The sequence below is a fragment of the Amphiura filiformis genome, unplaced genomic scaffold (assembly GCF_039555335.1).
Source record: "Amphiura filiformis unplaced genomic scaffold, Afil_fr2py scaffold_72, whole genome shotgun sequence".
Taxonomy (NCBI): Eukaryota; Metazoa; Echinodermata; class Ophiuroidea; order Amphilepidida; family Amphiuridae; genus Amphiura; species Amphiura filiformis.
In genome coordinates this window covers 127,701-416,058 of record NW_027305536.1, presented here as the reverse complement: position 1 = coordinate 416,058, position 288,358 = coordinate 127,701, and the positions used below count along the sequence as shown (strand labels likewise).

At 36.9% G+C, this 288,358-nt stretch overlaps 5 protein-coding genes across 9 annotated transcripts; 3 read left to right on the top strand and 2 right to left on the bottom strand.

The window, feature by feature from the left end:
• Positions 1–346: 346 nt before the first annotated feature.
• Positions 347–17,746, bottom strand: LOC140144685 (uncharacterized). Its single transcript, XM_072166490.1, has 5 exons — positions 17,524–17,746; positions 11,535–11,796; positions 6,879–7,011; positions 2,037–2,103; positions 347–1,045 (listed from the first exon to the last, which is right to left on the bottom strand). Exons 2-5 carry the CDS (start codon positions 11,783–11,785, stop codon positions 927–929), a joined length of 570 nt encoding a protein of 189 aa, XP_072022591.1. The 5' UTR covers positions 11,786–11,796; positions 17,524–17,746; the 3' UTR covers positions 347–926.
• Positions 17,747–51,640: 33,894 nt separating this feature from the next.
• Positions 51,641–60,527, top strand: LOC140144684 (uncharacterized). The gene is made up of 2 exons (XM_072166489.1): positions 51,641–51,736; positions 56,188–60,527. The coding sequence occupies exon 2, from the start codon at positions 56,233–56,235 to the stop codon at positions 58,696–58,698; it is 2,466 nt and encodes an 821-aa protein (XP_072022590.1). The 5' UTR covers positions 51,641–51,736; positions 56,188–56,232; the 3' UTR covers positions 58,699–60,527.
• Positions 60,528–68,065: 7,538 nt separating this feature from the next.
• Positions 68,066–224,107, top strand: LOC140144687 (uncharacterized). 5 transcript variants are annotated; one of them, XM_072166495.1, is made up of 6 exons: positions 68,066–68,199; positions 103,417–103,434; positions 217,471–217,570; positions 220,000–220,104; positions 220,298–220,504; positions 222,697–224,107. In XM_072166495.1, exons 3-6 carry the CDS (start codon positions 217,498–217,500, stop codon positions 222,753–222,755), a joined length of 444 nt encoding a protein of 147 aa, XP_072022596.1. In that variant the 5' UTR covers positions 68,066–68,199; positions 103,417–103,434; positions 217,471–217,497; the 3' UTR covers positions 222,756–224,107. The 5 variants fall into 5 exon arrangements, with proteins under 5 accessions (XP_072022596.1, XP_072022594.1, XP_072022597.1 ...); XM_072166496.1 differs by lacking the exons at positions 68,066–68,199; positions 103,417–103,434 and adding an exon at positions 197,888–198,033; XM_072166494.1 differs by lacking the exons at positions 68,066–68,199; positions 103,417–103,434 and adding an exon at positions 198,067–198,241.
• Positions 74,965–77,037, top strand: LOC140144688 (uncharacterized). Its single transcript, XM_072166498.1, has one exon. It carries the CDS (start codon positions 75,003–75,005, stop codon positions 76,746–76,748), a length of 1,746 nt encoding a protein of 581 aa, XP_072022599.1. The 5' UTR covers positions 74,965–75,002; the 3' UTR covers positions 76,749–77,037.
• Positions 167,794–192,716, bottom strand: LOC140144689 (uncharacterized). The gene is made up of 12 exons (XM_072166499.1): positions 192,589–192,716; positions 190,832–190,983; positions 190,398–190,472; positions 189,716–189,790; positions 187,946–188,020; positions 186,093–186,167; positions 184,464–184,538; positions 175,395–175,656; positions 172,237–172,367; positions 171,904–171,978; positions 170,753–170,999; positions 167,794–168,177 (listed from the first exon to the last, which is right to left on the bottom strand). Exons 2-12 carry the CDS (start codon positions 190,964–190,966, stop codon positions 168,056–168,058), a joined length of 1,347 nt encoding a protein of 448 aa, XP_072022600.1. The 5' UTR covers positions 190,967–190,983; positions 192,589–192,716; the 3' UTR covers positions 167,794–168,055.
• Positions 224,108–288,358: the final 64,251 nt, after the last annotated feature.

The window sequence follows — 288,358 nt, the reverse complement described above, 5'->3', positions numbered from 1 at the left end:
CATCAGACATATCGAATTGCATTCTGAATACGAAGAATGTCATTCTGATATCAAATAATTTGGATTTTTTGAAATTCGCAATTTAATACACATTTTATGGCAAATCATTAAAAATTGATATTTTTGATATTTAACAGTACTTGAAGTAAACTTTATAAATCTGATGATTTATACTTAAAGTGTATGTAGGTGGGATAAAAAGCTGACGATCAATTGAAAATTTTGACTATTCGTATTGAAGATGTGGATTTTTTTTCCCAAAACACCAAAAAAAATAAGGTCTTTTGGGGAAAAAAAATCCATATCTTCAATATGAAAGGTCAAAATTTTCTGATTGACTCAGATTTAATTATCTACTAATTGATCAAATCCCAGATGACTGAAAGTATACACATTGTTATTATGTACTAAAGTTATTTTTTTATTACTTCCGTGGTCCGAGCTGTGCGCCAAGCGTCCACGAGCGTACACACAGAAAAGATAAGCAATCACGCCGATTGGCTGATCAACGCACTTGACAACAAGTCGGTTGACCCATTGGTTGTCTGTTCGGCGCGTATTAGGCGACCTTGTCACTTTTACGCGATCGCAATTCACCAGCGCGTACATGGACCACGGAAGTAATAAAAATTTAACTTTAGTCCCCATTTTCAAAGGAAATTGCAGAATGCAAATAGCGTATTCAACCCATCCTTAGACATTTTTCAAACAAATCCAGGCTACCGGGCGATCATGCATATCGCGCTAAAATAGACGTGACAAATGGTTGACCGGTTGCCTGGATTTATTGGACGCACAACAATTCGGTACACTATTTTGGCCCATGATCAGGTAATTGTTGGTAGAACGGGCTCCTTGCCTCTCTTCTCTTTCATTTTTTGTCAGCGGAACTCTGCTCCCCCTCCCCTTTCCCCCGGTTGGCTACGCTAGTGACACATCATCAAACACAGGTTATACCAGAGCTCCTTATGGGTCGCCGGAGTAAAAAACGGTCCTGTAGCATCACCAGGACATTCGTCTCGGTTTATCATGCAATGTAAATAACCTGCAATGGAAGCAAATGAAATAATTATTGTTAGTGAGAGTTGGTAATTTTGACAGTAGACACTACGAGCTATGATGACCTGATCCCCAATGGCATAGCTCAATGACCTCCATTCAAAAACCATAGCTCACAATTTGACCTCAAGTTTTGAAGTATGAGTTTTTATACCCATCACATTATATGCATGTAGAAGCCTACTGGGGTTTTTTGGTCAGATGACTTGACCTTGAGGTAATTTAGTAGACTATTAATGATGGTTGAATTTGTACGACACGATAAAGCAAGGCAATGGATTGGAAGAGTGGATGACGGCTATATATGTGCATGTAGACATTAAAGGAGTATTTTGTGATCCTAGCATCCTCTTTTTATGACATTTTTCAGTAGATATCCACACATTTTCAAAATTTCAGTTGATTCCGATTTTGCGTGTGGGAGTTATGCACGATTATGTGTAGTACACTGCTCCATAGGCAATGTGTTGTAATTTCGTTCTGGTATACCAGAACGAAATTCAAATTTCACGATATCTTTGCTAAACGAATTAATCTGCAATAATTGTTTTTGTACATAAACATTATGTAGCCAGAGGTTTCAGTGATACAAAAATCTCAACTTTTATTTAGAAAAATGGGGGGGATGATGCTGTGGATCACGAAATGCCCTTTTAAAAGAGGAACTTGTTTTTGCGTATTTAAACTACTTTATTTCCAACAAATTGAATGAAAAGTGCATTTTAAAATTGACAAAATGTAGTTTTTTCCCTCGACACGCAGGTTATGATGAACGCATCGCAGTGTGTTAATCTGCTGGGCTGTAAAAAAATAGGCCAGCTAGCCAAAGGCAGCAGGAAATCCCATGAGGGAAGAAATATCAAAAATGTTCATACTCGAACTGAATATATGTGTTCTTTTCCATTATTTTTGTTATTTTGTAACATCATTCGTGACTTTCAATTTGACCTAGGGGCACATGAATTGAATCTACTTACCCACTTCAGCCTCGCAGACGCCAGAGTCAATGTAGTTGTCCCGTACAACGTCTAGGGGCGTGTCAGTCTGAAAAAAGAAAAGAAATTAACATGTATTTCTTAAAGGGGAAGATTTGTTTACCCGTTGTGGAAAACAAAGCAATTAAATGTAATACTAAAATGTAATACTACTTCTCTCTTAGCCATCCCAAGCCCCCAAGCCTACCAAGTTTACAATGCTCGCAAATAGTACTTGCCGTCGTTATTTAATCAAAAGGTAACAGAATTTCATAGATTTTACAAAACATGGAATTTTGTAATTACGCCATCAAAATCTGAAAATGGAGGATTGCAATTTCAATGATGCAAAGAGTGTACCAGAATGATTTAGTACCGTGTATTCTCTCGATTTGAAATAAAAATAAAAATATAAAATCGACGCAATGTTTTGAATTTTAATAACCGTTATGGTGCACATGTCACCTACTTTTTCTGTTAATTTCATTAAGGGGGGGGGGTGTGAATCTTGCCAATATGTTGATAGGGGGTAGTCCATACAATTAGCCCCCTAGTTGTCGACGCTTTTATACATGTGGGTTTCTGACCAAATTAACCTCATATTTGGCCATTTTAGCCGGCCTAAAAAATGGCAGTTTTTGCGCTTCTCCCACGAATTGGTTTGAATTTTGCAGCATATTTCACCATTGTAGCTTTAATAGCATCATTGTTGACAAGCTTCGGGCGCGTTTGTACCATAAACCTATAGAGTGTATGCAATAAACCCAAGCGGAACGAGAGTTGCTAAGTAACCGCTACCCGAACCATAAACACATGCATGATCAGACAACAAGTGTTCAATTTCCCCATAGCTTCCCACGTTGTACACATGTCAGTCGAATTTGGCGGTGTTGGTTTGTTTGTCCTCCAAGTTATAGTATTGTTCACTTTGTGTTGAACATTGTACGTGTGCCTCACTGTAATAACTCAAAGATAACTGTGATCATCATTTCAAGAGGTCACTCTCCCGATTAAGCTAAACAACCTATGTGGAGGAATTTTATGCATGAGCAATCACATCAATGACGTAGTAATGAATACCCTCTATTCTGTCGCCAAAAGTTGCTGGATTCACACACAATATTTTCAAACCCACTTCATGTCAAACAAGAAGAGTCTTTCAACAAGACACAATTCACGGATCAGGTGTATAGTAATTTGTTCTAACTTACCATTTTCATATCTAACCTACTCTGAACTGATCTTACAATAAATTACCCTAGTTATTTCAGACATAATGATACCTATATCCTGACTCTGGCTTATATAACTCTCCAGCAAGAAACTCATTGAAATTCAAACTTTCAAATCAATATCACTATCATAGGCCTATTGAAATTCAATTACACCATGCAGATATTTAGCCTTGGTCCAATAATCATTAGGGTTCCAATAAGATAAGCAAACATTACTGGGTAGATAACAGTAACTTAGAGACATTGCGATTCCCAAACGTAGACATCGGACGTACATTGATCTATTCAAAACCACTTTCCTGTATCGAAGCGAGGTCACGTATTTAGCTATTTTTGAATATATTCCACGTGCGAAATCGACGTAGATACATCGTTGATAATGTACAAAATTTGTCCATTTCACAATATGTTAAAGACATCAAAGATAATGAACATACGAAGGAAAGTCTAATTATTATTATGATCTTTTTTGTTTGTAACAAATCATTATAGTAAAGGTACAGCGATGTGTTAAAAATGGACTAAATTTAAACGCAATATTCATACGCAGAGATTGCCCATTGAAATGTGTGTGTTACTTTGCGTACAAAAAATGACATTGCGATTTCCCATTTTGGATTCCCAACGTAGAATAAAACGCAGATGCTACGTTGAATATGCTGATTTTACCTCATGTCGAAGTCCATGCAACGCGCCCAATTTTAGAACGAAGAAGTCTCATTTTGAAAGTAAAGTCATTATACAGTAAGCCAAACAATTAAGGTACCAGTTATGGTCACCCCTGTATATCCTAAATAAAGACAAATATGTCAAACTTAAAACAATCAGCTAATACCTGAACTCTGTAGCTCCGATTTAAGACCTTATTTGTTGGAATTGGTTGAGAATTAAAGAAACGGTGATCTAAAACCTACTGAAGAGACAAAATCAAAAGTTGCACTTTTGTGTTCTGATCAATGAAACCACGACGCTAGTTAATGTGCTAATCAATGGAAGCACGGCGCTAGTTCTCTTGTCTGAGAACGCTTTATGTACAAATCAATAGGGCATGCAATGCAGCAAACTGCAACTTTTAACTTTGAATATTCCTTGGGTTGTTAGATCACCGTGTCTTCATTTCTTGCATGATTTCAACGAATGAGGTCTTAAACTCGAGCTAAACGATGTAGCTAGTGGCTGCTGGTTCCAATAATTATGATATAGCTGTCCATGTTTATGATATACAGGGGGTGAACATAACTGGTACCTTAATTTTTTTTGGCTTACTGTATATGGATGTAGTGATCTTTAATCTACCAAAATATATATTTTGGGGCAACTATAATATTTGGGGAGCACAAAAAACAATTAAGTTTAATCAGCATGTAGATCAAAATTTTAGTCAAAATCAAAGCGGCTTGTTTGAATCAGGCATAGACTCAGCTTACTGTTATCGGGACTGCTTTTTTTTCAATCACTATGCCCTCTATCGACCTAGGTTAGAAGCTGTTGGATTAGATCAAATATTATAGTCTTTATTTCAGCTCATTTGTTCTCCTTCGTGACGAATGAGCATAATCCAGTTTGGAACCGAGACTAGCAATATTTAACACCGTATTAACGTACGTAAAAACGTACGCGAAAACGTACGTTCCACGTGCTGTGTTTAGAAAATCGCAATGTCTCTATTTTCGTCAGTTGGAGGTAATTGAGTAAATTGCCTGTATCAAAATAGCAGTATATTTTTCATATATGTATCAATATGCTCAGCCTTATCACAAAATAAGCAATAGCATTTACATTACCCACCAATCAGTAAAGCTCCCAGATAACATGGCGATATTGGTCCAATGGTGGTCCAATGTATGTTCATAATGACCCAACATTGGTTGCTGATATCACACCAATATCATTTGCTCATGCGCCCAAGATTGGTCCAAAATTGAGCTTGGGCCAATGTTGGCCCCAGCTTGGCCCAAACCTTGTCCTAGACATTGAACCAACATTGGGCCTGCACCTATTTCTTAATATGTAATTTTAGTATTGGGACAATATTGATGCAATGGATTACTGTAATTATTGGACGTTATTGGCCCGGGAAAAGACGATATGTATCATCTCTTGCCCGCTTCGCGGTAAGAGAGGAACATTACGACTCATCACCGTAGTGTTGAATAGCCATCAAGAGTATTTGATAGCATGGTGACACGTACTTTAGAAAGTATCTTTAAAAAGTATGGTCTTAGAATTGGAAGTGCCGAAAATTCTTGTGTATTTTCTTAAAAATAAATAATACGTGGTGTTAAATAGCGTTTGCCCTGCGTTTTATCATCCATGGTTTTGTTTCCTATTATTTCATCTTCGTATAATATTTAGGATTTAAATAAGGTCTTCCAAACACTAGTACTCATCACAATAATTTTTTGTTACCCTGTTGTTACCCAATTTGATGCCAATGTAAAATTTGCCAATTGAAAGCCAAGATTTGCCCAATATGGGTCAGCAAAATAATGCCAAGACTGGTCTTATTGATCATTACGAATGTGGCCCAATATTGGGCCAATAGCATCACGATTGTTGGCTTCATGTTGGCAGCTGTTCACAACCAATATATTGTGCCTATATTTGACCAATTTAGGCTGCCACAGTGATGCCAATATGAAGATTACCAATGGATAACCAAGATTGGCCCAATATGGCCAGCAAAATAATGCCGATGCCAAGATTGGCGTTCGAAAACCAACATTGGGCCAATATATGCATGTTATCTGGGCTATTATAATCATGTGATGGCTCAATCCAATAGTAAACATGCTTAGAAAAAAACCCGCAAACAAAGATCTGGCTGCCATTGTCTCAACACAAGATAAAATATGCTAAGAAGTCCTTGTCATGTGGGCAGGATTAGATAAAGGGATACAAACCTGGTAGGAATTATTTCCTAGCTTCTTAACCACAGGGTTGCTGGGCTACAATAGTTATTCAAGACACAGTATATGCAAGGGATAAACTGTGTATACGGGATATGGGTTCAAGTGGGGGGAATGAACAAATTACGCCACTGGTTTCCGAGCCGAGTCAGAAGTGGACCAGAAGTGGACTCAAGTCCGAGTCCAAACTCGAACGATACAACACTGTTGATACCATCAGTACCATATATTTCGCGGCATAAAACTTTCGCTTTTTGGATAAAATTATTGTAAAACGGTAGCATGAAGAATGCAGTCAGTCCCACCAAAGTTATTCACATTGGCATGTTATTTAGAATCAAATTATCTGCAAGTTCATCCCTAATGGCCTTTTTGAAATAAAGTTCTTCTTCACGTTTCATATTTCAAAATTATTAGGTTTGTCCGATTACTGGTAAAGTTACACATTCTTTCAGCCTAGATCTAGTCTAAATGGCAGCGAAATGTGTTGCAGGAAGAAAAAAAACAAGAAAGTTTTAAACTGTGTATTATATCATGAAAAGAAATTCTTTCCCCATCCCATGATACAAACTCCTATTACCCTATGCCTCTACATGCCTACGGACTTTGCCGGTAAGCATGGAAAGCTCTGCTGGAGATAACCAGTTTACCAGGTCTTTTAAACCAAGTCATGCGCAGCAATTAACGTATAAGTTACTCACTTCGTAATATGCAAATGCATCTTCAGATGTCTCTCCAAAATCATCAGTTGGATTAACACTAACACAATCCTCCATCATTTGAACCATACAGTAGGTTCCATAACAATTTCTTGATGTGAACTCCGATATATCCCTTGAAAGAAAAAAGGGTTAGAGAATTAGCCCAATCGCCATTCTAACTTCCGGTTTTTGAGAGCAGTTTTGGGACACTTTGACCTCCGACATATCGGGAAGATTGGCGTAATTATTATTAATTTACTTATTATTGTCATAATGTTATCATTAAAGATACTTAAATAATTAATTTATAGAATAATAATATTTTTCATATTTGTTTTAATTATTGTAAAACATTTTAGATTGTATTTTGTACTAGGGGGTGGAATTATTTTACAAAATAACAGGTATTATTTTTCTGCAGTGCTTAAAATATGTACAGACCCTAGATAATAAATTATCAAAAAGAAAAAAATCAAATCAATAAAGCTAACCCCCCTGTACATACCCCCTGAAGATTTGGAATTAAGGTTGCCGAATTCGGAAGACTTGCACTGTACAAAAGTATAGGGAATTTGTGACCTTCGGGATAACATTGTTCAAATACAACTTATTTCCACAAATGTGGTAATTTAAGAGTCTATAATTGTTTGGCATACATAAAAACATATATTGTATGATATTTTGCATTTAATATTCAGTCAACAGAGGGGGGGGGGGCACATGCCCCATCATGTATTCATTCACACATCTCAGTTCATTGAGCTAAGTATTCACTAAAATCAAAGTTTCTCTGTTTTATATTGTAACTAACCTACTTGGTAAGTAGATCATCAACATCAGCATTAAAATCACCAATGCTTGCTTCAGCCTTTGATGTAACATATATTGTTCAGATAAACCTTCAAGTTGTTGGCATAGGTGATTAAGGGCAGGGTCTTGTAATCCTTTTTCAGTCTACAAAAACTCTACATATGTCACTACTTTTTGGTATTGACAGAGCAGTTTCCGGGCGTAGGCCTACCGTAATTCAAGATAAAGTCTTGACACCTTTTCCTCTTCTTCTATTTCACTATCTAGGTTCTGGTCTACCACATCTGCATGTGAAAGGCCCACCTAGATCTTTCAGTTTCTGAAGATCCTTATTTATGACTGGAATCTGAAACAGGAAGCGCTTACCAAGGAAGGTCTAACTGTAAACTGTCAAAGAAATCGCCAATGTTACGGTGGATAGAAAAGAAATAAGGATCTTCAGAAACTGAAAGATCTAGGTGGGCCTTTCACAATGATGAAGATGAGGTAGACTCCCGGGGGGCACTTCAATATGAAATGTATCATAGATAGTGAAGTCTCCTTCACCGTATCTCTGATGGCTGGCACTTTCGTTCGCACCAAGTGGCATTCGGTGAGAGCAAAATATCAACAATATGGTCATGTCGTTGGGTGAGAGTGTGTTTTTTTGGATTCGGTTAGAGCAAAATTTACAAAATATGGGGTCATTGAGTGAGAGACGGACCATTTCGATCTAAATTAGGGAGGCGTTGGGTGAGAATATGACCTTTTTTTAATGGGGTCGTTAGGTGAGAGCCAAAAGAAGCCTCGAAAATTGATTTTTTAAAGTTCTAAATGGCTTCAAATGGCTTGTTATTTCCAAAGAAGTAACAAAATCAGTGACAGATGATGTGTTGCTGTTCAAATTTAAGGGTCTTTTGGTGACAGATAGAAAGGAAATACGGGGTCTTTGGGTGACAGAGCATTTGCCCATAAAAAAAATATGGGGTCTTTGGGTAACAGTGGTGTTGAAAAAGGGAGTCTTAACAGCCCTACATACGCATCACCTCCAAAGTTGGAGTGCCACCCCCCCCCCCCCGGTAGACCAGCATCTAGCTCTCTCTCAATACCAAAAGGTAGTGACATTTTAGACTGAAAAAGGATTACAAGAACCTGCCATTAATCACCTATGCCAACAACTTGAAGGTTTATCTGAACAATGTTACATCAAAGGCTGAAGCAAGCATTTGTGATTTTAATAATAATATAAAACAGAGAAACGTTGACTTTAGTGAGGACTTTTAATAGCTCAATGAACTGAGATATCTGTGTCGGAATGTATACATACTGGGGTATGTGCCCCCCCCTTGACTGACTATATATATGCAAGATATCATACAATATGTTTGCCAAACAATTATAGACTCTTAAATTACCTCATTTGTGGTAATTAATTGTATTTGAACAATGTTATCCCGAAGGTCACAAATTCCCTATACCTTTGTACAGTGCAAGTCTTCCGAATTCGGCAACCTTAATTTCAAATGTTCAGGGGGTTAGAATTATTTGATTTCAAAATCAAGTTGATTTTTATGTTAAGATAGGTCAGCTACATATTTTAAGAGGTGCAGAAAAAAAAGTTGGTGCTAATTCCACCCCCTATTTGTACGTACAAAAACCCAATATTTCTGAATTTTCCCAATAGGTCAAAGGACAAAGTGTCCCAAAACTGCAAAAACTGTCCCATAATGCATTGCAAACTTCCAATGCCGAATTGGCTTATTAAAAAACACAATTTAAATTTGTTTAATGTACATTATACAGTGAATACCCGGCCGTGCACAGTATCCTGAAGAAAGTGAGAGATTTGTGAAAGCAGCACCATTTTGGAAATTGTCATCTGTGCAAGGATTTTGTAAGCAAATGATATAGCCTCGCTTATATTTAATGCAGGTCAACAATGGTCTTCGGTGGACAAGTTTGAATCGGGATATACGAGGGTCATTCAAAAATGTCTACCTCCACCCTCATACCGTAAAACCCCGTCTACAAGCATATATAGTGTTTAAACCCCGTCTAACAAGCATAAATAGTGTTACAAATTAATTCAAAGCAAGCGTAAATATACCAATACATTAGATTGGTGTTAAAATAATACTTGTTTGTATATACTAGGATCCGTAATTTATATGCTCAAACTCCATAATGGCGCCTGGATTAATGTAGCTTTCATCAGAAGCACTCTATATGCTTGTAGACGGGGTTTTACGGTATATCATTTGTTTTGTTGTAATCTTTCTGTTTATTGTAAGCAAAATAAAAATGAAACCATGCATGATTCAGGACCGCGGAAATGGAGAAAATCTGTACACATCTACAAAGAACGCATAAGTATTCAATATTGCAGTTACCATAAAATACGATTTGGTCACTTCAGGCGGCTTAAATTGAAGCCGACACAAGGAAACATATTGATAATTATGCAAAATAACAAAATCTCCACTACCCCAACAAAAAACATTGCTTTTTATTGTATAGCATGTTTAGCATGTTTAGCAAAGAAAAGATTTGAGCATGTGATTTTAAATCGTAACGGTACGTTCAAGATAGACCAGTCCCTCGCCTTTGTTGATAAACACTTAAACAGTGGTTAAGTGGTCTATAGGACATTGAGTGCAACAAAAAGACTGTCGGAAATGAAATTAACCATTCTAAAATTAACACTGTAATTACTGTTCTGCGTGCCAGCCATAGGCTTCAACATAGAAAGTCCAAAGTTTTGAGATATTTTCACAAATATGACGCGCTATCTCAAGAACCACTGAACCAAAACTCCTACTTGTTTTTACTCATTTTAATGCTTTTTTCATGCCGATTCCAAATATGGTCATGAAAATGTACACTTTGACATTTGTCGTCTGCAGTTGACATCCACGTGGAGAGTTAATTGAGTGTGTATTCTTGTTTATATGCAAGAGAATTGTCCAATCATACCATACTTTTCATTAAAGGTCATTATATTGCTCGTACAACATCATAATCATTGGCAAGCTAATATTATGAGGACAATGAAAATTACTTTTTTTGAGAAAATAAAGCGTTTAAAATTGCTATTCTTTTATTTTTGGTCTATGTTAAAATCCATTGTTTAACTTGTAGTTGAATATATGTGTTGAAAGAATATGGTAATATCTTGTCAGGATAATTGAATTTCCAGTCAGGGTATTGAAAACAATTGACTAATCGAATTTTCTTGTGTTGGCAATGTCAAATAGGGTAATGAGCATGCGCAGATCGTAAAAACGTGTCATTTCAGCTAATGATTGGAAACGCTGTGGTATTTCACATGTTCAGGTGATGTGCTTAGCCTAAGTCGCTTGGCCTATCTCGAACAAAATCGCCATGCGTAGCTGTTGAGGAACTAGTGGATTCGCCCTACTATCACGAAAATATAGGGATGAAAACGCTGTGCGCGGAAGCATGCAGAGATTCAACAAAAGACCGTCAAAGTATACCAAAATGTTCTATGATTGATAACAATATTGCGCTTTTTGTGCGTTTTGATTATATGCTTATTGAAATAAAACAGGCCAACCCTCGTATTATCAGGACCCTGACAGTGAGTCCAGAAGTATGATACTGCGTGGAAGCTGCCATTGACCCTGACATCGTGTATCAGGAACTACCGGCCGCACTTGAATGCGCCCTATACGCGTTATTGATCGCGTAGGACGCTTGTGCTGGCGACACTTTCGTTAGCACCCCGGCGACCCCCCGCGTTGCCGTTAGCACCCTATGGCAGCTCACATACGAGTGATTCGCGGGATTTTATTTTCAGGCTCTGTAGCGTGCAAATTTGGCTGGTCCGTTATTTTACTATTAACTTACCGATTTACGTCAATCTTAAAATTGCTTCGCAAATATTCGACATATTCATCACTCCATCCTTTTGACGCAGCATAATTAGTGCCTGCTCGTTTCCTTTGTGCTGCGTTGGCCTCTATATCTTCCAGAAGTCGCTCAACTTCCTCGACTTTAAACAGACGCACCAGATCTCGTACAATCTCGTCCTGAATAGGATTTGCCTGCACTACATAGGCTATGGCGATCAGCAGAATCCATACCGGGGTTGTTTTCATCTTCTTGATATCTGTAAGGTTTTGTGATAATTTTATATCAATACATGGCACGGTTGTTTGATCAATTATTACATTTTCTAACAAAACATAAAATCTAGACCTGGATAATACCAACAGCTATCATACTAATGTATACGTATATTTTTTTAGCTATTTTAACACAGCCTTTCGTTTCAAACAAACATGTTACAAGTATCGAATATTCTCTTAAAATTGTCTGGTGTAAAATGGATTGTTTGTAGCATATTTCTATAGACCAAAAAAAAAGTACTGATGCTTTTTCGGAATTCTTTTATTCTTTCCGGAAGACCGCATCCTACTAGGAGTATGTTTTATGGTGAAAACACCTTTAGGGATGAAATAAAAACTCGACCGGTGGTTGACCGCCGCGCCAGTTCCGCCCGGTTCCGTACGGTTGCTATTGTTCTAAACAATGGCAACCGGGCGGAACCGGACGGAACCGCCGGTCAACCGCCGGTCGAGTTTTGATTGCATCCCTTATCGACTTTTGGTCGTAAATGTTGATGTAGTTGCCAAACGTTATCTTAAATTCAATATGTATTTTTTTAGTAACAGACGGCCTATGATGGTGAAAGGAAATGTGATGAAAATCAATATCTTTCTTTAAAAAAATATAATATCACAATAGCAATGGATGTTTAAAATTATACAGTAAGCAAAAGAATTAAGGTACCAGTTGTGTTTATCCCTGTATATCCTAAATAAAGACAAATATGTCCGAATTAAAATAAGCAGCCAATACCTGTACTCTTCAGCTGATTTAAGACCTTAATTAAAGAAACGGTGATCTAAAACCGAATGAAGAAAGGAAATCAAAAGTTGCACTTTTGTGCTCTAATCAATGAAAGCACTGCTCTAGTTTTAAGTGCTAATTAATGAAAACAAGACGCTAGCAATGTTACCATATTTCGGTCCAAAACATGGGGTTTGGGGGAACATACCTTAGGCTATTTTAGGGGCCTGGACCCGTACCCATCTGTTCTAATGGTAAATCCGGCCCTAAGTTTGAAATAATTCAATGGTAAATGACTAAATCGGCCAATTTTGTGTCGATAATGATATAATATTGGATGGCTGAGCATGATACCATAACATATCGAATGAGTCATAAAAATATCGGACGAGCCAACGGCGAGTTCGATATTTGTATGACGAATCCGATATGTTATGGTATCATGCGAAATAAGCCATCCAATATTATCATTAATTAAAGAAATGGAGCTCAGACAAACTGGCATTATAATAAAGGAGAGAAAAAAATCAGAACCGTTCGGATTCGAACCAGCGTGCACTAACGATTACATGTCGTTGGCTCACCACCACACGCCATAACAGCTCATGGCGGATCAGCCGGTGAATTGAACATGTAATGATTTTATTCTCTCGTAAATGTCGCATTGGCCGTGCGACATTTAGGGACCGCTCATTATTTACAGGGGAGGGGGCCGGGAAAAATGTAGGGGGGCTATGTGATTTTCACTTTAACAAACAGGGGGGGTTATGTGATTTTAATTTTCCTGATAGGGGGGGTCAGGTGAAATTTAATATTAAATTATTCACTATGATTATGATTCACTACAATATTTACCTCATATTTGGCCATTTTAGCCACAAAAATGTCAATTTTGCGCGCTTCGCGCGAATTTATTCCTGCACCATATTTTGAGTTTAGCTTCAATATGGCAATATTTTTTTGCGCTTCGCACGCATTTGTGTCATAAACTTATTCTCTCACCAAAAGGTGCTGGATTCACATAATACTTCAAGAAATTTTTCCAACCATCTCATGTCAAAAAGAAATCTACGCCACTGTTCATCAGCACATTAGCCACATGGCAGAGTGGCAAGTCAGTCCCCTCCCCTGCTCAGACGACAGATGTATTGTGACAAAACTTGTGATTTCCATCTTCCTTTTGGTCTATTTTAGACCCGAAATTAACCCCATTTTTTAGTATCAAAATGCCAAATTGCCGCGCGCTTCGCGCACATTTATCTCAGAAAAACCATTCTGTGAGTAGATCTGCGAGACGTGCTAATTGTACATTCTGGTGGTTTTTTTTCATCGTGAATTTGAACACGAATCTCAAAAATGAGAGTTATAATTTCATCCATTCTATAATGTAAATCATATGAGTGCTAGGGCAGCTCCTCTGAAGCTTGGAAAAAGCATAAAACTTGTATACTACGGGATCAAAATACTGGGACTAAATTAACCAAAAGTTGTGAAAGCCCTATATACATCATCCTTTGGAATGATTTTAGGGCACATATTGTCCTCAATTTTGTTCATTTTAATTTTTTTTTTCGCGCGCTTCGAGCGCATTTGTCCAGGTATAAATGTTCTTTTTAGTAGCAGATCAGTGGGACGATTTGGAAATTTTGCCCCTGGCTCGGTGAATCCGATACATCTCTCTTTGAATTTTAGCAATGATTGAAATAGCATATTGGACATGGGCATTTATCTTTCACTTCCGTAGTCCACTCTTGGGCAGAACATAAAAACATAACAAATCAAGAGTAAATATATGTCTGAATTAATATCCAAAAAGTTCCCACGTTTTACTTTACTCATTTAGGAGTTATTTGGGGTTAAACATGAGTTTTTCGTGATTTTTTTCCATTTTTGCCCAAAAATGTCAAATATTAAAATAGCTGTAACTTTGAAAATAAATTGAGTAGAAATTTCATTTCTATTGTAGATGTTACATGTCATATGGATTTCCAACACTGGTGAATAAAAATGTCACAGCACAACTCTACAATATAAAAAAAATGGCAAAAACCATATTTTTGTGCTATTTTGGCCATTTTTGACCTAAAATGTAATTTTTGCAGGGGAAAAAAAATATATATATATTTTCTGGATTTAAACAATATGTCATTATATCAACCTAGTTATTCTGAACAAAAAAGTTAATGATGGTGAATGTCTGTGACCTATAGTTTTTGATCTATGGCGCTTTCAAATTCACATATGGACTAAAATAGCATGTTTTTGTCAATTTTTCCAATATTAGGCTGAAAATGGTACTTTTTTGAAATTTTAACAACATTTTCAGTGTTTGGAAAGTGGGAACTTCACATATATTATGGATATATTATAGTACTTTCATTTTAAGCTAGTTGTAGATCCACTGGTAGCTCGGTTTCCATGGCAGAAGCAATTATATCGTCAATTTTACTACCGTACTTTCAATGCAGCAAAATCATTTTAGTCATCATTTTACTGCATTGAAAGTAGATAAAATTGCTGCTACCACGGTAGCGGGCATACTAGTGGATCTTGAAATAGCTTAACATTAAAGTACAATTACATGTTCATATTATTAAGTGAAGTTCCACTTTCCAAAAACTAAGGACCATTTTTGGGGTAATATTGGAAAAATTGAACAAAAACATGCTATTTTAGTCCATATGTGAATTTGAAAGGGCCATAGATCAAAAACTATAGGTCACAGACATTCACCATCATAACTTTTTTGTTCAGAATAACTAGGTTGACATAATGACATATTTTTGAAATCAATAATATATATTTATTTTTTCCCCATGCAAAAATTACATTTTTAGCTCAAAAATTGCCAAAATAGCACAAAAATATGGATTTTGCCATTTTTTTTATATTTTAGAGTTGTGCTGTGACAAAAAAGAAAAAGAAAAAAAAGGGAATTGCACTTGGTAATTCAACACCCAAGGTCAAGAAAACTGACTTGCAAATAGAAAGCGACAAAAAGTGGTTGAGTGTGTTAATTTATTTTCAACTTTCAGCTCTGAGACAGAACTTCAGTCATTTCATACAGATGGTTTTCAAGCAGATTCTCATGCTCTGAAAGATCATTAGACATAACATAACTGCCAAAACTGGATGCTGGTATGATTTTTTAAGTTAAGGGAAGGGGTATGAACGTTTGGACAGTATTTATTGTGGGACATTAGAGCACATCAGACATATCGAATTGCATTCTGAATACGAAGAATGTCCTTCTGATATCAAATAATTTTGATTTTTTGAATTTCGTAATACACATTTTATGGCAAATCATTAAAAATTGATATTTTTGATATTTAGCAGTACAGTACTTGAAGTAAACTTTATAAATCTGATGATTTAAACTTAAAGTGTATGCAGGTGGGATGAAAAGCCGATGATCAATTGAAAATTTTGACCTTTCGTATTGAAGATATGTGTTTTTTTTCCCAAAACTCCAAAAAAAAATAGGTCTTTTTTGGGAAAAAAATCCATATCTTCAATATAAAAGGTCAACATTTTCAATTGATCGTCGGCTTTTCCTCCCAGCTACATACACTTTAAGAATATATCATTAGATTTATAAAATTTATTTCGAGGACTGTTATATATCAAAAATTTGAAAAATATCAAATTTTAATAATTTGTCATAAAATGTGTATTATATCGTGAATTTCAAAAAATGAAAATTATTTGATATCAGAAAGACATGCTTCGTATTCAAAATGCAAATTGATACGTCTGAAGTGCTCTCATGTCCCACAAAAAATACTGTCGAAACGCCATAAACGCTCATTCTAGATCCCTTAATAATGCGTATTTATTAATGGCCATCCTGCTGTTTGGATGTCACATTTGATGTAGTTTCAGTTATCATAGTTATGGTTATAATATGCTAGCAAAATCATAACCCTTGCAATGATATCGAGAAAATCTCGTATGAGGGATACACATCCCAATTCCAATGTAAATGTTTCACTTTTTACTGTTTTCGGTGTATCAAAATCTTATTTTGCTTCTGAGGTCACCTACAAAAATCTAGAAAGGTATCATTTCTGGGTGACATTCCAATGTATAATCTTGCTGGTTTTGAAGCTACGATTTACAAAACCAAAACTTCAATAGGACCTAGTCCGAATAATCAGACCCAGAACAAAATATTAATTTCTGACATGCCCTTCGTTTGTCATAATTACAAACCTCGTCGTTTAACATGTTTAACATAATTGTGACTGGACGCGGCGAATCAGCCGTAAAGTCGGCCCAGGTCAATTTTGTTTTATTTCGTGTTTAGAAAATATATTAGTCCGAATAATTCAGACCCAGAACAAAATATTAATTTCTGACATGATCGTGAAAATATATACCATAAGCTTTAAAATGGTATATTATTTGACTTCAAACGATATCCAAAAGCGGGGTTATGATTTGTTGAACTCTGTTCCTTCGACAAAATTGTATTTTTTATCGGTTCTACATGTGTCTCTTTTTCTATATTTCTGGTAATAAATATCCAACAGTCATAATTGGCGGTCATTTCAAATCATCCCCAAGTCAACGAGGTTCAGAAATATCCTCTCATTGTTCATTGTTGATTATACATACCTAGACAAAATACATTGCTTTGTTATCTACCACTTGAACAGGATTTAGCCAAAGCAAACAAAGACAAAAACTATTCTATAGAAATAGGTAGAAGCTTATTATCTTCTTCAGCAGTAGTATTATTGATTGATTTAAACAGCGTTTGATAAGATACTTGTCGCAACGAATTGATAAACCTATGAATACGACCTCCACATACATTTTACACTTTAACTAAGAATACAATTTGCCGAGTTTACGGCTGATTCGCCGCGTCCACTCACATATTATGCAATGTATTTCAAAAAGATTAGTTGAAATACTTGGTACTTAAAACGAAAACAACGAAAGTAAAATATATTAACAGTTGAAAAACTTCTCTTACCTTGCTAATAGTTACTATTTGCAATTTTTGCAGAGAGAAACTTCAGACTTTCTGATCGGAGAAATAACTGATGGTAGACAAATATCTGCGCAGTCATACAAAGTAACTAACTTGCAAATTGATCTTTACTCGGTAGAGGATGGAAAGAATAATGCTGCAAGCAGGGCTAGTACGGCTTCATATAGCCAGCATGGAGTCATTGATCCATGATGGAGTCATGGAGTTAAAGTGTTATGTAATCTTAATCCATAGTGATAATGAAAAGCACATGAAAATGGTAGATGTATCATATAGAAGTCCCTAATATTTAAATGAGGTTATACAGACCGCCGTTTAATCCATGGAAGTAAGAGACATGGAAGCTGGTCGATCCAACACCTATTGAATTCTTTACGTAACATTCTATAGAGGGTACGTATCAAGCTTTTGTGATAACAATGTAGTCAGCGTGTCTTTGATGTGGATCAGACTTGCCGCCTTTATTGCCAGTTCGTTTATTTACAGGTTTATTATTTTGAGCAAATAACGTGTTTTTCTTGATAATGTTTCAAGTATGTTGTTTTTATTCGGAAAAAAGTGACAGGGATGTTAGATTTGTAATCCATAATTACAGAAATCCATTCAAAATGTCGATTTCTACCCTAAAATTACAGATTTTCTTAAACTTCAAAATATTGGAAATCATGCATTTACGTCTAAACCGCTAATTAGCGGTAATAATTGATATGCGCACTTGGCACATGCTTTACATTATAAAATGAATCCCACATCTATTTGTGTGCCCGGGGCTGCCTGAAATTGCTGTTGACCAGAATGTTCCAGAGTCGGGAATAACCCCGGTATTATCTTTACATTTTGCGTAAAATAAATTGTATTTCATTTCATTTTCTGTTTTAAAACTGCTATCTGAAAGTCTAGCATATATATACATTTAATCGGTAGGTTTTCACATAATTACATACTTTTAATAAAATTGTATAAATTAAACTGATAGCATTCTGACCATTACGTAGGGATTTTATAAAATCTGTTTGTGTTCATAAAACTAGTCATGCACTGCGGTAATATAACACAGCCCATTGTCAGGACTTAGTACACGACCTCGTACTGCTATTGATTTTTTAAGCGGGAACTTTGATTTTAGACATGGTACACGTTGACCATGCGATGACTCAATTGTTCCACTTTCAACTGTACTGCTTTTGTTCAGTATCGCGGCAAGTATGATACTCACTTTGATGTAGTATTTGACCAGCTTCCATGTGTATTACTTCCATGTTTAATCTTAGACATCCTTGAGAGGGCACTCTATTCAAGTGGTTTCTTTTATTAAACCTCATTTAAATACTTACATCTACCGTGAAAATGAGCCCGGAAAATGAGTTCCTTGCTCACGGTGATCATAGTAGCCACTCCCACTCTATTCATGGGACAAGGCACTGAATGGTCTATTGTTCTATTGTGTCCGATTTCAGCGCTGACATAGAGCGTGTTTATAGTGAGACAATCTTTGCGTCATTTAGCTTAACTACCGCGTAGTCTAGATTTGCAATGGTTATTAAAACATAAACAAATATAGACTGCGTGGCAGTCCAACTAAATACCGCATAATCTGGCTCACTATAAACACGCTCATATTGGAAAATGTTGCCAATCAATATTCATGAGAGTGTACATTCAACGTCCAATTTTCGAAATTGGGTGACTTGTGCTTGGCAGGTGTAAAATACATCTGACTGGGAGTTTTAAATACGTAACGCATAAAGGCATTGACATCATCGAATGGCTGCCTATAGTGCTGTTAGTGTTAGGTCTATGTGTGTGTGTGGGGAGGGGGGGGGGCTGTGTTTAGTTTCTATAATAATTATTATAAGGCCTACATTTATTTGTCATTCCTTTATTTTCCTTTCTCTGTACTTATTCTTTCCTTGCTAAAGTATCACTCCCTCTTCTTATCACCCTTCCCTTCTCCACCCCCTCTTACTTTTTGTCCCCTCTCATTCCTATCATTTTCCTTACCTTTCTATTTATTTACATCTATTTATTTATTTCTCTTCATTTCTTCCTCTTTCTCCAGTCCCCCTCTCATTCTTCATATCCCCTCCTCCACCTCTACCTCCCTCATCCCCTCCCAAGACCTCTCACAGAATAGCTGCCCCCCTTTAGTACGCCACTGTTTATGACATTCTCATTCTTAAAATAAAATAAAATAAAATGTCAATTTGTGAAACAAATTTTATATAAGCCTATACCGCGCGCGCGGTATACTTATTAGGGAGATTGCGATATCAAAACGTACGTATCGAACGTACGTGGAATCTATTCAAAATCACTCTCCTGTGACGGGATTTTGAATAGATTCCACGTACGTTCAATGCTACGTATGGAAATCGCAATCTCTCTATTATGTTACATGTATACGTAGCTATTACCATTATACAGTACTTTAGACATGCAGACATGGCAGCCTTGATGTGTAATCATTCAGCAAGCGCATTCAATTTATTTAAATGAAGCACCTAAATTCAGTAGGGTGACAACGAACTGTATATCAGCGGCTAATGTGTGCCATTTGTGCTTACGGCTACTCAATCACACCCTTGGGTTTTATGTTAACCATAGGTACTTTTCTTTCACGCGACTTTCGTTTGATCACTTATTGACAGTAGCCTGCTAGGTAAAGCGTTAATACACTATCTGGCCAGCTTACCGATTTAATGGCGGAAGCCCTTTGTCCCAAACAAAAGGTACCTTTCGATGAATAGCTTGTCAGATTTCAAATCGGCACAAGTGAACAATGCGTTACATAATCTATTGTTTCTCTATCTTTAATAGCTCCATGCAGGTACATGTATAGACGAATCCAATTCCACGCATTCCTGCTCCTGAATAAAGAGATTGCGAAATTTACGTGAAACGTGACACGGGCGCCAACGGCAAGCTACATTAGTCGAAAATCGGGTACCCAATTATCCCACCTAAAATGTGGGATGATACGGCCTTGAAGGGTATTATAAACTGTATTCTATCACCCGTGTAACACGTAGACAAAAGAATGATGACTTGAATCTTGAATGAATCTTGTTTGTCCAGTCCATTTCAAGCAGGCAATCTAAATTGTACTCACCATTTAATTTACATCCTAAGAAATGTAATTTTATTCCTCATATGCCATCCGATTATTATATCTAGTAAAATATATACAACCTAGACAACATGTCATAATTTATGCTTCATTATGATATTACATGTTGTTCAAAATGGATGCCTAAATTTGAACTCAACCAGTTGACCTATAACCTGCCTAACCTATGATGACATATAGCTTTATAATCTCTTTTCCAAACAACACATTATAAAAGCTATATATTGGCTACCATCCATAAAAACAATACACAATGAACAATGTACAATGTGTATTTCAGCTCGCCGATCATATTATTATCTTGATTATTTGTGGAGCTTCACGCAGCTGGGACGTACAAACAAGACGTAAGATGAATAGCGATATGCGCACCGTTTGTACGTCACTGATTCTATGATTTTAATGATATACATGCACGCGATGTGTTTAGCCACCACTCGATCAATGAGGTACTTCCATGCTCTTAATATAACCGGAGATCTCCGGATTTAACATGAACTTAAATTTTACTGTAATTAAAGCACTTCAGGCTTAGTCTTTCACGTGGTATTTTAGTACACCATTGGGCACTACAATCATGTACAAAATAGAAATTCAAGTAAAATTGAGGGTGTCGTTGTGGAGCAAATCACACACTATGGAAGAGTTATCTTAGTGTGCGTGACTAAGCATAGTTTCTAAAGATGGTTTAACAAAAGATAATTTTATTTTTTGTTATGAGATACACATCTGAGTTACTATGTTACAGTGAACAAAAAAATAATATCGAACAAAATGATAATACTCACGGTTTAAGGGACCGCTCATTATTAATGTGGGAGGGGCCAGGAAAAATGTAGGGGGGTTATGTGATTTTCACTTTGACAAACAGGGGGTTATGTGATTTTATTTTTCCTGATAGGGGGGGTCATGTGAAATTTAATAGTCATTCACTATTATTTATACGGTAATACCAAGTATCCTGGAAGGTCTTGCATATGATTTATAGTAACAATCCTATCAATCATATCATAAATAAATTGTTCCCATTTTGCACCATATTTCACCATTTTAGCTTAAATAGGGCAAAAAATGTGTACGCGCTTCGCGCGCATTACTACTATGAACATAGTCAACGGCCAAAATGTGCTGGATTCACTATACTTCAAGATTTTTTTCCTACCCCATCCCCCCCATGTCAAAAAAGAAATCTACGCCACTGCCACATGCTACACACACAAACCACTCACTCCTCACCACATGACCACCCCACCTGCAAGCACACACCTATAAATGTTCTTACCAAAAGTGGATCTATTGGCATATGCGTAGATCCCGGGTGATGGGAGGAGTGGTAGAATCCCCCCATATTTTGCCAGACCATCCCCCAAATGCTGAGGCCTGTAGGCCTATGTGGGTTTCTGACCAAATTAACCTTATATTTGACAATTATTTTAGTCACAAAATTGCACATTTTTGTACTCTTCGCGCGAATTAATTCCACTCTTGCACCATATTTCATCAGTTTATAGTTTCAAAATGGCAAAAATTTGTGCGCGCTTCGCGCCCATTTGAACAATTAACTTATTTTGTCGCCAAAAAGAGCTGTATTCACTATGACTTAAAGAAATTTTTTCAAACCCCATCCCCCATGTCAAAATCCCTATCTCTGTGACTGAATTAATATTGAAGTTTGCTTGAAAGGGGGTATGTGATTTTGTTTGATTCAATAGGGGGGGGTTACGTGAAATTGATTCATCGCTATAGGGGGGGTAGGTATTTTTCACCCATAAATCTCAACATTTTCCCGGCCCCACCCCTCCCGCATTAATAATGAGCGGTCCCTAAGGCTATTAATTATTTTAAACTGTTGTGATTTGGTAGTTCACAGCATCTTACGAATGGTAGTGAGCTTTGGCAAAAAGTGCATTGCTAAATTCATAGCGAGCGTGTAGAAGAATTAAAATATCGAACAAAATGATAATACTCATGGTTTAAGGGATCTAAAATGAGCGTTTATTGCGTTTCGACAGTATTTTTTGTGGGACATGAGAGCACCTCAGACCTATCGAATTGCATTCTGAATACGAAGCATCTCTTTCTGATATCAAATAATTTTCATTTTTTGAAAATCACAATATAATACAAATTTTATGACAAATTATAAAAATTTGATATTTTTCAAATTTTTGATATATAACAGTCCTCGAAGACAATTATATAAATCTAATGATATATTCTTAAAGTGTATGTAGCAGGAGGAAAAGCCGACGGTCAATTGAAAATTTTGACCTTTCATATTGAAGATATGGATTTTTTCCCAAAAAGACCTAATTTTTTTTTTGGTGTTTTGGGAAAAAAATCCATATCTTCAATACGAAAGGTCAAAATTTTCAATTGATCGTCGGCTTTTCATCCCACCTACATACACTTTAAGTATAAATCATCAGATTTATAAAGTTTACTTCAAGTACTGTTAAATATCAAAAATATCAATTTTAATGATTTGCCATAAAATGTGTATTAAATTGCGAATTTCAAAAATCAAAATATTTGATATCAGAATGACATTCTTCGTATTCAGAATGCAATTCGATATGTCTGATGTGCTCTAATGTCCCAAAATAAATACTGTCCAAACGTTCATACCCCAGCCCTTAAAAGTAGGTAGAGACTTTTATAATTTGAGTCCATAAGGTGATGAACATAATATTATTTATGTACTTTATATTTACTTATGTAAATCATGTTAGAATACTGAATGGAATATAGCTTATTTACTTACTTTGGATTAATTTTCAATCCAATCCATCAGATGTTCTTGTGTTTGTCAGTCTGTTATTTATTTATTTATTTATTTATTTATTTATTTATTTATTTATTTATTTATTTATTTATTTATTTATTTATTTATTTATTTATTTATTTATTTATTTATATTTATAACAGTTGTCATCATTTCACAAAAAAGCATCAATATCTACCAAAATACGTTTCAAAACGTAAAAGAAGCGCCTCTAGGTCTTTTCACCATTTTTTTATAGTTGGTCCCATTTAGGAACGTCGTATCAACCGTCAACAAAACTGGTTGATTGTAGACGAACAAGTTTTAAAAAAGATTAAAAATTCAAAAATTTTAGAATTATAAAATTTTGTGAACATAATTGGAATCATGGAAAATGTATTAAGATGACTACAGATAAGCCAAGTATTGGTACCAAGAAGCTCTAAAACTGACTTATTGTCAGATGTGCAATATCATTTTAAATTGTCACTATTTTAAATTGTCGATATGGTTCTTTAGTGCAGAAAATGTAACCATGAAAAAATCAGAGGCCCTCAAAAAAAGTAATAAGAAAAATATGAAAACAAAGATATTATGTTTTGATGATTAGTCACTCTTGACCCACCCCCTGTCATCTTGCACTCATCTCATAAGTTAAATTGCATTTGAAAATAATACGAAGTTGAAAATCAGCGGACAATTAAAGAAGGATGAATAAACATTATCTGAAAAAAAAGTATTTTGTTACAAAGGAAGATGGTCCGTAGGCTGAGTTCACATAGAAGTATACGGTATACGGTATTCGCTATACGAATACGCTCATTCGATCAGGCTGAGTTCAGTATAGGAGTATACTATGTGAACTCAGCCGGATCGGAGGAGCGTATTTCGTATAGCGAATAGCGAGTAGGCCTATGTCAGTTTACCCATTTTCTTCGTCTTATCAAATGTTTGTAACTTTACTTCTTGAGGTCACATTGCATTCAATGAGGTGTCATAATGTGCAGAATTAGATAGTGCATCTATTAAAAAAAAGAATTTACCCACATATGGTTTAGGTTTTTAAAATTAGGACGGTATACGCTGCACTAAAATCGAACACGCACGATTCCCACTATACTATACTATACGCAGGTATACGGCCTTTTCGAATAGCTCTTATGTGACCCGGTACTATGAAATTACCTTGCTAGATTTAAGCTATACGCGTGCACCTGCAAAGCGTGCATCGTATACCCGAATAGTATACTTCTATGCGATCGTAGCCTTATGTGACCCGGTACTATGAAATTGCCTTGCTCGATTTGAGCTATACGCGTGCACCTGCAAAACGTGCACCGTATACCCGAATAGTATACTTCTATGTGAACGCAGCCTTAGAGAGGAACACTTTTTTCATGTTGTATTACTCACGTAAAAAATATCTTGCTCAGGAATGCGGACTAAGTACGCAAATTCTAGACATGACATTCACAGAAGTACTAGTAAAGGGTACATAAATTATGTACTAAAAAGGACATTTATATTTGTTAACATTAACTTTTTAAAAATCTACACGTAGCCTTTTTTTGGGACACCCGGTATATGCTTAATTGCTTATGAACCAGTGACCTCTTAAAGAACAACCTAATTTTTACATTATGTTTTGATGAATCCAAGTGAGTTAGGTTATTGGATCCAAAACATAATAATGATAAAATTGGATGAGTACGCCAAATATTTATTGGTCTCGCTATGAGTTTTAAAATATTGAACGAGACGTAAAACGCATATACGGTAGCTCGACCAATAAATATGGGCTCAATCGATACAATATTATATTGATATTGAATTATAAAGTAAATCAAACTCAGAGAAAATTGTATATGTTTTTAGATTTTGGTAAACATAATGATTATCCCACATGTCTCTCTTCCTAGATTTATCATTTATTATTGATTATTGATTACTGATTATGACTAAGACGATTATATTTCCTGTATCTCGTCTGATCTCGTCTGACCTCGTCTGACCTCGTCTGATCTCCTACAAATTACACTTACATTCTGAATTGAAGTGGGAATTAAATACTCTTCGTGAACCGGAACGAACAAACACATTATACACTGGAGGAAGTTTTGCATGAGAAAAATCCAAAACTTCCTCTAGTGATAGGAGATTTACTTTTAAGGAGGTACTACACCCCTGATAAATTTTGTGACTAATTTTGCATTTTACTCAAAAAAACAAACAAAAAAAAAACACTGGTAACAAAATTTATGTATACTATAAGGGCAAGGAATCCAATTACTTCACTGAAATGTCAGTTATTCAAGGCAAGTGGTTCATTAAGAAATGAGGTATATTCTAGCGGTACCTCTTTTCATATCGTAAATAACGTACCGCTTGTCTTGAGTCACTGAAATTCTAGTGTAGTAACTGGATTCCTTGCCCCTATAATATACATAACTTTTGTTACTAGTGTGTTATTATTTTTTGAGCAAAATGCAAAAATAGTCACAAATTTATCAAGGGGTGTAGTACTACCTTAAAGTAATGCAATATTAAAATATTGCAAGAGGAAATGAAAATTCACGACGAGGTCAGACGAGATAGAGGAACTATTATCGTCTTAGTCATAATCAATAATAAGCTATAACAACTGATAAATCTAGGAAGAAAGACATGGGGATAATCATTCTGTTTACCACAAAACCTTGAACATAAGGAAAATAATTATGATTAACCATGCAGTGAATTAAATTACCTCCATAACGGATGTAAGCAAGTAAAAATTCTAAAAATGTTAGAGATTAGATACGGATAATCTTTGTTCAAATTGGGATTGTCAATTTAAGCAGTGGCGGCGGAAGGATAATACTTATTAAGGGTGGTGTCGGGGACGATTCCGGTTCCGGATTTACCATGTTTTAGTCGGGGTATGATAACCCAATTCGGCATTGGAAGTTTGCAATGCATTGTGGGACAGTTTTTGCAGTTCTGGGACACTTTGCCCTCTGACCTATTGGAAAAATTGGTTTTTGAGCGTACAAAATAATCTAAAATGTTTTACAAGAATGAAAACAAACCCAGAAAACATTATTATTGAATAAATTAATTATTTAGATATTATTAATGATAACAATAACAAATAAATAAATAATAATTACAGCAATTTCCCCGATATGTCAGAGGTCAAAGTGTCCCAAAAGTCAAAACTGCTCTCAAAAACCGGAAGTTACAATGGCGATTGTGCTTATTTAGGTGGACATGGAATTGGAGTACAGCTGCAATGTTTTTGCTGTGTCTGATTCTCTGGCATGTCCTGGCAAAGCCGACCCGAGGAGGTGACGCGTATGTAGGGCTGTTAAGACCCCCTTTTTCAGCGTGAGTTTGTTACTTATTTTGAAAGAAATTAGAAGCCATTTAGAACTAGAAATTTAATGTTCGAGGTTTCTGTGGCACTGTTTTGGCTCTCATCCAAAAGTTCCATATAAAAAGGTGACCCCGTGTTTCTGCTCTCGTGACTGCTGGTAAAGTACAATGACGAATGTAATTAGCTGACACACCTCATAGCTAATTATCCAAGAAAACAAGACAGTTCAGCACATCTCGCCACAGAAATTATTGACATAAAACGTTTCCGAGTCAAAGAAGTTTACTTTTTTAGAATAATAGTATTATTATATTGTAATAATCTCAAGACATTATGCGGAGACAGTTTTCGTTTTTATATTTATTTGGAAGGTGAACGTTTTGCCCAACATATTATGCAATTTAAAGATCGACATTTCATTTTGTGATAGGCATAACACGAGGTAAAAAAAAAAAGGACCGTTGGGGTAAATTCGCCCCAAGGGGCAAGTTTCATTTCATTTCATTTTTTTTGTTCGCCAGTAAACATATAAAAATACATAAAATTACATATATTGCACATTCAAAAGCACTACATCAAAATACATTCAAATATTTAAAAACATTAAATGTTTTTTCCCCACACTGTTCCCCAGGCGGACTCCGGGCGGATTCGCCCCATCGGCGTATTATGTAAAATATAATACCTTTAAACAGGGTAAACCTACATGCAATCACATCTTTTAAAGTTACGTGGTATCAGTATTCGTAATAACTGCCGAAGTTGTAAATAAAGGTTTTGCTTATTTTGGACCCCTACATTTATACATTATTATAGCCCTCTAATAAATTCAGAATACTTTTTGGAATAGAATGAGTGCCCTAAATACCTTTTACTAAACGTTTTCATTAAAATGATCATCGTTACGCAATATTGTAACCTTTTCGTTTTATCAGGGCGACTTGCCCCCAGCAGGGGGCAAGTCCTCCCCTATATCGTGATTTTTATTTTCCCTTCTCCAGCTGTTACTGAAAGCTCAATGTTCTTGCAAATGTGGTTGTATTTAGCTACAACATACAGCTTTAAAATGTAAAAGCTATAGCCTAACATGAGAATTGCCCTCTCTAGGCAAGATTGAAAAAAAATTGGGCGGACTTACCCCGGTCTCCCCTATATTTGTATTAATATACATTGATATTATAGGCCTATAATTGTTAGAGCGCCATGTTGCGTTTTTGATTAAAAGCAAATCAAATAGATGTTCGAAATGGAAGATGATTTCTATTTAGAAATACATTGCAATTATTTATTTATTAATATTGTGAACTTTCAGAAAAGATATTATACCATGTATACAGCATAGGATTCGACAGTAATAGTCTTAGTAGAATGGCCCCATTCCTCCCCTGAACTTGGCATTCACACTACGTGTAATGAGAGGTCTGCCCTGCAGGAGCGCCTTTAGACATCACTTGGTTTTTTATATTATGCCTTAATTGTGCTATCTACTGTAGACAACACTTGGTGTTTTATAGTACCTTGTGCTATCTACTGTTGAGCATTGTGCTATCTACTGTAGACAGTGCTTTGTGGTCTATGCCTTGTGTTATCTATTGTACACAGCACCTGGTGTTTTATGCCTTGTACTATCTACTGTTAAGCATTGTGCTATCTACTGTAGACAGTGCTTTGTGGTCTATGCCTTGTGTTATCTATTGTACACAGCACGTTGTGTTTTATGCCTGTAGACAGCACTTAGTGTTCATGTCAATTTGTAAGCGCTCTTTAGCAAAGTCATAGTTCATTGAATTTACAACCGTATGACAAAACAGGCGAAAATAGTAATTTTTGCACAAGATTTGCAGTTTAAAGAGAATTGGCCATTGCTCATTCTAATAACGCTAGTATTGTGGACAATATAAGTGTGCTTTTTTATTTAATTATTAATGACATAAAATTTGAAAAATATTGTAAGGAACACTTGAGGTTTTGACTTTTAAAACCTACATTTTGGTCAATAAATGTGCTTGGATAGGTACAGTTAGCATCCTGGACAACCGATTCTTTTGTTATGCAAGGCTCACTCAGTCATTTAATGAGGCAATACAAACGATCGAATTTGGTGTTGAAATGAGCTAAATTTTTAGTTACACCTTTTCGATGTAAAATTAATTTTCTCGGCCAAATGAAAAGCAATCATTTTCATTTTTTCAGTAAATGTCAGGAAAAATTGTAGTGCGTGATACTGTTTTTTTTTTCAAATTCTAGTGTTAAACTTAGGCGTGAAATATAGTCATTTAGTGTAAGATTTTCGATTTTGATAGGCTTAAACTCTGCCCGCGAGCCTTTTTTGGATCAACCTTTTAGCTTTTCAAAGTAAGATAGTTCGCTAATGAAGGATTTTTCCCAACTTTCTAACGCACATCACCGTGAGCGATATATCATAGTTTTGTCAGAATTTGCGTTTTCATTTCACCATTTTTACTGCCGGCTGACCATTTTTCAAAATCAACGCGTGAAATCTAAGGCTAATACTAGCATTGTGGATCGATATCCCTGGGTTTAATAGGAATACCGGCATGGCTACAGTGTTGCTAGAACTTCAATATAGCAAAGAACTTCCCAGGCCTATAGCGCTCCTACTGATCATGTTTAACCAGAACACTCAATTGGGGATTTGGGCTACCAAATCGCTGGTCGGGCAATTTGCTTTCAATGGAAAATTGACCTGGATAAACAACAAAGGAAATATCGACTATTTCTGCTGGTTGCTCTCGAGATAAAAGTACTGAGTTAGACATTTTCGGAGCATGAAGGGAAAAAGGGTAAAACAAAACGGAAATTCTGACAAAACTATAACATATAGACCCACACGATGTGCCTTACAGGGGTGGGAAATATCTTTCTTTAGCAAACTATATTAGTTTGAGACGCTAAAACATGAATTCCGTAAAAAGCTCGCGGGCGAATTCAAGGCCTATAAAAATCAAAAATATCACACTAAAAGACACAATTTGATGCTTAATTTTAACACCAGGATTTAAAAAAAAAATGTATATCCAAGCACCAAGTTTTTAACTGACATTACTGAAGAAAAAAAATTATTGCTTTATATTTGACCGAGAAAATTAATTTCATAGCAAAAAGGTGTATCTCTGAATTGTGCTGATTTTAACATGTATCGATCGACTTTTAGCGCGACTAAGCATTTCTAAAGAATCGGTTGTCCAGGTGGCTGACTGGTAGGGTCTTTTTATCTTTTCAGTTTCCGTAAGTCTTTTGTTCAGATACGAAAACGCAAGGGATTCAGTAAGTTACTGTAATCTGACTTCATTGTTAACTCTGAAGTACCAATCAGCTTATTTCAATAGAGGTGATTGCTTATGTCAATAAAATCGGGAGAGAACAGATTATGTTAACACCAGTGTTTTTAATGGCCTAGCGCCCTCTCGTCTTTAACATTGGTAAATCTATATTAATTTGACAAAATGCATGCCAATCCGAATGACAAAGTCCACTTTTTTCTGTAAAAACGTTGCAAATAAGCCCTAAAATCACAAAAGGTCCGCTTATGAGCCTGTCGAACCCCAAAGCACGTGTGCATGGCCACATGCAGTGTCGCCCTTCCATCAATGTCTATCTCCCTATTTTGCTTCCTCTTGCCCCCCCCCCCCATGATCAGTCTCCCACCTCCTCCCCAGTCCCTACTCTCTCCTCTCGAGTTCTTCTCTTTCTAGTCTTTCAGTCTCTCCCTCTCCTCTCTTTCTTCCTCTCCCCTCCTTCACGCTCCGGCCACCCCCGAGTATTACCCTCTCTCCCTCCCTCCCTCTCCGTCCCTTGTGAAATTTATCAGTATGATCCATGACTGAAAATAAGCTCTGCAAAAATAAACATTTAAAATAAACCCGAGCCTTGCATATAGACCCAACCAATTATCAGATTAGCTTGCCAGTGATACGAATGAATAGAATACATTATCTTTGCTCCAATGCAATTCTTTTATTTACTAATTCGGTACCCTCAAACGTAAATAAAATATTTTCTATACCGCCCTCCCCGTATTTGCCCATCCCCTTTTAACTAAAAGGAACATAAAAAATATTAAGAATAGGGGAACACTTTGCTGATGAATTCAACACAAAACACAAATATATAAGTTAACAGGTTTACAATATTAAAATTATATTTTGAATATAGCCTACAATATATTCTGTAGTAAAATGATCAAATGACGGTGATTGTTGAGGTATTATCTATGCTTGATAAAATTAAACTGTCTGACCAGCTAGTAGGCCTATTCTCCTCCGCCGTCAGTGTGATTCCAGACCCTCCACGTACCGTGTTGCGAAGGTGGAGGAGACTAAAGCTGTATTGACGAACACGCATGCGTTAAAAAATGATGTAGCCTAGGTCGAACAATAGCGTGACGTAGTTTCCGGCATTGTTCCTATGCACTTTCACCCTCCTGGTTATCCGGGGTCACTCACATATAATGGAGCTACTCATGCTTGTTAATCAATCCCAAAACAGGACCCTAAGTGGCGTAATCAGTGCCGGTTTGCACCCTAAACGGCGTAACTCTACATATTTCAAACCCTTAATGGCGTGATTTTAACCAAAATCACCCCCTAAATGGCGTTTTAACCAAAACTGTACCCTAAATGGCGTAGGGGAAGGTGGGGCATAACGGACCCCCGGGGCAAAACGGAACCACCTAGAAAAATAGGCCTTGGCAATACTGCCGTCTATGCAAATTATATTGAGGAACACAAGTATGGCTACGAGGCTTTACAACAAAAATTTTATCTGAAACAATCCACTGACATTCGAGCAAGATCGAGTAAAAAAATTACTACCCGTCTGGTGTAAGATATGTAGATGTTTAATGCGCTGAAATTTTACTTCATTAATATCGGATTCCCAAATAATTATGTATATTGTAAACACGAAGGTACTAGCCATGAGCTGTATTAAGTGCATGGCCTATATGCTACGATGTATTATGCATGCAACCTATTTCTAAAAAATCGGGTATGGGGCAAAACGGAACCCTAGGTGTGGGGCATAACGGAACAGGGTTCCGTTTTGCCCCGGGCGTTTTGTCCCACAGATGGGTTCCGTTTTGCCCCAATTGGACATAACTTGTCTTCACTCAAGGAAATGTAGGCGTTATCTAGGGGCCTACTCGAACATGGTAAACACTTCGCTGAAACATAGACATATAACTAGACCTACAGATAGAATTAATGATTAAAAGTTAACCACTTACTCCACAGAGATGGTAGGCCTACTGAATATTTCTTTCTAATCAAATATTGGTCATACATATTATAGGCCTACTAGGCCTATAAGAAGTTAACCACTCACTCCACAGAGATGGTAGGCCCACTTAATATTGTAACTGAATATAGGCCTACATATAACTAGGCCTAGGGCCTACCGATGGAACAACTGATATAAGTTTGCACCCAGGGTACCGTTTTGCCCCATAGGGGGGTTCCGTTTTGCCCCGATAGTGGGGCAAAACGGATTTTTTGTTGTTGAAAATATTTCTTCATTTTTATAAAAAATTGTAAGATTCAAGTTATATTGGTTAATGGTATATTAAAGGTAAATACAAACTTCAACTGAATATATAATTTTTACAGTCATATTACTTATGATGACGTCACAGAGCATCCTCAAAGTTAAGTGTTCCGTTATGCCCCACCTTCCCCTATTATCCAATATTTTGTGTAAATGAACGATCAGATGATCATGTTACTCATTTTAATCTTTTAGGCCTATGTCTGGAATGGCTTTATTTCAGTATTTTTCTCTTCAAAAGTTTACGCTATTCGCCACTTGCACGGTTCCGCCATTATACACTATATGCGGGGAGAGCCTCGAACTGGCAGCATACATGAAAGGAAGAATTACGTAACCTTACACAGAATGTTATATGACTGGTTCAATTCCCATTCATGTATGCTGCCAGTTCGAGGCTCTCCCGCACATAGTGCATAATGGCGGAACCGTGCAAGTGGCGAATAGACCACTTGACATCACTGTTTATCAACAAAGGCGAGGGATTCGTCTATCGATATGCTCGAACGAGCCGCTACACTGTTCAATGGCTTTCTTGTATTGTATGAAATGTGGCGGGCGATTTAAAATGCACATGCCCTTAGCAGACTACGATGCGTACGCACACTGCAGGGCAAAGAACAATGTAAATTGTCATAATGCCCGCGCATACTGCCGGGCAATGACGTCACATGCCAAGTGGTCTATACACTGTAAGTCAACAAGATTAATACCGTATTCTTTCACAAGACTGTATACTAGTAGGCCTATATCTAAGTCGGACAAAGGAATATCAAAACATACTTTGCATCCCGGGCTTGGTGCCCAGGGTTCACAAATTTGCTCTCAAATAACCGGGTCCACTTTTTTATACTGGACCCATTCAGATCCCATTTAGTTAAAATTTGTTTGTTCCAATTTGATTTTTGTGGGTCCAAATTGCACTTATGGGCATCTGACTTTAAAAACACCCGGAAATGTATTTTTAGTACTGGTGTGCACGATAGATATTGAAGTATGCCGAATTCGACACCCAAAACTTACTGAAGGTGAGCCAAATTACTGGGTAAAAGATGACTTACCGCGATGACCTGCTTCATAAAGAACTACAATTACTACCTAATAACATGCACTACTAATCATCTAATTATTTGGTTATTTTGTTATTTTTGCTCACTTGAAAATTCAACTACCGCGAAAAGATGTTTTCGCGATGAAGGAAATGACCATGTTTTGTTGACATTTATTGTAACATAATATTTGCACGATCCAAATTTTTTTGCAAGTCAACCTCTTCTACAGTTCCTCTCGTATCGCTGATCAAATATAATGTGCATGAAATAGCAATGGGGTGTACCCACCAGGGCTGTCAACTCACACGCATTGGCCGTGAGTCTCACGCATTGGGTCACTTTCTCACGGTCTCACGCCAAGGTAGTATAATCTCACGCCTAGGTAGTAAACCTCACGCAAAAAGCTGGAAAATGAAAATCTCACGCATCGTCATGAATAATTTGTTGCTCCTACCCCCCCCGCTTTTCACATTCCCGAGCGCCGTGGCTCAAATATTCATGGTACAAAATGAACATTGCAGTCGGCAAATCCCGGTACGCCTCTGTCTCACGCCAAGCAATTCCAAAAAGTTGACAGCCTTGGTACCCACACTATGCATCATGTTGCAGCGATTTCAGTAATTGTATGTAATTTATGAATGAAAAGTTATTTTAAAAAATATGCTGGGAGCCGGGTTATCGCACGATGGGAATTTTTCAACTGAAGGGCCAGAAATACTCACCCTAAATGGCGATGATCGATGCTCAAAATGGATACCCTTTAGGCCAATGGAACTCGATTATTAGTTTCCGATTGGATGTTTGAAAAAAAGGACGAGGTCGCTATTTCATTATTCATTATTCGGTCTCTTTTCATTATCCATTATGTCAACAAAATCAATGATTTTATGAACAGCTTTCTCCAAATTTAGGTAGGCCTACCCCACCAGTACCAAAGTATATATTGTTGATGAAAGACCATTTCAAAACAGGTATTAATGCTTAGATCTTCATTACAGACATTTTGCAACAGATTGAGAAAAGATTTTATTTTTAAAAATTAAAATGAAAAGAAATTTGCAATTTTTGAAATCACCAGAAACATGATGAGGTAATCGGTAATTATGATCAGCAGGGTATGTCAGACATTTTGAGAGTTTCAATTTTGATTAGGCCTAGTTCCATCTCAATTTTCAGATAATTGACTTTTTTTATAAAAATAATGAAAGTTTTGATCAAATTGAAAAGGTGATGCGGGAGGTCAATAGGAAACTAACAATCGAGTTCCATTAGCCTTATGTCGAAATACTGGGAAATCAACCCCTTATTTGCAAAAACGTTGTCGACGCCTGATGGCCAAAATCTGACCCTTTTTCGACGTTTTTATTAACGCGGATGCGTAGGCTCCATGATATGTGGTGACCCCCCGGGCTGGTTATGCCCAGGGGGTGGACGTTGAGGTTTCGATACTAGATTTTGGGATTTTGAGGTTGCAAATGGCGCGAAACTTTGTGTTAAAACCAATGGTGACATATCCGCTAAGATCGATTACGTTGCCCAATTTCCGTCATCAATATCATTTAAACTACCGAACGCACCTCCACAAGTTTTGGAATATAGCTAGAAAACGTTATTTTAAGCAACTTTTTCGGCTCACCTCAGAGGTGGAGCGAAGAAATTTTGAGATAAAAGCATTTGAAATTTGAGATTTCGCGGGGTTTTGGGGGATTTTTAGTTTAAAATTTGCCGTTGCATTAATCTCTTCAACAGACTCAAAAGCAGTCGGTTGTGTGGGAAGAGGTTATAGTAGCGTACTGGATGTACTGTTTCATAGATGGACAAGTACATTGTAGCTCGTCGCCGGTTATTTCCTGGTGATACGAAGCATCAGCATGGTATGGAGAAGTCAGCTCTTCTGTTTACAAACAAACTCATGAACTAATAGCTCTGTTTACAAACGTGATGACAACCTGAGCATATTTAATATACTTGATGGTGAGTGTATATTGGTATAGTAATTTCACTGAGTCGCTTTCTCGAGCTCACTGTTTTCGTAGGGTCACGGACACTGCCACTGGCACTGCACTCATGGCACTGACCGGGGCACTGATGCAGAAAGCTTATAATTATTGCGAGCGAGCACACTTCACTGATCAGTGCACATGTGCATGATGTCCCGCATGATGTGTCTCTAGTCCACAATAATTATCCATCTCATGATCTATTATAATTTAGGGCGGATTTAGAGGCGCACCAGGCTTGAGCCCCTCTATTTTTGCAGAGCGGCGCCTGACTTCATGTATTTTTACAGAGCGGCGCCGCACTTTGTGTGGGCGCCGAGCCGCGGCGGCAGTGGCGGTTGCTCGGCGCCCCCTCTATTGAAAATTCCTGGATCCGCCCCTGATTAAAAACTGTCACTGTAAACTGTGTCATGGTAATTGCCGTAATTGTAATTTCACTAAACTTTTAACCCTTCGTATAAACTCATTACCGTTCGACGCGTTCACGTTCGTAAAGTTACGAATACCCAATACTAGATGTAACTTAAGGGTACTGTTAAGTAAGTAAGTTTAGTGAAATGGAACTTCGACTCGTCTGAATTACGAATAATTTTGAGACTTGATTTTGAGGCTTTGTAAAGCTTAGTCAAGTTAGTGAAATGGACACCTTGATCAAACTGTAACCCTGGGGCTAGGCGCTGGGGGCACTTAACACAAATGACCATACAAGTATGTTCCCCCGGAAAGACCCCCTATTTTGGATTTTGCAGCTCTGAAAGACCCCCTATAAGTGACCAAACTAGAGCTTCAATAGACCCTTGATTTGGATAATTTCAGCTCTAGAAGGTTTTGTCAGGCAATTTTCAGCCAGAAAGCAAAGAAAGACCCTTGATTTTGACTGTTCGCAGCTCCAAAAGTCCCCATTTTGTTTGTTTGCAGCTCCAAAAGCCCCCCTTTTACCGGGGCAGCTCCCAAAGACCCACCACTTCAAAATTCCAGGGGAACATACCCACCCAATTTTGTTGATGTGCCCAACCCCCCGGCCGTAACCCTGCCTATCCCCTACTACCCCTGCTAACTAGTGACGTACTTGACGCTTTAATGTTTTTTGTAATTGTAGTAGGCCTACAGCTTTTAAATGCATGTATGTAAACACGGCAATAATTTGAGCCAACTCATCAGATTTAAATTTGAATAAACATTACTGGAGTTTGCACAGACATCACTCTCTCGAGGAAGTCAAATGGACTATTATGCCTCGCCGACTCCGGGCGGGGGGGGGGGCTTTTTTGAATGCCGAGCCCTGACCATGTCTCGGCCCCATACAACATGGAATTTCCCCAACCGCTGTCCATGGACTTCCAACATGTGATTGTCTTAGTGCCTAGCAGGAAGTTGCAGAATTGCCTGGCTGTCCTGCCTACTGCCAATATGAACTTTTATTTATCATCAGGATGATGGATTATCTCGAATAATTAATTATCTCAGAATAACTGATTATCTCAGAATAATTGATTATCTCACTCAGATTCTCAGGATAATTGATTATCTCAATTTATATTGCAAATAGGGACATTGACAGGACAGGACTTGAGATAATTGTTGAGATAATTTGAGAAAATACATTATCTCAAGATGTTTTATCTGGAGATGATAAATTATCTTGATAGTAAATTATAAATTATCTTGAGATCATTATCTTGAGATAATCAATTATCTTCAGATGATCAATTACCCTGAGATAATAAATTACCTTGAGACAATTATCTCAAGATAAATATATGGAAATAATAAATTATCTCAAGATAAATATCTCCATAATCTTTTTGTCCAGAGATAAATCCTGCGAAGATAAATATCTTGAGATAATAAATAATCTTGTCATGATAATAAATTATCTAGAAAAAATACATTATCTCAAGATGTTATTTATCTGGAGATCATAAATTATCTTGATTAGTAAATTATCTTGATAATCTCTAGATGATTAATTTACCCTGAGATAATCAATTATCCCAAGATAATTAATCATTCTGAGATAATCCATTAACCTGAGACAATTATCTTTAGATAAATGGAAATAATGAATTACTCAAGATAAATATCTCCATTAAAATCCTCTCTCTATATATCTTTTTGTCCAGAGATAAATATCTCATGATGATAAATTATCTTGAGATAATTGATAAGTCACTCGAAAAAATACATTATCTCTAAATCTTTTTTATCTGGAGATCAATATGTTGAGATAATCTTGAGATAAATTATCTTGAAATAATAAGTTATAAGATGACTTATCTCAAAGTAATTTATTATTTCAAGACTCTAATTTGTTATCTTTTATAGATAAGTGTCTCAAGAAATTATCTTGAGATAAGTTTTATTAATAAATCTCAAGATAACAAATTATCTCAAGAGAATACATCATCTCAAAACCTTTTTTCTGGAACTAATAAATTATATAAAATCATCTCAAGATAAATATATATGGTGATGATAAATAGCTCTTATGATACATTATCTCAATATATATTTTTGAAGTTAAATATATATGGAGATAATAGTAATAATGTCAAGATAATAATGTATTATCTCAACTTAATTGATCATCCAGAGGCTATTTAAAGCAAGTACATGTAAAAAGCTTTTCTTTTTAATTTTTTATGTCATGTAAAATTATTGTTATTATTGTCTTCTGTTTTTTACAGGAAGCATGCATGATGGTTTGGAAAATGGACCTTGTGATGGCTATACCATGGACATAGGAAACCATTGATTTTTGAATCAACAGCGGGAACTATTCTTGGTGGTTATTCAATGGAGCTCAATGGATTTTTCAACCTACAGATTTGTCGCAAACTTCTCACATAGCACTATAACATGATTAGTCGTTTGGATTTAAGTACCAGCATTCAGCAGTTGGGGAAAAAAAATCAGCATAGTTGAATGAAATACTTAATTGTTAGTAGTTAATGGCATTATGTCAAAGTCTGGCTAACTGCGACTAATTTATGAGACATTGCACTGTTTCACTGTTTGATGAACTCCAATAATAAACTTAAGGTTAGATCTGCACAATAATTATTTGTGAACAAAAATATTTACGGAAATGATTGTGCTCCTGGAGAACAAAACTATGGTAAAGAGCTCCAGAATTACTCCAATAATTACATAAACAACTCAATAATGCACCAACTGCCTGCCAAGATTATAATACAGGACATTGATATGATACAGGGTCTTTGAAAGAGCTGTGCAGTCAGAAAATTTAATATATAATGGCACAACAAAAATGATCAGAATAGAGTATGATGTTGCGTGGTATTAAGGGGTACTACACCCCTCGATAAATTTGTGTCTATTTTTGCATTTTCTCACAAACTAATAACACAGTGATAACAAAAGTTTTTAGGGCAAGGAATACAATTACTACACTGGAATTTCAGTGACCCAAGACAAGCGGTTTGTTATTTATGATAAGAAATAAGGTACCACTAGGATGTACCTCGTTTCCTATCATATACTAAACCGCTTGTCTTGAGTCACTGAAATTCAGTATAGTATCTGGATTCCTTGCCCTCTATATAACTTTTGTTACCAGTGTATTATTATTTATAGTCACAAATTTATCAAGGGGTGTAGTACCACCTGCAAAAATAAAAACCTAGTAAAAATTTCCAGCTATGCAGTAATGGTGATGGTGCTCTTGGAGCATATGATCACAGTGAATCCATGTTGCAACCACGTAGCATCATAGGGCACGGGGGCACATGCCCCCCCCAATTGATTGCAAAGTTTAGAAAATCCAATTGGAAAATTGCCGGAAAATGGATTGTGCCCCCTCAATCAGCAGCCCTCGAATTAACCCACGGCACCCACAGCATTTTGCCGTGGGTGCCCATCCCCACTGCCATAATGCCCTCAAAATATGTCCTTTACCCAAGGCAGTCACTTGCTGTGCCCTCTAATGAAGTTGCCGTCGGTGCCCCGGCCCAGCCCTGCCCCTTCATAATAAAATCATCTGTCTATGTATCTATGTTTGTGTGTGTTTTCTTCACTTTTGAGAAATTGCCTTGGCGCCCTTCTCAAATTTAATTTTCAACAGTTGCCATGATGCCCTCTTGAAATATTACAAACTGCCGTGCTGCCTTGCCTTTTGAGTGAAAATCCAAGGCAATTAACAACTTGCCCTAAAAAGTTGCTGTGCCCTTCAGATCCTTAATTGAGGCATGTCAATCAGACACAGATGCTTTAATTACCCCCCAATATGATGACCTATGCTATGCCACTGATTACTTCTATTTGATCATTGATGGTGCGTAACATTTAACCTTGGTCCTTTTTTTTTTAAACACATAAAACTGGAATGAAAGCCCCAAGTAGGTCAAATTATGCATCTCTTGACTGGAATTTTCAAATTTCGCAAGGTTGTCAACCAACCATACTTCCATACAGCAATAATCCGCAAAGAAAAAAATGGCAAACCATCTTCTCTGCAACTGAACTATGCGGAGTCTGATACCATTGTTTATATGATATTTACCCATCTTACATGTATTTCTATTCCTACTCAAATGCAACAGTGAAATAAATTCAAGCAAAGCAAATGATTATGCTTTTAATTTATTATTATTTTCATTTTTATACATACAACGTCATGATTGTTAACATCATCTGCCAGTGGTTGTGTTAAAAGTTACCAAATTTGCCTTCAATAATGTAAAGTAAATCTTCAGATACCATGTAAAGAGGTTTAATAAAATGTTATTTTTATATAGCATGGTTCTACTAAGTCTTGAGATTGTAGTCATTCTTCTCTCATCTTTAATGTCCATTTGCATTTTTTCCCCATTTTTTGGTAATAGCTTGTGTTCATAATTCAAAATCTTCATTTCATGAAGAACTAGCTCAGTTTGCTGATCGCAAGGCCATATATTGCCACATGACTGAGTTAGCTGGGAGTGTTTCAAAATACTTGCATTTCCCTGACAATAATGATATAAAATTGGATGGTTTGAACCCAATACGCACATTTATTGGTCGAGCTATGAGTTTTAAAATATTGGACGAGACAAAGTCAAGTCCAATATTTTTTAACTCATAGCGAGACCAATAAATTTTGTATTGGGTGAAAAAACATCAATTTTATCATTATGGTAAAAATGTGATTTTTGGTAAAAATGTGGTTTTTGGTCAAAATGTGATTTTTGGTCAAAAATGAGTTTTGGTCAAAAAATTGTGAAAAACAATTTTTTGGGGAAAAGTGAGCCTATCCAACACAGTCCAAGTTTTGAGTCCAAGTGTTGATTATATTGGACTCTTTAACTCTGTACAAAGTATAGGAAGGAAGATTCTGAGAACATAATAGAAATAAATTGAGTGTATGGGTGCATGGGGTTAGTTGCACCTTTGAGTCAAAAGAGTTCAGTGTGGGGCACTAATTGGGGGATGGAGGACTACTTAGGTTAAATCATGATATGACTGCTCTTGTGTTTTTTAACCAAGAACAAATTTGTTTATTTCCCAGGGGGTCACTCCCATTGTGGCATGTACACCATCTGCGATAATAAAATGCGTAAAAAAGGTAGTTTTTCAGGTGGGTAGGCACGATACGTGTGTATCGTGTTTAAGGTGTTAAAAACATGAAAAAGGGTAGCAAAATTGCAATTGCTAATACGTGGAAATGAAATTTAGGGTATGAAATTTGATGCAAGGAACAAAATCCCTGTATATGTTTAGGGTGTGAAAACAGGCGTGTGATATCTGTTTAGGGTATCGTTTTAGACAAGGGTGCATTTCAAAAGTTGATTATCGCGGGAGGTGTACAGGCCACAATGGGAGTGACCCCCTGCAGGTTTATTTAACCAGTCGGTCCGGGCAGACGCAAGCTCGGGCCCTGATAGGGCCAGGCTCAAACAAAAGGCTCAACCCAAAGCTTACAAGCATGATGTTCTCAGCTGTCTATCCAATCTATCACTACAAGATTCCTATTTTGGCCATCTGCAGACTGGTACACACAAAGTACCTACACAGTACCAATTATGCCACTGCACAGGATCCACCAGCAGTGGTACTGCACTGGTTCTAAACTGGTACTCACCTGGTACTGCACAGTACCAGCCAAGTACATGTACCTCTGACTACCTCAGCGATGGTGTACCTGTGCAGGCAGCCCAATATGAATCAGGATTTAATTTCTAAATTGGAATGTAAAATCTAAAAGTTACTTGTCGATTGCTTGTTGCCACAAATGGCACTGTAGTACACCAGTACACAGACTCGCAGAGGAATGTTTATTGCAACTTTTCGATCTCAAATATGGTTCCTGACTACCAGTTGCCTGAGTTATCAGTTTCCAGGGCTTGGTCAATCTTTTGCCTTACACACACACCAACCTATCAATTTAAAAAGAAATAGAATAAAATATTGTTTCACATCGAACAAGTTTTTACTGCAAATTGAAAATGATACGTAGGATACAATGATATTCTGGGAGACAAATTACTGCTGGTGGCAAACATTGGCAAAATGGTGCAAGTGATTATGAAAATGCCAGTTTGTGTCCCTATGTGTAGTAAACTAAAAATCAGTGGCTAAAATACAATGTACATGGCTGAAACTGCAGCCCATGGTGGATGATCATGGAATTGTCTACATTAGGGACTGTTCACAAACACTTGTTGGGGGGTCTGATGCAAAAAGGGGCTCTTAGTTTTGACCCTTCTAGAGGGTGAGGGGCTCTGAAAAATTGACCACAAATTTTCCGGAAAATTGAGTATATGGGGTTGACCCATAATTTTCATGTGAAAAAGGGAGCCCTGAAATTTTTGAGATCTGAAAAAGGGGCCCAAAAATTTTCACGATGAAATTTTTTTTTGCATCAGGGCCCCCAACAAGTGTTTGTGAACGGTTCTTAATCGATTTTACTGTATGATTATGATACAAGTGTATATACTGAGGGGTATCCAAAAGTTTTGACATCACCCAGAAGTGAAAGAGCTATATTGATGAAATTTTGTCAGTGTCCTTATGTACATTATGGTTCAAAAATGGTCTCATAAGTATGTTTACTTTCTTTCCAGGTGGCGCTAGATGGGCAGTAGGCGCATTACCTTTTCATGATAAGATCCTCCACTTTCTTGAATTTCTTCACTGTGGCCGCGCCATCCATAAGTGATGGACGTCAACCTGGCTAATATGTGAGGGACATGCATGTGGCCAGTTTGGAAATTCCTTTTTCAAAAAGCAACAGTGCAATATGATGGGCAATCATCACCGTAGATAGCTTTCATTTCATCATAGATTTTATGAGCATTAACCCTTCAAATGCAGGAACCTTACTCACGCTACGTGCCTCAATTTTCACCATCTTGCAGGTTATGCGCCTAGCTACTGCCCACCTAGTGCCATCTGGATAGAAAGTAAACTTTTACTTATGAGACCATTTCTGAACCATAATGTACATAAGGACCAGTGATTACACTGACATAATTTCATGAAAATAGCTCTTTCACTTCTGGGTGATGTCAAAAACTTTTGGATACCCCCACGTACAATGTACATGTCATACATCACAGACTTACTTGCAAACTCATTTTGTGTGGCATGGTGGTGCAGGGCTCTAGCCTTCTCCTGTCTTTTTCTCCTGATGACATGAAGAAAGAAATGCAAATTTAGATATCAAAATTTGAGGAAAATTGAGGTACATAATACATTAGATGCATGCATAAACTCCTCTAGTTGATTAATTTCACAAAAGTGAGGTTGAGCTTTACCCAAGGAAAATCTAGTACTTGGATGTAAAAAAACAAGCAAACACAAACCGACAGTACAAGTACCCACACAGATTTGGTGCCCTCATTTGTATTTACGAACTACACTGTATTGGTAAGCACCGGAAAAATCTATGATTTTTGAGAGCAAATTTTGCGCATCAATTTCACAAAATTCCTGATTTGTGTGATTTATCCATAATATTACCAAAATGTGTGCATTTTTCGCACAAAGTTCAAATTTGCATTTTTTAAAATTAAATTACGCGGCGCAGAGTTGAATTCGTTAAAATTAAGTCCTATGAGCAGTGGCGTGCTGTGGCCGCCCCTACCCGGGGGCTGAAGAAAATTCAATTTTGCCGCCCCTTCCTCAGCAGCCCGAAAAGGTTGCCCCAATTTTTTTACGGTCGTTTGAAAAAGTGAAGAACAAAAAAAAAAAAGGATTTCTAGGCGCTAGTGCCCTAAAATTAACACATTTTGATATATAGTACAATTTTTTCAAATTTTCCGCCTTTTTCTTTACTAATTCTTTTTGCTGCCCTTCTTCTTCCGCTGCCCCTTGATTTGGCCACCCCTGCTTTGACTCGGGGCTGGCGCCCTAAAGCCCCCCAAAATATGCGCATGATGAGGGCGGTCGACTGCATATCCGTCAGTACACACTTTTCAATACGGAATAAATGCTAACCTCATCGTGACATCATCCAAGCAGCAAAGTTCATTTCCCATGGAAAAAGCATGTATTGACGGATATGCAGTTTACCATTCTGCTATGGTCTATTTTCTATACCGGTACTTTTTTCTGCATGGATTGTATTACAGATCACCATGGGTTCTTTCAATTTTGTGAAAACTTATGGGTTTTTTTTGGAAAATTAATACTTTAAAATGGGTATCTTGGAAAAATCTTAAAATTGTGGCCAAACCTTAAATTGCGATTATACCCAAAATATGTGAATGTTAGTGTTTCACATACATTGTACATATCTTTTGAGATGGATTTTTTTAAACTTCAATTACCAAGAATGAAGATGTAAATTCATGATGAATTAATGCATACCCTTTTCTTTCTTCCTTTGTGTGCTGCTTTGCTTGTAGCTCGATCTTCCCCGTCAAAAACAACTATGGGCGTAACATTTTGCCTAACCAACACATCTACTGCTTAGCAGAAATCATTGACATACCGTAAAGAACCATAATTGCATAAAAGTGACATAAAAATTGGTTGATATACAACTTGTCCCTATCCCAACCCACCCCTTGACCAGTAGCGTATCTGTGGCAGGGGTCACTCTGCACCACCCCCCATGGCTTTGACCAGGAAGGAAAACCTGAAAAATTATGCTAAATCAGCCTATATTTTACACCTCTGCCTGAGAAAATCTACCCTGTGACCGGGTAAATCTACCGCACACCAGGATTTTGCCCGCTCTGACAAGTGACCCCAATACACGGTACACCACTGCCCTTGACAACATAGTCTACCCGTCCCTTGACAATATATATAGTCAACTACCTTAGCTTTATTCCCTCCAGCAAGCAAGGGACAGGTTGGTCACTGGTCAGTGACGAGTTGCCTTCAAAAAATGTGGTGCAGGTTGACGCAAGGACAGGTTGGCATAGGACAGTGGCGTAACTTTGGGTCAGGGTGCCCGGGGGCGAAAGTAGTTCGGGTGCCCCTGACCAACAATAATCAATTTTAGTATTGAAAGCCATAGACCTACCGAATAACTTACGAAGTGTTTCAGATTAAATCTATATCATGTTTCAATGCAGTTCATGTTAATAAAACAAAATGTTTTCATATTCTCTAATGTCTTTACTTTGGAGACTCGTCAGTGACGTAGCAAATGGCGCCCAGGGGCAAGAATACAAAATACCCCCTCTACCTAAAGCAATTGCGTGCGGGCGCGCGAAAATGTGCATAAATACCACTAATTTGGTATTTAATCAAGTTGAATTTAGGTCTTTAAAATGACAATTTATATGTTGCAATGCTGCAATGGCCAAGCTTAAAAAATTTTGTGTTGAAGGGCACCCAAATGAAGAGTAATTCAATGCATGGTGGGTAAAGGCTTCCACTTCTTTCCTATAACAAAGTACTATCGTGTCAAAGGCTATCCTGCAGGCTTGGGTGCCCCTTAGCCCGGGTGCCCGGGGGCACGCCCCCCCAGAGCCCATAGGAGTTACGCCACTGGCATAGGAACGGCTTGTCATGTCTATCTTGTCATGTATTCTTAAAAATTTACTTCATTAGGAATGTGACCAGGTAACATTAAAACCAATCAACGGTACAGAATGCTTTTTTGGTCACACAGCTATAAAAAGACAATTTTCATGGTTTAGAATAGGAGATTAATGAAAAATAAGCCCTTAATCCTTTCCTTCATCACCGAATACAAGTCACACACTTAAAATAATTTCTTAATATATGAATAGTATTGTAAATAATTGTGGTTCTTGAGAAATATGTCAATTATGAAGATGTTGCGTTTCAACTCTTTTCACATCATAATTACAGAACCACAAGATCTACAAAATTGTAACTGGATTCAGCACCACACCCGATTTAAAATGATCATAACAAATTTCACTACATGTAGATGGTATACCATCTACATTACATAGTATTTAATAAGCTTAAGCTTAACTTACTTTCGTGGATCAAATCAATTCCAGGTTGTGCAGCAGTGTATATAGATCCATAAATTGATGCGTCAATGCCTGTACTTCACCACCCAAATCCGCGGCAGAAACCCTGGCAGAAACTTTATTTTCTATATTCTTGAATTTTGGGAGTAAAGATTTAATTCCCATTGTCACGATTCGATTGTAACCGTGTGTTGAAGCTGGTCAACTCCGGGATTGTTTATTTACGATCAGCTGATTGAAGATCACAGGCTGTTTTTAACGGCTGACATCGCTAATTGTTCAAAATGCGCATGCGCTAGACATGCGCATAAAACAAATCGTGTTCCCGTGGTGTTGCCGTCGGGATTGCCCTGGAATTGCCAGAGAAGTATGACCCACCCCCCCTGGTTATGCCTGATATACCTACTTTTATAACACTAGCAATGGCTCAGAAAAATAAAGGCATCTTCCTTATCTCAAAGAGGGAGACATACTTGAATGGCGCTTGAAGTGTTTTGTCAGCAGATAGTGCTGAATGCAATTCACTTGTAATTGCTAGTAGGCCTATAGTTATTTGTGAACCAATTTGCTGTGTTATAGTAGAAAGATTGCGATTTCCAAACGCCGCAATCGTACGCCCGTCGGTCTATTCTCCTAAACGGTTCAAAAAAAGTAAGCCCCCCCCCCCCTAAGGTATTTTAGTATAATCCAAGAACGGCTTGATCAATTCTCTTGTTTTAAAGTTTGGAACATAGACTGATTATTTATGCATCAAGTGAGCGGGTTTTTGTTGCTACTTTTTATCATCTTCATTGCAAAATGCAGCCATTTATAAAATTTTCGGCCAAAAAAAGTTGCATTTTTCTACGGCTTTTATGTTTCAATTTCCGTTCACAAACACTTGTAAGGGGGGGGCTGATGCAAAAGGGGGCCTGAAATTTTTGACCCTCCTTAGGGGAGGGGGCCTGAAAAAATGACCACAAATTTTCCTGGAAAAATTGAGTTTATATATATGCTTTTCTATGGGGTTGACCCATAATTTTCATGTCAAAAGGGGGGGGGCTGAAATTGTCGAGGTATGTAAAGGGGGACCCCGAAAAAATTTCGCGATAAAATTTTTTTGCATCAGCCCCCCCCTTACAAGTGTTTGTGAACGGTCCCTCAAGTGAGTAATTTGTAATTTGTAACACTTGTAAGGGGCCTGATGCAAAAAGGGGCCCTGAATTTTTTGACCCTCCAGAGGGGGCTGAAAAATGACCACAAATTTTCCTGGAAAAATTGAGTTTATATGCTTTTCTATGGGGTTGACCCATTATTTCATGTCAAAAAGGGGGGCCCTGAAATTTTCGAGGTATGTAAAGGGGGGCCCGAAAAATTTATGCGATAATTTTTTTTGCGTCAGCGCCCCCCCCTTACAAGTGTTTGTGAACGGTCTCTTAAGTGAGTAATTTAATCAAAAAGAAGCATAATTTAATTCAATTCAATTTAAGCTTTACCTGATTAAGGTGTCACACATTCAAAATCAGTTTTTATGGTTCAGTGAATAAATTAAAATGAATGCTGCAGCTTATTAATGTCTTTCAATAACGAATAGGCCTTCCTTCATGTGAGATGGCTTCCAAGCATCGTTCTTCTCTGCTGTTGGTCAAGTTGGTTCCCCGCATGCTGCAGATTTGCTGCAAAGTCCTTTAAGGGGTTGTTTGGAATGACAGGTGAGTCAGGGGTCAAAAACAAAATTTTTACCTTTTTGACCTCAGCACATGTGTATGTATGATCTGCCATACAAAAATTAAAAAAACAATACCTCAAAGTATCATTTTTTAATGTTTTTTTCATAATCTCGCTTTTCTACAAATTTCATCTGTTTGTACCGGGGGCGTGTCTGTTGCCAGGTAGGCCTACATGACAGCATAGACACACGTTACAACCTTGAATAATAATACAGAATGAAGTTATATTCTTCTTAACCTATCTTAGAACTGCCTATTATTTCAATTGTTATACTGTTCTGGTTGGTTTATTGCATATACTGTATAGAAATTATGCAATATGACGTCGAGCATGACAGAGTCATCTTCATTCAAATAAAATTCAGGTACCCGTAAGGTACCACGGAGCAATTCGCACGATAATACAATAAAACAGATGAAAGGTATGAATGGTTGTGGAATCGAATTGCAGACCTGTCCCTCTGTCACCTTAGAACTGCATCTCGTAGGCAATGGTAGGTAATAAACCAACCGGAACGATATAACAATTGAAATAACAGCATGTCTTGGTCTCAATTCAAGATGTGCAATTTGGACACACCTACTCGTTGGCTGATTTAAACTTCAACAGTTCCTCAAAGTGATATCAGAAAAGCCACTATCTCATTGTTCATTGGCCCGCAGTATGCGCTCGCCCTGGGGCACTCAACTTTAGAATTGATGGGTATATGTGCCTACATTTTGTACAAGCGTCGCGAAGTAGGCGCATATCAGTACAAAACGTTGGGTTTTTTTTTAATAAAAAAAGGGTCAATTATGTACAATCAAAATGAAAAAGGGGTCATTGGGTATAATATTTTGAAAACTGAAGGTGCCTGGTCATCGGGTATAGTCGGCTTCAAAGAGGGGCATATATTGACAGGCACATACCGTCACCTCTAAAGTTGATGCCCCCCGGGTGCTCGCATTATATTTTGTTCATGGCTCGGCTTTTAAAACTCCCACACATCACAATAAGGCTATTGAAAAGTGTATAGAATAGCTAATGATAGACTGGTCCCTACGATTAGTCGCGGACCCGAGCGACAATATAGTAAACACATCGAGTTTATAACACAAGTGACAGTAGTCGTGAATTATGGAGGGTTTCATTGAACTTCTACCAGCAAAATATGGAATAATACTAACACAAGACACCAATCGAGATGATGATACCAGCCATAATGGAAGGCTTGTATTTGACCTTCTTATGAATCCAATTTCGTGGCGAGAAGTTAAAAAGGTAATGTATATTTCAAGAAATTTGGGTTCAAAAATTCCGTATCAGCTCGTATCATCAATTCCGTAAATATGGCGTATAGAGGCACAACTTGACAATAAACTGAACTATTTAAACGTAAAGGACGCACTGGATACACATAAATTTGTGTTTCCTTGCTGGCGGAATAAATGTAAAACTCTTTTTTGTCAAAAAAGTTGGACAATTTATGAATTATGATTGGCAAAATAGCGAAAGGAAATAGACTTTTCCAACCATGTAAAACTACACTGGGTTGTTGACATGGTCGACATACATTAAGACATACGCATGTTCCTAAAGTAGGAGGTAAGTACTATAATTAATTGTTTAAAGTGCTCAACATACCAGCAAAAAGTCATAGGGTCATCAGAGTACAGGGACTTTGTGAAATACTGGGTACAAAAATAAAGTGCGTGAGCCGATATGCAACATCAAATATAAAAGCCGATTTACATAATTTCCCATGACCTTACAGAAGTGATCGTGCTCAAATATAAAACTATAGAGTTTGGTCCTTGATATGCACCATCAATTGTGTACTTGTGATCAATATTGCTAGGCAAACAATCACAGCAAACATGCCAAAATCCTCCCATTTCTCCTCCATTTACACACATATAAACCCATCCCTTAAGATGGTGTTGTTCACTTGTCCGCTTGTAACAAGTTGAGTCTTGATAACGGCCACCCATATAAATGTATTCAAGGAATGACCAATGAAACAAGTGTATAGGGATCCGGTATAAAAGATCTAACCAGGATGATCTGTTGGTCCATTGATTAAATTAATCAATGAACAGAAAGAATTAACAGTTTTACCAACCCAAAGTGTTACAATTAAACATGACAACAAATAAACACAAATCCCGACAGGCACACAACCCAACTTTGAAAAAAAAGCAAGGGAATATGCCGGCATAATTATAATTATAAGTAAAGTAGGTAATGGGGATACGCATCCTGTACAAGAACAAATAAACACAATTAATGGGGAACGATTGCTCGCTACAAGAGGAAACTGAATATACAGGGTGTAACAATAAAATTTATACAATTGCATTTTGACTTCTCAGGAAAAAACTAAAGAAGTTAGGGCACAAATGCTATATGCAATACAATCAGTAATATCTTGGCTACAAGAAGACGTTTAGTTGGTTCCTTTACTAGCTCGGATTCAAAAGTTATGTCCGATTAATTAAATCGTCCAGAAAACGTGTTGGGCCACTTTTGCCATGTTTGCGCATATCAAGTTTGAACCGCGTAGATATGCTTATCGTGCATTAAACATCAAAGAACTGACACAAAAGAATTATAAGTGGTGTTTCTTCATATATTAACATGAACTTAATAATAATATGATATTTCTTTAAAATCTATAAATGAAGTCATGAAATTCCTTTCAAAATATCTTATAAATAGAGTAATTTCTCATTCCCCTGAGATATCATTGGTAAAACTGAGAACAGTTTTTGCATCCGTAAGTGCAAAACAATAAAATTTTGAAATTAAGTTCAGCTGGACTTCTAGCTGTTCTGGGGCGACCACTATTGCCAGCATTTCTATTCTGTTAACAAATTCTACATACTTCTCATAGTTATATGCAAATGTATGCCTTGATATAAGACGTGAGTTTGGAAAATGAGCTATAAACAATCTTATGGTTTCTGCTTGACTCCATGTGCTACCAAAAATGTCACAACCATAAAAATACTCACTTCCAACGTAAATTGGGGTTGAAGTTGTTGAGCTGCAGCCACGATTTCTAGTAAATAAGGTTATGTCAGTGCTTAGTTGTGACTTTCAAAAACTCAAGGAGATATTCTATTATGTAATTATTTCTACCACTTCGAATACCCCATTGTTTAAAACTACCTATCATAAGAGCATCGTTCAACTGGTCCATGGTTCAACTCTATTCAGTCACTTTTGTAACACTTAGACAAAAGTGGCCCAAGCGGTTTTAAGACTAGGTTACACACTTGGCCATATCGTCACTTGTATACCGTCGATTTTATTGGAACAAAGCTTAGCTGGTGGCTAAAGAAATCATCTTGATAGATATATAAATATCAAACCAAAAAATAAGCCGCATAATTGTGTCATTCTATTTTCAAAATTGTACAACTTTTATTGTTACACCCTGTATTTAATAAGAAAGAATTAGCAGTCATCAGCTGTTGGATCATCACAACAACACCAAGCTTCGAGAAAGTCAGTGATTTACTGACGCCTGAAACTGTCAGCAAGAAATGTAAGTTTCTTCAACTGGTTTTGACAAACAAACAAACAAACCTTTTCATTTAAAGAATTAACAGTTTACCAACCCAAAGTGTTACTAAACATGACAACAAATAAACACAAATCCCGACAGGCACACAACCCAACTTGAAGAAAAAAAAGCAAGGGATTTGGACGGAAATCGTACATTAAGCCTTTAATAGAAATGTGTCCACGAAATGCCAACATTTTTCAAACAAAACCACTGAAAACCAAAACTTACCCATGAATTAAACGTGATATAGATAGGCCTAGTCTCAAATGCGCGCAAAACCTAAAATTTTTGGTCCCCCCTCTTTTGAGGTCCAAAACGTTTTTGCCCCCCCTCCCTTTTTATTTATATTTATATTTATATTTATGAACACTCCCTAATGATGCTTATATGTTACAGCCTGCTCCAACTTCCTAGTGTCAGTCTTTTAACCATTTATAGGCCTATGTAATCTAAATCAACGTAGGCATATTTGTATAAGGACAGAATGGGAGTAGACCGTACGTATGAGAGTCGATCGAAGGCTCAAGTTACAGGCTGCGATTAGCCATATTAAAAGTAAACAATATAAATTTGGGTTAAATTTGCACTGGGCACTGGCATGTTGTCGAAAACGAACAAAGATAGGCTAACAGAAGAAGAAAAATTCAAGTGAACAGCCTGAAGGGAATTTTGGTAAGTAGGATTTCGTGATCCTAGCATCCTCTTTTTATGACATATTTCAGTAGATATCCACGAAAAAAGCTTATTCCCAAAATTTCAGTGGATTCCGATTTTGCGTTTGCGAGTTTGCATGATTGTGTATTACAGTGCTGCTCCTATGACCTATAGCCACCGTTGTAATTACCAGAAATTCAAATTTGACGATATTTTTGCTAAACGACTAAAACGTATTAAGCTGCAAGAAATATTTGGTACATAAACATTATTATGTAGCAGGTATAAAAATCTCAACTTTTTTTGAAAAAAGTGGGGGGATGAGGCTGTGCTAGGCATGTTCACAAAATTTTCAAGTAGGATATTTCACATTGAAATTATTTTGTTTAAAACGGTGATTATTTAACTTAAAAAATGAGGGGTCAACCATGTCTGTAGGTCAAAAATTAGCGAAGTTATGGGCAAATGTCTGTTTTTAAAAAACTGCACTTTTCTGCGCCCATCATTGACAATGGCTTACACTGACTTACTGTACAAAAAAAGCATGTAAGGCATCATTTTTTTTTAACGATAATCCATTTTACACAAAATCGATTTTATTTTATGAAATCTAACTTTCACTGCATGCTGACTTCTGTATCAAGGATAAAGTACCAGCACTTTTTAGACTACGTCGTCAAGTTTCTGGTGTCCAAATTTCAAATTTTTGTTTTTCCCTATGGGGATTACACAGTTAAGCCATTGACTGTGAGCTACTGTGGACACAACTTTTTGGATTGAATGTCGCCCTCTATAATAAGCAATGTGGACATGTCTAGCTGTGCACGAAATGCCTTTTTAAGGCGAAGGATGGTACGGTAATAGATTTATCATCCTCTGGCTGATGACCACTGTTTTATAGCTCGAGCTAGACTGCGGAACTCAGTCCTCAATGATATTCAGTCACTTATCTTTTGGTCGATATATGACTATCATTTGAGGACTGAGTTCTTACCATACATCTTCCGAGGTGCAGTTTCAGACAATAGCTTGGGATTATTGGGGCACACCGACACCGCCTGGCTAATAATTATTTGGTGCGGCAGAGACACTAAAGTGAATACACGGGATCGATACACGTGAATTGCTATGCACGATTTTGATATCAGACGAAAATCTTCGGATACCGGGTTAGAAAATGATGAATATCTCCGTAAATGAATTTTTCTCAAGAAACCAGATGTGGTCTCATACACTTGAAAATACGTGTTGAACAGATATGATAGTCGCTAGAATGCGCTTTGAAAATTGGCTGTGCGCTTTGAACTCAAAATCGGACCAAAACTCTAATTTTATATTGCGTTGGTCCTGTATGGACTACATCGTGTAGTACACTAGGCAGTATAAAAGTCGATGACCATTGACCTCAATGGGGTATACAAGCTTATTGACGCACAACCAAGATCAATAACCCGGCTATTGTGAGTAGCCATAGTCATGTCCCTCGACAAATTAATCGTCTCAAAGAGCTTCAAAGGTCTGAACCAAATGGCCAATCGTGGCTATGGATTCAACCTACCATGGCGATTTCTGCCATGAAGATATAGGGTCGATGACACTGTGTGGGGCAGATGTTATCTTTTGAATTCTTTCATGACCACAAGCATAGTCAAGCCTGTCAAGGACACTCGGCGTGAATTGAAAGACCATGTCACTCGCCACAAAAGAATGTCAAAGGTCACCTGACACCAATTTGGTGTACTTCCACGCCTCGGAAAATGATGTTTAAGGTTTAGGACTAAGCTCGAGCATCGAATGACATATAGACTCACTTGCCAGTCCTATATACGCCGTACCTATGTATATTTAGGACTGGCTTACGCCATTTTGGATGTCAATGGGAAATACACACTTAACGATAAGCCCTTTCACAATTCCAGAACAGAGTGCATTGTGGGTAATATCCATGAAAAGAATTGGAGATGAACACGGCGACTCCTGCAGTATATTTCAATGGGAGTGAACTTAACACTTTTAAAGAAATGCTACCTACTTGTGTTTTTCACATTCTTTGGTCCAGATGTCCTCTCAATACTTTCATACAAGCAAAGTATTGATTGTGATTGTTTCAAATGGCTAATCTTGTAAAAGACATGAAAAATAATGGTGGATTCCCTTTGAGTCGCAGTTCATTCACACAGCCGTCAATGGGGGAGATTGGTTCTGTTTATCTCTCGTCGAAGAACTGTGTGACGATGTCTGAGCATGCACAGTTGCAATTTTCCGAAATTGCGAAAGGGCTTATTTGCGCAGGTCAGAAATTTGAAAAAAATTCTTTAAAATTTCATCAGTATAGTGGTAGTGGTACCGGTACCAACCTTATTGTGCTTAGTAATTTAAGACTCGGTTGAAACAAACTTAAGGATCGAATGCATTTTAGTGTCCAAAAAGGCAAAATTATTGTCAAAGTTATTGCCGAATTCTCGAAGGGTGCAGAATTCGAATCGGGAATAAAAATATCAGATCTTTGCGATCAAAAACACAAAATTACAACTTTAAACATACTATTGGCAAAAGACATTATTGCCAACAATATAGAATAGAAAATTCGATGTCAACTTCTCAAAATATTGGAGAAATATGATCAGCAAACATTGGGAACAGTGTCCGAAATAACGAAAATATGGAGGTTTATCATCTATGGACTATAGTTCAACTGTGAATAATAAACCTCTTTTTAATAAGTACTAAAGTTCAAAGATTTGAAAGTCCACTCAGTCCCAAGGTCAAATACCATGAAATTGAGAATTCCAAAATTTGATTTTTTTGTGGGAATGTCATCTTTAAAGGCATATCACTCAAAAACATGCCTGGCAACTTTTTGCGGGTTTTGTTGGAGCTAATTCCATCAGGGGCTTGTGCAATAATTTTGAGCCTCCGGGGGGTGGGGGGTAAAATTTCCGGACCACCCGCCAAAAGTCGCTTGCCCCCCCCTCCCCCTCTCGGCCTGCCAAAATTGCTTGCCCCCCCTCTCGGCCCGCCAATTAATCTTTGCCCCCCTTAACTTGCACATGCCAAATTTTTGGGATCCCAATTTGCAAACCTTATATTGTCTAGATATATGTTGCGAGCGCAGCGAGCAGGAAAATTTGCATATTAAAGCGTTTCCGTGCTGTTTTCCGAAGCCTTTGTAGAGCGTTTTATTTAAAACCCGCCCCATGAATGTGTGCCAAAAATTGATTGCCCCCCCTCTCGGCTTGCCAAGAATTGCTTAGCCCCCCCTTTGGTTCGCCAAAAATTTCTTGCCTCCCCCAATTTTACCCTCCCCCAGTGCTCATAATTATTGCACAGCCCCTGACATGTATGTAACGTCACAACAGAAATTAACACTTGCATAGATATTAGCTCTGGGAAATAAGCATAGATCTCATGAGTGTGTGCGTATATAAAATTGTTCTTTAGAAATAATACTGACCCGCTTTTAAGTTTTAGGGGGCTATCATTTTCATCGGAAGGGGGGATCCAAAAATACAGGGTTGTCATAGTCAATTTTTAGACCAAAAATGGGAGGGGTTATAATATTTTAACACCCAAAATAGGGTGGTTATACTAGAATTATTGGGCTGGTGACTCAAAATTGTCGCGCGTGTTCTTTGTCTTAACAATAACAATTAAAATGTGCGCACAATCTTTCATTATATAATGCAAAATTTGTGCACGCCATCTTTACACTTTCAATTGAAATTTTAACGCACTTCGTGCCTTTGTTCCGGCAATGAATAATTTTTCTTGAGTCTGTGTAGGAGGAAGGGGGGGGGGGGGTCATAAAAATTTTCAACCCGTGATAAGGAGGGTCCTAAAAAAAATTTAGCCCACGATAAGGGGGTCATAAAAAAGAAATGATTCCGGTCACCGACATATTTGGGACCCCCCTTCCAAAAAAAAAGATAGCCCCCTTAGACGTAACTGGACTACCGACTACATTTAAGGGGATGTCATTTTTCTTTGGCAGGGGGTCATGAATATGTTGGTGACGAGTCAATTTTTTATGAGCCCCCTTATTTCAGGCTAAATTTTTTTACAACCCCCCCTATCTTGGATCGAACATTTTTATGACCCTCCTTTCCTCTTACACAGACTCTAGACAAATTATTCATTGCCGGCACTAAGGCTTGTATCACGCCAAAAGTTTTGAGTGAAGAAAGTGTGCGGAGCGTGTTAAATTTCAATCGTAAGCGGAATGTTTGGCATAATATTATTAAAGATTGTGCGCACATTTTGATTTAATGTAAAGAATGCGCGAGTCACCATACCAGCCCTTAATAATTCTATAACCCCCTATTTTGGGTGTTAAAATATATCCCCCTAGTTTTGGTCTCCAAATTCTATGACCCCCCAGAATATTCATGACCCACCCCCTTCCAAAAAACATTTGTTTTCAAGCTAAAGATTATGATTATATTCATGCGTATTTTATGTTTTTAATGCAGGAAATTACGTGCAAAGCAATATAGAGTGGCTGTCACCGCAAGAGAATGGCATCAATGTTACAACCACTCAGATGTACAATCTGCAGAACCAGTTTTGTCTCTTTTGACAAACTTTCACAGCATAAACGTAGACACAGGATGAAATATAGCAAATTTTTATGCAAGGAAACAAATATTTATAGAACTTGCAGAAAAGAGAAACCTTTTCAGTGTGGCCATTGTCAGAAATGTTTTCCATCCAAATGCAAATTGAAAGCACATATCATAACTCACACCAAAGAGAAACCGTATCAGTGTGAATATTGTCAGAAATCGTGTGCATCCAATTATGAACTCAAAATACATATCAGAACTCATACCAGAAAGAACCCCTATCAGTGCGACTATTGTAAGAAAGGTTTTGCATCCAAGAAAAAACTGAAAGCACACACCAGAACCCACAATGAAATGAAACCATATCAGTGTGAGTATTGTCAAAAGAAATTTGCAATTAGTAGAAGCCTCAAACGCCACATTAAAATTAACACCGAAGGGAAACGCTATCAATGTGACGATTGTCAGAAATGTTTTGCATCCAATTGCGAACTGAAAGCACACATCAGAACTCATAAGGAAGTGAAACCATATCAGTGCGAGTATTGTCAAAAGCAATTTGCAAGCAGCAGAGGCCTCAAATACCATATTAAAACTAACACCAAAGGAAAACGTTATCAATGTGACGATTGTCAGAAATGTTTTGCATCCAATTGCAAACTCAGAGCACACGTCAACGCGCACACCAAAGAGAACACATATCAGTGTAATTATTCTCGGAAATACTTATCAACACAGCCGAGTTTGACAGACCACCTTCAGTCTCACATGCATATCACAGGTAAACTTAACCAGTGCGACTATTGTCAGAAATACTTTGCAAATAGTATTTGCCTCAAAGAGCACTTGCGTCAAATCCACAAGCTGTGTCAGTGTGATCATTGTGGAAAATGTTTCAGGTCAAAGAGATCATTGAAATACCATATCAGATCTCGCACCAATGAGAAGAAACCATATCGGTGTGAGTATTGTCAGAAATGTTTTACACTGAATGGAATCCTTAAAGTGCATATGAGAACTCACACCAAAGAGAAACCCTATCAGTGTAAGTATTGTCAAAAACGATTTGGACACAGTAGTGGCATGCAGTACCACATTGAAACTAACACCAAAGAGAAAAGCTATCAGTGTGACGATTGTCAGACATGTTTTGCATCTAATTGCACGCTCAAAGCACACATCAAAACTCACACCAAAGAGAAAACATATCAGTGTGATTATTGTCAGAAACATTTCTCAGCACAGACGAATTTGACACGGCACCTTCAATCTCACATGCATATCACAGTTAAACCGTACAAGTGTGAGTATTGTCAGAAATGCTTTGCAGACAATATTTACCTTAAAGAGCATTTAATAACCCACAGGCCTAAACTTTTCCAGTGTGAACATTGCGGGAAATGTTTCAGGACAAAAAGAATTTTGAAATACCATATCAGAACTCACACCAAAGAGAAACCACACCAGTGTGAGTATTGTCAGAAATGTTTTGCTCAGAAGCATGCCCTTGGAGTACATATCAGGACTCACACCAAAGAGAAACCATATCAGTGTGAGTATTGCCATAAATGCTATTCACACATGGGTAATCTAAAAGAGCACATTATTAGATACCACACGCTAAAGACACCCTATCAATGCGAGTATTGTGGGAAATCCTTCACTAAAAACATTGATCTCACAATGCACATAAGAATCCACACCAAAGAAAAACCATATCAGTGTGAGCATTGTCAGGAATGCTTTGCACGAAGTCATTCTCTCAAAATTCACATTAGGAGTAGGCATACCCTAGAGAAACCCTATCAATGTGAATATTGTGGGAAATCCTTCGTTGAGAGAAAGAAACTCACACTACACTTTAAAAGAACTCATACCAAAGAGAAACCATATCAGTGTGAGTATTGTCAGGAATGCTTTGCACGAAGTCATTCTCTCAAAATTCACATTAGGGGTAGGCATACCCAAGAAAAATCCTATCAATGTGAATATTGTGGGAAATCCTTCGTTGAGAGAAAGAAACTCACACTACACTTTAAAAGAACTCACACCAAAGAGAAACCATATCAGTGTACGTATTGTGGGAAATGCTTCTCAACAAGCTACGATCGCGCCGGCCACGTAAGAATTCACACAAAACACACAAAAGAGAAACCGGAATGTGAGCATTGTAAGAAATGCTTTGCAGATAAAACCAAGCTCAAACGACACATTATGGACGTTCACATCAAAGAGAAAACATATCAGTGTGATCATTGTGGAAAATGCCTCTCAACAGAGAGGAGTTTGAAATGCCACATGATAGTGCACAGCACAGAGAAGCCATATCAATGTGAGTATTGTCAAAAATGCTTTTCACGACTGTATTACCTCAAATCACACATTAGACACATTCATACCAAAGAGAAACCTCAGTGATCGGACCCGCGATATCTGAAAATTAAGATAATTATCAGAATTCACACCCAAAAGAGAATCATTTATCAATGTGTTATCAGAAAATGGTTAAGGCCTCACACTTCAGGCCAAATGTTTTATTTTGCACATGAATGTAAGGTCAACTGTTTTGTTTTTACTGTTTCATTAAATTAAAAATTTATAGTGCAAAATACCTAACACAATTAATACATACAGTCCCAATCTACAATGAGGAATTATCACTTCACCTATTTACAACCCATCACCACTGTTAATAATATTACAGAAAAAGCTTTCATCGGCTACGGTGTCGTGCACAGAACTGCTTGAAAATGATATAGGATGTGTGTATTGATGAGAAAGTTTTACTTGCCAAGTTTTAATTTTTTCCAAAAATCGTTTTTGACTAATGCAATTTTTTGTCATCTTAAAATCCCATTGAATTACTACAGGGAAGGTTTCTCAAAATAGCCACATTTTTGAAAACAAACATTTTATTATAAAACTGATTTTTTCCCTCCTTTGTAGCAATTGTATATAAAAGTTTTAAGATTCATTTTGTTGCCAATATATCACAGAATAATAGAAACCAAGTTTATTTTCTAACATAGTGTTACTTAATTTAAAAGGAATGTTGGTACTTTTTTAAATGTTTTTTTAGATTTGTTCTAGAAACACTAAATTACCTAAATTCTAGGATTTTTTGCCCACTTAGGAAGGTGCTATGGTTACCAAACTCTCAGGGGTGGTGAACATGGTAAAAAAGATTAATATCTTAATTCTCCCGCCAACTTTTTCCAATTAAGTGTTTCTATTTTAAGCTATAGGGTTTTGAACATTCCCTAAAATATAAAATGGGAAAAAAATCAAGAAGGAAACACTTCATCCAAAAATCCTGGCGATAGAATTTGGGTATTAAGCTTATTTACCATCCCTGAAAGTTTGGTAACCATAGCTCCTTCCTAAGTGGGCAAAAAAAAATCAAATACTGTCAAAATGTAGGGAATTTTCAAAAAAGAAAAAGAAAACATAAGACCTGTTACAATAAGACTCTTAAAATAGGTGGGGAAAATACCTGTGTTATGATTAAAGATTTAAATGAATAGACCTGATTGATTTGACACATGAGCTATTTTCTTGCAAGGGTGTTGTATCCGAGGCAGCTACCTTAAGTTTTTTTGTTTGCTTGCATGTTTTTCAGAATTGTCCAGTTATTTTTTCCCCTACCAAATTGTCTGTCATTTTCCACTTATTTATCCCAACAGAATTGAACAAAATGTCTTTTTTTTAATCGGCCAACGTGAACTTGAACAGCAAGTGATGGTTGTGTGTCTACCGACATCGGGAAGTTAAGTGGGCACTAAATTCACGGCCTTGTTGTCTCATATCCCTGGTATTAGCCACGCAAACGTTTGAAATACCAGATCAGAAATACCATATCAGATCTCGCACCAATGAGAAGAAACCATATCGGTGTGAATATTGTCAGAAATGTTTTACACTGAAGGGAATCCTTAAAGTACATATGAGAACTCACACCAAAGAGAAACCCTATCAGTGTAAAGTGAGGCAAGGTATCGATCGGTTATGAATAATTCATATCAACTCTTAGACTGCAGACTCCATATGTTACGTATAATAATTTTCGTGACGTCAAAAAGTATTACACGTCCAATAAAAAGTGTGTACCGGAAAAATTTATTTGCTATTTTTGTACTGTCATGAGTGTTGCTTAATTGATACGGTGTTGCCTAATTTCTAAGACGTGGTAAATTTAGCGAGTCTTCGACGTCAATCAGTAGCCTCGCATTTTCATTGCACGCAATGATGCCCACCAAAATACTACAAAAGTTGAAAAGGTTTCATTACAAATGACTATGATGTCATAATAAAGCATTATGCACTAACGCGCATAAAACCATTATGCCTTGACGGACGTGTATTCCTACCCAAAATCATAGGTTACATACATGTTTAAACGCCGTATACTCACTAGGCCGATTCCCCGTAGCCTATTCATTCTGAAATCATGGCCCCACCAGGAGCAAGGTTGGTTGCATTGACGATGCAAAATGTTACGTGTTTAATTGCACGTAGACGTTTTAGAAGACGACAACGCCGTCTTGGCCGGCCATACGCAAGGTACCTGCTTACCAAGAGACGCGAGCTTGGCACCTATCCGAATCATGGTGCCTGAACAGCGAATTTTTGACCACAAATCCCACCATGAGTCGTTCAGAATTACAATTGCTCCTAGAAAAGGTTGGACACAGACTTTGGCATCACCCTACTCATCGCGATCCAATCGAAGCTGGTGAACGATTGACGGCTACCCTGAAGTAAGTTCCCAGTTTAAATATAATTAATTTTAAAATGATGAGCTTTTTCATGATGAAAATATTTCATCTGCAAAGGATGTTTTACTGGTTTAGTTCCCAATGCGAGAATATAGGCCTTTACTTAAATGATTGTATCATGATTGATTTTTTTTAAATTTAAACGGAAAAAAAGGCGAATGATATTATTTCTTTCATTATTTCCAAGTCGTCCCGATGAACTGCTCCCACAATTACCTTACCTAGATTTTATAAGGTAATCTTTCCAGGCGCCGGATGATCAGCACTTCATAATTAATCTCTAAATCTAGTGTAGTTTTAGGCGCTGGATAACAATTTACTACAACTTCAATATCTAAAAAATCTAAGGTAGTTTTACCAGGTGCTGGATAACCATTTACTACAACAGTACAACGTGAATATATAATCTCAGAATCTAGGGTAGTTTTACCAGGCGCTGGATAACCATTTACTTCAACTTCAATAATTATATAATCTAAAAAATCTAAGGTAGTCTTACTAGGCGCTTGATAACCATTTACTACAACTTGAATATATAATCTCAACATCTAGGGTAGATTTATTAGGCGCTGAATAACAATTTACTACAACTTCAATCAGTGTACTTCGGTTATATTTATAAATGCGCTTTTATAAATACGCACGTGACCGCCTCGAGGCCTCCGCGCTGCCATAACAGCTTGTAGATAGTAAGTCTCGAAGTGACCTTCTACATAGTGGATGGTCTTCCTATACATTTGAATGCAAAGGTGGAACAACACGAGACTATTATGCAGCAAAATTGTCTATTTTGTTCAACTTTGTGATTATATTGTAAAAGTTTCCGTCGTTGAATATTTTTTTCCGTCGTCAAATACTTTCAAAATATTGTTTTTGATAACATATTACAAATTCGGAATTGCAACATGTGTAATAATTTTGCAATTCAATTAATACCTAAATTTGATGATATTTATCTACAGAGTTCCTATGCTTTTCTGTATAGTGGTCAATGAATGAGGATTTGGTCACGCTTGCTGGTCTTGGTATGTCGTGCCCATGAGTAGACCCTCCCTCGGGTCCATGGAGAACGACTGGTAATGTAGATTACATAGCATTAAAAATCAACCCAATACATGGACCCTCCCAGTCTGTAAGCAATTTGACTTCCAGTTCCCACAAAATGCTGGGAGTTCACTTTTACGGATTTGGAGTCACGCAATCTTTCTATATACCACGTCCATGTTTTCACTACATTAACGTTTGTGTAAGCGACTAAACAACGATATTGTATCCGACCAATCAACGCAGCTTGGCAGCGCGGGGATATTTGAAAAGGCTTCCCTAGCTAAATAATGTGCAAACATTTGCAAACCGCACGCGATAATATACGCAATATGGACAATAGGCCTAAGTCCGAGTCGAGTGGTTGCCTTTTATTATTGCGCGTACCATGGGTCTATCAGACGCGTGCCACTTGAGCTCAATACCTCTCAGTTGTTGACAAGTGTCCCATCCGATCTTGCGTCACATCCCGCGGCATAGCTTTGTGCTACCATATTTGAATTGAAACTGGGGCGGGGCTTTCGTAATTGACATCGGAATCACCGTGCTTCGTTGAACGAATATTTGGAAGTGAGATCTCTAACAGATTGGACCAGTCTCGGAATCAGCGCTCATTGGACTTTCGCGTTCACTTATAATACGAGTATATTTCTATATTGCTGCATGGTTGACTGTGGTGGGTGTAATTAGTGGCGTCGATTTGTGGATGAAGAGGAATGGGTTTTTGGCATTGAACAAAATAAGGGGGGGGGGTAGAGGACTTTGGCATTTTTTTTCATAGGGCATTATGTAATTATTTATTGTTACATTATCCTGAGATAGAACCGAACCGAGACTGGGGGCCAGTCTAGCCCATGAGTCACGTGCGTATTTATAAAAGCGCATTTATAAATATAACCGAAGCACACTGTCAATATCTAAAAAATCTAAGGTAGTTTTACCAGGTGCTGGATAACCATTTACTACAACGTGAATATATAATCTCAGAATCTAGGGTAGTTTTACCAGGCGCTGGATAACCATTAACTTCAACTTCAATATATAATCTAAAAAATCTAAGGTAGTCTTACTAGGCGCTTGATAACCATTTACTACAACTTCAATATAATATAATCTCAAAATTTAGGGTAGTTTTACCAGGCGCTGGATAACAATTTCCTACAACTTCAATATATAATCTAAAGAATCCAAGGTAGTTTTACCAGGCGCTGGATAACCATTTACTACAACTTGAATATATGTGACGTGTCATGTCAAAAGGAGACACTTTTGGGCAGGATCGCAAATGGAGAAAAAGCCAAAAATCTGCCCGGGTCATTTTTTTCACAATTTGGGTTTGTTGCGAATTTCTGATGTTATTAATGTTAAAAATATTGTATGATAGTTTCAGACAGGTATATAACTGGCAACTTGTCTTTTTTGAGACATTTTTCAAGGTAATTCCTTCTCTCAACATTATCAATAATATTTTTAAAGGCTGATATCTCAATTTCCAATTTTATAATATCATAACTTACAAACTCAATACCGTCGCTTAGGAATGTCCGATTTTATTGGGGAAAACAACGTTGTGGAGCAAAACATCTCTATATTTAAGATATGTAAAAACCTCAGAATTGATAACCTGCCCAAAAGTGTCTCCTTTTGACATGACACGTCACATATAATCTCAAAATCTAGGGTAGTTTTACCAGGCGCTGGATAAACATTTACTACAATAACTTCAATATATAATCTCAAAATCTAAGGTAGTCTTACCAAGCGCTGGATAACCATTAACTATAACTTCTCAAGTCGTTCCTTAGAATATCTTCTGCAAAGGACCCAAAACTGTATAGTTAACACACATCAACAGCGACGGTATGCCACCTCCTTGGATTCACATTATATTGTAACTTTTTTGCATTTATTTCGATCGTCAGATTCCTAGCAACGGGTACAGAACAAGTGCAACTGGCCAACGATTTTCGAATCGGATATTCCACCTTGGGGTACATCATCCGTGAAACATGCCAAGCCATATGGGACACGTTACAGCCTGAGGTTCTAAAGATGCCCGGCCAACTAGGATAGTGTGGCTATCTATACGCTGGCGAAGTTACGTAATAATCGGATTAACTACCATAGCAATAGGTGAAAACAAGTTTTGAATATACCGCGCTGCACTGATACGTTCACGCGGTACCTCTGCATTGAACCATATCATGCTGATCACTTGCACCTGTAAAATTAGTATCTTTGAAAAGGCCAGTATTGTATTTGGTCTACGATTACAGACATACACAGGTGATGAGAGTAACCTACTTGTAGTGAAGCGCGATATGTTCAAAATTGTTTTCACCTATTGCTATGGAAATTAATCCGATTAATTACGTAACTTCGCCAGCGTATTGCTAATCAATTCCAAAATCGACGGAACTTTCCACACTGTTTGGGAGCAATCGACGGGAAGCATATTGTCATCCAGGCACCGCATTTATCAGGGTCGTCCTATTTCAACGATAAAACCAACACAATATAGTTCTCAATGTGTGCATGCGATGGAAAATATCGCTATACATTGCACAGCGATATTTCCTTACCCAAGAAATAGCGCCATCTCTTGATATACAGATATGTTTGACGGCGATATTTAGAGGCGCTTCCGAAACATCCCGAGTAACTGAACTATGCAAAACTATCCTTACAACCACTTTAAAAACAAAACTATTCATGCAGAAGATCATTTTGCAACTCTCATATTCCCAAGAATACATACTGTAGGCCTATTACACAGCCGGTGACGTTAGTCACGGCTGTGTCTTTTTTCTTACAGGATCTGCTTCTTCTTCTTCTGTCGACCTTTACATTTGCTCTAGCACTGACATGCGTACACCGATTTTGACCTAACTTGGTCACAATCATCAATTACCATGCCCATGGAATTCGTGGGGTCAAAAGTCAAGTAGGGGTCACAGGGGTCAAAAACGTGATTTAAAAAAAAAAACGCCACTTGCTCACATGCATTGTTATTACCCCGTGTCTATAAATCATACACAGATTTGAGGTCAAGGGTCATTAAGGGTCACTTCGGTATAAAACCAAATTCCTTCAAAAAATTTATTAGCTAAGAAAAACATAGGAGAGTGACGGTATGTGCACACATGAATTATGTTAACCGAATGTATATGTGGTATTTTTTTATTTGGGGTCAAAGGTCATTAAGGGGTCACTTCCGGTATAAAATGAAATACCTCCAAACTGCTACTTCTCCCACAAATTACATAGGACGGTGACGCAACTTGTACATATGCATTGCTATTACCCAGCGTCTATGAATCATACACAGATTTGAGTTCAAAGGTCATTAAGGGGTCACTTCCGGTATAAAACCAAATTCCTTCAAAAATTTGTATAGGCTAACAAAAACATAGGAGAGTGACGGTATGTGCACACATGAATTATGTTTACCTTATGTATATGTGGTATTTTTTTTGTTTGAGGTCAAAGGTCATTAAGGGTCACTTCCGGTATAAAACGAAAAACCTTCAAAAATTTTATTTGATAAGAAAAACCAGTAACTTTCCTGGAAAAACATAGGACAGTAACGGTATGTTCACACATGAATTGTGGTTACCCAATTCATATGTGGTATTTTTTATTTGGGGTCAAATGTCATTAAGGGTTCACTTCCGGTCTGAGACGAAAAAACCTTCAAAATGCCCCTTCTGCCACAAGTAACATAGCAAAGTGGTGCCACGTGCACCCATGCATTGACATTAGCCAATGTGTATGGGCATTTTCATATATTTTGGGGTCAGAGGTCATTAGGGGTCACAACACGGCTGTGTTCGTGGGTTAGACCACTGCTAAGTCTAGTGTTTTTTGTTTTTGTTTTTTTAATGTAAAATTAGCATTGTTAGTAGTTTTTGATCTTATCCAACAGTGCTCGATCGAGGAAACGATAAGGCCCTTTTTTTAAATATGAGGGACAAACCCCCTAGAGTACCCCAAAAGACTTAGAGAAGTGCAAGTGGTCATTGTTATCTAATAAACTTATTTATGTATGAAGATTTCATAAATCTTTCCAAAGTCTTAAAATTTGAAAAATCTAAAAAAAAAAAAATACAAATCTGACAAATCCCAAAAATTTGCGGAGGGAGGGAACGAGAACCAAAAGCTTAATTTTATACGGCCTAAGGTAGGCCTACATTACGAATTCAAGGTATAATTCCTGTCAAATGCAGGCAGTTCAAGCTTCCACGTATAATATTGATACGCTTATCTCACCCCCCTTCCTTTTTTTTTTTTTTTTTAGTCTTGAGCACATGGTAGGACATGTATAATAGCACTGGTTTACAAGTTGTGCTTCCGAAAACCTGGCCACGTAATATTATGGTAGGCTTTAGGTTGTAACAAGCAGCAAACAGCTAGATATCAGAAAAGGGTCAATTAATGACCTTCCGTTTATCGATATTAAGTACAGCTTGGCCTATGTCTACAAGTGACTTGCAGTAAACTTACTATGGCAACCAGAGGAGAGCAGGGGTCGCATTTAAGGATTTTGCGCGTCTAGGGACTCCTTATTTTTTTATTTTGCCCATTTTGGACTCCTTAAATCTCAAGTTGAAAGTAACCAAAGAGCTCCAAAGGGTCCGATAAAAACTGTATGGACTCCTTAATTTATGCACGGAGGCATAAATCATGAATTAAAAATAAAAAGATCAGTAAATCTTTTGAATCACCATTTCCAACAACTATTTCACTGGAATATTTGACAAGTTCTGAAGTTTAGAATTTTGGACAGATGGACTCCTTAAATTCTCATCGGGCCCCTTAAATGTTGGTTTTGCAGGCACCAAAGGGTCCAGAAAAATTGAATTGGACCCCTTGATTTCTTGTGCTCGATTTATAATAGGATGAAGAGTGGTTGTCAAATCTGGAAATTGTGCCAATGCATATTTATATAGCATTGGGATATTATGGTAGGCCTGCAAAATTTATGTAGTCAACTCACCATACTCAAACTCACTGATTTTGGGTAGCATAGTAAAATCGTAATTCTTTTCTCCCTTTTGGGAAAAGGTTTTATAATGAGGTGGGTGGGCCCATAGCCATCTAGTGAACCATAAAACTAAGTGGTCTCCACTATAAATCTCAAATTCAAATATTTTGTAAAACTAGGTGATTAGTCTGGGTTTTGATCATCATTTAATTTATGAAAAACAGAATGAATTCAAAATTTTTGTTTTTGCTTTGGCATCAAGTTTGGGGGATGTTCCTATAGGATGCATCACATCATTCACTTGCCCCATATTAAACTCTGCCAGTCTGCCAGTCTGCTCCGCTCGCGCTACCTGGAGGAGAGTCGAGTAGGCCTATTAAGCTAAAAATCAGGCCGAAATTGCTTCTTCTTTTCATCTGGGGTCATGTCCAATGCATGTACACTGAATGTTGCTTTAAAGGGGCATTTCGTGATCCACAGCCTCACCCCCCCCCACTTTTCTCTAGCTACATAATGTTTATGTACAAAATATCTCTTGCAGATTAATCCGTTTAACTAAGATATCGTGAAATTTGAATTTCGTTCTGGTGCACCAGAACGAAATTACAACGCATTGTCTATGGAGCAGTGTAATACACATGATTATGCATAACTCGCAAACGCAAAATCGGAATCAACTGAAATTTTGGGAATAGGCTTTTTTCGTGGATATGTACTGAAACATGTCATAAAAAGAGATCACGAAATCCTCCTTTAATATATTTAAACAACCTTCTCCAAGTGCGCGTGTGCGTTAGTTGGCTTTTTACCGTAGGCGTAATTTATTAAATCTAAATCAAACGTAGGCAGATTGTAGAGAACAAAATTGTATAAGGACAGAATGGAAGTAGACCGTACGTACGAGAGTCGAAGGCTTACAGGCTGCGATTAGCCATAATTATTCAAAGTAAACAATCGATCGCAATTTAATTGCACTCGTAGATTGCCTGGCGATCGGAGTGTTATCGTCAGATCACCTCGGACTAGGGGACTAGCTTTTCCCGGGTGGCGTTTGTTGTGCTATTCGTTTTTTATTTAAACAACAAAGACCACAGAAGGAAGAAAAATCCCAGTGAAGGAAATTTGGTAAGTGTAAGGATGTTCGTTGTGTAGATTTTGATCTTAGATCTTCTGACTGATCACTGAATTTACAGAATTAGCTCATGAGCTCAAGTTCGCCCTCTTCCCCGGGCGGACTTACCCCAAACTGGAGGGCGGACCTGCCCCATCAGCGTATTATGCAAAATATTGATAATTAAACCATTAAACAAGGTAGGCTAAAACTACTGAAAAACATGTGTTTTTTTTAAGTTATGTGATATCGGTATTATTCATACCACCGTTTTTATATGTCCTAATCCATTTCTCCCCGAAGTTGTCAACATGATACGTTTAAGGCCAGAGTAATGGAAGACACATTCGTCCACGACCGAATTTGAGATTTTTTGATATTTATCAACACTAAGATGTATTCTTTCACTTGAAACTGATAAAATACAACTTGCTAATATTTATTCGTATTTTTGCTTGATTTATTTCACTCTTTTCAACTCTAAAAAGTCACATGGCTCAAGACAGCTTAGTAAATTGGCGGGAAATAATGAGTCAGAAATGCGCGAATGCGAAATATTGTGATTACGCGCGCGATTCGCGTCGCGTGACGCGGCGCAACTCTGCGCGTATGTCCAACGCAGTCAAGACGCATTCGGTATGTTGTTAACGCCAGCAAATGTGGTGTAAACAAAACAAAAATTTGCAGTCAAAATGCCACTTAGATTTTTTAATTATTTTGAATTTTGGCGCACTGAAAGCAGAGATTATAGATTCAAAAAAAAAAAAGATGCATATTTAGACCATGCACCAGATACAGCTTTTACAAGTGTGAAAGTCTTACCGTTTTAAAATTTAAGGACGTTTTATGCATAATTTTGACATTTTTTTACTAAAACGTCGATTTCTCAGAGTTCACTTTTGACAATATTGCGCGATTTTTGTGACAAGATAACTCGAAAAATATGCAAGCAAAGGGTAAACTTTTTTTTTTTTCTTTAGAGTACATCAAAGTCTAGGGTAGGTTTTTTCATTTTTTCAAAATATTTTTTTTAAACAAAAATTTACACCATTATGTGCAATTTTAGCTTAATAGAGTGACAAAATGGCTTTTTTTCACATGTTTTTTCAATATTTCGAAAAAGAGACGAATTTCGAAAAATAAAAAACCTTCCCTAAGTTCATGTCTCTTCTTCATGAAAAGCTAACTGATTTTTTTTTACTCCGAACGGATTTTTTTCTAAGTTGTCACAAAAAAATTGGGGTAAAAAAGTGGATTTTTGTGATTTTTACAAAAACTTGAGATTTTTGAACAAATTTGACGTCACCATGGGATTCCTTGACTCATTTCCTTTCCAAAAATGTATAGTTTTATATACTTTGGACATACAATTCAGAAATAATGAAGTTCGAAAAGGTCCATGTTCTCTCCCATTACTCTGCCCTTAAGCTCACTTTGGACCCCTACATTTTAGGTATGCTAGGTGAATTCAAATTTGCCATCAAATTGCATCGTTTTATATATCAAATTAAAGCCCTTGAGTAAACTAAGCCAAAACTGAAAACCTTTTTTCATAGCACTTTCCATAGCAAAGTTACATCTTGTCAAAGATTGACTTTCATCAAAAAGATACAGCTAGCAAAGTTCCCCAAAACGGCATTACGGGGGTGGTGCTAGATCTTTTAATGGAACTGCTATCAAAATCCTCTAAAATTCCATGTGCGACTTGATTATCACCATAAAAAATCATATATATGGGTCAAGTGAAGTATAGAAAACATATTTATGTAGGTTTCCTTCACCCACCTATTCAAAAAATTCAAATTTCTATGTAAATATGCATTGTGTTGGGGCCCCGGTCGCGGCGAATTCGCTGACTAGTAAATGTGTTAACTAAGGTTTGCCTAGGTTACCTATACATTTTACCCTGACCCGACCCCTGCAATAAAAAAAAACAATAACAAAAAAAAAAAAAAACGGTGACACCCCAGAAGAGAATGAATGCCCTGTATAGGCCCTATACATGTACATGTACTCTTGCTAAATGTGTGCATTGAATATTATTGCTATGCAATGTTTAAACCTTTTTTTGTGATTAGGGTGAACTTACCCCACCATATGGGCGAACCTGCCCAAATATGGGGCAAGATCGCCACTTTGCAAAACTTTTTTGTTTGCTCTATCCTGTTGCTATTGTATTTATAGGCCTACAGTTCTGTGATTGTGGCCGTATATAGCTAATTAAGACATAGGGCTTTCACATGGGCTAATCAGGTCATCCCTAACCTTAAAATTGACATCGCTAGGCTGGTCAGAAAAAAATAGGGCGAACATTCCCCGCTCTCCCCTACCATATTAAGGCCTAAAATCAACGTAGGCAGATTATAGCGAAAAAAATAATTGTGTAAGGACAGAATGGACATCTATGGCACGATTTAGGATAAGAAAAATCTGCTCTGTTTTTAAACAGAGAGGTAAACAGAGAGGATGCTGCCCTTTAACGGTGGGGCTACACTTTCACTTTCTACTCTGTTTTTCGCTCTGTTTTTGAAATACCGTATAGCACCAGATTTCATATCCGCTCTACCATATTAAAGGGCATTTCGTGATCCACAGCCTCATCCCCCCACTTTTCTCAAAAAAAGTTGAGATTTTCATATCACTGGAAACCTCTGGCTACATAATGTTTATGTACAAAATATTTCTTGCAGATTAATTCGTTTTGCAAAGATATCGTGAAATTTGAAAAACGCAAAATCGGAATCAACTGAAATTTTGGGAATAGGCTTTTTTCGTGGATAGCTACTGAAAAATGTCATAAAAAGAGGATGCTGGGATCACGAAATACTCCTTTAAGGCCTAAAATCAACGTAGGCAGATTATAGAGAAAAAATAATTGTGTAAAGACAGAATGGACATCTATGGCACGATTTAGGATTAAATAATTTAAAATATATTCACAAAAACTGCACTTTTCAACACAAATATCTCAGCTCACGTCACTTTTCAGAAATGCCAGTCGGATTAATCAGAAAAATGAGACTCTTATGGTAAAATTTTAACCCGGCTCAGTGTGGTACCTTTGTCTATTAAAGCGGGCCATATTTAAAGCCATAATGTATATAGTATATATGAGCCCCCCGGGGGGGGATAAAATTTCCAATCGACCCGCTAAAACTCGCTTGCCCCCTGTCGGCCTACAAATTGCTTGCCCCCCTCTTGGCCCGCCAAAAAATCTTTGCCCCCCCTTACACATGCCAAATTTTTAGGTTCCCAATTTTCAATCCTTAAATGATCTAGATATATGATCTACAATCCCGGAAAAAATGTGTTCGAACACCCACTGTAATTTCTATGTTCTTCTTAGCTTAGAGTGCACGCTATATGAGTCACTGGAAACTAAGAATTATAATAGTGTTGTCTCAATGTTCATCTTAAGCATGCCCCCTCCCCTTTCCCCACCAAACAATGTTGGGAGAAGATATGGTGAAGATTAGCATATTGGGCATGCCAACATTGTACGGGGGTAGAAGGGGGACCATTTCCAATAAGGCCTTAAAAGTGTTCGAACAAATATTTCTAAGATTGTCTGAGGAATTCCAAAATCAGTTTTTGCTTCTTCACATTTGGGTTCACAACTTCAGATCCAGTAGAGCGATTGAAATGAAACTTAGACATGTTATTTTATATACATTAAGGAACATAGGGAATAAAACATATTACATTACATTCATAAATATTTCAGGGATCGGTCATTTTAAACATATATTTTCATCAAATTTTGACTAAATTAAGCAGAATAATACGTAGAATACCTTATACATAGCCCCAAACATTTTAAAACATAGCAATTTGGATAGTGAAAAAGTTGACAATCTTTTTGGAAAATCATTCACCATCTTTTATATTGCTACGACACTAAGGGCACCGTCAAGCAAACATCACACGGATGTGGGATGCAAATTTATCATTGTTATCTGCAGTAGATAGCAAAATAATGCAATGACATCTACCAACTTAAGTCCATTGCTTTGCAAACTTCTCCTTCCAAACATGCCAAGCCAGTAATTCCCGACCCCACGAAAGTATACCTCAAAGAATTCAAGCAAAGACAAAGAAAAAGAAAAAGAAATCATTAAAGCCCCCCAAAAAAAAAAATAGATGAAAGAAGCAAAGAAAGGAAACCAAAACAAAATAGCAAAGAAAACACTAAAAAGAAATAAAAGAAGATAAATCAAACAATCAAACTAAAAAGAAAACCATGAATTAAAAAAAGAAGGAAGAATAAAAAGTAATAAAAAGTGCAAATGTCACTTGCTGGTCAATATGTTTCAAGTTCAAGACCAATTGCACATTAAAAGACACACATGCGCAATGTATATGACACATAAATCAATTTTAACTGACATATTTTAATGATTGGTATGCAAGTTCAGGGTTTTTTCATGATTGCCATTATATTTGATTGGAATAAAAGAAAATATAAACACTTCAAAAATGCTGTCTTCCGATTAAACAAACACCGATCATTATAAGCATGATAGATAATGACCTTTATTTTTAGGCCTATATGCAATCTCACAGGGGCAAAGTTCGTTAAAACATGATTTGCGTTGTCTCTTCTGTGGGTATAACAATATGTACACTAGCTCGAGATACTCTAGCTAAAATACAGGTTTACATTTACTATCTTACATTATCTTGCTGTATTTCAGCTAGAGCTCCAAACGACAAGCTTCCGGGTTTTTTTGCAGAACAATACTGTTACGTAAGATGAAGAAGAAACCCGCCTCGGATCCCGCCCTACTCATTATTTCATTGTACTTATTGCAATTTGCCTCCACACATTACGTAATCAACACAAAGCTTTTGTAAGGATTAGTGAGTGGATAAGAAATTGACAGTGGAGGATACGAAGGACACGCCGATTGTTAGTTGTCAATCATGAATTGCCGCAACATATTAATATTTTACTGCATGGCATTCCACAAACACCAAGACAAATTATGCCGTATTTTTCCAAAGATCATCTCATATGAAGTAAGCTGAATGCGATCTGTACTTTTGTAACATTCCGATCGCTTTTGATCACCTATTATCGGCGAATTTGCTCGAAAACACGTGAGTTCATGTTGCGTAAACATAATTAGCATAGACACAAATGAAATTACGATGCAATACAATGCAATTTGAATGCGCAGCAGATCTATAGAAATAACGTTGCCCGGTTTTATGCAGAATTAGACCCTGTCTGATGTACACTGAAAGTGTGAAACCCTATTTATGGTAAAGGTGAATCGTTGCTCATCTCCCCATTGAAAACACACAGTATGCACGGTTGACCACAAAATATAAAGAATAATAAGATTTACTTTTCTATTATATGGTAAATCGATGGATATGCGTGCTTGTCTATGTGTGTAAATCATTACGAATTACCATTTGACCATCCTAACCATGGTGTGTGTATTTAAAATGTTTAATACAACACAATTTCACACATTAGGCTAAATTTCTTAAATGTTGGTCAAGTGATGTTTTTATTATAAACTATTTTTAAAACAATAAATGTGCGTATCCGATGCGTATCTCTCCTTCCTATCACTCGCTCTCTCTCCCTCGTTCTCGACCCCCCTCCCCATTTATCATACAGTGGTACTGTGTGACATTTAAATAAATAACATTGAATTTACGAGTAATGTTTATTTTTATTTTTATTTTTAGCTGAAAATACAATTTTAATCCCTCCTCTTAGTTTATTATGTACATATGCGCAATTAGCATAGCACATACACCATTAAGGCATGTATTTGTGTGTACAAAACGCTATATTAAATATATGGTAACTGACCGCTATCCAAATATTCATTGATTTCCTCCATATTCTGTGAGATGATAGCAAATCATGTTTCTGACATGTGTGCCAAATTGCATTAAGATCGATGGCGTAACTGCAGAGTTATTGTCCAAAAACTAAAATCAGATGATTTTGCTAAGCAATTTTGTAGACAATCCCGGAAAAAATGTGTTCGAACACCCACTGTAATTTCTATGTTCTTCTTAGCTTAGAGTGCACGCTATATGAGTCACTGGAAACTAAGAATTATAATAGTGTTGTCTCAATGTTCATCTTAAGCATACCCCCTCCCCTTTCCCCACCAAACAATGTTGGGAGAAGATATGGTGAAGATGAGCATATTGGGCATGCCAACATTGTACAGGGGGGTAGAAGGGGGACCATTTCCAATAAGGCCTTAAAAGTGTTCGAACAAATATTTCTAAGATTGTAGATATATAAATTTGCATATTAAAGCGTTTCCGTACTGTTTTCCTAAGCCTTTTTAGAGTGTTTTATTTAAAAAGCGCCCCATGAATATGCCTGTCCCCCCTCTTTCGGCTCGCCAAAATATCTTGCCCCCCTCCCAATTTTACCTTCCCCCAAGGGCTCATAATTATTGCACAGCCCCTAAGTAGGGTCATTCTATGTCAAATCAACCAATGGGTAGGCAGGTCACCCCCTCAGAATTTGCTGAAAATCATTTTAGCATACATCGATGGGAATAATGAACACTTGGAAAAAATTTAGCATTCTACTTCGAGCAGTCTCAGAGATACGGCTTGTCGAAATTTTACCTAGACCACCCCCCTTTTTTTTTTTTGCTCTTGCGAGTTGCATCATTGAATTTGTTATGTTTTGGGGCACTCATATTTTGACATATTTAAAAAAATAAGTGTTTTCAAGCTCAAGATAATATTTATGTGTATTTTGTGTGTTTTAATGCAGGAAATTGCGTGCATAGCAATATAGAGTGACCGTCACCACAAGAGAATGGCATCAATGTTACAACCACTCAGATGTACAATCTGCAGAACCAGTTTTGTCTCTTTTGACAAACTTTCACATCATAAACGCAGACACAGGATGAAATATAGCAAACTTCAATGCAAGAAAGCACATGTTGTAAGAACTCACAACATAGAGGCACCATATCAATGTGACTATTGTCAGAAATGTTTTCCATCCCAATGCAAATTGAAAGCACATATCATAACTCACACCAAAGAGAAACCGTATCAGTGTGAATATTGTCAAAAACGATTTGTTCGTAGTAGTAACCTCACACGACACTTGAAATCTCACACATTTCAGTGTGAGTGTTGTCAGAAATATTTTGATCTAAAGGAAACTCTTGAACTACACATCAGAACTCACACCAAAAAGAAACCATATCAGTGTGAGTATTGCCAAAAGCGATTCGCACGCAGTAGTAGTCTCAAAAATCACATTAAAAGTAACCACATTGAAATTAACAACACAGGGAAACCCTATCAGTGTGACTATTGCGAGAAATTTTTCAGTACAACGAGGTTATTGAAATACCATATCAGATCTCACACCAATAGGAAACGATATCGGTGTGAGTATTGTCAGAAGCGTTTTGCTCTGACAAAAAACCTAACAATACATATCAGAACTCACACCATAGAGGAACCATATCAGTGTCAGTATTGTCAAAAACGATTTGTACATAGTTATAGCCTGAAGAGGCACACTCAAACTAGCATCAAAGGAAAAAGCTATCAGTGTGACGATTGTCAGAAATGTTTTGCATCTAATTGCACACTCAAAGAACACATCAGAACTCACACCAAAGAGAAACCCAGGGAGAAACCACATCCGAAAACATATCAGTGTAATTATTGTCAGAAATACTTATCAACACAGGCGACTTTGAAACGGCACCTTCACAGGCATCATGTCACAGATACACCTTTTAAGTGTGAGTATTGTCATAAATGCTTTGCAGATAGTATGTACCTCAAAGTGCATTTAATAACCCACGGGCCTAAACTTTTCCAGTGTGAACATTGCGGGAAATGTTTCCGGACTAGTAGTAAGTTGAAATTCCATATCAGAACTCATACCAAAGAGAAACCATATAAGTGTGAGTATTGCCAGAAATGTTTTGCTTCGAAGGCCAACCTTAATGTACACATCAGAACTCACACCAAAGAGAAACCATATCAGTGTGAGTATTGCCAGAGATGCTTTTCGTATATGACTAATCGGAGAGAGCACATTATTAGAGTTCACACGCACGAGAAACCCCATCAATGTGAATATTGTGGGAAATCCTTCATCAAGAACAGGGATCTCACATTGCACATCAGAATCCACACCAAAGAGAAACCATATCAGTGTGAGTATTGTCAGGAATGCTTTGCTCGGAAGGAAACCCTTAAAAGGCACATCAGAACTCACACTAACGAGAAACCATATCAGTGCGAGTATTGTCAGGAATGCTTCGTACAAAGTAATAGTCTCAAAATACATATTAAGAGAAAGCACTTGCTAGAAAACCCCTATCAATGCGAGTATTGCGGGAAGATCTTCATCGAGGAAAGAAGACTCACAATACACTTAAGAATTCACACCAAAGAGAAACCATATCAGTGTGAGCATTGTCAGGAATGCTTTGCTTCGAAGGAAAACCTTAATGTACATATCAGAACTCACACCAAAGAGAAACCATATCAGTGTGAGTATTGTCGGAAATGCTTTACTCGGAAGTAAAACCTTAATATACACATCAGAGTTCACACAAAACCATATCTGTGTGAGTATTGTCAGGAAGGCTTTGCTCAGAAGGAAAACCTTAAAAGACACATCAGAACTCACACTAACGAGAGACCATATCAGTGTGAGTATTGTCAGAAATGCTTTACAGGAAGCAATAATCTCAAAATACACATTCTTAGAAGGCACACCAAGGAGAAACCCTATCAATGTACGTATTGTGTGAAATGTTACTCTACAAACAAGGATCTCGCACGCCACATAAAAACTCACATACAAACTCACACAAAACACACAAACGAGAAACGATTAGAATGTGAACATTGTAAGAAATGCTTTCCAGATAACACCAGGCTCAAACGACACATTATGGACGTTCACATTAAAGAGAAAACTTATCAGTGTGATCATTGTGAGAAATGCCTCGCAACAAAGAGGAGTTTGGAACGCCATATGATAGTGCACAGTACAGCGAAACCATATCAGTGTGAGTATTGTCAGAAATGCTTTGCACAACGTGCTTATCTTAAATCGCACATTAGACACATTCACACCAAAGACAAACCTTCTCAATGACTGTTATGGGCGATATTTCAATAAGATAAATTAGACATCCAACAAGAGAATCATTTTCATTGTTAGTATTGTTTGAAAAGGGTTTAAAATACAGGTCTTCAAATATAAATGTCCTATATACACAGGTGACAGCTGGCTGCATATACCGTATTTATTCAATCCGGGTATGCGAGCAAGCGCATGTTAGGGGCTGTGCAATAATTATGAGCCCACCCCCGGGGTAAAATTTCCAAATGTCTCACCAAAAATCGCTTGCCCCCCCCTCGGCCCGCCAAAAATCGCTTGTACCCCCCCCCTTCTCGGCCTGCCAAAAAATCTTTACCCCCTCCCCTTGCACATGCACAATTTTTGGGATCCCAATTTGCAAACATTAAATGGTTTATATACATGTTGTGAGCGCAGCGAGCAGGAAAATTTGCATAAGCATTTCTGTACGTTTTTCGTAAGCCTTTTTAGAGTGTTTTATTTAAAATGCGCCCCAAGAATGTGTGCCAAAAATTGCTTCCCCCCCCCCTTTCGGCTCGCCAACAATTTCTTGCCCCCCCCAATTTTACCCTCCCCCCAGGGCTCATAATTATTGCACAGCCCCTTATATTGTAATTAATACTTAACACAGTTCTGCAATGATCTGCAATGATGAATCGAGGAATTATCTCGAGGAATTATCGCTTCACATTATTTACAACCTTCAGCATGGATCAATATACACACTGTTAATATAATTCGGAAAAAAGAAACTGACCAGCAAAATTTATGGCTGTTTGTTTAGTTTTGTTGTTTTGTTTGTTTTTGCTTTGATTGCTTTTGCCTCGATTTTTTCCTTGGGGGGGGGGGGTGGACTTGAACTTGGTTATGGGCCTACCAACGTCAGGAAGTAGGGTCTTTTGGTAAATGGCATTGGGTTTAACAAAATGAAAAAGGGGGTCATTGGGTATAAACAATTGTGTAAAGGGGGTCATTTAGAAAAAAAAGTTCATCGTGTAGAAAATTTAAAATACATGTAATGGAGCAAATTTGTTTCAAATTTGGCAAAATACAATACAAAACCTGAAATAAGAAAAGATCATCTGTCACATGACTCGCAACACATATTGGTGTTGGGTGATTTTTCAAAATTTCCTGTTTCACATAGTGACGTTTAAGTTAAGAGTTATATATATCCTATAATAATAGTTATTCCTTAATTAATAGTTATTCCTTTAACTATTAAAGATACAGTGTAATATTTTGAACCTTTTAAGATTCAAGGTATTCAACATTTAAAAAACTTAAATTTCAAAAAGGAATCGGGCCAATGAGAGATATAAACAGCGGAGGAGTCGACTCCGTTATTAGTAACATACTTTTTAGTATCCGTAAAACATGTTTTTCTCGGAAACGTATTGTTTTATGTCCCAATAATTATTATTGTCTACAGAAAACAAGCAGACCTTGCCTATCTGCTAATTTCTAAGGTACAAAAGTATAGCATGTGGTAGATCAATCAACTCTCATTTGCCCACATTTGAACTTGTGGGCAAATAACTTTCTATATCAAAATATATTTAGTGAAAGCACTTCCGTGGTGCGAGTGATAATGTTTCAGTGGGAGAAAGGGAAGTATCTGAATAGAATGATCATAAATCGCTTGCCTCCCTCTCTCGGCCTGTCAACAAAATCTTTACCCCCCCCCCCCCCTCTTGCACATGCCAAATGAAAGAGAAACGGGTGTGTGTATTCAAAATATTTTCCCCACTGGAGGTGACCCCCCTCATAAGACCCGGGCCAATATTACTATTTTGGGTCCTTTTCCATATCTCGTTAGGGGCTGTGCAAAAAATTACGACCTCCCCCGGGAAGGGTGGGGGAGTAAAATTTATTGCCACTCCTCATTCGGCCTAAATATTCCTTTTTGGGTCTATATCTCGAACTCACAAGATGTTTTGACTGGTGCCCCCCCAGGTGACAGTGGTATACCACAAGATACTGTCGAAGGCACATGGTTCAGCTATGGTGCGGTACCGCCCTAGTTCTCTACAATTCACAACATGTTATAATGGCCTTTTGGAACCAACCGAAATGCGCTGTTACAACTAACCCCGGCCTGCACTATTTATAGGCAAACTCCAACTTTTGTCGACTTTTATATTTGCGACACAAAAATATTTTTGAATGCCTGCCCCCAAGTTTTTTGTCTCGCCTGATAAAGGCAGGAGACTATGTTATCACTTTTCCGTAGCGGTGAAATATCAAAGAAGTCCAGGTTTGGATTATGATATGTCTGTGTGTGTGGGTCCACGGTTTCACTGTTAACAACCACACACACAATAAGGGTCCACGGTTGTCGGTGTAGGGGGGGGGGGTGACAATTTGGCCCGGGGGGGGCACTTGTATTTCAAGGTGGGCACCATGCTCATGTACAAAAACAAGTAAAAAGGGTTGTTTTTCAGCATTGGGCAAGTACAGCGCTGTACCTGTTTCCCGGCCCCCAACTCAACACAAAAGTTGGCAACCATGAGAGTTACCAAATTTTTTAAAGATCCCCTTTGCAATGATTTATCATCAAATTTACTCCCCTTTTTCATGCAAAATCGAGGACAAAATTTGGCCAAAAATAGGCCTACATAACCCCTTTTTTGTTTTCATTGACTAGATTTTAAAACACTGACTAGAATTTCATGCACCCCTTTTCAATGACACTAAATATTGACATAAAGTTATCGGATTTTCCCAAATACCCCTTTTATCCAAATTTCGCGGACAGTGCAAATTAAATACCCCCTAGCTATTTTGCTGATTTCACAGTCAAATTTTGCGGACAGTGCAAATTAAATACCCCTATTATGCCAATTTCGCGGTCCTTTGTACTGGTAAAAAAATTACCCCTTTTCCGCGCTATTTGGTAACTGTCATGGTTGCCAACTTTGTGTTGAGTTGGGGCCGGGACCTGCTTGGGTGTCAAAAACGCCAAAAATCAGGAAAAAGGGTATACTTTTCCAAGTAAAATACTTGCTTAGTGTACCAAAGTTTAATGGCAAAATAAAAAAGGGTGAAATAGGCTTTGATTTCAAATCCTATTGCAAGGAAACTTGGGGCATATGTGAAGTATGAAATTCTTTATGTTATGAAGTTGTGTCACATAAATTCAAGGTCATTTGAAGGTCACCATAGGTCATTTGAGGTCAAATGTTTTTGTTGCTCTCAGGCTAGCTATGTATTTCCCCATGCTTTGGCGTATTTTGTACAGTGATAGGGGCAAGTGTGTCGAGCTGCTCAGCGATGGGGGAAAGTGCGAGAGGGCAGGATGGGCAGTACGGGGGAGGAGGAAGGGGGTTAGGCAGAAGATAACAAGCAAAATACCCTGTGAAAAAAATATCTGCAGATCCGTATGGGGTAGGCCTATACAGTGACGTAGCTTGGTGGGGAGTAGAGCAACTAGAGGTTCTCGACTTGATTATATTTTTAGGTCATTTTGGGGTCATCCGGGGTCACCAAGGGGTCATCTGAGGTCAAATTACTAAAAATTGTTGTATGGTCATTAAACTTGGTGGGTAGGGGCCTACAGTCAACATTTAGAGCCAACTTTTTGGAAGGTCATTTCAGAGTCATTCCGAGGTCACCCATGGGTCATCTGAGGAAAAATTACTAAAAACTATCGTATGGGCATGAAACTTGGTGGGTAGTGGGTACAGTCAACATTTAGAGCCAAATTTTTCGAAGGTCATCCATGGTCATTTGAGGTCAAATTACTAAAAACTGTCGTAGGGGCATGAAACTTGGTGGGTACAGTCAACATTTAGAGCCACATGTTTGGAAGGTCATTTCGGGGTCATCCGAGGTCATCCAGGGGTCAGATGAGGTCAAATTAGTAAAACCTATCGTATGGGCATGAAACTTTGTGGGTACAGTCAATATTTAGAGCCAATTTTTTGGAAGTTCATTTCGGGGTAATATACTAGTAATACCATGGGTTGTTGCAGGTTCATTTACTTCTATGTACCAAGAGTAATCGCGAAAGCAGGCGGTCTAGAAAACAGGCGAGACTCGTGGTTCGAGAGCCGTCTTGTCATTTATGGTTAGGCGTCATATACTGGGGTACCCCGGGGGTGCCCAAAAAGGGGGGTTTGTTGACAATTTGATGTGTAGCCTGGATTTCAAAACACTGTCTCTTGAATATTCCTTCACTTAGAAGATTCATGGTCTTAAATTGAGGAAAATTTATTTCATAATAGTCATGTAGGGGGGGGGGCCTAATATCATGTTTTAAAACCTCTGATATTTATTTTTTTACGACGTTTGAAATGAAATTTGCCAAGGGTGTTTGCCCGGGGTGTTTGCAGATTAGGGGGCGGCGGACTCATACGTAAATTTGATCGAAAACCCCCATTAAAAATTCGAAGCTAGTAAATGTCTATTGAACTAAAGGCCTAGTACATAAGGCTATTTAAGAGACTAATTCTTGCATGGAACGCTTAAAGATGAACCCTGTTTATGGTCTAAGTTCCTTAGGGAATTAGTCAAAGTGAAAATGTATCCATGTAAATTCTGTTCTGCCTGTCATCAAAGCAACAGGTGTAAGTCAGTTCTTCTGTGGAGAACTGGCCAAACGGGCTTACTGTTTAAGCAATAAGTCACTTTCTGTGGTCGGGAAGGTATCCATACTACGATTTTTTGTTTGTTTCAATAAGTAGATAATGTGTTTTTTTACAACTTGTTTTAACAGATTAACTCCAAATTTGTATGCTTTGTTTCTTGTACTCGGCCCGGTACTTGGTCCAAATACATATAGGCCTATATACATGGTCATGGTTTTTCAGTTACACAAATTGGGGTAAATGGAACAGCAGTGTTGGTAATTGGAACAAGGGGCATTACCCACAAGGAGCCTACATTCATAGCTATATTTACATTTAAAAGACATCCGAATAGTTTATTTATTTAACATATATTTTGTGACTAAACAAAAGAATAACAACAATAATTTTGTTTTCATGTTTTTTTGGTGTTTTTTTTATAAACATGCATGGTAATAATTATATGGCCTACCACGTAGTTTCTCTTGGTACATAACAGAAAAAATGGTTTCAGGTTTTTTTTAAATCAATAGGGGGCCGGGGGTAATCTACCATGAATTAGTTATTTGTCGGTGGGGGGGGGGTGCAAGATTGATTGAATTTAGACGTCGTCGTTGGTTTTACACGTAAACCCGAAAATGTCTCAAAAATTCCAAAAGTGTACGCATGTTATCAAGCACTATTTTATCAGTCTAAATCCGTTGAGGTTCGACAGTGTACCTCGTTGTAAGTACTGTTTTTTTGAATTTTTTGTATGAATAACGCACGATATGTTACCCGGTATGATATAATAATTATAAATTTCCCCCTACGTGTACCTATGTATATGTGTGGTGCAGCAGTAGTGTCTTCGCCTGGAACGCACATGGTCCCGAGATCGATTCCCACTCCCGGCTATAATAATGTTTTTCTTCACATTCATTTTGAATCCAAAATTATTTATTTTTATGTGAATATGTATACATTGCACTGGGAAATATATTTTGTGCATTTTTTTAACGGGGCCAATGGAGCTAAAAACGCACGTTGGCTCGGGGAAAAATAATTAGGCCTATTACCGTCATATTGTCTGTTTTGTTTACGCTATTGGCTGTTGCCACATTGAATAATGTCGACCGTCGTCTGTTATTTGTAATACATGTATAGAATTTCATAATATTTTAACCAATTAGCCAAAAAATATTAGAATCTTATATATATATTTAAAGTCAGTCAACCGTGTTTCATTTACCCCCAAGTGAATCTGTTGTGGGGTACCGTATATGGAACACCAAATTAATTAATTAGCTAATTAGCACTTTACATAATTTCATCATTAAAATCTGTTGTTTTTTGGTTTAAAACATTTAAACACAATATTCAAATATTTGGGAATCAATACCCTTAAATTGGTATAGGCCCCCCCAAGTATATTGTTCACTGAATCGACGTAGCACCCGGGGGGGGGGTGGGGTCACTCCCATTGTGGCCTGTACACCATCCGCGATAATCAACTTATGAAAAGCACCCTAAACATTAACCCTTGGCTAAAACAATACCCTAAACAGGGATTTTATCCCTTGCATCAAATTTCATACCCTAAATTTCATTTCCGCGTATTAGCAATTGCAATTTTGCTACCCTTTTTTCCAAAATTTCATGTTTTTGACACCCTAAACGCGTTACGCGCGTATCCACGAAAAACTACCCTTTTTACGCGTTTTTGTACAGGCCACAATGGGAGTGACCCCCACCCCCGCCGGGACATAGCACCACTTTATGTGGCAACCTTTGAGACCAATACCGAGTCAAGTTTGGGGTATGAAATAGAACACTCGGTATGATGTTGCCCAATTTTGTTCTTGATTGAAGAAAGTGTATTCTCATCGTTCCATTTACCCCAAGTTACCCTGATTGTGGAAAAAGAGGAGGAGGGGGTAAATACAACCCCTTGACACAAATTTGAAACAAAAATGATAGCAATAGGCCCTATATGGTGTTTTTTTCTTAATTTTTTCAGGTACCATCATTTTATTGTACTGCACTAAGCCACTCCCAAAATCCTTGTGTACATACTTTTACAATAGACACTAGAAATTGACTTCGTGCATTTTACCTAGGGCCAGCAGTTTGTCTCGAGCACCGTGGTTTACATGGTCCAGTAACCATCATGACTGACATGTGCTAACAAAGGAAACAGTCACTGCAATCAAAATATAAGCTGTGTACAGACAGATAACTGTGTGGGTATCATTATAATAGAGGCGTGTCCAAAAATAAGTTCACACCCCTTCAAATATTATGAAGACTTACTGCATACCCTATGAATTAGATATCGGGGCGATGACACTGTGGCCCGGAGAGAACGAAATTATTTGAGGACAGAATGGGAGTAGACCGTACGTAATAGAGTCATAGGCTTACGGGCTGCGATTAACAATATTTAAAGTAAACAATCTTGTATATTTGCATTCACATGCGATATGGCTTTGGCTATATACCGGTAGTCTCATGTCGTGCGTCATCTTATGAATAATAATGAGAATTTTACCAAGATCGGGTTTATATGACCTAATAATAAACTGGCAACTTAGTCAAATAGGACCACCAGTATACAGGCGCACACCACTAAATAATCATTCACACTGAAATGCCGGTATATTTACCTTGAAAAATACCTCTCGTTTGAAACGTAAAGGAATTTAGTGTTATAATACCATAATAATGCTATGCGGCGCGCATCTTTAAACTTTGGCAGTGGCTGCAACAGCATAAATAATATCCCTAACAAAGCATTTACTTAATGACAAATATTAACAATACATAACCTGATAAAGAGATAAAACTTTCTCATGAATATTCATAAGTAGGTCACCTACAATCTTAAGCTAAAAGATAAGTGGCAATAATTTACACCACACTTAAGTTTTTAGGATAACAATACACACTCATATAAAAGGAATCAATTGCTAAAGTGCTCTTAAAACTTCTATGAATGGAAGACAATAAACAATGAAGACATAAATATTTGAAGAACTCATAAACTTGAGAATCAAAGGATGCAGCGTGTTCATTATCAATGCATGAGGTGAATGACCTTTTCAAATTAAAGATAAACCATGACCTATTAAAAACAATTTCAAAGACAATGATGATTATGATGGAAAATAACTGAACTTGATGATGATCCTGATCGATTAATTACACAACAGATAGAAATATAATTTGATATGAAGCCAAAAACCTACATTAATTAAGAATGACACAATCAAAATAAACAAAATAATAAACATGGTAAATAATCATATACCTTAAGTCCTAACATTTCAAACCCTACCCTTATTATTAAGACCAACCATTCTGATGCCGGTTACATCAGTGAAAAAGAAATATCACGGACATGATAGAAAGACCCCTATATCACATGTTAATGAAAAAAATATAGTCACGGACATGATAGAAAACCCCCTGTTATCCGGTTGTCTCGTGTCAATGTTAAAAAATATCACGGACATGATAGAAAGGCCCCATGTATCATCCGGTAGTCTCATGTCAATGAAAAATATATCACGGACATGATAGAAAGACCCCGATATCGCCCGGTATTTTATTATTTATTTATTTCACAATATTTCAACAGGGTAACCTGCTCAATAAAAATTGATTTTCAGCAGGGCCCTGCTTAACGTATAAAACACAGTTTTACATGTTAAAAGAAAATGAATATTTACATAAAACATATAATCCATCCATAAAACCATGATTAAGAGACACGTTGACGTAAAAGACATAAAAGATATGTATATACATTATTGAATATTTGATAAAATCATTAGAAACTTCATAAGAATTGCATAAGAATATAAATATTGACATAAACATATAATCGAACCATAAAAACCATAATATTGAGAGACATGCTGATGTAAAAGACATAAAAGATATATATATATATACATAACAAGTTTACTTTACAAGTGACTAACTTTGGAATTTTAGAGTGCTCAAACCCATTACAGGTGAGGTCTATACTTTGAATTTGTTTCTATTGCTCACCTGTAATGGGTTTGAGCACTCTAAAATTCCAAAGTTAGTCACTTGTAAAGTAAACTTGTTATAATACGCCCCCACTATTTTTAGTGGTTGAGCACTCTCGACTACTTTTGGAGTAGAGACTGTTCTGGTTGGCTTGGTTCGTCATGATTTTGACACCACAGAATGTATATACTCGTATAAACATTTCTGTAAATTTGAAATCATGACAAACTATCCGTCTGATGATCGGTTTACCCAATGATCGTAAGTGAGGGTATTCCGTGAAACTTTAAGTAACGGTTGCCTTGCCAGAGGTCTATACTTTGAATTTGTATATATATACATAAATAGGATAATTGATAAAAAAAAACCATTAGAAAATACATAAGAAATATACATTGATATGCTAAAAAACCTATTGCAATTGAAAACATAATTTAAGAATGCAGAGCAAGATGATGACTCATAAATGGCAAGATACATTAACATAATTTCAGATCTTTTTAAAAGCTGTTTTAAAAGACGAGAATGATTTTGCATCTCGGATATCCTTTGAAATAAGATTCCATGTGATACATCCTTGATATTGAAACGTACTTTTACCATAATAAGTATTAAAACTAGGCTTGTAAAGATTTCCAGCTTTGCTTGTTCGTATATGTACAGCATGGATAGAACTAACTGCATGAAATAAATCATTAAGGTAAACAGGTGTCATATTATTCAAAACTTTGTACATCATACACCCATTATTATATAAAATTCGACTACGAATATCCATGAAGCCTAAAGTCATTAACATATCTTTGATGTGTGTACGGAATGGCATACATAAAATAATTGTCATGGCAGTATTCTGGAGTTTTTGAAGCCTATTTATATTAGTTTCCGTACAACTACTCCAGACAACCATTCCATAATCAAAGTGAGGAAGTATCAATGTGTTATAAATTGTGATAAGGGAACTCTTTGGTACAAATGGCTTAATTCTCCTCATGATACCAAGGCCATTACATACCTTTCGGCAAACGTTGTTAACATGATCATTCCATTTTAAGTTTGAATCAATAGAAACACCAAGATACTTAAACGAATTTACATTTTCAAGTACAATATCATTCATAGTTACATTAAAATCACTAATTTGTCTTGTTTTAAATGGCGTACCCAGCAACATTACCTTTGTTTTGTTTACATTTGCTTTCATATGGTTATCATCAAGCCAATTATTTAATGACATAAGGTCATCGTTTAGGAGATTTTCAATAGTACTGACATCTTTATGACAAACGTAGATTAAGGTATCATCAGCATACATGTCAATAATTGAGTTGTTTAAATAATTTGGCATGTCATTTATAGAAATCAGAACAGTAAGGGACCAAGAATAGATCCTTGTGGAACTCCGGATCTAATTAAATTTGAATTTGAAATTTTGCCATTAACCAATACATGCTGTGTTCGATTTTCTAGATAAGATTTGAACCAGCTACCTTCAACTCCTGAAATACCAAGTGACTGTAATTTGTGCACAAGAAATTCATGATTTACCATGTCAAATGCTTTGCTGAGATCAACAAAAACAGCACCAACATAATTTCCATTATCTATTTCCATGTTCCATTTATCAATTGTTTTAATAAGAGATCACGGACACGATAGAAAGATCCCCGATATCGCCCGGTAGTCTCATGGAAAAAAATATCACGGACATCATAGAGAGACCCCTTGTATCGCCCGGTAGTCTCATGTTAATGGAAAAATGTATCACGGACATGACAAATAGATCCCCTATATCAGCTTATATCGCCCGGTAGTCTCATGTCAAAGAAAAAATATCACGGACATGATGGAAAGACCCCCTATGTCGCCCGGTAGTCTCATGTTAATGAAAAAAATGATCACGGACATGATAGAAAGACCCCCGATATCGCCCGGTAGTCTCATGTCAATGAAAAAATATCACGGACATGATAGAAAGACCCCCGATATCGCCCGGTAGTTTCATGTCAATGAAAAAATATATCACGGACATGATAGAAAGACCCCTATATCGCCCGGTAGTCTCATGTCAATGAAAAAAAATATCACGGACATCATAGAGAGACCCCTTGTATCGCCCGGTAGTCTCATGTTAATGGAAAAATGTATCACGGACATGACAAATAGATCCCATCGCCCGCGGCCGGTAGTCTCATGTCAATGAAAAAAATATCACGGACATGATGGAAAGACCCCCTATGTCGCCCGGTAGTCTCATGTTAATGAAAAAATTATCACGGACATGATAGAAAGACCCCCGATATCGCCCGGTAGTCTCATGTCAATGAAAAAAATATATCACGGACATGATAGAAAGACCCCCGATATCGCCCGGTAGTCTCATGTCAATGAAAAAATATATCACGGACATGATAGAAAGACCCCCGATATCGCCCGGTAGTCTCATGTCAATGAAAAAATATATCACGGACATGATAGAAAGACCCCCGATATCGCCCGGTAGTCTCATGTCAATGAAAAAAATATCACGGACACGATAGAAAGATCCCCGATATCGCCCGGTAGTCTCATGTTAATGGAAAAAAATATCACGGACATCATAGAAAGACCCCATGTATCGCCCGGTAGTCTCATGTTAATGGAAAAATGTATCACGGACATGACAAATAGATCCCCTATATCAGCCTATATCGCCCGGTAGTCTCATGTCAATGAAAAACTATCACGGACATGATGGAAAGACCCCCTATGTCGCCCGGTAGTCTCATGTTAATGAAAAAGTTATCACGGACATGATAGAAAGACCCCCGATATCGCCCAGTAGTCTCATGTCAATGAAAAAATATATCACGGACATGATAGAAAGACACCCCCGATATCGCCCGGTAGTCTCATGTCAATGAAAAAATATATCACGGACATGATAGAAAGATGATCGCCCGGTAGTCTCATGTCAATGAAAAAAAATATCACGGACACGATAGAAAGATCCCCGATATCGCCCGGTAGTCTCATGTTAATGGAAAAAAAATATCACGGACAGTATATAGAGACCCCTTGTATCGCCCGGTAGTCTCATGTCGATGAAAAAATATCACGGACATGATGGAAAGACCCCTATGTCGCCCGGTAGTCTCATGTTAATGAACAAAATTATCACGGACATGATAGAAAGACCCCCTATATCACCCGGTAGTCTCAAGTCTTATGAAAAAGTATCACGGACATGATAGAAAGACCCCCGATATCGCCCGGTAGTCTCATGTCAATGAAAAGAAAATATCACGGACACGATAGAAAGATCCCCGATATCGCCCGGTAGTCTCATGTTAATGGAAAAAAAATACCACGGACAGTATATAGAGACCCCTTGTATCGCCCGGTAGTCTCATGTCGATGAATAAAATATCACGGACATGATGGAAAGACCCCCTATGTCGCCCGGTACGGTAGTCTCATGTTAATGAAAAAAATTATCACGGACATGATAGAAAGACCCCGTATATCGCCCGGTAGTCTCATGTCAATGAAAAAAATATCACGGACACGATAGAAAGATCCCCGATATCGCCCAGTAGTCTCATGTTAATGGAAAAAAATATCACGGACAGTATATTCATGTCAATGAAAAAAATATTATACGGACATGATAGAAAGACCCCTATATCACCCGGTAGTCTCAAGTCAATGAAAAAATATCACGTACATGATACAAAGACCCCCGATATCGCCCGGTAGTCTCATGCCAATGAAAAAAAATATATCACGGACATGATAGTAAGACCCACTCTATCGCCCGGTAGTCTCATGTCAATGAAAAAATATCACGGACATGAAGGAAAGACCACTTGTGTCTCCCGGTAGTCTCATGTCAATGAAAAATTTATCACGGACATGATAGAGAGACCCCATATATCGCCCGGTAGTCTCATGTTAATGAAAAAAATATTATACGGACATGATAGAAAGACCCCCTAGTCTCAAGTCAATGAGAAAAATATCACGGACATATGATAGAAAGACCCCAGATATCGCCCGGTAGTCTCATGTCAATGAAAAAAATATATCACGGATATGATGGAAAGACCCCCTATATCACCCGGTAGTCTCTTGTTAATGAAAATAAAAGGTCCAAAAATTAAACTCCTGCAGTCTCATGTCCGTGATATATATATCTTTAAATATACGTCTAGCCCTTTTCTATTCACAGATTATCCATTGTATTCCTTTTGTTTGAGGTTCGTTGCCTCGACCATTACCTAGAGTAATGGAGGTAGCTAGCTGCCCAGAGACCGTTATCAACACAATAGCTCAAGATAACGGTCTCGGGCAGCGAGCTAAACAAAAGGAATACCATGGGCATTCTAGAAACACTATGGAAAGGATCACAACATACATGTAGAACCTGAATTGGTTACTAGTCTCAGATAGAATTTTGGAAAAAAATGCATTTACAGCTCGATTTAAATGCAAATGTTACATGGCAAGAGAAAATTATAGAGGGCTCCTGCAGTCCGTATAACAGTAATTCATATAACACCACTGGTGCTCAGTTAGATTTATGCAAATTAAATTTTAATTAGCATAACGAAGTAAATATTCATAAATAAAAAGTAACCGTTTCGTTGAATGTAAACTCAGTACATGTATATAAACTTGCCATTGGTTTTAGAAGGAATCTGCCTTTATCCTTGCCCAACCCAAAACGCTCAACGGTCCATGCAAATCAGCTGCTAGGCAAGAACCCCGGGATAGTACCCGACCAGGGAGCTTCGCAAACTAACCTGCGGTACTCATTACAAGTCAAGAGGCTGGGGGTGCAAAGCCAGGGGGGTGACACTAAATTCACGGCTTTTGTTTCGCCAGGCAAACCAATGGCAAATTTTGTTGGCTTGCTCTCAACAAAGTGAGGCAAGGTATCGATCGGTTATGAATAATTCACATCAACTCTTACTCAGCCCATATGATTAAGGTCATCACATAAAGGTGTCGTAAGTTTAGCGAACCGAACCTGTTGAAGATAGTAAAAAGCGCCCCCAAGCAAGGTTAGACCGGGCGGAAGTGGGTCAACTACTATGATCCCATCAGGCCACAGTGATTTGTTTCTGTAAGAAAGTCTTTTAATTTGATAAGGGAATGTCTTGTTGATATAGTAATGTCGAAATTAATACTAACTATCGATAATACAAAGGAAATATACGACAAGCATAAGATATGAAATACATTGAGTATTTGAAGTCAAAAAATCATTTGACCACGTCACGTGACCTTCCAAAATGGCGCCCGCGGCAATAGTATTTGCCATGTGCTTCCTCCCTGTGGAAAGTATCCCGAAAAATATAAATCTGCACTAATACACTTATTGGTGTAGCCTGTCAGTATGAATTATTGTTGAAAAGTAGAATAGCACCGTAATTTTGACATTTAATTGTAGGCCTATACCGCCACTAATAATCCAAAAATCCGATCTTTATTAGCTTTTATTCATCACGTCTATTGGCTCATTTTCTTACATTGAACTATTATAGGCACTTCAACATCGATGATAACCAGCGTACACCACAAGACCCCAGAAACAAAAATCATAGGCTGTGGGCTCACGTCAAGCCGTCTGCACACCTGTCTTCAATCATATAGGGGGCCTATACATGTAGATTGAATACAATACCGTTCACCGCTCTTTTCAAAGAGGCTAATCTTACAGGTGCAAGTGATTTGACATCTATGGTTCAATGCATCGGTAGGTCCTACCGCATGAACGTGAGTGCGGGTGATATAGGCCTATAGTCAAAATTGTATTCATCTATTGTTATGGTAGTTAATCCGATTTAAGTACGTCACTTCGCCAGCGTGCGTATAAACGTATTCTGTTAGGCTGCGTTCACATAGAAGTATACTATTCGGGTATACGGTGCACGTTTTACAGGTGCACGCGTATATAGTTAAATCGAGCAAGGCAATATCATAGTACCGGGTCACATAAGGCTACGATCGCATAGAAGTATACTATTCGGGTATACGATGCACGTTTTGCAGGTGCACGCGTATAGATTAAATCGAGCAAGGTAATTTCATAGTACCGGGTCACATAAGAGCTATTCAAAAAGGCCGTATACCTGCGTTTAGTATAGTATAGTGGGAATCGCGCGTGTTCGATTTTAGTGCATGCGTATACCGTCCAAATTTTAAAAACCTAAACCATATGTGGGCAAATTCATTTTTTAATAGATGCACTATCTAATTCTGCACATTATGACACCTCATTGAATGCAATGTGACCTCAAGAAGTAAAGTTACAAGCATTTGATAAGACGAAGAAAATGGGTAAACTGACATACTCGCTATTCGCTATACGAAATACGCTCATTCGATCAGGCTGAGTTCACATAGTATACTCCTATATGAACTCAGCCTGAACGAATGAGCGTATTTCGTATAGCGAATACCGTATACCGTATACTTCTATGTGAACTCAGCCTTAGGGAGTAGCCTACATTAAACAATTAATTACAATGTCAAACTTTGTGATTGGCAATTATGCCCCTGTACCGGTAGGCCTACATTAAAAAGTATGCATGGGTGACACCCAGGAGCGATTATAGTATTTGTTTCCTAGCTACATCATATTTTGATTGTTTCCGTTTGCCATAATTTAACACGGAATAAAAGAAAAACTCACTGAAAAATAACATTTGCTGAAAAATCAACTAAGTTTAGGGAGTGTTCAGAAATACTTTGGTGGGGGGGCAATATATTTTTTCGTGTTACAAATTTTACCCCCCCCCCCCATCCCCTCTTCGTGAACCCAAAACTTTTTTGACCCCCGGTCTCACAAGTTAATGGACCTAAAACTGTTATAACCCCCACCCTCATATTAAGTACATAACTATTTTGCCCCGACCTGTACCATTGTATCAAACGATAGAGGAAATAATATTATTAAATAATACTAAAACTTGTATTCATGTCAGTGTTGTGAGTCGGTAAATTACCGGTTAATTTACATGGTAATTTACCGCCATCTTAATTGACCGTAGTAAAATAGGGTAATTTAAAAAAAATTAAAACTTCAAATAGGCCTAATATTGTTTTTGTTTGTTTGTTTTAGACGATAATTACAGTTTCATGCAAAAGAGGTATAATGCAAATACTTTAAAATGTACGTTCGGCACATAGCTCGGCACCCGATACAAACGGAAACTACTCTGTCCCTTGATCAAACGTCTATTATATTAACGCCCTCTGGCCAGGTCAGACCATCATTTTAATAACAATATGCTATTAACATATGAATTGGACACATGCAAATTACGAAGTGTCACATCCTGATTTAATCATCCTTGGCAAAGCCTTACTGTGACCTACCCATAATGGGGAGCACCACTGGACACAACGTTACTAGGTCTTTCAAATAATCTGCTTATACTCACATTTTTCTAAGATATAAATTTCATGGTGTTGAAACAGATTGTAGTCCAAACTCTATATAATTTTCATTATTCATTAATCATTTGAATAACAATGGTCACGGGGTGAATAAACTCCAGCGGATTAAAGCAAGTGAATAACCTACCAAACCACTTCAAATACAATTGTCAATTGAGATCAATTCTGTATTGATTTGATTAAATCTCTTGCATTTGTCATTAAATAGACTCACACGCAGGACACATGGGAAGAATATTACCAGGAGGGTGAAAGTGCATATAGGAACAATGCCAAAAACTACGTCACGCCGGTCACGCTATTGTTCGACTTAAACTACATCATTCGCCATTTTGTAAATATTAACGCATGATCGTTGCTTTGAAGTTTCCACCGGATAGTCTGTGGATAGCGCAAGAGCATGCTTTGACCATGCGCAAAAAATGAATATCATGAAGATGTTTAAGATTGATTCTTAGATGTTTCAAAAATTACCGTCATATTGCATAGATTCATCAAAGAATGGTTTGAAGTACTAACCTTATTTAGTAATTTTAAAAAATCGGGAGAATTTTACAAAATCAATGTTTTTACCTGTCGGTATTACAACTCGTGAAACACATATAGTGATGTGCCTGGGTGACCTAATCTACTAACCTTTAACGTTTCCTCTATGAACTCTAACCCTCCTGCAATATGGCGCCTATTGTCTAGAGTTAAACTACATCTTTCGGTGTGTTACGTAATACTACGATGCCTATCCCATTATATCGATCCCTGATATTACACTATCTTGAGGTGTTTTTATTTTGGGAAAAAACCCACAACTTTTACAAAATAATACATCAGTTTTTTCCATTTTGTTTTTTTGGAAAATTAATACACATTTACAACAAATTCGTTTATTTTTGCTCGCCGTATATGTAAGATAAACGGTTCAAAACAGACCATCACCATAGATAATCGGTGTCTTGTTGAGGTATGGTTCGCATGTTAGTCGCTCTGAAGGCTCGACCCCTTCGGGGTCTCGCCTTCCGAGCGACTAACATGCTCACCATACCTCAACAAGACACCGATTATCTATGGTAATGGTCTGTTTCTCACCCTTTATCTACTACATATAGTGTGGGTGGGTGTGGGTACATCAGACTACCGGAGAGATTTGGACCTCTTATTTTCATAACATGAGACTACCGGGCGATATAGGGGGTCCTTCTATCATGTCCGTGAGTATTTTCAGGGGGATGACACTCACCTCATTTGCATGGCAAAATTACCCGTCTCCTCTGCAGCCAATTTGTTTTCGCTCCATCGAAATCAAGCTGGTCACGGAGGAGACTACCTTCCTTTGTGTTTGTTCATTTGTGTATGGAGAGCCCTTCTTGGAGTCCGTTTGGACTTAGGCTACGCTCTCAGCTAGAGTCCGACGCTGTACTAGAAACACCTTCTCTGTGAATTCGCTAGAGCAAGGAAAATAAAAACTGGTTTCATTACTATCTGTTTTTGAGCTTTTTTTGCATGTCTGCGACCATGGTGTTACCACAACTGTCTTTGCGTCATTAACATGTGCTATAGGCCTATCACTACTGAGAGGAAGTTTTGGATTAGAAAACGGACATTTCGATGAGAAACGGCCACTGATGAGAATTTAATTTTCTCATTCTTCTTTTGGATGACAAAATAATAATGTTTATTTTGAGCTCAGCGGGGATTACCAATTTTCACCAGTTTTAATAAGACAATAATGATTGACACACACACCAGGAAGTTTCTCATCCAAAAGAATGAGAAAATTTAAATTCTCACCATTTTGGCCGTTTCTCATCAACTGTCCGTTTTCTCATCCAAAGCTTCCTTTAGTGTATTAAGTTAGCTTAGGCCTATTGATCTATCCTAAATTTGCTGGTAGGGTAAAACTCGTTTTAGGGGGTGTTTAAAAAAGTCATGCGTTTAGGCCTACACTATCATACTTGAGTCCCCCCCACCCCCGGTGAAATTTGGGACTCATTTGGTCACCGTCCTAAGCGTCCTTGCCCACACGAGTCGCCCAGGAGTCGGCCCTACCCGGCATTATTAATTATTAGTGCTTAGCCCCTAAATACAGTCGCGTATCGTGTTGTCAATTATCGTTACTTGTGTCCATGGATATGACCCTATGTATAGGCCTAAGTAGTCTTCATAGAATTCACACAGTCTATGCCATGTCATTTACGGATACAAAGAGGATAATAATGTTGAGGGCGCCCACAAAATCTTACACAATGTTCCAAGGCAAAGTTCAGTTTAATATTTACTCATCGTACACATACAGACGTTTTATTATGTTATGATGTTGTCTGGATGGGTGGACAGTTGTCACACTGTGGAAAAACAAGAACCGGGAATCCGCATTCATTTACAAATAGCATTAAATTAGTATCACATAGTGGCCTCCGTGCAGTGGAAAACCTTAATTCTTTCATCAAAAGAAATGAAAATGACCAAAAAACCGGATCCACCTGTACGCCTATAAAATGGGCACAGAAATTTGTCTCAAATATGAATGAATTTTAAGAAACATACGGGATATGATGAACCAATGACCTGACGCCATGATAGCAGGATCTATTAGTTGTTTTATATACAATGCATATACCGTGTTGTCATAATACCAATATTTGGCATAATATATAACGACTAATATTTAGTATTGTAAATATGCAGTTCATATGCACAAACGAACACTGATCTTTATGATATTCAGGTTGTTGTACATCTCATATAACATGTCATATAGGAGGTCATATGTGTTGACCTTCTCCTATTGTATTTGTTCATCTGTGTATGGAGAGGATTAGCGCCATTAAACGCCATTAAAACTCCATCAGTATTAGGGCGTAGTTCAGTGAACTCACCAGATTGCTATTCCAAGTACTTTGATAAATACAGATAATATGTATTGATGGGTCGAGGCGATTGCATTGAAAACCTAATACATTATTCATAACAGTTACGTAATCAATCGATAGTGCGGACACTTTTCATTTGCAAACCACCAAAATTCGTGATCTTTTAGCGTTGGAAAAGAAACCACGTGAATAGAGTGCCCTCTCAAGAATATCAACTCTCTGGTATTTTTTTTAAATTAACATGCGACTACCGGTCGATATAGGGGGCTCTCTATCATGCCCGTGAGTATTTTATGCCTCCACCGCGAGGCATACTGTTTTTGCATTGTCCGGGCTTCCGTCCTTCCGTCCGGATGCCATATCTCGGGCATGGATGGGCGGATTGACTTCAGATTTTCAGGATAGGTGGGTCATGGTCAGAAACTCTGGCTATTTTTTTTTGGGTGAGGTTCAAGGTCATATACGTACTGAGGTAAAGGTCATTTGAGGTCAGGTGGCCCATTTTCCTTCTTTTCTTGGAGACTAGGGGTCGCATGTTCCTCAAACTTGGTGGGTGGGTGCATCTTGACCCCAGGCAGAACAAGTTTATATTGGTTAGTGGGTCAAGGTCATGTGAGGTCATGATGGGGTCATTTGAGGTCAAATTAGCAAAAACTGTCATATGGCCATGAAACTTGGTAGGTACAGTCAACATTTAGAGCAAACTTTTTGGAAGGTCATTTTGGGGTCATCTGGGGTCACCCAGGGGTCATCTGAGGTCAAATTAGTAAAGACTGTCGTAGGGGCATGAAACTTGGTGGGTACAGTCAACATTTAGAGCGAAATTTTGGAAGGTCATTTTGGGGTCATCCAAGGTCACCCAGGGGTCATATGAGGTCAAATTATTAAAAACTGTCGTAAGGGAATGAAATTTGGTGGGTACAGTCAACATTTAGAGCCAAATTTTTGGAAGGTCATATCGGGGTCATCTGAGGTCATCCAGGGGTCATCTGAGGTCAAATTAGCAAAAACTTTCATATGGCCATGAAACTTGGTAGGTACAGTCAACATTTAGAGCAAAATTTTTGGAAGGTCATTTTGGGGTCATCTGGGGTCACCCAGGGGTCATCTGAGGTCAAATTAGTAAAGACTGTCGTAGGGGCATGAAACTTGGTGGGTACAGTCAACATTTAGAGCCAAATTTTTGGAAGGTCATTTTGGGGTCACCCAAGGTCACCCAGGGGTCATATGAGGTCAAATTATTAAAACTGTCGTAAGGGCATGAAATTTAGTGGGTAGTCAACATTTAGAGCCAAATTTTTGGAAGGTCATATCGGGGTCATCTGAGGTCATTCAGGGGTCATCTGAGGTCAAATTAGTAAAAACTGTTGGATGGGCATGAAACTTGGTGAGTACAGTCAATATTTAGAACCAAATTTTTGGGAGGTCATTTTGGGGTCACCCAGGGGTCATCTAAGGTCAAATTAGTAAAAACTGTCATATGTGCATCCGGGGTCATCCAGAGGTCATCTGAGGTCAAATTGATAAAACTGTCGTATGGGCATGACATTTGGTGGCTACAGTCAACATATAGAGCCACATTTTTGGAAGGTCATTTCGTCAAAATGTCCGTCACATATTTGAGAAGGCTCGGAAGTGATGTGATGCACTTTGGTGGAATACAATTGTTATGCAGTAGATTTCGGCGCAAAATATGCAAATGAAGTACAGGTAATTTGCATAATGTGCTAATGTACAGTGATGGGTGAAAAGGTGTATTGGGGTCAGGGAATTCTAGATGCTTTTTTTTTTAAAGGTCATTTTGGGGTCATCTTAGGTCAAATTCTAATATTTGTCCTATGGGCATGAAACTTGGTGGGTATTGTTACCACTGATTTACAGCCAAAAATTTTGAAGGTCATCCGGGGTCACCCAGGAGTCATTGGAAGGTTGTTTTGGGGTCATCCAGGTGTCATCTAAGGTCAAATTCAGTCTCCCCTTTTAGGCTTGAAGCTTTGTATCAACTTGTGAGTGCCACATCGCTCCCTTTGGTGGAGGCATCACGGGCGTCGAAAACCGCGACATCCGAGAACCGCGGTCCATCTAGTTTTAATTAACATGAGACTACCGGGCGATATAGGGGTCTTCCATCATGTCCGTGAGTACATTTTTATTAACATGAGACTACCAGTCGATATAGGGGGTCTTCCTATCATGTCCGTGATATTTTTTCATTTACATGAGACTACCGGACGATATAGGAGGTCTTCCTATCATATCCGTGCCGGATTTTTTTTTCATTAACATGAAACTACCGGTCGATATAGGGGGGCTTTCTATCATGTTCGTGATATAGTTTTCATTAACATGAGACTACCGGTCGACATAGTGGGTCTTCCTATCATGTCCGTGATATTTATTTCATTGACATGAGACTACCGGGCGATATAGGGGGTCTTCTATCATGTCCGTGAGTACATTTTTTCATTAACATGAAACTACCGGTCGATATAGGGGTCTTTTATCATGTCCGTGATGTTTTTTATTAACATGAGACTACCGGTCGATATAGGGGTCTTCCTATCATATCCGTGATATTTTATTCATTGACATGAGACTACCGGGCGATATAGGGGGTCTTTCTATCTTGTCCGTGAGTATTTTATTCATTGACATGAGACTACCGGGCGATATAGGGGTATTCTATCATGTCCGTGAGTATATTTTTCATTGACATGAGACTACCGGTCGATATAGGGGGTCTTCCTACTATGTCCGTGATATTTTTTTATTGACATGAGACTACCGGGCGATATAGGGGTCTTCTATCATGTCCGTGAGTACATTTTTCATTAACATGAAACTACCGGTCGATATAGGGGCTTTCTATCATGTCCGTGATATTGTTTTCATTAACATGAGACTACCGGTCGACATAGGGGTCTTCCTATCATGTCCGTGATATTTTTTCATTGACATGAGACTACCGGGCGATATAGGGGGTCTTCTATCATGTCCGTGATATTGTTTTCATTAACATGAAACTACCGGTCGATATAGGGGGTTTTCTATCATGTTCGTGATATTGTTTTCATTAACATGAGACTACCGGTCGATATAGGGGGTCTTTCTATCATGTCCGTGAGTATTCTTTTTTATTAACATGAGACTACCGGGCGATATAGGGGGTCTTCTATCATGCCCGTGAGTACATTTTTTCATTAACATGAAACTACCGGTCGATATAGGGGGCTTTCTATCATGTCCGTGATATTGTTTTCATTAACATGAGACTACCGGTCGACATAGGGGTCTTCCTATCATGTCCGTGATATTTTTTCATTGACATGAGACTACCGGGCGATATGTAGGGGGTCTTCCTATCATGTCCGTGATATTGTTTTCATTAACATGAAACTACCGGTCGATATAGGGGGGCTTTCTATCATGTTCGTGATATAGTTTTCATTAACATGAGACTACCGGTCGACATAGTGAGTCTTCCTATCATGTCCGTGATATTTATTTAATTGACATGAGACTACCGTGCGATATAGGGGGTCTTTCTATCACGTCCGAAAGTATTTTTTTAAATTACAATGAGACTTCCGGGTGATATAGCTGTCTTTTATCATGTCCGTGAGTATATTTTATCATTAACATGAGACTACCGGTCGATATAGGGGGTCTTCCTATCATGTCCGTGATGTTTTTTCATTAACATGAGACTACTGGTCGATATAGGGGGTCTTCATATCATATCCGTGATATTTTATTCATGACATGAGACTACCGGGCGATATAGGGGTCTTCCAACATATCCGTGATATTTTTTTTCATTAACATGAGACTACCGGTCGACATAGTGGGTCTTCCTATCATGTCCGTGAGTATTTTTTTAAATTAACATGAGACTACCGGGCGATATAGGGGGTCTTCTATCATGTCCGTGAGTACATTTTTTCATTAACATGAAACTACCGGTCGATATAGGGGGCTTTCTATCATGTCCGTGATATTGTTTTCATTAACATGAGACTACCGGTCGACATAGGGGGTCTTCTTATCATGTCCGTGATATTTTTTTCACTGACATGAGACTACCGGTCGATATAGGGGGTCTTCCTATCATGTCCGTGATGTTTTTTCATTAACATGAGACTACTGGTCGATATAGGGGGTCTTCATATCATATCCGTGATATTTTATTCATTGACATGAGACTACCGGGCGATATAGGGGTCTTCTAACATATCCGTGATATTTTTTTCATTAACATGAGACTACCGGTCGACATAGTGGGTCTTCCTATCATGTCCGTGAGTATTTTTTACCTTAACATGAGACTACCGGGCGATATAGGGGTCTTCTATCATGTCCGTGAGTACATTTTTCATTAACATGAAACTACCGGTCGATATAGGGGGCTTTCTATCATGTCCGTGATATTGTTTTCATTAACATGAGACTACCGGTCGACATAGGGGGTCTTCTTATCATGTCCGTGATATTTTTTTCATTGACATGAGACTACCGGGCGATATAGGGGTCTTTCTATCATGTCCGTGATATGGTTTTCATTAACATGAAACTACCGGTCGATATCGGGTTTTTTTTCTATCATGTTCGTGATATTGTTTTCATTAATATGAGACTACCGGTCGATATAGGGGGTCTTTCTATCATGTCCGTGAGTATATTTTTTCATTGACATGAGACTACCGGTCGACATAGGGGGTCTTCCTATCATGTCCGTGACATTTATTTCATTGACATGAGACTACCGGGCGATATAGGGGTCTTCCTAGCATATCCGTGATATTTTTTTCATTAACATGAAACTACCGGTCGATATATGGGGGCTTTCTATGCTGTTCGTGATATAGTTTTCATTAACATGAGACTACCGGTCGACATGGGTCTTCCTATCATGTCCGTGATATTTATTTCATTGACATGAGACTACCGTGCGATATAGGGGGTCTTTCTATCACGTCCGAAAGTAGTTTTTTTTTTTATTAACATTAGACTACCGGGTGATATAGGGGTCTTTTATCATGTCCGTGAGTATATTTTTTCATTAACATGAGACTACCGGTCGATATAGGGGGTCTTCCTATTATTATAGCTTATTATGTCCGTGATGTTTTTCATTAACCTGAGACTACCGGTCGATATAGGGGGTCTTCCTATCATAGGCCTATCCGTGATATTTTATTCATTGACATGAGACTACCGGTCGATACAGGGGGTCTTCTATCATGTCCGTGAGTATATTTATTTCATTGACCATGTTGACATGAGACTACCGGGCGATATAGGGGATCATGTCCATGATATAGATCTGTGTGCATAGAGGGATTCATTTAGACATGAGACTACCGGAGAGTTTGACATTTAATTATCAATAAAATAAAGGAGTCTTTCTTTATATATCTTTAAATATAGTAAGGGGGGCTTCTTTATTATGAAATATGAGACAGTCGACATCATATGGGGTCTTTTTTTATTCTGCTTAACAATGTATTCTTCACAAACAACCCAAGACTACCAGTGAGTCTGTGAGCTCTTATTATTTGGCCTATTATACCGTATAAAATATTTGTTTGTTTAATCTTGTAGGCCTATATGCCGGTGGTATAGGCAGTTTTATAGAATAATGAGTGATTATGAAATAACATTCGTAGAAAAATGACCGGGTACTGAAAATAACAATTCGATTTCAAAGAGGAAAATTAGTTTCATTTATTTATTTTAACTACTTCAATGTGGCAACATCCACATCCTGACACGGCCTTGAACGTCTACGCGAATACAAGTTACACGATAGTTAGGGACGCACCAATAGATATCAATGGGGGACTGTCGACTGGGTAGGGTAGTTGGGTCGATTTGTTTAGCACCCCGGTTAGCACCTCGGTGAAGCATATTGTAACACCTCGGTGAAGCAATTTTGTTTGTTTTTTGGGGGGGGGGGGTTTGAACACCTTGGTGAAGAATTTTTTCATTAACATGAGACTCAATTTTTTGTTTAAATTCTCATGTGCCGTACTTGAAAAAGCAGTATCTTTAGGTTAACTAATATAGGCGGCCTAGTGAGTTTTTGTGCAGAAATTTTTTCAAAGGGCCCTATCCATGATAGTGAAAATCTATATAATTCTGTGCGTAAACATCTAGGCGTATAATCTGTGATATACATCATTCATGCTGACATCCTCACATCCAAACCCAGTAGGCCCGCACCAGTGCAGTGTCCGCATCAAGATTGACTCCCGTGGATTAGGCCTATAGGCCTATGCTGGAACAAATTCGCGCAAAGCGCGAGAAAATATGTATTATTTTAAGCCAAACTAATAAAATAGGACGTCAATAGGCCTAATTATTTTCCTTAATTAAACTGTAATTTTTTTCCTACCCTTGACATGAAATCTTTTCTTTGCTCAGATGGCGAGACAATTTTTTTCCATAAAACTATCAAGCCCTCCCTTTATATCTTATGGTGCGTCCCTTATTGGTCTTCTCTTGCATTCGTTGCAGTGATAGAAAACAATTTGAGCCACAGTTGCATTTTATTGTTTCCCCAAAATTTTACTACAGCCTTATTATCACCAAACATGTCAGTTGACCTAAATTAGTATTAAAGATAATGTCAAGAATATTTCTGGGCCCCTCCCCGCGATCACATTACCGTAATTACTGGGTTTTACCAGGGTTTTACGCCCGGGTTTTACGTAGCCTATACTGTATACCACGTAGGCCTACGTGTGATGGCTGATAGGCCTACCATTGCATGGGCACTTCCCCGGGGGCACTTCATGCCAACTGCTCATTGATTTGTGCGAGCGAGCAGCGAGGGAGAAAAATATCGTGTCAACTCTTCTAATTGTCTCTACCAATTACCTTGTAATATTATGAACTATTATTTTGTTTCTAACCAAAATACCCAGCCAGAAAAACCCACTCGGAGACACCCCAGCCATCGCGCGCCATACTGTACTGCCCAGTGCCGGAGTGGTTTAATATGCCACTGGCTGACCCGAAAGTGGCCCTGATATTACTCATTAATATTCATATTAACACAATGACGTACAGCATGAGACTACCGGTATATAGCAGTGTCGCATGCGATATGCGCGGCGTTTCTTTGTTTTGTTCTAAATAATCTTTCCGTTGTCCTACGTGTAGTCACGAACAAAGACCACAATAGATGAAAAAAAAATCAGTGAACAAGCTGAAGGAAATTTGGTAAGTGTAGTAGCCTAAACTAGGGATATTCGTTGTTTATTATAAAATAGATTACCCGGATAGATTATAGCTCGAGCCTCCAATCGAATACATGTTTAGCGTGAGGGCTGCTTGTTGTTTTATATGGCGAGCGAATTCCATGGCGTGGTACCTTTTTAGTCCGAATAATCAGACCCAGAACAAAATATTAATTTCTGACATGATCCTGTACTGGGTCTGAACTGTTTCCATATGAAATCTTGATGGCAAATAGGACAAAAGAAGCACATGGTTCTACTTGACAGCTTTTTAATCCCTATTCATGTTACGTGAATCACGCTATTGTAATTGTGGACCATCCTTCTGATACTTGAGTGTTTGGACAAGCTTGTCTACCTCTCTGTTTGTAAACAAACCAGGAGGTCGAAATCGTCCTCCTCAATAGTACGGCACTACCTTTTGAGGTTTTCTCTTGGGCTATTCTCTTGATTGGGCTATGTGCAACGGACAACAAAGGTGAGTTAACTTAAGTTAAAACCTTCATGTACGATTTCCGTCGAATTTTAATTTTGTTATTCTTTAGGATTTATTCAAAATCAAAATGTTGAAATAATATTTGTAGTAAAAACTGCCGGGAAGGGTTGGCGTCCATTTTAAGCTGATACCAAGGGAAAGCTTACTCAAGAACTCTACATGTAGCTTCGAATTTGCACATATGATAGTTACGCATTTCATGCAATGGTGAATGGTCTAGAGCCTAGAATGTGAAGCTAGATCGGATCATGGCTAGACTTCTCGGGCAAGGTAAGGCGCGTGAAAGTCGATTCCGAGTTTATCGTCCCCCGCCCGCGTCACTTTTTGGACACCAAAAACACCCGCGTCAAATTTTCAAAAATCCCAAAATAATTCATTATTTTCAAAGTATCAGTGTTTTCACCAATTTTAGCAAAATGGAAACATATATTTTTGTTTAAGTAAAACATATAAATTTATAACTTGGAACCAAAACCAGGCTCTTTTCTAACTTTTCTAGTCCCTGCCCATATAAAAACATGTTTATAAATGTCATGATGCAGTCATGTCTACAGTAGAATTCAATTCGACCTTTGCAGGACTTAAACCCCATTAAAAGCTATTAAACCAAGATACTCATTGAAAACAGCTCAACTGATTTTAAAAATCATATCTTCTTTGGTTAAATACACACAATATGTTTCTGCTTTACACGTACAATGGAGCAATGACCTGGATACTTTCAGTTGGGTGAACGATTATAAAGCGAGCGCTAGAGAACAATTCTGTGTGGTCTTTGTTTACGAAATGAGACAATACGTGCTTATTGTTAACCAGCGTTCTTGAAAATGAGAAACATGGTGGTTTGCAGACTTAACACGGTTTGGAAATAATTTCTTCATATTTTTGGTGTTATCTGTCGTTTACATATCCTTCCTAAAACACCAAAGTACGCATATTTCCAAACATCTAAATTAGCTAAAAATTTAGGACATGTTACAAAACTATCTAACTTTAGAAGAGTACTTTTAATATTGGCCGGTTATTTTTCACACAGCGACGTTAACTAGTCATATCCCCATACTTTTAACGTAGGCTATTTGTAGAGGTCATGCGTCAATGGAAAAGAGCACTGTGTATTGTGTATAGAAAAACGGACAGTAACTGCAGTATGTGGCTTTAAATCAACACGCACTTTAGGTCAATAATGAAATCTGATGAAATAATGAAAAATGAAAAAGTCACCTCACCAACCTGGGAAAAAAAGGGACGATAAACTCGGAATTGATTTTCATGGGCCTAAAGTGAAAGAAACCCCACTGGGAGGACATTATAAAGTCATAATTTTTTTCATATTATGAGTTTTTATGACTATGTTCAACTTGCTCTGTTGAATGCCCGGGGGGGCACTTCAATTTGAAATGGATATAGGTGTAGGACTGTAAAAAAATATGAGGTCATTGGGTGAGAGCATGACATTTTTTTAAATGGAATCTTTGGGTGAGAACCAAAACAGCGCCACAAAAACCTCGAAAATCAAATTTCTAGTTCTGAATAGCTTCAAATTTCTTTATTTTTTTCAAAATAAGTAACTTAAAATCAGTGAAAAATGAAAGTTGCTGTTCAAATTGAACTTGTAAAGGGTCTTTGGGTGACAGATCAAATGGAAAAATATGGGGTCTTCGGGTGACAGAGCGTGGAGCGAACATGTGTTCGTAAAAAAATATGGGGTCTTTGGGTGACAGCGATGCTGAAAAAGGGGGTCTTAACAGCCCTACATACGCGTCACCTCCAAAGTTGAGTCCCCCCCCCCCCACGGGGTTGAATGAAGACAACAAACTTAGCTGATTCCAAGGTGCAAGTTGCGACATTTGTGCATGCATGGACATAATGAAAAACAAATTCCGTTAAAAAAAAAAAATTAAGCAATTTCATATTAGGCCCATGAAAGTCAATTTTCCGAGTTTATCGTCACTTTTTTTTCCAGGTTGGTGAGATGACTTTTTAATTTTTCATTATTTCATCAGATTTCATTATTGACCTAAAATGCGTGTTGATTTTTATAAAGCCAAACTCATACATGTGATTTATAAACATGTTTTTTACATGGGTAGAGGAAAACATGTAGGCTACACGTATGATTTGATAACAAAAGTCCTCTTATAGAAAAATATTAGAACACTAGATTTCGCGATTCTCGGGTTAGGCGGTTCTCGTGATAGGCCTATCTCTAATTACCCAACACCCGTTACCCATAATACTTGTCCTGACCTTTCAAAATACTACGGTATACGTCTCTCAACGATTAAGACACAATTATCAACTCTGTTTTGTACAAAATGTAGCTGTGACGCTTACTTCGAAACACATAATCTGAAAACCCATCGTTCGCCTCTTCCAAGCCCATGTCCTGCTACCACATCGGAACCCCAAAATACCCCGAAATTCTAGTAGTGTCTGGATGTAGGCCGTCAATTCAATCGGGAGAAATGTGAACGCAAACAGGTTATATTGGCATTACCATAACTGATGAATTTAATGTAAACCATGTCTTTAAAATAGGCCTATTGGTCCGATGAGATGCACCTGTTAGTCACACTGTAATGCTTTCCGATGATACTCCGCGATAGCACACCGCGAACACATATCGCACCACGAGTATGCGATATCGCACCGCGTAAACGCGATATCACACCGCGCGAAAGCGATAGCGCGCGGACAGACGGACGGACACTCTGTGATTAGTATTATGATAACAATCCTCCACGGCAGGAGCAACTTTCCATTCCCTCTATCTTTAACTTTCACCGAAAGAAACATCTGCAAATTATTCAATCTGCTTAGCGTCATTACGTGTCAGCCACTGATGATGATGATGATGATGATGATGATGATGATGATGATGAACCGAGAATCAAAGAGAAAGTCAAAATTCGGCAGCTTTACAACATATATGTTTTGTTATTCGTAGCTGTGTGAAAGAACCGCATTGTGCTATTTGTAATGATTTTTAAATATTTATATTTAGTGGTACACATTTTTAGTGAATTTAAAAGATTAAGCGAGTGAATTTTTCTCAAAAATTATAAGGCATTGGTAACAAGTACGATATGTATATTATAGGGACAAGGACTACAACTACTGCACTGAAAATTTTATTTCAGCACTGACAACAGTTGTGGAGTTACAGGCAAAAATGAGGGAAAAACAATATTTGATCAATAAATCTAAATTCTACTTGTTTTGAGTCACTGAAATTCCAGTGTAGTAACTGGATTCCTTGCCCCTATAATATATACATAACTTTTGTTACCAGTGTTTTATTAGTTTTTGAGAAAAATGCAAAAATAGTCACAAATTTATCAAGGGGTGTGGTACCACATTAATTCATTCTAAAGGTTGGCCTTTACATAAATGATAAATAAATTAGAATTCTTACCTGGCTATTTTGTAGAAATAAATCATCAAGTACACGCTAGCTGTGACAAGCTTTGGTGCCAGTTAATAAACAAGCTCTAGGTTCTCGTAAAGAAAATTCACGATACACAAGACAAACGGGAAGACAAATGGTAGCCCGACACCGAACTCCCAAATTCCCAAATATTTGCAAAATGGAAATAAATGCGACAAAGAAATTTTCATGAAAGTATAGTTTCCAATTGCTAAAACTGGTGAAAACACTGATACTTTGAAATTAATGAATTATTTTGGCATATTTGACAATTTGACGCGGGTATTTTTGGTTTCCAAAAAGTGACGCGGGTGGGGACGTTAAACACGGAATCCACTTTCACACGCCTTATACGATCGTACATTTTATGGCTTTACCACAAAGTACGAATGAAGTGTCAAACATTTACAATATGGCCGTGTTTGTGATTACTCAACGCCCTGTTGCAACCAGATTGGGTAATTTTTACGGTATTAAAATGAGCTAAAAGCTAATTGTCCATAATTATTTATGGTAAAATTAAATTGAATGTTTTTGCAGTAAACCTTTGTCGAGAGCGTTTTTAAAGCATACATTGTGAATTTACTGTGTTGAAATGTACAGTTTGTCTCTGATTGGCTGCTGAAGCGATCTGCTGAACACTGCCGAGTGGAAAATTTATGAATGAACTTTGTGCGCCGTACACGGTGTTAGCTCCGAGTGATATGTACCGGTACCTACAATATTTTGCGGTAAACCTATGACCTTTGACCTTTGACGAGCTTGCGTGTACAATGATGTTGCAAAGTCGGAGGCTTAGGCCAAAAAAACACAAGTTTGTTTCCTGTAGCGCGCGCATTACGTTTTTGTGACTGCGGCGTATTTTGCGCATTAGACTTTTTTTTTTTCACTTACAAAGAAAAAAAATCCAAAACTGGAAAAAACCACTACTGGCCATGCGGTAAACATTTACACATCACACAACAAATGAGCTTAGTGAAAAACTACTGGAGAAAACGTACATCACACATTTTTTTAAATACTTTTTTAATCTGCAGGTTGAAAGAGATCATAAATATTCTTGAATATGAAGAAATATGTAAATGATTTAAAAATGATATTCTTGATACTTAACCGTCCTTGAAGTAAACTTTATCAATCTAATGATATGTACTTTAAGTGTATGTAGCTGGGAAGAAAAGCCGAAGATCAATTGAAAATTTTGACCTCTCGTATTGAACATCCCCCAAAACACAAAAAAATTAGGCCTTTTGGGGAAATAAATGTATATTAATAATATGAAAGGTAACAATTTTCAATTGATCGTCGGCTTTTCATACCAGCTACAAACAATTTCAGTATAGGTTTATAAAGTTTACTCCCAGGACTGTTAAATATCAAAAATTTTAAAAATAAATTTAAATAATTTGTCATAAAATTTGTATTATATCGCGAATTTCATTAAACAAGGACATTCTGCGTATTCAGAATGCAATTCGATAGGTCTGACTCTCAGCTCCCACAAAAAATATGTGAAAACATCGTTAAACGTTAATATCCCATTCCTTAAGGTTTAATATTATTCATGTGTATTTTGTGGGTTTTTTTAATGCAGACAAATTACGTGTGTACCAATATAGAGTGACCGTCACCACAAGAGAATGGCATCAATGTTACAACCACTCAGATGTACAATCTGCAGAACAGGTTTTGTCTCTTTTGACAAACTTTCACAGCATAAACGCAGACACAGAATGAAATATAGCAAACTTAAGAAAGCAAATATTTGTGGAACTCACTACAAAGAGAAACCCTTTCAGTGTGGCCGTTGTCAGAAATGTTTTCCATCCCAATGCAAATTGAAAGCACACATCATAACTCACACCAACTGGAAACCCTATCAATGTGAATATTGTCAGAAATCGTGTGTATCCAATTTCAAACTCAAAATGCATATTAAAACTCATACCAGAAAGAAACCCTATCAATGCGACTATTGTAAGAAAGATTTTGTAGCCATGTACAAACTGAAAGCACACATCAGGACCCACAAGGAAGAAAATTCTTATCAGTGTAAGTATTGTCAAAGGCGATTTGCATATAGTGGAAATCTCAAATACCACATTAAAGCTAACACAAAAGAGAAACGCTATCAATGTGACCATTGTCAGAAATGTTTTGCATCCAATTGCAAACTGACATCACACATCAGAACTCACAAGGAAGAGAAACAGTGTGAGTATTGTCAAAAGCGATTTGTATATAGTGGAAATCTCAAATGCCACATTAAAGCTAACACCAAAGAGAAACGCTATCAATGTGACGATTGTCAGAAATGTTTTCAATCCCAATGCAAATTGAAAGCACACACCATAAGCACACATCACAAGGAAGAGAAACTGTATCAGTGTGTGCATTGTCGAGAAAGATTTGCTCATAGTACTAGCCTAACACGACATATCAAAACTCACACGATAGAGACACCATATCAGTGCGAGTGTTGTCAGAAATATTTTGATCTACAGGAAACACTTGAACTGCATATAGCTCACACCAAAGAGAAACCCTATCAGTGTGAGTATTGTCAAAATCGATTTGCTCGAAAGGCAACCCTTCAAATTCATATCAGAACTCACACCAAAGAGAAACCCTATCAGTGCGAGTATTGTCAAAATCGATTTGCTCGAAAGGCAACCCTTCAAATACATATCAGATCTCATACCAAAGAGAAACCCTATCAGTGTGAGTATTGTCAAAAACGATTTGGGCATAGGGGTAGCTTCGCACAACACTTAAAAACTCATACCAAAGAGGATTCCCACCAATGCGAGTATTGCCAGTTACATCTTGCATCCAAACACAAACTGGAATCACACATCAGAACTCACAAGGAAGAGAAATCCTATCAGTGTGAGTATTGTAACAAACAATTTTGGCATAGTACTAGGTTCAAACGGCACTTAAGAACTCATACTGTAGAGAATACCTACCAGTGCGAGTATTGCCAGAAACGTTTTGTATCCACATTTAAACTGAAAAGACACATCGGAAATAATCACAAGGAAGAGAAGCATCCCAAGGAAACGGAGAAACCTTCTTGTAAGTATTGTAAAAAACGATTTACTGATAGGTCAGGGCTCAAACGACACATGATAACTCACACCATAAGGGAGCAGTATCAGTGTGAACATTGTCAGAAATGCTTCTTAATACAGGCGAATTTGACACGCCACCTACAATCCCACATGGACAAGAATGATAAACCATACCAGTGTGAGTACTGTCCGAAATGCTTTGCAGATAGCGTTTACCTCAAGGAGCATTTAAAAAATATCCACAAGAAATCTCTCCAGTGTGAATATTGCGGGAAATGTTTTAAAGGAAATTGGAACTTGAAAGTCCATATACGAACTCACACCAAAGAGAAACCGCATCAGTGTGAGCATTGTCAGAAATGCTTTTCGCACAATATTTGTTTAAAAGAGCACATTTTAAGAATTCACACACAAGAGAAATCTTATCAATGTGAATATTGTGGAAAATCCTTTTTCAATAACGCAGAACTCACAATGCACAGAAGAATTCACACCAAAGAGAAACCATATCAGTGTCAGCATTGTGAGGAACGCTTTGCGAGAAGTAATAACCTCAAAATCCATATTAAGAGATGGCACAGCCTAGAGAAACCTTATCAATGTACGTATTGTGGGAAGATCTTCGTCGTGAAACATGCACTCACAAAACACTTAAGAACTCACACCAAAGAGAAACCCTACCAATGTATGCATTGTCAGGAATGCTTTGCAGAAATTAGTCGTTTGAATAGACACATTCTTAGAAAGCACACCGAAGAGAAACCTTATCAATGTATGCATTGTCAGGAATGCTTTGCAGAAATTAGTTCTTTGAATATACACATTCTTAGAAAGCACACCGAAGAGAAACCATATCAATGTACGTATTGTGGGAAATGCTTCCCCATGAACACAGATCTCAAAAAGCACATAAGAATTCACACATGAGTGAAACCAAAATGTGATTATTGTAAGAAATGCTTTTCAGATAACGCCAGGCTCAAGCTACACATTATGGACATTCACATCAAAGAGAAAACATATAAATGTGATCAGTGTGGAAAATGCCTCTCTGCAGAGAGGAGTTTGAAACGCCACATGATAGTGCACAGCACAGAGAAGCCATATCAGTGTGAGTATTGTCAGAAATGCTTTGCACGACGTGCTAACCTCAAATCACACATAAGACACATTCACAACAAAGAAAAACCTTCTCAATAACCATTATGATTAGACCTTTAAAAAATGAATGAATTAATTAATTAATTAACTAAAAAATTGTTTGATTCGCTAACCCGACCGACCTTTAAAATAGGCCCGACTGTAGACTTTTTCTTATTATTTTGTAAAAAAAAAATAATAATTAAAAAAAAAGTTCCAATAATCATGATAAAAAAAAAGAAAAGTAACTGCCGACCGACCTATTGCCAATCAAACAATTTTTAAGGCCTGATCACTTTACCCATTTACAACCCATCAACATACCGGTACACGCTGTTGATATGACCGAACACAGCAAACCGCAAAAGCTGCCAGCTACAATTCAGCACTGACAATTGATGTCGGGTCAAAGGCGCTGTGTGATTGGTTGCTGACCTGCAGAGTATGGCATTTTTGGTCTGGTTGACAGAACGTCATATGCAAACAAGTCTTTTTAATTCTGTCTTCAGTTACATGTATATTGTCTGATTGTTTTACATAATTGTCCAATTTTTAATAGAATTGTAAGATGTCTTTTGCAGAATGTCTGTTTTTTGGTTCATCCAAAGGAAAAATGCCTTACGACAGTGTACTAGTACGTGGTATGTGTGACAAAGGCGTAGATCCGGGGGGGTGATAAATCCTCCCAATATTTTGTCAGGGGTAGGGCTGTTGTGGGCAAGCTTTTGGCTTGGCGAAATGTCGGGAAAAGTCAATCCCGACGTCGACACGTTGTGGACAAAGACAACAAATCATATCAACCAAATTGACCAATGATCCCGACTGTCCAAATACTGTAATCGTTACAAAAGTAAAATCAAAGTGTGAAAAAATTTCGATCACCATTGAATACACGTTATGCTCGCTCATTAACATAAAATGCGCTCTAGAATAAGGCCAAAAAATGGTTTGTTTGTCCACGTCCGACCGACCGTGTACTCTGGTCCCGACCGTGTTTTTTTTTTTTTTTTTTTTAATTTGTGTTGAATGTGCTAGTATTAAACAGTGGCTAGTATAAATTTAAAGAAAGAAAATGTAAAGAAAATAAACAGTATAACATGCAGAACCATCTCAAGATCTCACGAGTTAAACCAGTAAAGTACTGTGTGTTTTGACTTAATACCAATCTTACGTGTATTACTTTGGAGTCGTCCATATCAGGGAAGCAAGTGTCATGTTGCGTTATAAAAGTTGGCCAATATAGGTGTTTTCTATGGGTCATAAATGACCTCTGGGTGGCCAACTTAATCTGCTACAGAGGGTCCCAGTATATAGGGTAATGGTTATACGGAGTCAATTTAAACATCGCTCGAATCTTATTTTGGAACCCCACAAGTATTTGCCTTTTTATAAGGATTCAGAAAAAGTATAATTTGACTATATAGCTGTGATGTATGGTGCTTGAATACCCAAAATATAAAGGTCAAATGTTGATTTCCACATGAAACATTGTAAGATGTCTCAAACTGTTCCTCTATTAAGGTGGAATACCAGGGATTACAGCATCTCAGTAACCATATATCACAGCAACTTCATACTATCATCAGCTAGGAAGCATATGACAAGAAGTACTTTCCCATATTTTTTTGCATATTAATTAGCTAATTTGCATATTTAATTAGCGTTAATGACATATTTTTTGAAAAATTGATCAATTTCCCCATAGCTTCCCACATTGCACACACGTCAGTCGAATTGGGCGGTGTTGGTTGGTTTGCCCTCCAAGTTATAGCATCGTTCACTTTGTGTTGAACATTGTATGTGGGCCTCACATAAATAACATAAAATCATGCAGATGCAGGACCTCTATTAATATAGTACGTTGAAGGGACCCTTGGACTAGGTTGGATTTTGATTTGAGGTGCATGTGTTGGGTTCATAATGGCATTTTAATAGAATGATATACGGCACGATTTAGGATTAGAATTTTACACACAGCGACACATTTGTATAGACGAATCCAAATCCACACATTCCTACACCTGACTAGCAGCCTTTAGTTGGGTAGCCGCAACGCACTGAATGGTCTATTGTTCTATTGTGTCCGATTTGAGCGCTGACATATTGGAAAATGTTGCCAATCAATATTCATGAGAGTGTACATTCAACGTCCAATTTTCGAAATTGGGTGACTTGTGCTTTGCAGGTGTAAAATACATCTGACTGGGCGTTTTAAATACGTAACGCATAAAGCCATTGCCATCATCGAATGGCTGCCTATAGTGCTGTTAGTGTTAGGCCTATGTGTGTGTGTGTGGGGGGGCTGTGTTTAGTTTCTATAATAATAATTATTATAAAAGGCCTACATTTATTTGTCATTCATTTCTTTTCCTTTCTCTGTACTTGCTAAAGTATCACTCCCTCTTCTTATCTCCCTTTACTTCTCCATCCCCTCCGTCCCCTCTCATTCCTATCATTTTCCTTACCTTTCTATTTATTTACGTCTATTTATTTATTTCTCTTTATTTCTTCCTCTTTCGCTCTTCCTCCAGTCCCCGCTCATTCTTCATATCCCTCCTCCACCCTCATCCCCTCCCAAGACCTCTCACAGAAGAGCTGCCCCCTTCAGTACGCCACTGATTATGGTATTCCCCTTCTTAAAATAAAATAAAATAAAATCTCAATTAGCAAAACAACTTTTATATAGGCCTATACCGGTATACTTATTATATGTTACATGTATACGTAGCTCCCGGGACGTAGCTATTTAATACCATTATTGTACTATTGACATGCAGACACATGGCAGCCTTGATGCGTAATCATTCAGCAAGCGCATTCAATTTATTTAAATGAAGCACCTAATGTCAGTGGGGTGACAACGAAATATGCATTAGCGGCTAATGTGTGCCTTTTGTGCTTACGGCTACTCAATCACACCCTTGGGTTTATGTATAACAATAGGTACTTTTCGTTCCATTAAGCGCTTTCACGCGACTTTCATTTGATCACTTATTGACAGTAGCCTGCTAGGCAAAGCGTTAATACACTGTCGGGTCAGCTTACTGATTTAATGGCGGAAGTCCTTTGTCCCAAACAAAAGGTACCTTTCGATGAATAGCTTGTCAGATTTCAAATCGGCACAAGGTTTCAATGCGTTACGTAATTTATTTCCTCTCCATCTTATAATAGCTCCATGGGTAGCCGCTAGCCGTCGGCTACAATGCACTCAAAATGTGAAATGATTCGGCCTTGGCGGAAATTTTAAACTGCATTCCATCACCCGTTTTACACCCTCCGTGAAAACACAATGTAGACAAAAGAATGATCAAAGTTTACAAGCGTCTACAATGTCTATTCGCTGTTGAAGTGACATAATAATCGGATTAACTACACGCGGTATCTATGCATTGATGTACTTGCGAACAAAAGGACTATATGTATGAATAGATGCGACGGGATTACCTGAGGAATCATCTCCATTATTATTATTAGTTATTATTCTATTAACCCTCGTCGTCCTTGCATCTTCTCTAGCATCTTCTAGGCGGCTTTTATTTGCACAATTGGACGTTCAAAACACCAGGTTGGTGCTAGCGGCTACCCAAAGATGTCCGACCAAATCCTGACCATGACTTGGCTCGTTGGATTCGTCTATATGCACAGTAGCTTCACCGTTGGAGGGCAGCATCCTCTCTGTTTTCCGCTCTGTTTATAAATAGAGCAGATTTTTCTTATCCTAAATCGTGCCATTCGCTACTTGCACGCTTCCGCCATTATGCACTATGTGCGGGGAGAGCCTCGAACTGGCAGCATACATAGTGGATACGCATCATGTGCCTCGGGAATGACCCCCTTTTTCAAACCGGCTTGTACCCAATGACCCCCTTTTTTGTGTTATGGTCCCACCTATTACCCAATGACCCCCTTTAAAAAAATCCATGTACTCAATGACCCCCTTTTTCTATTTCCTGCTATACCCAATGACCCCCCTTTTAATTCCCAAATTGAGGTGGTATTTGTGTTCTCCTCCAGAAATAATGAGATTTTTCACATTTCCAAGGTGGCCAAGTTGTTTTACGCAGTTTGGCACTTATTTATGTGTACTTAATGATACTCTTTTGGCAATCCTGTACTCAATGACTCCCATTTTACTTTTTGTTACCCCAATGACCATCCTTTTTTCAAAGTTTCATACCGAATGACCCCATTTTTATTCAGGTTGTGTACTGAATGACCCCATATTTTTGTATTGTACATTTGACCTGAATGCCCCCTACTTTTAACATGGCCGAGGCACATCTCTGCCATTTCAGATAGGGAGTGCCCCCCAGGATGAGAGCACCTCAGATCTATCGAATTGCATTCTGAATACGAAGCATGTATTTCTGATATCAAATAATTTTCATTTTTTGAAAATCATACTATAATACAAATTTTATGACAGATTATAAAAATTTGATATTTTTCAAATTTTTTGATATATAACAGTCCTCGAAGTAAATTATATAAATCTAATGATATATTCTTAAAGTGTATGTAGCAGGAAGGAAAAGCCGACGGTCAATTGAAAATTTTTACCTTTCATATTGAAGATATGGATTTTTTTCCCAAAAAGACCTAATTTTGTTGGTGTTTTGGGAAAAAACGTCCATATCTTCTATACGAAAGGTCAAAATTTTCAATTGATCGTCGGCTTTTCATCCCACCTACATACACTTTAAGTATAAATCATCAGATTTATAAAGTTTACTTCAAGTACTGTTAAATATCAAAAATATCAATTTTAATGATTTGGCATAAAATGTGTATTAAATTGCGAATTTCAAAAAATCTAAATTATTTGATATCAGAATGACATTCTTCGTATTCAGAATGTCCCAAAATAAATACTGTCCAAACGTTCATACCCCAGCCCTTAACACTAGACAAAAAGGCAGCTTTGCACTACAGACCTTTGGTTCAGACCACGCACACAGAATTAGAATATTTTGTTGCTCTCCGACGTAAGTAGCACAAATGCAGGCGTGTATAAGCATGCACAATACGAATTCCAAAACAATCTAACGTAACGTTATCTGAGTGTTGACAAAATATTTGGCATGTATTTATAAACAGGGAAGCGGGGCGGGGCGTGTTCGCCCTTGGAGCTGGTTAGCCCACCCTTGTTTCTCAGCACTATATACGGCCATCGGGGAATTTGATGATGGCAAAATTAGGTGACATATAGGCCATTATAAACTTCTCATATTAGCTACGCGACATATAGGGACGTGTTCATGAAACTATTAGCCAAAACAAAAAAATACACCAAAACGTATTTTTTTCTTGCATAATAATGTTGTATTATCATTGATACATAAATGTGCCTATACAGATGGTTTTAATGGAAATCAGTATTGGAAGCATATGGGATTTGTCAAAGATTTAATGCAGTTATAAACTCCTTATTACTTAGCTGGGGGGTTTTCAACCCCCCGAGCTAGGTACTGTTTTGCTATCGGATCTTTACCTAGCTGGGGGGTTTTCAACCCCCCGAGCTAGGTACTGTTTTGCTATCCGATCTTTCTTCTTCTTCTTTCTGGCAATAAATTTCAAAATGCTTCTCCTCCTACATGTTACACCCTACAATTACGTAACTTGCACATATGTATCGACTATGTCCAGTGCCCATAGGGTCTAAAAAGAATTGGGGTCAAAGATCATTAAAGGGGCATTTCTGGTATTTAACCAAATATTTAACTCAAAATGCTTCTTCTGCCACATATTAAATAGCACAATGACGTAATTTGCATATATGCATCGGCTATACCACACGCCTATAACTTGTACACAGAATTGGGGTCAAAGGTCATTAAGGGGTAAAATCTTACAATTGCATTATCTGGACATCTGTAAGGGTATGGGGCTCAAACTCGGTTACAATAAATCTCATGACCAGGGGAACATTTTGCGGGGGTCAGGTCAAAGGTCATGCAGAGGTCAAACTTTCTTCTTTCTGGCAATAGATTTCAAAATGATTCTCCTCCATGTTACACCCTACAATTACGTAACTTGCACATATGTATCGGATATATCCAGTGCCCATAGGGTCTAAACAGAATTGGGGTCAAAGGTCATTAAGGGGGTATTTCTGGTATTTAACCAAATACCTTCAAAATGCCACATATTATACAGTACAATGATGTCATTTGCATATATGCATCGGCTATTATCACACGCCTATAACTTGCATACAGAATTGGGGTCAAAGGTCATTAAAGGGGTAAAATCTTACAATTGCATTATCTGGACATCTGTAAGGAGTATGGGGCTCAAACTCAGTGACAACAAATCACATGACCAGTGGAACATTTTGCAGGGGTCAGGTCAAAGGTCATGCAGAGGTCAAATTTTAGAAATGCATTTCCTGGACATCTGTAAGGGGTACGGGGCTCAAATTTGGTGACAACAAACTTCACGATCAGGGGAACATTTTGGAATACTTTGCAGGGGTCAGGTCAAAGGTTATCTGTGGTCAAATCTTATAATTTCATTTTCTGGATATCTGTAAGGGTATGGGGCTCAAACTCAGGGACAACAAATCTCATCAGGGCAAAGGTCATCCAGAGGTCAAATCTTAGAAATGAATTTTTTGGACATCTGTAAGGAGTACGGGATTCAAACTCGGTGACAACAAACCTCATGACCAGGGGAACATTTTTGGAACATTTTGCAGGGGTCAGATACCTCCACAACACCAACACGCCCGGCTAGGTTTGTGGTCTATGACCACCATTTGCCACTAGTTCTTTCTTTCTTCTTTCTGGCAATAAATTTGAAAATGCTTCTCCTCCTACATGTTACACTCTACAATTACGTAACTTGCACATATGTATTGGCTATATCCAGCGCCCATAGGTTCTAAACAGAATTGGGGTAAATGGTCATTAAGGGGGCATTTCCTGTATTTAACCAAATACCTTCAAAATGCTTCTTCTGCAACATATAATATAGTACAATGACGTCATTTGCATATGGCCCATTTCACGGTTAGGCGCCACTTTTGGTGAAAAAAACTTGAAATTTTCAAAATGGATTAAATTTCATTTAATTGGGGTTTTATTTTCCACATAAGACCAGATTTTCATAAAAATATCATTTCCCAGCTTAAATCTCTCTACTTCTTGAAGAAAATTATAATTTATTATCTCATGTTATGTAATTTTTTAACAAATTTGATAAATATTGAGTAGTGAATATTTATACTTTTACTGTCCAATACATATATAATAGATATTTAAAATAAACAAGTATATGTCATAGGCTCTCTTCTAACCAAATTTGGGCAAATTTTGTTGTGTAATGACAAATTTATGGCCACTAACATGTAATTTTTGTGGTAAAAAAGGGAAATTGACATGAAAAGGTTTACTCAACAATTTTAATAATCAATGAATGACTCTGATATTTCACAGCTTTGATGGTCATAATATGGGTAATGTTCACAAATAATATCAGCCAGTTTGAAAGCACAGGTCAAATTCAAGATTCTTATGTTTGTGCAATTTTGGATGTGACAGATGTCAATGTGAACGGAAACCACACATTGTAAAGCAGAGTATGTTTCAGAAAATAATGATTCAAAGAGTTTTCACACACTCAGTAAATTAAATGGGATATATTGAAACATATTAACCTGTGTTAGTGTTCATTTTAAAACATTGTTTACAATTTATAGAGGTGGATGTGACATTTTTAATTGTGAACAGAATATTTCATTATTATAAACAGTTTGCTTGTCAAAATATAAGCTTTAAAGCACTTCTAACACATATATTTTGATAGATTCTATTGAATTGAGCAATGCTAAAATGTTTTTCCTGACCCTTTATATTTTTGCCAAGCAAAATGTTTATAATACTGAAATATTCCGTTCACAATTGAAAATGTCACATCCGCTTCTGTAAATTGTATACAAAACTGTCCCCTAAAAGACAACAACAAAGCCATGAAATAATCATATGTGACATGTATGAAATAATAAACCTATTTTAGAAAGTCAAATATCATGTTGTTTAAGTATTTTGGCCTAAAAACTACTAATTTTGAGGATGTGACATGTGAACGGAAATTGAAGCTTTTTGAATCTCCTGTCACAATTAAAGAAGACATGCTGAATTAAAAACTTATTGTGCCTTTTGATCCCCCACAAACTTGTAATGAAATAACTTCAAACTGGCATCCTAGTCCCATACCTGTCTTAGTTCTTTGAAGAAACTATTTTGGATGTGACATGTACCATGGATGTGACACATGTGAACGGAAACTTTGAAATGACATCTGCAAGCTAAGTTGATGAAGGAGTTTTCATTAAATGGTGTCATTAGATAGCTCATAGCAGGAGATTTTTAAAAATCAAGGAGAACAAATTCTGCCACTTATTTGTTAATAAATTATACTATTTGGAAAATTAATCGGATGTGACAAAATTGTGAACGGAATTTGTTGGCAAAAATTCAAAATATCGCTGTATCTACGTATTAAGAGCAACAAGTGTAATTTGTTCAACAAATAGTAACAAGACTCTGAACTTTACTAAAACACACTAGTTTGCCATTCATGTAAAGTATTAGTCGAACTATTCCACATTGAATAAGGTACATAGATGTGAACGGAAAATGTCACATCCGAATTCAGAAATTTAAATGGTTCTCATGCTAGTTTAAATGACAACTACTACTTTGTTCATGTATGGCTGTATAGTGCAACTTGTTCATTACATAAAAACAACAAAAGCAGCTGGTAGGCTCAACATAGTTAAAAGTGGCAGCATTGGAAAATAAATGTCTGTTTTTAGGTTGCTAGTAAAATGTGGTTTTTGACCACTTCTGACCCCTGTGCGCCCTGAAAGATAAAAGCAGAAAGGCCGATTAAGCTAGTGGAGGTAGGCTATACAGAGACAATGAAAAATCACCAACAGTCAATTCTGTAACCCCATTATTTTTTACACACCAGGCCAGATACGTTGAAAATCAAAAAGTGGCGCCTAACCGTGAAATGGGCCATATATGCATCGGCTATACCCCACGCCTAGAACTTGCATACAGAATTGGGGTCAAAGGTCATTAAAGGGGCAAAATCTTACAATTGCATTATCTGGACATCTGTAAGGGGTATGGGGCTCAAACTCGGTGACAACAAATCTCATAACCAGGGGAACAATTTGCACGGGTCAGGTCAAAGGTCATGCAGAGGTCAAATTTTAGAAATTAATTTCCTGGACATCTGTAAGGGGTACGGGGCTCAGACTTGGTGACAACAAACTTAATGATCAGGGGGACATTTTGGAACACTTTGAAGGAGTCAGGTCAAAGGTTATCTGGGGTCAAATTTTATAATTTCATTTTCTGGATATCTGTAAGGGTTATGGGGCCCAAACTCTGTGGCAACATATCTCATGATCAGGGGAACATTTTGCAGGGGTCAGGTCAAAGGTCATGCAGAGGTTAAATCTTATAAATGTATTTTCTGGATATCTGTAAGGGGTACGGGGCTCAAACTTGGTGACAACAAACTTGATGACCAGGGGAACATATTTGGAACATTTTGCAGGGGTCAGATCAAAGGTCATCTGGGGTCAAATATCAAAATTGCATTTTCTGGACATCTGTAAGGAATAGGGGACTCAAACTCGGTGACAACAAACCTCATGACCAGGGGAACATTTTTGGAACATTTTGCAGGGGTCAGATACCTCCACAACACCAACACGCCCCAGCTAGGTTTGTGGTCTATGACCACCATTTGCCACTAGTTCGATTTGTATTTTGCATACCCTGAAGAAAATACAAAAATGTGCACAAGGGGCACGTTCGCCCTTTTGAGGATCGGGCATGTTCTCCCTATATCTTCCCCGGGCGGACTTTCCCCAAACTGGAGGGCGGACCTGCCCCATCAGCATATTGTGCAAAATATTTATAATTATAACATTAAACATGGTAAAACTGAAATGTCCTAATCCATGATCTCCACGAAGTTGTAAACATGATACGTTTAAGCTCACTTTGAACCCCTCCATTTTACCCTGACCCGACCCCTGCAACAAATTTAGTGACTCCCCAGAAGAGAATTAATGACCTGTATACTCCTGCTAAATAGGCTGCAGAAAAATATAGGGTGAACACTCCCCGCTCTCCCCTACAAATTGTACAGACTCGCGATTGACAGAGCACCATGGCGTCACATGTGCTGGTATTAAATAACTTTTTGTTTTTGTTTTGCCTAATCGGTTCGGATCAAAATTAAAAGGGGACATTATTTGACAAGGAAATAAACATTTTGTGAAAAGAGATACATTTTTTTGTAAATGTTACATCGTGGCTTTAACAAATAATTGAGATAGTATTAAAAACACTGCCATAATAAATGAAATAATTGCAAATATGTAGTAAGACATCGCAGGGGATATATCTTCAATCAGATTCCCGCCAAGTAAACTGCCTACTCCTCTTCCTACTCCAAATGTTAATGTTGACATTAAAGACTGCAGAGTGGCTTGGTACTGGCTTTCTACAGCATTTCCGAGGAACGCTCCTTGCGACTGTGTGAAAATAGCGGTGGCGATCTCTGAAAACAAAAACAAAACAAATACAGAGTTGATCCGGAGAAAGTCATTCAAGTAGGGTTTTCGGATGGGTATTCACATAGAAATGCTATTTTTTATTTTATGCATTTAAACTACAACCAGAGACCAGAGGAGGCTTAAAGGCATTCCTACAATGCACTATGATTGGGAAATTTGATCAATATAACCTAATTTTAAAGGCAAAGTCCCCATTGCCACACACACAAAATGATAATTTTAAAACTGCAGCCAACGAGCTAATAGTTGAGACTTAGGACTGATATTTGATTTTCTTACAGGAAACATTCATATTGTCGCACTGTATTAATTTTATTCCTAAGTCTCGATGTTTCGAATGTTAAATAATAGGATGAAAACACCAGATATTTGCACACAATCCAATGCAAGGTATGATCAACTGTACCACATGTGTACAAAAGCCAGACATACAAGGTCAGAAACCCCATTGGGTTGTGGGAATGTCTTTAAACATCCTCTGACCAGAGACGTAATTCGCAAGCCAGTCGATGTATAAGGTCAAGCCGGTAACTTCCTATCTTTCATATTTGTACAAAAGCCATTAAATTGTTACGATCCGTGTTTTTCAACGCCGATATATGAAGAGTTTGTTTCCAAAAGGCGCTAAATCCAATAGCTGCCTTGTGTCATATTTTATGGCATATTTTAAGGGCTGGGGTATGAACGTTTGGACAGTATTTATTTTGGGACATTAGAGCACATCAGACATATCGAATTGCATTCGGAATACAAAGAATGTCATTCTGATATCAAATAATTTGGATTTTTTGAAATTCGCAATTTAATACACATGTTATGGCAAATCATTAAAAATTGATATTTTTGATATTTAACAGTACTTGAAGTAAACTTTATAAATCTGATGATTTATACTTATGAGTATGTAGGTGGGATGAAAAGCCGACGATCAATTGAAAATTTTGACCTTTCGTATTGAAGATATGGATTTGGATTTTTTCCCAAAACACCAAAAAAAATTAGGTCTTTTTGGGAAAAAAATCCATATCTACAATATGAAAGGTCAAAATTTTCAATTGACCGTCGGCTTTTCCTCCCTGCTACATACACTGTAAGAATATATCATTAGATTTATATAATTTACTTCGAGGACTGTAATATATCAAAAATTTGAAAAATATCAAATTTTTATGATTTGTCATAAAATTTATATTAAATTGTGATTTAAAAAATGAAAATTATTTGATATCAGAAAGACATGCTTCGTATTCAGAATGCAATTCGATAGGTCTGAGGTGCTCTCATGTCCCACAAAAAAATACTGTCGAAACGCAATAAACGCTCATTTTGGATCCCTTAAGATTTTAAAATTTTAAATGACATTTAACCATTGGAATGGACATGTTAATAACTCTAACTTATTTTCTGTCGATTTTCAAAATCATTTTGTCCCCTAAAATTCACCAATGCAAAGTTTTAAAATGGCTGCCATTGGATTTAGCGCCTTTTGGAACAAAAAATATTATTTTCTTTTATACTTATTGTTTTTTTCTTCGCACGTGGGCATGGTAGTGAGGCAGATATGTGACATAGATTGGATGAGATGTTCACTTTTGGCAGAAATCATGAAAATGGGTATATAGGGGGTTTAAGATGTGCTGATTTCAAAAAGCTACGGATACAAATAATCCGAGCAGCCGTTTGGCGGCCATCTTGGAATTCAAAATGGCCGCCATTTGAATATATAGTATGTTAAATTTCTCCGCTTGTGAAGGTCACAGGTTGCTAAAATCAGTGGCAATACCCATATTTGTATTGCAAAGGACCCATAAAAAGTACTTTTAAACATGAGAACTGTTACCTTAAGGGACCAGCTTGGATTTCAAAATGGCCGCCATTTAAACATAGAATGCTGAATATCTTGGCCTGTGAAAATCACAGGATGCTAAAAATGGTGGCAATGCCCATATTTGTAATGTCAAGGGTCCAATAAAAATTATTTTAAACATGAGAGCTGACCTTTAAGGGATCAGCTTGGATTTCAAAATGGCCGCCATTCAAACATAGTATATTGAATATCATGGCCTGTGAAGACCACAGGATGCTAAAATTGGTGGTAATACCCATATTTGTAATGTCAAGAGTCCCATATATATTATTATTCATGATAACTGCTGCCGTGATTATTTAAAATGTGACTCCGTTAGTATTATATGAAGCAGCACGTAACAAAACAATCAGCAGTGCTGTTTCTTCTTTGACGCAGCTCACTATATTCAACACAGTGAAGCAATGCAAAGCCGAGAGTCACTTTGTACGCCATACTGTGGAACGTGAAACACTTCTGCCTATGTACTTGGGTCTTCTAATTCACAAAAATCGAGAAATCGTGGTCTCATCGAAGTTCTTTTTGATACGGGCATTTCTGCCGCGTGTTGCAAGGTCATAGACATTATTTGTGATCATAATGAGGTTGTTTATCCAACATATAATGAGCGATAATTTGTATACCACTGGCAACCTGGACAACATAGATCACAACCCATCGTCAACTTCAGCATGTGCTGCATTCCATGGTACCACACTGTCTCTCACCCAGCATTTGTATTCAGATTGGTACTCCACTCCAGGACAATAGAATAGTTCTAGATAATGCAGCCATTCCTAAATCCAAACACATAAAGCCATTGCCTGAGACCTACACTTTCATACCTCCACAAGGCCTGCTTAATACCATGCCACAAACCCCTAAAATGTATTCAGTTGTGTGAATCACCAATACTCATTTCAGATGAAATGCAAACTAAGTGGATGACCAGCTTGGTCAGCTAGTCGCTATAGTTTACAGGATTCAGTTCCTCAACCACCAGCAAGAATTATAATAGTGAGGACAAGTATGTTGCACTAGTTGTATGTTGCAAAGTCCAAGATGAAGATCACTGGAAAAGTAATGTACAGCTGTTTTCAAGAATGTATATATTATGTCAGGCCAGAGATGGAAACATTGATTCTTTCTTTGAACATGAGAACCATGCTGGCCACCTTTACTTGCTGAAAACAACATGATGCGGAAATGTAACAAGACTGTTACAAGACTTGTGGCGTTCTTAATCATTGATGGTGCCGCACTGGTGCACATGCTTGACCCCAAGAAATCACCAACTATAAAGTGATGACATTTAGTGACTATGCACACCAAGTGTTCCTTCCATACCTAGCGAAGTAAGAAGATTGGCTGTGATATGGGATGCATACAAACCATGACAAAGTCTCAAGTCATATGCAATTAGTATCATGGTGATAGCCAAGCAATTCGTGTTGCTGACATTGCAACACAAGAATCTCAAGAAACTGGAAACTTTTTCTCCGTGAGGATTCTAATAAAGGAGGACCTTTCCAGTTTCTCGCTTCTGCTATAGAACAGTCTCGGTACCAGAAGGTAAATTGCTCGTGACAACCAATGAAGAGCGCCTTCTTTCAAACCCACCATCACAAGTATCTGAACTACAACCTAATTGTAATCATGAAGAGCCCGACTACAGGATGCTGCTACATGCTATGCATGTTGTTTATGGAGACTACGAGTAAGCAATGATACTTGCCACAGATATAGACGGGCTTGTATTAGTCATGGCAACAGCAAGTCTCTGCCCGGGTGTGAACTATGGCGGGCATTTAGACATGGATCCAAATTTAGGTACATATCGGCACACGGTATTGCCAATCAGCTACGCACAGATTGTTCATGGAGCCTAGTATTCATGAATGATGTTTGTGGATGTGATACCATATCATCGTTTACTGAGATTGGTAAGAGGACTGCCTGGAAAGTTTGAACATCGTTGACACAAGTAAAACCAGTCTTCAAACGCCTATCCCAAGCTCCACAAACAATAACAGATGATGATATGGATGAGCTAGAGAGGTATGCTCCAATATAACAGAGTATCACAAATAACAAAGGATACTTTTAATTGTCATGGACGTAAAAGATAACAGACTGCGTACAAGCAGTCACAAATTTCAAAGTCTTAGCATCACCCGATAATGAGGGCTGATTCTTCTATGAAATGCGACAGGCAAAATGGCTACGCACTTACCACCTATTTTTACGGTATCGCGTAATTGCTAAGGCACGCAAAGCGAGAAGGCTCAAAACGCTGGCGTGATTGTTTATAATATAGAAACGGCACGATCGAACAATCGGCCCTCGTGAATATGCGAGAATTCACAGCATACAATGCACGGGGACGTTGACTGTTGATACATGGCCTGTAGTAGTCTGTGACTATTGTACTGAACTGGCGGCCATTTTGAAATCAAATATGTCTGCTTAAGATAGCATTTCTCATGTTTGTAATAATATATAATTATGGGACCCTTGGCATTGCAATTATGGGTATTGCCACAAATTATAGCATCCTGTGACATTCACATGTCAATCTATTCAACATAATATGTTGAAATGGCGGCCATTTTGAAATCCAAGCTGGTCCCTTAAGGTAACAGTTTGAATATTTAAAAATACTTTTTATGTGTCCCTTGGCAATACAAATATGGGTATTGCCACCAATTTTAGCATCATGTGACCTTCACAGGCTGAGATATTGAATATTCTATATATTTCAAGGGTGGCCATTTTGAAATCCAAGATGGCCGCCAAACGGATACTCGTATCATTTGTATCTGTAGATTTTTGAAATCAGCATACTTCAGAACCCCCAACTACCAATTTCTATGATTTCTGCCAGAAGTGAACATCCATTTCACATATCCGCCTCACTATGGTGGGAGGTTAAAGAGATTTGCAATTATTTTTTAAAGATATCCAAGGAATTGTTATAACTATTCTAGTGGTCCTATGTTATTAGATTGGCAAGGTTACTGCTACCCTTTCGAATATTTGCAATTAAATTTTACATAAAGCAGCCTTTTAGCGCCTTTTGGAAACAATGAGAATACATTTCCATCAACAGTGTATTTCCACCTCTGACAATGTAGAAGCGTTTTAAATAATTGATCGTCTCTACGGACTAATGTTTCTAATTATTAACATCCCTAAATAGTAACGTCGGTAATGACTTCACGACTCAGTGGCAGTATTTTGATCACACTCCCTCATTAATACATATATGCTAATTAGGCACATCCACCTCATTAATAATTATATAAGCATATTAGTCAGAAATGTTAATTTATTGGCATTTCTACTAAGAGTAAAAAAATGAAAAAAAAATCCGGTTGACCTTTCAAAAGTGTGACTTTTTAAAAAACAATTTTGATTTTTTTTCTTTTTTTCAAATTTTTTTCCTTCATATTTTTTGTTTAAGTTTCGTGTTCTCGATTGTATTTTGATCACATTTACTCATTCATATTCATGATTTCGTGAATATACTAATTTATAGACAAGCCGGACAAGCCCACATACATATTCATATATGCTAATTAGCCATATCCTCACTAATATCCATGACCTCGTAACCTTCGACATTGTGATTCATGACCGGGAAATGACTCTCGTTACCCGGAACCGGAAGTGGCGATGTCCCTAAAAGCCACATTACTACAGAGTGACCCCTTTCAATTCAAGTGTTTTCTCTGGTTATACGTTTATAGTTATCCAACCTGGTCTCTCTAATATTCGCTCTGAATCTCATTCAATATTCAGTCTATATTGCACTGAATATACAGCATCAAATATAGCGTCCTCTGCAGGACTATGGGGTTCAGCTATTACACGTTATTAAAACGTTAATATTTGACCCCATACAATTATAGTAACTAGTACCCCGTTTACATTGGGCGAAAGTCGTAATCGACTTAAGCCGTATTTTGAATTACGACCGCAAATTAATTCGTTTGGTGGGTGTTTACACTGCATCGACTTAATTCGATTTCAAATTCGCATTCAGTGAAAATCGAATTCCCTTGCTTACGCCCCGTGCATCGTAATTCGTATAGCTTCAACTTCCGGTCCGGGGTCATCGTCGTTGCGTCACGCTCATCATAAACAACAACAACATGATGGGGGCATGATGGTGTCGCCACAAACACAGATACGGTATTATGCGTAAACAAAAATTCTAGAAATGCTTTTAGGCCTATTTGATTTGTGTTTCAACAAGCCGTGTAATCGGTAAACCGGGCGATAGACAAACAGCGAGCAATCAAGTTCATTAACGTTACCACGGTGATGAGTATGAAAACCGGAAGTGATGTCGCCGGGGTCACTCGTTACGGAGGTAAACACGAATTCAAATGACGTGTTCGTTTACATTAGCGAAAAGTCATAATTAATGACGACTTATTCGAATTCACTTGAAATGAATGATGATACAAGTCATCATTGGAATTACGACTAATTACGACTGTACCTGTTTACCCTTATGATACGACTTAAGTCGATCACGACTTTAGTGAATTCGATTACGACTTTTGCCCAGTGTAAACGGGGTATAGTATTTTAGTAAGTAAAATAGCAAGATGAGGTATGGGGCTGGCTGACGGGGCGTATAAAACAAGAAATACTAACCACGAAATGTTGATATGCAACTAATTTAGCCCGTAGGGCTACGAATAACAACCGCGAAAAATGGATATCCAACAAGCTCAAACTGCGGCCTTGATGTTTTTTTCTGATCCGGGGCCCCAGTAACAACCAAACAAAATCAAGGCCGTAGGGCCGACAGGCCCGATGCCAGCGACTCCCATACGACGACTAAACACTCCATGTGGACCCTTATATAAGGCCCCGCAGGGTAATATAGCAGAAGTAACCTTAATGTAACATTGACCAACAGTAACCTTAATGTAACATAAACAACAGTAACCGTAACATTGACCAATGTAGGGGACAATTGCGACAAAAACTAACCTTGATGTAAAATTAATTGACCAGCAGTATCCTTAATTAACATTGCAGCAAAAAGGGCACTATACTCATGCCGATATTCTGCTATAGATTGCCATCTAATGTGATTCAGTGCGATATAGGCTGAATATTAGAGAAACTAAGTTAGTTTTTAGTGGTCTATTTAAAAGATTTACAAAAGATTTTGATTTGATGTGATTTGATTTGTTCGGGTTTTGACAACCCTGGATAACCCAAGAAAGCCTCTATTGAAGCTTATTTCCATTGGGGTCCACTTGAACACCTGGACGGGTTGGGAACAGTCAGGGGTTAACACCCTACTCTTTTCGAAACTGGCTGCGATATACATGTACAGTAGGGTGATTCACAAAAAATGAAATTGGTATTTCGGTTTCATTTTGTTCATTTTGATAATAAAATCATACCTGCAAAATATGAAAAAAATTCAAAAAGTTTAGGGGTGCTACCGGTCAATGAACTTTTGTACACAAAGTCAATGGGATTTATGAGCCATTTTCTTTACAACACAAAAAAGCCATGTTAATTTTCCCTGATTGTGCCAAAAATATTTGATCATAGTGTGAGTAATGTCCTTAAAATAAATGCTAAAGAAAATTGTAAAAATGTTAACCCGCTTTCCAGAAAATTGCATTTTTGTGAAAACTGTTACATTTGGGGCAAGGCAGTTGATGGAACAGCCAAAATATTATGTAGTTTTGAACTGGCCACTATCCAATGTTGTGACCCCAATTTATATACATTTCTTTTCAACCATGGTGAATCTAATCCTTCCTGTGGTCATTCAATTCAAACAATACACATCTTCATCAGGTATGGCCATAATGACCACCCCTGATACAGATGTATGGATTTTGATAGTTACTATTACATAAGATTTCAAAAGCTGGTATCACCATTGGGGTAAACTAATATGTGAAGAATTTTAATCTTTTTTTTATCAACAGTTCAGTTCAATAAGGTATAAATGTGGGGTGCCTGGTGGGATTCCAGGGCATATCCCAGGGTATTCTTTTCTGGAGCTACACTCCCTCTGTCACTTTTGAAACATTTTTTATTATTACAGTCAACTATGAACTTTAATTTGGTAAAAACCCATGTTTTCACAAAGTTAGGTATATCATTGAACATTTACTTCAGTTTTGCAAGCCTGGTAGAGTTTTTAGGCCCTGAAATAACCGTTTGAAATTTTTGACAAAAAATCCCATTGACTTTGTGTACAAAAGTTCATTGACCGGTAGCACCCCTAAACTTTTTGAATTTTTTCATATTTTGCAGGTATAATTTTATTACCAAAATGAACAAAATGAGGGGGTGTCCCGTTGATAAAATACCAATTTCATTTTTTGTGAATCACCCTAATGTACAGGTATGGCTCTCTGTACACGGGACCGACGGCTTAACGTCCCCTCCGAAGGACGGAGTACTTTCATGATTCATTTACCCAATTCTAAGCGAACCATGGGGAGAGCGGAAGTCTGAATTTAATCTACAGAAGTTGCCAATTAATTTCAGACTTTTTTTTCCCAAGTCAATATCCCAGCAAATCGCCACCGCCGGGAATCGAACCCGGTACCTCATGCACTAAAGGCAAGTACCCTAACCATTGCGCCACGCTCTCCCTATATAAAAGATCAAGCAAAAAAAAAAAGATGTGCAAATAAAAGGAAATGTATATTTTTATCAGACACATATTCTCTTGCTTGAGTATAAAGCAGTATTCAGACTTTTTATTGTACGTACAATATTGTATGTAACATATATACGTTATATAATCTATTGCCATTCTATTTCCAGTAATGTTTAAGTTCTAACGAATGTTTGATGACGAAAAATCGATAATATATTTCTGCTAGATATTACATGTAACATATTATCGATTTTTTGTCATCAAACATTCGTTAGAACTTAAACATTACTGGAAATAGAATGGCAATAGATTAAATAACGTATATATGTTACATACAATATTGTACGTACAATACTAGGAGTCTGTGGAGCGCTTAAGAGTGAACAGTTTTTTAATTTGATATTATTGAAACTGCTTACCACTGAAAAGTAGTGGAATAACCATCCACTTTACATTTTCTGTCATAGATGCAATTATACAACCGGCACCAATACCAATACAAGCAGCGACTAATAGCGGAATGTGACCCATTTTGTTGTTGAGGTACGGCAAGCAAAAAAAAAATGTTGCAGTCCCAAATACTTTGCCTAAGAAGCCACCCCATCCCATCATTAAGTAGGATCCACCTAAAAATAATGTAAAAGACAATTTAATAAAAAGTTTTAGTATTAAAGTAAAACCTAACCATACCAACGAGACTAAGTCGTCGGCCGTATCACATACTGACGTATTTGCAAAATACGCATTTCCGGCATTTCAAGAAAATGGAATTTGAAAATTTAGCGATTTTCATTTGCTTTCATATGACATAATTAAATTGATTAATATCTTACTAATTAAGCCACTTTGAGGCATGATTTTTGGTAGACCCTCCCTCGGGTCCATGGAGAACGACTGGTAATGTAGATTACATAGCATTAAAAATCAACCCAATACATGGACCCTCCCAGTCTGTAAGCAATTTGACTTCCAGTTCCCACAAAATGCTGGGAGTTCACTTTTACGGATTTGGAGTCACGCAATCTTTCTATATACCACGTCCATGTTTTCACTACATTAACGTTTGTGTAAGCGACTAAAACAACGATATTGTATTCGACCAATCAACGCAGCTTGGCAGCTCGGGGATATTTGAAAAGGCTTCCCTAGCTAAATAATGTGCAAACATTTGCAAACCGCACGCGATAATATACGCAATATGGACAATAGGCCTACGTCCGAGTCGAGTGGTTGCCTTTTATTATTGCGCGTACCATGGGTCTATCAGACGCGTGCCACTTGAGCTCAATACCTCTCAGTTGTTGACAAGCAATGACAAGTGTCCCATCCGATCTTGCGTCACATCCCGCGGCATAGCTTTGTGCTACCATATTTGAATTGAAACTGGGGCGGGGCTTTCGTAATTGACATCAGAATCACCGGGCTTCGTTGAACGAATATTTGGAAGTGAAATCTCTAACACTTCGGAACAGTCTCGGCGTGGGGAGCGGTCACTGAATTTTAGCGTTCAATATAGGAGGTGTGATCAGTGTAGTGGCATCAATTTGAGCTAATTTGTGTACAGAGAGGAATTGGTGTTGGACTATGTATTTAGAATCGGGGGGGTGAAGGACTATGGCATATTTTGGTAGGCTATTATGTAATTATACATGTATCGTTCCATTATCCAGGCCGGACCGAACCGAGACTGTGGGACAGTCTAGATTTTTGGTGAATATGTAGAGTAGAACACAACAAACCAATGAACCATTTTTCTCAAAAATGTTTAAAATGTCGAATAAGTCAGTATGTGATACGGCCGACGAAGTGATACAATGCTAAGATTTTCTCAAGAACAGGTCCTTAATAAAGTTGTCTTAAAATTACAATATTTACACTATTGTGGAGTACTTCGTGTCTAAAATTGCCGTGATAGTGGGCGAATCCACTAGTTTTTCAACCGCCACGTATGGCGAGTTTGTTCGAGATAGGCCGACCTACTCAGGCTAAGCATACCACAGCGTTTTCATTCATCAGCTGAAATGACACGTTTTTACGATCTGCGCATGCTCATTAACCCTCTTTGAACGTTGCCAACACAAGAAAATTCGATTTGTTGTCAGTTTTTGTTTTCAATAAACTGACTGGAAGTTCACGATGTGTGGGGTACTTTCATGACAAACTTCTATGATTGTGTTTGTGACAAAATGTGAAATATTTTAAATAAACACGGGGTCGCGGATCCGCAATACACGCATAATTTGTCGACCTTGAAATTTTAAAGAAATAGCTACCCTCTTTCATTTTGCCTTATTAGTTTTGCTAAAAATGAGTCCAGGCGGGGAACAGAATCCGATGGTGACAAAATTAAAAATAAATATTATTTATCATTTTGTTAAAAATAAATACAAATCTAAATCTATACGTCATCATTGTAGGACGTGGGAGTCAGTGGCGTAGATTTCTTTTCGACATTGGGGGGGGGGGGGACGGGGTTGAAAGAATATCTTGAAGTATAGTGATCCAGCACCTTTTGGCGACAGAATATTTTTATGGTACAAATGCAAATAGTGCGAAAAATGTTGCTGTATTGAAGCAAAAATTGGCACTTTTGGGGCTAAAGTGGCCACATAATTATGAGGTTCATTTGGTCAGAAACCCACATACAGGCGTCGGCACGGGGGATGATTGTATTCACCTGCCCCTGGCAAAATATTGGCACCACCATCCCCCCTCTCGGTCTACGCCTATGGTGAAAGTAAAAACTGGCCTATAATGTAGCATTTCTTGTTATTATACCATGTATACTACCATTGGGACTTACCAAGGACATTGATGTACCAGTAGTCAAATGTTCTCGTTTTACCGCATGCAATAGATAACCACGTGATGACAATCACCACACTGATATATCGTAATTTCAAGACAGCGCCAGCGAAAGTTGCTAGTGTGTACGTTTTGCTTGTTTTCTTCTCCTGTATAGCAATGTTTTAAAACAAAATTAAGAAAACCTTCATCTCACATATGACAGTGAGTGATTTACTTTAGTTGTCAAGTGAGGTGTGTTAGATCCCGAGTGTTCGATACACCAACAATGGAAAATTTAATCTAAGATTTAATCTGAACTTGTTGAATATAATTATTAAAGTGAAGTGCATTTTTTTGCTTTCCGGAGATGTCATGTGTAATTATTCCAAATTAAGACATGATTACCTTTTTATCACCAGACTCTTCAAACATCCGCCATCCAATAGGAGCTGCTACTATCATCCCTGCAAAATATATCAAGAAACACCCCAAGAAGCTTGCTTGCTTTACATCAATACAGCAGTGGGTATACGTATAGACGGTCATATGAAGTGTCACCGCAGCTACCATGTGCCTAAAAATTAAACCACATTTTATTATTATTATTATTACATTTTCATATGACTGTTAGCCAACGAAGACATTAGGCGGAGGCGCCGTATTTAGTAGCTTTGGATATTCAATTATTTTCAGAAAATAGAAGAATAAATAATTAAATGTCCAAAGCTGACGCTAAATACGGGGCCTCCACCTATTGCGTCCAAAATGAGTGTGTAAATTGAATTTTGCAACTTGTTAAATTCAGCAGAGTTTTAGCTTTAAAATAATTTAAAATTTAAAATAATAACAGTTTATCTGCTCGAAACGTCGGTTGTTTCTTGTCTGTTTGGTTTTGTTTGTCTGCTTTGTGCACAGTGATTTTCATCACTTCCAGTGTATTTTTGTACCGTTTTCCTGACACTCCTTTAACATAATAGTTATGGCCATGTGTATATTATTTTAAATACCAAAAATGGACGAAAATGTGTACCTGACCCTAACAACCTCCCTAAGCTCTAAATTGGGTGGCCTACCATATCCCGGGTAAGAAAGTAGGGTAAAAATGACTCTAAATTGAGTGCAAAGAACTGTTGGGCAATATGTGACCTGTCATGGCGAATGAGCTGTAAATTCCTCCCCCGGTTAAAATTGTTTTATTTCGTGTTTAGAAAATATACATCATAAGCTTTAAAATGGTATATTATTTGACTTCAAACGATATCTAGTAGCGGGGTTATGGTTTGTTGAAATTTGCTCCTTCAACAAAATGGTAGCTTTTTTCGTTTCTATGTGTTTCTCTTTTCCACATTGCTGGCAATAAATATCAAACAGTCATAATTGGCGGTCATATCAAATCATCCCCAAGTCAACGAGGTTCAAGAAAGTTCTCTGATTGTTAATTGTTGGTTATATATACCTATACAAAATACAATGCCTGGTAACCCACTTGAACAGGATTTAGCCAAAGCAAACAAAGACCAGAGCTATTAAAAATTCTATTGCCATCTAAGGTAGAAGCTTATTATCCTTTTCAACAATAGGATTATTGATTGGTGTTTGACTATTAAAATAAGATATAGATGTCGCGCCAGCTAGAAATGCCGATGAATACGACCTGCATGCACAGTTTACACTATAACTCAGAATACAATTTAGGGAATTTACGGCTCATTCGTCCTGTACGGTCACATATATGGAGCTGTTTGTCGTTTTTGGAGCGTAATATTGCGGAGACAGAAAAGGTCCAGAGCTAAATTTTTTTATTTGATCACGAGTGCGATGTTGAGTATAACGTGGGAACAGATCATTACGACGTTGGGCAGAAAAAACCTCCTATGTGCCATTGCCCATGAACATGTTTAAGGGGGTACAACACCCGTGTGGTAAATTTTTTGCATTTTTATCAAAAAATAATAATACACTGGTAACAAAAGTTATGTATATTATTGGGGCAAGGATTCCAATTACTACACTGAAATTTCAGTGACTTACGACAAGCGGTTCAGTATATATGATAGGAAATGACGTACATCCTAGCGGTACCTTATTTCTTATCATAAATGACGAACCGCTTGTCTTGGGTCACTGAAATTCCAGTGTAGTAATTGGATTCCTTGCCCCTATAATATACATAACTTTTGTTACCAGTATGTTATTAGTTTTTGAGAAAAATGCAAAAATAGACACAAATTTATCGAGGGGTGTAGTACCCCCTTAAAGTAACCGGTTGGCTGTTTTGTTTTAAACACCGTTAAGGGGCCACAAGCACATAGTCCGAAGGGTCATTCGTCCGAAAAAGGTCAATATCTAAAAGTTTACATAGCACACTCGACGTAACATATCTTTGCCTATCGTCCAAGTTGGCTCTCATGATCGAGAATTAATATTCTGGCTATATTAGGGTTAGCATTAGGGGTTAGTGTTACGGAAAAGGCCAATGATAGTCTAGTGCCCAGGGCACCGGTTAGAGTTAGTGATGCAGTATCATGTTTAGGATATGGCTTAGGTAAAAGGTTAGATTTATGTAGAAGTTTAAGGCCATGTTAATGATTAGGGTTTATAACTTTCGACCCGTAAAATATTATCACAAAGTATAAACTGCTAGAAACGTACCCAATGCAAAAACCGAGTCCGCTGAAACCTCTAAAATGTGCGTACTGGTTCCTCTTCTTAGACCCAAGAACAGCTAAAAGGAATCCATTGGCTAGAGGAGACCAAGCAGCAGTTAAAAACTCGGTTGCAATATTAACAAAGATGAGGTAAATAAAATCGACGTGAAGGTCATTGGCGCTGTATATGTTACGTTGTGTGTTTGTAATGATAGATGGAGATGTTACTAAAGATGAACAATTGTCATTATGGTGTTCCAGAAAAGAGATATTGTCGGAGAGAATGTCTCTGCAATCTTTTTGGTCTGATTGTCGGCACATAGTACATAGCCATATGAATGAATGCAGTAGCCACGAGTGATCCAGTAAGAATATACCTGTTAATTGAATATTTGTCTGCAATATAGCCTATAAACGGTGTATAAAATAATGCTATAAATGGTTGGACGCATCCTATGTAACCGATTTCTTTGGCATTGAAGCCAAGTTGTCTCAGATATACTGAAATGTACGGATAGAGTGCTTCTCTGGCAAAATACGTTATGGCAAAGAAAAATGCGAATAACTTTGATTGTTCGGAGATATTGACCAATCCACATTGCGAAGAGGATTTGGTTTCTTCATGGTGGCTATTATTGGACTCACGGCGAGACTCTTGTAGTATGTCAGGTAGCTCTGAGCCTGTAGTTTCTCTGTCACTCAGTAAATTGCTGTATTCTAACAACGTACGGTCCAAATGATCACTGTTGCTAGCCATGGTTAACTGAAATGAAACAACAGCACATTATCAGTTCCTGACAAACGGCAGAATCGTACGGAATTAACTATAAGGGCAGGGGCGTAGCAAGAGCATCGGGGCCCATGGACAATGAGCAGTACGGGCCCTTTTAACCAGGGCGGAATTTACCTTATGGGAACCTGGGCCAGGCCAAACTTTGGAGACCCGAACTCACGTGCCGAGGAAGGCATGTGCACTCAAGCGAAGTTTTGGTTTACATAGAGGGGGGGGCTAACATATTTTGTTCCAATGTTATTAGGACATAATTTGGAGTTTTCATATTACAAAACCAAACTTTTGAACACTGACCTGACAGTTTCGTATGTCTATCTATCTTGCGGACGCATCCGAGAAAGAGTTTACAATTCTTTTCCAGGAATCTCTATCAGCCATCAGATTTGGGAGGTCATTAATTTCTTGATTGACGTCCCTTGCCACACAGTCGATGTAGTTGAATGGTCTTCTTCCTCTACATGTTCGTGGAAGCCTCATACAGATGACATCTGAAATTATTTGGTCTTTTGCACGGTAGCAGTGGCCTGCAAATCTGGCTCGCCGTTGAGCAACGATGGAGGACACCTGTGGAACACCATCATAGATCTCTGCTTTGGTTTTATGTTCACGCCAGGATATATTTCGAACCCTCATCAACAGCCGGGTGTAGGTACCATCAAGACGGTCCTGAAGATCTTTCTTCATTGTCCAGGTCTCACTTCCATATAAGAGGATACTCTCTATGCAGGCTCTAAAGAAGGCAAGCTTGGTATTTCTTGATATGTTGGACTGCCAGATGGTGTGCAGTTTGTTGCAAGCTTTCCATGCTTGAGCTTTGCGAGTCAGAAAGTCTTTCTTGCTGTCGGCAACAAATGAACCAAGATATTTAAAGTCCGACACCTCCTTGAGTTGTGTGCCATCCCGAGAAAGGATTGGAGTTGGGTTCTTATCTCCATTAATACACATATATTCTGTCTTCTTGGAATTGAGAAAGAGGCCAACTTTGGCGGAAGCATCTTCTAAAGATGACAGAAGATCTTGGGCATCTTGTGATAACGTAGCTGTTAAAGCGATGTCGTCTGCGTAGTCAAGATCGGTTAAATACTTGTTCTTCTCTCTGCTCGTCTTATTGGGCATGATGTCAATCCCTTTGGACTTGTCAGTGTCTATCGACTGTCTGAGGAGATAGTCTACCACTATCACAAAAAGGTAAGGGGCCAAGGTGTCGCCCTGCAGGATTCCAGCAGTAGAGAGAAACTCTTCAGTTGGTCCATCACCTGTTTGTACAAAACTTGAAGGATTATCATACATTATTGCAATAGCATTCACAATCTCCTGAGGGATCCCATAATTACGAAGAATATGCAGCATGGCCTTCCGGTTAACACTGTCGAAAGCTTTTGAGAAGTCAACAAACACAATATATGCCTGCTTCTTTGAGATTTTAAGCTCTTCTATTATCCTTCTAAGGGCTAGAATCTGTGGTGTGGTTGATCTACCCTTGCGAAAACCATTTTGGTTACGTCTGAGAATAGGATCTAGATGAGGAGAAATCCTGTTGAGCAGCATAGTGTTATACAGCTTGGCAGCAAGTGCTGACAGTGTGATACCTCTATAATTTATTTCGTATGTCTTGGACGACATACTTCCTCAGAGTGATTGGTATCCCATCATCCTCTTAGCTGCTGGAAACACAGCTCCATCCCCAGGGGGCGTGGTCTTGAGGAGAGGGTCATACACGTGACTGAGATGATAGGCCCCCTCGTCTCTGTTCATGACGGCATGACCTCTTTGCGAATCCATATTGATTCTCTGATGAAGCGAGTACTCGCATCACACTCCTTCTGTAACACTTTTGTATCGTCCCAGTTTATTACATGATTCTGTTGAATAGCATGATCTGCTATGGCTGACTTGCTTTGTTCTGTGACAGACTCTTTTCTGGTCTGGCGCGTAAAGTTCTTTTTGCTCCTTTCCAATTTTTCTGTTTCTTTCTGATGTTCCTTCAGCCGGGTGTTCAATTTTCGGCCGGTCTCTCCCACGTAGGTGCTGTCACAGTTTTGGCAAGGTATTTCATAGATACAGTCCGTTTTATCAAGCGAATCTATTTTATCCTTCGGGTGCACCAAAAGCTTCCTCAATGAGGTGTTCGGCTTCATGGCGGTGGCAATGTTGTGCTTCCTAAACACCCGATTGGCTCTCTCAGCCACACCTTCCACGTATGGTATAACTACCAAACCCTTGGTTTGTTGCGACGGGTCTTTGGTTTTAGTTTTGGAGGATTTAGCAGGTTTGTCTCTGATCTTCTTTTTGGCAGATTCAACAGTCCACTCTGGGTAGCCGCACATCTTCAATGCCTTCTTGATGTTGTCTTCCTCTTTCTGTCTGTCTTCTGGTTCTGTGACGATCTTGTCCATTCTATCAAGTAATGTGCGAACTACCCCCAGCTTGTGATATATGGGGTGGTGGGAGCTAAAGTTGAGATACTGGTCCGTGTGGGTGGCCTTACGGTAAACCAGTAATTTGACTGAGCCATCCTCTTTTCTGACGATGAGAGTGTCTAAAAACGGGATGCGACCCTGTTCTTCCTTCTCGTAGGTGAACTTTATACTGTCTGTTGGATCAGTGTTATTGAGATGGTCGGTGAGGTTGTCAACTTGATTGTCTTTCACTATTTCAAGGATGTCGTCGACATACCTCTTCCACAGCCTGGGCTTACACTCTATGGGGGCGGTAGCGATGGCTTGCTCTTCTAAGAATTCCATATACAGATTGGCTGTGATTGGAGACACCGGGCTGCCCGTGGCTGCACCAAATAATTGTCTGTATATCTTGCCCCTAAACGAGAAGTATGTTGTGGTAAGCACAAAAGCAAGGAGTTCCATAACATCCTCAACTGAGAGCAGAGTTCTTTGTTTAAGAGTCTTGTCTTTCTGCAGTCGTTGTTTGATGACCTCGAGCGATTTATCCACCGGCGTATTGGTGAAGAGCGACACAACGTCGTGAGAATTAAAAATCTCCCCCTCCTCTATGTACACCTGAGCTAAATCTTCGGCAAGCTGTTTGGAGTTCTTAACATGGTGTTCCGACGGTCTGTCCAACAAGAGGGGCTAAGATGTCTGCTAGCGCTCTGGATGTGTTGTAGCTGATCGAACCAGTGTAATCCAATGATATCATCTCAGTCACGTGTATGACCCTCTCCTCAAGACCACGCCCCCAGGGGATGGAGCTGTGTTACCAGCAGCTAAGAGGATGATGGGATACCAATCACTCTGAGGAAGTATGTCGTCCAAGACATACGAAACTGTCAGGTCAGTGTTCAAAAGTTTGGTTTTGTAATATGAAAACTCCAAATTATAATTATCTACAAACCTGATGAATCTCTTCACAAGTTATTAGGACATTTGCGCGCAAAGCACGCGAAAAATTCAATTTTAGACTATTTTATCCCCAGATCAACATGCATTTTGTTATTTGAATACGCGCGAAGCGCGGAAAATGTTACAAATTTGCCCTATTTTGGCCATAAAACATGCTGTTATTGGGATTAAAAGAAAGAGGCATAGGGCAATTTTGGGGGCCCTGGACCCGGGCCCATCTGGCCCAATGGTAAACCCGGCCCTGCTCTCTATTATCAGCCCTTATTTAATTTTTGCTTTTGAGCTCGGGGGCCCCTGAACCTCGGGGCCCATGGACTTCGTCCACCCTGTCCCCCAGCTTGCTACGCTCCTGTATAAGGGCCATATGCGGGAAATCATGATCTTGTGATCACGAATCTCGACTTCTTGTGTTCCCGACGTAGGCAGTTTGAAATAAAGAAATAGTAAAGATATAAAAATAATGAAAAGTAATAAGACAACTCAGGATCTCATGAAATTTGTTCATGCGTCAGTATTTTAATTGTAAGACGATCCACTTTTTATCACAAGTTCCTGAGTTTCCAACTTCAAGTTAGAGTTCATGACTTCTTGACTTAAAGTCGGAAGGTCAAGATCACGTGATCCTGACTTTAAGACGGGATCTCGTGATCACGAAATCTAACTTTATGTCAGGAACTCGTGATCTCGAGATCCTAACTTCGAGACATACATGCTACCACACGCGTGACTTTCTTGCTAAAATGGGCGACATACATCGCTCGTTTCGTCACATGATAAAACTTCTCGTGATTGACGCGCCATCATGCCAACCAATTTTTGACTATCAACTATCGGTGATCCAAGCGCCCAAATTCTAAGGTTTGCAAATTGGGATCCAAACAATTTGGCATGTGTAAAGGGGGGGCTCATAATTATTGCGCAACCCCGTAATACGTGGAGGTGGGTGTGGAGGCAGGTGGTTCTGATCACAAAAAATGTATTTGCTTACGGCTGGTTCCCGTAAAATTACGGGAAATTTTGAAATACGGGCGGCCGATAATTTACGGTCCTTTTTTAGAGTGTATTAAGGGGGTACTACACCCCTGGTCAATTTTGTGCCTATTTTGCATTTTTCTCAAAAATTATAGCGCATTGGTGACAAGTAAGATATGTATATTTAGGGCAAGAACTACAACTACTGCACTGAAAATTCAGCAACTCAAGGCAAGTAGTTATTGATTTATTGATCAAATATTGGTTTTCCCTCATTTTTAACTGTAACTCCACAACTGTTGTCTGTGCTGAAATAAAATTTCCAGTGCAGTAGTTGTAGTCCTTGCCCCTATAATATACATATCTTACTTGTCACAATGCACTATAATTTTTGAGAAAAATGCAAAAATAGACAAAAAATTGGGCAGGGGTGTAGTACCCCCTTAACGTAGTACTTGAAGTCTAGATCCACACACAGGCATCGAACATTTACACACTTACCATGTGTACACAAACAAATAGTTGAAGAACAAAATAATTAAAGGCGTTTTCTACTCACGATTGAAAACACAACTCACTTTTTCGTAAATAATTCTCTTATTCTATCCCTCCATCTCTGTATGTCTTTGGTGTAGGCTACTGGTTCTTTCATGAGATGTTTACTGCGGGAAACAGCCCAGGCCAGGCCGGTTATGATACTCCCAGATATTATTATACTCTATGAACAAACACAAAGCAGACTACTATTAAAGGTCCGTAACCCGATCGACAGCATCATCCCCCGATTTTTTTCATTGTTGATGAGGTTTTGGTATCACATAATAGATACTATTTTTCTCATTACTATCGTGAAATTTACCGCTCCAAGTCGATGTATTTCCGGAGAAATCATGAATCACAGCGGTTTTTACAGGTATACCAGTTTGTAAACAATGGTAAATACTTTGGAATTCTGGGAGGGAATTATGAAACGGTACGAAAAAAAACCATTTTCCGTTCAATACGGACCGGGCATTGTACAGCATGTCAGCATTCGTCATTGCCTGCCCAGAATGCAATTTACGTATACCAAGGTATTGGATTGCAAATTTGGCTATTTATTCACATTTACGCTGAAAATGCTCTCGTTTTTTCACAAAGCAGCATAAAGGAGGCGATATTTGATATTATTATGTAATTTTAAAGACAATCCATATCCAAAACCAATAGGGTTACCCCCTTTAACAGAGAGTATATGTGACGTGTCATGTCAAAAGGAGACACTTTTGGGCAGGATCGTAAATGGAGAAATAGCCAAAAATCTGCCCGGGGATAATTTTTCACAATTTGGGTTTGTTGCGAATTTGTGATCTTATTAATGTTTAAAATATTGTCTGATAGTTTCAGACCGGAATATAACTGGCATCTTGTTTTTTTTGAAACGTTTTTCAAGGTAATTCGTATTCCCAACATTGTCAATAATATTTTTAAAGGGCGATATCTCAATTTCCGATTTTATAGTACCATAACTTACGAACTCAATATCTTCGCTTAGGAATGCCCGATTTCATTGCGGAAAATGGCGTTGTGGAGCAAAATATCTCTATATTTAAGATATGTAAAAACCTCAAAATTGATACCCTGCCCAAAAGTGTCTCCTTTTGACATGACACGTCACATATAAATATTATTATTAATGTTATCAGTGGACATAAATTGTGGCTACGGTTACATAGTTTTGTCACAACTATGCAAAGGAAGTTGTTGTGACGCTGTCATGCATGAAATAATATGCTCTTTATTTCGTGACGGTGATATCAAGGAATTTGGGAAATTGCTTGCCCTTCGAATACCTTATAAAAGTATATTTATACAATGATACGGTATGTGCTTATAATATAGATATCTAAAATGCATGAAATAATAGGCAATAAAAACACAAATTCAGAGCATTTTTAACCACGAAAAATATAATTACCGCAGTTGAAAAAATCAAGTTATTTAATGATTGAAAATATTGTTGACTGGCATTTAACCGAAGACTTCAGACTACATTGTTAAGGGGTCGGGCGCCCACCTTTGCACAGTATTTGTTAGCCTCTGAAATCACATCAGATATACGGAATTGCATTCTGAATAATCATTAGAAGAATGTCCTTCTGATATATCACAAATAATTTTGATTTTTTGAAATTCGAGCTATATATAAGGCCTATGTAATGAAATTATTAGTTTCCCGTCCCCGCCCGCATCACCTTTTCAATTTGACCAAAACTTTCATTATTTTCATAAAAAAGTCAATTATCTGAAAATTGAGATGGAAATAATCAAAATTGAAACTCTCAAAACGTCTGACATCCCCTGCTGGTCATAATCAGCAGTTTTTGGTAGGGGTAGAGGATGTGGTAAATAATGAAATATAAGGATTACCTCATCATGTTTCTAGTGATTACAAAAATTGCACATTTCTTTTCATTTTAATTTAAAAAACCAAATCTTTTTTTCAATCTGTTGCAAAATGTCTGTAATGATGATCTGAGCATTAATACATGTTTTGAGATGGTTTTTCATCAACAATAGGTAATAGCCATTTAAATGAAAGGGAAAGGGAAACTAATCATTTTATTTCAATAGCCTAATACAAATTTGATGGCAAATTATTAAAAATTGATATTTTTGATATTTGATAGTCCTCGAAGTAAAAAAAAAAAAAAAAAAGTATTAATCCAAAAAAAAAAAAAAAGTATTAATCCAATGTACTTAAAATGTTTGTATGTATTGAATGGAGTATACAGAACACTTGACACATAGGTATTTAATAGGCCCTATTTATGAACAAAATCAACACTTAAAGATGCGTAACCCGGTTGACAGCATCATCCAGACAATTTTTCTCATTGCTCATGAGGTTTTGGTATCATTTAAAAGATTATATTTTTCTCATTATCATCCTAAAATTTGACGATCCAATTCGATGTATTTCTGGAGAAATTGTGAACAAACAGGCGAATAGTGGTTTCTACCTCCGACATTCTGGGTAGGAAAGAATGAATCGGTGAATTCGAGCGGCCATTTACCAATTCACACGTCGAAATAAGTCCAAAAAAATAGAGGGCGCTGTAATGATATACGCCTAATACAAAGTAAAGTTATATATAAGGGGCGAAATAAATAAAAAACAAGACTATATCTAATTGTCAAGCATGATACGAGGAACATGAACAAATTTGAGGAAGCATGCATGTCCCCATTGAAGATTTAATGAATGAATGAATGAATGGATGGATGGGTGGATGGATGAATGAATGAATGAATTATTGAATGAATGAATGAATGAATTGTTGAATGAATGAATGAATGAATGAATGAATGATTAATTAATTAATTATTAATTAATTATTAATTTATTATTAATTAATTATTAATTAATTATTAATTAATTATTAATTAATTATTAATTAATTAATTATTAATTAATTATTAATTAATTATTAATTATTAATTATTAATTAATTATTAATTAATTATTAATTAATTATGGTAAAATAAAGATTTTTTTTTTCATTAAAAAATGGCTGCTCTATACTCAAAATTCAAAATGGCGACCAAAATGAATTATCTTATAGTTACAATTACTAGTACTTGAAAGGTATTTTCAAGACAATTGTTGTGAGCTGTCTAGTTACTAATTTGTGGACATGAAGAAGTCATTAAGGGGTGGGGTATGAACGTTTGGACAGTATTTATTGTGGGACATTAGAGCACATCAGACATATCGAATTGCATTCTGAATACAAAGAATGTCCTTCTGATATCAAATAATTTTGATTTTTTGAAATTCACAATGTAATACACATTTTATGGCAAATGATTAAAAATTGATATTTTTGATATTTAACAGTACTCGAAGTACGCTTTATAAATCTGATAAGTTATACTTAAAGTGTATGTAAGTGGGATGAAAAGCCGACGATCAATTGAAAATTTTGATCTTTCGTATTGAAGATATGTGACCGTACATCACGAATGAGCCGTAAATGTCCTCAATTGTATTCTGAGTTACAGTGTAAAATGGGCATGAAGGTCGTATTCATAGGTACCTCAATTTGGTGCTATGTGTACCTCATTTAATGAGATACACGTAGCACCACCGTGAATTCAGAGGTAAATTTTGGGTTGTTACACGGAATTCAAAGTAACCATATCCCAAGACCCATCGAGAGGAATATGATAGTTATTCAGAGCCAATCTGCATTCTGTTATTTCCAAAAGCCGACGATAAGAAAAAAAATTCAAAAAGGAGCACGACCAGATATCAGCATTAATTCCAAGGTAAGTTTAAATGCATTGAAACAATGCAATCACAAAATTTATAATATACTCGGGGAGCTAGGACCACTTTCTGTGCACCCCCACAGGACCAAACCAAACCAACTTTTTTAGGTTCCTGAGATGACCCCAAAACATAATCAGGATGTTCCCAAAAATATAAACTGGCCCCTTTGTCCTTCACATTTTCTCTTTCAACATTTGGTCAGAGGGCACATTTATTTTTCATTTTTTGTCAGGGGCACTCTGCCCCCTGCCCCACCCCCCTTGCTGGCTACGCTACTGTAAACGATTGGATTTCAATGAAGACTGAGTTTCCCAGTATGGTTGGTTAAGTTCTGATGGTTTTATTTATTTATTTATTTTTTTCATACGCAACTGAATACGGTTCACGGGCAGATGAAAAATAATGAAGTTCTTACCGTTTAAAGCGTTTGTTTAAGCAAGGCTCCCTGGCAAGAGAAGTCAGAAGTGGCTTGTCGAAAGGTATATCCTTAATTCAGAACACTGATAACCGGCGATGGCTAGGTACGTGTGAATTAAAGCTATCGGTGGAGCAATACTGAGTACGGTAAAAAATTGTGCGCACTGGTGGTACGAGTTCTTTATTCCAAAATAGCAATGGGCATTGTCAGATAGCATTTGGCGGTCCATAGTTATCCCCATGCCCAAGGGCTTGTTGCTTTTGAATAGAGATTTTTTGACCATGGACAAAAGAATCAGAACTGTGAGCTTTACTATAAATCATGTAAGTTCAATTCAATTATATAACCCAGGAATTTACTGGTTTCTGATATTCCACTTGAATAACTAGTTGCTTTTTTGTCGAAAAAGGGGGTGATTCAGTTGGGTTTCAGTTGGGCACAGGCCGAGAAAATGGGGGTCTAACAATTGAATATATGAATACAAAACCCACCCAAGTCCATACTTTGGCCAAATTGAGTTAAGCATGGGAAATTGTAGCTATACATAGGCATGTCATATGTATGAAAGAACAACTCAAATTCATCCTCTGTGTCTATTGAGCATGTGAAAAATAGCATGTATGAAAGAATCACCCAAGTACATGATTTAAGTCTTGTAACACATTGATTGAAATCCAGGATGTATAAAAATCCACTTGTAACACATTCATTGCTGGAGAGTGACTTTTGAAAAAAAAGGTTAAATCAAGGAAAGTGTGTGGTTTATATTACATGGCAGAATGCTTATCAACATTATACATACCTGTGTGCTTTATTTTGTATTATCTTACTAGTGGTAATCTCATTCCAACATTATTGTCTTTGTATATGATTCAAAAAACCACCCAAGTCCAGCATTTAAAATGAACCCCACGAAGTCCCTGAAATGCTAATCGTCATACCCAATACAGTTTAACCCACTCATTTGCACGTAAAACTTACCATATTGTATTGACCAGGTAAATCTTAACTGAAGGAATTCAAATGATACAAAGGTTTTTTTCTCAAAATCACTTCCCATGGACTTGGGTGGGTTTTGAATTCATGTATTCAATTGTTGGGTGTCATCATTGACCGTGAAATAGTAATAACTTTCTGGGCAAAGATGTGCTTAACTTTGCGTAAATTTTGCAATTTTGCAAACTTGCAGATTTGGCGTAAATTAAAAAAAAAATCATTTTGTGTAAGCTGATAAAAAATGTCGTCATTGGATGTAAGGGATGAAATCAAACTAAAAAAATATTGTCACGTATTCCTATGTAATAGCATGGTAATATTCGTATTGCGCGGACTTGGATGTCGACCTTTTCCCATGATACATCACGATTACATCGCAAACCGCTGGCGGCGCCCTTTAATTGCGAATAGCGAGAAATATTGGATACATACTGGGCCAAAGGATGTTATGGATGGCAATGATGGGTGCATGAAATGATTATGCAAGATTGGCAATAATTATGTGTCAGCTGTCTCTCCACCCCCTCCCAACACACCATTCATCAGCGCCAGTGACATAGGTCTATCAATACATGTATTGAGTATCTTTGGTCTAATTGTGCATACATACTGGGGCAGTTGATTCCCTGCCTCGAAAAGCAGAGATAAACTTTACAAACATTTGCGATTTAGCATTTTGGTCTGTTTTTGTCCTGAATTTTCTCGCGCCTCTCGCGCATCAGAAAATAACTATACAAAGGTGTATCGATACAGATATATCTTACTTCCATGATGTATATAGGTTCAGTGTAATGAATCACTGTTTCTAAACAATTCATATATTCATAACTCATATAATGACTAAAATATAATTTTGGAGATTAAGATAGTTATCATTAATAATTAATGAAAATCTTACCTGCTTTACGACACACAATAACTTGTCGCAACTAATGTTCCTTTTTTCCTCGTATGGCTGCCAATGTCATACATATATCAGTTCGGGGGCACTCGTAATTCACGGACGTCTCTGGTTTCAAAGACGGGTCAGTGATTTCACATACGGGAGTCAGTCTGTGATCCGGGTCTGTGATATCACATACGTCGAGCTTTGTTGACAGCTGGGCACTCGATGTAGCACATCGGAACGAAGCTGAGTGTATATAAGCTTTCCTACTCTCTAAATGTGAAAGAGTGAAAAACAGCTCAAAAAGAGTGGTTTTTCCACTCCTCCTTGGAGCTGTATGAGTGACCACTCCTTTTAGAGTGAAATTCACTCTTCAAAAGAGTGAGGAAATTCACTCGGAAAAAAAGAGTGAATAAAATCACTCTTTAGTGAGAGTGAATTTCACTCCAAAAGGAGTGGTCACTCATACAGCTCCAAAGAGGAGTGGAAAAACCACTCTTTTGAGTTAATAGCTCTGAAATAAAGAAGTGAATGAGACTGACAAAAAATAATCACAGAAATAGGCACAAAATGTTCATTCATTCATGTATTTTTGTGAGCAAAGGAATTACAACACAATAAGTGTTATTACATGTTAATTAAGATTAAAATGGTAATTTTGGCATGATTAAAAGCTTAGTGACGTAGGACTATGGGCCTAGCATCACACATGCAGATAGACGTGCTGCAGTATATAAACATGATAAATTAGAGACTGGTCAGAGATAACAGGCCTATGCTTTGGCCTGACCCTATAGCCTAAGCCTAGCTAGAGGCCTATTATAGTCCTCTGACTTTTGGCATCACACATGCAGATATAATGTGCTGCAGTATATAAACATGATAAATTAGAGACTGGTCAGAGATAACAGGCCTATGCTTTGGCCTGACCCTATAGCCTAAGCCTAGCTAGAGGCCTATTATAGTCCTCTGACTTTTGGCATCACACATGCAGATATAATGTGCTGCAGTATATAAACATGATAAATTAGAGACTGGTCAGAGATAACAGGCCTATGCTTTGGCCTGACCCTATAGCCTAAGCCTAGCTAGGTGTGGCCCGGCCTTGCTGCATGTGATCCTGTGGCTACTGGTATGTATAGCATGACTAGCGCATCGGACTCGGAGATGTGATCGGGTACATACTAACAATAAAAAGGCTGACGCAGTATAACAAACATTACAATTATTACACAAGTACACTCAATCATTTACAGGTTTATGAAGTAATAGGCCTACATGTACCAGGTATGCATAGCAGTGCATGAGTGTGCTACCGTAATGCCGGACCGACAATGTGAATCAATGTGTTCAACAAATGAAGAAGCTTCATGGGTACAATTATCACCTTTGAGACAGTAACATCAGATTTTTAGTTGTCGATTACAATCTGCAATGATTCAACATATAAATAAAATAGTTCAAAGTATACTTACCAACGAAAATATTGGCTATTTCTTCGCCAAACTGCTACTGACAACTCCACCGCCATTGCTGCAACGACTATTCGCCGAATGAATAATCACAATTTTTTCGTGGCTCTCAGCGTGAAAATCCGGCTTTCTGATTGGCTGTACGAGCTGTGGATTCACTCCGCAAAGAGTGATTGTAATTTCACTCTGAAATTGAGCGGTAATTTTGGATCACTCTGTAAGGAGTGAATCTAGATTGACCAAGTAGAAGCTTTTTTTCACTCTAAAAGAACGACTAACCGCTCGAATAGAGTGAGAATGAAATCACTCCAAGTTCCGAGTGAAATTTTCACTCTTTTACATTTAGAGAGTATGTTTAGCAAATATCTACATGTGCAACAATTATATCTATCTGTATGTGGAAATTCTGACAAATGGTCCCAGGACACACTTAGATTGCAATGGCCAAAATTAAATGTTTTGAAGTAAAAAAATCCCAAAATCCTAATTCATGAATGGGATAGTATTAGCAGGCACTCAACGTGGGCTAGCTACAACCCTGATAAGGCCTACTCACAAATTATTCACACTGCGCCAGCACGTTCACCAAAATTACTAACATCGTTTGCGACTGGGTTTTGAAGCTTTTTGAAACTAGGGAGTATGTGATTTATGAGACGTCTCCGAAATATGATACTGTTATGTGACATGACGCTTCAAGAGTATTCGATATCAGAGACGTCCGTGAATTATGAGTACCCCGAACTGATATAGAATACGGAATATATAGGCCTACATGTAGCAACATGTCTAGACCTGGTGATAACGTTTGAATAATCCGTTCGGAAAACGTTGCACAAACATGGCAAATACGTATCTGAAACGACATGGAATAGCTTGGATGTTGACACCATGGAATGTAAATTCTTCAAGGAGATGGTTGTCCAGCCAAGATTTCCCCATCGTGTCGTCTGACGATCGCCTTTAAGTATGAAACTCAGAGTAATGACTTCTATTCCTGAAGTTCTAAACTTTGAATTGTTATACGCTCTAACTTTTTGGGATTGAGCATCATTGTTGCCGGATGTTAATATAATGTCATAATCACGTATAAAGCACGTGGTTAAACCTGGTTTAAAAGTCATGAACTGACCCAGATCCCGGACCCAGATACAGCATTATCTACGGACGTCGTTAGTACGCAAATTTATGACGTTGTTTCGACGTATAAAGCACGTTATTACAACGCCGTCTAACTGTCATGGTCTGACCCCGATACAACGTAATCTATGGACGTCGTAATTACGTTAATTTGTGAACTCGTATTCGTATTGTGACAACGTTATTTTCGGACGTTGATATAACGTCATAGTGACGTCGAAACAACGTCATAATCAGGTTACATTAACGTTCGGGAATAACGTTTTCACAACACGTATACGAGTTCACAGATTTACGTACTTACAACGTCCATATACAGGGTATTGAAGATATGGATTTTTGTTACAACGTCCATATACAGTGTAGGCCTATTGAAGATATGGATTTTTTTCCCCAAAAAACCTAATTTTTTGTGTGTTTTGGAGAAAAAATCCATATGTGACCGTACACCACGAATGAGCCGTAAATGTCCTCAATTGTATTCTGAGTTACAGTGCAAAATGGGCATGAAGGTCATATTCATAGGTATTTGATATCATAAAGACTTTTTTTAACGCCATTCGATATGTCTGATATATGCTCTCAGGTCCCACAAAAATACTGTGCAAACGTTGCTATCCGAGTCATTAACTATGACATTTTATTATTTTTCTTAGAATGTGTGGATGTTTTTAGCGGTTGTACCGACCGAAATAAAATGAAATGTGTATTGTATGCAAGTTTCAGAAACTTGTGTCCTGCATTGTGTGGAGATTGTACACCAGGTAAGAAACAAATTTGTACCTTTTTTGCACTAATTAATATTAAACGTGACCTGCCACAGCGTAATAAGCATAAAGTCGCAAGTTGGTATTTTCGAGACATTTAGGCTGACTGTCTGTATGTCCTTTGTGTTAATACCCCGAAAGTTATTTTTCACGGCCAATGACACCCAATTCTAAGCATTTCTACACATAATGGCCCACATTTTCTTTTTTTTGACAAAATCGCCACCGAGTGACTCCTAGTGTTGTACACCCCCCCTCCCTCGATGCGGGCACAACGGGCCATTCAAGAAGGAAACAAAAGAAAACCAACGCATGTATACCATTTTAACTCTGATGTAGCAGTGATGTTAACGCGTTGAGGCAACTATTTCGTGCATCTTTAAGGGCGTGTGTACGCCAGCGCTTTGAGCGAACGGGCGATTTGCAGCTGCGCCCAATGAAATTCGCACTGACGTCACTGCCGGGCGTGACTGCCACATCAAGGTGGAAAATTGTATAGGCAGGGCGTTTCGAAACTACCAACTTGCGAGTTTACGCTCATTTCGTGGTCGCAGGTCACAAATTAGCATGTGTGAATAAGTACAATGAAATGTGCAATAAATTTCGAATAATTGTAATCATTAAAATGTACGATGCCCCTAAAAATGTGGAGTTTGGAAAACAGGTAAGAAAAGCATTTTAATCATTCTTATATAATATGATGTCTAGTCCCATATTATCATGATTATAAAACTTATGCTCTACCAATAAACATGGGCTGAATTTTTGATCAACATTTTGGCCAAAAAATGTATGTATGCTAGATACGGCACGATTTAGGGTCGAAAAAAAACCGGACATGTTTTGAAAAGAAACCCTAATACCTCATACTCATTTGATACACTAAACAATATACCGTATAATGCGGGATAAAGTAAAAGACAAAATACAAAACTTAATATAAAGATTCTAACTTTTCAATAAATTTGTAATTTAAATTTTTTAGATTTACAAACCCTAATAAAACAAAGTCAAACATAAGAATTTCTAGATGCTTCTTTTCAATGCTTATTTTCCATTCTCATAATTTTCCTCATAATACAATTTAAAAAAAAGAAATGGATTTACAGATCCTAATAAAACAAAGTCAAACATAAGAATGACTTTTTTCTAGATGCTTATTTTCAATTCTTATAATTTTCCTCATAATACAATGAAAAACAAAAGAAATATATTTACAGATCCTAAAAAAACAAAGTCAAACATAAGAAGGACTTTTTTAGATGCTTATTTTCAATTCTTATCATTTTCCTCATAATATATACAATGTAAAACAAAAGAAATAGATTTGCAAACCCTAATAAAACAAAGTCAAACATAAGAATAACTTTTTCTAGATGCTCATTTTCAATTCTCATAATTTTCCTCATAATACAATGAAAAACAAAAGAAATGTATTTATATATCCTAATAAAACAAAGTCAAACATAATGACTTTTTTCTAGATACTTATTTTCAATTCTCATAATTTTCCTCATAATACAATAAAAAACAAAAGAAATGGATTTACAGATCCTAATAAAACAAAGTCAAACATAAGAAAAAAAATTTCTAGATGCTTATTTTCAATTCTCATAATTTTCCTCATAATATAATGAAAAACAAAAGAAATATATTTACAGATCCTAATAAAGCAAAGTCAAACATAAGAATGACTTTTTTCTAGATGCTTATTTTCAATTCTCATAATTTTCCTCATAATACAAGGAAAAACAAAAGAAATATATTTACATATCCTAATAAAACAAAGTCAAACATAAGAATGACTTTTTTCTAGATACTTATTTTCAATTCTCATAATTTTCCTCATAATACAATAAAAACAAAAGAAATGGATTTACAAATCCTAATAAAACAAAGTCAAACATAAGAATGACTTTTTTCTAGATGCTTATTTTCAATTCTCATAATTTTCCTCATAATATAATGAAAAACAAAAGAAATATATTTACAGATCCTAATAAAACAAAGTCAAACATAAGAATGACTTTTTTCTAGATGCTCATTTTCAATTCTCATAATTTTCCTCATAATACAATAAAAAACAAAAGAAATGGATTTACATATCCTAATAAAACAAAGTCAAACATAAGAATGACATTTTTAGATGCTTATTTTCAATTCTCATAATTTTCCTCATAATATAATGAAATACAAAAGAAATATATTTACAGATCCTAATAAAACAAAGTCAAACATAAGGATGACTTTTTCTAGATGCTTATTTTCAATTCTCATAATTTTTCTCATAATACAATGAAAAACAAAAGAAATATATTTACATATCCTAATAAAACAAAGTCAAACATAAGAATGACTTTTTTTCTAGATGCTTATTTTCAATTCTCATGATTTTCCTCATAATACAATAAAAAACAAAAGAAATGGATTTACAGATCCTAATAAAACAAAGTCAAAATAACGACATTTCTCTAGATGCTTATTTTCAATTCTCATAATTTTCGTCATAATATAATGAAAAACAAAAGAAATATATTTACAGATCCTAATAAAACAAAGTCAAACATAAGAATGACTTTTTTCTAGATGCTCATTTTCAATTCTCATAATTTTCCTCATACAATAAAAAACAAAAGAAATGGATTTACAGATCCTAATAAAACAAAGTCAAACATAAGAATGACTTTTTTCTAGATGCTTATTTTCAATTTCAATTTTCCTCATAATATAATGAAAAACAAAAGAAATATATTTACATATCCTAATAAAACAAAGTCAAACATAACAATAACTTTTTTCTAGATGCTTATTTTCAATTCTCATCATTTTTATCATAATAGAATGAAAATCAAAAGAAATATTTTTATTCTTTTTTAATTATTCTTATGTTTGACTTTGTTTTATTAGGGTTTGTAAAGTTATTGCTTTTGTTTTTCATTGTATTATGAGGAAAATTGTGAGAATTGAAAATAAGCATCTAGAAAGAAGTTATTCGTATGTTTGACTTTGTTTTATAAGGGGTTATAAATCTAAATTCTCGTTATTTTCCTCATAATACAATGAAAAACAAAAGAAATATATTTACATTTTCTAATAAAACAAAGTCAAACATAAGAATGACTTTTTTTCTAGATGCTGATTTTCAATTCTCATAATTTTCCTCATAATACAATAAAAAACAAAAGAAATGGATTTACAGATCCTAATAAAACAAAGTCAAACATAAGAATGACTTTTTTCTAGATGCTCATTTTCAATTCTCATAATTTTCCTCATAATACAATAAAAAACAAAAGAAATGGATTTACAGATCCTAATAAAACAAAGTCAAACATAAGAATGACTTTTTTCTAGATGCTTATTTTCAATTCTCATAATTTTCCTCATAATATAATGAAAAACAAAAGAAATATATTTACATATCCTAATAAAACAAAGTCAAACATAACAATAACTTTTTTCTAGATGCTTATTTTCAATTCTCATAATTTTTATCATAATAGAATGAAAATCAAAAGAAATATTTTTTATTCTTTTTTAATTATTCTTATGTTTGACTTTGTTTTATTAGGGTTTGTAAAGCTATTGCTTTTGTTTTTCATTAGATTATGAGAAAATTAGAGAATTGAAAATAAGCATCTAGAAAGAAGTTATTCGTATGTTTGACTTTGTTTTATAAGGGGTTATAAATCTAAATTCTCGTAATTTTCCTCATAATACAATGAAAAACAAAAGAAATATATTTACAGGTCCTAATAAAACAAAGTCAAACATAAGAATGACTTTTTTTCAAGATGCTTATTTTCAATTCTCATAATTTTCCTCATAATACAATGAAAAACAAAAGAAATATATTTACATATCCTAATAAAACAAAGTCAAACATAAGAATGACTTTTTTCTAGATACTTATTTTCAATTCTAATAATTTTCCTCATAATACAATAAAAAACAAAAGAAATGGATTTACAAATCCTAATAAAACAAAGTCAAACATAAGAATGACTTTTTCTAGATGCTTATTTTCAATTCTCATAATTTTCCTCTTAATATAATGAAAAACAAAAGACATATATTTACAGATCCTAATAAAACAAAGTCAAACATAAGAATGACTTTTTCTAGATGCTCATTTTCAATTCTCATAATTTTCCTCATAATACAATAAAAAACAAAAGAAATGGATTTACATATCCTAATAAAACAAAGTCAAACATAAGAATGACTTTTTTCTAGGTGCTTATTTTCAATTCTCATAATTTTCCTCATAATATAATGAAAAACAAAAGAAATATATTTACAGATCCTAATAAAACAAAGTCAAACATAAGAATGACTTTTTCTAGATGCTCATTTTCAATTCTCATAATTTTCCTCATAATACAATAAAAAACAAAAGAAATGGATTTACATATCCTAATAAAACAAAGTCAAACATAAGAATGACATTTTTTAGATGCTTATTTTCAATTCTCATAATTTTCCTCATAATATAATGAAAAACAAAAGAAATATATTTACAGATCCTAATAAAACAAAGTCAAACATAAGAATGAATTTTTTTCTAGATGCTTATTTTCAATTCTCATGATTTTCCTCATAATACAATAAAAAACAAAAGAAATGGATTTACAGATCCTAATAAAACAAGTCAAACATAAGAACGACATTTTTCTAGATGCTTATTTTCAATTCATAATTCTCGTCATAATATAATGAAAAACAAAAGAAATATATTTACAGATCCTAATAAAACAAAGTCAAACATAAGAATGACTTTTTTCTAGATGCTCATTTTCAATTCTCATAATTTTCCTCATAATACAATAAAAACAAAAGAAATGGATTTACAGATCCTAATAAAACAAAGTCAAACATAAGAATGACTTTTTTCTAGATGCTTATTTTCAATTCTCATAATTTTCCTCATAATATAATGAAAAACAAAAGAAATATATTTACATTTTCTAATAAAACAAAGTCAAACATAAGAATGACTTTTTTTCTAGATGCTTATTTTCAATTCTCATAATTTTCCTCATAATACAATGAAAAACAAAAGAAATATATTTACATATCCTAATAAAACAAAGTCAAACATGCATAGGCGTGTAACCTATTAATTATCTAAATAAAATATAACGTTTAAAATCTATAACCAACAAAACGAACATTCTAGCAGCATCCAGAACGGGGGGAGGGGGGTGGGGTACGATTTACTCAAATTGGGTTCGGTGATATGTGGCCATATAAATTGACCTACATGTTTCAACTCCCTCTCATCAAATGACCCTCTTTTCAAGAATTTTGAAAACATTTCTGATAATCCCTTACTGAATGCGGGACTGAATGACCCGATTTAAGTTCTCTAAAACTTCATTAGGCCTATTATCCTTCTAATATAATGAAAAACAAAAGAAATATATTTACATTTTCTAATAAAACAAAGTCAAACATAAGAATGACTTTTTTTCTAGATGCTTATTTTCAATTCTCATAATTTTCCTCATAATACAATAAAAAACAAAAGAAATGGATTTACAGATCCTAATAAAACAAAGTCAAACATAAGAATGACTTTTTTCTAGATGCTCATTTTCAATTCTCATAATTTTCCTCATAATACAATAAAAAACAAAAGAAATGGATTTACAGATCCTAATAAAACAAAGTCAAACATAAGAATGACTTTTTTAGATGCTTATTTTCAATTCTAATCATTTTCCTCATAATATAATGAAAAACAAAAGAAATATATTTACATATCCTAATAAAATAAAGTCAAACATAACAATAACTTTTTTCTAGATGCTTATTTTCAATTCTCATAATTTTTATCATAATAGAATGAAAATCAAAAGAAATATTTTTTATTCTTTTTTAATTATTCTTATGTTTGACTTTGTTTTATTAGGGTTTGTAAAGCTATTGCTTTTGTTTTTTCATTGTATTATGAGGAAAATTGTGAGAATTGAAATTAAGCATCTAGAAAGAAGTTATTCGTATGTTTGACTTTGTTTTATAAGGGGTTATAAATCTAAATTCTCGTAATTTTCCTCATAATACAATGAAAAACAAAAGAAATATATTTACAGGTCCTAATAAAACAAAGTCAAACATAAGAATGACTGTTTTTCCAGATGCTTATTTTCAATTCTCATAATTTTCCTCATAATACAATGAAAAACAAAAGAAATATATTTACATATCCTAATAAAACAAAGTCAAACATAAGAATGACTTTTTCTAGATACTTATTTTCAATTCTAATAATTTTCCTCATAATACAATAAAAAACAAAAGAAATAGATTTACAAATCCTAATAAAACAAAGTCAAACATAAGAATGACTTTTTCTAGATGCTTATTTTCAATTCTCATAATTTTCCTCTTAATATAATGAAAAACAAAAGACATATATTTACAGATCCTAATAAAACAAAGTCAAACATAAGAATGACTTTTTCTAGATGCTCATTTTCAATACTCATAATTTTCCTCATAATACAATAAAAAACAAAAGAAATGGATTTACATATCCTAATAAAACAAAGTCAAACATAAGAATGACTTTTTCTAGGTGCTTATTTTCAATTCTCATAATTTTCCTCATAATATAATGAAAAACAAAAGAAATATATTTACATATCCTAATAAAACAAAGTCAAACATAACAATAACTTTTTTCTAGATGCTTATTTTCAATTCTCATAATTTTTATCATAATAGAATGAAAATCAAAAGAAATATTTTTATCCTTTTTTATTTATTTTTATGTTTGACTTTGTTTTATTAGGGTTTGTAAAGCTATTGCTTTTGTTTTTCAATGTATTATGAGGATAATTTTGTGAATTGAAATTAATCATCTAGAAAGAAGTTATTCGTATGTTTGACTTTGTTTTATAAGGGGTTATAAATCTAAATTCTCGTAATTTTCCTCATAATACAATGAAAAACAAAAGAAATATATTTACAGGTCCTAATAAAACAAAGTCAAACATAAGAATGACTTTTTTTCCAGATGCTTATTTTCAATTCTCATAATTTTCCTCATAATACAATGAAAAACAAAAGAAATATATTTACATATCCTAATAAAACAAAGTCAAACATAAGAATGACTTTTTTTCTAGATACTTATTTTCAATTCTAATAATTTTCCTCATAATACAATAAAAAACAAAAGAAATGGATTTACAAATCCTAATAAAACAAAGTCAAACATAAGAATGACTTTTTTCTAGATGCTTATTTTCAATTCTCATAATTTTCCTCTTAATATAATGAAAAACAAAAGACATATATTTACAGATCCTAATAAAACAAAGTCAAACATAAGAATGACTTTTTTCTAGATGCTCATTTTCAATTCTCATAATTTTCCTCATAATACAATAAAAAACAAAAGAAATGGATTTACATATCCTAATAAAACAAAGTCAAACATAAGAATGACTTTTTTCTAGGTGCTTATTTTCAATTCTCATAATTTTCCTCATAATATAATGAAAAACAAAAGAAATATATTTACAGATCCTAATAAAACAAAGTCAAACATAAGAATGACTTTTTTCTAGATGCTCATTTTCAATTCTCATAATTTTCCTCATAATACAATAAAAAACAAAAGAAATGGATTTACATATCCTAATAAAACAAAGTCAAACATAAGAATGACATTTTTAGATGCTTATTTTCAATTCTCATAATTTTCCTCATAATATAATGAAAAACAAAAGAAATATATTTACAGATCCTAATAAAACAAAGTCAAACATAAGAATGACTTTTTCTAGATGCTTATTTTCAATTCTCATAATTTTCCTCATAATACAATGAAAAACAAAAGAAATATATTTACATATCCTAATAAAACAAAGTCAAACATAAGAATGAATTTTTTTCTAGATGCTTATTTTCAATTCTCATGATTTTCCTCATAATACAATAAAAAACAAAAGAAATGGATTTACAGATCCTAATAAAACAAGTCAAACATAAGAACGACATTTTTCTAGATGCTTATTTTCAATTCTCATAATTCTCGTCATAATATAATGAAAAACAAAAGAAATATATTTACAGATCCTAATAAAACAAAGTCAAACATAAGAATGACTTTTTTCTAGATGCTCATTTTCAATTCTCATAATTTTCCTCATAATACAATAAAAAACAAAAGAAATGGATTTACAGATCCTAATAAAACAAAGTCAAACATAAGAATGACTTTTTTCTAGATGCTTATTTTCAATTCTCATAATTTTCCTCATAATATAATGAAAAACAAAAGAAATATATTTACATTTTCTAATAAAACAGTCAAACATAAGAATGACTTTTTTCTAGATGCTTATTTTCAATTCTCATAATTTTCCTCATAATACAATGAAAAACAAAAGAAATATATTTACATATCCTAATAAAACAAAGTCAAACATGCATAGGCGTGTAACCTATTAATTATCTAAATAAAATATAACGTTTAAAATCTATAACCAACAAAACGAACATTCTAGCAGCATCCAGAACGGGGGGAGGGGGGTGGGGTACGATTTACTCAAATTGGGTTCGGTGATATGTGGCCATATAAATTGACCTACATGTTTCAACTCCCTCTCATCAAATGACCCTCTTTTCAAGAATTTTGAAAACATTTCTGATAATCCCTTACTGAATGCGGGACTGAATGACCCGATTTAAGTTCTCTAAAACTTCATTAGGCCTATTATCCTTCTAAGTTTTCAACAACAAAATTAAATTTTTTAAATGTTGACCTAAAAATTTCCCCCGTCTCATGGAAAAACCCTCTTATTTGATAAACTTTTCCCCAATCTCACGGCCCACTTTTTTCCGTGCCTTCTCACCAAATAACCCTCTTTTGGTGTCGAGTCTCTCACTGAAAGACCCTTGAGTTTCGAACTGGTGTCCGCACATCCCCGTCACTCAATGACTCGTCAAACCCTCAACGGTGGGAGGAGTTGGGCACCAAGTTGCATAATGACTTTATTGATGTTGAAATTAACCCACGGTCTCGAATTCCTTAAGCCACGGCACCCACCTGATATTCAAAGGTTATTATAGTCAGGTAGCAAACTAAATTCCGTGACCATTTTGAATTTTTGGCGGCCATTTTGAATTTTTAAATCATCAATATTGATGCTACTGCATGCCAACATGACAAAACTACTATAACAAGCCTAAAACAATTGCTACTGTGCCAATAAAATCACATTGGGAAGGGGCAGTTTGACAAATATTGGAAATATTTTACCAAAATGGACGCCATTTTGAAAAACAAGATGACCGCCTTCTGTCTGCTGCATCTGGATTTTTGTAAACATGTATCAATATGTAACTTGGGAACTTGCTAGCATAGGTGGCACATTGTCTTCATCAAAAGGCCACGGGACTTATAAACTTGCTCCCCGGCTATTACTAACAAAATTAAAAAATATCAAGTATAAACATGTAACATTCACTAAAAACAATGATGAAAGGAACAACTAGTTTATTAAACTTAAGACTAGGGTCAAATTTAAGTTTAAAGTTGGTCGAATCTTGTTTAAAAGAAACCTCGCCACATTTCGCCGTAGAAGTGATATACTTGATATAACAGGATAACTTTCCACAGCGACAGATGAAAACAATTTTTGAATGTATTGCCATGCACTAGACGTACGCTGTGCCAGTCTGCATCGCACTATAGACCCATACCTGTACGATTGTTGTCTTCGAAAAGAGCAGCATTATATTCAATCTATGATTCTACACATACACAGACATGACAGGTGAGGAGTGCAGTCTACTTATAGTGCCGGGCAATACATTCCAAAATTGTTTTCACCTATGGCTATATGGTAATTAATCCTATTACATCACTACTTCTACGGCTAAGTCTTCTAGTCATTACAATTAGTTTGCGCAACTTTATGCAACTTTGCATTAACATTGAGTAACTTTGCGCAACTTTATGCAACTTTGTACAACTTTGAACAATTTTGCGCAAATGTGTTGAATATTTGGCAACTTGGGCATTGTTTCTTTATGCCAATTATTTTCCGACATTAGGTAACGTTGAGGAATGATGCAAAAGGAGCGTTCTGGAATGATGCTGTGTGTAAAATCCCATGAAAAGCAGTCCATTTAAACGTTTAGTGTGTCAATCTTGAGAGCATGCCAAGTGCTTGTCATAATCAAAAAGAATTAATCAAAAATCTCATTTCCTTTTTGAATTATGAGTTTTTTAAACTTTTAGCCAAAATGACCAAAATTGTCTGACAATTATTAGGGATTTTCTGAAAATTTATAAAATTTCGGTTTTTGCTAAATTTTTTAAATTGTATTTTTAGGTTTTAAATGCAAAAGAACAGTTCTGTAACCGAAGTCAACAAAAAACATTAAAATGTGTGTTTATTGGTCTCTTATAGCTGTTTTTATTCGTTCCCGTTTTTCTTCCTTCCCCCCCTTTTTTTTGCCCCCCTCTGCGTTTGCCGCCCTAGGCGACCGCCTTAGCTGGCCTTATGGTCGCAACGGCCCTGTGTAGGCCTACAGTTGTAAACATTTAGGGCGCGTACTAAGCGACGACGTCACCTTAGCATCCCTCAAAACTTCCCCTGGTATTTCAAAGAAACACCATTCATTCCATTTGCATATTCCTTGCATTTGTTCGTAAGCCATACATGATATTTACCTACATGATGTAATTGTATCTTCAGATATGGTCCATAATAAATTTATTATGAAATAGGCCTACATAAAGCCGTCATTGGTGATGTAAGCACATTGGCACGTCCCCCTAAATTTATGGTGGAAATCCAAAGAGAAGAAAGAATAAAACCAAAATGCTCCATCTGCCGAAAAGGAATCAACCAGGTTTTGCGCCAAAAATATGGTAAAATTGCACAATTTTGCGCGCTTCGTGCGCATTGGCCAAGTAATACCAATATTCCAAATTTTGGGGCGAATTTACACTAAGGGCATGATCACATCAGGCACTTTTGATGTAGGGACGTGGAGTCGACCCTACATCGAAACTACTTCCCCATGTAGTGTGAACACAAAGTAAGTGGATTCGATCCTACATCAACAATGTGGATCGAAACTACCTGGTTGAGGTAGTTTCGACCCTAGGAGGTGGGTTAAATTTCGTAATGTGAACGCGATAATGTGGAGTCGATCTAGATCGACTCCACATATACCGGAAGTGGCTGTGGTCGTACGGGCCGAAATGGTGAACATCAATGGAACAAAACGAACTGTATTCACTGGAAATTGACTTCATGACATTCAGATGCTAAAAATATTTCAGTCCACAGCATGCTCAACATAAGCTTACATAAATTACTTGTTTTACGATCAGACAGGCCGTGTTACGGGCAATCCCAGATAAATGGCCTATGGTTCTGTATTCGGCGTTGGTCGATAACCGCCGCAATGTTACCGCTAATCGCTTCTCTGGCGGGGTGATGGCTTTACGAAATTTGGTATCTATGCTGCGTGGTAACGGCGCTTTACTTCCGGGTCGTTCTAACATCCGGGTATGTGGATTCGCTCCACTTACGTCATAACCCACTTTCGATGTAGATTAGCTTGGTAGTGTGAACGCAAACTCAATGTGAATTCGATGTGGATCGACACCACTTCACTACCTAGGTACGAACCCACATTGTGTAATGTGAACTTGCCCTTAGAGAATTAATGGTTTCCTCGCAGATACGATTCTTACTAATTTGGGGCATTGGTTTTAAATTTTCCGATGAACGTGTTTTTCAACCATTTGTTTTACCGATATGGACATTCTTACGATTCAAACGAGCCATTAATTTGCTAATATTCGACAAGTTGTCCACCTGGCTCGAAAACCGGGACAAAATTGACCAAAAGTTGCAATGTTCAACTTTCATTGACCCGGTTTTAGGCCACAATTGTCCTCACTTGGCCCATCTCAGCATTATAATTTGCCAAATTTGTTCAAGTAAAGTCATTAATTTTTAAGCAGCGTGTCACCGGGACGATTGGGAATGAGGGTGTGCAAATTTACTTGCTCCCTGCACTCGCAATGGACCTATATGATTATCTAGACCATTAAAGATTTGCAAATTGGGATCCCCAAAATTCGGCATAGCATGTGCAGTGTGTGTGTGTGTGTGGGGGGGGGTGGCAGACCATGAAGGGTGGGGCGATCTTTGGCAGGCCGAGGGATGAGGGCAAACATTTTTGGCACGCCGTTTTAGAAATTTTGCTCTCATAATTATTGCACAGCCCCTTAATATCTGCTGCGACTCGACTATCTTGCAAACACCGATGGTTTGCTTTTCCAACTTGCTGTTTTAGACTGGTTCTATTTTAGAAATGTGTGCTTATTTAAGCATCTAGCGGCAAGTTCACGTGAACACGGTTGTTTGATGGGATCATTTATTAGTTTTTCAAACAAAACATCATGTATAACCAAATTTTAGGCTATATGGCTAAAAGTGATATCGTGCTAATGTATAGGCCTACAGATGCTTTTGAGTCGTTCTCAACTTTAATTTCCAAAATTTGTACAAAAATCTTTTTCAAAATCAAAATTATTCACTTTTATAATAATTTTTTAAGCTTTTCGGATATAAAATGTATCTTTTTATGACAAAATTGGTGGCGCTATTTAGTTACTGGAAATTACCCAGGCCTGAAATTACCCTTTCAAGCTTTTAATACAAATAATTCCTTTTATTGTTTGATAAAATATGTTTATAAAATTTCCTTGTTGTTTGTTTCACCCATTCCAGCTGTTTTAATGGCGGTATTAATCACCTAACTCTTGTAAATAAAGAAATATGATTTAGGATAAATAGCGCCATCTATAGTTTGCATTTAGTTAATAATGAAGCCAATTCTATATACATCAAACAGCCGTGTGAAAGCTGCATGGCAACCAAATTATTTTGGTAAATTCAGGTATACTGAATTCAGAAATGTTGTCTGCCAAGCTATATTGGAACCCCGTTACCCTTAAAAACGAACCCCAATAATGCTCCAAATTCACTTATGAATATGTCAAATTATTCGTCTGGGTCTAAGGATCACAAAAATGTAACGTATTTGCCATTTGCACGTAGGACATACAGTAACCAAGTTACGTGGCTCAACAGGTCCAAGGTCAATTTTAATGTTATACCGTGTGAAAAATTAAAGTTGCTCCGATTTCCGTAAAAATGGATGCAAACTGTTCCACGTGTTCAAAGGATTCAGGAAAAGAATAGTTTTTACTATCTGCGATGTCAAGTTCAGAAGATAGATGATAAATAAATGCAAATTCCATTGAATCCTATGCAATCCTACATATCTTATAACTCATTGCTATGCTGTGGACATCGCATATAGTGCAAACTATTCTTTTTCTGAAACCTCTAAGCTAGGCGAACAATTTGCCTCAACTTTTACGAGAATTGGAACAACTTTGACTTTTGACCCATACACCACAACAAGCAAGTCGACCCATGACCTCTTGTGCCCCATAACTTTTTAACGATGTCGTACACGCACAAACATTACATTTCTGGGATCCGTGGGACCAGACGCATAATCATGATAATTTTAACAAGTTTGAAAATTGTATTAGAATAAAATGAATTTTTGCCCCCCTAAGATCCTGTGGGTAATTTGGGGGTCTTTTTGAGGGTCACGGTCTCAAAACATTGCTTGGCAGACAGCAGATTCGAGTTCAGCATCAACAAATTTACAAAAATAAGCTGCTTGTCAACTTTTACACAAACTTGCCGCTAGGAACGCGATTTTTCCAAAATAAAACCAGTAAGTTTCAAAAATTGACCTCCAAAATACTGCAAACTTTTGGCCGTATTCATTTGTCCTAGTTTCACGGTCATTGGTTTTAGGAACAATAACACGAAATCTGTTCATTATATTGTTAATCTGGGGATTGGATCATTGAACCTTGAGATCGCGGGAGATATCTCACGCGATCTGTTCATTATATATTCCTATTCAATTTTGCACAAATGACTATATACACACTAAAAACTACGGGGTTATATTTTCCGTGGTCATTTTGAATTGATCACGTTCGGGGTTGTTTTGACCCTTCAAGGGGGTTGTACTGTTTTAATTTGACCACATTCACGAGGTCATTTTAGCCACGACGAACGTGGTCAAAAACTTAGTGGTCATTTTGCCGATACCGTCGCGCATTGATATCAGTTTCAATCTTCCGCTTTGAAAATTTCAATTCATAAATGAGTTTAAACATGAGCTGCAATTAATGTTTTTTGATTAGTGGTAAAGTGGCATAATCTTAAAGTAATACACTAGGAAAGTTTTAAAAACAAACATTTATGCCCTAATTCATATTAAATCCTAATTTAGGCCTACATGTAGCTTGTGTATTAGATTGTCTATGACAAATGAGCAGGATCTGCCTTTTTATGAAGATTTAAATTGGTTGAGCTTTCAAAATGTAGGCCTATTACATTTCAAAAACGCCAAGCACTTTTTGAGCTGGTGTTTAGCTGTGTGACCTATTGTACTATTCCATTTAAAATCCACACTACCCCTATGGACGATTTTGGAAATATCTGCCACAGGGGGAGTATTAATTTCAAATGAGCACATTAAGCAGCTCCATTTGAATTTCATACACTCTCTGAGAAAGATTCAACCTGAATTTTCCCCTGAGGGAGAGCCAGTTTCAAATGGAGCTGCTAATGAGCTAATTCCAATTGAAATTCATACTGTCTCCCTCTGTGGAAGACATTTCCAAAATCTTTCACAGGGGTAGTGTGGATTTTAAATGAAATAGCCCATTGCTTGATCTAGTCAGCAATTTTCTGTAAAAAGTCACTGGACTCTGTATGTTTTCTCTGCACTGGCTGTCTATAATTATCAGACTTACAGAAACTTACAGAACTAAGTGTAAAATTTGAAGGGCCAAGTCGCTCTCAAGTCAAGAAAATTACGTTTTCCAGGACCCTGCACTTACACCATATCCTGATATTACACGAGACCATACCAGCCATATGAATGTGATTTTATATCCTGTAATATGCTAGTTTTTTAACCTCACGTTTTCAAACGGAAAAATCCTCTCCTGCACACCATTAACCGTTCGCTACCAATTTCGGTAGACCAACATATACATGGAATACTTTCTGCACGATATGTAAGGTCAACACCACTCTCAATTTGAAATCATAGGCGTAGTTCCGGGGGGGGGGGGGGGTCCATACAATCATCCCCGCCCCCAATGTTGATGCCTGATAATGGGTTTCTGACCAAATTAAACTCGTATTTTGCCCATTTTAGCCCCAAAAGTGCAAATTTTCGCTCGCATCGCGCGCATTGCTTCTACTTCCACACCATATTTCATCAGTTAAGCATGCAATTTTACCATAAACTTATTCAGTCACTAAAAGGTGCTGGATTGACTTTACTTGAAATGTTAAAACGACAGCAGAATAAATGTACAGTGTTTGATACAATCCATGTGAAAGGTGGTGTATGATGCAATTTTTTATAAAATTACTATAACCTAGTGGTTCAAAATGGTACAAAATAGACCTCAACAACACAAAATCATGTCATCACATCTTCCCAGCAAACACAAAAATGTATTTATAACGTTTGAAACATGTTATATTTTTGGATTTAGATAAAAACGTTTAAATAACATTTAATGTTAGGTTATATAAAGGTTATGGAAACGTTTTAAAATGTTAAACACACTAAATCATGACAATATTTTTAAAATGTTTTCAAAATCTGACTGTAAAATATTTCTTGCAAACATTTTTTGCCAAATATTTTGTCGACACTTAAATATCATTAAATTAGAATATTTATATCGTCCGTTTATATGACCCGACATTTGAATTTTTTGGCAACCTTTTGCGAATGATGTCGAAAATGTTTTGTTTGCTGGGTTGATCATGTCATTTTCAACCAGATCCTTTGTGACTGACATATTCTATAAAGAAAATATATGGTGTATACATGCAATTTAGATCTTTTTCCTATGCTTTTATATAGAACTTACATTTGAGTATACATTCTCCAATACTGACTGCTCAGTGCCGAAATTGGGTAAGTGCAATAGCTGCCCGGTGAACATTTGGCAATTTATAGTCTGTATATCTACCTCGAGTCATCGGCACTAGCTTTGAAGTTCAGCATGTGCTGCATTGCCAATAGCATAGTTTCTTACGCGTACATATGCGACACATTGATCACACGCGTAAAAGTATGTACAGGCACCAAGTAATGCTAAGCTAACGCAGAACACGCTAAACTTTAAAGCTAGTGCCGGTGACTCGAGGTAGATAAATAGACCAGTATAATATTGTACTTATCTACACATGACAGCTACACATGGCAGCTATTGCACCTACCCACTTCTAGCACTGAGCAGTCGACACGTGAGAAAAAAGTCGTCAACGTTTTTTAAAACCTACGGCCTAAATTTTAACATGTTAAAGAATCCAGAGTCCATGTATCTCTACCTATTGGTTTTCTAATAATGGATCTTAAGATAGATTGAGAATGTGTAAAAAAAATACTACCCCAGCAAAGCACTAATACATGTACCTCATACTGACTCTGAGGCTATTTATGTTAGAGTGTATGCTTCAGAAAATGTTAAATTTAAAATAAATATCATGGGAACAAAAATTCATTCACCACAATGTATGTATTACGTATTCTGAAATGACAAAGTTAACAACAAATAATGAAAAAATAATATCATGATAATGTCCATGCACGTTGACTAAAAAAATGTGGTGGAAACCAAAATTCATTCACCACAATGTAACGTTCATTTGCGCCCGCTTTTTAGGTCCCTCCTGGCATTAGTGACCTTATAACAAATTTTTCTGTTCAGCTCCTTTTGAGTGAACATTTGCAGGTTGTTCTTCTTGGCATATTCCATTACGTATTCTGAAATGACAAAGAAAAAAAAAATAAAAAATAATATTATCATGATCTCCACGTTAACCTGCACATATGTGATGGGATCAAGCAAAATCAGTCTGAACTTGGAAATATTGATTTTGAGATATAGTCACACAAATATTTTTGTTTCCTGTTATTTTGGAAACTCTATAATTGCTCAACTTTGGAACTGGTTGTTCAATTTCAATGGGGTTCTCTGCAAAATCCACATTTTAAAATGCTTTTTACTATCCTATAAGAAACTGAAAATTTAATATGTCCATGTTGCGACTAATTTTGCTTGATCGCATCACATATATGTGGTGATGGATTGAGTAATAATAATATAAAGAGTGCAGTGATTAATACATAGAGTGCACTATGCAAATGCAAACCAACAAGCCTCAGCACACTTAACAGGAATTCACTTCATGCTATGGCACAAGAGATACCATATCAACAACCAGGTACTTCCAGCTAAGAAGCACCTATGTACATATACAATCACTGTAACCAGAATTCCTTGCCCAGAGACTTTCCAACTAAATTGATAAAATGACAGTTCACATAAAATTGGCATTGCTAACAGTTTTTAGCATCTGCCAATTTAAACCCCTTTATTATTTAAGATTGTCAGGGGTTAGGCCCCTTAGAGTAAGGTCCATAAATATACTTGCAAGTGATTCATGCTTGTTCATAAACCTGTTTATCACCATTAACATTTTATGTACGTAAGTATTAAAAATGTAAAATTTAATATGAAAATTGAAAAAAAAATATGGACTGATCCCAAAGTAAGGAGGGAGGTGGACATGAAACAATTTTTTATTAGTTGGCCTTATAAGTAGCATTTCATCCAGCATGAAATACCTGAATGTGACCATCCACGACAAATCCAGTGTTAAGTCGAACTTTTGAGTATCATAGGTTATTCAACATTTGAAATCTCCATTAAACAAGCTTTAAAATGATATACATTGCGAAACGATATTGGGATAAACCAAGCATTATTATATTACAATAGAGTCACTGATCATCTCCATTTTTTGCCTTTGGTGAATAATAAGCCTAGCTATTATTAGAATGTTTGAATCTCGCGCGTATGTGTATTATATAGTAGGAAATGAGAAAAAGTGGAAATTTAATAAAACAAATGTTCTTCTGTGGATCGGTGTTTTAATAATAGAGCATGCCAAGGTTATTATTCAAAAACATTTAAAGAAAAGTGATTATTACTGAAAATAAAGTACTCTTTAATTTCATTTTCGATATTGTGAAGTGTTATAAGTTTTTTTGAAAATATTTTTGATAGTAGGGCTAATTATGTTCCAACTTACACCCTCCCCCTTTAAAGTAAAATAATGGGCGTTTAATTGCAAATACAAATTTCAAGCCGCTCATCCTCGGCAGACACTACTGTCTGGTAGCGATTTCTTGTCTGAGCACCCAACAACCTGAAAGATAACCTTACAATATGGCATGTCGTGCAATGCGCTGTAGTTCCATATAAAACTTAAAATTTAGGTAAATTGTGTACGCATTGGCACCCAAAATGTGTGTATGTAAGTAGTTTTAAAAATGATTTTCGACCATTTTCTTTTCCAAACTCGTATCAGTGGGAATATCTGTAGTGCGAATTCGACAGCGTTGTCATGAAATATGTACATGATACTCTACATGATACTGAGTTGAACCGTTAAGTCATACGATTGGCCTACTAATCTGATCAGGTTGGTTTAGCCCCCCGACAAAGACAATAAACTTATGCCATAAGCTTCAGTGACGAAGTGTCATATGGGCAAGGTTCCCCCCCGCCCCAGTAAAAAAAAGAAAAAAATTAAAAAAAAATCAAATCGATTCAGAACTAACAAGTTCGAATCTTGTTCGCTGGGGTGATGTGTTTATCATAGGAAATCTACCCCCCAATTCCACCTACCACTACTAAAAATGTTTTATCTTTCTCTAGGTAGGCTTGGCCTATCGGTTGAATACTTTATGCCAAATTTGCCTGATAATGTCTCCTATTGAATGTCTGTATCATGCGGACCCCTATCCACCATTGTGTCCACATAAGAGATAAATTTTGATAAAATAAAATATGTTATTAATCATGATGAACGAATCCTGCTTGAGTCAAAATGTTTATTAAAATTAACAGTAAAATGGTCGTTAAGAGTTTATATAAGCTCTCAGATTACGAGTCCAAGGCCGTAACCACTGAGCCACCGTGCCCTCACGGTGGGCAAGTGAACTACGGAGAAGTTTATGTAATGAATTATTGATTTCTGTAATGCTTATTGGCAGTAGCGGGGCCACGATTTTTTTGGGAGAGAGGGCATGGGGGCTAAAGGAATTTCAGGAGGGCAAAATCAACCTATTTTGTACAAAAGTGGACATTTTCTAAATTTTAGGCTTTTACTGGGCAACTGGGGGAAGAGTTCTGACTTCAGACTGGGGGCATTTACCCACTGCTCTCCCCACTCCCCCCCCCCCTGGTGCCACCACTGCTTGTTGAATAAAGTACTGGCGACTTTACACTGTGTTCATGGTGGATGGTCACAAATATACTGTGATGACATACCTGTAACAGCTGCCACCTTCAAAGCATCCAAAGGTGGCTTGTATTTTCTTGTTGGATCTTGGACTGTCTTCCTCCTACCCAAACAAGTAGACTCTGCCAGCTCCTGGGTAGTGAACAGTATATCTATAACCCCATTGATAAGGAACCCAATGGGATCTTTTTTGTTCAACACAAACAGTTGAAGCTTGCGTAACCTCGTACTGTCCACCTTTATGGTCTTAAATCTCCCATCGTTGAAGAGTTCAACCTAGCATAAAATAGATTATGTTCAAAGAATGTTTAGAATAGTTGCTACAGAAGCATCTTTACTCTTAGTTTTTTAAACATTCTGAAAAATAGACAAATGTTGAAGTGAAAGTGCACCATTGGGTGATTCCAGTAGAAGTCCATACAACCCATATGGAAGACATGACCTTAATCTACCACACAGGGGGTACAGATTTCAAAAGGAGTCCCCTTATTCAGGTAACCTGGTTGAAATTTGCACGCCCTGTGTGTAAGATTAAGGTCATGTCTTCCTTACGGGGTGTATGGATATCAACTGGAAGGGCTCATATTGTGCAAAAGTTTCCTCCACAGAAAAATAACATACAGTACATAAGCCCCCTCCCAATTTTTTTTTTTTTTTTTTCAGATTTGGAGTATGTCTCTTTGGAGACCCTTTTTTGTAGCTGGAGCCAAATAAGTGCTAGGATCGTTCATGGTTTTAAAAAAGCCCCCCCCCCCCCAAAAAAAAATGCAAAGTTATAATTTGTGTTCATGTCATAGGCTATCATTATTAATGACTTCGGTCGATCCTTCGTGTAAGCTAATCCTAACTCTAACCCTAACCCTAATCATAATCATAACCCTAATCATAACCCTAACCCTAATCATAACCCTAAACTAAAGGATTGTCTTGCACTCTGCTGCTTAAAATATAATGAATACTAGAACTCCGGGCTAGAACTACAGCAACAAATGTTGTATGCTGTACCTAAACTGCAAATTAAATTGAACATTTTGTTAACATACTGATTAACTTTCAAGTGACTTGCTGTTGGTATACGGTATGTACCTTTCAGCCAACACTCAAAATACATGTACCTATAAACACTAATTATTTAAAAAAGACAGTAACATTAACATTTTACCTAACACATAACACTCACCATTGTAGTGTTAGATGATGGAGCACTTTTTACTGGCAATTTTTGAGCTGGTGGTGCTATATGATATCCAGGTGTCTGGAAGAAAAACATACAGATAGTTACTCATTATGTTCAAATGATATACTAACACAATCGCAAATGTTGTTGATGTCAGTAACATATCTCGGCCTCAAGCTGAACTGTTGTTTTAAAAGCAATCATTCATGTCATGATGGAGTAGTACTTCTCCATGTAACAGAGCAAATTATAGACATGTTTAATGTTTAAAGCCGTAATGTACGATTTCCGTCAAATTTGAATTAATAATACTTTTTCGTGGTTAAACCAACTCACCGTGCTACCAAAATATGGTCCGCTCTTTAGGTCCCTCCTGGCGTTAGTGACCTTATAACTAAATTTTCTATTAATCTCCTTTTGAGTGACCATCTGCAGGTTGTTCTTCTTGGCATATTCCGTCACATATTCTAAAATGACAAAGATAACAATAAAAAATAAAAAATTAATATCATCATAATCTCCATGCTGACCTTCACATAAATGTTGATGGACTGAATAATAATAATAATATAAGTGTAGTGATTTGCATACAGTGCACTATGCACATGCAAACCTATAAGCCTCAGCACTTTCCAGGAATTCACTTAGTACGTAGGCACAAGAGATTCCATATCAACAACCAGGGACTTGCAGCTAAGGAGCACACACCCTATACATACACAATATAAAATCACTGTAGCCAGGATCAGTCCCTGAGTTCTTGTGTCTATTGACTGAGACAATAAACAATCAATTTCTTGCACACAGACTTTCCAAGTTAACACATTTGTAGCCGTACATCACGAATCAGCCGTAAAGTTAGCCCGGTCAATTTTGTTTTATTTCTTGTTTAGAAAATATACATCATAAGCTTTAAAATGGTATGTCATTTGACTTCAAACGATATCCAGTTACAGCTAGTGGGTTTATGGTTTGTTGAACTCTGCTCTTTCAACAAAATGGTACCTTTTTTCGGTTCTACACATGTCTCTTTTTCCAAATTGCTGGTAATAAATATCAAACAGTCATAATTGATGGTCATTTCAAATCATCCCCAAGTCAACAAAGTTCAGGAATGTCCTCTCATTGTTAATTGTTGGTCTTACATACCTGGACAAAATACAATGCTTTGTAACCCACCACTTGAACAGGATTTAGCCAAAGCAAACAAAGACTAGAGCTATTTACGGATTCTATAGAAATAGGTAGAAGACTATTATCCTCTTCAGCAATAGGATTATTGGATCGGTTTAAACGGTGTTTGACCCGCGCTATCAAATGAGAAACTTGTCGCACCAAATTGAGGTACCTATGAATACGAACTTCACACACATTTTACACTGTAATACAATTTGCCAACCTTACAGCTCATTTGTGGTGTACAGCCACATTAATTCAAGAAAGCAAGGTGACAATTATCTAAGATATTTCCTTTATGGGGTGTGGGTGGCAATTGGGAGGGTAGACTACCCCGTAGTCCACTTGCCCATTGTGCATACTCTGGACATTGTATTTAAGCTTAAAACTCTGATTTAATTAATGTGTGCACAATTGATAGATTTTCACATCTGATCAGTCACCCTACTCCCTCTGTTTGTTAGCTTCCCAAGTGGACTACTGACATTGCCTTGCGGTTAAGATTTTTAACACGGGACTCTATGGAGAGTTAGGCCAATTTCTGGCCTAACTAAAATTGGGCATGATGTAATGCATCTTTAAATGGATCTGCCTTGTGATTGGTCGCCCATACCTCGCTATGCTTTAAATCGTCTGGGCCCGCGCCATTACCATTAACTATACCGTAAACAACTGTCTGTGGTATTTGCGGCGCTTTTGTGTAGACGCGAAAGTTAATCTCTCATCAAACATCTAGCGCGTATTTGTGGTTAATGGACTGATAAACAAGTATGCTTGACAGTGTGTTTTTAGAGAGCAAAGTCCAGGGGGTAAAGTTCTGCTTACAATTCAAAGTTCATAGTCGAAATTTCGGGGTTCGCTATCAATAAACTGGTAGATTCCAAAATCAGAATTGTTCAGTATTAAAGTGAGCCGTTATAATTATGCAAGATAATGTTGCATTCAATTACTTTTATTGTCACTAATCGTCTGATATTTTTAACTCTTTATGACCATTTTACTATTGAATGCTTTAATTTTAATAAACATCAGTATAATTTTGAGTTCAACGAAATGGGTTCATCATGACTAATAATAACATATTTTAAATAAAATGGCATAGTCTATTGGGAGGGGGAATCCAGCAAAGTGAAATGGGGGGGGGGGGCAATTACTACACTGGAATTTGACAAGCGGTTCATAATTTATGATTAGAAATAAGGTACCGCTAGGATGTACCTCATTGATTTCCTATCATATATGACCGCTTGTCTTGAGTCACTGAAATTGCAGTGTAGTAACTGGATTCCTTGCCCCAATAATATACATAACTTTTGTTACCAGTGTGTTATTATTTTTTGAGAAAAATGCAAAAATAGTCACAAATTTACCACAGGGGTGTAGTACACCCCCTGAACTGAGTTTTTGCTCAATAAAATAGTTTAAAGCAATATTATAACATTATCATACAAAATAGATTAGCATTTCTTTGACATAAAATGTTAGTTTTACTGTCAGATATATCCCCTTTATTTTTGAGCCGAACAACTACGTCAAAGCAAAGAAAATTGGAATTTACTACCAGCGCAGATGTCGCCAATACGTACCACTCCTTCGGTCATGTTATGGTACGACCCTTTGTTGTGTAAATCACCGTCCCGCGCTGTGTGTTATGAACATCGTGTATGCGTTCGACTAATAATTCCATCGTAATAATAAGGCGCCGGTTCGGCGCTTTATTCAAAATATCGGATTTTGACAAAACTACAGCACCTAGAGTCTTGATTTTTGCAGGGTATATTGGTTTAATAAAGTACAATATAATTGTGTAAAAAAATGAATTTTAAAAAATCAGTGAGGGCGTCCTCAACAGCAAATGTTATAATATGGCTTTAAAGTCATTAAAATAATAATTGACTGACTAAGAATGAGAATAATCAATATGAATGTTTGTGTGATAGATGCCAGGCAGGTCCAAAATTTTATCGTAGTATGCCGGTATTGGCCCGGGGTATTGGACCTGCCTGTCATCTATCGTGGTAGAGGTTATTAAAAACAAAATTTCATATTGTTCAAACTCTACATGCAAGTATACAGTCATGACAGGCGATTTGCGCGAAAAAAAATAGCAAATTGCGCGGAACTTTTTTTCAGTGCAAATCATGTATCCCAGCCCATAGAAAAAAAACAACAATTGCGCGGAATTGCACAGAAAACAAGTTTCGCGCAAATCGCTTGTCCCTGGTCATGAATTGCTATGATAGCCATTCCAGTATGGCAGCTTATAGAAATCCAAGATGGCTTCCAAAATGGCCGCCGTTTTGACTGTGATTACATACCTGTCACAGCTGCCACCTTCAAAGCATCCAAAGGTGGCTTAGATTTTCTCGCTGGATCTTTGAATGTCTTCTTCTTTATACCAAGACAGGTAGACTCTGCCAGCTCCTGGGTAGTGAACAGTAAATCTATAACCGCATTGATAAGGAACCCAACGGGATCTTTCTTTTTCAACACGGTCAGTTGCAGCTTGCGTAACCTCGTACTGTCCACCTTTATGGTCTTAAATCTTTCATGTTCATCTCCATCCTTGATGAGTTCAATCTAGCATAAAACAGATATGTGGTCCTGTGTCACAACCTGGGGTACCTTTGTGTTACATAGTAAAAAAATGAAATGGTTCATACATTTTACCTACACATCTCATTTGAAGTGGTTCATCCTTCTGAGCATTTTGACACCTTTTTTATGGAAATCGGTTAAAAAATGAGAGAGTGCGGGCAAAAACAGTCACAAACTAGAGTCAACAGATTCTGAGTACAAGCCGCCGCAGTTGACCTTTGACCCCTAAACTTTGACCTTTGGGGTCATAAATATTATTATATTTTTAACATGTTTAGAATGTCGTAAGAATAATTCCTGTTGAATTTGAGCTCGATTGGACCAATTTCGAAATTTGACCTTTGACCCTATAACTTGACCCTTGGGTCACGGATGGGGTCAACTGCTCTTGCATTGTGCTTAGGAAGTCATACGAAAGATTCCTGGTGAATTTCAGCTTAATCGGAACTTATATGGATTTTGATTTTTTTAAATTTTTGATTGACCTTTTGACCCTCTTAATGACCTTTGACCTCAATGGAAAAAAAACCTTATGTACACGGACAAAATGCATTGTTCCAATTTTAATTAAAAAATTCTAACATGTTTAGTTCTTGAGATAAAAATTCTTAAAATTATTCAACTAAAAACAGGAAGTGACCCCTTAATGACCTTTGACCCCCCAAAATAAAAATACCATGCATACATCAGGGAACACTGATTCATGTATGATGGTTATATTACTCTGGTTTGTTTACATTTTGAGATAATTTTTTTTTGAATATTTCGGTTTTTGACCGGAAGTAACCCTTAATGACCTTTGACCCCAAAACTGTAGGCATCCTAAAGACCCTGGCTAGTAGCGATTCATATGTGCTAATGGCGACTCTCTGCTATGTAATTTGTAAAGACAGTGATTTTTTGAATATTTTTAGCTTTCAGACCGGAAATGACCCCCTTAATGACCTTTGACCTCAATTCTTTTTTTTTTTTTTTTTTTTTTTTTTTTTTGGGTCCAGACCAGACTTGGAGCTGAAACCAGTTGTTCTACAATTGCTGGCTGACATCCCTAGCTGTCAAGCTCTTGAATCTTCAGTCTATTAAGGTGAGCATGTTCCATTTTTTCACCATGTATTTCGCCGCCATCACACTGCTTGTCATTTCAACATCAACAACTGTTACTACCAACTTCAATACTAGTCACGACATTGGCTATTGGACAACAGATTTTCAAGCAGTATACCAGTCTATGCCGAACTTCCAGAAACAGAAACTTACAGCTCCTTTACAGTACTACTCAAATTCTTGTGCAACCTTTCGGGTCAATTTGATCATAATCAGTGGTGATATCGAACTAAACCCTGGTCCAGATTCAAACAATGAACTGAAAACTCTGTATATAAACACAAGGAGTGTTAAGACTGTCAACAAAAAGTGCAATAAATTAAGAGATTATGGTTTTATTCTGTGTAAAAAGATTTTTGATATCGTCCTCGTCACAGAATCATGGCTGAATGATAATATTCTTGACGCCGAGGTTTCCCACCCAGACTACATACTGTATCGTAAGGATAGAATACCTGACAAAAAGAAATGTCGTGGTGGTGGTGTAATCTGTAGTGTTAACAAATCTGTCATGTCTCTTCGGAGGATTGATCTTGAGCCATCTGATGCTGAAATAATTGTTGTTGAATTAAGACCTAACAGATCAAAGAAGATGGCCTTGATTTTATGTTATCGCTCACAGGACTACAAACTTGATCTTTTTGCAAACAGATTCCATTTTACTTTATCTCGTGTTTCTGATTGTTTTGACATTATTCATGTCTTTGGTGATTTTAATTTGCCAAAGATAGATGGCTGTAGAAACAATTTGAATATATCTGATGCTGAGAGTCAATTTCTTGACTCCGTGAATTCATATTGTCTCACCCAAGTCAATTTTATTCCATCTCGGGTTGACTGTGATAACATTTTGGATCTTATTTTTTCAAACACGCCTGATAAACTGTCTGATGTTGTAACCTCTTGTGAATTTTTTCAAACTGATCACAAGCTTTTGGAATTTACTATAAAAACCAAAGTTGTTCGCTTAAAACCAATAAGCAGGCATGTTTACAATTTCAAGAAGGCAAATTTTGACAAAATTAGAGCTGAGCTGAATTGTGTTGATTTTTCTGAGGTTTATAATGCCATTGACATCAATTCCGCATGGTCTAACTTTATTCATATTTTTGTTTCCATCCTTGACAGGAATATACCCAAGGTCAAAGTAAAAGACAGCACAAGTCCTGCCTGGATTGACTCAGAGGTTCGGCATCTACAGAAAAAGAAATACACTGCGTGGAAGCGTGCAAAGAAAAGTGATTCGCTAACCACTGGGCCAAATTTAGGAAATTGCGTAATCGTCTCAAAAACCTGATCTCACGCAAGTATGATGATTACATTGCCGGGTTTAGTTCAACGCTGTCTGACAACCCAAAGCGCTTTTGGTCTTTTTATCGATCCAAAACGAGATCTAAATCCTTGCCTCAGTTTGTGAGTCACAATGGCACGTCAGCTTCCACTCCCAGTGAGAAAGCCACACTTTTCAATAACTATTTCTTCTCTGTTTTTACTCAACCTAGGGTCCGTGCTAGTCTTCCTACAGTTTCCATCCGTCACCATGATCTTTTGGGTACTACAGTAATTCAGGAAGATAAGGTGCTTAAAATCCTTAAAAAGCTTGATGTATCAAAGGCTATTGGTCCGGATGGATTGTCACCTAGAGTGCTTAAAGAATGCTGCCATCAAATCGCATATCCTTTATGTTATATCTTTAATGTATCTCTAGCAGAGGGTAAACTCCCCAGCCAGTGGCTTGATGCTAACGTTGTCCCTGTGTTTAAGAAATCTGACAAACAGCAAGCCAGTAACTATAGACCTGTCTCATTACTATGTATTTGTGGTAAGGTTATGGAGCGTGCCATTTTTGATATTATTTTTCCTGTTGTCAAAGACCAGATTTACCATCTCCAACATGGGTTTATTAAGGGCCGCTCCACAGCTACTCAGCTTATTGAGGTATTCCATGACATTAACTCTGTTCTTGACAACTCTGGGCAAGTCGATATGGTGTATTTGGATTTTTCCAAAGCTTTTGATAGCGTTTCTCATGACCTCCTTGTTCACAAACTCAGTTCTTTTGGTTTCCATTCCGATCTTATTTGTTGGTTTAGAGCTTACCTGACAGGCAGACGTCAACGAGTTGTTGTGGATGGTACTTACTCTGACTGGCTGCCTGTGGTTTCCGGTGTCCCACAGGGATCCATCTTGGGTCCCCTCCTCTTTGTGTTATATATCAATGACTTGCCCAGTGTTGCCAAGAATACCAAAGTTGCCCTTTTGCTGATGATGCTAAATGTTTTTGAATATTGACAGTTTAAATGATTGCCAATTGCTCCAGAATGATCTCAATGCACTTGTTGATTGGAGCAGCACCTGGGAGTTAAATTTTCATCCCTCCAAGTGTCAAGTTATTTCGGTCACCAGAAAACGAAAACCATTTCATTTTGACTATTTCATGAACAACATTAAACTTAGTTCTGTTAAATCCATTAAAGATCTTGGTATTGAAATATCTTCAAAACTAGACTGGAATACTCATATCAACAATGTAGTCAAAAAGTGCAATAGAAAATTGGGTCTGATTAAGCGCACTGTAGGTTTTAACGCACCTGTGAAAGTCACCAAAGCCCTGTATCTAGCCCTGATCAGGAGTGATCTTGAGTTTGGTAGCTGCCTCTGGAGTGGTACCTCCAGACACAATGTTGAGTGCCTGGAAGGTGTCCAGAGGCGAGCTACCAAATTCATTATGCACTATCCTGATCTGGACTATCGGGAGCGCTTGTGCCAATTGAACTTGCTCCCTCTTACAATGCGAGGGAACAGCTTGACCTTTCATTGTTTTTTAAGTGTATTACAGGTGTGTATGACCTGGACATTGACAAATATGTCAAATTTTGCAACTCTGGGTCTGGACAAGGGCATCCCACCACTAGATCATCTACTGCTCCTCTTCTTCTTAAGGTTCCTTTTTGTAGGACTGAGGCATTCAAGTCATCTTTTTTCATCCGCATTGTATCTTTGTGGAATCGGCTTCCTCCTAGTACTAGGTCTTCTTTATCTTTTTCTATTTTTAAAACTAATGCGGTTCTTTTTTAAACTCAAAATTTGATTCATATTTCGAAGCCGACATCACGTGCACGTGGTTTTCTTCATGTAGCTGCACTATGTGCAGGTCTACTTAAAGGGGGGAGGGGACTGGGCATGGGCGGCTTATTTTTGGTCTTGAGGTGGGATGGTCTTAGAGGTGATACGCACCTGTTCGTCCCATTCTCTGCACTGGTATTAATTCGTATTTTAAACATGTATATTATTGTAATCTTTTCAGAATGTATTTTGCTATTTTATATTGAACTGTTATTATGATATTGTGCAATCTCCAGTGTATAGAGTCTAATAAATAAAAAATAAATAAATAAATACAAGTTTTAAGCACTGCCACATGTTGATTCATATGCATGAGTCACATGATCATTGCATGTAACTTGTGGAAGGAGTAGCATTTTTGTGAAATCACATTTTGACCATTATAGCTAGGTCAAAGGTCACAGCAAGGTCAAAGTCAAATGGAAGGTTTGGCCTAGCCCAGTGGTCTTTTGGGTCAAGTTTGGTTGAAATCTGTCAATCCTTTGCGGAGCTAGATGCAGTTGATTGGTTGCCAGAAGAAAGAAGAAGAAGAAGAAACTAGAGTCAACAGACGCTGAGTACAAGCCGCAATTTGACCCCTATAACTTGACCCCTGGGTTACGGATGGGGTCAACTGCTCTTGCATTGTGCTTAGGATGTCATAAGAAATATTCCTGGTGAATTTCAGCTTAATCGGAACTTATACATGGATTTTGATTTTTGAAAATTTTTGATTGACCTTTTGACCCCTTAATGACCTTTGACCTCAATGAAAAAAAAAAAACCTTATGTACACCGACAAAATGCATTGTTCCAATTTTAAATAAAAAATTCTAACATGTTCAGTTCTTGAGATAAAAATTCTTGAAGTTATTCAGCTAAAAACAGGAAGTGACCCCTTAATGACCTTTGACCCCCCCAAAATAAAAAAATACCATGCATACATCAGGGAACACTAATTTATGTATGTTGGTTATATTATTCTGGTCTGTTTACATTTTGAGATAAAAAATGTTTGAACATTTTTGATAATTTTGGTTTTTGACCGGAAGTAACCCCTTAATGACCTTTGACCCCAAAACTGTAGGCATCCTAAAGACCCTGGCTAGTAGCAATGCATGTGTGCTAATGGCGACTCTCTGCAATGTAATTTGTAAAGACAGTGATTTTTTGAATATTTTTTACAAATTTTTCAGATTTTGACCGGAAATGACCCCTTAATGACCTTTGACCTCAATTCTTTTAGGAAGTTTTAAGCACTGCCACATGTTGATTCATATGCATGAGTCACATGATCATTGCATGTAATTTGTGGAAGGAGTAGCATTTTTTGTGAAATCAACATTTTTGGCCATAAGGTCAAGGTCAAAGGTCACAGTCAGGTCAAAGTCAAATGTAATGTTTGGCCTAGTCCAGTGGTCATTTGACTCAAGTATGGTTGAAATCTGTCGAAGCATAAGAGAGCTAGGGCGAAACGTGGCAAGTCACGCAAAATGTCACGAGTTGCCAGAAGAAAGAAGAAAGAAGAATTGAGAAGAGACAGAACAAGCCGACATCCGTCGTCGGCTTGTAAGATTGGAAGAAGACAGAACAAGCCGACGTTCGTCGTCGGCTTGTAAGTAGGGAGGATGTAACCCCACCTCTTTTTTCCACATTTACAATCATTCTGAGCAAGTATTGGTCTTTTAAATGAACTTTTGTATTTATTCACTTGGTTTAGATGTCTGGGAGTTCATTTAGACATTTTTTACTAGATTCAAATTTTTAAAGGGGTTTTAAATCAAATTTACAATATGAATCCCTCCCTAATCCTCCTCCCCTAATCCTCAGCCACCCTTGGCACATTTCATGCCAAACGTCATAAGAAAATAATTGAAAAATATTTGAAAACAGGATAAAAACATGAGTAATATAGAATAAATTAGCCTCAATTTAAGACCTAATTGAATCTTCTAAGTGAAGGAATACTCAAGAGACAGTGTTTTGAAATCCAAACTGCACATCAAAATGTAACAAAGCCACCTTTTTGTGTACCCCAGTATATGGCACAGGATCATGTTCAAAGCAATTAAATTTAGAATAGTTGCTATACAAGCATCTTAGTTTTTTAAACATTCTGAAAAATAGACAAAGGTTGAAGTGAAAGTCCACCAGTGGGTTATTCCAGTTGAAATCCATATACGCTGGCGAAGTAAAATAAATCGGATTAACTACCATAGCAATAGGTGAAAACAATTTTGAACATATTGCGCTGCACTACAAGCAGGCTGCACTCATCACCTGTGTATGTCTGCAATCATATAGATTGAATACATACCAGTATTTTCAAAGACACTTATCCTGCTAATGATCAGCATGATATGCTTCAATGCTGAGGTACTGCGTGAACGTACCAGTGCAGCATGGTATATTCAAAAATTGTTTTCACCTATTGCTATGGTAGTTAATCCGGTTATTACATCACTTTGCCAGCGTATAGCTTCTATGGAAGACATGACCTTAATCTACCACACAGGGGTTGCAGATTTCAAAAGGAGTCCCCTATATTTAGGTAACCCTATTTGAAATTCACACTCCCTGTTGTGTTGAAGATTATGGTGCTATCTTCCATAGGGGGTGTATGGATTTCAATTGGAATATGGCTCATATTGTGCAAGATTTCCCTTCACAGAAAAATAACATGCAGTACAAAATCGCAGAGTGCAGATGTAATAGCTGCCTTGTGTAAAACACTTATTGTCTATAGCACAACCCGCTCATTGTAAAGTCTTGATGTTCTGTATTACTTTCCTGATGGCCACTAAGCCAACCCAAGATGTCACCTTTACATGTAGTTGGCATTCTTCATGTGTCATTGATCAAAAGTACATTTTATTGTTATATTGCAAATGGCAGCTATTACGTTCTACTGCCCTTAGAATGGTCTTCAACTAGAGCTACAACAAATCGTCGCCTGTATTCCATAGTGGCGTATAGTGATTTTTGGTCATTTTTTTGAAAATTGGCACATAGTTTTTAATGATGTGCTCTTTCATTTGTCTAAGTATCATCTGTCAAAATTAGCTAATTAATTAATTAAATGTGGCGTATAGTTACGAAGTGAAATTTTATGTTTTCCATAGTGGCGTATCGACCATATGTCACTTTTTATACACATTTTATAATTAAGAAATATCGGCAAATATGGAAAACATTGTATGTCATAGTGGCGTACACCTCGCTACATGTCATAGTGATGAATCGGACCTATAAGCCACTATGGAATGAAGCCGACGAAAAGTATCGCCATAGGGATTACATGGCGATCGAAGTGGCGTAAGGTTAACATTGGGTTAGGGTATTGCGTTTTGCGTGTTTTCCATAGTGACGTTTAGTTTTGTACTTATTGTTTTCAGTTTGCCAGTAATATTATGTGTTTATTTCTTTTGAAAAATATATAAAAATAAAATCTATTTAGTTTACTACATAAATTTCACATCATTTACAAAATATGATGAATGTCTGATTTACACAACTCGATTTTAAATTGGCATTTCTTCAAACCTGATTTTCTCGAAAAGTTGTTTATTCGCAGTGCCCCACTATACGCCACTATGGAATACAGCCGACGAAATGATGTATGCTGTATGTAAACTGCATTAACAAAATTAAATTGCACATTTTGATCTGGGGGAGGGTGGGTACTCAATACAAATGACAACATGAGGATATGCTGCAAACGTTGGTGTAGCATTTTCAGCCTTTTGGTATATCAATGACCCCTTATTCTAACCTTTTCTAGGCCAATTTTGGTACATGGATGGGTACTTTTTCCAAACTTTTTTCGTGAAATAATCCAATTTTGCCTCACTGTAGCCAACATTTTTGAAATTTCCCCAAAATATGACGGAAGATTTGTAAAAATTATTTTGTGTTAAATTTGGCTGAAAATTTTGAATTTTGATATAGATAGGTCCAAATTTCTTGAAAAATTTGTATATTGATGGGTCCCCTTTCAAATTCTCAGTGGCAAACCCCTACCCAAACCAAACTTGAGACCCCCCCCAGATTTTGTACACATATGGAGTAACTTTCAACTGACTATATGTAGTTGGTATGTACCTTTCAAGCAACACATTTAAAACACACATACCATAGAACAAAAAGCACAGTGATTTATAGTCACAACGCCTAGACGTTGATGCACAAGCCTCAGCACACTTTCCTGGCTGCCAATGACTGCTACGGCTACCATCATTCCTTAAACCATTTAACAACAATTCAAGGACTTTGCTGCTTCAAGAGTGCACACCCTAGACATTCCACAAATAATCTTTGCAACCAGGATCAGCTCCCAGAGTTTCGTACAGGTTATAACAAGACAATTAGCAGTAAGTTCCTTGTCCATGAGAATTCCAAGCTAACTTTTCTCAATTTTTCCACGAGAGCGTAGGCACCGCCAGGTTTCGAACCTGCAACCTCTCGCACCATAGTCGAATGCCTTAATATCGATTGAGCTATAACTTGACTGATAACTCAACTTGACTTATGAACACTAACATATAAAAAAATAATATCATTCACATTCACATAACACTCACCATTGTAGTGTAAGATGATGGAGCACTTTCTGCTGGTGAGTCTTGAGCAGGTGGTGCTGTACGATATCCAGATGACTGGAAGAAGAACATACAGATAGTACTCATTATGGTCAAATGACACTCACACAATTCTGTGGCCCCATACATGAACATGATATTCCACACAAACATTAAACTAAGAAAAATCAATTTGAAATTTGTACTCAGTGCATAAACCTATGCAAGTGGTATAGGACACGCCGCACATGGTGTACGAGGCTGACGAAACTACAAGGCTGGCAGCCCGTTCAAAAAAGACAGTTAGCAGTTAAATTGAAAACCAACATTATTTACAATGAGGTACTTTGCCGCACCTCAACAGTTTTAGAATAACATAACTTTACTTTGACATCACATAACGCATTTAGGATTGTTTGTGAAGATTTGATGATTACATGTTAATCCAATGGCAACATCAAAAAATGCGATATCGCATCCGCCACCACCTGAATCTATGTGAGACAAATAATACTGCCCTCTGTAGCTAAAAAGTTTGGTTATCCAGGCTGTTGTTTTTTTAGCAAATATAGTGAGTGTTACTCTAAACGTCCATGACTACAACTCAAAAATTGTGGAATTGTGTGATATCAGGTTCATGCATGGGGCTACAGAATTGTACATGTAAAGAAAAATTTCAGTTTCTAATATGTGTACATCCATATCAAAACGATGCACTTGGCGGCTGCTACATGTGCCTCATTTTACATGATAGCTAGGAGTAAATACCAGACTCATCTCAAGTGGAGGTCACTTCAAATCATCCCCAAGTGACATGGTTATGTAATGTTCTCTGTATTAATAATAAGCCAGGTGACTTGGGATGATACAAAGTGACCCCCACTTGAAATGAGTCTGGTATTTATTCCCAGTTATTATGTGAAATGAGACACATGTAGCAGCCGACAAGTGCATCCCCCGGTGCATCCTTTTGATATGGATGTACACATATAAACATTTTAAAGAAATTAAAGCAAAAGCCTCGGCCTCAAGCTGAATTATTGTTTTAAAAGACAAACAATGGCAATCATTCTAATGTCAGATGTCGGGAAGGGTTTCTGTCCATTTGAAACTATAACAAGGTAAAGAGAAACCCCTTGGCTATTTTGCTGTTGAACTCAAAGTTCTATGGGACACTTAGGTCATAATAGGACTTCATGTCAAAGTTGCTCTGTTGACCTACAAACACAACAAATTTGGCTGGTTCCATTCATCAGGTGTAAGTTGGGACAGAGGTAAATATTACAAATATGCCAAAAAAAATCAGGTTTGAAATAAATTAACCAATTTCATATATTATAAGATTATGTCTCAACAGAACAATAAAGATTTGTTGCCACTGATCCTAAGAGGTCTTGCATCTATCACAAAATAAATTTTCCCATATACTGTTTAGTTTAAAAATTGGGTTACTTTGCAATTATGTACAGACATTAGTGCGCAGTTATGTATACAAGTACCCACTTTTTACGTTATGTTTTGCATTTGAAAATTAAATGAGGGTTTTCCCGCCCAGTGGTAATACGCAGGTATGGACCTAAAACCGAATTCATACAATATATTTTGCTTTTGAAAAGCAACATAATAACTCACCATACTAATGACCGATGGCGGCGTATTTATTGGTGTTGAGTATTCTGCTGATGCTGCATGCACATTCCTATTTGACTGGAGAAAGAAAATTGTACATGTCTTAATATTAATGCTAAAAACATTACGTTTTGTTACCTGGAGAGATTTGATCATGTCTCACCTCCTTTTTCAACCAAATTGACGGTAATAACTCTTGTAGTGAGGGATCAACATTTAACCACAAAGTTCCTCAGGCAAAACTCACATCCTGGGAACCAAATACCACACAAGGTAATTTTTATGTAACTCATTGACCCATGTGTGCCATATACACCAGGCACAAAAAGAAACTCGTCAGTTATATTCATCCTTGCTGTTCAATAACTTGATAATTTTGGATTATTCTGAAATATACATTTTGTTAATTGGACTTTGCTTTCTCATTTGACACCCTGTTCGTGAACATTGAGCAAGAATTGACCAAGATATGCCTCCAAACTCTCAAACCCCAAAATGAAAAGTTGCAATTTTAACGATTCAATTGTGCCTGTTACACTGTGTGCTTTATTGATTGGCCCGTGGTGCTTGTGTGCAATACAACGATGCATTCCCATTGAAAATCATTGAAAATGCAACTTTTGATTTTGGGGTTTGAGACTTTGGAGGCGCATATCTTGTTCAATTCTTGTTCGTTTTTCACGAACAGGATGTCAAATGAGAAAGCAAAGTCCAATTAACAAAATGTATATTTCAGAATAATCCAAAATTATCAAGTTATTGAACAACAAGGATGAGTATAACTGACGAGTTTCTTTTTTGTGCCTGGTGTACTCCCTCTACATGTAGCTATAATGACAGCCTGGTGATCTGGTCAACTAATTGATACCAACCTCAGGAGGGAATTAAATTTTTGATCAATTCTCTTCAGGCAGTGAAACGTAATGAATTGGAGTACTTCAACATGTAAAATTACATAAATGCGTTTTAAATATAATCTCCTGTTATAACTCGGGATATAGAGTAACAAATTATAAATTATATCATCTATAGCATACCTTTTTGATAGTTTTTTTTAAACTTCTGTGGTCGGGGTACGCGCTGGTGAATTGCGATCGCGTAAAAGTGACAAGGTCACCTAATACGAGCCGACCAGACAACCAATGGGCCAACCGACTTGTTGTCAAGTGCGTTGATCAGCCAATCAGCGTGATTGTTTATCTTTTCTGTGTGTACGCGATACGCATAGGCACAACCACGGAAGTTTAAAGAAAACAACTTTAATAGTCATTCATACATTATATTTTACTTCAGGGTTCGCAGGTTTTTGCCGCAGGTGGAAAAAACCGTGGATTTAACCGCGGTTTTAACCACTTGGCAAAAACAGTTTTTGCCAGTTTTTGCCGGCAAAAATGGCAAAAACTAAAAAAGTGATTTATAGTTCAGTTTTTTCATCTCAAAACAAATAAATAAGTTACAAAAATAAGTTCCTGAGTGTAACAAGGCCAGATTTTGTAATTATAAGCAATATATTAAGAAATTAAAGGCATGCGTTTTCATTGCTCAAGTGCAGTTAACCGAAATGTGGCATGTATCAAATTCAAAACTTTTTCATTTTAAGGACTTAATGAGACAAAAAATATGTTGAATGATTCGTTAAAAGTTGTGTGTTACTGTTTATGAGCTTTCTGTGTCACTTTTTAATATTTGAGTGACTATATGTGAGTTTTTGCCAGTTTTTGCCATTTTGCCGGTTTAAACCAGGCAAAAACTGGCAAAAACAGTTTTTGCCAGGTTTTTGCCACTTTGCCGGCAAAAACAGGTTTTTGCCGGCAAAAACCGAACCCTGTTTTACTTAAAACATTACACTAACATACCATGCTACTGGCAGATGGTGGCGAACTTATTGGTGGAGAGTCTTGTAATGGCACTGCAGGCACATCCGTATTTGACTGAAGTAAGAAGGGAAATGGTTACAGAATTGCAAGTCAATGGTACGAAGGGTCATTGTTCGAAAACTAAATAAAAATATTATAAATTGACCATAATCTTTACCCTAATCTTCACCCTAACCTATAACCTTAACCCTAATGCTAACCATAACTCGGACCCTAATCCTAATGCTACCCTAACCCTATCCTTAACCCTAATACTAACCTAAAATTCCCTGAACACTAACTTTAACCACTTTCGGACTAATGACGTGGTTCCATCTAAATAACGCTCAAATAGTAACAAGCAAAGTGCAAAATTACAGAAATGTTTAAATAATACTTAGAAAACTGGAGTAACAAAAAATTACAAATATGTTTTTAAATATTTCTGTAATTTAGTACTGTATTTTGTTTAAAATAACTCATGAAATTACATCATATAGTAGTGGTGGGTTAAAGAATGATGCTTCAAATTTCTTAGGGAACTAGCTTATTTGATGCAGTATGATCTCCTGAGCATTTTGACACCTTTTTCATCCAAATCGGCCAAAAATGAGAAGGTGCCGGCCAAAACAAATATTTGGACAGGGGGGTCTGTTGGGGTCTGAAAATCAATATTTTCATCAACAATCATTATTATAATATGCCTGATTCTGTTAAAGTTGATATTGATTAGTATGTAATTGATGTTTGGAATTCCATTTTTGAAAGTTGCATAAAAATTGGATTTGTTGTTTTCTTAAAATGGCCATTTTATGTCCAAATAAGGATATGAGGGCGCTTCGCATTTAACTTGCAAACAATCTTTAAAACGGATATTACAATGGTGTATGTATGAAGATAATCATTGGTAGTACCTGCTCAAGAAATTTGAGCGATTTACATTGTACGGTTTGATTTTGGCAGCCATTTGAATATTTCATAGAACGCTGCCATTCAACTGTACAGGGGTCAATGCACTTTAAAATGTGTACGTTTCAATGGAGGGCTTCCTGAGAATGGTGCCACGGTCAAACGAAAAGAAATATAATGCCCACATTTCTTGAGGATGTGCCACATGAGATTATCTTAACTGACATCATTAAAATTTCATGCGAAAAGAATGTGTGCATGTTTTATACAAAGCGCCCTCACATCCTTATTTGGACGTAAAACGGCCATTTTAAGAAAACGACAACTCCAATTTTTATGCGACTCTCAAAAATAGAATTCTAGACATCAATTACCTGCAAACCAACACCAACTTTAACAGAATTAGGCATAAAATAATGATTATTGATGAAAATATTGATTTTCAGACCCCCAACAGACCCCCTGTCCAAATACTTGTTTTGGCCGGCACCTTCTCATTTTTTGGCCGATTTGGATGAAAAAGGTGTCAAATTGCTCAGGAGATCATGCCGCATCAAATAAGCTGGTTCCCTAAGAAATTTGAAACATCACCCTTTTTAAAAGGCTGTTTAACCTACCCCTACATATAGCAACAATTCTATATGCAAGCATGTACTAAACAGTCATTCATGTGCAATTTACTTAAGACATCCCAAATGGCGGCACAGGGATCATTTCGGAGGAGGGGCATTTCAGGGCAAAGTAAATTTCATTGGGGATAATTAACCAATAAAAGTGGAGGCAAGAAAAATATTGGTGGCAGGGGTGGAGCAAATGCACCCCCAACAGTGCTGCCATTGGACACCCCTGATTTTAACTCACCCTGACAGGTGGTGGAGTATTCTTTGGTACATGTAGTAAATCTTGAGTTGCTCGTGGTACACTATCAGCATGTGACTGGGGTTACAAAGAAAAGTACAGAAAAGTTTAAATAACACTCACTAAAAACATGAAGTGCGGCCACATTGACCCCCATTTTTCAAATACCTCTCATTCAATGACACCCTTTTTTGTTTTCCTGTTGCTAAAAGACCCCCTTTTTCAAAAATTTTGGACAAATTTTGGAAAAAAATTAACCTGTTCTTTTTATCTTTTTTTTTTCGAATTTTTCAAAAATTTTGACATTTTGCACAATTTTGTATCAACTCACATCTTTATTTTCATCAAAATTTTCCCCTGGTCTTACTGCATGACCCCCTTTTTTGGTAAGATTTTCATGCATGTAAGATTTAACAATGCAAGATGGTGATGGAGTATGTGGTGGTGAGTCTATCTTGTGCTGTTGTTGTGACATTTGTCAAAAGAACCAACACTATACATGATTTTACAGAATTCACATCTATTTTGGTATCCTTTGATGGTAAGGTTTTTAAAAATCTCCTGATTAAAATCACCTGTCTCACTATAAATGGAGTATATAATTTGATACGTTTTGTGTGTGTTTATGTGCGTATGAACATAAAACACATACTAATTCAAAATTAAGCATTGTACTATTACTTACTATGCTGACAGGCAATGGAGTACTTATTGGTAGTGAGCCTTGAGCTGGCTGTGCTGCATGCACTTCCCTATGTGACTGGAGTCATAAGGAAAATCACAAAAGTTTCAATAAATGAATCAGACTTGCAGCAAAGAAATCAGATAAAAACTTTAGTCGATTATATTATCCCTGGAATTTGCACAATGACATTTACAAATTAAGCTGGATGTGCAGCGCATATTAATTTCCACAAGGTCCTAGGCACACCCTTTGACGTCGCATATACGCGATGGTTAACACTTTTAAGGAACCTTGCAACATGATCTTGGGAAGGTTACAGCGACAAGACTTTTAAAGAGCGGCTGAATGAACGAACTTAATTTGTTTACAATGCTGTATGCATGAACCTATATTACTATAAGTACATATACTTTTTTGTTGCTGAACCAACTCACCGTGCCACCAAAAAATGGCCCACTTAATGGTGGAATTGATGGTGCTACACATGGTGTATTGCCAGCACTTTGAGATTTGCCATGATGATGTACAAATGATAGCAATTGATTTGCCAATGTTGACGCCCGATCCATAAAATCCACAGGAAAACCTATAACAACAAGGTAATAGAAAAAACTAAAAAGTTAGAAAATAATCAAATCTTCACCATATACTTGGTCTCATCATTGACAATGGTCTTTGGTAATAAAAGGACCAAATCATCCCAAGACTTTTTTTAATAAATCATAAAGTTTGTTACGATATTCAAAATTTATGATAGAGATACCCAGCAAACACAAAACATTCTCAACAAAAAGATTGCCAGAATGTCTTGTTATATTTAGAATAAAGTATATAAACAGGGACTGTCTTTTGGGATTTGCAGGAGAGCATTAAATAGCTCATCTAGAGCCTTCGAGTTAGGAGAGCTGTTTAGAGCAGTTACAATAGAATGTAAGGAGAGAATGGTCAACTAAGGAAGAGCTAAACATCACTCTCCTATATCAGATTTAAGCAGAGCAGTAGAGAGTGATTGCTCTCGCTCTCCTCAAAAGGCAGTCCCTGATATAAAACGTTTTCATAACATTCAAAAACATTATTTGAAAAAATATTCTAACACGTATGAACAAATTTTTAATCTTTACCCAGCAGCGCACACATAGACATTGAAAAAAAACCATCCCTATGTGACTTTGTATATTTCTTTAAAAAATATGTAGTTCTGATGCCTTCCGCTATTTGAACCTAATTTACCTATACATTAAAATCTTCAGCTATTCTCCAGTGTGTGGCTCAATTGGCAGAGTGCCGTGTTAAAAATATGAATATGTGGGTTTTTTCAACACATGTGTGCTGGCTGCTCTGGGTGAAGATTTAAAATATTTCCATCCTATCAACCCAGAGAACTAAATAAAGTATATATGTGACCGTCCACGACGAACCCAGTGTAAAGTTGCACATTTAAGAATCTTGGATTTTGACTTAGTCAAAATCTCCTTTAAACAAGCTTTAAAATGATATATCACATGCAGTTATTGCTTGAAAAATATCTACTTTAAAGTCCAAATTGTGCCTGATAATTCCTTTGTTTTCTATTGAATTCTATTTGGTTTATTGATCCATATCTCTAAATCTGTACTGGCGACTTTACACTGGGTTCGCCGTGGATGGTCACATATAATTTTCATCCCTTATAGATGTGACTTTGTATATTTCTCCGTTTAGCTGACACAAATAATGAAAAGAATAGTTTTGCATATCTACTGTGTTAACCTAGTATCTACGTTAAAAGTGTCAAATGCCATTGGCTGGCCATAGGGCCCTGTTGACCATTGACTCCCATTGCAAATAACAAGGAAGGAGTAGATTTCAGATGGTAAGTCATATACTGTTTCTTGATTCTAAACTATACATTTTTGAGATCCTTGTGATCTGCAGATGAATAATTTGGTGCCATCTGCCGATCTGTCTGTCATGATCTCTTTAACGGTCACTAGGGAATATGGATCAAATCTAAAATGCCTCCACATCTAAAAAATAAACATTGGACCATGTCCTTCATGTGTGGAAAGTCTTATGCTTTTTATCACAAAGTGCACAATTGTACCAAATGTGGGAGCTTAGCAGCTAAACTACCGACCTTAAAGTTAACTTCATCATTTAATAGCTTTAAGGAAGCATTAATGTTTGAAAACAGTTTTCAACATTAACTTGCCTGTTCTAGCTTGTTCAATTTCATCCAACAAGAAGTCCCTCTCTTCCTTCAGCTGAACATTTTCTGCCTGGAGTTGTGCCACTTGCTGCTGGGCGTGCCACTTGCTGTGGCTGCGTATCCAACTGATGATAGGCCCTCTCTTCCTTCAGCTGAATATTTTCTGCCTGGAGTTGTGTAACTTGCTGCTGTAGACGTGCCACTTTGTTTGGTAGCGTCTCAAACTGATGGTAATCAGTATGTCGAGTTCTGATGTGTGTATTGAGGTTAGATCTCCGAGCAAACCCTTTCTGACAATACTTACACTGATAGAGTTTCTTTCTGGTATGAGTTCTGATGTGTCTGCTGAGGTCACTACTATGTGTAAAGCATTTCTGACAATATTCACACTGATAGGGTTTCTCTTTGGTGTGGATTCTGTTGTGAAATGTTAGGTTGCCATTACCAATCTGACAACACTTGTACTGAGGGCGTTTTCTTTGGAATGAATTTTGGTTGAGTTTTTCAACGCCTGATGTTTCACCTGGCAGCTTAATTGTTCTGTACTTCATCTTGTGTCTTCGCTTATGACGTGAAAGTCCGTCAAAAGAATCAAAACTACGGTAGCTACCTGTACACAATCCACATCTCAATGGTTGTAGCATTTTTTTTTATATCATTTGATGGCAAGGTTTTAATATTTGTACCTCTTTATCCCTACTGGAGAACTAGCATATCCTGAAAAGTAAATCAATACAAAAATAAAATGACTCAATAACAATTAAAGAAAAAATTGGTAAAATTGTTAACACAAGTTCTTCTCATGTGTGGCAACATGATTGTAATTTTAACCAAAAATATGAAATTTAAAATAAATTAAAAATAACCACAGACTATTATACATGTTGTATAAAACTATTAAATTATTATATTTGCATGCACAGCTTCATGCAACAAGCTATTTTGTATCTTAAAGGTATACAATGTATTGTTGGTTGATTTATTTATTTATTTATTTATTATGCTTCAAGCCTTCATCACTGGCTCATATACAATTACAAAATATATTGTATATAAATATTGCACATACTAATCAAGACAAGGTAAATATAATAAAATGCCAGTGAAAAGAATGGGACAAACAGGTGCAAAATCACCTAGAGCTAGGACCATCCCACCTTTCGATTTTTTAAAACAAATTATGGAAAAAAAAACCCATCACAGCCCCATCCCAAATTAAATAAGCCTGCAATTTGAGCATCTGCAGTAAGAGCTCCAAGAGCTTGTTTTCAAAGAACAAAAATTTTGAGAAAAATGAGAATTCAAAAATTCAACCACCCCGGATTTGAAGGAAGCAAAGGGACCGGCTGTTCTTGTAGACAAAGGCAGCTGATTCCAAAGTTGCACAATGCGATTAAAATAAAAATTTTGAAGCAAGTTGAAGTAGCAGAAAGGTTGAAGCAGCAGAAAAAAAGTAGTTCACAGCATCTTGCGAATGGTAGTGAGCTTTAGCAAAAATTGCATTGCTCAATTCATAGCGGCGTGTAGAAGAATTCAAATATCACAGATATATTGTCAGTTTTGACTGTATAAATAGCCCAAATAGTTGTGAGTTGGGGTATTTCTCACTGTATACCACTTCATTCATGTTTTTAAAACAGTTTAGAAGTGTGTAGAAACTGTACAATAAACTTTCAGCCTCAGGATGTCAAAAATGTTGAAAGAAAAAAAAATTCTGGAATTTTCAAAATTAGGGTTGGTATTCATTTGTACAGTAAATAAAAAAAAACTATTTTCCAGATTAATTAGGATCGGTCGGTGGAGGACAAGCAAACAATCTTGTTTTGGTTTTTTTTTGGCCTAATCTTACAGCCAAGTGGTCAAGATGTACTCAAAACTTATGTCTTTTTAAAAAGAACTTTAAAATTCATTAAATTTGTTTAAGACCCATCAATGATCCCAGCATAAGTGTAAAAAATTAGATTTGTTTATAAATTGCTTTTGTCATTTGATATTTTGAAAAATTTGGTAAAAAACGAAGAAAACAGCAGTATTGAAAATGTTGAAACCCCGTTCAAATACTAGCTAATTAAATTTGTAACAAACTGTCAGTATATAAATTGCAGATTCATGTAATGCCTTTATTTGTCTTAATACAAAACTTTCGGCTGAACCACTAGCAGGCTATGTTAGCACATCTACGACAATGCCAAAGGTACCAAAATTTGAGTTATGATGATTTTTATGATCATCTGGATGAGCAAATCACTGAATGGGCACTTGATTTTGACACTTGAAATATAGTACCATATGTGACCATCCATCTCAAACCGCTTGTAAAGTCGGCAAATTATATTTCGAGTTACAGTGCAAAATGTATGTATAAAGGTTGTATTCATATTTACCTAATGTTTGTCCTACATGTTTCTCATTTTAGTGTCAGTCAAACACCAATCTTTAATCCTATTGTTGAAGAAGATAATAAGCTTATAATACTTATGTATAGAGTTAGTAAATAGCCCTAGTCTTTGTTTGCTTTGGCCAAATCCTGTTCAAGTGGTGGGTTAACTAACAATCAAAATTGAGAGGACATTCCTGAACCTCGTTGACTTGGGGATGATTTTAAGTGACCGCCAATTATGACAATTTGACATGTAATACCAGCAATGTGGAAAAAGAGAAATAATGTAGCACCAAAATAATATACCCTTTTACTGAAGGAGCAAAGTTTAACAAGCCATAACTCTGCTTCTGGATATTGTTTGAAGTCAAATGATATATCATTGTAATGCTTTATTTTATTATGATATATATTTTCTAAACACGGAAGAAAACAAAATTGACCAGGGGCCGACTTTACGAGCGTTTCGACGTGGACGGTCACATACTAGTCATGGTACAGCATGTAGAAGCTTAATTGCACAGATTTGAGCTTGGGTTTGAGTGATTCAATGTTTGGTAGACTATAGTGTTGACTTGATTCTAATTCAGAGCAGTCAAGTTAATAGCTCAATCGGTATTGCATTATCTGTATTGACTCCGGTGTATTGGTGTGTGGGCTTGGCAATGCAATGCAACTAGTGGTGCCCCATGGCAAAATAGGCCCCTTTTATATTTAATTTGTACCCACCAGTATATTAAATATACCGTACCTGTATATTAAATAATGATAGATTTGGATTATGGGGTAATAGCTTTCTAATGTCATGACGTGAGGGGAGCATGGCCTAGCGGTTTTAAGGCGTACTGTGAATCCAATTTCCAAGGGTCAAGGCACAGAGAACCTAGTCTTGAGAGGGCACTCTATTCATGTGGTTTCTTTTTCAACGCTAAAAGATCACTAATTTTGGTGGTTTGCAAATGAAAAGTGTCCGCACTATCGATTGATTACGTAACTGTTATGAATAATTTATTAGGTTTTTCAATGCAATCGCCTCGACCCATTAATGCATATTATCTGTATTATCAAAGTACTTGGAATAGCAATCCGGTGAGTTCACTGAACTACGCCCTAATACTGATAGAGTTTTAATGGTGTTAATCCTCTCCATACACAGTTGAACAAATACAATAGATGAAGGTCAACACGTATGACCTCCTATGTGACATGTTATATGTGATGTACAAAACCTGAATATCATAAAGATCAGTATTCGTTTGTGCATATGAATTGCACGCTTACGTTGCTAAATATTACTCATTATATATTATGACAAATATTGGTATTATGACAATACGGTATATACATTGTATATAAAACGACTAATAGATCCTGCTATCATGGCGTCAGGTCAATGTTCATCATATCCCGTATGTTTCATAAAATTCACTCATATTTGAGACAAATTGCTGTGCCCATTTTATAGGTGCACAGGTAGATCCGTGTTGTTTTTAATTTTCATTTCTTTTTAATGAAAGAATTAAGGTTTTCCACTGCACAGGGGCCACAGGGGTGATACTAATTTTAATGCTATATTTTCAAAACGAATACGTGTTCCCGGTTGGCTCTATAGCGATTTCACAGAAAAGGTATTTCTAGTACAATGCAGCGTCGGACTCTAGCTGAGAGCGTAGCCTAAGTCATTATAGACTCCAATAATGGCTCTCCATACACAAATGAACAAACACAAAGGAGGGTAGTCTCCTCTGTGGCCAGCTTAATTTCGATGGAGCGAAGCCAAATTGGCTGCGGAGGAGATGGGTAATTTTGCCATGCAAATGAGCTGAGTGTCGTAGCCCTGGTCAAGGGTTCAAATCCCAGGTACGTCAGAGCTCAGCTGGCTCTTTGTGTCCTTGAGCAAGGCACTTCACTCTACTTGGCAGAACTTGCTTAGTGCTTCAGATGGCACTTTAAGCTGTCAGTCCTGTGTACATGCATATTTTCTCACATTAATGTAGTGTGCACGTTAAAGAACGACACAGGCTATTCGAAAAGAGCAGGGGATCATCCCGGTACTGTTGACTGTACTTCAAAAATACACTCATCTACTCTAGGTTCCAGAGTAAAAAAGTAAGTACAGCTTAAGTCATAATATGATAATACTCATACATATGAGGGAGGCACTTATAACGAAGAAGAAGACACCAATTTCAGGTCAACCATATTTTTCTCATAATCCCACTGAAATTTTAGTACTAAAAATAAAATATATATTAAAATTATTTCGTTTAATATTATGAACGAAAAAGTGATAGTCTCATCCCCAAATGTGTTGTTCATAGGCGTAGATCCGGGGATTTATCCCCTCAATATTTTGCCAGGGGGATGCTCCATACAATCATCCCCCAATGTTGACGCCTGAATATAGGTTTCTGACCAAATTAACCTCATATTTGCCCATTCTAGCCCCAAAAATGCAAATTTTCTCACGCTTCGCGCGCATTTATTCCACTTTTGCACCATATTTCATCACTTTAGCTTCAAAATAGCAAATTTTTTTCGAGCGCTTCGCGCGCATTTGTAACATCAACTATTTCTGTCGCCAAAAGGTCCTTGATTCACTATTCTTCAAGACTTTTTTTCAACAGCATCCCCCCCAATGTCAAAAAGAAATCTACGCCACTGGTGTTGTTCCAAATATAACGCAAAACAAGGCATTAGGAACCTTTGCATTATGGCTTTGGGGGCTCTGCTATACATGCTTCATATTTATTACTCATTTATCCTCCAGCAAAATTGCCAATGCATGGATCAATATTTGACCTTGCAGGAAGTAGTAGGCTGTGCAAGCACTCTATAATCACCAGGAGGCAGATGACATGATAGAGAGAGCCAGCAAAAGTACTCAGCCGTATGGCACTTTCCATACAATCAGAACACGGAAGTAAATCGGCTCTGAAATTTGCAGCTGCCGTAATCACTGGTTATGTACGCGCCGTTCAATTTGCACACTGAGTGATCGGAGCCTAACCAACACGGCGAATTTCGGCGACTCTAATCAAATTTCACTGTATTTAATTAATTTGAAGGTTAGTTTTGTGGGGTTCATCATCGAACCCCAACAGTTTTAGCTTGTATTAATATTATTTATTAACATAGGCCTACTTGTTTGTGATATTTTAAGCGTTTTAAAATTTCAAAATAATCCCATTCAATTACACGGCTGACAAAGGAAATGTACTGAATTTAGAGAATGCATTGCGCTCACCACCTGATAATCACACTCCAGTAAGCATGGTAAGCTTTTAGACTTATTCCACCAGCCGTCTACACTGCGCATGTACTAAATGTATATTAATTATGCTTCGTAGTGACGACTGATTATCTTACAGTTCAAATTGTGGCGGACCCATGCTTGCGACTTTGGTTAATGCCCCATAGCGCGACTGACTAGCGGCGCTTGCGTACCTAGACTACTCTGTAGTCCACTTGCCCATTGTCATGATTGTGCATCTGGATATTGCATTTAAGCTTAAAACTCCGATTTAATTAATTTGTGCACAATTGGTAGATTTTCACAACTGATCATCTTTTCAGTCACCATACTCCCTCTGTATGTTAGCTTCCCAAGTGGACTACTGGATTCCGGTTAACATTTTTAACACAGGACTCTATGGAGAGTTAGGCCAATTTCTGGCCTAACTAAAATTGGTCATGATGTAATGCATCTTTAAATGAATCTGGCTTGTGATTGGTCGCCCAGGTCTCGTTATTGTTTAAATCCTCCCAGCACGTACCAATACCATTAACTATACATGGTACACATCTATCTATGGAATGCGGCGCTTTTGTGCTGGCGCGAAAGTTGGTGGATGAACGTGCGCATCTAGCAGCGTATTGTACCACCATGCTTAGTCTTGTGGTTAGATTTGATTGATAAACAAGTATGATTGACAGTGTGTTTTAGAGAACGAAGTCCCGGGGTAAACAGGGGGTAAAGTAAAGTTCTGCTTAAAAGTGAAAGTCCATAGTCTATTGCGTACCGCGCCGTGTGTACTGCGCCGTTGTGACAAGATCACGCTCTACACCCATCGAATGTGTGTCATCAGCCCTCAGACCGACCCTCAGACACACACATACAGGCATAGAGTTGTGCAGTAGCATGTTTTGTTGACATCAATGACAGAAGTACTCCCATAATTGACAACTCAAATACAAAGGATATCAGTTGGCAATCTTTATGTTATGCAATCAAGTTTACAACACATGAGCAGAAAGTCACTGAGTCACGCCATTCAAGCACCAATATTGATTACTTCAAGTGGCCTACTGGAGTGACCAGATATAACCCTGTGTGATTTCCATGTTATTTTGCAATAACAAAACCATGTTTTCCTTGATTTTGGTATGCAATTGAGCAAATAGAATGCATTGTCATGTCAATTTGGAGTTATAAGGGCAACTAAAACTGATATGAGGTAAGTTTTATCTGTTTGGAATCTGTATTGACTATTCTGAAGGAATTACTGCAATGTATACAAAACACCTCCAGGCGCATATGGACATTGTGTACTGGTTTTCAGTACCCTGTTTTCCATGGGTGACTGTATAGGAACCCATGGATTTGATCCATGTAATCACGCTCTGAAGTTCTAAAAACATCAAACTCAGTCTTGGACACAACTGCACATTCTCAGTGAAAGTTTGCAACCTGCTTTGTGCAACTAGTTCTAGTAACTGCAAATTTCGAACGTTTGAATTATTGGAACTACATACATGTGCAAACAGAATCTGCCACTTTTTTTCCATGTGATGTAGTTTTCTCAGTCGTCAATCCAGAAGATTGACGAATGAGGGCAGCAGTCTAGTAAGCTTTACTGTCAATCACAGGTGGCGAATGGCATGATAGAGCCGGCAACTTGTGAAACCGTCCGGCCGTATGGCATTTTCCATCTACTCGGTTAGTTTTGTGGGGTTCATTATCTAACCCCAACGGTTTTAGCAGACTGCCTTACTAGCCTGTATCACGTTTCAGCGAAAGAACGTCTGTAGTACATACCTGTTTTTAATGACGTTGCAACAATGTTTCTATTGTCAGCAATAACACCTTGCATTCATACTTTTGAGTTTGTATGGAGCACGTTCGTACACATTATAAATAAGTGAAATCAGAATATCCTGAAAGGAATTTAGGTAACGAATTGAACGACACTGACCTCGCAGCAGCTAATGTTTTCATGTAAACATGGCGAATGAATGACGTCGTTAGACATCTTTAGCCTACGTTTCGTATCCTACATGTACTATCGGATCGTTGAAACAAGAAAATCTCATTCCCCGGCCTCATTCACGAATTCACTCACCTTCCTACACCACCAGTTGAAATAAAACTCAAAACATCCCGTGTCATTCCTCAAAACTACATGCACCTTCATTAATAAAAAATTGAAACCCTAGTAGAAATCCGTTATCGAAAATTGTTTGATATAAAACGTCAACAAAAGTATTTTTTCTGACGAGTAGATACCATGTGTCAAAATGGCGGCTCGCAGTCGCATCCCCTGCTTTGTACGTGTACCCAGGTCACGGTCTGTCTACGTGACGAACAGTCAGGGTCAGACGTAAATATGTGCTAATATGGGCATAATGGCTCCGCCCAATATACGGCGCTGTCAATCATCCTTATTCACAATCACCTTTTTCGAACAGACTCTTACGCAGATAAGAGCTCACGCTGTCCTCACTTTAGCGATTGGGATCGACGCGCGTCAGGCCAACACAATCTGGTTGTGTAGGAGAATATCATTGTGATGCCCACGTTGGAACCATTTGATTAGAAACGAAATATTCATTACCAGGACTGAAGCATTGTGGCCATTTCTATGTTTGTACCGGGCAAGTACCGGACATTTTTCAACACTGAGCTAGCGGAGATTACTACAAATTCGTCCAAAGGTGAGCAAAGGGTTGGGGATCGCATTTTTAACTTTGACTAAACTGTTTCGGAGTTAAAGGCACGCTAAAAGTAGACCATTTCGGGGGCTGTATTTGGTTTACATGTGACGTTTTGAACAGAGCAAAAAACGACCATTTATTCGCTATTGCTGATATATACTCGCCGAATCATGTACCAATACACAAGGTATTGGTACTACATGAGATCAGGTATACGGCCTAGGCCTATAGGCCTAACATAGGCCTATTTGTTTGTGATATTTCTTGAAAGCATTTTAAAATTTCAAAATAATCCCATTCAATTACACGGTTAACAATGAAAATTTACTGAATTTACTAGAATGCAATGCCACCTGGTCAATGCAAATTAATGCATTGTGCTAGACTGCAGAACTCAGTCCTCAATGATAGTCAGTCATTTATCTTTTGGTTGTTATACAATGTATATGACTATCATTTGAGGACTGAGTTGTTACCATACATCTTCCGAGGTGCAGTTTCAGACAATAGCTTGGGATTATTGGGGCAGAGGTTATCTATTGAATCCTTTCATGACCACTGAAGCACAGTGCCACAGTCAAGTCTGCCAAGGACACTCGGCACAAATTGAAAGACCATGTCACTTTCGACAAAAGAATTCATGCATGTGAAAGGTCATACGACACCAATTTGGTGTTTGTTATGACACCAATTTGGTGTTTGTTATGACACCAATTTGGTGTTTGTTATGCACCTCGAAATATGTACCTTAAAGTCTGTGACTGTCTGTGTCTGGCATTGTGCATGCACATGATGCAAGCATGATGAATTTGTCATGTTTGTAATCATGTTCAAGTGTTTTAATGTCATTATCTAAGCGTGTAAATTCATCGTCTAAAATTAAACAAAGCACTAGCCGAGCGGTTGAACATTTAACTAGTCAAAAAGGTGTCAAAAAAGCTTCTTTTTTTAGGTAAAAAGTTTATTACCATACGATACCTGTCCGTTCCGTGTTTGTTGTACGCTAACTGCAGCTTGTCGTCCATTTTAAGCTGTGGTACTTGGTCTAGTTCCGTTTCGTCCAAAATAAGTCCGTCCTTTGCGCGTGATGCTTGTCACCGGGGCCGGGTGGGGGGGGGGGCACTTCAATATGAAATGGGTATATATGTGACACGACCTGGTCCATGGGGGCCAAAGGAGGCATTTTTGACAATTGAGTTACTGCAATTTTAATAGGGAGGTACCAGTAAATAACTGGGTGGGCAAATGCACAAGCGGCTAGGGGACGCAGGGGTAACCTTGTCAATCAAATACTTCATCTATTGTGTCCAATACTTAATCCGATAAGTGATCGATGTATATCGATAAAAATAGGATCAAGATCATGGAAAAAGCTATGGCGGCGCGCTTTAATACTTTACGAGGTGAACAGGGTGAATATTCAAAAACATTTTTGATAACTTACTGCAAATATTCTCAAACATAGGGTGACAAAATATTTGGCAAAAAATGTTTGCAGAAAATATTTTCAATAACATTTTGAAAACATACAAAACGTTTTAAATGTTTTCATGACCTTTATTTAACCCGACATTTATGTTATTAAAACGTTTTTACCAACACCAAAACCCAAAAATATAGGCCTAACCTGTTTATCTTTTCCTAACATCTGCCAATTTATTCATTTGCCTTGTTTACAACTTCGGAGTAGGAATAATAATTAGCACACAGTACAAAATGGTAGGCCTATAGGAAGCCAAAAATTAATATTTACTATTTTGAGCAATTTCTCCACAAAACCTGAAAGAATCCCTTTGAGCCCCTCAATTTGGATATTCTTGAATAAGGGGTGTTTTAATAGACTTGAAAACTTAACATTGCTCATTTCAAGTCTTTGAGCATGCACAAATAGGTATAATATTATTATGAAAATGATTTCCTGCAATCAATCTGGTTGAAAGAATACATGTTATTCTACTTTTTTCATTACTTTTTTACACCTTTCGACTGTAATTCTTTATTATTTTGTGCAACATTGGGGCCTATGTTATAAGAATTAGCAAAATAAACATTTTAATTTTGGTTGGGAAATAGGTCGATATATTTCAGCGTTGTCCATGTATTGCCAAATTCTAGTATATAAATTCATTCAACGGCTTGGGTGAAAAATACCGAGGAATCTATATACCGCAGAGATGCCACTTTGGGCCACTCAAAAACCCTTAACTTTATTTTTTTTTAAACGCCTGTAATAATGTTTGAATTTGGATAAAATGTCCCAAAAATGGGCTGAAGATAATTAAAAGTGCGGCCCGGAAGTGCGGAACATTATTTCACTGTAATACCAAATAAAAACATGACCCTTCCCATCTAACTTTACTATACTTTTTCCCAGTGCCGCCGACAAGGGAGGGGGTAACCGGGTGCATTACCCCGGGGCCCGGGGTCCTAGGGGGCCCGTAAAAAGTGAAGAAAACACACTTTACTAAAAGCAAAGAAAAGTGGCCTCAGGGGCCCGTAAAAGGTAAAGAAAAGATACCTTGTAATTAAGGCACATTTTCTTTGCTTTACTATACGGGCCAAAAAGATCTCTTTTCTTGTCCATTAGGCCTAAGGTATCTCTTCGTTACTTTTTACGAACCCCCGAGGTCTCTTTTTTCTTTTTATGAGTCCATTAAGGTATCTTTTCTCTGCTTATTAAACTTTTTTACATACTCACTAAGGTCTCTTTTCTTTTCTTTACGGGCCTATGGTATCGTTTCTTTGCTTTTTACGGGCCCGCTATACGGTCTCTTTTCTTTGCCTTTACAGGTCCATTTATAGAAAGGTCTGTTTTCTTTGCTCTTTTACGGTTCATAAAAAGCAAACAAAAGGAGCGGGCCCGTAAAAACAAAGAAAAGAGACGTGCATTTTTTTTTAAATACAAGATAGCCTTTGAAGCACACACACTCTAATAAATATTTCACTTGAATTTACTCTTTGCTTTTGCCAAAATGATCATCCTCGATATAATGAAATCAGGGGAGTGCAGCTTAATCGTGGGAACACAAATTGCACATTTTCTCGCGTTTCGCGCGCATTGTGCTCTTCAGTTTATTATTTGATAATTTACCTTAAAATTGGCAATTTTTCCGCACTTCGCACGGAGTTTGTTGCAAATTTTCGCGCGATTCTCGCGCATTTGTCCAATTCAACGGTTCATGCTTGGATTATTTTAGCTTCAAATTGGCAAATTTGTTGCACTTGGAAGTTGTTAAGAGAAACTTAATCTGGGAGCAAAATGCCACTTTCAAATTGCAAATTTGTGCGCGCATCGCGCGCATTTGTCTCCTCTAATGTTCACATTTGATCATTGGAAGCTAAACATGCTACTTTCGCTCCGCTGCAACATATATTCAAGGATTTTACACCAACCTCCCTCCCCATGTCACAAAGAAATTTACGCCACTGCTCCGCCCCCCCCCAACACACACACACACACACACACACGCACACTTATGAAGTCATGCACCGTCATCACTGATCAAAGGGGCCCGTGCGTTCACATTGCCCTCGGGCCCGTAATGGCTCTCGGCGGCACTGCTTTTTCCTTACCTAGTATAATGGTGAGTGATGATTAGTGATAGAATTTTAAATGTCCAAAGTGAAATATAATACGATAGACCTATAATATCTTGAAATTTGCAACATGAATATGCTAAATTAATATATATAGACCACTTGGCATGTGACGTCATTGCCCGGCAGTATGCGCGGGCATTATGACAATTCACATTGTTCTTTGCCCTGCAGTGTGCGTACGCATCGTAGTTTGCTAAGGGCATGTGCATTTTAAATCGCCCGCCACATTTCAAGAAAGCCATTGAACAGTGTAGCGGCTCGTTCGAGCATATCGATAGACGAGTCCCTCTCCTTTGTTGATAAACATTGATGTCAAGTGGTCTATATAAGATGCATTTAGGGGAGGGTAATAGAAAGTGCTACTCAATTTATTGTTTAAGTTACAGCTATTTTAAATATTTGACATTGGGTAAAAATTGAAAAAATAACAAAAACATAGTTTTAACCCTAAATAACTCCTTAATGTACAAAGTATTAAAAGGCGGGAACTTTTTGGATATTAATTCAGACATACCTATACTCTTGATTTATTGTGTTTTCATGTAGGGCACTATGAAAGTGGAAAACCAAGGACCGTAGAGCTGACGCATGCCCTATTGTCCATAGACCTATACATGATCATCCTGGGGGCAGTACCGGTAGAGTAGCCAGCGGGGGGGGGGGGGGCAGAGTGCCCCCTGACAAAAAATGAAAGAAAAAAGTGCCCCTTTGACAAAAAATGAAAGAGAAAATCAGGAGGGCAAAGGAAAAGAAAAAGGGCAAGGAGCCCCTTTTCTAGCAAAATTCAGGGCCAAAATAGTGTAAAATACAAAATTTTTCCGCGCTACGCGCGCACATTGTAACAATATAGCCCTTTTCAGCCGGATAATGGGCGAAAATAATGTAAAATACCATTTTTTTCGCGCTGCGCGCGCACATCATCCCAATAAGGCCTTTTCGGGAAGCTCGAAGACATACAGTCTCTATGTAGGCCTATTGTATGATGCAACTGCATTTTTTTCGTCTGTGCCCCCAACATTTTATTTTGCCCCCCCTGACCAAGAAAGCTGGCTACGCCCTGCCTGGGAGCAATAATTACACATATGCTCTTCACTAAAATGTCACATTATTCATCATAATGTAACATATTTGCACGTAGGTCATAATAATAGTTACCAAGTTATAAATATGAGGCTCAATATTGCAGGTCCAAGGTCATTGTGCATGTTATCATGGTTGGCGTTTAAAAATTTAATTTCCTTCGATCCATGCTTCGATTTTCGAGAAAGCAGCTATAACTGGCAATTTGCGCAGATAGCATAGGGCCTACCGTACTCTCTCCGTACACGTGCTATTTATGTCATTCATGTTATCACAAATTTAATAGCACTATAGCACTGATAGTTTCATGGGTGTGGTATTAGTGCAATTGACAGTGTTATTTTTTGAGGTGACATGCGGCCCCTATAGACGATTTCCGTAATTGACCACTTCGTCGCCGTTGGTGGCGTTTGGCTCTGCTAACTCATGTTTAGCGGAGCAGAAACACTGAAAGCGAGGTCAAAGATCAAATAACATACTCCCAAGTATGCAAAGTTAATTTGCTAAGTAACTATAAGGACTATCTAGCTGAAACTTGGTACATAATGTAGTATAAGTAAAATAGAAGTATATTACGTTCAGCATTTTGCAATTTTAATCTGCATAATTAATTAGAGTTCATTTTATTTTTCAAGAAATTAACCCTAATTAATTATGCAGATTAAAATTAGCAAAATGCTAAACATAATATACTTCTATTGTGCTTGTACTACATTATGTATCTAGTCTCAGCTAGATAGTCCTTATATTTACTTAGCAAATTAACTTTGCATAATTGGGAGTAGGCCTATGTAATTTGATCTTTGGCCTCGCTTTCAGTGTTTCTGTTCCGCTAAACTTGAGTTAGCAGAGCCAAAACGCCGCCAACGGCGACAAAGTGGTCAATTAGGGAAATCGTCTAGGGCGCACACCACTAAATAATCTTCCCATTGAAACACGTGTAAAAACACCGGTTTTCTTTGCTCATTTTGAGGCCTTTTGGGCTCGTTTAAAAATATTTTATGATGACCAGTCGATTGCAAATCGATGAAAGTTTAACATATGTTTCAATGTACGGGGGTTCTTCCATCTCGTTTTCCCGCTAGGAGGCCGCGAACAGCGCCCTCACTGTTTTTGACATGCTCTCAAGACTGCAAACCCGATTCTGCCATTTTTTAATTCGCGGACCTATTTTCTCAATAATTATAAAAATGCGACTTTTTGGCGACTCAAATTTATGTATAGGCTTTACACTTTTATTTAAGCTATAATTCGCCACTCTTTCTGATTAATAAGTATACAGACCAGCCCAAAATACCTCAAAAAGTTTCTGTTTTTACCGGAACTCATTAGGGTTACACAAATGGCGCATTGATTTAGTGGTGTGCCCCCTCTATAGGAGAATTCAAAAATAGCATATTGCGCTAATAACGCGCTATACACTGCAAAAAAGTTGGTCCAATCTTTCTACCTATTTGGTTGGGCAAACTCTTTTACTTATTTGTTGGTCACGGCTGCCCAATAATAGTTAAATCTAAATTCTTATTGGGCAACCTATTATTTTGACCATTTATTATCTTTATTTTACTACAAGAGGAGTAAAGTTGCTTAAGTAGTGTGTATAGGAAAACGGACAGTAACTGCAGTATGGGAGGACAGAAAATGTGACTCTCGTGCTCGGTCTCCTGCACAACCGGTTAATTACGTGGTCCTGGTGGTTGAACGACGAGTGTCAGGACCACATAATTAGCTGGTTGTATGGGAGACTAGCATGAGAGTCACATCTTCTGTCCTCACATCGGTAGGCCGTTTGCACGTTAATTGTACGGACTATCTTATCTCAAAGTAAGCTATAGTATCAGATCTTTGATTTATTCAAGATGGCGAATTTCTTGAAAAACGTGATGTATTTTTCTTTAAAAGATTCCCTTATCACAAATTCTTTGCCTTTCCCTCATCTGATCATCTTTTCATGTGACAGAAGTGATGCTGATTTTATGAAGGTTTGTTTTTTGCTTTTCCGATAATTTTTTAATTGTTTTTTTTTTTTTGGTCTAAAGGAAAAGATCGCCTTATTTTAAACCCAGATTTGCACATTTGCCCTTCAACGGATTTGCACAATCCGATTAAGTTTTCTTGAGTCTAATGATCTTGAACTTAATCGGATTGCGCAAATCCGTTGAAGGGCAAATGTGCAAATCTGGCGGTTTCATGTCACGTTCCAATTATAAATGGCCCTCCGTCTTCTTCATCATATCCATCTTTATCCTTATTCAGTGGCGTAGGCAGCAGGGGCGAGGGGGCAGAATGCCCCTCTGACAAAAAATGAAAAGTGAAAATCGAGGAGGTAAAGAAAAAAGAAAGAAAAAGGGAGGAAAAAGAATAGGGAAAGAAAAAAGGAAAGAAGCGACAAAAACTACCCGGTGAATGAAATTATATTCATATTCATATTTATCATCTCGCAGTAAAATGCTGAATTACATAGAAGTTACATCTGTTAGAGTTAATTGTGGCTCTAAAAATCTAAAATTTACCAAGACATATTTTTACCTGTATAATATTTTCGAAATTTTAGTATCATTTTGACCAATATTTAAAACTATGACAGGAAAGAATGTGCTGTAGCGCCACTTCTCCGTGTTACTTAGTTCTATGAGAAAACGAGTATTTTGTTGACAAAGATGGTCATGTAATTTGTTTGACTTACCGGGTAGTTTAATGTTCCGTAAATTTTACGGTAAAATAAGTGAGTTCTATTGCCAACCTTTTTGCCGTAAGAACGATGATTTAACAAGTATTTTACCGTAAAATGAGCATATTTACCCCGGGGGGGGCACTCACATGTTAAGGTGGTACGGGTATGTGCGGCGGTCAAGGGTCCCTTTTTCAGGCTCTCCGGCAGTTCCTTAAGCCCCACATTTGAATCTAATCCAGTTCTTTGAGCCTCAAACTCTGACAATTGCAGCTCTTTAAGCTCAAATTTGGAAAAAATTTGGAAATTTTTAGCTCAACAGCCTATAATTTGGTCCAAATTTCAGTTCTTCAAGCCCCTATTTTGCCCGAAAATCAGTTCTCAGTTCCCAAAGTTCGGCGCTCCGCGCCGCACACCCCTACCAAAATTTAAGTTGAGTGCCCCCCCGGGATATTTACCCGCATATTTACGATATATTGCCGTAAAATATACGGTATGCGGTATGAATGTACGACACTAGCCCGTAATTGTATACGGCAATTACCTGGCAGTTCTATTGCCAACGTTTTCCCGTTACAATTACAGTAGTGCCGTAAATAGGCATTTTTGTACACGACAAATCATGATAAATTATAATGAAGTAGTCTTTAAACACAATCTGTCATACGGCCATTTACTATTTGAAAAATGTGGACGATGCAACACATTACAAAATAATCCAATTTTACGGTACCAACATGCCTATTGTTAAATGTTTAGAGAAATAGTAATTCAGTTTACGGTTTGTAGTCCAGTCAAAGTGGGTTTTGACTCACCACTAATTGCAACAGAATTTTATTTCACTCCTATGAATGTCAGAGATGCCCCCTGAACAGCATACAAAAAGTATACTAAAATATACTTGGTGGAAAGGTAGTTTTTGGCGGGAAAATGTCATACAGGGGTCAAATTTCAAAATTGCTCCAATCATTTTAAAAACTACACCAAATTATTCCTCTAGTCATAAGGGTTCAGAAAAAATATAGTTTGCCATACCTGGGATGTACGGTTCTTGAGTTATAGCCGAAAAGGTCAAAGGTCAAATGTTGGGTTCAACAGAGGTCAAAAAACTAAAATTGTCTGATTTAAACCAAAATGGTCTCAAATTGTTCGGCTTGCAAACCTAATTCATTAAAAGAATATTTGCACTGTTTAGGTTGTTTAATTACATGCGTAACATCGAAAACTAGGTCGGGGTCAATAGAGTTCAATGGTCAATGACCTCTTTTACCCTGCTACCTAGGTAACGAAGCATCCAAGATATGGCAAACTATTCTTATTTTGGAGTGTTTTTAAAGGACGAACGAACACATTGAGACCATTTTTAAGGAGATCGGAGCCCATGTACAGCTTCTACATTACCTAGGAACATCATGCATGTTCATATTATGTACATAAAATATTAAAATATCTTCTATAATAAATTCAGGGAAAGTACTGTCCACAAAACTGTTTTAAAATCCCAAACATGTAATGATCCAGGAACATTATTAACCAATTATTGCCAATGTTTCCCGCAATGTTTTCAATTCACCACATGGAAAAGTGTATACGGCAGCCAAAACGGTTACATCTGACACCATCGATGTTCGCGTCGCTCATTCAGCTCTCTTCAAAACGTGCGGGAGCATACGTGCAACACCCACTAGACAACTATATCGGGAAACCGCCGTGCCAATAGTAAAAAAGCTGCCTTCTGACGCTCTCGCTGTGACGATTGAGGGCGGAATCAATGAAATGCCAGAGGATGGAGGCTGAAGACTCGGGCTGAAGACATCGATCGAACGAACCTGTGAAATACCCCTTTTTTTAAAAATTTCGCGGAGACAATGCTCAGAATACCCCCTTTTTTCGCGATTTCGCGGTCCGCGATTTCAGTCAACAAAATACCCTTTTTCCGCGAAATTTAGAACACACATGGTTACCACTTTTTATGTTGACCTGGGGTACCGGGATCGGAGCATTTTTTCGAAGTTGACCCACGTGGACCCCAAAATTTGACCTTTGACCTTTTTGCTTATAACTTGAGAATGGTACATCACAGATATGACAAACTATACAATTTTGAAATTTGACCCCTGTATGACCTTTTCCCGCCAAAAACTACCTTTCCACCAAGTATATTTTAGTATATTTTTGATATGATGTTCAGGGGACATCCCTAAAATATACAAAAGTGAAAAAAATTATGTTGCAATTAGTGGTGAGTGACACCACTAATTTGTTTAGATTGACTGGACTATTGTGCCGTAAAACAACGGTGATTTCTAAGAGTGTAAGTGAGCAACTTATATTTGGTGTCAGAGGGGACCATGACCTGAAAAAAGAAAAAAAAAGTGCAGTGATTTATAGTGCGCTACACACAGGCACAACGCCTAGACAGCAGGTTGCACTCATCACCTGTCTTCAATCATATAATAGATTGAATACAATACCGCTCTTTTCAAAGAGACTAATCTTACAGGTGCAAGTGATTAGCATTTCTTTGACATCTATCGTTCAAAGCATCGGTACCGCATAAACGTTGTAGTGCGGGGCGATATAGTCAAAATTGTATTCATCTATTGCTATGGTAGTTAATCCGATTAACTATATACGTCACTTCTACGGCGTATAGCCTAAGTAACTCCTCCAATGGAACGCATCGCCTGGCTAATAATTATTTGGTGCAGCAGAGACACTAAAATGAATAGGCCTACACGGGATCGATACACGTGAATTGCTATGCACGATTTTGATATCAGACGAAAATCTTCGGATACCGGGTTAGAAAATGATGAATATCTCCCGTAAATGATTTCGTCTCAAGAAACCAGATGTGGTCTCATACACTTGAAAATACGTGTTGAACAGATATGATAGTCGTTGGCGTGCGCTTTGAAAAAAGGCCATGCGCTTTGAATTCAAAAACTCTAATTTTATATTGCGTTGGTCCTGTATGGACTACAGCGCGCAGCAGGCTATTGACCTTTTTCCCTCTATTCCACAATGCACTATTCCAGGGGGTATGACGTAGTTCATCAACCTCATAGATCGTGTGCATCCGATGGTCTTTGCCAGGCCTTTGCAATTATTTTGTCTTAATATGGGCATACTGATTCCATATAGGCCTATGCGGATTATCGTAAAGGGCATCGATGTTACTAATTATGCAATTATTGAATACACGAGTGATACAGTTACGGAGCGATTCAGAACATCTGTGTAAGAGATTGTGTCCGGGGATTGTGTTTACGTTTTATTTTCATCTCCGAAAAAAAAGTGAAACGGACGCCAACAAAATATCACTGCGTGTCCCGTCATTAGTTTTTCACCATTAGGTCTATAAAATGTATACAAAGTTAGGTTTCAATAGCAGGAAACTTTTTTTGGTGAGGACACCATGTCCATTAGGCATAGAAATGTTGTTTTTTGCCCCCGAAAGGTATTAGTGATCGCGCGCCATTATCGTGATTATCGTGGATTCCTTTTTTTGTGATGAAGGCACCAGCCGAAATGTCCGTATTCCAGAATGTAATGAACATAACTCTGTACTCCCCCGGGGAGATGATGTATTTTGCGACACTCATACCCCCTGGAATAGTGCATGATGGGAAAGAGGAAAAAGGTCTATAGCTGCACTCGCTATTCAAGTGAAGGCAGTATATGACCATTGACCGCAATGTCGTACAAGCTTACTCACACAGCGAGAAATCAATTACCCCGGCTATTGTCATATATAGCCTTAGTCAGGTCACTTGGCTAATTATGCATCTCATAAGGTCTGACTAAAATGGCCATGCATGGGTGGCTGTGGATTCAACCTACCATGGCGATTTCTACCATGAAGATATCGGCAAGGGGATGACACTCTTATTCACATTTTCATTTTACAACGCAAACCTATATCGAATCCCGGTGGTTTGCGAATAATGATATGTCCGCATCCCAGATCAATTAAACCCTGGTATGAATTATTTATTAGCTTTCGCCACGATCCGTTTTGCAATAACATAAAAGCACTTAAAATAACAGCCCGTTGAGTTCAATGAACTACGCCCTGAAACCGATGGAGAAGTGCCCCGTAAAGAAGCTCTCACATTGACCTCTATACAGGTCAGTGAGCTCTCCATACACAAATGAACAAGTACAATAGGACAAGGCCAGCACCTATGACCTGCTTAGTGACATGTTATTTTGAAGTCTTCTAAAGCTTAATATCTTGAAGATTAGTATTCGTTTGTAGGCCTACATATGGACTGCGCATTTATGATGCAAAATATTAGTTCTTATATAAAATTACAAAATATTGGTATTATGACACACGGTATAGGTGATATAAAACGACTAATAAAATCATGTCATCATGGCGTCATGTCAAAGGTTCATTATATCCCGTATGTTTGTCTAAATTAATAAATATTTTCAGAACAATTTCTACACCCATTTAATATGTACTCAGGTGGAACCCGACTTTTTTTAATTTTCATTTCTTTTTATGTAACAAATTCAGGTTTTTCCATTGCGTGGGGCTGCCGGGCAATACAAATTTAATGCTAACATTGAATAAACGCGGAATTAAGAATATGCGTTTCTAGTATATACAGCGTCTGACTCTACCTGAGGACCTAGCCTGAGTCCCATGGGCTCCAAGAATGGCTCTCCATACACAAATGAACAAATATAATGGAGTCATTGGAGTGTCCGACTGCCATGCAAATGAGCCAAGTGTCCTCTCAAGCAGGGCTATGACACTCACCTCATTTGCATGGCAAAATTACCCGTCTCCTATGCAGCCAATTTGGTTTCGCTCCATCGAAATCAAGCTGGTCACGGAGGAGACTACCCTCCTTTGTGTTTGTTCATTTGTGTATGCCCTTTGTGGAGTCTATAATGACTTAGGCTACGCTCTCAGCTAGAGTCCGACGCTGCATTGTACTAGAAATACCTTTTTTTTTAAATCTCTATAGAGCCAATCGGGAACACGTATTCGTTTTGAAAATATAGCATTAAAATTAGTATCACCCTTGTGGCCCCGTGCAGTGGAAAACCTTAATTCTTTCATTAAAAGGAAATGAAAATTAAAAAAAGCACGGATCTACCTGTGCACCTATAAAATGGGCACAGCAATTTGTCTCAAATATGAATGAATTTTAAGAAACATACGGGATATGATGAACATTGACCTGACGCCATGATAGTAGGATCTATTAGTCGTTTTATATACAATGTATATACCGTATTGTCATAATACCAATATTTGTCATTATATATGATGAGTAATATTTAGCAACGTAAATGTGCAGTTCATATATATGCACAAACGAATACTGATCTTTATGATATTCAGGTTTTTGTACATCACATATAACATGTCAAATAGGAGGTCATACGTGTTGACCTTCATCTATTGTATTTGTTCATCTGTGTATGGAGAGGATTAACGCCATTAAACTCCATCAATATTAGGGCGTAGTTCAGTGAACTCACCGGATTGCTGTTCCAAGTACTTTGATAATACAGATAATATGTATTAATGGGTCGAGGCGATTGCATTGAAAAACCTAATAAATTATTCATAACAGTTACGTAATCAATCGATAGTGCGGACACTTTTCATTTGCAAACCACCAAAATTCGTGATCTTTTAGCGTTGGAAAAGAAACCACGTGAATAGAGTGCCCTCTCAAGAATATCAACTCTCTGTCTCAAGGTATGCTCTGTGATATCGGGGCGATGATACTGTGCGCTGGTAAGCATTTCGTAAGGTGTGAAGAGGCACGCTTCGTAGCGCTGGAACAGGTACCCGTCAGATATCGAGAAAGTGTGACAAGAGGCTGTAAACATTAAGGTTAACTCATTTGAACTCATCTATATATTAAAAGACCGATCATCTGACCGTCTCAGTGTACTCTGTGGTTGAGCCTTGCAACACCTTCCGGATTTTCTTGCAATAAACTTTTCCTGCTGACCCGAGTCTTGCAGTGCTGCTAAACAAGTAAGTGCCCTAAACATTTTATATTTTTCGTTTTAGTATTGCAATATTGATAACAAAATTAATTTCAGTTCAAAGTACTGTTAATTTAAATCAGTGTTATCTACAATGGCCCATTTGATTTTGACATCTTCTGATCAGTCACATTGTTGGAACGATATGTTACCTGTGAAAAAATCAAGGGTTATAATTATTTTAAATATTTTGCAATAGTTTGACAATTACTCTATATAGAATGACTTTAAATTTATTCTTATCACATCATCAATAAAATGGTATCCCAATTGAATATATGAATACAAAACCCACCCAAGTCCATACTGTGGCCAAATTGAGTTAAGCATGGGAATTTGTTGCTATGCATAGGCCTGTCATATGTATGAAAAAACAACTCAAATTCATCCACTGTGTCTATTGAGCATGTGAAAAATAGCATGTATGAAAGAATCACCCAAGTCCACGATTTGAGTCTCGTAACACATTGATTGCTGGAGAGTGACTTTGAAAAAAAAATGGGTTTAATCACGGCAAGTGTGTGGTTTATATTACATGGCAGAATGCTTGTCAACATTATACATACCTGTGTGCTTTATTTTGTATTATCTTACTAGTGGTAATCTCATTCAAACATTGTTGTCTTTGTATATGATTCAAAAAACCACCCAAGTCCAAATTTAAAATGAACCCCACGAAGTCCCTGAAATGCTAATCGTCATACTTAATGCAGTTTAACCCACTCATTTGCACGTAAAACTTACCATATTGACCAGGTAAATATAACTGAAGGAATTAAAATGATACACACGTTTTTCTCGCAAAATCACTTCCCATGGTCTTGGGTGGGTTTTGTATTCATGTATTCAATTGGTAAGAAATTTGGTTATACCGCGAGTACAATACCCGGATTATCCACCAAAAAAATATTCACCTTCCCCCAATTAACTCAGACAAGACCCTTAGACTATTTTGCAATCTGGACCAGAAAAGTTTATTTATATCAAATTAAGAATATATCTATGTCTTCAAAAAAATAATATTTCTGCTTTCAAAAATATCTTATAACTTGTTATACATAAGCAACACTTTACATTAAGTACTATACAACTTTCTTTTTACTAAGTTTGATGCTATTGTATAATAATAGTAATTGTACTTTTACAATGAAAGTTCAAAATAGTTCTGCAACTCCAACTGACAAAATTACAGTTTGTCTCAACATGCTCAAAAGATTTTTGTCCTTCAAATTTGAAAGATCTCTAACTTTTGTAACTTCCAAAATATATTAGCTTTTGCTTGATTGCGAAAAAAATGTACAAAATGTACAAATGTACAAAATATCAAAAATATAATAGTCAACAGTGTATCTAATCTTAAAGTGCAAAACGAAGCCACACATGTCTCCTACTTAATCTATGACTTTCATTGAAATAGCTTGATTCGTTTTATGGCGTGACATTGCAATTTCTGAAAATGGACGAAAACTGCATATGTGTATAATTTACAGGGCATCATAACACATGGATCCTTTATCACCATCGTCCAGCCGCACTGTAAAATATATTGGTGAAATCCTACATTCTTTTATAGGAAATAAACATTTCAATATGACATCAGATATTTAGGTTGAAAAACGTACTTTTTATGTGATTTTTACCACAATTGTTACCCCAAAATGTCATTATTACAGAGGATTAACCTTCCTCAAGGATCCTCCGCAGTAAATTAATCTTCTTCGTTACGTAGCTGTGGGTTTGCCAATATACTGTGGATATAAATGCATGCTGTGACACTAAGGACGAACCTTCTCTATACTTTTATGGAAAATCCATCTCTGCCGGCATTTCAAATGATGAAACTCACACATCGCAATAATTGTCTTCAAAACTGCCGCCAAAGAAAGAATAGTTTGAGGTCACTCAAGCGTAACAAATCCTCAGTCCATACAAGGATTGCTTCGTAACATCATAAATAAACGATAGATATCGACTATTTAGTAAAAGTAAGAACAGGACACAGCAAATATATACTGCATTTTCCAAATAACTTTGTGCTGGTCGGTTAGTAATTTTACAGATTTTCAAAATAGGTTGCTTTGTCAAAACTTGGAATTCACAATTTTTACGCAATCCTCTCTAACTTCTACTTGAAACGTTCAATTTTTAGAATCTAAAAAATCTGAGAAAGCTAAATATATATATTATGTAGAATGTACAATGCAAAACAATATGACCAATAGAAATGCCGTTCATACCCAATAATTTCCATCTTTCTCGGTATCAATCATTCTGGGACACCCTGTATCTCCGCACTGTGTAGTCGTGCGGAAGACTCTTTTCAAGCTCATTCATCTGTAAAGAAATGTCCTTGAGCACGAGAAATAGGGAAATAACAAAAAGCAAGCCTCCGAATCTCTGCGTGAAAGTTATGGAGCGTAAACTCTCTCATTTGCATAACAAGGAACCACTTTTAATTAAAAGAGCCAACGCCCTTTATATCAGTTCAGTTGATCGGATTGTCATGATTTTGGATCATGATCGGGCTGAATTTTGGTAGAAAAGGGGCTCCTTGCCCTTTTTCTTTTCCTTTGCCCCGATTTTCTCTTTCATTTTTGTCAGAGGGGCACTTTTGTCTTTCATTTTTTGCCAGGGGGCACTCTGCCCCCCTGCCTCTCCCCACTCATTAACAACGATAAATCAAGCAAGGTTTAAAAGTAAGTGGCTTGTAGAATGAACTCTTGCAAAACATCAAAGTCTTATTTTTCAATAATATACTGATTTTCATAATGAAAATCGGTATTTTTTTGCTGCTTCGACCAACAGTACCTTGTCTACCCTTAAAGGGCATATCTATTGCAAAAACATTTTTTAATTAAGTTCAAAGAGAATAATTATTACATTACAACTTGACACTCGTTGCAATTTTTTTATTGGTATTTCTCCTGAAAAAAGAGAAATTGTGTTGGTAAATCCCCCCGCCACCCCGTTCGAAGCGAAATTGATTTCCAATGCTGGAGACTTTCAGTAAATGAAGAGTTAATGTTCACAAGCAATTACATACACATGAGCCCTTGATATGAGCTGTTTTGATATTCAAAATCTAATGCGGAATGCCTTTTTGTTTCAATATTATATTTTTCAACTTTAACTTATTTTAATTGGAAACGTAACAAGACCCTTATAATTGTTTTTGTTTCTTTCCTATTTGCAGATACACTGTATTTACAAAACACACAACATGAGGGGGTTTGTCATTGCGTTCATGGTCCTTTTTTCTGCCGTTATTGTAAATTCACGATGGGCCGGAGAAAGTAAGTAAAAGAGTCGATCGGTATTGGTGCACACCAGTAAATATACTTTCAGTACAAACAGGAAATAAACGTCATTTTCTTGACCTGAGAGCAACTTAGCTCTTCAAAACTTACACTTTATGCAAGTTGAAGGTCAGATAAGGGGCTGGCATTTTCTTCGGAAGGAGGGGAGGGGGGGGTCCCAAATATACTGGGGGTGGGGTCATAAACCTTTTGATGACCAAAATGTAGGGAGTCACAAGATGACCACAGATAGTGTGTATTTATTTTATTCAAAAAGACTAATTTCAATACAATTTTAGCCTGTTTAAAGGGGTAAGGTGTATCGGGGGGGTGATAGATTGGAGCATGTTGAAAATGTCGACCAAATCTAAAAAATTCCATGCATATATATTCATTTGTACAGAATTGAACTGGCTAAGATGATGTGTATATCGAACATCAGTGTAATGTATCATTGGTCTTTTGTTCCTAAAACCAATGACCGTGAAACAAGGACAGGACAGGGCAGGGAACTGAATCGGACAAAAGTTTAGAAGCGTTCTGGCGGTCAATTTTTAAAACTTAATTATTTGGAAGGTGATTCAGTAGGCTATAGATATGATTAATAGAACTGAAAATTCTTTCAAACTTTTGTCCCTATTTATGCAAAAACAGGTTAAGGTCAGGTGTATTATGAACGTCAGGGTAATATCTTACTGGTCAGTTTGTGTTATTGTTCCTAAAACCAATGACCGTGAAATAAGGACAGATAATTATAATCCTTTTTAAAGTACGTTTAGGCTAATATTTGACCGATAATTTTCTTTCTCACTTTCATATTCTACATTCTCTACAACAATCAATTGCTTTTACAAGCAGCATTCCACTGATCTTGCTCTTCTCGACATCTGCAACAATATTTCCTCATCTCTTGGCTCATCACCATGATGTGACTATTGGCATCTTCCTTGACCTATTTAAATGCTATTAATGGGCCTAAATGAGGACAATAATTGTTGTCTAAAACCAAGCCAATGGAAATGGCACATTTACAGCTTTTGGTCAATTTTGTCCCAGTATTTCGAGCCTTTTTTATACTTTCAGTGGGCGATTTTTCCGGCTCACTAGTAGGCGAAGTGTTCTATTTTCTTTTCAAAAAACTCCCATGCCCACTGCACTCCATGCAAATCCAATGTTGTGCCCCTTAGCTCAAGTCGTCGCCTATATACGCACCCTTAAATGTTTGCAACCAATACAAATTAATGGGAACACGTTGATTAGGCCTATTGTAAAAATATTTATATTTGTGGATATTTTTCAAAACGGGTTTATTTTTATTAAAAAAATCATTTTGAGGAAGAAAGGATTACAAATATATAATGAGATTCATCAGACCAATGTCTATGCAAACGTAATCGAGTATCTTTACCCCCTCCCCCTAAACGAAACTAGTTTCGTTTATAGGACGTCATCGATCTTTTGGTTTGTGCCCTTGACAAACTGTTTATCTTATTTCAACGTCAAGGTGCATCCATTGCTGAAAACAAGATGTAATTACGAATTACCTTTAAACATGGTCTAGTCGAAATCTGGTCAATTTCACTTACATTTGTATGTCTTTTGAACCCTTCGATGTTTTCTTCTCATTATGTGATGCGATCCAGCAAAATCAGTCGGAACTCGGAAATATTGATTTTGAGATATAGCAAAACAAAGGTAATATTTCCTGTTGTTTTGGAAACTTTTAATTGCTCATATCTTTGGTTATTCAATTGTAATGGGATATTCTGCAAAATGCAGCTTTGTAAATGCATTTTACTATCCAAACTGAAAATTTTATATTTCCGAGTTCCGACTGATTTTGCTTGATCGCATCACATTATATAAAACATGTTTCATTTTGTTTTGAAGCCCCAAGGCATGTCAGGGAGCTCAAATATCTAAAACAGTTGCCAGTTGGAGTTGGACGACCACATCTTTTATGGACATTATCCAAAGCTACAATGCGTACTAAATTTTTGGCTTCCATTTTTACCGTTTCCGGTGTACCAAATCTGTATTCGCTTTAACCATCATATCTTAACAACCAAAAATCGCCTTTTCATCAAATAACTTTTATTCTGTAGCCTTGATTTAAGAATATGATTATGGGTAATTTTAATATCCTGGCACGTAAGAAACCAGAGATGTGATGATGGAGGTAGAACTTTTTGGATGACGCTCGTATATAAAAATTATCGTATATTGGCTTAGAAAACGGGATCATTGACATACTAAAAGGTCAAAAATGCTACCCATGTTTGCGGCACGTCCCCGTATGGACATTTGTATTGAGTACCCCTCCCCCCACCCTCCTTTTGGGGCTCGATTTGGAATACCGATCTGATTATTCTGAAAACCTTTATGCAGGCTGCAGATTAACTATGACATTTTGTTACTTGTTTTAGCATGGACATGTTTGGATTTTGACTCTGATGTGTGTTCCCGAAATGAAGGAGAGTGTGACAGCAAATATACCGAATATATATGTCCAGCAACGTGTGGACGTTGTGGTAAGATATTTGAAAGCTTAAAGTGTATATAGCTGGGATGAAAAGCCGACGATCAATCGAAAATTTTGACCTTTCATATTGAACATAATACATTCCAGTGGTATAAAAATCTCAACTTTTTTTTCAAAAAAATTGAGGCTGTGGATCACGAAATGCCCTTTTAATTATGACATCTTTTATTTTTCTTTAATAGCGTGTGAGAATAGGGCATTTTATTGTGACGACAATGAAGATGTATGCGCCTGGGACGAAGTTTTCAAACAGGATTGCCCTGTAACATGTGGAATTTGTCCATGTATGAATAATGAAAATTGGTGTGATGACGAAGCTAAACTTGGTTGTGACATAAACAAAGCTATTAACAAGGCGTGCCCTCTACTGTGTGGAGATTGTACACCAGGTAAGAACAGCATCTTTCTTGCACTAATTAATATGCAGCTTTAGCCTGATCCCTCTGGCTGGGAAAAATTATAGGTTGACCGTCATTTTACGACTGGCCCTCGAAGTCTACGACGTCCGGGAATCGCCTAATTTACATGCAAAATCATGCAGTGTTTCTGTAATGAAAAGGCTGCTTAAAATTATTAAAAATTATTCGAGCTCTCCCATCTGTGGTACACTTGCAGTATTTAACATTACTAATCATGACCAATCCAAATGTTGCCAAAATTATGCAAAATTCTGCTAATTTTAATGCTTAATTTAGCTGTCCAAGGGTTTTTCTGAGACTTGAAATTAAGGGCGCACAACCATATAATTCTATTTGGTGGTGTGAAATCTTAAACTAGCATGTGTGGATAAGTGCAATGAGTTAACCAAGCACTTAGGCATAAAAAAAATTGTTTGATTGGCGTAACCCGACCGACCCTAAAAATAGGCCCGACCCTAGACTTTTTTTCTTATTTTTTGCAAAAAATTAATAAAAAAATCAAAAAAGATTAACATTTAAGAAAAAAAGAAAAAAATTCGTGATTTTCAGCTTAAAATGTGTGTAAAAAAAAAAAAATAAAAAATTGCCGACCGACCTACCCTATTTTTTTTTTCATGTTACGCCAATCAAACAATTTTTTTAAAGCCTTATCAGAATGTTTTGATAAACAATACATTTTTAGTTTGATAAACACTATATTTGATGGTTATTCATGATGTCGGGAAAGGCAGATATTAATATATCTGTCGAAGTCCGATACGTGAAGCTTGCAATTTTGCAGTGAGTAAAATTCACTGAGTTTTGACCAAGCAAAAAATTGTAAATATACAAAATGCTTATCGGATCACAAAATCTAACCATTTTCTTGCTACATGTATTTACTCCCTATTCCATAAAAATACTGATTTTTTGGGATAAAAAATATCCTGTTTTGCCAAATGAAACATATCTATACCCTAATCCTTTAGTTAGTCCTAACTAGCAATAAAAGTTAAATTTTAATATTTGGCCAATTTTGGGAATTCAGATTTCACACCACCAAATAGAATTATATGGTTGTGCGCCCTTAATTTCACTTCTAAGAAAAACCCATGGATTAAAATGAGCAGAAATTTGCATAATTTTAGACAAATTTGGATTGGTCATGATTAGTAATATTAATTCCTGCAAGTGTACCACAGATGGGAGAGATCGAATAACTTTTAATGATTTTAAGCAGCCTTTTCTTTACAGAAACACTGGCATGGTTTTGCCTGAAAAATAGGAAATTCCCGGACATCGTAGGCTTTGAGGGCCAGTCGTAAAAAATAATGAAGGTCAACCTATATTTTTTCCCAGCCAGAGGGATCAGGCAAGGGCTGATTTCAACCATCATAGCTGTCGCTTAAAACTGAGTCGCTCCTGTGAAGAAAAAATGACGTTTTCTTAAGGCAAATTTAGCACATATCTCTATGGGACTCTGTTTTGGTGGTGTGAGATCATAAGGGCCAAAAACATGCAATTATTTAGGGTGTTTTTCGTATACTGTGACAATCAATCCCAAAGACATGTACGAAGTCTAATTTCAGTTTAGGCCCTATGCATTGTAATTTTTGAAAAGGCATGTTTTATTCTTATAACCAACCATTTAATTAAAGCCATATTATAACATTTTCATTCAAAATAGATAAGTATTTCTTTGCCATAAAATGTTACCTTTTATTATCAGATATGTCCCCTTTTAATTTTGCGCCAAACAACCGAGGTAAAGCCAAGAAAATTGGAATTTACTACCAGCGCCGATGTCGCCAATGTGTATCACTCCGTCGGTTGTGTTACGGTACTATCCTTTGATGTGTATATCCGTCCCGCACGCAATGCACGTACTGTGTTGTCAATATTGTGTACGCGTTCGACTAATATTTCCATCGTAATAATAAAACGCCGAATCCGGCGTTTTATTCAAAATCTCGGATTTTGACCAAACTACAGCACCTATAGTCTTGATTTTTTCAGGGTATGTTAGTTTAATAAAGTACAATATAATCATGTAAAAAACAGAATTTTGAAAAACTATTGAGGGCGTTCTCCTCAGCAAATGTTATTATATGGCTTTAAAGTAACACAAAAAACGACGTTTTCTGTTTAATAATAGTACATTATATTTTATCTGTTTTTAACAGAGCGGAGGTCTGAAGAAACGTTTTTGAGCTTGCTGAAGCGTATAGTTGAGAACATGTGATTCGAACGCGTACAAGTTAATGCTGAGATGGACTATGGACACCTTTGATTCATAACGCTTAAGACAATACTTTTTTTGTACAAACCAGCATAGCCGTATCCGGGAGGCGTAAGTTTTTTTTTCTGCAACCATAACGGGACGCAAAATGCTACCCTAACCCTAACCCTAAGGGTGATAACATGATTATCGCATTTTGCGTCCCGTTATGGTTGCAGAAAAAAAAATCAAGCATCCGGGAGCCGTACCCTATCGTCATGTACGTATGTTGTACATATTACATCTCTGCTATTAGATGCAGTTGTGGTTAAAACTATGGGCCCGAGTTAAGGGACCGTTCACAAACAAAATTTCATCGCGAAAATGTTTCGCCCCCCCCCCCTTTACAGACCTCAAAGATTTCAGGGCCCCCCTTTTTGACATGAAAATTATGAGTCAACCCCATAGAAAAGCATATAAACTCAATTTTCCCAGGAAGATTTGTGGTCATTTTTTTCAGGGCCCCCCTTTAGGAGGGTCAAAACTTTTCAGGCCCCCCCCCCCCATCAGGCAACAAGTGTTTGTGAGCGGTCCCTAACGTCGGATACCCGTCGAACACAAAACGTTTCGTACGGTAACGAAAGAGCATACAAGGGTTACCAGGTTAACGGTATGGTTATAGGCCCAAAACGTTTTGTTGCCACAAAACATTGTATCATAATGATGTTGAAGTGACAAAACGTTTTGCTAAAAACGTTTGCAAAACATACATGTAGCAGGCCTACAATAACATTTCAAAAACAGCTACAGGGACCGTAGTTTTAAAGTATGAAGTTTTAAAGTAGTATATTCACAACAAACACAAAACGTTTTACAGAAAACGTTTTATTGGTGGGTTTGTAAGGGTATAAAATGTTTAAATAACGTTGCCAAAACATTCTTGAAAACGTTTTCATGACCTTTATATAATTGAATAATACCAAAACGTGTTTGCTGGGATTGTATGTCCTGCTTGTCATGCTTGTTGTATGTACTTGATATCCCTAATGCAAAAGTGAATAGAGAGCTTGCGGAATGAAGTTACTGGAACTTTAACGGCAACTTCAAAAATATCGATTCGATTTCTTGCTCAACTTCACTTCAACGCGAACGCCAGATTGGTTTCTGTACCAACAGCGTCTTGTTGTTTAAACTAGGGGAGTGTATCAATGGGTGATCAAAAGAAGGGTATGTAAAAGCGACTGCATCAAATTTCTCCCTTTTGTTTGCTGAAGTGGTTTGTTGGTAACACTTATTACAATATAGGCGCTTAGTTTGAATAAACATGGATTACATCTCTTGGCGATGACCAATGCAATGGGAATTAGGCCTATGTTATGAGCTATACGCTAATATTATACTTCTAAACATTTTATTATAATAAAAGCTCAATTATTATTCCAGTAAACGTCAGCTTTGTCAATTTTATATTTCCATCAGGACACAAGCCCATTTTATCTGTTTGCTCTCCCTAGCCCCCCCCCCACCACCACCATCACCACCTCTCCATATCATCCCCTCCCTCCATCTATTCATCTATCCTCACTTTCCCACTCCCCAGTGGCGTTGCCAGGAGTTTTCTTTTAGGAGGGCAAGGACTCCTCTTTGCATTCTGATCGAATTAAATATATCTCCCCGAATGATCCTCATTTTGTTCTTTAAAAACTCCCAGAATTTTGAATTTTAACCAACATATTTCTGGATGCTCCTTTTCTGACATTCTTATTTTTTGTAACAAATAGGCCTCCTCTTTTAATAATGAATAATTTGGTTGACATACAATACCCATAGGCCTATAATATGCGTATACTAGCTTGGCACATGTTAGACCAGCTTTCTGCTGAATTGGGGTACATAATGTAGGCCTAAATGAATAAAATAATAATTAAATAAAATACCTGAACAGTACAAACATATTTGGTTATATAGAGGTGTAAAATTATAAGACACGCAACGTTGTAAAAAATGTTCACAGTAGCTGCAATTCGCAGAAGTTCACTACACTGCTGGGTCCCGTAAAATCAGTCCATTTTACTGGAACTTAATCCCCTTGGCGTTGAAGTCAAGCCAAAAACTTGGTTCCGCAAGCTGATTTGGTGTACGTCATGAGCACACACAAATGTATATATCAGGTGTGACGTTTGGAACATTTATTTTGATCTATAATTCAATCAGTAATTTTTAGCATCATGTGGCATGTTTTTTACCCAAACCAAATTAGATTTCCAATAATTGGTCTATTAACTAGACAATACATAAGTGGTAATTATGTAGTCTATGAGGAAATATGCAAACCATTGTTTTAATTATGACGTATTTTCATCATAATTTACGGCACACTATACGCTGGCGAAGTTACGTAATAATCGGATTAACTACCATAGCAATAGGTGAAAACAATTTTTGAATATACCGCGCTGCACTGATACTTTCACGGGGTACCTCTGCATTGAACCATATCATGCTGATCACTTGCACCTGTAAGATTAGTATCTTTGAAAAGACCAGTATTGTGTTCAATCTACGATTGCAGACATACACATGTGATTAGTTCAATCTGCTTGTAGTGCAGCGCGATATGTTCAAAATTGTTTTCACCTATTGCTATGGTAGTTAATCGGATTTATTACGTAACTTCGCCAGCGTATAGATTCTGGCGTTAACTTTAACTTCAAGCGGCTTTAATGGCAGAGTGGTTTTGAATACATAATCCTCTATAATCCTCTAGACGTTAAAGTTAAAGTTAAAGTAACTCCATTTCGCAAGCTCTCTATTTACTCTAATTATGCACCATGCAAGCAACTACAAAGATAGTGCTTTCAAGAAAATAGGCCTATTTCAGTTCGGGGGCACTCGTAATAACCGGACGTCTCTGATTTCAAAGACGGGTCAGTGATTTCACATACGGGGGTCTGTGATATCACATACGTCGAGCTTTGTTGACAGCTGGGCACTCGATGCAGCACATCGGAACGAAGTTGAGTATATTAGAATAAGCTTTCCTATGTTTAGCAAATATCTCACCTGTGCAAAAATTATATCTATCTGTGCAAATTCTGACAAATGGTCCCAGAACACGCTTTATAGATTGCAATGGCCAAAATCAAATGTTTTGAAGTAAAAAAATCCCAATTTTACTATCCAATTCATGAATTGGATAGTAAAATTAGCAGGCACTCAACATGCTCAACTTGGGCTAGCTCAACCCTGATAAGGCCTATACACAAAATTATTCCCACTGCGCTGGCACGTTCATCAAAATTACTTATATCGTTTGCGACTGGGTTTTGAAACTAGGGAGTATGTGATTTATGAGACGTCTCTGAAATATGATACTCTTATGTGACATGACGCTTCAAGAGTATTTGATATCAGAGACGTCTTTGAATTAGCAGTGCCCCCGAACTGATTTTATTTGGTACATTCTACCTTAAACATTACTCACTGACGTAGGCATATAGGTAAGCCAAGACAGCCCGCTGCTGTTGCATTGAACTAATAGGGCCTTACCATGTCAATGTCGCCTCAGTATCGCCTCTGCATATGCATCCATTTTCATTACTCGTTGACTGCCGATAAAACGCCCAATAAAGACTTAGTCACCGGACCGCGCCGGCCAGTTAAAGTACATGCCCTATCACACCACTCCACACCATACATAAATTCTCCCAGTCACATTTCCCAAATATGAAAAAAAAAAATTCAAATTTTAATTTACTTCTTTTAAAGTTTGGCAGAGGCGGGGTTCGAACTCACGGCGCAACGCTTAGTACTCTATGAGCCTAGCGCCTTAGACCACTAGGCCACTTGTCTTCTTGTTATTCATCTGAAACTTATTTAAAAAATATAATCGCAACTTCAACATAGGCCTACCACGTGACAAGCAAAGGCAGAAAACGTATTATATTTTGGAATTTTATCTGCTTAAAACATTAATGTGTATTATAATAGAGCTACCATTATTTATATTGTTGAATTCTCAAGCGCATAGAGACAATAATTAATACGAGCGTCCTATGATACATACACAATACATAAAATCGATTTTGATCTTCGGCATTACTCGGTGACCTCCGATAAAACGCCCAATAACGCCGGTCAGTTAAAAAAAATGCTTAAGTACATGCCCTATTGAGATAAGCAATCCTTTTGTGATATGTCCATTCATCCATATAATAATAGCAATCAGATTTTTGGATGGATGTTTTACACAGTGATTGGAGAAGAAGCTATGTAAATAATCAAAAGTACATGTCTACAAATTGACAAGGACAACTCCTTTTGTCAAAATTGTTTTCACCTATTGCTCAGTATGTTAATTAATCCGATTAATTACGTAATTTCGCCAGCGTATGATATATCAGTACTAATATGTAGGCCCAAGGAGGTTAGATATAGAAAGAAGAGGAAATAGATTACGTATCGCATATTGGTCCTTTGTGCCTATTAGAGTTTCCGCCAAGGAGAGGAAGAAAAAAAGGAAGGAGGGGGGGAAGGAGAGAGAGGGAGACCGATGGAGTCACAGGGCTCTAAATTACATAGGCGTAGATCGGGGGGGGGGGTAAATGCCACAATATTTTGCCAGGGGATGGTCAATATAATCACCCCCCCAATATTGACGCCTGTGTATTGGTTTGTGTCGAAATTAACCTCATATTTGGCCATTTTATAGCCACAAAATGCCATTTTTAGCGCTTTGCGCGAATTTATTCCACTTTTGTCCCATATTTCACCAGTTTAGTTTCAATAGGCCTATGCTAACATTTTCGCGCGCATTTGTACCATAAGGTTCACTGTACTGGGTACTTTTAAAAAATCCTAACCTAACCTAAACATAACTTTAACCCTTAGATTGGAGCTCTACTAGAAGTAAAAATATAGATAGTGAACGAATTTAGTATTTCTATATCTATGTGAGAATGATACAATAGAGGCCCTACATGAAATTATTGATTGGCTCCAAACAAAGGTTTTCAACCGGTGTCCTTCACCGTAGTTATGGCGGAGTGCAGTCCATTCAATCAAATGTTGTCATCAACCTATTTGATCGTAGTGCAGGATTATGTGTGTGAGACGAACTGTCACGGTAGATTGCAATCATGCTTTTGTTGAATGCATTTGAGTAGTCCGCCATATTTACGGGATGATACGTCGCATGCAAGGCCTCTATATGACATGATGAACATAGTCATTGATGCATCAGTTTTAAAATAGACTAGGCGGTTACCCATATTTGGCGGTTCTCGGCTGGGCGCGATTACCAGGCTGATGGTGACATGCCCATATGACAATATTTACTAATTTGACCTCAGATGACCCCAGGGTGACATTGGATGACCCCAAAATGACCTAAACTTATAACTCTAAATGTTGACTGTACCTACCACGTTTCATGCCCATATATGAGCTTTTACTAATTTGACCTCAGATGACCCGTGGTGACCTTGGATGACCCCAAAATGACCTTCAAAAAATGCTGCTTTAAATGTTGACTGTACCTACCAAGTTTCATGCCCATACGACACTTTTTAGTAATTTGACCTTAGATGACCCCTGGGAGGGGACCCCGTGGTCAGATGACTTAACGAACATAAACATCTTCTTGCCAGCACAGAACTATACCCACCCACCGAGTTTGAGCCCCGTACGACCTAGTTTCATGCCCATATGACAGTTTTTAGTCATTTGACCTCAAATGACCCCTGGGAGGGGGGCCCCGTGGTCGGATGACTTAACGAACATAGACATCTTCTTGCCAGGACAGAACTACACCCACCCACCGAGTTTGAGCCCCGTAGGACCTAGTTTCATGCCCATATGACGGTTTTTAGTCATTTGACCTCAAATGACCCCTGGGAAGGAGCCCCGGGGTCGGACGACTTAAAGGCCCATTCAGTGATTTGCTCATCCGGACGATCGTAAAAATCATCAAAATTCAGATTTTGGTACCTTTGTAATTGGCATAGATGTGCTAACATAGCCTGCTAGTGGTTCGGTCGAAAGCCGTGTATTTTAAACAAAATAAAGCATTTACATGAATCTGGACTTTTGATACTGACAGTACAAAAAGTCCGACTCGAGATCGAAAGAAGCTCACTCTCCACCAAACCAACACGCGTTGCGTATTGTTTCTACTACTTATTACATCAGTAGCTACTATTTTAAACAAAATACACAATTTTAACTGTTTTTCATATTTGAATTGACCGTTAGTTTGCCTCGGTGACGTTTAATTGCTTATTTTGTTTTCTACTACAAAAATTAAGCGTCTGTTTTAAATCAATTTAGACTCTACTTCCCTGTGTTAGAAACACTGGACTAGGAAGTTTTTCCAGTCGATTGGTGGCGCACTGTACGAAAATCTCGATTTTCTCGAGTCGATCTGAGTTGAAGTAGAAAACCTTTCTAAAACTTCTGTTTTTTGTCTAATTTGTCGATGTATTCAGGGGAAAAGTGGTTTAATGAAATTCTGTAGACTTATTCTTTATTTCTAAGCAACTCTGACAAATTTCCATTTTTTTAATGTTCCTGTGAAATCACTGAAAGGGCCTTTAACGAACATAAACATCTTCTTGCCAGGACAGAACTACACCCACCCACCGAGTTTGAGTCCCGTACGACCTAGTTTCATGCCCATATGACAGTTTTAGTCATTTGACCTCAAATGACCCCTGGGAGGGGGCCGGGGTCGGATGACTTAACGAACATAAACATCTTCTTGCCAGGACAGAACGTCACCCACCCACCGAGTTTGAGTCCCGTACGACCTAGTTTCATGCCCATATGACAGTTTTTAGTCATTTGACCTCAAATGACCCCTGGGAGGGGGCCCCGGGGTCGGATGACTTAACGAACATAAACTTCTTCTTGCCAGGACAGAACTACACCCACCCACCGAGTTTGAGCCTCGTACGACCTAGTTTCATGCCCATATGACAGTCTTTAGTCATTTGACCTCAAATGACCCCTGGGAGGGGGGGGCCGGGGTCGGATGACTTAACGAACATAAACTTCTTCTTGCCAGGACAGAGCTACACCCACCCACCGAGTTTGAGCCCTGTACGACCTACGACGGCCTCACATTAGCAGTCACAGACAAAACCTAAATCTACAGAATATATCCATTACTCGTCGATACTCGAAAGAGCTCAAAATAAATAACTTAGAAAATTTTCTTGATGTCCTTTAACATGTTTTCATAGTTAACCATCGTTAGCCATGGAAATCTATCATGAGAACTGACCGGTCCGATTTATTGGGACGTTTATCGGCAGTCAACGAGTAATGGATGATGCTATTCTAGAAAAAAGGGGGTCATTGGGTAGCCTCAACCAAAAAAAGGGGGTCATTGGGTAGCCGCAACTAAAAAAAGGGGGTCATCGGGTATGGCTTTTAAAAAAAGGGGTCATCGGGTATAGTCGACTTCAAAGAGGGGGCCTATTGACAGGCACATACCGTCACTTCCAAAGTTGAGTGCCCCCCCGGGGTTACGATGCTTACATAGCTGCATTGTGCACTGCCAAGAACTTATTTACTCAGTGATCATAGGCCTATCCTAACATGCATTTTAGGATAAGATAATTACTAGTAGAAAAAATTGGGTAGGCCCCCTACCATACATTACATGTCTAATTTTATAAGTGTCGAAAATCCATGAAACCTTACTTACAGGGGAGGGGGTCAAAAAACGTTTTGCATGTCTATGAACGGTAAAAAGGTTTCATATTCTCTCGAGGAGGTCAAAAAAGTTTTGACTTTCCAGTGCCCAGCCACCCCCCCCACCACCACCACCACCACCAAAGTATTTATAATAAATACTCCCTAATGGCGACTGCTTGTAGTGCCAGAAGTGGGAAAGCTGTCATGTGTTTAAACACCGTGTGTGAATTGCCCAATGTTCACAGGGCAGCTATTTCCACTTCAGGCACTGAGCAGTCAACAGGGTATGCCAGTTTATTAAGGTTACACGAAGAAACGTATAAAAAACGTATAAAAGACGTATAAAGTTGTTCTCTAAAACAGAGTTTTCTCAGTAATCAAATATCACAGCGAGTGAAATGTTGGTGCATTGGATGTAGCTTAACATTTTTGTGTGTGTTATATACAAATTTTTAGAATAAGTTTGAAAATCCTTCGTTTAAAGCATTTTTACGCACCATGTTCACAAGATCAAAAACAGGTTCCATGACGTTTTTTTCAAATGTGCGCCCCGTATAAATCCATGCCGAGTGATTGTTTTCTTCTTTTTCGTATTGTACTACAAATCGATCAAAGAAATAATGTTGCCATGGGGAAGAACCAAATACAGTACCGATTAAATTTTAAAAGCACGTTTTTGGGGACAATTTTGGAGAATTTGCTTGAGAAAAAGCTGGTTTGTGAAATTATCGATATCTTGATTACGGGATGTTAATTTAGACATCTGAATACCTACATTATTTCTCAACATTCTGCCATTTACTATTCGATTTGATTTTCACTCGAAATTGAAGCTAGTTTTGCAAAAACGAGGTTTTTTCTCCATCAGGTTCGTCCAAAATTTCAGCGCCGACATGCGTGTTTATTCTAAGAGCCATTATGCGGACGCAATTGTAATCACGTCATTGCGTCAAATTATAATTATATATCCCCTTTGAGGACAATCAATTGTGCAAGCTAATGTGTGGCCGAGCGGATAGAAGCGTTGGACTTTGAATCTATTATGATTAATTTTTGTGGGTTCGAGTCCCCGTGTGGCTGAAATTTCGGGTTTTTTTTCCTCTTTTCTCATTTTTACTTCTGTTCTTCCCTCTTTGCTTTCTCCTTTTCTTTTATCATTTCTTTTTTTTTTCTTTCTTTCTTTCTTTCTTTTTTATTCACTATTTCTTTATTCTTTCTTGCTCCTTTCTTTTATAGTTTTTGTATATAGGCCTATTTGATTGATTCGCTGACTACAGTGATTGATTGTTTTTCTCTTTATTTAATTCAGAAATTTGTAGGCCTGCTAAGTCTGTCTTGTTGAATATTCCCAAATTCAATTTACAAGTAATTGCTTTGTGATGTTGTTGTTGATGTTATTTATTTATTTCATCAAAGATATCAAGGCTCTATAAATTTAATATCAACACATTTTCTAGACGGTGGCATGGCGTATCTTCATGGGGCGGGCATAGGGGCCAGAGGAAGTGCCCCCAATCGATTTTAAAATTGATAAAATCCTCATGAAAATTGCCGAATTGGCTTGTGCCCCCCCGCCGCATCACGAGCTCCAGGCACGAGCTGAGCCAAGTTTCATGTCTTGACCGTGGATCGATATTCTATTATAATTATTAAAGTAGGCTTATACCTCCCGGTACGCTTGTTCATTTTCTGCATGGCTGTTCTGTTATGAACTTACGCCCCTCTGAAATCAAGCGCATGAAAAAACGATAGGACTTGACAAACTTGTTTTGACTGTTGAGAATTTTATCAATGGGCAAAATCATTATTTTCTTAATGTGAATACACTTTCAGAAGGTCTTAAGCCTTGCTATTGTTGTTTTTTTAATTCTGAGGTATAAAGATTGCAAATAATAGCAGCAATAATTGACCAATCCTTTATTTTCCTAACACCAGGTTAACTAGCTTCACCTTTGTCTACATTCCAAACCCTGTACTGCACCAGTGATCACAGTATCACCAATTCCTATTGGTGCAAAAGATCAGAACTCATTTGCATATCACAACAGAAGCAGTGCCTTGATTGGTGAAAAGCTGTTGCCATCCACAGCCTCCACAATAGGGCTATTAACCTTCGACCACTTCACCCGGGCTTTGGCGAATACCCGGGGGTGGCATTCCGATATTTTGGTATGCTTCACGTGCCTGCCAATAGACCCCATTTTTTGGTCGACCACAGGATCCGGACAAGTTCCGTCCGGTTGGAGCCGGGTTCTATTTTTCAACCGCCGGTCAATCGGCGGCCGAGTTTTTAATCCCCTACACCCAATGACGACCTTTTTTCATCAGCTTACAACCAATGAACCCTTTTTTAGAAATTTACGCCAAATCTGCAAAGTTTAGCACATCTTTGCCCAGAAAGTCACTATTTCACGGTCAATAACACTCAATTTGTTGTGTTCCCACACTGAACGACCCCCATTTTCTTGCAGCTCAACTGAAGCAGCCCATTTTTCAACAAAAAACAACAATATGGTCTTTCAAGTGGAATGGGCTACTCCTAAAAATCCACATTACCCCTGTGGAAGATTTAGCTAAAGTCTTCCACAGAGGGAGTATAAGTTTCGAATACCCCAATGTATCAGAAAACACCAGTAATTCCCTGGTTGAAAATTGAATTGAAGCAAATGGTCACAGGTTTGATTCTTTTTGTTCAAGGTCAAAAAATCTCTATTCAAAAGCAAACAAGCCCTTAGGGCATAATTATGGCCCGTCCAATGCAATCTGACCACTCCTCATTAACTGCCATCTGGGAATAAAGAACTCGGGCCGCATCTTGCACGCCAATTTTTTTTACCGTACTCAGTATACTTTACTCCACCGATAGCTTTCACACGTACCTATATCCATCGCCGGTTATCAGTGTTAAGGATATACGTCTCGACAAGCCACTTCTCGTGCATTGGAATTGAACCAGGGATCTCTGCTCAAACAGACACATTAAACGGTAAGAAATTTATTATTTTCACCTGTTCGGGAACCGTATAAAGTTGCTGGACTTACATGCACAAATATAAGTAAATAAAATAAACCACCAGAATAAGCTTCTTCAAAATTAGAAAGGTAAGTTGAACTTCACGAATAACACTAAACTGGAGTAATCAGTCTGGGAACTCACCCAGCAAACACAAAAACGTTTTTAAAACGTTGCAAATAAGTTATATTTTGGGTTTTGGTTTAGCTAAAAACGTTTTAATAACATTAAAATGTCGGGTTATATAAAGGTCATGAAATCGTTTTAACGTTTTGTATGAAAACACACTACAACAATATTTTTAAAAAGTTTTCGAAATGTCATTGTAAACTATTTTTGCAAACATTTTTGTCCAAATATTTTGTCAACACTTAAGTAACATTATGTTAAAATATTTGCACCCAGCAAACACATAAATGTTCTTAAAATGTTTTTTTACAAAACGTTTTAATAACATTTAAATGTCGGGTTATATAAAGGTCGTGAAAACATTTTAAAAACGTTATTGTAAATATTTGAGGCAAACATTTTTTTTGCAAAATATTTTTTCAACCCCAAAATAACATTCTGTTTAGAATGATTTGTACCAAGTTTTCAAAAATGTTTTTGGAATGTTATTAAAACGTTATTATACCCTTTATATAACCCGACATTTGAATGTTTTCTGTAAAACATTTGTGTTTGATGTGCAGTAAATTACCAACAAATGTTATTTAATGTTATGAAAACGTTTATACCATTAATGTACCCTTTATATAACCCGACATTTAAACGTTTTCTGACAACCTTTTATAACCTTTTGCGAATGATGTCGAAAACGTTTTGTGTTTGCTGGGCAGTCTTCATTGAAATTCAATCGTTTATCTGTTGATCTGTTGTCCATTTCATAACTATTATTAATTTGCAACCATCCCACATAACTAAACTGGAACTTTTTCGAATTTGCACACCAGTGGCGTTCCGTGACCGCTCCTACCCCTGGGTTTAGAGAAAAGGTGCAATTTTACCGTCCCCTTTAACATCCCGAAAAGGTTGACCCATTTTTTTCTCGGTCGTTTGAAAACGTGAAGAGCAAAAAAAAAAAAAAAAAAAAGGTAATAAGCACTAGCAACCTAAAAACAAAAGTTTTTCAAACATTTTTTACAATTTGTATGCCCTTTTTTCTTTAATAAGTGTTTTTGCCGCCTCTTCTTCTTCTGCCGCCCTACCTTTTCACCTCCCCTGCTTTTACCCCAGGAGCTGGTCCAACCCCCCCCAAAAAAAAAAAAAAAGAGTTAAAGATTCGAATAGTAAATTTGAAGGAATTAACGCCTTATTACAGTCAAGCGATAAGGTTTCGCAGTGACATATAAATGCCCCTGTTGAATGACTTGGTCGGAGGGGAGGTTATTATTTCAAGCACTAAAATTAGGTACTAGGTACAAGTCGTCTTGTATGACTAGGGGCGGGGGAGGTGTTAGGGAACAAACCAAAAGTTCGATGTCGTCCTATAAACGAAGTGCTTTCGTTATGAGGAAGGTTGTCAAAATGTCCGATTACGTCAGTTATGTCAGTGGTAAAAATCTACTTGAAATACCGGTAAAAGTGAAGTTTTTCATTCTTCATGAAGAAACTTTCGTCGCTTATGGGAAATCCGATTGCCGATCTGATCGAATGCTAGCATACAATAGCGTCGTGTTTTTGTCGACATGCACGTCGCTAGCAACCTTGTTACCCCTGAGGTTGGGCCAACTTCGTCGTCGCACAAACCTTAATATGACGGTCGGAATGCCGACATCGGATCAATGTTGGTAAACAGTACTGTTTTCCAGGCCATGGGAATAAATAAAGACTATAAAAGCTCATGATTAGATTTGGCTTATTTGCCAATGGTTGGATCAACGTTCACCTACCAACATTGTACCAACATCCAGCAATATGTTGTGCCAACGTGGGGCCAACTATGCTTTCCTATCTGGGATATTGATATTTTTAAGAATTACGGTTAATCATCATTAATTTGTTAAAGTGTAAACACATTACACGAAATAAGTCCCCTTCTCAACATTTCGTCATAACATCGTAAGGTAATAGTTTGTACCAATAAAACTAACTGAGAATTAATTATATGACTGTTTCCTAAGTGTTGTGTGAAAATGAAAGATGTCCATGACTTAATGGCTTAATTAACCGCAAAGGAAGACAAAAACGGTCCCAACCCCTACTTTTTGGAAGGCAGACCCACCCACCCTAAAAAACACGATGGAAGAAAAATATTCAGCAATATTTACCCTGTGCGTTTTGTGGGCCCTGATATGGTAAAATTGCTTATAACTGGCCCATCAAAGAGCAAAGTACAAGGCTTCCATTTGGGGCTATAATAGTCTACAAATTGAAATATTTCGCGCGTAAAACGGTCTCAGTATATTTTCCTTTTATTATCAGTATACTTCGGTTATATTTATAAATACGCACGTGACCACCTCCGCGCTGCCATAACAGCTTATAGACAGTAAGTCGGAAGTGACCTTCTGCATAGCGAGTGGTCTTCTTATACATATGAATGTAAAGGCGGAACAACATGACTACTATGCAGCAAAATTGTCTATTTTTGTTCAACTTTGTGATTATATTGTAAACGTTTCCTTCGTTGAATATTTTTTCCGTCGTCAAATACTTTCAAAATATATATATTTTTTTGATAACATATGTGACCGTCCACGGCAAATGAGCCGTAAATTCCTCCCCGGTCAATTTTGTTTTATTTCGTGTTTAAAAATAAACATCATAAACTTAAAAATGGTATATCATTTGACTTCAAACGATATCCAGAAGCGGAGTTATGGTTAGTTAAACTTTGCTCCTTCGACAAAATTATAGCTTTTTTCGTTTCTATATGTGTCTCTTTTTCCACATTGCTGGCAATAAATATCAAACAGTCATAATTGGCGGTCATTTCAAATCATCCCCAAGTCAACGAGGTTTAAGAAGGTTCTCTCATTGTTAATTGTTGGTTATGCATACCTATACAAATAACCCACCACTTGAAAAGGATTTAGCAAAAGCAAACAAAGACCAGAGCTATTAAAAGTTCTATAGCCATCTAAGGTAGAAGCTTATTATCCACTTCAATAATAGGATTATTGATTGGTGTTGTGACTATCAAAATAAGACAGATGTCGCGCCAGCTTAAGTGACCGATGAATACGACCTTCGTACACATTTTACACCATAACTCAGAATACAATTTAGGGAATTTACGGCTCGTTTGTGCTGCCGGGTCTCATATTACGAATTTAGCATACTTAAATTTGATGATATTTATCTACATAGTTCTTATCCTTTTCTGTATAATGATCAATGCATGACGATTTGGTCACGCATGCTGCTCTTGGTATGTCGTGCCCATGGGTCACGTGCGTATTTATAAAAGCGCATTTATAAATATAACCTAAGTACACTGATTATATCCAATTATTGAAAATGCATTACTACCGCGATATTCTAGCCTATTTTTAAATGGTTAATCTTGTTCCAAGTCTGTGAATTACTATTATATACATCCAAAATAAGGGCTTTTGGCACTTTTTACCAAAAATTATTTGAATATGGAATAAATTTTATATTCCCGTCAGATCAAACTAGAGGCTTAGGTTAGAGACCCAACTTGAAATTCCTGATTCAATTAAAAGAAGCGAGCTCTCCTGGTTATCTGTTGCCAAATCAAAACTGGACATGGGTTCTTTACCTTATTAAATTTGAATTAGGTTACGGGCTCTGGTGTAATCGTCCCGGGGTAATCGTTTGGACAGTATATTTTGTGGTACACGAGAGCACGTCAGACATATCGAATTGCGATCTGAATACGAAGAATGTCCTTCTGATATCAAATAATTATGAATTTTTGAAATTCGCGATATGATACACATTTTATGGCAAATTATCAAAACTTGATATTTTTGATATTTAACAGTCCTCGAAGTAAATTTAATAAATCTAATACTGGGATTAAAAACAAAAAAATGTGACCTTTCGTATTGAAGATATGGATTTTTGTCCCCAAAACAAAAAATAGGTCTTTGGGGGATAAGTTTACTTCGAGGACTGTTCATATCAAAAATTTAAAAAATATAAAATTTTAACAATTTGTTCTAAAATTTGTATTATATCGCGAATTTCAAAAATCAAAATTATTTGATATTTAAAGGACATTACTCGTATTGCGAATGCAATTCGATAGGTCTGGTGTCCAAACGTTCATACCAGAATCCTTAAAGTAATCACATACCTGTGAACTCAGGAAATAAGTACCGGTCGACATCAAAATCATTTCCCATGAAGTGCTGAAAGGCAGGGTTTTTCTTCATTCATCCGCGAGCCAAAATATAATAATCCACTATTTAGTGTACAAAGCATTCCTATTAGCGATAACATCTACACTTTTTGGTGTCACCAAGTACGATAGGGTCATACTATGGGTCAACAGGCATCAGGCCCGGATTAACCATAACTTGTTCTACCTTTTCAAGTAGGGTCGGTTGGCCATGTATTTATTATTATTATTATTATTATTATTATTATTATTATTATTATTATTATTATCATTATTATTATTATTATTATTATTATTATCAAAGGCAAATTCTAGGTCAGTAGGGCCCGTAGTACAGGGCTTTTTTCGTCGCCTAATGGCACACCATACAAAAGTGTCGAGACCACGGCCAGTGGCGCACAGTGTCATCGCCCCGATATCTTCATGGCAGAAATCGCCATGGCAGGTTGAATCCACAGCCACGCATGGCCATTTTGTTCCGACCTTTAAGACGCATAATGAGCCGAGGGACATCCCGACTACGGCTACTGTCAATACCTCGGTAATTGACTTCGCTAATGTGTAAGTGAGCTTGTATACGGCATGTGAGTGAGTGCTCACATTAGAAAATCAGAATATTTTTGTCAGTTTATGAGTTCAAGACGCACGCTTCTTTCTCAAGACGCAAGCTAATGACTATCATATCCGTTGAACATATATGTTCAAGTGCAAGGAACCAGATCTGGTTTCTTTATACGAAATCATTTACGGGAGATATTCATCATTTTCTACCCCGGTATTCAAAGATTTATCGTCTGAATATCAATCGTGCATAGCACATTTACGTGTATCGATCCCGGGTATTCATTTCAGTGTCTCTGGCTGTATGATGTAATTATTAACCGGGCGATGTCGGTGCGTGGCGTAGGCACTAGCAATGATCATTTAAATCAGGATGTGACACTTAGTAGTTTGCATGTGTTCAATACGTATGTTAATAGCATATTGTTATTAAAATGATGGTCTGACCTGGCTAGAGGGCCCTCTTGTGTTTAGAATATATCAAAAGCTTCAAAATGTCTAAACAGACAGAGCTTGATTCGAATTCTATATTGGGTTAAATGCGCAATTAAATAGCTGTCAAATGATCGGCTTTCCATAGTATACCGTTTTTGTAATAAAAATAAATGTAACTTCAATTTATTGTGTGTAAACGTCAAATTTGTACGTGAATTTTTAGCATCTAAAGTACCAAGCTCGGGTGAAATCTAGCTAAATCTAGTAATGTCAAATTCCGCTGCATTGCCCCATTTGGATGATAGAATTCTATTAAAATATTGAATTCTAACAGATAAACTCCAGTAAAACAGGATTTATCAGCAGTTTAAAGAGATATTAACTGAACAAGATCAACAATCGAGTACACACATGACAATCAACTATATACAAGTAAACCAGATGCCAATCTTAAAATAAACTGCAGACTGACCCACGTGTTTTTCCATCCCAGACATGTCACTGTAACCCTGAGACCATTGTGTGACCCGAGTCAAACATTTTTATTTCATTTGTGCTTGACTATAACACTGTAGGCACTATTGTTTGATTTTCTTTACCTACTTATAAAATCAATAATTCATGCTGGGAGCCAAATACTGTACCATTATATCCGGTTAGTGAAGATTGATATTTTTCACAGGACAATGAGGAGAACGTGATTACGAACAAACAGACAAATACAAATACAGCACCATGGTGCAAGATCACGTGTGGTATCAGATGTTTCTGTGACTTCAAATACTCGCTTGCATTCATATTTTATATACCTCTCATGCATTTATTTCGTATGTTTGATAGTAAGTCTAAATTTCGACATTACTATAGCAAAAAGACATTCGCTTATCAAATTAGAAGACTTTCTTGGAAAAATAAATAACTGCTGCCTGATGGGATCATAGTAGTTAACCCTACTTCCGCCCGGTCTGACCGCGATTGAGGGCGTTTTTACTCTCTTCAACAGGTTCGATTCACTAAACTTACGACACCTTTATGTGGTGACCTCAATCACATGGGCTGAGTAAGAGTTGTTGTGAATTATTCATAACCGATCGATACCTTGCAAGCCAACAAAATGCGTCGTAGGTTTAGCGTTGCTAATACAAAAACCGTGAATTTAGTGTCACCCCTTGGCACTATCCAGGATTGTAGAGCTGGTGGGCAATGCCAACTTTTGGTTCCCCGTGTCAGTTTTGTGTCCCATTTTTAGCCATTTTAATGACACTATAATTTCTGCCGTCCCCATTTTATAAAAATGTATGTCCTCTCCCCCGCAATATGAAGCTCATTATGTGACTGTACACGACGAATGAGCCGTAAATGTCCTAAATTGTATTCCGAGTTACAGTGTAAAATGCCAAGAAGGTCGTATCAATAGGTATCTCAAGTTGGTGCGACAAGTATCTGATTTTAATAGCGTTAGTCAAACATCTTTTGAACCAATCAATAATCTTATTGCTGAAGAGGATAAAAAGCTTCTACCTATTTCTATAGAATTTTCAAATAGCTCTGGTCTTTGTTTGCTTTGCCTAATTCCTGTGTGTTTGCCTAAATTGTCTAAAAAAGTGGTGGATTGTATTTTGTCTAGGTATGAATAATCAACAATTAACAAGAGAGGACCTTGTTGACTTGGTGATGATTTAAAATGGCCACCAATTATGACTGTTTGAAGTTGATATCAGCAATGTGGAAAAAGAGACACGTGTAGAAACGAAAAAAGCTACCATTATGTTATGTTGAAGGAGCAAAGTTCAACAAACCATAACCCCGCTTCTGGATATCGTTTGAAGTCAAATGATACACCATTTTGAAGCTTATGATATATTCTAAACACGAAATAAAACAAAATTGACCGGGGAGGAATTTACGGCTCATTCGACGTGTCATGGTGTACAGTCACATAACATTCCGTTCAAGTTTGAATTATGAGACATAAACGCAATTTGATTCAGTATCATGCAGTTTAGAGGCCTAATAACAAATGTGTGTACGTTAGCATGGGGGTGTTTTCAGTGACCACTTCTTCAAGCTCATTATAGGTCTGTCACACTACGACGGACTGGATCAACGTACATCACCGAATACAAAAATATTTTATTCGGTGGAAAAATCACCAGTCCGGCAGAAGATTTGGTGGGATTTTGGGTCCGGTTCCCGTTCGTCTCTCTATGCGTTGTGGCCGCTAATAATCCTGCAGGCGTCTTATATCCGATCGTTCAACGTCCGACAAATGACCGGATTTGGGGATCCGATTCCCGTTCGTTTCTCTATGCGTTGTGGCCGCTAATAATCCTGCAGGCGTCTTATATTCGATCGTTCAACGTCCGACAAATGACCGGATTTGGGGGTCAACGTCCGACAAATGTCCGAATTTGGGGGTCCGATTCCCGTTCGTCTCTCTATGCGTTGTGGCCGCTAATAATCCTGCAGGCATTTTATATTCAATCGTTCAACGTCCGACAAATGACCGGCGAATCCGTCGCATGTGGCACCAACAGGGACATCCACCCTATCAGAAAAGTGGGGGAGGAGAGGGTGTTTGAGAGGGTTTTTGACCCCTTAGAGGCAGTGACGTAGCAAGCAGTTTTTCAGAGGGTGAACAAAGTGGGGAAAGACAACTTTTAAGGGGATAAATTTTGACGAAAATGGTCAAATATTGGCTATTAAGTACAAAAGGGCTACTAATCTGATATATCAGGGCAACCAGCGTCCGGGGGCAATTATAGAGGTGAGAAACCTTTGGACAATGAAGGCCCAATTGAAGCCATTTGTCATTTTTTGGATCAATTTTAGCACTATTATTGGGTACTATTTTAGTTTGAAACAGCCGCAATTTGGTGAAACGAAATCCTAATTGAAGCCATTGAAAAGTTTTCACCATTATTGTATAATATAAACAATTGTTTTAAAAACAACAGATATAAGACTTCAGACTCGTAATTTCAGGTAAAGCATGCATGGATTGATATGTTAAAGTCAGGAATATACCTATAAGTCAGTCTTAAATACTGACTTTGGTGACAAAATATCACGGGCCCTGCATATGGACTGGCCGGCAGTAATTTTCACAGGCTTTTGGGCCAAGGAACCACATTTAAGCACTGTCTATAATAATCACAGGCCTATACTTAGGCTTACTAGTAGCCTACTACTATCCTGGGCCTACTCAATAACGTTTACAATTTAACCTTTTCCATGTTTTCTCTTCTTTTTTTCTTTCTTGTCAATCACTAAAACTGGTAAGAATTTGATATTGCGTCCTCTACCCTTCAGAAAGTGCCCCTCCTTCTCTCTTCAATACTCAATACATGCATAGGCCTACTACTAAATTACGTGCAATTTAACTTTTTCTTTTCTCTTCTCTCTTCAATTTTTCTCACTTTCTTTTCTTTTTTCTCTCCTTTCCCCCTTTTTTCTACTTGTCAGTCACTAAAGTACTGGGGGAAATATGATATTGCGTCACACACCCTTCAGAAAGCCCCCCCATGATCGATGCACATGTTCGCCATAGGCCTACATCCGGCACAAGCGCCTGCGAAACCTTGCAAACACCTGCGGTATATAAACGAAAGAATAACGAACAAACCCAGGGTATATATACAGAACAGTACGAACACACATCGGACAACTTCCGAACATGTGTATTCAGCACACTCCGTTTCAAGTTTTGTGCATGCACAAAACTTGAAACGTATTGTCGACGGACTAAACAAACATCACCTAACACGAAACGCATTTGGCGGATAATAACAGGACATATGAAGAACATAAAACGAACATTGACGAACACTAGCGGATTTGCTAAAATACCATCCGTTTCTTATACGGAAGACCGATCCGGTGTAGTGTGACACTAAGACGGTCTGGGTCAACGTACATCACCGAATGCAAAAATATGCTATCCGGTGGTGAAGGCCTCACAGGAACGTATTTGCAACGAACACGGGCCGAGTGCAACGAACAAAGAACGAATATGAACGAAAGGAGAGCGAACAAACTCCGGCAATATGCAGCACCATACGAACGCACATCGGATAAATACCGAACATGTGTATTCGGTACACTCCGTTTCAAGTTTTGTGCATGCACAAACTTGCCGACGGACTTAACGAACATCACCTAACACGAAACGCATTTGGCGGATGATAGCAGGACATAAAAAGAACATAAAACGATCATTGACGAACAACAACGGATTTACTAAAATGCCATCCGTTTCTTGTACGGAAGACCTATTCGGTGTAGTGTGACAGACCTATTATGACATTAAACGTTTTTGAGTTATGAGACAAAAATCTAATTTAGATGATATATTTTACATTCGGCACAAGCATGAATGCAAAATATTACATCTAAATTTCGTTATAAAGTGTCTATCTAAATAGCATTTTAGTCACTTCCCTGGATGCCTATAAAAATTTAACAAGACTTTTTATGTTTCTTTTTCTATTTTCTATCTTCAGGTCCACTTCGTTACAAAACACACATCATGAGGGGGTTGGTCATTGCATACGTCGTCCTGTTTATTGCCGCTGTTGTAAATTCAGGTGAGTTCACCGAAGCAAATCGTGCCCGTTAAGATCCGCCCAGCTATTTGAATATCAAACCAGTTATGTCATTTACCATAGAAATTTTAATGCCTTCATAAGTTAAAGCGATATTTTGGCACTGTCTAAGTTCAATTTTTAGGGCGTATTAAAGAAATGGTGCCCAAAATATATGTGCCCAAAATTGCTTTCGACCTGCCAAAATCGCTTGATCTCCCCCCTTCGACCTGCAAAAATGCTTGCCCCCCCTCCCTTTGACCTGCCAAAAATCTTTGCCCCCCACTATAATTCACCAGACTGGGGGTACACATAATTATTGCACCACCCCTTAGTCTAGTCAATATCCCTTTGACTATGCTGAATGAGTCATGTGATACAAAAAGCGATATAGATTGACTAATCTACATGAGTCGCATCTGGTCAATTTTGCTGGACTCATATTGATGAGTCACATGACTCACTTTGACTCACTTAGTCTAGTCAATATCCCTTTGACTATGCTGAATGAGTCATATGATACAGATTGACTAATCTATATGAGTCACATTTGGTTGTCATTGTTGCTGGACTCATATTGATGAGTCCACACGACGCACTTTGACTCACTTAGTCTAGTCAATATCCCTTTGACTATGCTGAATGAGTCATGTGATACAGATTGACTAATCTAGATGAGTCACATTTGGTTGTCATTGTTGCTGGACTCATATTGATGAGTACACACGACGCACTTTGACTCACTTAGTCTAGTCAATATCCCTTTGACTATGCTGAATGAGTCATGTGATACAGATTGACTAATCTAGATGAGTCACATTTGGTTGTCATTGTTGCTGGACTCATATTGATGAGTACACGACGCACTTTGACTCACTTAGTCTAGTCAATATCCCTTTGACTATGCTGAATGAGTCATGTGATACAGATTGACTAATCTAGATGAGTCACATTTGGTTGTCATTATTGCTGGACTCATATTGATGAGTCCACACGGCGCACTTTGACTCACTTAGTCCAATCAATATCCCTTTGACTATGCTGAATGAGTCATGTGATACAGATTGACCAATCTAGATGAGTCACATCTGGTTGTCATTGCTGCTGGACTCATATTAATGATTCATTGTGATTCACTTCCCCGCCTTTAGGCACATGTCCTACTTTATCCCACTATAAAACATATATATACCAAGCGCACTCGATCGTGAATACCGATGTGATCATTCTGAAAACCTTAATGCAGGCTGCAGGTTAAGGGATGGGGTATGAACGTTTGGGCAGTATTTATTGTGGGACATTAGAGCACATCAGACACAGAAAAAGAATGTCCTTCTGATATCAAATAATTTTTTGAAATTCGCAATGTAATACACATTTTATGGCAAATGATTAAACATTGATATTTTTGATATTTAACAGTCCTCGAAGTAAACTTTATAAATCTGATGACATGTACTTAAAGTGTATGTAGGTGAGATGAAAAGCCGACTATCAATTTAAAATTTTGACCTTTCGTATTGAAGATGTGGATTTTTCCCCCAAAACACACAAAAAATGTAGGTCTTTTTGGGAAAAAAATCCATATCTTCAATAATGAAAGGTCAAAATTTTCAATTGATCGTCGGCTTTTCCTTCCAGCTACATACACTTTAAGAATATATCATTAGATTTATAAAATTTACTTCGAGGACTGTTATATATCAAAATGTGAAAAATATCAAATTTTAATAATTTGTCATAAAATTTGTATTATATCGTGAATTTCAAAATTGAAAATTATTTGATATCAGAAAGACATTCTTCGTATTCAGAATGCAATTCGATATGTCTGATGTGCTCTCATGTCCCGGCTCATGTCCCACAAAAATACTCTCAAAACGCTCATTCCAAATCCCTTTATAACTATGACATTTTGTTATTTTTCTTAGCATGTGAGGATGAGACGAAATATTGTACCGCTTCAAATGGAGACCAATATTGTGGCGTCGAAGACTGGTTCAATGAAATGTGCCCCAAATTGTGTGGAGATTGTACAACAGGTAAGAACAGCATTTGTATCTTTCTTGCACTGATTAATATACTGCGCCAATAAAGTGTCCTTACACTTGGAAAAATAATCACAATTTCAAAACTGAACAATATTGGGGTAAATTTGTTTTATAGATACACTATCTAATCCTGCACATTATGACACCACATTGAGTTACAAGCAATTGAATAGGTCCAGTTTTAAAAGTGACAAACTGGCCTATACAAGGCGCAAAAAGATTCCAACAAGCGCAATAAAGAGACAACACAATTTCTTCAATGAAGCGTTATTTAAAGCAATTTTTATTTCAATTTTTACTTCTCTGTACTTTTCATAACTTTCATTTTATTTGTCAGTTCTTTTGTTTCAGTTTTCTTTTGTTCCTTTTGTTTTAAATTAAAGCCAAACGCATAAATTAGAAATTCACCACTCTCAAACCAGATTTGTGGTCTGTGGAGTTTTGAATAGGCCAGTTTGTCACTTTTGAAACTGGACCTTCGTCTAATCAAATGCTTGTATAACTTAACTTCTTGAAGTCACATTGGATTCAATGTGGTGTCATAATGTGCAGGATTAGATAGTACATCTATTAAAAAAACAAATTTACTCCAATATTGTTCAGTTTGGAAATTGTGATTATTTTTCCAAGTGTAAGGATACTTTATTGGCGCAGTATATTATACATTTAGCATGTGTGGATAAGTGCAATGAATGTGCAACACATATCAAATATTGTAATCATAAAGATGGGTGCCCCTAAATGTGTGGAGTTTGTAAAACAGAAGAAAAACATTTTTTATCTTTCTTGCACTTATTAATATGACGTCTCGTTCAATATTTTAAAACTCATAGCTCTACTAATAGATATGGGCTCAATCGATTCAATTTATCATATATACGAGGTTGTAATTTGTGACCAAAATCACTTTTTTGGTCAAATGTCACATTTTTGACCAAAAATCACATTTTTGATCAAATATCACATTTTAAACTAAAAATCACATTTCTGACCAAAACAATCTGAACAAAGCAAGGTTGTTTTTTGAAAGATTCTGAAAACACAATGAGAATGTATTTGTCTTGTCCAGATTTTCAAAATAATGGTTCGACTTCGTCTCACCCATAGATAATCTGGACGCGACCAATAAGTATATTGCGTTCAACAGTGTACTTCGATGCGTTTTTATAAATCCGCACGTGACATCTACAAGTCGCCATACCGTATTCAACGATGTAAGGTACCCGGATGTCCATAAACTCCACGTGCAAATGTATTGGCGAAGATGACAGGTCGGAAGGAAAATTGTTCTTGCAAAATAGTGGCATTTATTACAAAGGGTAAAATAATTTGACCCGAAAGATAAACTCTTTAGGCCCTATTTGCGTTTTCCATCAGAACTGATGTTGCTACCTTTACTTTGGCAGCAGACTGATGCACAACACAGTCGTCATGACATATAATTAGTCTACCTGCTAGTTGTTTGATTGTAAAAGATGCATATTGAGTAAAAAAGGCATGAAAAACCTCCTATGTGTCATTGGCCACTGAATATGTTTAAAGCAAAACCTATAACCTCTTGGCAGTTTGTTTTAAACATCTTCAAGGGCCACAAGTACACAGGAGGTTTTTCCTGCCCAACGACGTTATTATGTCTACTAATTTATATATTTTTTTATCTGTTTTTAACAGAGCGGAGGGGTGAGGAAACGCTTTTGAGCTTGCTGAAGCGTATACTTGAGAGTGAGAACATGTGATTCAAGCACGTGCAAATTAATGCTGAGATGGACTATGGACACCTTGGATTCATAATGCCTAAGACATTTTTTTTGTACAAACCAGCAAAGCCGTATACTCCTATCGTCATGTAATGCTGTGCACACTGCTATTGGATGTTGTGGTTAAAACTATGAGCCCGAGTTTAACGTCAACATTAGGCATCATATTCAGATAATGCTATAGGCCTTCCCATCGAACACAAAACGTTTCGTAACAAAACAGCACACAAATGTTGCCAGAATATGTCTGGTTGATATTATAGGCCTAAAACGTTTTGTTGCCACAAAACATTGTATCATAATGTTGTTGAAGTGACAAAACGTTTTTATTAAAAACGTTTGCAAAAAACAGTTTAGGCCTGTGTACACTTTAAAAACCGTAGAGACCATAGTTTTAAAGTAAGTATGAAGGCACATAGTATTTCCAGCATTTCCACAAAACGTTTTACAGAAAACTTTTATTGTCGTTTTGTATAAAACGTTTTAATACCGGTAGTGTTCCAAAATCATTTTTGAAAACTTGATGCAAAACGTTCTAACAAAATTTAGGAGTTGACAGAAAATGTTTACAGCAAATATTTTTAAGTATGAACGTAGTGTTTTTTCATATGCACGTTTTTAAAACGTTTTCATGACCTTTATATAACCCGACATTTTATAACACGTTTACAACGTTTTTAAAACATTAGGCATGGAACTTATTTATTATCTTATGAAAATAACCATAACGCTTAAAACTAACCAACGAAATGAACATTCTAGCGTATCCAACCTGGGGGCACGAGTCACTCAAAATGGGTGACGGGGATGTGTGGCCATATTGACCTCCATTTTTCAGCTCCTTCTCATCGACTGACCCCCTTTTTCAAGAATAAAACTACCTTAAAAATACTTTTGCCGAATGACCCGTTTTTTAACCATACAAAAACTTCATTATTTTTCTTCTAATTTTTCCATTACAAAATCTAATTTTGAAGAATGAGAATCTGTCAACTTTTAAATTTTGATCCAAAACTTTTCCCAGTCTCACGGAAAGACCCCTATTTGGAAACATTTTTCCTGTCGCATGGAAAGACCCCCTTTTAGGGTAATTTTCCCAATCTCACGAAAGTCCCCCTTTCATGTATTCTTTCACAACATTACCCTATTTTTTGGTGTTAAGTCTCTCAACGAAAGACCCTACATTTGAACTAGTGTTCGTACATCCCCGTCACTTCCTAAAGCTACGGTACGCAGCTGTTATTCAAGGGTAATTACTAATAAAACTAACAAAAATCAAGTATAAACATGTAACATTGATTAAAAACAATATGAAATCTATAAGTAGTATTTGTCTTTTTTTAATTTTTATCGGAGGTTATACGCTGTCGAAATCATGTAATAATCGGATTAACTACCATAGCAATAGGTGAAAAAATGTTTTGAATAGGCCTATACCGCGCTGCACTGGTACGTTCTCGCGCCTTGAACCATATCATGCTGATCACTCGCACCTGTAAGATTAGTATCTTTGAAATGACCGGTATTGTATTCAATCTATGATTGCAGACATACTGCAGGTGATGAGTGCAACCTGCTTGTAGTGCAGTGCGATATTTACAAAATTGTTTTCTCCTATATTGCTATGGTAGTTAGGCCTACTCCGATTTATTACGTCACTTCGCCAGCGTTCTTAGTAGGCCTATTCGCTGGCAGACGTAGTGCGAGTTAGTATCCATTGGTTACTGGTTCAAGCGTAGGTTCATACACCTAGATTCCGATTCCGAATTATGGTATGACATCATGAGACCTAGGCTTAGGCCTAAAAAAAATTGTTTGATTGGCGTAACCCGACCTACCCTAAAATTAGGCCCTACCCTAACTTTATTTATTTATTTTTTGCCAAAAAAAATAATAAAATTTAAAAAATAAATTAAAAAAAAAAAATTTAAAAAAAAAAAAAAAAAAAAAAAATCTCGACCTACCTACCCTAAAATTTTTTTTATGTTACGCCAATCAAACAACGGTCATAATCTAACGTGCACTACGACACTACGTTTTATTTAAAGGCGCCCCATGAATGTGTGCCAAAAATCGCTTGCTCCCCCCCCCCGGCCCCCCTCGGGCTGGTCAAAAATTGCTTTCAACCCCCCCCCCCTTCGGCTCGCCAAAAATCCCCCTCCCCCTCCTCCACTTTTACCCTCCGCAGGGCTCATAATTGCACAGTCCCTAACTTTGTTGAATTACGTTCTGGTGAACAAGAACCTATGTGCTAAACGAATTAATGTGCAAGAATTTTTTTGTATACGTTACGGTAGCAGAGTTTCCAGTAGTACTAGTATATATTAAAAATCTTAACTTTTTTGAGAAAAGTGTGCGAATGAGGTTGTGGAACACGAAATGAGTTTTAATTGGTCATTGACACACCGGTGTGATGGTGCGGTGGTTGCAGAACGTGCACATTAACAGCGCCGCCACTAAAATGGTCTATAACTTTACCCTTTTCAAAATGCAAAGAAAGAATCCTTTTTTTGCTGGGGGCGCTCGACTTAATTTTTTTGCTTTGGGAACTAAGAACTGATTTTCGGGCAAAATACTACCGTGGCTCGATCCGGGGGGGTACTCAGTACAAATGACCATACGGGGACGTGCCGCAAACATGGATAGCATTTTCGGCCTTCTGGTATATCAATGACCCCTTTTTCAAAGCCTATTTTGGTATTATGAATGGGTCCTTTTTTCAAAATTTTCAAAAAAATTTCGGAAAACAACCCAATTTTTCCTTAATCTAGCCAAAATTTTCAACATTTTCCCAAAATGTTGGGAAAATTTGTAAAAACCCAGGCTTGACTTTTGGTATCTATCAATGGGTCCAAATTTCTTGAAAAATTGGTATATTTATGGGTCCACTTCCAAAATCTCAGCGGCACGGCCCTACCAAAACCAAACCTGGGGGGGGGCTCGATGAACTGAAAATGTCAAAATTCGAGTCAGAGTTCGAGGCTCAAAGCCGGGGCTCAAAGAACTGGAACAGCCGGAGAGCCTGAAAAGGGGACCCTTGGCATAGGCCTACCCGCATGACACCTTTACATAATTATAGTGCTTGCATATTTGGACGTTTTCCCAGGCTTTCTTTGCCAATTTTTAGGTAGTAGGCCTAACAACAACATCGGAAGGTGTCCAAAAAAGTAGACTTCATCATAGTCGATATTTGTCAAATTAAAAATGCGTAATGAAAACGCATTTAGTTAAACTCGATTTTATCCAGACTGATGTTTATTATAAGTAATATGTGTCCAATAAATGGTCACAATAAAATCCCTTTAAAAGGGATGTACCGGCAAAGCATGAATTACAAAAAAAAAAAAAAAAAAAAAAAACGTCAGATTATTATTTCTTTTAATACAAATAATTATATGGTTTAAATAATATTTTAAGCATAAAGTGTATTGTTAGGCCTATATCTTGGCATAATAAAGAGGCTTCGTGCACCGTGGTCGCGAAACCCTGAAAATCATGGGAAGCTATAGCAATTTCCAGAGTAGGCCTACGTGCACAGAATGTATTATGTAATAGCCAGAGTAGGCCTATCATGTTCAATGGGCAAGTGGACTGAGGAGAAGTCTACCGGCCACGAATCGGCTTAAATGCCCAAACTACCCGCACCCCCCCCCCCCCCCACCCCAATTTCTGCAGTAATTATAACTGTAATTGTACCACCCTTTACATTATTTTGAAGAGTTTGGTTCCAAAAGGCGTTAACTCCAAAGCCTGCTTTGTGTTAAATTCATTTGAAGATATTCTTAAGAGTATCAGTATCCTTGCCAATCTAATGACATTGGACCACTAAAATAATTATAACAATTTTTTTTACTTACAAAAATAATTGCAAATCTCTTTAACCTCCCACGTGCGAAGAAGAAAATAATAAATATAAAAGAATGTGTTATTTTTTGTTCCAAAAGGATCTAAATCCAATGGCAGCCATTTTTAAACTTTGCATTGGCAAATATTTAGGGGACAAAATTATGATAAAAATAGTTCTAAAATGCACATGAACCAGAAATAATGTGACACAAGGCAGCTGTTGGATTTAGCGCCTTTTGGACCCGGCTTTTGGAACCAAGTTCTGTAGTAAATTAAGGTGAGTCGAAGCCTTCATGTCATATTTTTCAAGTATGGGTTGACCACCCCCACCCCCTGACGTTGTACATGTTGTACTTTTGAACATATCGGCGTCGTAAGTTTTATAATAATATTTCCCAGGGGCCTATTGTTATTAAGTGCATGGTATAGTTCGGAATTATTTTGGGAAAAATGCCAATTAAACTTAAAGACCCATCTAGTTGACCAGGCAAACTTACAAGGCCAACCCAATTAAGAAGGCTTAAAAAATTAAGTCAATGGTCACCTCTATACCACAAAAATTTACACAACTCCCAATTTAATGGGTTTTCCAGATATTGCACCGACCTTGTCCTGGATCCTGATGATCGTTAGTAAAAATAGGCCTACAGCATTTATGATGAATCACTTCTTCGTATATTTTCATGCCTAGCATTTCATTGGGTGGGACGGGACCATGAGAAAGAATGTGATATTTCTTCTAATACCGAAATAGATAAAAAACAAATAAAAAAGAAAAACTGGTGAGGGATGATGCTGTCGATTGGGGGATGATGCTGTCAATCTGGTCACTAAACCCCTTTAATTTAATAATAATATTATTTAAAGAGCCAAAGAGTTGTGACCGACAGCGTCATCCCCCATTTTGGTGTCAGCCCAAGTTAATTATGTTTAGTTTTACTTGCGTGAACAAAAACGTATGGTGTGGAAGTCACCCACCTCCCCCATATCAGTAGGGGCACTTAAAAGGTTGGTCTGAACCCTGGAATTATGGAAACTTTCGGGCCTCATAACTTCTAAATTGTTGGTCTAAAGTATATAAAAGTATACATATTTAGAATGGCAAAGACTTGATAAGTTCATCTGTGAGGTCAAATTTGGGCCAAAATGGCACTTTTTGGCCCAAAATCAAAAATAACGGTTTTGGCCCACTTCTTTTGTGCACCGTAACAAAAAATTCTTGGGCCAAAAGTTTTTGAAACTAATTTTAAAAACAAGATCAAAATATCTAGGACCCGTTTTTTCATTTTTTTTAATTTTGACCAATTTCACCAAAAATATTTGAAATTTGTGACAAAATCAGGCTTTTTTATGATTTTTTGAAAAATCAGCATTTTTTGACCATTTTTGGCGCAAATTTCTCAAAGTTAGTTGAAAAAAAAATGAAAAAACGTGTCCCAGATATTTTGATCTAGTTTTTAAAAATTAGTTTCAAAACAATTTTGGCCCAAGAATTTGTTTGTTACGGTGCACAAAAAAGAAGTGGGCCAAAAACCATTATTTTGGGGATTTTGGGCCAAAAGTGCCATTTTGGCCCAAATTTGACCTCTCAGATGAACTTATCAAGTCTTTGCCATTCTAAATATGTATACTTTTATATACTTTAGACCATCAATTTAGAAGTTATGAGGCCCGAAAGTTTCCATAATTCCAGGGTTCAGACCAACCTTAACACAAATGACCATACGGGAATACATATAGAGACCGTCCTGTTTTGGGACCGCGCAGCTCCGAAAGATTTTTGAAATATAGCGCTGAAAGAACCCTGATTTTGATCATTTCAGCTCTGAAATACCACTGAATTGCAGTTTTCTCACATTTTGTTTTTTTCTTTCAGGCGATTTTCAACCTGAAAGCGCAGCCAGAGAAAGACTGTCATTTTGACTATTTGCAATCCGAAAGACCCCCTTTTACCGGTACACGGTCAGCTCCCAGAGACCCACATATTCCGTGGGAGCATACCCACCAAAAATTGAAGTTGTGCCCTCCCCCCTCCCCAGCCACAACTGGAAGTGTGTACCATCCTAAGTTTTTGTTATAGGCCTATAATAGGCCTTTTCACGTTTTTATTATCATTTAATTATCAAAACAGCTGGAGCAATGTAAGATATAGACAACAGAATGAAAAATCGGACCACACCCCTTTGATTGATATAAACTTAGAATAAGTGAAAAGTAGAAGGTAAATAGTTAAATATGATAAATTTGTCAAAAACTTCGTGTTTTGGTGTTGGATCTTTGCCCACTATATTATGAGTCACAATGATAATATAATAAGGTGGGGTTACCAATCATGATACATCTTAGACCAAATTAGACCTCAAATGTTCCCATTAATCATTGCATTCGATTGTGAAACATTCAACTGCAGGTGCGCATTAAGAACGGGATCATATATAAAAGTTTTATTATTTTAACAGTCATATTTAAGTGAAATTCTGAATTAGGCCTACCGTTGGCAAAATACTAGTATTGTATGCAATGTGGCAACTATTAATATGTCCTTTCTAATGTACAGACTTGACATTTAATATGGAATACTTTTTCGCAAAATTCCAAGACTGGTCTGGTAGAGGTCTGCATAAACGGCACGGGCTAAATATTAATTGGGGTGTGTCGGGATATGGTGTAAAATAATTGTTTAACAGAAAATGTGCTTTCTATTGGTTTACATTAGTGCGCTCATAATGTAACGAATTAGCCTAAATGGTGGATTTAAGGAGACTGAATTTGATTTTTGTGGGAAAATTTCTGATTTTTAGCAAAATTATTCTGATATTATCAAATTTATTGAGTATGAGGCGATTTTACTGAACCGAAATACCAATAAGTGTTCGTCAGAACTGAAATGCACCTGTGATCTACCAGTTTTTAAAGTGGGAGGAGCTTTAAAAAATATGGCTCTAAAAAGTGGTACGCACTCAGAAAATTTGAATGGTCCCCTGGGGCCAAATGTTATAAACTTACTCACACCACTCCACGCCATACATAAATTCTGCCAGTCACATTTCCCCAATATGAAATTTTTTAAAGTAAAATTTCAATTTTAATTTTACTTCATTAAAGTTTGGCGGAAGCGGGGTTCGAACTCACGGCGGCGGCGGACTGCTTTGGATACACTATGAACCCAGCGCCTTAGACCACTCGGCCATTTGTCTTCTTGGAATTCATTTGAAACTTATTTGAAGGTATAATCGCAACTTCAACATAGGCCTACCACGTGACAAGCAAAGGCAGAAAACGTACCATATTTTGGAATTTTATTTGCCTAAAAACATTTATGTGTATTATTAGCGCTCAATTAAGTTAACTGCGTGTTTTATACAAAAAAAATCCAATAATAAACAGTGATAACTGGGCGTCTGTATGGACAATACATTATATCGATTTTGACACGTGCTTGTGTCTCATCAGTACATTTCCATGGTCAGTAAAATACTATAGAGGAAAACCTACCATTTTCTTGTATCACGTTCGATGTTTTTATCAATTACATAAAAATTCCATTTTAGACCCCAAATGTTTTTTTCAGGAAATAAAAGATTAGATTACCATAAAAACGAAACAGTAATCTTTTGCCGGGTCTAATGTAATATTCACATAGGATTTTCAACGTTTTTTCTATCCTTATTTTTGCTCAATTAAAAAAATATTTTGGCGTATATAAAATTGAAATAAAATTCTCTGCTTCTTAAACGACATCAAATGTGCCACAATTGGGTATCACGAATCGTTATATATGATGTGCAGTTAATATTCATATTTTCTTTTATGCAGAGGATGCTTCAGTTTTGACAGGAAAAATATTTTCTTGAAAACCCTCTCACTCGCTTATTTTAAAAAGGTAACCACGCTTCCCTAGAATGTGCAATAGATTAGCATTAAAATTTTTCTTATTCTAACAGCAAGCGTTTCTAGAATGTATTTTGGCGAAATGTGGTGTGAAACTTACTGTACACAAAGAAACAGTGTGAGTTCATTTGACAACCAGGAATCCGCACAGTTGTTTTTGTACCGTAAGTTTATAACATTTGACCCCAGTGGGCCATTCAAACTTTCTGAGTACGTACAGCTTTTAAGAGCCCTATTTTTAAGCTCCTCCCCTGTTCAAAAACTTGGTAGGCCCCTACATTGTGAGTGTATTTCAGCTGTGATGAATGTCAGTTGCTGACGAAGTTTAAGAAATATCACCTCAAACCCCTATAAATTTGATAACAACAGAAGCTAACAGAACCATGTTGCATAAAGTCCGATATTGTGTCCCTTGTGTCCCGCCAGACTGAACATGCAGCCTTCAAAGCTACACGCATTCTCAATTTCATTATGCGTAACTTCTACCCAGCATCAAAAACAGTCAAAGAGAAATTATACTCAACACTGGTGAGACCTCACCTTGAGTATGGGAGTGTTGCATGGAACCCATATACTTCTAAGAACACTTCGTCTCTGGAAAGAGTCCAGCGACGAGCTGCCCGCTTTGTTTGCGGGGACTTCAAGAGGAAGAGTAGGGGAGAGCGGGGAGTGTTCGCCCTAGGGGCAGGTTCGCCCACCCCTTGTTTCTCAGCACTACTGCTATCGGGGAATTTGGTGATGGCAAAATTAGGTGACATAGGTCATTATAAACTTCTCATATTATCTACGCGACATATAGGGACGTGTTCATCGAACTGCAGCCAAAACAAAAAAATTACACCAAAACGTAATTTTTTCTTGCATTAATAATGTTGTATTATCATTGATACATAAATATAGATGGTTTTAATGGAAATCTGTATTTGGAACATATGAGATTTGTTAACGATTTAATGCAGTTATAAACTCCTTATTCGATTTGTATTTTGCATACCCTAAAGAAAATACAAAAATGTGCACAAGGGCACGTTCGCCCTTTGAGGATGGGGCATGTTCGCCCTATATCTTCCCCGGGCGGACTTACCCCAAACTGGAGGGCGGACCTGCCCCATCAGCGTATTATGCAAAATATTGATAATTATACCATTAAACAAGGTAAAACTACTGAAAAGCATGTTTTTTAAAGTTATGTGGTATCAGTATTACTCATACCACCGTTTATGTCCTAATCCATAATCTCCCCGAAGCTGTAAACATGATACGTTTAAGCTCACTTTGGACCCCTACATTTCACACTGACCCGACCCCTGCAACAAATTTAGTGACTCCCCAGAAGAGAATGAATGCCCTGTATACTCTTGCTAAATGTTTACATGGAATATGTTATTGTTACGCAATGTTTAAACCTTTTTTGTGATTAGGGTGAACTTACCCCACCATATGGGCGAACCTGCCCCAATATGGGGCAAGTTCGCCACTTTGCAAAACTTTTTTGTTTGCTCTATCCTGTTGCTATTGTAAGGCCTATAGTTCTGGGATTGTGGTCGTATATAGCTAAGACATAGGGCTTTCACATGGGCTAATCAGGTCATCCCTAACCATAAAATTGACATTGCTAGGCTGGTCAGAAAAAAATAGGGCGAACACTCCCCGCTCTCCCCTAGTGTCTCCAAAATGTTATTTGACCTGGGATGGACGTCCCTTGAAGACAGGGGGGAATCAAACCAACTCACTTATTTCTATAAAATCATCAACAACATTGTTCATATTAAACCGGATGTCATCCAACCCAAGAGCATCAGATCACGCAGGGGTAACAACACACATTTCAATGAAATAACAGCAAAAACCAACATTTACATTCAGTCATTTTTGCCAAGAACAGTGAGAAAGTGGAACAAATTATCGCAGGAAGTTATTAGCGCCCCCAACCACACCCAATTTAGAAGCAAGATTTAGCGCCACTCATCCACCAGGGCCTCTTCGTCAGACTTCCTTGCGGAGTACTAGAGAGGACAACCACCAAGTAAGTACCAAGTAAGTACCCTACAAAGCTCAAATTCAGCCTCCCTAAATCCGCCATTTTAGGCAAATTTGCTACATTATGAACACAATAATAGGCCTATAAACATATGGAAAGCACATGTTCTATCAAACAATTATTTGACACCATCTCCCGACACACCATAATTGATAATTAGCCAGTGCGGTCTATGCAGATTCCGTCCAAACCAGTCCTGGAATTTTGCAACAATATTCCATATTAAATGTCAAGTCTGTATAAGCACCTTTTTATTATCTTTATCTTTCTCGATGAGTGGCTTAGAAGATATTGATCGGCCCATTTTGACGCATTTTGGTCGCATTGCATTCTCTAAATTCAGTACCGTATATTTTCATCGTCAACCGTGTAATTGAATGGGATTATTTTGAAATTTTAAAATTTTAAAACGCTTGAAATAGGCCTATCACAAACAAATAGGCCTAGGCCTATGTTAATAAATAATATAAATACAAGCTAAAACCGATGGGGTTCGATAATGAACCCCACAAAACTAACCGAGTATATGGAAAATGCCATACGGCCGGGCGGTTTCACAAGTTGCCGGCTCTATCATGCCATTCGCCGCCTGCGCAAAACGGCTCTGAGAGATTACTTCTATTCTATATCGTTTTCTAAATTGAAAACAAAACCATGATGTCCCCATCTGCACCCCTGTGAGCTTCAAATAAATTTTAATTGTGTTATACCGCCCTCTTCTTTAATCTATTGGACTTTTTAAAAATCCGATAGTTTAAAAAAGAGGGCGGTATAACACAGACAGTGGATTCAGATACTCAAACGCCCTCTTGGAAACAGAAAACATAAAACTTAGGAAGTACCTTAAAAACTATAGTGCCGTATAGCAGGCCTGGTGTGAATATCATAAAGAATTTTAAAACCAGAAGTCATTTCATACAAACTAACCCCAACTGTACTCTGAACGAATCCAATATAATCTTGTTTTTCCTTTCATAAATATGAAGAAATATAGACAATCTCGCCTTTCGATGACACCAAATTGTATCATCAATATTGGGCAAAACTCCAATGGTCATAAATAGCTCCTATTGGAAGCGTTTATATCTCCGCTGTCAATTCTAAGTTTAAATCAGACAGAATGTAGTGCCAGCAACAGGTATAGGGATTGATGAATCTATGTGTGCTTTCTAATTCTATACAAGAATATAATCGCGAGGAATTAACGCCTAGAAATTTTGCCAAGTTTTACTTAAAATCCCAACATTTTTGTTCGAAGTGTGAGATCGACACCGACTGGCGGGGACAACGCACTAAGCATTGTGGATTAACGAACGCATGTGCTGCCTAATTTTAAGAGTAGGGGCCTAATTATCATGATGTATCTTAAGGAATTGAATCTCTGGCATTTTGCACAATAGGCCTACAGTGGTAAATAATAAAAATTGGAAAACGTTCTCAGATTTGTAACTAGGAAGCGCGCATTTTATATATCATTCAAGTTCAGACTTCAGAAGCACTTTAGAGTTTTGATGCAATTTCATCATTTTTGTTCCTGGATGATGGCTGCAGGCAGCACTGCAGTGTTTTAAAGTGAACCCGGTGAATATACGAAAAAAGGTTAATAATTAGAAGTTTATGACTTCCCTTTCTTTAAAAAATATAAATAATGCTACTTTTGCACTGAGATCATGCATGAGATTTGCTGCATTTCATTCATTCATTCATTCTTTCTTTCTTTCTTCCTTTCTTCCTTTCTTTCTTTCTTTCTTTCTTTCTCTTCTTTCTTTCTTTCGTTCTTTCTTTCTTTCTAACTCATCATTACAGGTTTGCTTTTTTTGAAAGCCTACGATGTTATTAGCACATGTAAAAAGGTTGTAGCAAAAAAAAAAAAGAAGTTTTTAAGTTAGTAAATATGAGAGGAACAAAATTTAATACTTGGTAGAAAACGCCGCGTAAAAATGTTGATTTTTACGTGCTTTTCAATGGAGAAGTTGTGGTGGTCTGCGCCCTTAAAGGCCCATATAAAAATAACAGATGTGGATATAGGAGTATAAACTGACCAGTAGATACCAGTTGTAGTCCAACTAATTCATGGCATATTAGATGGCCTAGGGGAAAGTTGGCCCATATTTGCAAGACTATTCTTGCCTTCAAGGTGAAACAAACCTACTCATGTTACCCTCTGGCCATGGGCTCGCCTGGTGTCAGATCTTACCCAGGGAAAGATGACATTCCAATATTGGCCTTTAAGACCTCGTAATTAAAGAGGGCGCTCAATTTTGCTATAGCCTACAGCCTATATTTTTCCTAAAATTATTGAAGAAGATCCCAACACCCCGGGCCCAACACACGCATGCAACAGGTTTGACTCCCCCCCCGCCCCGGTGGGGTGCAGGTAGATACTCAACCCAAACGACCATACGTATGGTCATTTGTGTTGAGTAGGCCTACTCCCTCGGAAAGACCCATATTTTTGGACCGCACAGCTCCGAAAGACCGCAGAATTTTACCCAAAAAGACTGAAAGATCCTTGATTTAAATTTCAGCTCTTAAAGCCCGTTAAATTACTCGTTCCTCACATGTCTGGGTTTTTTCAGGCGATTTTTAACAATGGTAGCCAATTATGACCCTTGATTTTGACTGTTCATAGAGCTAGAGACCGCCTTTTTATACACCGTCAACTCCCAAAGACCCACCACCTCAAAATTCCGGGGGGGGGGCCGGGGGGGGGGCAATCCCACCAAAAATGTAGGCCCTATGATGTGGGGGTTGAGCAGCAACTATAGAACCATTTCCAATCATTGTTGGTCACAGAAGAAGAAAACTTTGCTTCAGGAATTCAGGATGCAGGATGGATCATTTTTGGATGCTAAGTTCAACAAGCTGTCATCAATGCAATGGTTGTTCACGTACATTACCAGATTACCATGATTACGGTCATTTTTGACAATGCACTGGATATGTCACTAGGATCCACATCATGCTCATCCATCAGGTAAAGTTCTTAAACCCCAATACATTTGTACATTCATTGAATGACCTTTGAAGATTTGGGTACAAAAACTCATACTCTGCAACTTAATTGAGGTCAAATTTTGCACTATGATTATATCATTGAGGTTATTGGACTTTGCCATTGGGATGAGACTCTTGTGGTCCTTAGTGTGTGCAGATGACCATGACGACCCAAGCGTCAGCTGGGAAGCTGGCAACGACAAAATGCCCGTCCATCACTGCTATACTATTAGGCCTGCAGGATCGCATTATATATTGACGTGTAGATACATGCTATTTCAAAATAATTCCTGTGATAACAAGAAGAGAAATTGACATTAAAAATAAATGAAATCATTAGAAAACAACCAGTAAATTTAAATGAATGGAAGAAATAAAATAATACAATATAATTTATTTATAGCCCTATAAAGAAATATGCAGCTGATTGTTGTATATATGTGTTCGTGTCAAATTATGATCAGAGATTTAAATAAATTAAATAGAATAGATAAAATAAATAAATAAATACATGAATAAATAAACATGAATAAATAATAGAAAGAACGAATAAGTAATTAATTTTACTGTATGACGAAGTTGCAACGTTGACAATTGGTATCATTCCTAAAACAGTAAATTATCAACTTATAGGCCTACCTAGCCCTATTAACCCAAGTACATGTAAATTACAATTATTTTAAGAAGCACGTCCATATTGTGACTGCATGGTACCAGTATTTTTTGAAAATAAAATATTTCTGCTCTGTCTTAAAATACTAAAATGGCAATGAATCAGCCCTATGTCATTTAGTTAATTGGTTCGCATCAATTGCTTTGTTATTATACCATCCAATTGGTCATGCTTGCCCTTTAAAAAAAATAGGATTAATCCAGAAACTCAATTAGGAAATGGTTTTTGACAAGACGTGTAAGGCCATGTCAAAATTAATGCGAATAACATGTCTTTGTTTACTACTTTCCTTTGTTTATTTCATTTCTGTTTGTTTTGAAAAAATTGTATATAACGAGATATTTTATAATGAGAAATAACATTTATGTCTTGTTTATTTATGACTTTTTATTTATTTCTTTGCATAATTTTTTTCATTAAGCATATAAATATGTTTTTGTTTATCTTACGGTATATTTATGTTTTTCTTTCTTTCTTTCTTTCTTTCTTTCTTTCTTTCTTTCTTTCTTTCTTTCTTTCTTTCTTACCTTCCTTCCTTCCTTCCTTCCTTCCTTCCTTCCTTCCTTCATTCCTTCCTTTTCTTCCTTCCTTCCTTCTTTCTTTCTTTCTTTATTTTCATTAGTTAATTAATTAATTTAATTAATTAATTAATTTATTTATTTATTTATTTATTTATTTAGGCTATTTATTTATTTATTTATTTATTTATTTATTTGTTTATTTATTTATTTATTTATTTATTTAATCTATCCCTCTGTATTTATTCTATCCATTTATATATTTTATTTATCATGGAGGATTTATTTACCCAAATATGCCATCAATGGTTTTGCAATGCGTGGGGAAACACTTTGATTAACTATTCTCCATTTAATATAAAGTGTTGAATGCAGACGACAAAAAAAATAAAAAAAGTCAGAATTGTGCATTTTCATGACCATATATGGAATCAGCCCGGGAATCAGCATGTAAAATGCATTAAAATGAGTACAAACAAGCCTAGTAATTGTTTCATTGGTTGTTAAGATATATAGCTCTTGATATTTTGAGAAAATATCTCAAAACTGTACTTCGACTTTTTATTTATGTTGAAGCCTCGTAAGACTCATGTGACGTGAGCATGGTGAGTTGATCAGACCGCAAAGGCGCAAAGCTATATAGGCCTATTTACAGCCTACAAACAACCTCGTAAACAAACAAGTGCTACACCTCCATTCACCTGTTTAAATATCACTGTAGGCCTACTATTCTAATAGCCTATTTATTCATAGGCCTATGATTTATTGGCCTAAACCGTGCTTATTGTTTTTGTCAATGACCCCGGTCAACTGACAGTTGAAATGACAGTCTGTTTATTACGTAATAACACAACAAAAGGTGTAAATTATAAATGACAACTTTGACACCTCGGTAAGTCAGGTTTTAAGAATGCGGATACTATTAACAGCTAATTAAGGAACATTCAGGAAAACTGCGCTAATTAAGAAGTGTTAATGGCCTATAGAAAGTCACAGTGTGAGGCATGACGTAGGCCTATTACCGGTATAAGCCACTCTGGGTATAGGCCAAGTACATGTAGGCCCTATAGAACTTGTGACGACGTTATGCTTTTAATCATGTAGATAGTGTAAAGCATTATGAAAGAAATGTGAAATAAACATGGAAGTCCTGTGAAGCTCAGTGTTTCCTATAGTACTTTTTATTAACAATTTTACACACTCTGAAATAAACATAGCACAATATGCTCGCAAATCCCCGGGGGGGGGGGGTACTCAAGTTTGGTTTTGGTAGGGACGTGCCGCTGAGAATTTGAAAGTGGACCCATAAATATACCAATTTTTCAAGAAATTTGGACCAATTGATATACCAAAAGTCAAAATTTTCGGCCGAATTTAACCCAAATTGTCCTAGTTTTTACAAATTGAGAAAATTTTGAAAAAAGTACCCATTCATATACCAAAATAGGCTTTGAAAAAGGGGTCATTGATATACCAAGAGGCTGAAAATGCTACCCATATTTGCGGCACGTCCCCGTATGGTCATTTGTACTGAGAACCCTCCCCAGGCGCAAATCGACAATATTATTTTAAAATTAGTATTACTATTTATTATCATTTTTAAAATGTCGCTGGAAGCTTCATTTTCATCAGTGTACAAGAGGAAAAACAATATCTTTTATTATCTAAATATTAAATTAACATAAAGGGTTTTAATATATCACCCCCTCCCTAAAATTTATACAAAACATTTCTTTGCATAACTTGGCATACATTATTAAAGGGGCATTTCGTGATCCACAGCCTCATCCCCCACTTTTCCCAAAAAAGTTGAGATTTTTACACCACTGGATACCTCTGGCTACATAATGTTTATGTGCCAAATATTTCTTGCAGATTAATTCGTTTAGCAAAAATATCACCAAATTTGAATTTCGTTCTGGTGCACCAGAACGAAATTACAACACATTGTCTATGGAGCAGTGTAATCATGCATAACTCGCAAACGCAAAATCGGAATCAACTGAAATTTTGGAAATAACCTTTTTTCGTGGATATCTACTGAAAAATGTCATAAAAAGAGGATGCTAGGATCACGAAATCCTCCTTTAAATGAAAAAAAAAACAAATAAAAAATCTTTGAATTGAAGAACCGTTTTGTTACCCTCCTAAAGTTCCCCCATTTCCAAAAAGCAAAATGTGATTATTTTCGATCAAAGAAAAATTATTTTGAGAAGAGAGGACTTTGGGTCAGGAAGGGTAGAAAAATGTTTTCTCTATTCACATTATTTCCATTTTTTCTTCAAATCAACAAAATGCGAAAAAATATTTTGTAATTTTAAGGAGGGCGTACTTTTTTTACCCTTTATAGTATACAGTTTGAAAGAAATACAACTCCATCAAGCTCAAAGCAAGTCCAATCGATCAAGACTTTTTGATGCTATCTGATGCTACGACATCGGAAAGTGATCTAGCCAACATTAACAGTGCAGTGGCGTAGCACTTTTCAGAAGGTGAGCAAAGAGGGTAACTTTTAAGGGGGAAACTTTGACAAAAAAATGGTCAAAAGTGGGCTAAAAAGTGCAAAAATATCCAGTGTAATGTATAGGCCCTAATGTAAGGTATAACATAATAAAACGCGTCGTATGTATCAGAAATCAAAATGTTGATAATAAAGAACGAAAATTAACTATAGGCTTCTGGATATTTTCATAACTTAAAAAATGTCATTATTTACTATCGTTGTGATTATTTCGGCAAATATTCGAAATTTTAATCATGCAACAAAAGCGAGCCGCCATAATTTAATACCTTAAACAAACCCACCATTTTGTTTCAAATAAAAAAAAAAACCTGATGTCCGATTCCCACCACCAAATTCGGACAGTAAATACCCACTATTGACATTTTGTAACAAGAGATACATAAACCTCTCCAAAAACACCACCTTAATCTCTTTTTAATACAACATATTCAGTTTTATCACACACCAGCTTATAGCAAGTTAAACTTTGCACCATTTAACTAATTGCAACTTTATAAAATTTAAAGATTTTTATCAATGATCACACAAAACGTTGTCAACTTGACTCTCATGGCGTAACCAATAAGATACAAGCATGCTATCTTTTATTTATTTTATTGTACTATAATAATGTGTCGGTCTATATCAGTATTTACACACCACACTTATTTTATCGGCACTTAATTTGCGCTCCACCTTATACTGATGTACTGATAATGAAGGATCAGTTTATAACCAAAAGAACGCCCGGTCGGTCATCTTGTTTGTTCGGTATTATTATCGGTCATTTTATTTGTTTGATATTCGTCTTGAACTTCAAATCTGATTAAGCTGATTAGGGGTGATTAATCACAGAGTTAGAGAGAGAAAAGTCACCGGTCCGGTAGGAGGCGAGACCACTCCTTTGTTTTGTTTATAAATCGATATGGTATTTAAAGGTAGGCTATATGAAAGTAGCAACAAGTGTACAACAATATATATGAGATTATAGATGCTAAGTTAAAAACAATAAAAAACAGACAAACAAAAAACAAAACACTTGATGTGCAATCAGTGGCGTAGATTTCTTTTCGACATTGGGGGATGGGGTTGGAAAAATTTTCTTGAAGTAAAGTGAATTCAGCACCTTTTGGCGACATATAAGTTTATGGTAGGCCTACAAATGCGCGCGAAGCGCGCTGAAAATGCTATTTTGAAGCTAAATTGTTGAAATATGCTGCCAAATGGAATCAATTCGCGCGAAGCTCGAAAAAAATTGCACTTTTGGTGCTAAAATGGCCAAATATGTTAATTTGGTCAGAACCCCGCCCCGCATAAAGGTGTCAAATTGGACCCCTGACAAAATATTGGGGGATTTATCCCCCCCCCCCGGGATCTACGCCTATGTGTGTGTTGTGGGATAATGTTAATATACCTATATTCTTGTTATGCATTTCCACAGTTTTATTTTCATGTGAAAACATAGGCCTAATAATCATACTTTAATTTAAATATCTCGTGCATATGAAAGTATTTCATGTCGGTCACTATAGACGATATTCTAAATTTTGAACATTCAGGCCCAAATCTATACACCTATCCGACTTCGCCATTACTGCGGTGTCCCCGATGTAAAACTGCGGTGTCCCGAGGTCGGGGGTTCCATCCATTATTTATTGTGTGCTGTACAGAATTGTACCCGGGAATTGTACACAACAGTGATATTCAATACACAATCATGAGTATTGAATTACGAATTAAATCTCCCGCTCTGGTACATCTGTGTTGCCGTCAATAGAGGGCCAAATACAGTAAACGCTTCTCGGATTGGTGTATATTCTAATAAGGTATATAGGCCTACATTTAAGGAGTGCAACATGCAGTTGTCGTGCATATTTTAAAGCCATTTTACGATTTTGATGAATTGGATTTTTATTTCCAAACCTGCATGCAATTTCCAAGTTTAGGCCAGTTTGGCTTTGGCTATAAAGGAATCTACAGATTGAGATGGCTATTTTCTCCCAAAATTATTGAAATTATTAAAATGTCTTGATATCATCCGTATTCATAGATAACGCTAGCCGATGTAGGGTTTAAGTGCCCACGAATTTGGTACAAATACAAACCTAAATAAATATACCTATTTTTAGAATTTTTTTAAACTTAAACTTCCACTCCTGGATACCACAAGTTGAATTGACGTTATTCGCCATGAAACAACAGGACACGATCGTTTGTCAAAATTAAGATGATAATCAACAATACACCATTGTGATCACCAATCCAGATGGGAAGGTTCCCTTACTACGTCATCACTGACGTCATCATTCAACATCCAAAGTTAAGGGTAAAACTGTATTGTGATAAAGTGGGTGAAATACGGTACTCCGGGCGTAGCCTCTCTGATGAGGAAGATCCGCCGCGCACAAACAGACAAAGGACAATGATACAGGTAGGGGTCAAACCTCCCCGGGGTAATGCATTGCATCTGTCAAATGCAACCAAATCGCACCAAAAAACCTTACTTTCATCTAAAAATAGTTCAATCTTAATTATTTAAAGGCAGTAGCAGCACCAGGAATTGGTTTTTTTTTTTGGGGTGGGGGCAAAGGGAATTTTAGGGGGTGGTAAAATCGACAAAATTGCCGCAAAAAGTGGAAATTTGCGTAATTTTGGGTGTTTTGCCTCAAAAGTGTGTGTGTGTGTGTGGGGGGTGGACAAACTGGGGGTAGGAAAAATAGTTGGGCAGGGCAAATACCCCCTTGCCCCCCCCGTAGCGCCACCACTGTTTAAAGGTATCGAATGTGCACAAAACTTCACAATGTTTATAAATTGCCTAAAGTGAAGGATAAGTCATTAAAATTTGTCACAGGTATTTTTGAAATGAAAAATTTGGTAAAACAATGAGGAAAACAATAGTGTTGACAAAGTTGAAGCCCCATTCATATAGCCTACATTGAGCTCATTTCTCTATACTTAAGTTAAGAAGAGAGAAACTTTCCAGTTTCATGTAGGCCTATATACACTAAACAATCTCAAGATTATGTTGGGGTGCCAAAATCTGAATTTTAATGATTTTTACGATCTTCCGGATGAGTACATCACAGATCAGATATGCCTTTAAACTCCATGCAGCATGAATCGGCCTACATTTTCAGGTAAATATTGTTCTTGTTTTTGTTAACAGAACAGATTGAACAGTTGTCAAACAAAACAATTTTGATCGTGCCGTCCCAGCTACTGTTGTCCCAGCAAACACAAAACAATTTGGAGAAACCTTTAAATATCAGGTTATATAAAGGGTATGAAACGTTTTAACGCCATCCAAACAATATTTTTTTGGTGCAACGTTCTATCATAATGTTATTTAAGAGTTGACAAAATATTTTGCTAAGATGTTTACCGAAACTGTGATATTTGACAAAAACGCTTCGCCGCTCACCCTAACATTAGTGTTATTAAAGATGGGTGACCCGATCGACAGCCTCACCCCCCCAGGCCCCCACACACACTTTTTCCTATCAAAATGGAGATTTTGGCAACAGAAGAAAGCTCATATTTTTCTCATAATTCCAGTGACATTTTAGGCCCAAATTATATTTCGTTTAGATCTTTTCGTCCCCAATTGTGGTACATACCGTTCTATGGTCAATATGAAATACGTTTTGAATTCTAATATCACTGTGACGGCTAGTGCAATCTCAAGATATCGTCAATGCGTGTCACTCCATCGGTCGTGCTACGGCACGGTCCTTTGATAGGCCTACGTGTACGAGTGTTCCGCATGCCATACGTACTGTGTTATGAACATCGAGTACGTGTTCGGTTAATAATTCCATCGTAATAATATTAAACAACTGTTCCTGCGTTTTATTCAAAATCTCGGATTTTGACTAAACTACAGCACCTAGAGTCTTGGTATTTGCTGGATTTGTTAGTTCAATAACGTATAAGTGAATCGTGTAAAAAACACAATTTTGAAAAATATTGAGGCCATCCTCCTCAGCAAATGTTTCAATCCCGGGGTTACAATATGGCTTTAAAAAGTGGTTTCAAATAATCTGCACTGCAAAAACAAGTGTTTATATTTAAGCACCATATTGTGTTTATTAGAGCAACACTTAATAAACACATAATTCATGTTAATGGTCTAACACTAATGTTAATGGTTCTAACACTAATGTTCATAAATTAACACTTGGTGTTATATTACAAACATTGGTGTTTGTAATATAACACCAAGTGTTAATTTATGAACATTAGTGTTAGACCATTAACATGAATTATGTGTTTATTAAGTGTTGCTCTAATAAACACAATATGGTGTTTAAATATAAACACTTGTTTTTGCAGTGTGTTTGAATTATTTGACATCCATGCATGACATTGACAGACGAATAAACTTCACTGGCAATATTTTGTTTACTTTTAAAAATCCCACGGTTGCCATGCTCAAAATCAATAAAGCACGCAATGCAATTGTCTTAAAAACAAAAGCTATAATTTATACTTAGCACGATTGGTGTATAATGTGTGAAACAGATTTTTGTTTGGATTTAAACTACATTACATCTTTCATTTTTGTCAATATTAGTGATAAAATCCCGTCGAATTTGAAGCAAGAAATCAATTTTTAATAGTCCTATATTTGACAATCGAGAACATTTTGCTTGAGTGATCGATAATCATTAATTAGATTTTTCCCATCATTAATTATGATCATGATGATATGAGAACCAAACATGTGTGACCACATGGGCTTATTCAGAAAGACAAAATGGGTGTCTTTCCACCGGCTTGCGTTTTCCACACGTCAATAATTGTTTGGATTTTAAATGATACAGACTAGATCTTATTCAACAAGTGTCACACGTGTGTCAATTTGGAACAAAAGAAGCACAGTGTGTCACCAATTTAACAAAATACTTTCAATTATTTCAATTTTTCACTGATAATTGTTGAACTGGAACGTAATCTAATGGAGTTAAGTTGCCGTTTGAATATGACACCTTTGCGATGATATGAAATTTTGTCCATTGTTATAAATATGTTTTTATTTGAATTGCGTTATGTCCTAGAAATTTTTGTTTTACTTTTTGTTGACATAGTTACCGGTTTCATCTTTGTTTTTCATTAATGATACTGGTAAATAATATCGTTCTAAATGTTACTCCCTGTCGTATACAGATCCAGGCTCCATATTATTATTATGTTTCTAAATAGCGTTTATGATTAAACCGCGATGGTAATAATGATTTGTTTGTTTTTGGTTTTGGAAAAATATCTGAACAATCAACTGACCTGCAATGAAAATAAAATATACTAGTATCTAGTTTCTCACAAATTGATAATGACGGCAAAAAATACGTGACTTTTTTTTAATATAGGCCTACATTCTACAATATACATATTATAATATATACGCAAAATTTCGTGATCTGCTAAATCTGCTATAGAACATCACACTGTGAGAAACGTCATCTGACAAAAATTACTTTAAGCCCTACAGTACTCGATGCTCGATGCGAAAAAAAACCACACCATTTCGACCCGGATTCTTTTTAGCTGTAAAATACCAAAAACTGACCAAAACAACTAGCTAAACATGGCCCAACTTTCTTATATTTTAGTTTTAATTAAATTGCCATATCGTTTCAGTATACAATGTTACTTGAATACTTGTAAAATTATTTTTATTTTCAGCATCAATAATTTTCTGCCATTAATCTATGATTTGAAATAATGCTTTACATGTATGTTCCATATGGTTATTACATTACTTTACATTGAACTGATATACGACTTAGTTAGTACCAAACCTTTGTTTTCATTTATTCTAAATATGTATATAATTTATTCTAAATATTTTTCTGTTATGTTATTGGTAATACTAAATTACGTCCATACTTATTAAATTACGTTGGTTCTTCATTTTCATTAATATTACCGTATAAATAATGTTTCATATTTCACTGCTCTATGCTTATAATACCAAATTATGTACCATTCTCTGCACTGGTATAAATTTGTATTTTATACCCTTTTTGAACATGTATAATTATTGTAATCTTTTCCGAATGTATTTTGCTATTACTATTCTTATTATTGTGCAATAATAGAGTCAAATAAATAAATAAATAAATAAATAAATAAATAAATAAATAAATAAATAAATAAATAAATAAATAAATAAATAAATAAATAAACTTATAAATAAATAAATAAATAAATAAATAAATAAATAAATAAATAAATAAATAAATAAATATTTTGATCTATTTATTTTAAATTCGTTTATATAACATTTCATGTGAGAAAACCATTTCGTGAATATAAATTATTTTGAATTGTAATTCAATATAATTATAAACCACACAGATTCAGTACAAACCCACTAATTACTATGAAAATAATATTTTTGCATTTCCCATAAACTATTAGTATTACCTGAAATTTTCAGTAAGTGCCTACATTTAATTGAAAATGTTTTATGAATCTGTATTAAAAACCACACACAAATTCAGCAAATATTATTCTCATATTTATAATTTTTGCTCAAAATTTAAACTGATAAATTATGATAAAATATGCCACACGCTGCCACACCTGGATATTATGTACAACTGTGTGTGTCATTTACAAACATGAACAGCTGTTTTTACTATCTCAAAAAATTTACATAATAATCATCTTCCATTCATTTTTTTCAGTTCTCCGTTACTATACAGGCTGTATCAAAAAGATTGGTACCCATGTGAAATTGACATGACTGCCACATAAAAATACAATAGAATCCACATAATAATGTCATAAACAGATAACTATTAACTATGGTCATTTCTTTTCCCTTCCACCAGGCCCAAGTACAGGTGAATAAAAATGGAAAAAAAAAACAACTTAAGTCATTTCAAGAAGACAATAGCTATCAACGGCATGGTACCAATCTTTTTGATACACCCTGTATCAAATCCCTTAATATTAACGACAGTGACTATTACTATAGTTTTCACCGCCATATTTTATATTAATTATGTGTTTTTCAGAGATTGCAATTTCTATTTTTATGTAATTTGTGAAGGTAGGCCTATGGTTATAAAATGAAATGGGTTATTGGAAAAAAAAAAGTATAAATTTAGGGGAAAAACATATATTAAATATTCAGTTCATTTTTTAAATGTATTTTTATGTTAGTGTTGTTTCTATGTTAGTCGTGTTTAGGCCTACTGAGGTTCAAGTGCACGTGTTCAAGGAGGTCTATACCATTTTTTTTAGTAAGAAATTATAATCATATAACTAAAAGAGTGGTTTTCACTCTTTTCAGTTAATAGGCCAAGTAAAAATAAAAATATGTTTCCCGTCCGGGTTTTTAAAAATTAGGAGGAAGAGGGGCTTTTTATTTTCTAATTTTTATTGGAAAATGACGCTAAATAGGGCCTACCTATATTTGGCACGATATGTTGGGTATCGGACATACAGATTGATATCTGAGAAAAAGGAGCAGGCCCTTTTTATTTTATTGTTTTGAGAGGTAGGCCCCTCTAGTGATCAAAAAACTCCTCTTAAATGATGTATTATGCATTTACAAACCCGTAAAATAAGTTTCAACTTCTGAAACATCTTTTTCAACAAGTTAACTGAAAGATTACAAAATAAAAAGAAATTTTAAAAACCTTCAAAAAAGGAGGAGGACGCGGACGAGAAACATGTATTTTTTTACTCGGCCTTATAGGGGTGAAATTTTCACTTTTTTACACTTGCATTTTTCAAAATCGTTTAATTTGTTTGTGTGGTTTTTTTTGTGGTTAATAATGGATAATTTAGCCACAAACATGGCCTTCCTGAATAAGCATGGCCGATTTATGCTGAAAAATAGCCGAAATTGGCCGCCATTTTGAATTTAAAACTTCATCTGTCAAGAGAAAAATCAACATGTTCAGCATGTTCATCGATATTGCATGATATTTAGAAAATTAATTTTGATTCTGGCAAATAAATTTCATTCGAAAACATGTTTTGATTCTCGTTCCAAAAATATGTTTATTTATATAGATATCCTGTGTGATTTCACACATAAAAATATAGGTGAGTGAGATCCGTACACTCATGAATGACATGACAACAAAAACACTCAGCGTTATAAATGGTATGACACACTCTTACACCATTTTTGTACACCTCGCTTATCATGTATCATGTGTCTACTCAACATTAGGCCGTGTAAAATTAATATTTTGGTTCTCGTCCCCTCCCTCCTCAATTTCTGGGATTTGTAAGATTTTTTTTATTTTTTAGATTTTTCAATTTTTTTAGACTTTTGAATGATTTATGAAATCTTCATACATATAAATAAGTTTATTAGAGAACAAGAATCACTTCCAAGTCTTTTTGTGGTACTCTAGGGGGTTTATCCCTCAGAATCTCACATTTGAAAAAAAAAAAAGAGCCTCATCGTTTCCTCGAGCACTGTTGGAGAAGACCGAAAACTACTGACAATGCTAATTTTACATGGAAAAAAAAAAAAAAAAAAAACACCTCCCTCCTCATCAATTCATGAAAATCCTCTGGACGAGAACCAAAACATTAATTTTATACGGCCTTAGGCCTAATACCCATGCATGATTAATAATAATATCATGATTTTAGGGGTACTACACCCCTCGATAAATTTGTGTCTATTTTTGCATTTTTCTCAAAACTAATAACAGAGTGTTATGATAATGTTATGATAACTTGTTCAAAGATAATAACAGAGTGGTAACAAAAGTTATGTATATTATAGGGGCAAGGAATCCAATTACCACACTGGAATTTCAGTAACCCAAAACAAGCGGATTGTTATTTATGATAAGAAATAAGGTACCGCTAGGATGTACCTCATTTTCTATCATATATTCTGAACCGCTTGTCTTGAATTTCAGTGTAGTAATTGGATTCCTTGCCCCAATAATATACATAACTTTTGTTACCAGTGTATTATTATTTTTTGAGAAAAATGCAAAAATAGTCACAAATTTACCACAGGGGTGTAGCACCCCCTTAAACCCATTTTTGCTATGTTCTTCTTCAATTATCATTATTATTCGTGTGTATTTTTTGTTGTTGTTATTGTTGTTGTTGTTGTTGTTGTTGTTCAAAATTACGTATTTTAACTAATGGTCAGGCTTGTACAAAGGTTAGGGACGCACCATTAGATTCTCAGGGGGGCATGGGAGTTTGGGTCAGGCAGAATTTTTTTTCGCCGCCGAAGGCGGCGGATTTTTTTTTTTTTGCCTCCAAGAGCACCAAATTTTTTTTTCGCCGCCTTCGGCGGCGAAGTTATTTTTTTCAATTTTAATGTACAATTGTATACATACGGAAGCATATTAGTGCCAAAAAAAAAAAAAAAAAAAAAATTAGAAATATTATTGCGAATATTCGCAATAATTATTGCGAATATTCGCAATGTTATTGCGAATATTCGCAATGTTATTGCGAATATTCGCAATATTATTGCGAATATTCGCAATATTATTGCGAATCTTCGCAATAATTATTACGAATATTCGCAATGTTATTGCGAATATTCGCAATGTCATTGCGAATATTCGCAATAATTGCGAATATTCGCAATAATTATTGCGAATATTCGCAATAATTATTGCGAATATTCGCAATAATTATTGAGTATAAAACTATCGACAGTAGATAGCTGGTGCAAAGTGTGAACATAAGACTATCTAGAGTAGATAGTGTGTGAGTAAAAACCTTTCTAAAGTAGATAGCAAAGTGTGAATAAAACTATCAACAGTAGATATCAGGTTATGAGTATGACAGTAGGCCTATATATAGCAGATATCAGTGTGTGGGAATAAAAGTATCTTCAGTAGATAGTAGGTGTGATTATAAAACTATCTAGAGTAGATAGCAAAGTATGAGTATAAAAGTATATTCAGAAGATAGCAGGGTATGAGTGTAAAACGAGCTAAAGTAGATGGCAGGGTGTGCGTATAAAAGAATCTTAAGTAGATGACAAGGTGTCCGTGTAAATATATCTACAGTAGACAGCAAAGCATGAGTATAAAAAATATGTAGAGTAGATAGCAGGGTGTGAGTACAAAACGTTCTAAAGTAGATTTCAAAGGGTGAATAAAACTCCCAACAAGTAAAAATCGGGGTGTGAGTATTTATAGTAGATATTAGAGTTTGAGAATAAAAGTATCTTCAGTAGTAGGCTGTGAGTATAAAAGTATCTTCAGTAGATTAGAGGACGTAATTATAAAACTATCTAGAGTAGATAGCAAAGTTTGAGTATTAATGTATCTTCAGTAGATAGCAGGGTATGAGTGTAAAACGAGCTAAAGTAGATGACAGGGTATGCGTATTAAAGAATCTGATGTAGATGACATATCTAGAGTAGATATCAGGGTTTGAGAATAAAAGTATCTTCAGTAGATTGCAACATGCAAGTATAAAACTATCTTCAGTAGGTAATAAAGTGTGAGTATCAAACTATCTATAAAGTTATAGAACCGTGACGCCGAAGCATGAAACACCGATTGCATTAATAAGTAGGCCTACATAATCAAACTGGTGGTGTGATTATTGCGAATATTCGCAATAATTATTGCGAATATTCGCAATATTATTGCGAATATTCGCAATAATTATGCGAATATTCGCAATGTTATTGCGAATATTCGCAATGTTATTGCGAATATTCGCAATAATTATTGCGAATATTCACAATGTTATTGCGAATATTCGCAATATTATTGCGAATATTCGCAATAATTATTGCGAATATTCGCAATGTTATTGCGAATATTCGCAATGTTATTGCGAATATTCGCAATGTTATTGCGAATATTCGCAATGTTATTGCGAATATTCGCAATGTTATTGCGAATATTCGCGCAATTATTTGCGAATATTCGCAATAATTTGCGAATATTCGCAATAATTATTGCGAATATTCGCAATAATTATTGCGAATATTCGCAATGTTATTGCGAATATTCGCAATGTTATTGCGAATATTCGCAATGTTATTGCGAATATTCGCAATAATTATTGCGAATATTCGCAATAATTATTGAGTATAAAACTATCGACAGTAGATAGCTGGTGCAAAGTGTGAACATAAAACTATCTAGAGTAGATAATGTGAGTAAAAACCTTTCTAAAGTAGATAGCAAAGTGTGAATAAAACTATCAACAGTAGATATCAGGTTATGAGTATGACAGTAGGCCTATATATAGCAGATATCAGTGTGTGGGAATAAAAGTATCTTCAGTAGATAGTAGGTGTGATTATTAAACTATCTAGAGTAGATAGCAAAGTGTGAGTATAAAAGTATATTCAGAAGATAGCAGGGTATGAGTGTAAAACGAGCTAAAGTAGATGGCAGGGTGTGCGTATAAAAGAATCTTAAGTAGATGACAAGGTGTCCGTGTAAATATATCTACAGTAGACAGCAAAGCATGAGTATAAAAATATGTAGAGTAGATAGCAGGGTGTGAGTACAAAACGTTCTAAAGTAGATTTCAAAGGGTGAATAAAACTCCCAACAAGTAAAAATCGGGGTGTGAGTATTTATAGTAGATATTAGAGTTTGAGAATAAAAGTATCTTCAGTAGTAGGCTGTGAGTATAAAAGTATCTTCAGTAGATTAGAGGACGTAATTATAAAACTATCTAGAGTAGATAGCAAAGTTTGAGTATAAATGTATCTTCAGTAGATAGCAGGGTATGAGTGTAAAACGAGCTAAAGTAGATGACAGGGTATGCGTATTAAAGAATCTGATGTAGATGACATATCTAGAGTAGATATCAGGGTTTGAGAATAAAAGTATCTTCAGTAGATTGCAACATGCAAGTATAAAACTATCTTCAGTAGGTAATAAAGTGTGAGTATCAAACTATCTATAAAGTTATAGAACCGTGACGCCGAAGCATGAAACACCGATTGCATTAATAAGTAGGCCTACATAATCAAACTGGTGGTGTGATTATTGCGAATATTCGCAATAATTATTGCGAATATTCGCAATGTTATTTATTCGCAATAATTATTGCAAATATTCGCAATGTTATTGCGAATATTCGCAATGTTATTGCGAATATTCGCAATAATTATTGCGAATATTCGCAATAATTATTGAGTATAAAACTATCGACAGTAGATAGCTGGTGCAAAGTGTGAACATAAAACTATCTAGAGTAGATAATGTGTGAGTAAAAACCTTTCTAAAGTAGATAGCAAAGTGTGAATAAAACTATCAACAGTAGATATCAGGTTATGAGTATGACAGTAGGCCTATATATAGCAGATATCAGTGTGTGGGAATAAAAGTATCTTCAGTAGATAGTAGGTGTGATTATTAAACTATCTAGAGTAGATAGCAAAGTGTGAGTATAAAAGTATATTCAGAAGATAGCAGGGTATGAGTGTAAAACGAGCTAAAGTAGATGGCAGGGTGTGCGTATAAAAGAATCTTAAGTAGATGACAAGGTGTCCGTGTAAATATATCTACAGTAGACAGCAAAGCATGAGTATAAAAATATGTAGAGTAGATAGCAGGGTGTGAGTACAAAACGTTCTAAAGTAGATTTCAAAGGGTGAATAAAACTCCCAACAAGTAAAAATCGGGGTGTGAGTATTTATAGTAGATATTAGAGTTTGAGAATAAAAGTATCTTCAGTAGTAGGCTGTGAGTATAAAAGTATCTTCAGTAGATTAGAGGACGTAATTATAAAACTATCTAGAGTAGATAGCAAAGTTTGAGTATAAATGTATCTTCAGTAGATAGCAGGGTATGAGTGTAAAACGAGCTAAAGTAGATGACAGGGTATGCGTATTAAAGAATCTGATGTAGATGACATATCTAGAGTAGATATCAGGGTTTGAGAATAAAAGTATCTTCAGTAGATTGCAACATGCAAGTATAAAACTATCTTCAGTAGGTAATAAAGTGTGAGTATCAAACTATCTATAAAGTTATAGAACCGTGACGCCGAAGCATGAAACACCGATTGCATTAATAAGTAGGCCTACATAATCAAACTGGTGGTGTGATTATTGCGAATATTCGGTGAATATTCGCAATGTTATTGCGAATATTCGCAATAATTATTGCGAATATTCGCAATAATTATTGAGTATAAAACTATCGACAGTAGATAGCTGGTGCAAAGTGTGAACATAAAACTATCTAGAGTAGATAATGTGTGAGTAAAAACCTTTCTAAAGTAGATAGCAAAGTGTGAATAAAACTATCAACAGTAGATATCAGGTTATGAGTATGACAGTAGGCCTATATATAGCAGATATCAGTGTGTGGGAATAAAAGTATCTTCAGTAGATAGTAGGTGTGATTATTAAACTATCTAGAGTAGATAGCAAAGTGTGAGTATAAAAGTATATTCAGAAGATAGCAGGGTATGAGTGTAAAACGAGCTAAAGTAGATGGCAGGGTGTGCGAATAAAAGAATCTTAAGTAGATGACAAGGTGTCCGTGTAAATATATCTACAGTAGACAGCAAAGCATGAGTATAAAAATATGTAGAGTAGATAGCAGGGTGTGAGTACAAAACGTTCTAAAGTAGATTTCAAAGGGTGAATAAAACTCCCAACAAGTAAAAATCGGGGTGTGAGTATTTATAGTAGATATTAGAGTTTGAGAATAAAAGTATCTTCAGTAGTAGGCTGTGAGTATAAAAGTATCTTCAGTAGATTATAGGACGTAATTATAAAACTATCTAGAGTAGATAGCAAAGTTTGAGTATTAATGTATCTTCAGTAGATAGCAGGGTATGAGTGTAAAACGAGCTAAAGTAGATGACAGGGTATGCGTATTAAAGAATCTGATGTAGATGACATATCTAGAGTAGATATCAGGGTTTGAGAATAAAAGTATCTTCAGTAGATTGCAACATGCAAGTATAAAACTATCTTCAGTAGGTAATAAAGTGTGAGTATCAAACTATCTATAAAGTTATAGAACCGTGACGCCGAAGCATGAAACACCGATTGCATTAATAAGTAGGCCTACATAATCAAACTGGTGGTGTGATTATTGCGAATATTCGCAATAATTATTGCGAATATTCGCAATGTTATTGCGAATATTCGCAATGTTATTGCGAATATTCACAATAATTATTGCGAATATTCGCAATGTTATTGCGAATATTCGCAATAATTATTGCGAATATTCGCAATAATTATTGAGTATAAAACTATCGACAGTAGATAGCTGGTGCAAAGTGTGAACATAAAACTATCTAGAGTAGATAATGTGTGAGTAAAACCTTTCTAAAGTAGATAGCAAAGTGTGAATAAAACTATCAACAGTAGATATCAGGTTATGAGTATGACAGTAGGCCTATATATAGCAGATATCAGTGTGTGGGAATAAAAGTATCTTCAGTAGATAGTAGGTGTGATTATTAAACTATCTAGAGTAGATAGCAAAGTGTGAGTATAAAAGTATATTCAGAAGATAGCAGGGTATGAGTGTAAAACGAGCTAAAGTAGATGGCAGGGTGTGCGAATAAAAGAATCTTAAGTAGATGACAAGGTGTCCGTGTAAATATATCTACAGTAGACAGCAAAGCATGAGTATAAAAATATGTAGAGTAGATAGCAGGGTGTGAGTACAAAACGTTCTAAAGTAGATTTCAAAGGGTGAATAAAACTCCCAACAAGTAAAAATCAGGGTGTGAGTATTTATAGTAGATATTAGAGTTTGAGAATAAAAGTATCTTCAGTAGTAGGCTGTGAGTATAAAAGTATCTTCAGTAGATTAGAGGACGTAATTATAAAACTATCTAGAGTAGATAGCAAAGTTTGAGTATTAATGTATCTTCAGTAGATAGCAGGGTATGAGTGTAAAACGAGCTAAAGTAGATGACAGGGTATGCGTATTAAAGAATCTGATGTAGATGACATATCTAGAGTAGATATCAGGGTTTGAGAATAAAAGTATCTTCAGTAGATTGCAACATGCAAGTATAAAACTATCTTCAGTAGGTAATAAAGTGTGAGTATCAAACTATCTATAAAGTTATAGAACCGTGACGCCGAAGCATGAAACACCGATTGCATTAATAAGTAGGCCTACATAATCAAACTGGTGGTGTGATTATTGCGAATATTCGCAATAATTATTGCGAATATTCGCAATAATTATTGCGAATATTCTGCAATGTTATTGCGAATATTCGCAATATTATTGCGAATATTCGCAATAATTATTGCGAATATTCGCAATGTTATTGCGAATATTCGCAATGTTATTGCGAATATTCGCAATGTTATTGCGAATATTCGCAATGTTGTTGAATATTCGCAATAATTATTGCGAATATTCGCAATAATTATTGCGAATATTCGCAATAATTATTGAGTATAAAACTATCGACAGTAGATAGCTGGTGCAAAATGTGAACATAAAACTATCTACAGTATAGTGTGTGAGTAAAAACCTTTCTAAAGTTGATAGCAAAGTATGAATAAAACTATCAACAGTAGATATCAGGTTATGAGTATGACAGTAGGCCTATATATAGCAGATACCAGTGTGTGGGAATAAAAGTATCTTCAGTAGATAGGAGAGTGTGATATAAAACTATCTACAGTAGATAGCAAAGTGTGAGTATAAAAGTATATTCAGAAGATAGCAGGGTATGAGTGTAAAACGAGCTAAAGTAGATGGCAGGGTGTGCGTATAAAAGAATCTTAAGTAGATGACAAGGTGTCCGTGTAAATATATCTACAGTAGACAGCAAAGCATGAGTATAAAAATATGTAGAGTAGATAGCAGGGTGTGAGTACAAAACGTTCTAAAGTAGATTTCAAAGGGTGAATAAAACTCCCAACAAGTAAAAATCGGGGTGTGAGTATTTATAGTAGATATTAGAGTTTGAGAATAAAAGTATCTTCAGTAGTAGGCTGTGAGTATAAAAGTATCTTCAGTAGATTAGAGGACGTAATTATAAAACTATCTAGAGTAGATAGCAAAGTTTGAGTATAAATGTATCTTCAGTAGATAGCAGGGTATGAGTGTAAAACGAGCTAAAGTAGATGACAGGGTATGCGTATTAAAGAATCTGATGTAGATGACATATCTAGAGTAGATATCAGGGTTTGAGAATAAAAGTATCTTCAGTAGATTGCAACATGCAAGTATAAAACTATCTTCAGTAGGTAATAAAGTGTGAGTATCAAACTATCTATAAAGTTATAGAACCGTGACGCCGAAGCATGAAACACCGATTGCATTAATAAGTAGGCCTACATAATCAAACTGGTGGTGTGATTATTGCGAATATTCGCAATAATTATTGCGAATATTCGCAATGTTATTGCGAATATTCGCAATGTTATTGCGAATATTCGCAATAATTATTGCGAATATTCGCAATAATTATTGAGTATAAAACTATCGACAGTAGATAGCTGGTGCAAAGTGTGAACATAAAACTATCTAGAGTAGATAATGTGTGAGTAAAAACCTTTCTAAAGTAGATAGCAAAGTGTGAATAAAACTATCAACAGTAGATATCAGGTTATGAGTATGACAGTAGGCCTATATATAGCAGATATCAGTGTGTGGGAATAAAAGTATCTTCAGTAGATAGTAGGTGTGATTATTAAACTATCTAGAGTAGATAGCAAAGTGTGAGTATAAAAGTATATTCAGAAGATAGCAGGGTATGAGTGTAAAACGAGCTAAAGTAGATGGCAGGGTGTGCGAATAAAAGAATCTTAAGTAGATGACAAGGTGTCCGTGTAAATATATCTACAGTAGACAGCAAAGCATGAGTATAAAAATATGTAGAGTAGATAGCAGGGTGTGAGTACAAAACGTTCTAAAGTAGATTTCAAAGGGTGAATAAAACTCCCAACAAGTAAAAATCGGGGTGTGAGTATTTATAGTAGATATTAGAGTTTGAGAATAAAAGTATCTTCAGTAGTAGGCTGTGAGTATAAAAGTATCTTCAGTAGATTATAGGACGTAATTATAAAACTATCTAGAGTAGATAGCAAAGTTTGAGTATTAATGTATCTTCAGTAGATAGCAGGGTATGAGTGTAAAACGAGCTAAAGTAGATGACAGGGTATGCGTATTAAAGAATCTGATGTAGATGACATATCTAGAGTAGATATCAGGGTTTGAGAATAAAAGTATCTTCAGTAGATTGCAACATGCAAGTATAAAACTATCTTCAGTAGGTAATAAAGTGTGAGTATCAAACTATCTATAAAGTTATAGAACCGTGACGCCGAAGCATGAAACACCGATTGCATTAATAAGTAGGCCTACATAATCAAACTGGTGGTGTGATTATTGCGAATATTCGCAATAATTATTGCGAATATTCGCAATGTTATTTGCGAATATTCGCAATGTTATTGCGAATATTCACAATAATTATTGCGAATATTCGCAATAATTATTGAATATTCGTATATTGCGAATATTCGCAATAATTATTGAGTATAAAATTATCGACAGTAGATAGCTGGTGCAAAGTGTGAACATAAAACTATCTAGAGTAGATAATGTGTGAGTAAAAACCTTTCTAAAGTAGATAGCAAAGTGTGAATAAAACTATCAACAGTAGATATCAGGTTATGAGTATGACAGTAGGCCTATATATAGCAGATATCAGTGTGTGGGAATAAAAGTATCTTCAGTAGATAGTAGGTGTGATTATTAAACTATCTAGAGTAGATAGCAAAGTGTGAGTATAAAAGTATATTCAGAAGATAGCAGGGTATGAGTGTAAAACGAGCTAAAGTAGATGGCAGGGTGTGCGAATAAAAGAATCTTAAGTAGATGACAAGGTGTCCGTGTAAATATATCTACAGTAGACAGCAAAGCATGAGTATAAAAATATGTAGAGTAGATAGCAGGGTGTGAGTACAAAACGTTCTAAAGTAGATTTCAAAGGGTGAATAAAACTCCCAACAAGTAAAAAATCAGGGTGTGAGTATTTATAGTAGATATTAGAGTTTGAGAATAAAAGTATCTTCAGTAGTAGGCTGTGAGTATAAAAGTATCTTCAGTAGATTAGAGGACGTAATTATAAAACTATCTAGAGTAGATAGCAAAGTTTGAGTATTAATGTATCTTCAGTAGATAGCAGGGTATGAGTGTAAAACGAGCTAAAGTAGATGACAGGGTATGCGTATTAAAGAATCTGATGTAGATGACATATCTAGAGTAGATATCAGGGTTTGAGAATAAAAGTATCTTCAGTAGATTGCAACATGCAAGTATAAAACTATCTTCAGTAGGTAATAAAGTGTGAGTATCAAACTATCTATAAAGTTATAGAACCGTGACGCCGAAGCATGAAACACCGATTGCATTAATAAGTAGGCCTACATAATCAAACTGGTGGTGTGATTATTGCGAATATTCGCAATAATTATTGCGAATATTCGCAATAATTATTGCGAATATTCGCAAGGTTATTGCGAATATTCGCAATATTATTGCGAATATTCGCAATAATTATTGCGAATATTCGCAATGTTATTGCGAATATTCGCAATGTTATTGCGAATATTCGCAATGTTATTGCGAATATTCGCAATGTTATGCGAATATTCGCAATAATTATTGCGAATATTCGCAATAATTATTGCGAATATTCGCAATAATTATTGAGTATAAAACTATCGACAGTAGATAGCTGGTGCAAAATGTGAACATAAAACTATCTACAGTATAGTGTGTGAGTAAAAACCTTTCTAAAGTTGATAGCAAAGTATGAATAAAACTATCAACAGTAGATATCAGGTTATGAGTATGACAGTAGGCCTATATATAGCAGATACCAGTGTGTGGGAATAAAAGTATCTTCAGTAGATAGGAGAGTGTGATATAAAACTATCTACAGTAGATAGCAAAGTGTGAGTATAAAAGTATATTCAGATAGTAGGGTATGAGTGTAAAACGAGCTAAAGTAGATGGCAGGGTGTGCGTATAAAAGAATCTTAAGTAGATGATAAGGTGTCAGTGTATATATATCCACAGTAGACAGCAAAGCATGAGTATAAAAATATGTAGAGTAGATAGCAGGGTGTGAGTACAAAACGTTCCAAAGTAGATTTCAAAGGGTGAATAAAAACTCCCAAGTAAAAATCAGGGTGTGAGTATTTATAGTAGATATTAGAGTTTGAGAATAAAAGTATCTTCAGTAGTAGGCTGTGAGTATAAAAGTATCTTCAGTAGATTGGAGGGCGTAATTATAAAACTATCTAGAGTAGATAGCAAAGTTTGAGTATGAATGTATCTTCAGTAGATAGCAGGGTATGAGTGTAAAACGAGCTAAAGTAGATGGCAGGGTATGCGTATCAAAGAATCTGATGTAGATGACATATCTAGAGTAGATATCAGGGTTTGAGAATAAAAGTATCTTCAGTAGATTGCAACATGCAAGTATAAAACTATCTTCAGTAGATAACAAAGTGTGAGTATAAAGCTATCTATGAAGTTATAGAAACATTTGCAAAGTATCAATGAGAAGCTCTGTCTTTCTGTCTTTTCAATATATATCTCATGATCATAGCACCTAAAATAAACAAGAGGAGTCTTTCAAAAAGACACAGTTCACGGATCAGGTGTATAGTAATTTGTTCTAACTTTTCATTTTAATATCTAACCTACTCTGCACTGATCTTACAATAAATTAGTGATTTGACGCATAATGATACCTACATCCTGACTCTAGCTTATATAACTCTCCATCCAGCAAGAAACTCATTGAAATAGAAACTTTCAAATCACTTACACTATCATAGGCCTATTGAAATTCAATAAATATACCATACAGATAATAACCTTGGCCCAATAATTATTAGGGATCCAATTATGATAAGCTAACACCACTGGGTAGATAACAGGAACTAGATTTTGTCAGTTGGAAGGAATTGAGTAAATCGCCTGTATCAAAATAGTAGTGTATTTTTCATGCAGTAATATGCTCAGCCTTATCACAAAATAAACAATAGCATTGACCTTACCCACCAATCAGTAAAGCCTATTATAATCATGTGATGGCTCAATCCAATAGTGAACATGCTTAGAAAAAAGCAAAAAAATAGTCTTGGCTGCCATTGTCTCAATACAAGATAAGATGTGCTAAAAAGTCCTTATCATGTGGGGCAGGATTAGATAAAGCCGGATACAAACCTGGGTATGAGACATTAGGAATTATTTCCTAGCCTCTTAACCACAGGGTTGTTGGGCTACAATAGCTATTTAACACACAGTGTATATAAGGGATAAACTGTGCATATGAGATATGGGTTCAAGTGGGGAAAATGTTCACTCCGTGAACAAAAAGCGCCAAATAATTGGGCGCCAAATCCAAAAGTTGGTGACCACCATGTGAGATCCCTTGTTATAAGCTTTTATTGATATAAGTATCATCCTCACAGCAACTACAATAAAAGAGCGCCCCATTGGGAGCAAAAAAAAAAAATGTGATATGATCAAGGTGAATGAGTCACATGTCGGCAATTTTCAATTAGAAGTTTTATTTTTACATCATTTTCTGGCAGTTTATGAATGCTACATTTTGGTGCAAACCCCATCAAAATCAGACATCTGGTTACTGAGTTATGAACAATTTACCAATGCCTGAAAAAATATAAAACAAATGAATTGGAACACTGTTTTGCCAATATCTCAAAAACAATATTAACGACATCCGACTCATTCACCTTGATTATGTCACAAATTGGTGACCATCATGTCATCTCTTGCCCACCGTGACAACCCTTAACCCACCCTAAGACCCTTAAAGCAACCACACCCTTGACCCACCATGGCAACCTGTTGATGTTGTCCGGGATGTTGTCCAGGGAAAGAAAAGCAACTAGATGTCACAGCTGTGTTTGAGCAAACACGAATATATATGCCCGTGGCCCCCTATGCTCACAAACGAAAACTTGGTGACCATCATGTAAAAGCCCTTGTAAAAAGCTTTAATTGATATCAGAATCATCCTCATAGCTCTTAGAATAAAAAAACGCCAAATTGGGCGCCAATTCCAAAAATTGGTAACCATCATGTGAAAGCCCTTGTTATTAACTTTAATTGATATAAGTATCATCCTCATAGCACCTAAAATTAAAAAGCACCCAATTGGGCGTCAAATCCAACAGTTGGTGACCACCATGTGGAAGCCCTTGTTATAAACTTTAATTGATATAAGTATCATCCTCATAGCACCTAAAATAAAAAAGCGCCAAATTGGGCGCAAAATCCAACAGTTAGTGACCACCATGTGAAAGCCCTTGTTATAAACTTTAATCGATATAAGTATCATCCTCATAGCACCTAAAATAAAAAGCGCCCAATTGGGCGTTAAATCCAACAGTTGGTGACCACCATGTGGAAGCCCTTGTTATAAACTTTAATTGATATAAGTATCATCCTCATAGCACCTAAAATAAAAAAGCGCCCAATTGGGCGCAAAATCCAACAGTTAGTGACCACCATGTGAAAGCCCTTGTTATAAACTTTAATCGATATAAGAATCATCCTCATAGCACCTAAAATAAAAAAGCGCCCAATTGGGCGTTAAATCCAACAGTTGGTGACCACCATGTGGAAGCCCCTGTTATAAACTTTAATTGATATAAGTATCATCCTCATAGCACCTAAAATAAAAAGCGCCCAATTGGGCACCAAATCTAACAATTGGTGACCACCATTTGGAAGCCCTTGTTATAAACTTTAATTGATATAAGTATCATCCTCATAGCACCTAAAAATTTTAAAAGCGCCCAATTGGGCGCCAAAACCAAAAGTTGGTAACCATCATGTTGAAGCCCTTTTTATAAGCTTTAATTGATATAAGTATCATCCTCATAGCACTTAAAATTTTAAAAAGTGCCCAATTGGGCGCCAAATCTAAAAACTGGTGACCACCCCTTGCTCACCCCTTACAAACCTTGACAACCCTTTACCCTCCTAACACCCATTAACCAACCACACCCCATGTCCCACAATGACAACCTTTTGAGGTGGTCCAAGGCACCAATATCAAAATGCCTACACATTCCCTTTTAAGGGAGTTTTTGTCAAGTGATCAATTTCCTTGACGTACGATTCAGGCCGTTATCATTGTAAACCCATGTAGCTAACGAAATGCTACCTATTGCGTTACACTGTGTTAATAGGTCGTACCTATTTTGCCTTTTAAAGCCTTTGAACTTTGACCTTTGGGGTTGCAGCTACCATAGGATACATCTGGGGCCATGGGCCATCATTGTACCAAGTATGAACCCTGAGGGCGCTGTAGTTCTTGAGCTAGAGCTGTTTGAAATTTTACACATATTGGTCCCTGTAGCCCATGACCTTTGACCTCTGGCGTCGGGGCTACCCCAGGAAATTTCTAGGGGTCATGGGCCATCATTATTCCAAGTATGGGCCCCGAGCCTACTTTAGATATTGTGCAAAGTTATTGCGAATATTCGCAATAACATTGCGAATATTCGCAATAATTATTGCGAATATTCGCAATAACATTGCGAATATTCGCAATAACATTGCGTATATTCGCAATAATTATTGCGAATATTCGCAATAATTATTGCGAATATTCGCAATAATGTATGGGTGGCCGATAGCAACAAAACACGTCTAAATTATACGCCTGATCAAGATGCAATCTTGGACGTCCAAAAATTTCGCGGCAGACATAAATCGACGAATCACAGTGTCAGAAATCTACTGTAGATAGTTTTATACTCACACTTTGCTATCTACTGTAAATTCTTTTATACTCCCACCATGCAATCTACTGTAGCTCCTTTTATACTCACACCCCGCTATCTATAATGTTATACTCACACTTTCCGATCTACTGAAGTTACTTTTGTAGTAACACTCTGGTATCTACTGAAAATTGTTTTATACTCACACCTGATATCTATATTATATAGTTTTTAATCGCATCCTGCTATCGATTGTAATTTTATCCTCACTTAAGTAGAGATTAAAGTGCGACAGGGTCGGAAATCTACTGTAGATAGTTTTATACTCACACTTTGCTATCTACTGTAGATTCTTTTATACTCACACCATGCAATCTACTGTAGCTCCTTTTATACTCACGCAAAATGCCATCTTTTGCACTATACTGTGTTAATAGGTCGAACGTCTTTGCTATTGACGTACGTTCAAATCCGTCATCATTGCAAATACAGGTAGCTACCAAAATGCCATCTTTTACACTACAATGCGTTAATAGGTTCAACGTACGACTCGTATTTGATATTGACGTACGTTCCAATCCGTTATCATTGCAAATACAGGTAGCTAGCCAAATGCCACCTTTTGCACTACACTGTGTAAATAGGTCGAACGTTTTTTGCCTTTTAAAGCCTGTGAACTTTGACCTCTGGGGTTGCAGCTACCATAGGATACATCTGGGGCCATGGGCCAACATTTTACCAAGTATGAACCCTGAGGGCGCTGTGGTTCTTGAGCTAGAGCTGTTTCAAATTTTACACATATTGGTCCCTGTAGCCCATGACCTTTGACCTCTGCCGTCGGGGCTACCCCAGGAAATTTCTAGGGGTCATGGGCCATCATTATACCAAGTATGGGCCCCGAGCCTACTTTAGATATTGTGCAAAGTTATTGCGAATATTCGCAATAACATTGCGAATATTCGCAATAACATTGCGAATATTCATAATAATACATGCGAATATTCGCAATAATTATTGCGAATATTCGCAATAATTATGCGAATATTCGCAATAATGTATGGGTGGCCGATAGCAACAAAACACGTCTAAAATTATACGCCTGATCAAGATGCAATCTTGGACGTCCAAAAATTTCGCGGCAGACATAAATCGACGAATCACAGTGTCAGAAATCTACTGTAGATAGTTTTATACTCACACTTTGCTATCTACTGTAGATTCTTTTATACTCCCACCATGCAATCTACTGTAGCTCCTTTTATACTCACACCCCGCTATCTATAATGTTAATTGTTATACTCACACTTTCCTATCTACTGAAGTTACTTTTGAAGTAACACCTGGTATCTACTGAAAATTGTTTTATACTCACACCTGATATCTACAGTAGATAGTTTTTATTCGCATCCTGCTATCTATTGTAATTTATACTCACTTAAGTAGAGATTAAAGTGCGACAGGGTCGGAAATCTACTGTAGATAGTTTTATGCTCACACTTTGCTATCTACTGTAGATTCTTTTATACTCACACCATGCAATCTACTGTAGCTCCTTTTATACTCACGCAAAATGCCATCTTTTGCACTATACTGTGTTAATAGGTCGAACGTCTTTGCTATTGACGTACGTTCAAATCCGTCATCATTGCAAATACAGGTAGCTACCAAAATGCCATCTTTTACACTACAGTGCGTTAATAGGTTCAACGTACGACTCGTATTTGCTATTGACGTACGTTCCAATCCGTTATCATTGCAAATACAGGTAGCTAGCCAAATGCCACCTTTTGCACTACACTGTGTAAATAGGTCGAACGTTTTTTGCCTTTTAAAGCCTTTGAACTTTGACCTCTGGGGTTGCAGCTACCATAGGATACATCTGGGGCCATGGGCCAACATTTTACCAAGTATGAACCCTGAGGGCGCTGTGGTTCTTGAGCTAGAGCTGTTTCAAATTTTACACATATTGGTCCCTGTAGCCCATGACCTTTGACCTCTGCCGTCAGGGCTACCCCAGGAAATTTCTTGGGGTCATGGGCCATCATTATA

Bases quoted from the DNA above. Each gene is read 5' to 3' on its own strand.
- LOC140144685 (XM_072166490.1), bottom strand. From the start codon at position 11,785: ATGAAAACAACCCCGGTATGGATTCTGCTGATCGCCATAGCCTATGTA. The intron at 2,104-6,878 runs GTGAGTAACTTA...TTCTTTTTTCAG, and splicing joins ATGCATTTGCATATTACGAA to ACTGACACGCCCCTAGACGT. The intron at 1,046-2,036 runs GTAAGTAGATTC...CTTCCATTGCAG, and splicing joins CGTCTGCGAGGCTGAAGTGG to GTTATTTACATTGCATGATA.
- LOC140144684 (XM_072166489.1), top strand. From the start codon at position 56,233: ATGGCATCAATGTTACAACCACTCAGATGTACAATCTGCAGAACCAGT.
- LOC140144688 (XM_072166498.1), top strand. From the start codon at position 75,003: ATGGCATCAATGTTACAACCACTCAGATGTACAATCTGCAGAACCAGT.
- LOC140144687 (XM_072166493.1), top strand. From the start codon at position 109,018: ATGGCATCAATGTTACAACCACTCAGATGTACAATCTGCAGAACAGGT.
- LOC140144689 (XM_072166499.1), bottom strand. From the start codon at position 190,966: ATGGATCGGGCGTCAACATTGGCAAATCAATTGCTATCATTTGTACAT. The intron at 188,021-189,715 runs GTGAGTTAAAAT...TTCTTACTTCAG, and splicing joins ATACTCCACCACCTGTCAGG to TCAAATACGGATGTGCCTGC. The intron at 175,657-184,463 runs GTGAGTGTTATG...GTTTTATGCTAG, and splicing joins CATCATCTTACACTACAATG to ATTGAACTCATCAAGGATGG.